Source organism: Leuciscus leuciscus (assembly GCF_965113295.1).
Source record: "Leuciscus leuciscus genome assembly, chromosome: 6".
Classification (NCBI taxonomy): Eukaryota; Metazoa; Chordata; class Actinopteri; order Cypriniformes; family Leuciscidae; genus Leuciscus; species Leuciscus leuciscus.
Genome location: NC_138730.1, coordinates 20,267,306 through 20,515,286, shown reverse-complemented (window position 1 = coordinate 20,515,286; position 247,981 = coordinate 20,267,306). Strand labels below are relative to the sequence as shown.

The 247,981-nt window shown below is 37.3% G+C and overlaps 8 protein-coding genes and 1 long non-coding RNA gene across 14 annotated transcripts; 4 read left to right on the top strand and 5 right to left on the bottom strand.

The window, feature by feature from the left end:
• Positions 1-17,890: 17,890 nt before the first annotated feature.
• Positions 17,891-22,037, top strand: lhx8a (LIM homeobox 8a). The gene is made up of 8 exons (XM_082172829.1): positions 17,891-18,068; positions 19,116-19,256; positions 19,450-19,571; positions 20,226-20,446; positions 20,592-20,695; positions 20,869-20,964; positions 21,351-21,534; positions 21,664-22,037. Exons 1-8 carry the CDS (start codon positions 18,015-18,017, stop codon positions 21,738-21,740), a joined length of 999 nt encoding a protein of 332 aa, XP_082028955.1. The 5' UTR covers positions 17,891-18,014; the 3' UTR covers positions 21,741-22,037.
• Positions 22,038-22,532: 495 nt separating this feature from the next.
• slc44a5a (solute carrier family 44 member 5a) lies at positions 22,533-115,088 on the bottom strand. Of its 3 annotated transcripts, none has more exons than XM_082172470.1 (22): positions 114,232-115,088; positions 64,111-64,159; positions 46,922-46,995; positions 41,592-41,676; positions 40,717-40,801; positions 40,489-40,617; positions 39,073-39,133; positions 34,291-34,414; positions 34,050-34,133; positions 33,747-33,859; positions 31,983-32,114; positions 31,791-31,890; positions 31,507-31,599; positions 30,635-30,722; positions 29,908-30,170; positions 29,725-29,819; positions 27,519-27,622; positions 27,350-27,423; positions 27,202-27,272; positions 26,152-26,240; positions 25,970-26,054; positions 22,533-22,780 (listed from the first exon to the last, which is right to left on the bottom strand). In XM_082172470.1, the coding sequence occupies exons 1-22, from the start codon at positions 114,266-114,268 to the stop codon at positions 22,689-22,691; spliced, it is 2,127 nt and encodes a 708-aa protein (XP_082028596.1). In that variant the 5' UTR covers positions 114,269-115,088; the 3' UTR covers positions 22,533-22,688. The 3 variants fall into 3 exon arrangements, with proteins under 3 accessions (XP_082028596.1, XP_082028594.1, XP_082028595.1); XM_082172468.1 differs by lacking the exon at positions 22,533-22,780 and adding an exon at positions 23,139-25,745; XM_082172469.1 differs by lacking the exon at positions 22,533-22,780 and adding an exon at positions 23,139-25,656.
• Positions 115,089-119,482: 4,394 nt separating this feature from the next.
• sdr16c5a (short chain dehydrogenase/reductase family 16C, member 5a) lies at positions 119,483-129,312 on the bottom strand. The gene is made up of 7 exons (XM_082172582.1): positions 129,116-129,312; positions 128,556-128,895; positions 126,068-126,199; positions 125,853-125,952; positions 125,236-125,380; positions 122,824-122,949; positions 119,483-120,297 (listed from the first exon to the last, which is right to left on the bottom strand). The coding sequence occupies exons 2-7, from the start codon at positions 128,874-128,876 to the stop codon at positions 120,201-120,203; spliced, it is 921 nt and encodes a 306-aa protein (XP_082028708.1). The 5' UTR covers positions 128,877-128,895; positions 129,116-129,312; the 3' UTR covers positions 119,483-120,200.
• Positions 129,313-131,360: 2,048 nt separating this feature from the next.
• penka (proenkephalin a) lies at positions 131,361-134,839 on the bottom strand. The gene is made up of 3 exons (XM_082172584.1): positions 134,694-134,839; positions 134,290-134,430; positions 131,361-132,488 (listed from the first exon to the last, which is right to left on the bottom strand). The coding sequence occupies exons 2-3, from the start codon at positions 134,425-134,427 to the stop codon at positions 131,889-131,891; spliced, it is 738 nt and encodes a 245-aa protein (XP_082028710.1). The 5' UTR covers positions 134,428-134,430; positions 134,694-134,839; the 3' UTR covers positions 131,361-131,888.
• LOC309500831 lies at positions 134,804-152,608 on the top strand. Of its 2 annotated transcripts, none has more exons than XR_014206700.1 (3): positions 134,804-134,935; positions 145,833-146,360; positions 151,141-152,608. It is a non-coding gene; the product is annotated as an uncharacterized lncRNA (long non-coding RNA). The 2 variants fall into 2 exon arrangements; XR_014206701.1 differs by lacking the exon at positions 134,804-134,935 and adding an exon at positions 142,109-142,173 and having other exon boundaries at positions 142,275-146,360.
• Positions 152,609-164,659: 12,051 nt separating this feature from the next.
• Positions 164,660-170,786, bottom strand: bpnt2 (3'(2'), 5'-bisphosphate nucleotidase 2). Its single transcript, XM_082171845.1, has 5 exons — positions 170,087-170,786; positions 167,537-167,696; positions 167,230-167,325; positions 166,683-166,844; positions 164,660-165,888 (listed from the first exon to the last, which is right to left on the bottom strand). Exons 1-5 carry the CDS (start codon positions 170,423-170,425, stop codon positions 165,632-165,634), a joined length of 1,014 nt encoding a protein of 337 aa, XP_082027971.1. The 5' UTR covers positions 170,426-170,786; the 3' UTR covers positions 164,660-165,631.
• A 2,045-nt stretch (positions 170,787-172,831) lies between these two features.
• mffb (mitochondrial fission factor b) lies at positions 172,832-178,011 on the bottom strand. Of its 2 annotated transcripts, none has more exons than XM_082171847.1 (7): positions 177,918-178,011; positions 176,194-176,405; positions 175,918-176,105; positions 175,741-175,829; positions 174,966-175,133; positions 174,480-174,567; positions 172,832-173,404 (listed from the first exon to the last, which is right to left on the bottom strand). In XM_082171847.1, exons 2-7 carry the CDS (start codon positions 176,399-176,401, stop codon positions 173,273-173,275), a joined length of 873 nt encoding a protein of 290 aa, XP_082027973.1. In that variant the 5' UTR covers positions 176,402-176,405; positions 177,918-178,011; the 3' UTR covers positions 172,832-173,272. The 2 variants fall into 2 exon arrangements, with proteins under 2 accessions (XP_082027973.1, XP_082027972.1); XM_082171846.1 differs by lacking the exon at positions 177,918-178,011 and adding an exon at positions 176,875-177,234.
• A 2,445-nt stretch (positions 178,012-180,456) lies between these two features.
• Positions 180,457-184,169, top strand: ftr01 (finTRIM family, member 1). Its single transcript, XM_082171844.1, has 6 exons — positions 180,457-181,045; positions 181,181-181,276; positions 181,385-181,618; positions 182,816-182,975; positions 183,115-183,171; positions 183,466-184,169. Exons 1-6 carry the CDS (start codon positions 180,461-180,463, stop codon positions 183,999-184,001), a joined length of 1,668 nt encoding a protein of 555 aa, XP_082027970.1. The 5' UTR covers positions 180,457-180,460; the 3' UTR covers positions 184,002-184,169.
• Positions 184,170-185,523: 1,354 nt separating this feature from the next.
• Positions 185,524-244,798, top strand: greb1l (GREB1 like retinoic acid receptor coactivator). Of its 2 annotated transcripts, none has more exons than XM_082172463.1 (34): positions 185,524-185,678; positions 219,084-219,168; positions 220,186-220,345; positions 220,515-220,691; positions 221,838-222,014; positions 222,311-222,487; positions 223,735-223,857; positions 224,413-224,529; positions 225,589-225,729; positions 225,960-226,085; positions 226,545-226,685; positions 227,088-227,273; positions 228,428-228,730; positions 229,251-229,379; positions 230,165-230,299; positions 230,448-230,645; positions 231,075-231,255; positions 231,352-231,541; positions 232,412-232,548; positions 232,718-233,057; positions 233,143-233,258; positions 234,269-234,519; positions 234,609-235,141; positions 236,102-236,204; positions 236,375-236,530; positions 236,635-236,780; positions 236,934-237,095; positions 238,225-238,429; positions 238,540-238,708; positions 238,799-239,005; positions 239,186-239,327; positions 240,250-240,450; positions 240,763-240,901; positions 242,837-244,798. In XM_082172463.1, the coding sequence occupies exons 3-34, from the start codon at positions 220,189-220,191 to the stop codon at positions 242,998-243,000; spliced, it is 5,829 nt and encodes a 1,942-aa protein (XP_082028589.1). In that variant the 5' UTR covers positions 185,524-185,678; positions 219,084-219,168; positions 220,186-220,188; the 3' UTR covers positions 243,001-244,798. The 2 variants fall into 2 exon arrangements, with proteins under 2 accessions (XP_082028589.1, XP_082028590.1); XM_082172464.1 differs by lacking the exon at positions 185,524-185,678 and adding an exon at positions 212,418-216,567.
• The last annotated feature ends 3,183 nt before the right edge of the window (positions 244,799-247,981 follow it).

Genomic DNA, 247,981 nt, shown 5'->3' with positions numbered 1-247,981 from the left:
CCGTCAATCATCAGCACAGAAGATTAACATCAGTGCTCAGACATGTGGCCTTTTCGAGTGAGAAAATGAAAATAATTGATGCTGCTTTAGAACACTATCCTTTTCTTGTAAGGAGCATTTACTGTGCTTAGAAGTGATAATGAGGCCCTTTTAAGTTTGAATTGAAGGGGATTTGATACATCTGTAGTAATAATACCACAGATTTCCTCCCAGAGCCATAAGCACCTCCAGGACCGCCAACATCATGAGATATTACAAAACATTGCTACAGTCCTGTGTTACTGCACCCAAAGCCAATCTGATTGGCACTGCTCCCGTTGTTGGACATTTCAGTGGTTGTCCTACATGGAAGCTGCTTCAAAGAAGCCAGAGCGGAGTGCCATGTTTTCAGATGGAGCCTGTGATAACAGCCATTCATCTTCATTGGCTGGAACAAGCCTTGGAGTGATCAAGGCACGCTAGGCCCTTTATATCTCATATCTGTGGGGAGGGCAAGACTAAACGATATGGAAAAACCTTCATGTCAGTGCAGGTTTCTCAAAACAGCCCTCAGATTGTGTGCCACACCGGTCTTTCCTTTCGACTTGCGTGTCAGTTGTGTATGTGCCGTGCCGGACTGAATTGCTTTATTGAACATTTAACATTTAATGCAACACTGTGTTGATGTCCTCACGCTTTGTACAATGTTTTTGAACGTAAGTGTGGATGCTGATGCATATCTGTGTAAAAATCTAGTGTTTTATTTGTCATTAACTCTGTGATGGTGGTGCTCACAACAACAAAAAGCCAGTCACAATATAAAGTTATATGCAAACCACCACAAGTGATAACCTTTGACATTTACCCATAATTCTATATGACGGTTCTCTTATTTATAACAATATAAATGCACAATGCAGCGAAACCTATGAAACATTTAACATTATCTACCTTTATCTTCAAGAATAATTATATTCTTGTTAGAAGTAAAAATTTAATTTGTGGTATAATAATTCAGGGTTATTATAGTTAACTAAAACTAAAACCATAAAAAAAATATTTTAATTTTTCATTACAAAAAAAAAAAATATATATATATATATATCAACTTAAACTTATTTTAGTTTAGCTAGTTAATACCAAAGTAAAATTTCTCATTTTCACTTAGATTAATGTTATGTACTAAAATAAATAGAGCTGAAATAAAAATGAATAAAAAACATATAAGGCATACTCTATTTAAAAAACAAATTGCAAAAACAACAAAATGACTAAAACTGAAATTATAAAACATACAAAAATAATTCTAAATATTAATAAAACACTATAATAGTATCTCAATGATACTACGTAAAATAACTCTAATAATTCATCAGATATGCATATGTGATTCATATCCCAAATATTTACATAGGATACAGAGCTGTAAATCAGAAAAAAAAAAACTTTTATGAAAAGTAATTTTAAATGACAACTGAAATGTCTCATCTGTTTCTTTCTAGTTTATAAATGAACCGGCACATCAAGACACTTACTCCCTTCAAACGCTCCGCGGCAACATCTTAACGCAAGTCTTTCTCTAATCTTTCAAAAAAGGCTTCTATTCTTGTAAGCACTCCAAATGAAGAGTGTTGATGGGTTCAGGATTTCAAAGCATGTTTTGTTATTTCAGGACACTTGACAAAACCCCTTTAAGAGGAAAATTAATAAAAAAAAACCTGAACACGCATTAAACCACTGAAAGTGCTTCAACACATTTGTCACTGTGCAAACTTTAATCTTCAGCAATCTCCTTTATGAAAGGCTTATTTGTTTATCATGCAGTTCCATATCTGTAACTGTTTTCCTGTCAGTATCAAGTAGGACTGTTAAAAGCCTTTGATGTGGGCATAATTTGGCACAATGCACCCTCTCTCCCCGTTTATGTCGGTCTAACCTTTGACGTATCGTTTGACGTCCAGTTATTTTTGAGACGGACAACTTCAGAATAATGTTTTGTATTTTTTATCCTGTTTCACATTGGCTGGTCCTAGCAGTTCTCCAGTCACGCTTTCAGGCACGCAATTGGCGGAAATTGGTAAATAACAGGTGGTAAGTGATGAGCTATTTCTGGCCAGTAAATGGTCTAAACAAACCAAAAAAATAGGGTTAACGTCCGGGTTAGTCACAAGTATCGCTCCTGAGGTATGGATGCAGAGACAAAAGGGTCAGTTAGCAGGGAAGGAGACAGAGACGCCATTCGGAAGTCTTTGTGTTCTTTAAGCATTTGTGTTTTCAGAGCTAGGCTACAATGACTCACTTATCAGAATAATAATGATTCAAGTCAGTTCAACAACAGTGAAACTGATTATATCTCTGACATCATTTATCTTTGAAGACAGTAAATGGGGTTGAAATTATTTTTTCATCTCAATGAAAACAGAATAATTACATATCACTAAAATGTGTCAGTTCATGTGAGACACCACAGGTCAACATTTAACATTACAAAGTTCTCTGCTTTCCTCCAGTAAATTAATTCAAAAAGGTGCCTTACTACAATTACCACCAAAGTAAAGAAAAATTAAACAAAGATAGTAAAGTATCATCCTGCATCCTATCAGTTAAATTCATCCTGTGGCATGATGGGACTGCAGCTGGAGAAGAGCATGAGGAGAATTAGAGATTATTAAAGGATCAATATGGAAACGGCTGCATTATGGACCTTTTTTCCTCCCTAATCACTGGGAAGAGCTCACAGGCTCACCGGAGGAAGGCCCCACTTGTTCTGATTGTCAATTTAAGGCTATTATTTGTTTGATGAGGCCCCCTGATATGATGCCTGGCTCCTGGACAATCAGGGCTGAGCTGGTGTTGACACGCACCAACACCACAGGAGGAGTGGAGCATCACTCTGATTGGAGCACATCGCAGGAACAGACAACATGTGGCGCGAGACACTGAGCAGTTTCATGGAATTTAAGAAACCATTACAGCGATTCAGAGGGAACACTGGACTGAGACTGAATTAAAATAGGTGGAAAGACAGACAGACAGACAGACAGACAAAGATAGATAGATAGATAGATAGATAGATAGATAGATAGATAGACAGACAGACAGACAGACAGACAGACAGACAGACAGACAGACATATAGATAGATAGATAGATAGACAGACAGATAGACAGACAGACAGACAGACAGACATATAGATAGATTGACAGACAGACAAAGATAGACAGACAGATAGACAAACAGACATATAGATAGACAGACAGACAGACAGACAGACATAGACATACAGACAGATAGATAGACAGACAGACAGAGATAGATAGATGGATAGACAGACAGACAGAGATAGATAGATAGATAGACAGACAGACAGACAGACAGACAGACAGACAGACAGACAGACATAGACATACAGACAGATAGATAGACAGACAGAGATAGACAGACAGACAGACAGACAGACAAAGATTGATAGACAGACAGACAGACAGACAGACAGACAGACAGACAGACAGACAGAAAGACAGACAGACAGACAAATATAGATAGATAGATCGACAGACTGACAGACAGACAGACAGACAAATATAGATAGACAGACAGACAGACAGACAGACAGACAGGCAAGTACAGATAGATAGACAGACAAAGATAGATAGATTGAAAGATAGATAGATGGATAGACAAACAGACAGACAAAGATGGACAGACAGACAGACAGACAGACAGACAGACAGACAGACAGACAGACAGACAGACAGATAGATAGATAGATAGACAGACAGACAAAGATAGATAGATGGATAGACAGATAGATAGACAGACAGACAGACAGACAGACAGACAAAGATAGATAGATAGATAGATAGATAGATAGATAGATAGAAAAATAGATGGATAGACAGACAAAGATAGATAGATAGATAGATAGATAGATAGATAGATAGATAGACAAACAAAGATAGATAGACAGACAGACAGACAGACAGACAGACAAAGATAGATAGATAGATAGATAGATAGATAGAAAAATAGATGGATAGACAGACAAAGATAGATAGATAGATAGATAGATAGATAGATAGATAGATAGAAAAATAGATGGATAGACAGACAAAGATAGATAGATAGATAGATAGATAGATAGATAGATAGATAGATAGACAAACAAAGATAGATAAACAGACAGACAGACAGACAGACAGACAGACAGACAGACAAAGATAGATAGACAGACAGACAGACAGACAGACAGACAGACAAAGATAGATAGATAGATAGATAGATAGATAGACAGACAGACAGACAGACAGACAGACAGACAGACAGACAGAAGACAGACAGACAAAACAAACTGCCCAGTCGTGTCATAGAGTTTGAACTGTCACTGTGAAAGCACTGATGGAGTGTGATGGATGTGTAGCTGATCTGTGCTGTGTTCAGTATAATGACAGGTGTGTAGGTGCCTGTGGGGAGAAGGTCTACCTGCGTGTTTGTCTTGTTTCAGTGTGTCTTCTCTGGCACACTTGGTTTCCTCTGTAAGAACTTCAGCATGTATGAACACTAATACACACAAATACATATGCTCTGACAGGCCTCCTCAGCATGTCTTTATTTACCCTTGACACCAAAAGTGAGAGATGTGACAGCACACTACATTATGGGTTTAAAGGTTGCACGGCAGTGATTTAGGGAATTTTGGGAGGATTTTGCAAAGAAAAAAAGAAAAAAACAGCCCAGCAAAAACAGATCACCAAAATATGCTTTGATATTGCATTTTAAATCTTAAATTTACTTTTTAGCCAAATAAGGGAAGATTTGCTTATGAATCTGACTGCATAGAAAAGTCAAGTCTTAAAATTGATCTCTATTTGTTTCTCCTAGACATTTTTTTGTTTTACATTGTAATTGTACATTACATTACATTGTATTTACATATACACATTTTTTTTTTTAAAATCAGCTTGCAGAATTTTTTGATAGAGGTTTGTCAATGAAAGATTTATCATTTAATAAAAGGTGACATTTCACTTAAGATCTTTCCAACACTATCACTGCTAAATCCTCAACCAGTAAATACAGGGTCTATCTTTACATTGAGGGCTAATTTATTGTCATGCATTTGCAGTCACAGTATTAGCTCAGATAATGAGCTCCAATAACAATTAGCAGCAGTGTTTATTGACAGGAGCCCTCAGGCTTCACCTTGTGTAACCCAATGGGGCATAACATGATTCCCTTTGTAATGCCATGTAATCTCCCTCAGTGATTCGTTGTCTAAAAGAAATGGTTACTAGCTGGAGAAATCTGCTGTTATCTGCTCAAATCTGTCTGCCTATCTGTCAGCACTCGCTACAGATGCTGTTTCATACAGGCACACACAAGACATCCCCTGAGTCAGCGGGCCTATCTGTTCCTGTTCGGAAAATAAGGGCTGTGTGTACGTCTGTGTGTGTGTGTGTGTGTGTGTCTGTGTGTGTGTGTGTGTGTGTGTGTGTGTGTGTGTGTGTGTGTGTCTGCGTAATCTGAAATCTGCCCGTAATATAAAATATGCCTGCATTGTTGTGGCTGCATTGAAGCGGGGAAGTTCATGGCAACCTCTAGACTGAGCTTTAGTTTGATTTATGTCATTTTTATGAATATAACTGCTGTGAACACATACAAGTCTAAGAAACTGTTTCTGACAGCTGTTGCTATTCATGATACACAAGTCAAAAAACTCGACCTGTCGGAATCAGTTAAAACTAATCTCATATTCTCAGTTGAAATCGACACTCACATTTAGGACACGTCCAAAGTTTTTTTTTCGTTTTTTTTTTTCTTCTGATGTTTGCAATGAAATGGATCCATTTTGGGGGTTTGCCTAAGTTTGAAGGTGACAAAACCCTGGAGAGAAACGATTACTTTCTGACACGCAAACACTCAATTTTAGGAGCTGCTGCCACATTCAGGCTGAGGCATGCCATCGGCTCCAAAAACTATTTTGACAGATGGTGGTTCATGATAAACGAGTCTCTTTTTTTGGTTGCAAGCTGAGTATTTCTTACAGCTCATAGACAGTTTGGGCATAAATATCCCCTGTGCATTCATTCATGGGAACTAGGTTAAGTCAGGTTATTTGCTGCTGTGCACATTGTTGTTGAAACTACATGTGTGGCCACTTCATGTCTACGTGTGTAGTTCATGCACCAGCTAGTAAAAAGCCTGACCACCATTCCCAACCGTTTTTGATGGAAATGTATCTTTCTTGCTCTGCCTCCACTTATAAACATTGGCCACGTTCACACAGCAACATAATGCGGTTTTCAGCCCTGTATTTCAGTGTTTAATAAGGTTACGTTCACGCGCTGTGTGTAAATAACCAAGCTCACACAGTACAGTATAAGGACTCACAACTGTATATTTTGGCAAAAATGTTTACCTGACATGTTTAGACAGTGCGTAAGTCATTCTGCGCAACACACACACATCTCTTGGTTTTGTGTGATTTCATGTGTGGTTTCTGACAGAAAACTCTCCGTCATCAGAAGGTTTTAGATCTAGTCACTGTCTTCCACTGCAGCTGCTCTCGTCAGTTTTGCGGTCCAAATGGTCAACTACAAACTCACTTTAAAGCCACTGTCAAGATGTTACGCGCGTCGCTGTCTTCTATACTGGGTCCAGCGTTGGCCCAAAGCAATCAATAATCATATTAAATGGTAATTTATTATTATTATTATCCTCATCCAACTATACTTTGTGCTCCACACTCCAGTCCAGTAGGTGGCAGAGATGCACACATTCAATTGGTTTGCCAACTGCCATAAAACAGAAAAGAAAAAGAAGAACAGAAAAATTACTTCGGGCCATACAAATACCCTCACTTGCGGTATTTGCACATGACCACTTGTTTACTTACATGGTGTATTTCTGGAGTTTGGCCAGAATGCTCAAGTGGGTGTGATGACCACAAGTGTTTTAAGATTTTTGTTTACTCAATTGTTTCGCCTACTGTTTTATGAACTCTGAATTCAGACATGCTACTCTTTTCACATAATGTATGTGATTTCGGCTGTAGTCTGAGTGTGCTGGAAGTACTGTGGAAGCCATGTTCTGGAGAGACACAGGATTCGGCATGACACTCACAGTTCGTGGGTATTCTAGTGGCTGTTGAGTGTATTGTTGAGTGTACATTGTTTGTATTGCTATTGTGGTGCATTATGGTATAGAATAAGTGCACCCGATAATGTCCTCTATGGTTAATGGTTGTCCCCCTGCACTATATAAAGGTATAGGGCGATTTGGGACACAGCCATTACATTTTTGTTCATACAGTAGCAGCTTGAATACGTAAACTGCTCAATCGGGACAGTTTGAGTGACACACCTGTTGTAAAATATAGTCGTCAACTCAAAAAAATGACTAGGCTAACCACAGGAAAAAACACGACTGCCCAGCATGCCTTCAAGACTAAACTACCTGGATCTGTCCTCATCCACCGTTCTCAAAGGCAACAAGCCATCAGAGCAGCAGTCGCTTCTGGATGTGAATCTCATGACCAGGTCAGCTTTGAAAAGTGGCCGTTCTGTTAGGAAAACACTGAGCGTGTAAAAAGCTTCCTGCCGAGAGTTTAAACACCATGTAATTTATGCTCAGCGCCGGCCAAGAGTATTTCTTTCACTCGAGAACCACCTCGGCAGCTCCACTTCACCTTAAAAACCAACTGCCGTAATAGGAACAACACAGGTTTATTGGTGGTCAGGCAGGACCTGCGGAGTGTTGTTCTGGATCTGGGTCTTTGGAGGGGGTGGGATGCATGCACAAGTCAGATGTCACCAGGGCTCCGAATAGGAGATTCCCCCCCCCCCCCCCCACACCTTCCCCAAGCTGTTTATGTAGGCCTAGCAGGATATCCTGCTACATGATGAAATAATTAGAGGCCCAGCGTGAGAGGGCAATGCCATGCCTGCAGTCAGGAGGGCCCATGGAAAGAGGGAGGCCAAGTCGGATCATTTCGATTCCTGAAAAATTGGTTTCCCTCCTCTCAAGAGCCTATTTATGCATGTTACCTTCGTCTCCTGGTGTGACTTTATTTTTTTTAACCATTCACCCAAAAAAGTTTATTCACTAGGCCTACCCAACTGACACTGATCTTTATCACTTAGCCTGAGGGAGGATGAATTTCTTGGCAGCTTTTAATATTAAATTATCCAGAAATACTTGGTTCTGATTGGTCAATCGCGCCATCAAGCGGTATCTTATTCCCAGATAACAACCGCTGAAAACAGATAACACAGGCTAATCCGGGTTACTGAAGTCAGCAGCGCTATACGCTTGCTAGGAACGTTTTTTCTTCTTGGAAGTTTTGCATTTGGTGAGATAATAAAATATAAAAACTCAGTCAAATCAATATTTTGTGTACAGGTATTTAATTATGCAATCCAGTGTCGTGGACTCGCTCTCTCTGGTTTCATACAAACGCAGCTCCTATGCCATTTTGTGACTATTGTTTTGTACACTGTACAAACAGGTAAGATTTTGAAACAGTTTAATCTGAAATCAATATCTCTTATCTCCATAATTATTTATGTGGTGAAATGCTGTGTAATAAGTGGTATGACTGTAAACCGTATCTCTTAAATGTCCGTCTAGTTTGAACTTGTCGCGCAAGCTACTGCTCTCTCCGTGGAAGCTTTGCCTTTAAAGACCTAATCAAATATTTCAACTCAGATCAATATTTCGTGTCTAATATTTACTTATGTGGCAAGTAGCCGTGTCATAAGCGGGATAATGTACATCCAGCCGGTTGTTATCTCAGAATAAACCCCCAACAGGGTGATGAAGACCACGACGCGAAGCGGAGGAAGGCACAGATGCCTGTCATTCTGATACAACACTTTGGAAATTGCAGTGCAAAATACAAAATTATTCAAAGTAAACTCATCCAGCAGCTGTTTGTAAGTTAATTAAGTTCATCTTTCCGCTCTGTATTCCAAACATTGCATGTATTTGAATGCATCGGAATAAATAAACAAAGTAGCGTGGAATGCAAACGCTCACATTCTGCTTGAAAGCTTTCAGGGTTGGCTTCCTTCTACAAGTGAAACAGCCGGATAAACACTGAAACTGTGTGCCTCCGTATCATTGCGTTAATGCTATGTGATATCATAACAATTACGCAATGTCCATACACGGTTCAAAAACTATTCACCGTTGTGAAGAACTATGGGAAAACATTCAACATCTACGTCAACACCTTGTGGCGAGAGGTGCGCAACTGGAAAAAAGGCTTTTGCTTGGAAAAGTTATGTGTGTGTGTGGTGATGTCATGCGTTTGGTGTGCATACAGCTGCAGTGAGGTGAGGAGGCTGCTGGGACAGGTGCAGGGCTTCAGTCCTCTGCCTCTCTGTTGTCATAGCTGAAATAATTGGCTAGATTACCGTCACCTCGCCTGCTTCACGCCTGCCTTACACTCAAAAGCTGCCTTTTCATCCACACTCGCTTGTTTCTTCTTCGCACCTTTACAATGGGATGTCAAGGAACAAGAAATGCAAAAAAGTCTGGGTGCACTTACTTACGTGCAAATATTATGAATATAACATCCAAAAGAACTGTACACAACTGCGCAAAGCACGACAAGTGCTTTTTGTGTTTATTTAGCTTTCTATATGTTTGTTTTGATTTCCTTTAGCAAAAAGGACACACATGGTGTTTTTCAGTTATGCACTGTTTAGTTATGCAGGTTTACATTTGTCATTAAAGTGACAGCATGGGGGAATTTTTTTTCCAATTTTCATTAGTTGATTAAATTAAATTAATTTATTACACTTTATTTTGATACTATACTAAACTATAAATAACTACTAATACTCTAACTCTCTATAGAGTATTAGTAAACTGTTAGGTTTGGGTTAATAGAATAAGTTGACGTAGTTGCAAAGTTACTTATAGTTAGTAAAATGTCTAAAGTGTAACTATTCTGGAAAAGGTTGAGAGAAATGTAGAATAAAGAGTTTGGAATATAATCTCTCCAAAAGTACATACAAATCTGAGAAGAGTTTGCATATTGATTATTAAATCTCAGACACACACAGAGATATTTAAAACGATGTGGGTTTATAATATTTATTTAACATATTTGTAATTCATATAATGAATTTTTTTTTGTATTCCATATAAAAAGTCACCTCAGCAAATGCCATTTGCTTTAAATAACAATTTTTGGTGTACACAATTTCATGAAACTACACAAAATGACAGACTATAGAATTCTGTTGATATAACTACTACTTAATTGATAAAAACAATTATTTTATCAATATAGCTTTTCAAATCTGTGAGATTACTGACATGTCAAAAATCATTAAAAGCTTTGAAAAGGAATAATGCTAAGTTTACTTTACAAAAGCAATCAATCAGTTTACAGTTGTTTTTTGTATTTATCTGACAGATGTTTGGTTAATCAATTATCAGTTCACAGTTAATTTGAATAAATCTATTTGACAGTGTAATTTGATGCTGTACAAAGAAATGTAATCAACAATCTCTTCAAAATGTAAGACCACAACTTATTTATAAATTTATCAATCAAATTATTATAAATATGGAAAATAATTTTTCAGGCCATGAAGGAAAGCCCTGTTTCATAAGTTCATTTAAGTAAGTTTGGGATTCTTGTTTGTATTATTACTATTATTATGGTCTATATATACGATAGATACTCCAGGGTTGTTCATAATACAAAACAAAACACTTGTTCCCTTCTGCCTTGTCTCTTGTTCCCTGTTGAAAAGACCAGCACAGACCAACATAAATTCCCAGGATGGTCCAATCTGGGTTTAAGCCAGTTTATGCTGGTCTATCTTGAATGTTGTTCACCAGCACCATTTTTGTTGATGTGGATTGATAATTGAATAGTATATTGCTGGTTAAAGCATTCCTGTATCTCACACAGTAGAGCATGGCACTAGCAATGGCAAGGTCACAGGTTTGATTGCATGAGCTGATCAAATTTACAGTATCGTTAAACGATTAGGAACTGTAGACTGTATTTTTTATTTATTTAAAGAAAGTAATAATTTTATTCAGCAAGGATGTATTATATTGATCAAAAGTCACAGCTTAACCATTTTTTAACATTACAAAAGATTTCTATTTCAACTAAATGCTGTTCTTTTGAACTTTCTATTCACCAAAAAATCCTGGAAAATAATGTATCATGGTTTAAAAATATCAAGCACTGTTTTCAACATTGATAAAAATAAGAAATGTATCTTGAGCATCAAATTAGCATATTCGAATTTCTGAAGGATCATGTGACACTGAAGACTGGAGTAATGATGCTGAAAATTCAGCTTTGAAAAAAAAAATTCAATTATTTTAAATTGTAATAATATTTCATAACAATTACTGTTTTTACGGCATTTTTGATCAATTAAATGCAGCTTTGCTGAGCATAAGAGACTTCTTTCAAAATATGAATACATTTTTGAACTTCACACCTTGAAGTTGCTTTAGATAAAAAGCAAATGCATAAAATGTGAAGCTAGTCAAGAAGCATCCAGAAAACACCAACAAAATATGTTGTGAGAGGCAAAAGCGCTTCATATAAATTCAAATTCTTTCAGAGTAGGCCTATCCACTGAATTAAACTGTTAGTTCATTCTTAGTGCAGGTGTAATATAAAATACATGATCAAAGCTTTCACAATTATTATAATGATCATATGCCTTGTCCTTAACATGCACACATTAGTCCAGCACTGCTCTGAGGTCAGCTGCCCACCAACAGACCCAGGCTCTCTCCCTCACTCATCACGGCAGTAACCAGAGCACTCCCCTGACTCTGACTATGGCAGACGCCATGCTGAATGAGGGCCAAGGGTACATAGGCAAAGACAAATCACTACCAGATGAGAGCATTTACACTGTGCAGTTCCTTTCTCGTTCTCTCAGAGGGAGGCTAAGTGTCCTGCCAGGATTTAAGTGCCCATAAAAACCCCACCGAACGAAGTAAAAGTATGTCGATGCGTGCCGACTGTATCCACCGATATCACAGAGACTGATGCAACCAAACGGGGAGATCTTGATCGGTTATGATGAGTAAAAACGTCCACTTCAATCAAACACCCCATTCAGAATCATGTATTTTTCCTGCTTGGATTTGTACAGCCATTACCATGAACATTGGGGGGAGGGACCAATAATTTATATATATATATATATATATATATGTGTGTGTGTATAAAGAAAAAGAACTGTAAAGTAAATTCTAGGTCTAATTTTAGTTGTGAAGTAACCAATTTGAACTATTTGCAAATCAAATTTTAAACATTCACTCTCATTTGTATGCCTTATATTTTGAAAATGTAAAATGTTTCCTGTCTAGTCACATTCAGTAATATACATGAATAATCACATACATGATAGCATATTTTGTATTAAATTTGAGAGAAAAGTTGAGTAGTTTACACTGGATTTTACTGTTGGCCATTGATTTCTCTTTCAACCCCAATGAAATCAAAGTAGTTTTTTGGCTTTTAGTAAGAATATGTTAGTCTTACTGTTATCTATAAGCTAGTGTGCTCCAAAACAATGACAACATTAGCATTTAGAAGATATACTGTAAGCATTTAAAACTCGCAGTCTCTCACTTTCCTCAACATGGATCAATGATTTGGATGGATCACTCTGCACTTCAGCTTCTCATCAGATTTTCTGACCAATCAAATGCTCTCTAGAATCTGAAACATCCCGCCCCCTACATTATAAATAGATGCTGAAGCTGCGGCTAAAATCGTTAACTTGTTCACACATTTACTGTTTTCTACATAGTGAATGGAACAGAGCACACTAGGGGTGCACACAGTCTGCTCCGGTCCAGAGACACGACAGCACAGAGCGGATCATATTCGCGAGTCGGCACATACCAGAAAACATATTGGACCCATTTGAATTCTGCACAGAATGCTATTCTAAAGCGATATGGAGGAGATTAGGAGGAGAAATGGTTAGAGATTAGAGAAAACGGTTAGAGAAACTGCTGCTTTACCGAGCTCAACGGCTCTGGCAGAGCTGTGATATAAACAAAACGCTATTCGAAATGTCGTGCCCTGTCTTCCTGTTTCAGTGGAAATTACGTCAACGCATTGAATAATGTTGCGCGTTTCAAGGCACTTCAGTGGGCCTTTAAAACTAAAACATTCATGCTCGTCTTATCTGTAAACACTAAAGCTTGCCTTCTTTGATTTGATTGGCCATCTCGTTTTTTTTTTACACTGACAAACGCTGTTAGAACGCTAAGGCAGCCTAAAAATATAACTCTTAAACGGCTTTGTCATCTTAACAATAAAGAGAGTGGTGTGTAATGGAGTAATTGGGGGGGGGGGGGGGGGGGGGGGGGACTTGTTAACCCCAGACGTCAGAGGTTACTAGAATCGCTGTGAAGTCAATGGTGATGTGCGCTTGAGGGCTGAATAGCCTTTCATGGCTTTACATTATTAATGATGATGATGATGATACAGGAATGCATGTCAATTCAAATGAATTCAAGATCAAGCAGAGGTGTAACCGAGAAGTGTTGCATCTCCAGAGGGGGTTTCACTGGATTAATTTTTCAAACCAATGTTCCTTAAGTCTGGACATAAATTCATGCCTTTCTAATATACAGCAGGTTGTCTCAAGAGACAGCAGCTATGTCCAAGCACTGGGTTTAGGAGTTCACCTGGGACAGGTAAGGATGACTTAACTTCTAAAACATACATCTAGATGGCATCCTCCTGACAGGATATCCCCATCGGAGCATGGCCAAGGAATGGCTATCAAAACCCACTGGGATTTGAGCACATTTGAATTTCTCTTGATAGGCTTTGCATGCAAGGAAAATCATTTTCAAAGCTAGCCGCACAAACACGGCATTAATCACGCAAGCGGCTCCAAATAGTAACACTGCTGAGCTTTATAAACAGGCGTCAGCACAACAAACCCCAAGATGTTGACTTTAAAAACATCCTAACGTTATTTACAGATTCATTCAGCACTCTGTACCGGATCTGAGCCATTGATAGTGGGGACACTCCTTTGTGGCGACGAAACAAAGCTTTCGGTTGGAGCCGAAAGTTGCACTGGAGACACGAAGAACAGACACTTAAGTGTATGTGTTTTGGGTATAACTTCCCTTGTGGTGGTCATGTTGTAATCTCTGTTTCCTGTGGCCTGCATGATAGCAGAAGCTCAGAGCCCCCTAGCATGAGAAACTGTCATCAGCTCCATTTCCTTCGAGAGCTGCGCTCCATCCACACACAACCGGCACAAAGATGCAGATGGACACTGCAATGCAGAGATTATCTAGAACGGGACATCAGACACCAGACACAATGGTGGGGGGTTTGAATCTTAGTGTCTGCATTTGCAGATATAGCCTATACAAGCTGGTTATGGCTCAAAACTCATAAATTGTTAAATATACAAAAGTTCAATGTTTTATGAGTTTGAATCATTTTTATCTATGGAAATGTATTACCATTAATACGAAATAATTCAGATTTGCCACTATTTCTAGGTCACTAATAAAAGTAAATCTGCAACACTGATTATATGAACTCGCTTGCACTGGAGGTCAGATGTTCTTGCTTCCACTGAAGCACAAGATATTAAATATAAGATATATTTTTCAATTCAACCTTTCACACAAACTGTTTCCCTGATAATATAATGTACAATGAAAAGACAAAAGATTAAAAAAAATAAAGAAAATGTAATAAAAGTGCAGTTTTATGACCTATCATCAGTATTATTTGCAGGGTAACATAGAGAACAGATATACAAATTAAATGTGGTTATAATCAATGATTTCCAGAAAGGGCAAAGGCCACGCAAAAATTATTTAAATCATATTGCAGGAAATGGTTTAAGTCAGGCATTCTGGAATTAGCAAACATGATGAATGATCCTTGAAATGTTTTTGGACTACCACTAAAATCATGATGCACCGTTGCTTCAATACATTTCCCCTATCACTAACGTTCTCTGCACCGGCCTCCGTGGAGGACTGTGTTCCCCTCAGTGTCTGGAGACTCACTGCGCTGTCACACATCTGCCAAATGGGGTTTCTCTTCCTGCGCTGGCCAGCTTTAATGCCAGCAGAACTGGTCAGGAAACATGACCACAGCGCTCCCTGATCAACCTGTCAGAGCTCATTTACTCAAAGTCAAGGAGCTCTGAGACCCCTCACCTCCCAGACCCTCAGTGTCATGTTACAGCACACACTGCATCAGATCTCAGCCTCATGGATGAAAGTCAATGAATAAACCAATGCCTCTCTTGTTGTGTAATGAATGATGCTGGCTGCTTTTCTCTCTCTTGGGTATCTACATCTTTTGGAGGACAAATGTTTCTCTGCATTACAGTGGCAATTACAAGGCTCTCCCGTTTATTATTTTGGTTTAAAGTTCAAAGATTTAGAATAATAAGAAAGATCTGTTATGAAGGGAAAATAAATATGGACATGGTCAGGATGACTGCAAAATTAAATTAAATAAATAAAATTAAATAAATATCCATTTCCGTTTAATATTGGGATATATATTAGATTAAAAAAAATTGTCAAAGGGGCCAGTGGATCTGATTTCTAGAGGAAACATTACAGGAACAATGTTAGTTAGCAGGCCACTGCTAAAACCACGTGAGTAGAAGGAGCGCCAAACAATCTATCCACCCATCTTAACACAGAGACCGAGTCATAGAGTAATGGGTGGGAGATATGAAAACCTGACAAACACACTCCAGATGAAGACAATTTTGCCTGAACGGGAGGGGTATTTGTTATTTTTATTGGCATCTGGTTCCATAAAGAACTGTTAATAAACATAGAACCTCCATAACACAAAAGGTTATAGTGGAAAAAGTTTATTTAGATTTAGAGAAAATTATGTAGGCTACACAATATTAAACAAATCATTCAGCTCACTGAACAGTTATTTGGGGAACCAAAAATTGTTCTTCTATATGGCATCATTACGACAACCACCTTTTGAAACCTTTATTTTTTAAGAGTGATGTGCGTGTGTGTATGTGTATGTGTGTGTGTGTGTGTGTGTGTGTGTGTGTGTGTGTGTGTGTGTGTGTGTGTGTGTGTGTGTGTGTGTGTGTGTGTGTGTGTGTGTGTGTGTGTGTGTGTAAGAAAAAAAGAAAAATGTATCCATGAGAAGGCATAACATGAACATGAATAGTTGAGTTTAAATTATAATTTGATGAGCATTTCAAAACACTACAGTAACACTCTTTATATTATATATTATATATATATATATATATATATATATATATATATATATATATATATATATATATATATATATATTATATCTTTCTTTATATTATAACAACATATCCTTGAAAAATCAAGAGATGAACTCTGAAGCATTTGAAAAGAGGATGAAAGACAACTACACCATTTCAGTCGGTGATGTAATACACGGTCACATTTTTTTGTTTTGTTGACATTGTATGATATCAGATATGCTGTCTCTGGCATGACAGCATGAAACAAATATTTTTATTTTATTTATTTTTTTATTTTATTTTTTTTTACAAAAATAAACCACACAAAGACGCTTGCTCATTTGACAGTGTGTACGCACAAAAAAGAAAGTCTCCCCGGAGAGGAAACGTATATTACAAATCTGAACAGAAAGTCAGAGAAAAAAGGTCACGCGCTTTGACTTGACTGACACCTCTCACATATCCCAGACTGCCTCACATCCTCCACGCCAAACAAACCAATCCACAGAGCCAAGAATAATCTCAATGGAAACTGATATTATTGCTCTTGTAATTAAGACGTCAGAGTCCGTTCAAATGCGGATATATGTGAGCTGACTGAAATTAATGTATGGCTAGATAATTGATAACTGCAAATTTAGTCTAATGCAAATTCAGTTGTCGACAACATGACTGATATAAAGAATTAAATATAGCCTAGGCTATATTAAAACATTTAGGCAACCTGTAAACAAATATGTCGATATATCTATGCTAAATACTGTACACTGTTCAGCGGAACCCAGATAAATGCTAGCCTACTGTTTGACTTCGGATGATATTTCATTAAGCATTTGAGAACGTATTTTTTATTATTTTATTTTTTACAATCTGAATATCACAATTACGCTCCTGACGTAAAAACTAATTTTTAAACAGCATGTAGGCTATTAAATGTAAAGCAACATTGCGCAGTGAATTGTTTGGAAATAGCGATTTAAAATCATGAACATGAGATAAAAAAAAAAAAAAAAAATAGCCTAAATCATGAGAAAAAAACAACTAATACAACCAATAATATCAAAATAATAATAATAAAAATAAGCCCGTAATAATAGGCCTATTTAGTAGTTTTGTTTGAAAAGCAAACTAATAAACAAACGACACTGATATTGACAATGAATTTCAGAGCTATTAAGAACAACTGTTTAAAATTACTTTCCTTCAACTGAAACATTTTACAAAGTTGAAATGTTTCGTTTTATCATCATAAACTGCAGAATTTACCCATGCATATTTCCAAACCTGTATTTGCTAAGGCAAAATGTCAAACCCGCGCAATAACACGAGCAAACCTCCGAATTGCAATAATGCAAAGTGAATTTGACATGCAGTGTTGGCTATCACTGAGGGTAATATTGTGATATTCTGTGAAGCAAAATTCTGATGTTTATGCTTCTGCGGCATCTTAAGATGAAAGAGACCAGCTGTATTATTTAAGCTCTTTCCTATAGCTATGGCCTTAAAAATCGTTTCCAAAACTTGATTCAACAAAATATTATGCTGCCTGCAGTTTGTTTACAGATCTTTTTATTTCACGCAACTGATAATAGGCGTGTGTAAATGTGACAGGGAGGTGCGGCCAGAGGAGTGAGAACACGAGCAAAAGTTCCACCCTCACTGAGGAAAACAAAAGTTTGAGTTAAAACATGGTCACGGCGTGCATTGAGCTGCAGCAGCCGTGTGTGGATTAATGCTCGCTATACAGGACATATAAGAGTGGATAGCCTACTGGATACAATGTACTGGAAAAATGAACAAACCACTGCGAAAGAAAGTCCAAGCAAGAACAATGTAAGTGACACTTTAATTAGCCTACATTTTCAAATGTCTTTTCGTGTATTGTCTCTTTATTGTCTGCTACTTCAATTTCTTTAGAATGTTAGCTATTAATAAATCCTGATAGCGAAGTGGCCTTCTCTGATATTTAGGCTACATATTGTGGAATATTTTCAATAATAAAAATAATCACGATATTTTAAGTAGGCCTATTAAAAACTAACGCTGCAGACGCACTGTTTCATTTTGCATCACGCAATAAACTATTATTTACTCTTCTGTATGTCAGCGCGAGCTGAAACTGCCTTCTGAATTACGGTACCATCCTCAGCTGTGCCTCAAGCAACGCCTGCGCGCAATTAATATAAATTAACTGATTGGGATTTGTTTTCTTCTTTTTCAAGGCGACAAGTCGGGTTTTAAGAGAGTTTGGAAATAGTTTAGGTAAAAATAAATAAAAAAAGAATTAAAAAACAAGGGGAAAAAAACAGTCAGTTTGGACAGCACCAGAAGTATACAGAAGACGACAGGAAAAACCGTTCATTTTACCTGTGGAGTTTCAGTGCTTGAAATGAAGAGGATGACGCTTTGCGTTAAACAGCGCCCGTGTTTCTGCATCGCCCCTCGCTCGCGTGTGAAGGTTGTCATAGTGAAACGAGTGGTCGTTAATGGGTCGCTCGGCCGCGGCGCGGAGGTTAAAAGGCGGCGGCGCGGACGAGCGCGCGATACAGTGTGTGTCTCCGAACTACTCTCGTCTCGTCATGCCCGCGCGCTGCGGAGGTTCAGTCCTCTACACACCGCTGACAAACCCGCCGGTATTTACCAGTCACAACTCTTTTTACGCATTTCTGGAGATGGGGGATACTGTTATATATTTTAAGTTTTAGTCAAAGGCTTCAGAATATTATTTAGGAACGCCACTAACCTGCTGTTTCCTAAGCCTGAACTTTCATCCCTAAACAACTTTTTAGAATTCTAATTGTTTACTTGTGTTCTTCATGTAGGCCTAGCCTATTTATAAGAAACATAATGCGCGTAGGCTAATCTTTGTTTGATTTTTAGGATAAACCCCAGGAGCTGTTTGAGGAGGTGTCGTGTTCGTCGTCGCTTTCTTTGTCGCCCAGCTCTTCACCTCATGCCATGACAGAGAAAGCCGTCTGTACCAGCTGTGGAACTGAGATCGTCGACAAATATCTGCTCAAGGTACGCATTAAATATTTATGTTTATTCAGACAAGTGACATATTAGGCTACATTACTGAATAGTTCAGCTCTGGGACGCAGGGAGTTTGCCCAGTATTTATATACAAGTGTAACATTTTAAGACCGTAAACCGTATCTCCATGCATGCTAAAATATTAGACGCGTAATTGAAAACTGTTGCTTTTCCTCCTCAGGTGAACGACATGTGCTGGCACGTGAGATGCCTGTCGTGCAGCGTGTGCCAAACATCTCTGGGCAGACACATTAGCTGCTATATAAAAGAAAAGGAGATATTCTGTAAATTGGACTACTTCAGGTAAAAAAAAAAAAAAAAATTCTCTTTTACTAATTTGTCAAATAAATGGGCTACTTAAAATATTGTTTAAAGTGCTGTCAGGCGGCCGTTGGACGACCAAAAATATTTTCTGTTCAGTGCACTGTGCGCGCGTTTTTGTTTTGAAGTTACAAAATAACTGTTTACAGCATTTCCAAACTGGTGAAGCTTTCGCATAATTCTTATTTTGTGACTAAACATTTTGTAGTTTTCTACACTTTCAAAAATAAAGGTTCTTTATTTGCATCTATAGTTCCATGAAGAACCTTTAAAATTCATAGAACATTTCCACTGCACAAAAGGTTCTTCATTGTGAATTTTTTTGGGGGGAATATTAAAATTCTTCACACTAGAAAAAAGAAAAGAAAAAAAGGTTCTATGGCATTATTACGGAAAAAAAACAACCCTTGGGGCCTTTATATTTAAGTGTACCTAAACCTTGAATGCTTTCCTCTGTAAATTCTATAATCTACATGGACAATAGTCAGCCAATGTTTTCATTCCATCCCTGTGGTTTTTCCTGGAGTGCCGTATCTCCACCAAACAACCGCTGTCAGCCTCACTAAAAGAAGTGCCACAAAAGCTTGTTTACCTTTTAAAGATGGAAGTTTTTATCAATTTTTTTGGTTCTGGCAGGAAATATGGAACCCGTTGCGCTCACTGTGGCAGGAACATCCATTCAAACGACTGGGTCCGCAGAGCAAAAGGGAACACCTACCACCTGGCTTGTTTTGCTTGCTTCTCCTGCAAAAGACAGCTGTCCACTGGAGAAGAGTTCGCCTTGGTGGATGAGAGGGTTCTGTGTCGTGTGCACTACGACTGCATGTTGGACAACCTCAAACGCGCCATGGAGAATGGTTAGACGCTTGACATTATACAGCCTAAATGGACATTTTCAAGCTTTCAGAATAAACAAACCGTTTATTCCATCTCCATTCATTCAGATCTTATGGAACCACAGCTTAAGTTTACTTCCGCTCTTTCTTATGTGGTTTGCCGTAGGAAAAGGAGTGAATGTGGAGGGAGCCGTTCCCTCAGAGCAGGAAGTAAATCAGCCTAAACCAGCCAAGAGGGCACGCACAAGTTTCACAGCTGACCAGCTACAGGTTAATACTCAAATCTCTTCTGAAATTTTTATATATAAAAAAATGGGGCTGTGAAACGGTTAATCGCATCCAAAATATATATATGTATGAGTGGTTTATTGTTCTTGTAATGGTTGCTTGACATTAGTCTTTGTTTTTTGTTTTTTTATAATTGTGTTTTTTTTTTTTTCAAGGTAATGCAAACTCAATTTGCTCAGGACAACAATCCAGATGCCCAGACTTTACAAAAGTTGGCAGAAAGAACCGGTCTAAGCCGGAGAGTTATTCAGGTATAATGCAAGTGTGTCTTTGTTTTGTTTTTGTTTTTAAGTGCACTGGACTTTAAGTAGACTCAACTTGGATGTTTAAGTAATTTTAACTTAAATTACATTAAACTGACTTAGTTGAATCTTGGATAACTTTTAAAATTGATGAAATGAAGCAATGTAAAAACAATTGTTGCCATAACACACTGTAAAAAATTATGATCAAAGTTGACTAAGTTCATTTCTTATTTTGTGCCATGTATGCTGACAATTACTTAAGTGTTTTAGCGTGTTAAGTATTAATTTGATTTGCAAGGGGCTTATTTTTGTTTGCTGTAATTCTGTGTGCATCAATGAATTTTCACTGTACTGTCAATAAACATGTTTTGCTTCCTCTGCCTTCCGCTCAGGTTTGGTTCCAGAACTGTCGAGCTCGTCATAAGAAGCACGTCAGCCCAAATCACTCTTCAGCCGCACCAGTGTCATCTCTGCAGTCTGCTCAGCTCTCTCCTCCTCTAATAGATGAACTTCAGTACACTGCTTTTGCCCCTGTGGACAACCCTATGCTGACTGCACTACACTCCTATATGGATGGTACATTCCTCTCGTGGAATATTAACTGTATTCAGCTTGACTCCGCTAGCTTGATTTAATTTTGTGCATATGCTGACGAGCTCTTCATTGAGGTTTTGAGACTGAACATTGAATTTTTCGTCCTTGTAGTCCACTCTCCTACTTCACTGGTGCTGCAGCCTCTCTTGCCCCACTCGATGACACAGCTGCCCATCAGCCACGCCTGAGACGCCCACCGCCACACGGTCAGGTCAGAGGACCGCACGAGGAAATACTGATTCTACTATTGACTTGAGTCTTGAACAAGACCCGTGTTACTTTATCTTTCATGGGCACTTACTGAAGGATATCTGTCTTGCAATGATCGAAAAGAAAAGTCTCTCTAATTGTGAAAAGAGCCTGAAGTTTTTGTTTAATATATTATATATCTATATCTATATAGTGATGGAATAAATGGCATTTAATTTATTTCTTGTATGTGACTGAGCACTTTGTTTTAAAATAAATCTACCATGGAATTCTTAGTTTCTGGTTTAGTCGACGCACATTGTTTTGTTTGATGGTTCTAAAGAAAATGGGAAGGTGAAGAAAAGCCAATAAAATCTGATTTGCCTCTAGCATTGATCAAATTAAAGCGGTTGGTGTAATTATTATTTGTTTAGTGTCTCTGCTTAAGAACTTTGAGTTGAATCAGATGTTTCCGAATTGTTTTGGGATTATGTATGGCTAGAAAGTTTTCTATGCTGCCTTTTTCTCACATTTGTTCTTGAGCAACAATCTAGACTAGTCATTAAATGCTAGTTTACAATTGAATTAAACCGATACTTATGAACTGAAGGGAGGAAACATTTAAGCTTATCTTTTTAGGCTTATCTTATTAAATGCAAACAAATGTTTCAGAAATGCCCATTACTTGACATCTTGGTCTGTATAATGCTCTACAATTTTGGTTTCTTTGCGACTGACAGTGTTTTACCGCATGTTCTTGCACTTTAACATGTCAATCATTTTGATATTTTAGTCTGCTATCTTTTATGGTCACTGGAAGATTGACCAATTTTGGTATAGATCTAAAGATGCAGTTTGCAAAGCCATCAATCCTTGCATTAAACATAAGAAATCAGTGAATAATTTGTATCTGCTGCTATTATCGTATGCAGCAGGACGACGGCTGTTTATTTCCCGTTAGCCATCTTGAGGATTTTTCTCAGCGAGCTGGTCGTGTAAAAGGGTCGAGCAGCTGATCCATTTTCCTCCAGGTCTAGAGCTGGAAGTAGACACAACTTGTGTCACACAAGGATGCTTATACGTGCATGTCTTTGTGTTTAACTTATCCCAAACAGAGCGATTTCCGTTTACTCTGGTGTTATGTTACTTGAAGGCATTCGTTACTGTTAAAATATCACTCTAGGGTTAAGCGTATAGTCTGCTAATGGTTTTTGATGAGAGATCCACAAAACACATTTTTTGAAAAATTGGCAGTGTTGAAGCTTTAATGCATTTCAATGGCAGTTTAATAAAGGGAATTAAATCCTGAGAAATAATGTTTATTAGTGAGAGATTCATCACAGCTGTGCCGTATTGTTTGACAACTTAGGATAAAGAAAAAAAATTCCTTTGAGATATTTGTAATGTGCAAAATAGACCTGAGGGAAGTCATTCAGGGAAGGTATTCTTTAAATAGTTTTATTAATTTATATATAAAAAAAAAAATCACAATTCCATTTTGTGGTACAAAAGTACAAATACAATAAATACCCACTCCTACAACATTACAAAAGTGTTTTAATCTAGGATTATAAAACCATAGCACTTTAATCTTGTATCTCACAGTACAAATAAACCTAAATGACTTTTTTTGAGAAGGACAGTTCTTTTATATTTCCAATTATTCTCAAAAAGATCCTTAAAAGGGGACCAACAAAAAACAACAATGGTTTGGTTCTTTTATCTTCCTCAGGAAATAAATTGTTACAGGAGTAGAAGTGCTTATTCTTCTCTCAATCTCACTCGCCGGTCCTGAAGGAAGCATTTAGAAACGCACTTTGTCTACTGTCCTTCTGCAAGCCAGATGACTCCCAATCACTTCAACTACACAGAAAAGAAAATGCTATGAAAGCCCTTTGCTGATTTCAGATAAAGAGTGCTTTTTTAAAGTCTTCCAAACCTCACGTTAATCATCTGTTAAAGTATTTTGAGCAGGGAAAACTGACATGCATTCATGAGTCCCAAATACAGTGGCACAGCACACATACGAGTAGTGATGTGTTCATTATTTACATGGAAATAAACCACGGTTTGCGTTTCGACATGACAATGTAAGAGACATTCAATAATTATCACCATTAAATTTTAATGAATTCCTCTGCCTGTGCGTCATATTCAGAGGAGCGTTTCATTGAACCGAAAATATTATCGAACTGATCTGGAAGACTGGTTACATTATTTACTGTACATGTTGCTTTAAATTCAGTGATGAGGGTTTAAAGAAAACCAGACTGAACACCTAGAGCTCAAAGAAAGAATGTTGCCTTAAGATAATGGATGCAACTAAGAGATGCCTAGGCTGCGTCCGAAATCACATACTCTCTTGAGTAGGAACTTGTTTTGAGTAAGTTATTTCACAAGTGCTAAAAAAAAAAGTATGTTCTATATAGTATGACTGTAATCAGGTCATACTACATTCGCCATGTTGTCATTATCACGTGACCTACTAGCGTCAGTTGCGTCGCTTCACTGCCACTCATAAATCCTCTCCCGTGGCCTCATGGGATAGTAAAGTGTCCATCGCATGCACACTTCAAAATCTCACTGGAAGAAGCAGCTCTTTTATGAGTACGGTGAAGTTGGACATATTTACAACACAAACTGTTTTCGCCTACTATATAGTAGTGAAGTATGCGATTTCAGATGCAGCCCTAGTTTTTATACACGAGTGTTTAGTCCATCTGATCTGCAGTTGAGCGACTGTGATACAGGAAATCTCTTTGCCCTCGATTACAACTGCAATGCTGAAGGTTCAGTTAATCGACAGCGTTTGTGACAGTGTTGATATAATAACAAAAATGAATGTCCACCTGTCCCTTCTCTTCTTTAAATAAGCCAAAATCTGGGTTACAGTGCGCAAACATTAAAATACTTGCCGTTTCAATAGGATATCCACAAGACGTGTGTTAACATGATGTCAGAATGTGTGTATATACAATTATACAATGCCATAAACCATTAAATGACAAAAAAACTTGAAAAATTATGTTACAACAGAAGAATTAATGTAAGTGCTTGTATAAAACTATAAGCTTTACAAATACACCAAATATGGGCCCATTCACTTTCATTGTACTGTTACTTTGATTTTTGCCTTTAAAAAAAAAAAAAAAAAAAACGAGGGACAAATTGAAATCAACATTATGTCACAAATGCGATGGATTGACTTAATCCAGAAAAAAATTCCTTCAATATATAATTTAAATGTACATTGAGCAAAATATTTTGATGATTAAATGTCAAATGGGATGCTGTTTACCAATGTGTGCATTGTTTTTTAAAAGGGGAAGTCCTTCAGGGATTGTGTGAAAACCATTTTAATGTCGTTTTAGCTGTAAAACCAGCTCTAATCGTACGTGAGAGAAGAAAACTGTATTCGATTAATCAGTCGTTCAGCTTTACGCTGAAATAGCGAACATCGACTCTCAAGCTGGGCTTCTTTTCTCAAGGTGTCCAATCTCAGGCAGCTTTTAAATGTCAGTAATCATTTCCCCAGAATAAGGCAGCAGTAAGAGGCAAACATGTTAGTATGCAGTGTAGGGTCTGTGTCTGAAAGGCCAAAGCTCCGTGTCCTGGGTTCGGTGCTGTTACAGTGCAGAGAGAGTCTTTGGTCTTTTCTTGAGGTGGATGGTCACGTCAACACTTCCCATAATCCTCAGCTCCCATTACAAAACGCAGTCCGCTTTAGCTATATTATACTGTAAGTTAATGCATGCTAAGTACGTAAGTCGAGTAAAGGTATTCTCATAGATTCGGAGGGTTTTTATCCGCGTGACTTCTTGGGGCTCAGCTCGGCTCTTCCCAGAATTCTTTTCAGGCCGGGAGACATGAGGAAAGGCTTGGCCGTTGTCCCGTCATTTCTCTCCAAGTCTTCGCCTGTGAACGCCGCACAGTGACGTACGATAACACAGAAAACGGAGAGAAATAGAGGTTGTAGTGCCTCAGGAAGTCAAATGTGTGAAAATCTGCCGTTTAGAAATATTTTTGCACAAAGAGTGAAAGTCTAAAGCCAGTGGTTTCAAGCTGGGAGAAGGTTCTAGAGGGACATAATCATTTCAAGCTACATAAATAGATGCTATAGTATCTATTATTCCATGCCAAAATTGATCACAACACTCAATGTATTTACTTATTTTTCAAAATAAAACAGAATATTATTTAAAAATATAATAATGCTAGCAATACTCACAGAAACAAAGGAACAAAGTGTCCACACACATTGCATAGACGCTGAAGAAGCTGTGCGCAATTAAGTATGAACCCAGTATTACTGTCTGTCAAAGAGAGAGAGACCTGCCAGTCAAAACAATATCTCAACCAGAAACTAGTTCCAGTTTAAAATAATAAATAATACCAAAGAGAAGTTCTCACCAAGAGAGGCACGCAGTAGTAATTCAACACGGGCACCTCCTCTTGGATGATGGGTATCTTGCGTGTAAAGAGGAGGAAGGCAATAACACCTGCAGGATATAATTGATGGAGCGCTCAACCACAAACCTCAGTGGACCGTCGCTCACTGTTACACTCTCGCGCCCTCGTGTGGTCAGAGGATATATGACCATACATGCAGGTCTGCTTAACTAGCCTACTGTTTACGTTAAATAAGTTTTTGCTACAAAAATAAATTAATTTATTAATTCACTAGCCATTTCTGTGAAGCATTACACTATGCATAAACATGTTGAGATGTAGTCTTGGAACTGGAATTTTAGCATAAAAGCTCAGCGGCAAACGTACACTTTCATAAAGCATTGCTAATGAAAATAAAACATATTTCTTTTATCTCAAACAGTACTGAAAACTACAGTTTGGGTTCAGAAAGATGTTCTCTTATGCTGACCAAGACTGCATTTATTTAATCCAAAATACAATAAACAGTGATATGATTCAAACAAATATTATTGTTTTCTATTTCAATTTATATTTTAAAATGTAATTTATTCATGTGATTGAAGCTGAATCATTTCAGCATCATTACTCCAGTCTTCAGTGTCATATGATCTTTTGAAATGACTAATGTATTGTACATATTTTAATATTAATTAAAATATTAATATTTTATGCTTATAATCAATTTGACATGGTCCTGTTGTTCATAATTTAATTAGGCCTACATCATTTGCAATGCTTCATGGGATGCACAGTCCATTATCTTTGTCTTTTATTCTGATTTTAATCAACTTTATTTTTTTAAAGTCCAAGTTAATAATGTTGCTAATTCATTTGACTGATGGTTTAGAACATTTTTATTTGTTTAATACTTATGGAAAAAAGGAATGGAAGAAATACTGCAGTAGCCTAGAAAGTGTAAACATTGATTCCCATAAATAACCTTATATAACAAACAAACCTCACAAAACTTTAGCGTAAAATGTTCTGATTTCGACATATTACATGAATTAGACAGCTACAACCACTCACCAACACTCCCTGCTATCAACAGTTTCCCCAGGAAGAGCAAGAAGTCTGTGACTTTGTCCAACACTGCCACCCTGCGGCAGAGAAGAGGAACTGCAGTAAGAGGACGGTCAGTTCTGATCTAACTGATAGAGAACCAGGATATTCTCACCTCACTACATTCCTCATTAATAAATAGAACGCCTCTCGCGCTGATGTGCAGAAGTTCTTTCCATAAATAGCAATCTAGTGTGAAACATACGTATATATTACATTCTTGTATAAAACTTTTATATAGTTTGTTATTGTGTATTTGATTGGGCAGTATGGCTGACTCTTACCATTATGTAAGCATTCCTGTTCATAAAGCGTATAAATCGCTCCAGACACCAGAAGCAGCACTTCAGACAGCAGAGCAGGAACCGTGCAAACACATTGTGAGCTCCTACACACACACACACACACACACACACACACACACACACACACACACACACACACACACACACACACACACACACACACACACACAGTTGGTTTCCATGTTTTATGAGGACTTTCCATAGGCACAATTATTTTATAGTGTACAAACTGCCTATCTATCTATCTATCTATCTATCTATCTATCTATCTATCTATCTATCTATCTATCTATCTATCTATCTATCTATCTATCTATCTATCTATATATCTATCTATCTATCTATCTATCTGTATGTATATATGTCTGTCTGTCTGTCTGTCTGTCTATCTATCTATCTATCTATCTATCTATCTGTCTGTCTGTCTATCTGTCAGTCTGTATGAATATATGTATGTCTGTCTGTCTGTCTGTCTGTCTGTCTATCTATCATCTGTCTATCTATTTACGTATCTATCTATCTGTCTATCTATCTATCATCTGTCTATCTATCTATCTGTCTGTCTATCTATTATCTGTCTATTTACGTATCTATCTATCTATCTATCTATCTGTATGTATATATGTATGTCTGTCTGTCTGTCTATCTATCTATCTATCTATCTATCTATCTATCTATCTATCTATCTGTCTGTCTGTCTATCTGTCAGTCTGTATGAATATATGTATGTCTGTCTGTCTGTCTGTCTATCTATCATCTGTCTATCTATTTACGTATCTATCTATCTATCTATCTGTCTATCTATCTATCATCTGTCTATCTATCTATCTGTCTGTCTATCTATTATCTGTCTATTTACGTATCTATCTATCTATCTATCTATATGTCTGTCTATCCATCTATCTGTCTGTCTGTCTGTCTATCTATCTATCTATCTATCTATCTATCTGTATGTCTGTCTATCTATTTACGTATCTATCTATCTGTCTATCTATCTATCTGTCTGTCTATCTATTATCTGTCTATTTACGTATCTATCTATCTATCTATATGTCTGTCTGTCTATCCATCTGTCTGTCTGTCTGTCTGTCTATCTATCTGTTTGTCTATCTATCTATCTGTATGTCTGTCTATCCATCTGTCTGTCTGTCTATCTATTATCTGTCTATTTACGTATCTATCTATCTATCTATCTATCTATCTATCTATCTATCTATATATCTGTCTGTCTGTCTATCTATCTATCCATCTGTATGTCTGTCTATCCATCTGTCTGTCTGTCTATCTATCTATCTCTGTCTGTCTGTCTATCTATCATCTGTCTATCTATTTACCTATCTGTCTGTCTATCTATCTATCTATCTATCTATCTATCTGTCTGTCTGTCTATCTGTCAGTCTGTATGTATATATGTATGTCTGTCTGTCTGTCTGTCTATCTATCATCTGTCTATCTATTTACGTATCTATCTATCTATCTATCTGTCTATCTATCTATCATCTGTCTATCTATCTATCTGTCTATCTATTATCTGTCTATTTACGTATCTATCTATCTATCTATCTATCTATCTATCTATCTATCTATCTATCTATCTATCTATCTATCTGTCTGTCTGTCTGTCTGTCTATCTATCTATATATCTGTCTATCCATCTGTCTGTCTGTCTGTCTGTCTATCTATCTATCTGTATGTCTGTCTATCCATCTGTCTGTCTGTCTGTCTGTCTATCTATCATCTGTCTATCTATTTACGTATATATCTATCTATCTATCTATCTATCTGTCTATCTATCATCTGTCTATCTATCTATCTATCTATCTGTCTGTCTGTCTATCTATTATCTGTCTATTTACGTATCTATCTATCTATCTATCTATCTATCTATCTATCTATCTATCTATCCATCTGTATGTCTGTCTATCCATCTGTCTGTCTGTCTATCTATCTATCTATCTATCTCTGTCTGTCTGTCTATCTATCACCTGTCTATCTATTTACCTATCTGTCTGTCTATCTATCATCTGTATGTCTATCTGTCTATCTATCTATCTATCTATCTATCTATCTATCTATCTATCTATCTATCTATCTATCTATCTATCTGTCTGTCTGTCTGTCTGTCTGTCTCTTTACTTATCTCTCTGTCTTCAAAAAGTACAAAGGCATAAGGACATAAAGCAACCTTTAAGTTTGTGGTCCAGATACTCCAGAATGACTCGGATGAGTTGAACCACTGCTAAGATGAGAGAGCCAAAAGCAAGAGAGCCTGTGTGATACCTGCAAAACACAGCACAGCTCGATGTTTCATCTCCAGGTCATGTTTTGAGCAATGCTTTGACTTCAGTAGGAAACACTGGAACTGTACCGTATGGCCCTGGAAAAAGAGGAGAACACTGGGCAGGCAGGGATGTCTGCGGGCTTCCTCCGGGCCCAGTAATACGAGGCGAACGCCCCGGCGATGGTGCACTGTCCCAGAGCAATGGTGAAATTAACCAGCCAGAGGAAGACCAGCAGATTACAGAGCTGGAGGATGAAGATGTAGCGATGGTACAAGCTCTCACCCCCATAAAAGGCAAAAAGGCACTGAGCACCTGGACACTGCTTGGTGATGTTGGTCCTGTTGAAGCTCTGTTGATAAGGAAAAAGCATAGCCATGCTAAATCATCACCAATGTATGAGGAAAAAATATATTTTATAACAACCCTTACATGTACAAATACTGACATTGCAATACAGTAATTCTAAAATCTTGCTATTTTCTGAAATGATTGTTGTTTTTTTAATGTACTGTTAACCATAACAATCAGCAACTTCTTTCATTTGTCAAGTTAATATCTATGCATTAATATCTATGTTTTTATTCCATTAAAAATGGACTATTCTTTCTCTGAAATATTAAATTACTTGTCATATAAATATATAAATAATTTATAAACCATTATAAATAACACATTTAGAAACAGATTTCTTTATTATGGAAACAATAAATAAATGACAACTTTTTAATGTGGGTAATATTTACAAGTACAAGTGTTGTTATCCTCTCTGTATCAGTACTTGACTGTGTTGAAGCTGTGAAGAACAGATCTCACCTCAGGATTGCAGGTTCGGTTGGCATACTTGCAGTTGGGATGGACTGATGTGACTTTGTAAACAGCATCACCAGAAGATGCAAGAAAGCTTCAGGTTTAATTAAGGTCTAAAGAAAATGTGGTACTGATGTGTGTCTGTTGCTTACATTTTTATGCCAATGTGGTCACTTTTTTATGCTGAAGTTCACATTATTAGCTGTTATAATAGTGGCTCCAACTGGAGGAAAAACAAACATTCAAGTGCAGCTAGACAGTGTGTATCATTCTTTTAATTCCCCTAAAACAACACAAATAGAAGTATGGGAATTAAATATTAACATAAACATGTTAAATTAACTATCTTATAATTGAGCTTCCTCAGATTTGCCACCCATATTTCCCAGCTTCATGAGGTGCATTCTGGGATGCTTTTTAAACACTACTGAAGGGGTTGAGAATGTATGCTGGACACTTGTTGGACAACTCACCCATTTCAATTTAATCTATTCAATATTTTCGTTTTGTATTTATAATTGCATGTATACCTGGCTTGACTTTCACCCAAAAATGAAAATTCTGTCATCATTTATTCACCCTCATGTTATTCCAAACCTGAATGAATTTCTTTCTTCTGCTGAACACAAAAGAAGATATTTTGGAGAATGTCTGTAACCAAACAGTTGATGAACCCATTAACTTCCATAGCATTTGTTTCCTCCATACTAAGTCAATGGGGTCCATCAACTGTTTGGTTTCCCATATTCTTCTTCTTTTGTGTTAAGCAGAAGAAACTAATTCATACAGGTTTAGAACAACTTAAGGGTGAGTAAATTTTGAGTGAACTGTCCCTTAAAAGGATTTGAGTGTTGTGCAGCAGTAAATGAAGAGGATACAGCGCAGTCATGGCCCAGTAGGCGATACAGATGGCCAGAAGCACAAAGGTGATGATGGGGTAGAACAGAGCGGACATGATGTAACTGATGGCCCTGCAGAGACACACACACACACACACACACACACACACACACACACACACACACACACACACACACACACACACACACACACACACACACACACACACACACACACACACACACACACACAGATTATCAGAGCAGCTGTTATTCTCTCTGCACACACATGAAGTCAGACAGAGATACAAACAGAGACTCACCTGCTGCCCTCTCTGAGCAGAGCGATAGCAATGCGAACCCGCTTTCTCAGGAATATGAGTATTAAGACTATGGAGAATTCAGTCAAACCCAGAGTCACCACTAAGAGGAACAGAAGAACACATGAAACAAGGAGTAACGAAGAAATTCAAAGCCCCGAAGTGCAGTCAGTTACTGAAGACCGAATCTCTTACTGAAGACTAGCCATGTCTGACTGAGTTGTAAGTAGACGTGGAGGTCAGTCTGGAAGCCGATGTCAGAGATGGTGACGTCCGCTCCGGGGGTCTTCCTGAGAACAGTGAACTCCCAGTAACAGTGCCAGATACCTGCAAACAAGAGAAGGACGTGTTTCACATTGTGCAGAACAGATATTCAGTAAATCCAGATGATAAAATCTGTTTATGTTCTACACAAATTTGGGCTTGAGATTATAATTATCTGTGAAATGTGATTTCATTTAATTAAAAAATTAATTGTGATGAATTAAATGTTATTACATGCAAATTTGATTTCTCGACAACCTTTCTTTGTAATTATTCTTAATAGTCAACATCTGATATCCATTTCATAATTTATGGCTGTTATAAAGGAAAATACTCACTGTAGTAATCCAGAAATCATGTTAATTTCTGTTCAGAGCTGCGGTTGAGTTACACAATAGAAACGCTGCCAGAGTTAACACAGTTGGCACTAGTGATTATGATGTTAAATAGGCCAAGTCATTAAACAGCATATGTTGTCATTATGACTTGCAGGGCTCTAAGTGCCACTAAGTTCTACAGATGGTGACACCATCACCTGATTTGATAGCACTTCTATAGTATCATTCTGAACTGACCAACAGCTTCAGAGATTATAAAAGGAGCGCTCTTTACTTGCTTTGTGTGTAATTCAGCTGCAATTTGAAGAAAAAAAAAGTTTTTGTTTTTCATAAGATTTTGTGATAAATTTTTCCTACTTCAGTACAAAAAATGCCAAACTTTGACAAAAAAAATAAATAATAATATTTCTTGATGATCTGATATTAATATAATATAGTGATTTTATAATGTCTAAATATAAATCAAAAGCAAAACGTGGGATTGGAAACGACTGATAAGTCAATATGTGTTCCTCTGCTGCCATCTACTGGTTACAGAGGTATTTTATTTTTAAATAAAAGTTTAAATAAAAGTGTTAGTTTTCCTAAATCTTGAAACTTTTAGTTTTACAAATAGGGACAATCTTTGAAAGATGAACAAATAATGTTTTTTTGGTCTTCACATTAAAAATAACATTTAAATTGTACCAGCTCTGAGCTCGCGCTGAGCTGTCTATTGTTGGTCAGAGCTGAAAAACAGTCCGTTCTGCTCTGCTTAAATGAGTAGCGCACTTTTGTTTCCGTTTACCATTTTAAGTTTCTCATATGCAACAGAAATGGCAGCTCTTATCGGATGGGCAATGTGGTCAGACTAGTGCAACTAGTGCAAACTCTAACAAAATTTTATTCGCACTTGCAGGAAAAAAGGTTGCAGTCTGGAGCCATGACTTGGTAAACTATAAGCCATGTTGTGCTGGCTGTTTTTGCCTCCTTTTTTGGATGTTTGTTGACACATTTCCCCCCAATGAAATTACGTTCATTAGTGTGTTTAGTGTCACATGATCCTTCAGAAATCATTCTAATACACTGATTTGGTACTCAAGAAACATTTCTTATTATTATAAATGTTGAAATCAATTCCTGCTTAATATTTTTGTGGAAAACATTATATTTATATATATATTTAATTAAGATTCTTTGATGAATAGAAAGTTCAAAAGAACAGCATTTATTTGAAATAGATTTTTTTGTAACATTATAAATGTCTTGAGTGTCACTTTTGATCAATTTAATAATATAATAGGCCTATGAATAAAATGATTAATTTCTTTCAAAAATCATTAAAAATCATTTGAACATATATACTATAAATACTGACCGTAGGCCACGAGCAGGATAACAGCGATGATGATGAACCAGAGGAGGAAGCCTGCGGTGAATCGCAGCAGCAAGATGAAGATCAGACTGATGACCAGCGCTATGACCAGCCCTCTGTCACATTGAGAAACTCATGAGCACAGAGATATAGCATTTCTATACTGCAATACACACATTTAAAAGATTATTACAAATTAAGGTTTTTAATTAATATAATTTATATGCACCACATTAAAGGCACAGTTCAACCAAAAATAAAAAATCATTATTTATGGAAATGATGCTGAGATGATAGCCTGCTTACATCACTATCCAGTACCAACATCTGGCATAATCCTGCACAATCTTCATTCCCACCTCTTTTGCCTCATGGATACTTGTAATACCACTGCAGGGAAAATATGTATTTATAAGCACAAGTCATAAAAAATACATTAGATAATAAAGGGCTCAGAGTTTGTCAAAAAGAAGCTTTTACCACATCAACTGAATCAACTACTTCTAGAGCATTTTGTCTCATTAAATAGTGAAGATTATATACATACTTGGCTGCATCTCTGAGTTCAGTCACACTTCTGGCTGTGTCCAGTGCATCTTTGAAAGCGGTTTTGTTAGCTACTGTTAGGGTGCCATTTCTGGTGATGAAGTCTGGGAAGCAGCGCTGTAAAACTTTCATGTAAGTGAGGAAAAAAATAATGATCAACTGCTAAAGGAATAATAATAATGATACTCCAAATCAAAAAGTAAACAGCTATTCATTTCCGATGCAAATTAGGCCATATTATCTAAAATGTAACCTGCCACTCACTTACACTTGTGGTCAGAATTATTGGCACCCCTGGTAAATATGTTAAAGATGACGGTAAAAATAAATCTGCATTGTTTATCTTTTTGATCTTTCATTCAAAAAATGCGAAAAAGTACTTTTAACTTCCATTAAAGTAAAAAATTATTGAAAGTGGGGGTAAATCACATAATGATTTTTTTTTTTTTCTCCAAAACACGTTTGGAAATTTTTAAGAGTAAAATATCTCTGAAGTATATTCTCATTAATATTAATTGTTTTTAGCACACTATAGGAACATGAAATTGTCTAGCTATGACTTCCTGTTTCACAGTATATAAATATGAGGAAACACAAAGGCCAAATTCCCTTAATCATCCATCACAATGAGTAAAACCAAAGAAAATAGTTCTGTTGTGCAACATAAAATTGTTGAGCATCACAAAATAGAAAGTGGTTGTAAGAAAATAGATAAAGCATTGAAAATTCCCATTTCCACCATCAGGGCAATAATTAAGAAGTTCCAATCAACTAAAGATGTTACAAATCTGCCTGGAAGAGGACATGTGTAAATATCGTCATAATGCACGGCGAGAAGGAAGGTTTGAGTGGCACAAAGACTCTCCAAGGATCACAGATGGGGAATTGCAGAGATTAGTTAAGTCTTGGGGTCAGAAAGCCTAAATATATATATATTTTAAATAAAACAACCCCACATAACCACATGGGAGGGTTTCAAGAAAAATCCCAAAAACAATCTCCAGCAAATTCAGTTGTTAGACACGACTAAAACCTGACGGCCACTGCTAGAAATCTTATAATGGGCCGTGGTTGGATCTTCCATCAGGACAACGATCCAAAACAAACATCAAAATCAACACAAAAATGTGTTACGGAGCACAAAATGAAGCTTCTGCCATGACCGTCCCAGTTCCCTGACCTGATGAGTGGAGTGATCTGAAGAGGAGAAGCACCAACATGGAGCTGGGAATCTGAAGGATCTGGAGAGATTCTGTATAGAGGAATGGTCTCTGATCTTGTGTCATGTGTTCTCCAAACTCATCAGGCATTATAGAAGAAAACTCAGAGCTGTTATCTTGGCAAAAGAAGGTTGCAAAAAGTGTTTAATAAAAAGGTGCCAATAATTATGGCCAACGTGTTTTGGAGAAAAACATTTATTTCCTAATGTGATTTACACCCCACTTTCAATTATTTTACTTCAATGAAAGGTTAGAGTTGTTGTTTTTTTAATGAAAGATCAAAAGGATAAACAATGCAGATTTATTTTTTTATTTACCAGGGGTGTCAATAATTCTGACCACAACTGTACTGAAATATACTGACAAAAAAGCAATGAAAAGAAGAGTATGTGTGCTTATTAAGCAGTTTACCTTTTTCCCTCATTATTACAAAAATGTAGGCAAAATGTCTCAGGTTACGTATGAAACCTGCTTCCCTGAGAGGGGAAATCGACACTGCGTCATAGTGTTGGCGCTATGGGGGGAACGCTTCCGCTAAATGTGCCAATCTGATTGGCTGAACGTATGGATGTCGTGAAGTAGATATTGTCCATAAAGAGATGCCAGAAATGCATGTCGACAGATTCAATCTGTCTGAAGAGGACACACGGGCATAGCCGGGGTTTGGCAACATCTTGTTCCCTTCTCAGGGAACTGGGTTACATATGTAACCTGAGACGTTCTCTTTTGAGCGGAACTCGACACTGCGTTTGCTGTTGACGCGATGGGAACATCAATTCCAACGCCACCACACCCAAGGCAACAGAGCCTACCCACAAGGCTTTGTAAAGGCACAGATGCTTGTTGAGCACAGACTGGACTTGGGTCAACCCTGAAGGATACAGGATAGTTGTATAAAAGTTAGTCATCATTTTCTTTTCTTTAAGACTGTTCATAACTTTTTTAAGCCAGTTACATAAAAATGTAAATTGGCCTAATTTGATACTGAAAAGTAAGACTGACTGCCCCTTGACTAACTGCTATTGGGTCATACTAGATCTTTAGACACTGAGTGTGTTTACATGCACCCTCATAATGCGATTATAATGAGATTTTGGCAATAATGCAATAAACTTTACCTCATGTAAACGCAATACTTCTATCAAATTAATGCAATTAAGCTCTTAATCGTAGTAACCATATTCGCTTTAAACTATGTGGTGTACGATGATTTTAATTACAATAAACAGCCATGTAAACACCTCACTCTCATTATTACGGCTCTGACCAAAGTGCACATGTGCTGGGCTCTACCGAATGCCCTGTGTTGTTCACACAACTTCATGAATGAACTCTGTGACATTATTCTGAAGTTTTCTCTTCTCCAAATCACTAAACTTGTCAACACAACTCGCTGCACAGTCTCTGCTCCAGTACAATATCCAGTACATCCATAAAAATGTAACATCCGGTAACAAGCTAAATGCCCATCTGAGCGTGTGGTATTACCACACTTATTATCAAATAATCAGAATAGTAAAAATTGCATGTAAACTGGAGTGAAGAGTTCTGCTCGTGTCATGTAAACATCTTACTCTGATTATTAATCGCATCATTGGTGCACATGTAAACGTAGTCATTTTCTTAACATAATGGCTATATTTATCCAGCTGGCCCCTGGGGTTGAATCTGTCCAAACTAATGAACCTGATGACTGTGTGCGAACAGGACCAGCCTGCTGCATCACAAACACCCTGTAAAGGTACACCCCTCGAAAAAAGCTTAGGAAGACACTACACTCCTAGGGGAGTGAGTCGTGATCCCTATGGTGAAGCCATTCTGCATACCTCATAGGAGAGGGTCATAGCATCTGTAATCCAATGCAGCATACGCTGCTTGGTGACCGCATTACCGGCCACCAAAGCATACTAGAAGCTGAGAGGATCAATGCCACTGGCCTGAGTGGTGGACATAGATCCTCAGAGCACAGACAGGGCATAGCAGGTGGAGGCTCTCTTGCTCCAGCATCTCATGAGGGAGGAAAGAAAGGCTGCAAAGTGACCGGCTGAGGAGCTGCAGGTACTTTTGGAATGTAGTCCGGTCTGGGGTGCAAAATAACACTGACATCACCTGGAGCAAAATCTAAGCAGGAGGCGACTAATGAAAGGCCAGGAGGTCTCCTAATCTCTTAAATAATGTTAATGCAAACAGCAGAGCCATTTGAGTCAGCGTTTTCTCTAAGACCGACTCCAAGGGCTCAAAAGCGGCTTCTGTTAAGGTTCCTAGGACCAATGCTATGCGTCTTGCAAAGAGGGATCTTGCGACCAGCAGATGCAAGAATCGTGACACCAGGGGATGCCTCCCAACCGAGGCTCCGTCCAAAGGCATGTGGCTAGCGGAAATACCAAACCACAAAGACCTTTACGGTGGATGTAGATACGTTCTTGAAGTAACTGGGTTCACCTCATGTTGTCCACACCATGTTACAAAAAGTTGCCATTTCAGGGCATACAACTTGTCTCAGTGACCTCAGCCAAAAGACCAGAATCTATGAGCTTGTACCCCTCAGGGGCCAGACCTTCTAGATCTCCGGCCGAGGATTAAATATCGTCACCTGAGAGAGAGGATTTCTCCAGATCGAGATCTCTCAGGGGAGGCCGTCCAGAAAAGACACTAGGTCCACAAACCAAACTCGGGCCGACCAGACGGGAACAACAAGAAGGAGACAAACTCAGTCCTGGCGAGCCCTTGCAGGGGCTTGGCCCTCATCCCTTGAGAAAAAAGCCAAGCGGGATCAGAGCTTGCGAATGGTGAAACGCTTGCAATGCTGACAGTCAGCACCATTTTATCCCCAAGGACTGACCTAGCATGTTCCTCTCCCATACACATGATGATAAAGCGGGGGGAATGGCATCACACACTTCCTGTATCTCAACACTGATATTGTACAGCTTAACTCCTCACTTGAGACACACACACAGGATTTCAGAGAAATGCGCATAGCAAACATTCGGCTTCTGAAGAAACTGTCGAAACGGCATCTGGCATCTATTAATGTACTTGGAGACGCACTACGCAAAGTCACGATTTCCATAGATTCAGCCAATCAGATTGGCATGTTTAGACACATGCTTTAGACATCAGCTCACGTGGGAGCATTCCCCCTATAGCGTGAACACCATGACACAGCATTGAGTTCCACTCAAAAGGGAGCCTGACCCAAACATTTACTTTGTTATCAAAATGGGGGCATACCATAGACTTTCTACAGAGCACACATACACACGTGGTGTTTTCATGTTTTATTGGGACATCCATAGAGAAAGATATTTATACTGAACAAACTGTATATTCTATCCCCTAACCCTAAATCTCCCCCTAACCCTACCCATAAAACTTTCAGCATTTTTACATTTTCAAAAAACATCACTTAGTGTGATTTATACACTATTTCCCCATTTCCTCATGGGGACCAAAACATTTCACAACAAGGACAAGGATTTTGGATATTGCCATCCTTGTGGGGACATTTTGTCCCCACAATGTAGGGTTTGCCAGGACACACACACACAAACAGCACTTACATGGTCGGCTTGGCACTATCATTGATGGACAGTCCTCATCTCGCAGCACTTGTGTCACAGACTGCAATAAAAAAAAAAGAGTTTTCCTTAAACAACTCCACTGTATGACAGCATACAACTCTATCAATGTTAGCAAGTCAGTTATTTGATAAATGACTCCTCGCTATTCCAAGGACCCATTTACATCCATTATGGGTATGAACATTAGAAGATAAGACATAGTAACCAGTGCAAAACCATCAGTCTGACATCAGCTGGAGCATAACATTCTTTAAAGTAAAGTTCACTACTCACTTATACAGAAAAACAATCCTCCAGCAGCCAAAATGGCTCTTGAGAATGATGTCTTAAAAGCCCTGAAAGAGCCTGTGGATTTATTCTTGTCAGAAAACAACTCACTCCCTTCTGGAAAACAGAACTAAACAGATGCTAAGGCAGTGGTCTCAAAATATAAAACCTCTTCCAAAGGGTTGTCCTAGTCTAAATGAATTCATCAAGACACCCGGAGGAACATTTATTGCTCAGAAGTTGCACTTGTAAAGCTGGTAGTAGTATAGTATAATAATGGATATGTACGCAATAAGGTACGAGAGGCTGTGCTGTAGCGTGAATAAGTCATGGCTGAAGGGCGTTGTTATGCGAAGCGGAGCGAACCGTTGGGTGAAGCGGTCATAGCTGTGTTATATCGTGAATAAAACACAGCTATTGACCAATCAGAATCAAGGATTGGAACTAACCGTTTTATAATTGGAAATATATACATTATTGTTTAAAAGTTTAAGTAATACATTAAAGAAATACATACTTTAATTCAGCAAGAATGCACTAAATTGATCCAAAGTGACAGTAAAGACTTTTATAATGTCACAATGGTTTACGTTTAAAATAAATGCCGTTCTTTTTACCTTCTATTCATCAAAGAATCCTGAAAAAGTTTCTACACAAATATTAAGCAGCACAATAGAAACATCAATAGAAAATATTTCTAAGATACTTCTAGAAATGAAAAAAAGACACATCTTTTGACATACAGAATACACAGCTATAAAATGAACACGGATACTATAGATCAGAGAAATCAGTTTGGGAGGGATTTGATGAACAATTTTCTAGTTCATATTAGACTTTGGTATCTTCTCAAATATAAGTACAGTCTGGGACATGTATTGCAGCGGAGATCTATTCTCAAAGGTCTCTATTAGCTCAATTTGATAATAACTATAACATTTCCTGAAAGTTTTATAGCCTTTTAAATTTGTCACAGCGTCTTCTGAAAACACACAGAAGGGATAGATAGCTATTAAACAGTTAACATCAATGGAATTTTATTGAGCTCTTTTTCAGTTTGTTAAATCTAATTGGCATTGTGCATTTATTGAGTTCATAGCAACTCTTCAGCATGCCCGTGTGATTTACCTTTTTGGGGTTATTGAAGCCTGGCTTGCAGAACTGTTTATAATAATCCCAGTGGCTCTTGTTGAATCTATAATGGAGCTGCATATCTGTGTACGTTGCAAATCGATCTGGGCACTTGGAAACACACATCTAGAAACAGTTTAGGTTATTTAGACAAAAAAAAAATCAGTTCAGTGGGGGCAAAATTAGCAATATAATGACAGTATTAGTGATGAACAAGTGCATTACCTGAGTAGTAGGGCACTGGAGGTTTATCAGGACAGCAGGACTGGCACATTTCAGTATGTTGAAGTAGAATAATATGGCTTTCTTTCTACGAAGGAAAATGAATTATAGTGTGAAAATGGCAGTATTTTGCCAGTAGGTGTCAGTGGAGCTATTCGGCTGTGTCTATGGGGGTGAAATCAATGTTTTAAGCAGCTTTCCACTCCAAACATTCAGTTGCAGTGCTTATCACACGGTAATAAAACTCCTCTCAGTGTTGCTTTGTAAATCTCAACATATAACCCTGATTCAACACTAAATAATCATTGTCCTCCAGCCTAATGAATAACTGAAATGCTGAGATAAATTTGTATGATATACAGATAAAAACTCAGTATCCAATCATTTTGTCTGGGCAAGGAAAAGTATTAAGAGCTTGTGTCAGATTCCCACTATACCCATAATCCCATAAGCCACTGAGGGCATCACATCTCCTAATTATGAACTGCACAGATCCAAATGCTTCCAATCCACCACCGAGTAAACATCTCTCACACTACGGCTGTACATAACAAACACTCTTATCAGCGAGTTCCAGCTCCTCTAATGAGCATTTCTTTATTTCCCCCAAGGTTATGTTCTGCCAATCAACACAAAACATCACAAAAGGGAATTCGGCACAAAAGCATGCGATGTAAATTTTTAGAAGGCTTAAGGATTAATGTTGTGCTTTTGGGTATAATAAATAAATACACGAATGGAAATGGAAGGTACAGTTATGTGTAATAATCAGAATATTCTAATTACATGGTTGGTGAAACATGTTTTAATTGGATGGGGTGTATTTTGGCCCCTCCCACCCACGCTTATGATTGGCTGGTGGTGTTTCTGGCACTTACGCATTTGGTGTGCCCTTCTGTCCACAGAACTGACCCGTGCTGTCCGTTGGGTAAATGACTTTCCTTGGGTCCCCATGAATCCATGCTACAACAAAGAGGAGACATAATTAAATGAATTAAATCCCAAATGATCTTTACAGGGATCATAGTGTATAATGAAATATTGAATTTTCACCAGGGAAATAAAAGAGTCAACAGCTCAAATGCCCCTCTCGGCCCTTGCGGTCCTTCTCTAAGTCTATACTTTGGTTACATAATGCTATATTAGATTATAGCAGACCAGCATTTAACCACAAAATTTCACTTCAGGGACATATAAAGTAACCAGCTATCTAATACATCTATCTCATGAGTGCATACTAATGATTTCTGAGACCCTTGTTTATTTGACAGTATATCTCAGGATGATTAAATCCATTCAAGTATAACTGGAGAATAATTGATTCCAGCTCTATTTTAGGATGAAGTCACTATAGAAACAACCTAGTATCAAAGTCTGTTTGAAATCTCTTTGATATCGATATGAAGCTAAATTAAACTACTGTGACACATCTGTCCCTGGCATTTTTCAACAATCAAAAAAAAAAAAAAAATATATATATATATATTTTTTTTTTTTCAATAAAATGTTCATTCACAGAGACATCTGTTGAAGTAATGGCCATCCACATTCTACAGGCTGCTATATAAGGTGCTAAAGATGCTATTTCTCTGCTCACAAAGGCAAAATTATTTTTGTCATCTGAAAATTGTTCTGAATGAAACAGAAAAACAACTTAAAAACTCTGCATGCTACAGCTTCATGTGAAGTAACCTGCTGAGCAAAGGCTATTAGAGCTGCTTTTCACAGAGCTGTGAAATGAGATTCACACCACAATGCCTCGCTTTAATGCTAGAATTAAGCTGCTGTGACAACTTTGACCTTAAAAAAGTGGCAGTACATGCATGCAAAAAATACTAGCAGCAAAGTTGTGCAAAAAATACGTCACGCAAAATGAATATTTCAAAGTGAAGCTCTTTATACTCCAATATACATTAAGATGCAGTAACCACAATGAGCAACATCGTTTTCTGCACCCATAGACTATAGCAGTCACGAGACACTGTGTCTAGAGGATGATGTCATAGGTGATTTCATCTTTTGCCAGTAGCAGAGGGAGATTTGAGTGGTCTTTTTTTGGGGAGGGGGAGAGGGAGGGCAGCTCTTACAGGGGTGACATCATTCTTCTGCCAGGGGCAATATGAAGTCATAGCATTATTGCTTCCCATTAGTGCCTGCACAGACCCTGCAAAATGAGGCTAGACCACCGTGCTACATGCTGTTCATGAAAGGATCTGAGTGATGGAGAGTAAGGCATTCACATTCAATGCAGGTGCGGATTGACTTGTCTACTGTGCCATTGTTCATAGCCGTGTTTGGAGAAACAGTGAAAACTCACGCCACTGTACTTATCTCATATCTGGTGGAGCCTAAAATCGCTCTTAAAACAAAAAACAAAACAAAAAACACACAAAGCAAGAAAAAGAAAAGAAAAAAAATTCAGAAGACAAAAAAACCAGAACAGAAAAAAACAAAACAACTAAACAATAACTGCTGATTATCGCTAAGTTTTTAACTTGGTTATCTCAAACTTTTATCATATCTGGTGGATATGGAAGCTTGTTTCTTCCACAGAATAAAAAAGGTAATTGCGATTTTTTATCTCACAATTCTGACTTTTTTCCTCACAATTGCGAGTTTACATCTCGCAATTCTGACTTTTTTTCTCAGAATTGAATGTTTATATCTCGCAATTCTGACTTTATTACACGCAATTGGGAGATATAAAGTCAGAATTGCGAGATATAAACATGCAGTTGCGAGAGAAAAAAAGTCAGAATTGCAAATTTATTTCAAGCAATTCTGACTTTATATGTCACAATTGTGAGAAATAAAGTCAGTTGTGAGTCGCAATTGTGAGATAAAAAGTCGCAATAATCTTTTAAAATGTTTTATTCTGTGGCGGAAACAAGCTTCCATTGGTGGAGCCTAAAATGTATCTCTCAAAAAAACTAAAAAACATACAAAACAAAGCCAGAAGAAAACACACACAAAAAAAAAAAGAAAAAAAAAAGAAAAACACACACACACACAAATCAAGCCAAATTCAGAACACAAAAACAAAACAAAACAAAAACAAAACAAACAAAAGCAAAACAAAAAACAACAAATGAAACAAAAAATAAACAAAACGAACTACTAAACAATAACTGCTGATCATTGCTACATTTTTTACTTGTTTAATAAAGTTGTATTAGTTATCTCAAACTTTTCATATTGTCACAAACTGCTCTGAGACAAGAAGGTTGAGGATCCAAATGCAGTTATATTGAAATGGTAATCCACAAGGCAAAAACAGTTAAGAGGTCAGAGCACAGTAAATCAGTTCAATCAAACAAACAAATCCAGAGGGTGAGACAGGAACGGGAAAACCAGGACCCAGGACAGATATCAAAAACCAGGAACATGGAAAACAGTGTTACACGTACAACTAACAAGACTTTGCAGAGACTAACAGAATGAACCAGGCTTTTATAGTGTGAGCTAAACAGGATAATGAGACACAGGTGAATGTGATAATGGATGGTATTCTGGGCAAAGGATTATGGGGAATGGAGTATGTGGATGTGTGGTGATCGTCCGGGTTGGAGTGCCCTCTGATGGTTATCCCGGGCACTCTCACCGGTGATCGTTACACATATCCTAAAATGTATCTCTCAAAAAACAAACATAAAAACAAAACAGATTAAAACAAGAAAAAAACAACAACAAAAACAAATAACACAAGAAAGCACAAAAAACAGAACAAAACAAAAAAATTGCTGATCATTACTATGTGACTTGTTTCCACTAGTTGTATTGTGTACAATATAAAAAACTTTGTCAGCCGTATCACAGTCAAACAATGCTTGGAGAAACAGTATGGCCTCATTTAAAAGTCTTGCCACTGTACTTATCTCATCTCTGGTGGAGCTGCGCCCTACATCTACAGCATCCCTTCAAAGTGACTCATTTCCTCTTCCAGCGGGAACATCACGCTGTGAAACTAGCGGGCATCTATGTATGAAGGCTTTTCAAACAAGGGCTCTCCGTGCCCCTGCCTCGCTTATCAATTATGCACCTGAAACGCGATCAGCATTTGCTGTGAGGGCATGTGTGTGTCAGCGTGGCCATCAGCACCAAGGCCTGGATGTACAATAATGTGCTTGATATCAGTAAATCTCCAAGGATGATCCCACAGCGTGCTAATGTGAATGAAGATCAAAATCATTCGATGTGACGAAATTCTGGCATTTCCGAATTCAGACCCAAGGTATTTTTGTCCTTGAAATAAACAGTATCTAGAACAAAGCCATCCCTGTGGCAATTCTTCTTGCATCAGCTTCTCCACAGTAAGAAGAGCATAGAGTAGTATTAGCATTAGCGTTAACTTTAGCCACGCTTTGAAGTGGAGGGAAAACTGTGGAGGAGCTCCTGGTGGAGTTGAACATCATAAAATATTCATGTATGATCTTACATCAGAGGAGCTGACAAGGAATGCACAGACTTTGCTCTTCATTCTCAAAAAATATTCCTCAGTAAGAGAGACGCTCTCTCTCTCTCCTTCTCTTTCTATCTCTTTTTCAGTCTTTTATGTACCGAACACCCACTTTGGCATCCTTATGTTGGATGTTGATTCATCTGCAGTCTATGGGGTTCTTGTTAAAGCTTGTTTTTCTCATGAGAACCAGTGGTTCAGAATTAGAGGAAGGCGCCTCATCTGATCAAAGGTTCTCGTGTTGGTTTCTGGCCCTGCAGATCAGTATTTAAATCACTGGATAAGAGAAAGTCATTAAAACCACTGTATAGAGCAGCCCTACCTTCATTAAGATTTGGGGAGATAGATACTAACCAGTAACATAAATGACCTTTTTACTAGCATGCCAGTAGTGTTTTCAAAACAATGTAGCTTTTCAAGTAACAAGCAATTTCTTTCCCATAAGAAGTGGTGTGGCATGACCTTTACAACCATTACATGGGAAATGCCACACTGTGATTTTTTTATTTATTTCACATTGTATTTATAGCCAGGTGAGGGTATAACAAAATAGGCTCTCTCAAATGTAGTGTTCGGAAGTCAAAAAGGAAAACAGAACAAAACAGAAAAACTGTTCATCAAGTGACTTGCATCAACTCATTTTATCAGTTGTATTTAGTATTAACTATTACCAATCTAAAATTCTAATTTTGGTGCCAAATAAACATGGCTCTGTTTCCAGTTAATACTTTATTTATCAGTTATTACTTATTTTTATACTTTATACTTACAGTTATACTTTATTTATTCATTTACTGTAACTGACACGAACTGCTCCGAGACACAAAGGTTGAGATCCAATTGCAGCTTTATTTGAAGCGTAATCCAGAATCGTAATCAGCACAAGCAGGGGTCAAACACAGGAAGGCAGTCCAAACAAATAAATAAATAAACAAACAAACAAACAATCAAAAACAGGCAGGGGTCAGAAGCAGAAGAGTAATCCAGGGAACAGGCAAGAAATCCAAAAACCAAGAGACACGAAACCAGGAAAAACCGCTCGAAAATGTACAACAACATACAACAAGACTTCGCAACTGAGAGAATGTGAAAACCAGGTATTTATGGTGTGAGTGAAACAAGGTGATAAGACACAGGTGAATGAGATGATAAGTGCTGATGAGTCCGGGCAGTGAGTTATGGGAAATGTAGTTTGTAAGGAAGTGATCATAGTCTATTGTGGAGCGCCCTCTGGTGGCTCTCGAGGGCACTCCAGCTGGTGATCGTTACAGTAACTACAAGTTAAAAAAGTAGTTAGACTGTCATTTATATAATGAGGAACCTAGCAAACAACAATTTCAAAGTAGCTTCCTAAACATACATAATCTAAAAAAAAAAACGTATTCATGTAGCCCTTCGTGAGCTTGTAAAAACATTATCTACAACTAACATTTACAACACAACTGCACAGTTTATTTTTTTAATTAATTTTTTAACAAAACAAGATCAGCAGTCATCAATTAATAATGATTAATTATTCAACCTGTGTCACAGGAAATAAGCCCTTATTGGCATTCAGTCATAGATGCTAAATAAGCTTACAACATAAAAATAAATCTTTATAGATTGTCTATTTTTTAAATAATCGTTATATATTGCACCTGTTATCATGGAACATGTATTTGCTTACATGGTACTCTGATGATCTAGCCTGGCTCATAACCAAAAATAAAAGATTACAGTAAGTTCCTACAAAGCAGATGCAGCACTTACCCACAGTTCCCAGTGCAATGTAGCCGAGGATGACAATGACGAAGAGCACACAGCACAGCACATCTGTGCAGCCTCTGGAAGAGAAAAGACAATAAAAATGCAGTCTCATCTCATTAAATGATCTTATAAGACGTATGTCGTATTTCCCATAAACTTGTGAATGAAATGTTATCACAAAGATTAATCTTACATAGTCGATTTAATGAAAACCTGAATGAAAATGTTGGCCTGTGGCACAATACAAGGCACTTTACATGAATATTGTGCAAATTCAAATATTACCTTTCATGCAGTGTGTAATATAGGTGTTTGTGAATGTAAAAGGTCTGCAAAGTTTCAAAGATCAAAGTGCATGACAAATAAAGTTATTGTCTCCCAAAGAAAGAACAGATTATGAACCACCAGAAACGAGTCGTCAGTAATTCCAGTCTTACTTCTTGTACGAACCTACCTAGGTTTGTAACAAATTTGCATAATGCCAGCCTATTGGCTGCCAGCAAACAACATCTACTTTGACCGGCCCTCAAACACTAGTTGTATCTGAGACTGGATGAGTTTGGTTTATGTATTTTACATGTCGAGAAGACGCTGTTTTCTGCGCTGCGAAAGCTATTTCACTTTGCATGCACTTCAAAAGGATGAGGACTTGAATTGATACGATAAAACCAATACCACTGTTACTGTTCGTATGTAAACAAAATTTGAACCTTTAAAATACACTGTAAAAAATCCAACTTACGTTTTGTATGACAAATTCAGTTTTTAAAGTTTATTCAACTATTTAACATGAAAAAAGTTGAGAAAAGTTGAGATAACTCAAACACGTAAATTGAGAAAACTTAAAAATGTCCTGCAGCTGGTTGCCTTAAACTTTGAAGTTTTCTCAACTTTTTTTTTTTTTTTACAGTGTAGAATAATAGGGGCACTTTAATAACTTATTTCACTACAAGATTTCCCCCATTTTTATATAAAAAAGTAACATTCCTCAGATTAAGACATAACATTATTTGAACCCTTTCATTCAGTGAATATTTGCTCAGAACAACAAGGAACTGACAAAGAGCTGGATGAAAAAGAACAGGTGAAGACACGTTGACTGGCTGACTGGGCATTACCCCTTACATATGCAATTCCATATACTGAATATCGACCAAAACAGTCGATAGGATGTTGAGTTTAGGCACATCTTTCAAACGTGAGCTGATAACATTGAGTAGCCAGCAAGGTCACATGTACTGCTACTGCACATCAAATACTCTAGAGATGGTGTCGCACATGCAAATCTTTGACATGGTCGACAGTGACCTGCACAATGCAGAAGAAGGGCAACTGTACAATAACAGTACGAGAGAAAGAAAGACAGAGACAATGTGCTGTGTTAATCACATGTCAATTGCCTTATTACAGCTGAGATGAAATGATGCGGAGCAAAGAAATTATCCAGCCTTGAAAGTTTAATATGCACTATATAAATATTTAGTGTGAAATCAATAAATTCTCTTTAACGGTTACAGTTTTCTTTACAATTACAGTTGGAGCAGTGAGTTGTACCTGGTTGACAAGATTATACACTCTTAGAAAAAAAGGTTCTATATAGAACCCTAGGGTTCTTGACTCATTTTTAAAGAACCTTTATGCCAAAAAGGTTCTATATAAGGAGAAATGTCTTAAATGATTGCATAATACTTTTATGTTCAATGTACCTTTTACATTTTTTCTAGTGATAAATTAAAACAAAAAGAATTAATTTAAAACTAATTGGTAACACTTTAGAATACTGTTCCGTCGTTAATGAATAACTACACAGGAACAACTGAGTAACACAATATTAACATTCTACTAACTACTATTAACTAACAAGATACTCTGATGAACTAATTAGTAAGTAATAGCGCTCAGTTGAATGAGGAATCACTATTATCTAATCATTAACTATTTTTTCATACCTCCAAAAGGACTAAGAACTATATACAGGTTGAAAAGCATGATAACTCTTTATTAACTTTTTGTGGACTCTATCAGAGTAGCTTGTTCGTTAATAGTTGTTACAAGAATGTTAATAATGCGTTACTCATTTGTTCCAATAATGACGGAACAGTATTCTAAAGCGTTACCGAATATTTTCTCGAGTGAAAGTACACACACAATCCTATTGCAACCGTAGTGTTTCTATTAAGTTTTTAAAAGATTTTATTATTTATGTCCTATAATTTCAAAATAAAAGTTAACTTATAATCGGACTGAGGTTTGAAACATTTTCTGTTCCACTGACTGAGAGAAGTAAATGTAAATAAACAAGGTCCGACTTCCACCTAAGAAAACACCAATGACTATAATGATGACTACGACAAAACTATTTACAAAAAAAACAACAACAAAAAACACCATCAATATGACTAAATATAGCAAAATCTTTCTATTATTATTCTAAATAATACATTGCACAAGCATAACAATTTTTAAAATTAAGACAAAAAAATTAAAATTAACAAAATTTTCAAATAAATACTAGAAATATTTTGTAGTAAGTAAACTATTCTTGCACAAATGCTACCATCGCCCACGGACCAATCAGAACCTGTGAAGATTATTGGTCTTTCAGAGGAAACTGGAGTCCCGAAGAGAGAACAGTAGCAGCCAGAGAGCACAAAATATTCTCTGAACGCTTCTCTCCTGTGAATAATACAAATAATACCACCTCCACAGCTTTGTTCTTCTAATACATTCATTCACATTGTGACCCCCCATCCCCCATCCCCCTGGATGCTGGATTTTTCAGCAGGGCATTTATGGTCAATATAAGATCACATTTCACATTTCTAATCAATCAGTTTTAAAAGACTTACATCTTATAGATTATATATGGTCCTCAATTGTATTACATCTTATAGATTATATATGGTCCTCAATTGTATTATTATTCTGCTCATAATCAACCATGCTTATCACTCGCTCTTTAACTGCTTGGAATTTGCTTTTAGATTCCAGTTATTATTAGGAAAATAGAGATTCCACAGTTTGTTTATTTTGGATTTACAACTTATCCAGCTTTCAAATATTCTACACAGAACTTCTAATCTTTCATTTGTCTTATTTTATTCCTCATTTGTGTGTATTGCAGAACAGACACATAAACATACTCTAAGTAAGCAAGCTGTGTCTGGATATTGCACTGAAAGATCTTCTTCAGGACTCATAAAAGTAATATTTGCTTGTCATATGCTGAAGCTGAATATGGACTGGCAGTAAGAAAATTGCACTGCTGAAAGCAGAAAGTAATTATAAATGTCTAACTCGCTCGCTGGTAACAGATTACTTTGCTTGGCTCTCAAAGGGTTTGATGAAAGTGATTCTTTGGAGGAGACAGCTGTGTCTGGGCAATTTCTATAAGAGCATGGCGGTTGAAAGGTGGAACTTTTTAAAAACTGAAGTTCAAGCTCTTGACACATCTCTCATTACAACACACACAAAACAATCAAGTTTTCAATTAGTACGATATGACCTCTCATAGAGAAAGATGCCACCCTCATGATCAGCGGATTTAGCGTGTTCTGAATGAAGATGCATCCTAGGAAACTGTCACTTCTAGTTTTGGTTTTGTTTCAGGTCTTTTTTTGTGGTTTTCACAGTTATGTTATCCTGCCATGTGCTCCCCTTTGTCATGTGATTCCCTTGTCCTCATGTGATCATGTAATGTGTTTCCATGTTTAATGTGTTGTTCCCATTGGTTCATTGTTTAATCATGTTCACAGGTGTGTCTTGTCAAGTCATTAGTCTCTGTGTATTTACTGACCTCATGTTTCCACAGTCTCTTGTCTTGTCCCCTGTACCGCTGTTTGGTTCGTTTTCGAGTCATGTCAAGTCGTAAATTATTTTTATATAGTACAAAATGACCCTGGTTTTGAAAGAATGAATTCAATTCAAATAAGTCCCATTATACATTTTTTATATATATTTGTTTATTTTTTGAAAAGGTGTAACTAATCTGAAATACTAAACCAATAACTATGATATTTCATATCCAACATAAAATAAATGAACAAAGATTTTTTCAGATGCAATACATCTCACAAATGTATAAAAAGTTTAAATTAATAAGAGCAGAACCATTAAATAAATGTGCTGAGAGATTATAGTTATGGACATTAAAAGTCTGGACATCTTAAAGGGATAGTTCACTTTGAAATTAAATTTTGGTATGTTTTAGCTTACCTCAAGGGCATCCAAGATGTAGGTGTCTTTTTTTCCGCAGTAGTTTCAATTTTGATATTTTTAGGTCAAACCGTTCTTGTCTGTCAGTCATATAATGCAGGTCTATGGTCACCACCTCAAAACACAAGCACAGAGTCCAAATTAAAACAATTCCCCATCGTCCAAATTAAACAATTCCCCATCATAAGTACACATTGATGGCCTAAGACACGAAATGAGCGGTTTGTGTGAGAAAACGAACAGTATTTATATCGTTGTTACCTCTTGTACACAGCTGCGTCCAAGTGATCTGAGAGCGCGGGCGGGTATAGATATATACAATAGAAGTCGCCTTGGCTACTGCAGTTCATTGGAACGAAACGTTTCGTGTCTTAGGCCATCAATGTGTACTTACGATGGGGAATTGTTTAATTTGGACGATGGGGAATTGTTTTAATTTGGACTCTGTGCATGCTCTTTGAGGTGGTGACCATAAACCTGCATTATATGACTGACAGACAAGAACGGTTTGACCTAAAAATATCAAAATTGAAACTACTGCGGAAAAAAAGACACCTACATCTTGGATGCCCTTGAGGTAAGCTAAAACATACCAAAATTTAATTTCAAAGTGAACTATCCCTTTAACCCATCTTCCTCTAATTCATATATTCATAGTCATACCTTACAATAAACCACAGAGGTGTTGTGTGGTTGGCAATGTTTGATCTAGCAGAATCAATGAATGCACCACATACAATCAAATGTATTTTCAGTGCATTTCAGCCTGGATAACCGTTTGCTAATCACGGTCTGATTGATGAAACCACCGGCAGCCGGATAAAATGTCAAGGCAGGACTGCCTGTGACCCTGCCTTAAGTTTAGAATAGGGTAGTGAGGAGTAGAAATGTCCATGTCTGTCAGATAAGATCTCTTCACAGCAGATTTTTTATACTTTATCCTATTGCATATTAGCTAAATGCAAACAATAGTAAAATAAGTTTGCAGTACATAACAGTGCCCACAGAAAAAATCCTTGCGTTTAACATACCTAGCCGTAAATGAGGCCTTGCAAACGGGCTCAAACGGGCTTTACAGAGGTACAAAGAGAAGTATTATGACCATTATTGATACAATTACCCTTTAACTTGCACCTGAGAATGATGCACGATCCAGACATTTATGAGACTATTTATAAAGCCCACATTCTCATGCCAAGGTTACACTAAACCTGGTTTGATTGAGGTCAATCTCACCACCCTCCAAATGTAAAACCTTAAGCCCACCTCCTCTGTAAATAGATAGGGAAGGGCAGGAGAGATTTCAAACACATAAGCCGATTAGAGCTCATTATCAATAGCAGCAGGTGGATCAGTGCTCTACTAAACACTGAGCTCAGCACAGCCTCAGTCCAAATGTGCGGCTCACTGCTAACTAATTTCACATAACGCTTAGTCACAATGTTCAACTAGTTTCATAGATATTTCTGTTTTATAAATTTGTTCATATTTAGGGATTTGTTTAAATCATCAACTTTTAAGTATTAAACTTTGATGCATGACTTGTCTTGCTCCATTTGTGCAATCATACTAATATTTGTATTATTCTTCTGCTAAGTGAAAAAAAATTATTAAAAAAAATCTCCTAGACTTACACACACAAGGAGGACACTCAGCCATAGACCAGAACATCACAGAGACACTTTTGACTTAGACTAGTCAGTAAACACCCAGAACACCATAGCAACCACTTAGAAATTCTAGAAACAACCCACAACGTTCTAGCAGCCACCTAGTAACACCTTAACAACCAGATAGCAATGCAAGCAACTACTTAGCAATGCTAGAAACCACACATTCTAAAAAACACATATTAATGTTTTAGCAATTAGCTAACAATGTTAACAACCACCTACAAATGTTAGAAACAACCCACAACATTCTAGCAACCACCTAGTTACCCTAGCAACCAGCTAGCAATGCTTTCTAATAAATCACCCTAACATCCACCCACAACACTCAATGAGCAATACTTTAGCAGCCACCCACAACACTTTAGCAAACCAGCTAGCAATGCTAGCAACCACTCACAACACTACAGAAAGCAGTTAGCAATGTTCTACCAACCACCCACGTGCAAGCAACAACCACCTAGTAAATCACTAACCAATCACAACAAGAAGCACTACTACCACCCACAACACCATAGCAGCCAGCTACTGTAGCAATGCCCAAGCAACCAGATAGCAATGCTAGCAACCACCCATAACACCCTAGCAACCAGCTATCAGTACTCAGCAATACTATAAAGGCATACAGTCAAGTTGTTGGAAGAAGTCAGAAGTGCAGGCAGTTTTCATGTGAAAGTCACTGATATGGCAGTCACAGACAACTGGCCAGGTAAACAAGAAGAAAGCGCCTTTCAACCCGTCTCGTTTGATGTAAGGCTTGTGATAACTTCACAGTGATTTTCTCAAACTCAGAATTATCAATCGATTGGTCAGTGCTAATGTGCTTTAGAGATCTCAAGGATGAACAAAGAAAGAGCAGAGAGCTGAATCAGCAGGCCAGAGGTGCCTGAGAACCAGCGTGAGGAACTGCTCTTACAAACACATCTCTCTCTCGCTAAATAATTGAACTGTTTTTTTCTCTATCTCTTCCAGTTTTTCATTTTTTTGCCTTTTTGACCTTTTTCGCTGTTCACACCTGCTTCTTTCTGAAAGTATCTCAGCTCTAATGACTACAACAAGCAGCTGAACTGACTATGAACTTCAGATCTTTTTCCCAACACTCCTACACGGATTGAGTGACTTTTATTGTAATACATTTCTTGTCAAATATTTGCAGTCTTTTAATCTCTGTGCTGCCAGTGTCTTGATTATCCTCATGCTCTCATGCTCCTCCAGCACAACCTCACCTGCTGTCCTGCCAGAAGACACTCTCATGTCTCATCTCTTCTCAGAGACGTTTCTAAAGAGGTTGGCCCATCAGCTCATATGCCCTGTGGATTTCACCATCAGACGCGCCATCACTGGAACTGAGAAAAATGGCTTACAACTTTTCTGATTCAATTTTGATTTGACTTGAGATCAATTTTAATACCTCGTTCTCTCTGAATTCTGAGAATTAGGTTGCCGAATGTATCGAATGAAATCTGTCACAGGACGAATCATAGTCTAAGACCGTGTCTAAACCAGACGTGATGTGATACAGCAAATAGTGGTAAATACATCTTTCCATGTTAAAAGAGTTTTGTTCCAATCAACCATTTTGCTGGTCACTTTGTTTCCATTTCTGCCCACAATGGTTTGGTTAATAGCAGTGTAGGATCAGGATATACAGTTTACAGTACAGTTTTTACTCATTAAAGGGACAGTAAACCCATTGCCAAGTTACATACACTGTTATCCCATCTAATGTACATTATTATGTTTTAAAGCCTGATTTAGAAAGAAATATTCCGGGTTCAATATGTTAAGTACAAGAATTTACAGAACTTGTGGCATCATGTTGAGTTGATCACATTCAAAAAACATTTCGACCAGAGGCTTTATTATAGAAGTGAACGGGGCTTAACCGTAACCATTAAAATACTCAACAGTATAGCCACAAGACAAACAAAAAGCTTGATTTCAGTGTGAAAAAAAAAAACTGCTAACCTTTTTTATTTGGAAATTATTTCCCAGTTTACAACTTTATTGCGACGACAATGCAATGCAACAAACTTTAAAACCCTAAAATGACTGTAAAAATGATTTAAACAGCTCAAATAATACATCCTTTTAACATAAGAATTAATGCAAATGCTTTTATACCATATAAGCTTCACATTTCTGTTGGTAAATCCTCCAAATATTGGTGGCATTGACTTAAGTGCCTCACTGTAATCTCCATTTGACGGACAAGTCAAAATGACTTTTTGCAGTCATAAATATTTCGCCACAAATGCTGTCAAATTAGCTTAACTTGTAGTGAGCCTTGAATATTCCTTTAAAGCATGTGCAACCCTGTAGCATGAAAGCTGTTTTAGTACAGATTTACAGTTTTGGGCGTCATATTAGTTATATACCATAACATAAAACAAATTATTGCGTATCAGCATTGTGCACGCCTAAAAAAAAAAGACTCTTCTCAAGCTCCCATCAAATCTCCAAAGAAACGATCACCAATTCAGATCAGAAGCCAACAGAGGCTAGATGCTAGATGACTGCCAATGCTCTTGACAGAGGCTGTACAGTATAGCTTTCTGCAGATTTCTGACACAAAATGATGACACAAGGAGTAACTTCACACATCAAAAGATTGATGGTTCAGTAATATCCCCCAGTCGCTCCATTAGATTGTACTTCCAAGAACAGCAAGAGAACAGATCGCAGACTCAGTAAAATCAAATTCAACCCGCTTAATTGAATTTACTAACTGCTGCCTTTAAATTTTAAATAAAATTCAAAGATACAATTTGTACCTTTCTGACTGATTCGTATTTATTTTCTGATCAGATGAAACTCTAAAACTGAAAAGCTAAATTTTTTATAAATCAAGGGATTTACAAAAGCATTTGAGAGTTATAAATGTTGAAAAAAAGTGTTCTGGGTTTAAAGCAAATGGCTCAATAAGTCAGGTTATTGCCTGAAATCAAACTAATTGTTTGAAAATCTCCCTTTCTTTATACTAGTATCCAGTGTACTATTACTCTAGAAACAAAACAAAGACAACAAGAGTTTGCTAGGGGTATTTACATTTGCATGACACAATGTTTTGCATAGACACACTAGTTTTGTGGTCAAGTGTAAATGGAATGTGCTTATCCAGTCAGGCAGCAATACAAACTTAAACAGTTTGTCAGGAAAAAACTTTAATATTGGCTTGATAGAGCCTGGCCAGTTGTTTTAAAAGCTTGAAGTTTGAAGGTTTTGAATCCATGCAATCTGTCAAAGAATACCCAAACATTCTGTTAGGCATAGCTAGCATGCTGCTAACATGATTCTAGCATGTTTTAACATTTTCCTAGTATGTTTCTAGATGCTGGCATGTTTTAGCACATTGCTAAAGTGTTTTAGTAAGTTATTAACGTTGCTTGCATGTTTGAACACATTTCTAACTTGTTTTAGCATTTTGTTAGGCTTTGCTTGCATGTTTTGTATGGCATGAAGCTAGCATTTTTTAGTACATTGCTAGCATGTTACTAGGTGTTGTCAGAGAAAGTCTAATGAGGGGAGAAGTGCCACTCAATAAACTTCCGGTTGCAGTTCCCCTCTTGTTCCATATGAGGGCGCTCACAGGACGAGTGCAGAATGAATGGAGGTCTATGGCGCTATACCCCTCAAAATCCACTTTTCTCAGGATATACTTTTTTGTCTAGTAATTTGAATGTTGTTTTCGAAAGGGGATGCAAAGAAATTACACATTGCTGGGTGTTAGATTTTTTAGAGTCACTTATTTGCTTTAAAAAGTCTTTCAAAATGTCAATGACGTCATACGGCAATCCTTCAGTCGCTTTCGCGCTTTCGTGCTCTGCACTTTCTTTTCTCTCGAGGCATCGACAACACAGGTGACACAGGGAAATACATGTGCTAGATGAGTTTTTGTTTTGTTTGTTTCTGGTCCCGCTTCGGATGCCACGATGCCATCAAGCGGTATCTCTGGTCGTAATCAGTCCTTCACTGACCAATCAGCGTTCATTAGCAGAATGCTAGCGTGTTATGGGCAACAACAACTCAACCTGTAAGAAATCGAAAGGACATAAGTACTCGTTCATTCAACTTTCGACCTATAACCCATGTTGAACTTGCAAAACCTACAATCAAATCTGAGATTTCTCAATGGCAATCAGGTGAAAGACAAATTTAGCCGTCTAGCCCCATTGACTCCCATTCATTTTGCACTCATGGCGAGCGCCCCCAGTGGAACTCTGATTGGAACTACAACCAATAGGACTTAATAGGGCGTTGGAGTGAACAGGCTTTCCGTAGACGGGCTTTGGTGTTGTTAACATGTTTAAGCTAGTTGCTAGGCTTAGATAGATAGATAGATAGATAGATAGATAGATAGATAGATAGATAGACAGACAGACAGACAGACAGACAGACAGAACAACAAATCTGAAACCCAAATCTGAACAAGGATGTGACAAACATTAAATTCATATGTGCGTTGTTGTCTTTCTGCCTCATACTGCCAGCAAAGGCAGAATTTCCCAGCTTTCGGACACATCAGTAAGTAAGTGTGTGTTAAGCTGACCTGTGAATAGCAGCTCTATATATCACCGCTGTGTGTGTGAGTCCTTTGAGGGACGGCAGATTGACTGTGCTGACAGGCAGGAGAGTACTCTGACTGGCTCCAGTCGAGTACATGTGTTTCTCCCTGAATGCGACTGCTGCCCATGTGCAAGGACTATTATACTCATGTAATAATGTGGTGTTACACAAAGGATTCAAAGGTCTGGAGATTTATTGCACAGTCACTAATCGCTGGGCTAGCTTGACAAGGCTTAAGAAGTCTGAGTAGGTAGATAGAGGAGTAGGCACAGGACATAAATAATGAGTCTTTCTAATTCAAGGACATTTCACTTAAAATAATGACTGGAATGGAACTCATGGGGTTAGAATTGTTGCATTACTCCAAATAAATATAGATTAATATTCACAAATAAATGTAAAGAGATTCACAAAAATGTATCAAATTCACAAATAAATAAAATGAGATTTGCAAATAACACAATTTTACAAAGACAACTCTGCCTGGCATTTATACATGCAGACAAATCCACAAATAAGTGGACTCCACCCACCATTTACTCAAGCCAGTCAGATAACGGCCACATTGAGCTGGCCAATCGTAGCACGTTCTCGCTACAACCAATCACGTTTGGCTTTACACTCGGATCTTGCTCTGAAATAACTTTGCTCTTTCATCATTCATCTGCATTTGGTCAAATAGGAAGTGTACACGTAAGGCCCATAAAATTGCTACAGCAAAATATGTTTAAAATTTGGATTTTGTTAGAATTAGACTGTGTGTCAAGCCAAGCCACAATTTTTATGAGCCTTGGAAAAAGCCAGAGAAACAGCGCTTTACATCTCTGTTAAGGGAACAACTTGTTACGGAAGCGTCACGTTATTCAAGATAGAACAGAAAAGCATAGCTGACAAATGAATAACTGGGTTCAACCTCGTGGTAAATACATGAGTTTGTGTAATAGGTGAAAATACTGTCACACAACAGCCAACAGCTTTTACCACTTCTTCAGCCAAGGAGTTTTAATGTTGCATATGATCAGCTCCGTAGATCTAACAATCTATAGAGCTTTATAAATAGTATTTTAAATATTAAATACCTGTATTACAATTCCCTTTGTTTGCAGAGAAGAGATAGGCTAGGTGGGTTCATTTTAAACGTGCGACAGGTTGTTGCATTCCAAGAGATATCATGCATTTAAAAGTGAAATACGCCCGGCAGACAAGCGATATGCATTTACTGATCAGTTAAAACACTTGATCACACAAATAATATTTCATATGAATCAGACTTAATCGTTTTTTATGGTAAAAGTAGCAGCATCTAAAGTAGGCTAAATGCATAGATGCATTTTTCAACATTGCAAGATTTTTATTTGTCATCCAACCCCAGTACACGCTGATGCTGGGGCTCGCACTGTTACATTAGTCCAGTCATTTTAAGCCAAAATGGGGGTCGCCCAAGGACAAATTGCAACAGAACCAAACTCAACTAATTTTGTATCCTCAATATGTCCTGAGTAAGGGGAAAAAAGCCCAGAAGAATCCCATTATAGGGGAAAGTTTTGAAAAAGACCCAAATAGCCTATTCATTTTTTTTCTCATGTGAATAGGCTAAAATGTTTAACCTTTAGATATCACCATGAAAATTACTGAGTTGATTACTTACATTTAAGACAAACAAAAATTTTTTTGTTTTTTTTGGTAACCTGAGCAAACGGTGGATAATAATGTATGCGCTAATTTGTATAAATAACACAACATATCTAAACATTGGATATAGCCAGGTGAAAATGTCTGTAGAATCTTGTTGACATCTTACAGTAAAAGACTATAGAGGCAAACAAATGTCACCATAAGGGGCAGAGATTCAGTCATTCATTCAAGGTCCACTCAACTATCACTATAAGCTGTCACTCAGGTGAGAAAGATTTCCTTGTGTTTCTTTTTCCATTAATAAAACATACCTGGTGATCAACTACAATTTATTGGGAACATCTGGATGTGTGTTGAGCTGTGATACGACTATTATTGGTGAAATAATATCTGCAATAATAATTAATAAAGGCTGGTTTAAAGTACTTCTTCCTGTATGTATTAATGCTCATGGGTAGCCAAAGTGGGTTCCATTCAGACCTTAACATTAAGTATTTTACTGTTATATGTCAACAAGATAAAGATATAAAGAGGCCTTAAACTCCAACAATCTTTTGAAAACAGAGTGTTTTAACCACACAAACAGTTGACTCAATTTGAACGAACTAAGCGCCCAAAGATTATTACTGCTCCTTTCAAGGGTGCAAGAAGTTCTCGCCCCGAGTGTAAAGCCAAACGTGATTGGTCGTAGAGAGAACGTGCTACGATTGGCCAGGTCAATGTGGGCATTATCTGATTGGCTTGAGTAAACGGTGAGTGGAGTCCACTTATTTGTGGATTTGTCTGCACGATGATGCTAGAAGTGTTTCAAAATCCACAGATGCGTGAGGGGATTTTACACAGAAAGCGGTTCAAAAATAAATGCCAGGCAGAGTTGTGTTTGTAAAATAATAAAGCATTTGTAAATATTTTTTTATTTGCAAATCTCTTTTTTTTTTTTTTGTGAATTTGATACATTTTTGTGAAACTCTTTACATTTATTTGTGAATCTTAATCTATTTATTTGGAATAATGCAACAATTCTAACCCCATAAACTCAAAGTCAAACATCCGACTCGTGAATTCAGGGTATATCAACTCAGGCTTCAGTGAGAAGTGTCACTTGACAATTTCGAAGATGATGTCGACTGACGAGTATACCAGAAAATTAGGTTTCATACAACACACTCTTATGGCAATTCGTAAGTATTTAACATTTTGACAGATTGGTAGCTAAATTGTATCAATTCATACAATCCCATTCATGTTTTATATGATCTGCTCACTTCAAACTGATGGTTTTGTTTAAAGGGATACTCCACCGAAAAATGAAAATTCTGTCATCATATACTCACCCTCATGTTGTTTCAAACCTGTATGAATTTCTTTCTTCTGCTGCACAGAAAGGAAGATATCTATAAGAATGTGAGTAACCAGACAGTTTTAGATACCATTGACTTCCATAGTATATTTTTTTCCTACTAGTGAAGTCAATGGTATCTAAAACTGTCTGGTTACTCACATTCTTATAGATATCTTCCTTTCTGTGCAGCAGAAGAAAGAAATTCATACAGGTTTGAAACAACATGAGGGTGAGTATATGATGACAGAATTTTCATTTTTCGGTGGAGTATCCCTTTAAGGGGTGGGGTTTGGGGTGGACTTTCATGGTTTAAAAAAAAAAAAATCGTTGAAATTATTTCAGAAAGAATCACATCATACAAATTTATACGAAATCTCCACCTTATAAAACAGTTATGTTTTCACATGAGACCGGGTAGTGTTTATGATGTAATATATAAGATACCTTATTTCTTGCTTATTTTTTCACCGTGATATTTTCTTATTTTTTGTTTTTCGTCAGCTGTTTTAACGTGAGCATTTTGTGTCATGACTTTTGTTTTGTTTTGTTTCCCTAGTTGACAGAAAAACAAAAATTTGGTCAGGCCTGCCATCAAAATTTGAATTGGGGTTTTCCCAACTATGTCTGGAATGCGGCATAAGACAGAAATTAAAGACAGGTAAGCAAGATGATTGGCAAGCTATAATGAGAACAGGAACTAACAAGCATAAAAGGAGATGGCCATCTGTTGCATACTCCACACAAAACTGGAAAGCACTTTCTCGGTCTAAAAAGCTCTAATCTGATTTGCTGACTTCATACAACTCTGAGAGTAAAGGCACATAGGCTATTTTAGCCAGTTTGACTTCTTAACTTCTAATATGCCTGTCATCTACTTCCCATTAGCCAAGCTCACTGACCTCCTCCAGTATGAAGCCAATGGGTGAGACAAATTGAACCATCATACATGAAGAGAAAGCGCAGAATAACTGCGGCTTTGCTGTACATAGCGCGATCTATAATTACATCTCCAGCTATCAAGATCCAATCGCTCCTGTCTCCCTCTTCCCACTTCAAGGGAATCCAAGTGGGGATGGTGAGGAATTTAAAAGGCTGAAGCATTCAAACCTCTGCCAGGGAATTATTCATCCCCAATTTCTCCTCGTAAAGACTCAGAATGCAGAAAAGCAATAGACATTAGAGGGTAATGCCTTGTGCTTTGACTCTCTCTCTCTCTGTGTAATTGCTTTGCATCAAATGTGTAATCATCTCATCCAAGTATTCACATCAGAGTGCTAATGGGCCCATTGAAGCCAATCATGCCAGGAACCTTTAACAAAAGATGCCTCGATAAATGTCCTCTCAGCATCAGCCCACGAATCAGCAAAATGACCAGGGTGATCTGTTTTCTAGAGCATATAAATTCATTGTATGTTTGGATAGCCAACTAGACAGGACCAATGTACGAATCCTCTGGTCAAGATCTCCACAAGGACAGTGAAACCTGAATTTGCAGGGCTTGATTAACATACAAAATATTAAGTAATACAAAATAATGTAAAATTATTTTAATTCAAATCTAAAACTATAAAAAATATATGTAATTTAATTGAATAAATAAATATTCATAACATTTAATAATACAAATACTTTTATAAAAAATAATATTATTTAATTAATTGATACATATCATTTTAATAAATACATCAATATTATTTCATAAATAAAAGAACATTTAATCCACAATATACATAACATTTACATTACAGGGACTTTCATAATGCTGATATATTGTCATTTTCTTCTCTATTCAACCGGACACAATCAGAACAACTCTTTACGCAAGGATCCTGACGAATACTAATGATATCACATTGAAATTACACTGCGCTTTGAACACGGTCTGACTGTGATCTTCCCATATGAAAAGAGGTAATACAAGACAGCAGTTTCTTTCTCCCTCGGCCACACTTTCACTAGCCGCACTCGCTGCCTTCCGCTCCTCAGACAGAAACAGTTAGTGAAGTGAACGGTCTCCTCATTCTTTATTTAATGATCCATCATCACTCTATATGGGTTACTGGGCCTCCGTTTGCCGCCCGCCTGACCGCTTTTGATTGTTTCACAGCTCCTCAGATTCCACTCACTCTTACTTTACTGAGTAAATGCCATTGAATCGTGCTGTTTTCCGACAGCATATGGCTTTTAGCCACAGATACATTAATATATTAATAAACTAAGCCCTAGACACAGTTTTATCAAGCCCACTGATTTACAGACCAGCTAAAAGACTATAAAGCTTCTATAGCTGTGGTGTATTGGATTTGTTCAGTTTATAATCTACATAATACACACACACTTACAATAAATATTTAGCAATATGAGATCAAATGAATGCAATAAAAAGGAATATACTGTAAGAAGAGCATCTCCATGACAACATTGAATATTTCTGTGAGAAGAGAATTGCAAACGGTGTAATAAAGTTAACAGAAATGTCAGTGCAGTTAACCCTTTGTTGCATTTATTATTAAAATCAAAGGACAAACTTAATGTTTCTATTTACTTCAGAAAGAATCACTGCATGGCAAGCCGTTTTAACTTTTATTCATTTCCAGGATATTAATTGTTGATATCAAGAATAACATTTTTGATATCAACAATTACATTTTTTGATATCAAAAATGTAATCGTTGATATCATCAATTGAATTCTTGATATCAAAAATGTTATTCTTGATATCAAAAATGTAATTCTTGATATCAACAATTTAATTGTTGATATCTGTAATTATATTTTCACTAGTGAAATGTCACCATAGGCTGCCATTCAAAATCAATTGTTGATATCAATAATTACATTGTTACTAGTAAAAGTTCGAATTACTGATATCAATAATTCAATTGTCACTAGTTGAAATGTCTATTCTATCAACAATTTAATTGCTAGTAAAATTTTTCATTTTTGATATCTGAAAATGTATTTCTGATATCAATATTATTTCAGATATCTAAAATGGCTTTCTTACTAGTAACAATCACATTCATGATATCAGAAATTAACATTGTCTCTAGTGAAAATTGAATTGTTGATATCAAGAATCAAGGTTTTTACTAGTAAGAATTGTATTTCTGATATGTGAAACTGGAATTTCAACTAGTAAGAAATTAATTCTGGATATCAACAATTGATTTTGAATGGCAGCCTATGGTGACATTTCACTAGTGAAAATACAATTACAGATATCAAGAATTATAGTTTTTACTAGTTGAAATCCAATTGTTGATATCAAGAATTAGCATTGTTACTAGTGGAAATGTCATTTCTGATATCCAAAATAGCCATTGTTACTAGTAGAAATCTAATTCCTGATATCAATAACTATCATTTTAACTAGTGAAAATTGAATTGTTGATTTCAAGGATTCATATCCTGGAAATGAATAAAAGTTCAAACGGCTTGCCATATCACTGCCAATATTTATTTGCGATATTATATATATTTTACTCCTTTCCACTCAACAGAAATAGCAAATAAATACTCCACAAGTACTTGGTGCACCACCACCACATTCATCGGCTGTTTTGAATTTATTACTCTTGTGAGTAGAGGTCAAAGGTCAGAAGGCGATCCCCATGATGGTTTGGATGTCACTTCACATTCTGAATAGTTCAAATTGCTTTTGAATGATGAGGACACGATGTCATAAATAATGATGACTGTGATCAGTGGTTCAAATCAAGTGTAAATCTGCAACAATGAAAGGACATGAAGAGTTGATTTACCTGTTGTAAACTGGCCCTCTAAATGTTGGGTCAAACTTGCGAGGTTCACCTATGGAAATAAAAAAGGAAACATCTAACGTTAATTAGGTATAAGAGATATGAGGTTTAGCAGGGAAAATCATAGACAAATATGAAGTACAGAGAGTCTCGTATCACCCTAAAGGGCCTTGATTTGTGATCGACTGACTGTATGTTATCCCACTTATTACTTATCACAACCAAAAAGTGGTTCCGGTACCCATATTGAGATCACTGCTGTATATCATCAATACATTTTTATTGTTGGGTAAAGAGCTAACAGGATACAGCCTGTTTGTGGAAACGTTCTCATTAAAAATTTCCCAATCTTTGTCACTGAGAGTGACTTCTTTTGCTGGCTACTGTTAAAGACGGCTGCTGTCAACGAGCGGATGACTGACAGCTGGGAAGATTCAAGTAAAAATGGCAGATTTTTTAAGAAGGAAAGAAGATACAGGATGGAAATCCTAAAGCTTGCTTATGTATTCTAGTTTTATCCCCTGCCGTTCCACCTGCCAGACTGTCTGTCGGTGAGGAATCTCTAAACTCTTGCCAATGCAAGACACTGTGTTTGGATTACTTCTCGATGGCTGTTCGATGACTACAAAATGCTTTGTTAAAGTGACTGCTTCAGCATTTAGAGGAAAGAGGAGTGGCTGAAATGGATCTCCTGTGAATTTGTTAGAGGAAACAATATGCTAATTTTCAATTTTCATTAAATATACATACAGTCCTGTATATGAATCACTGGGTTTGCTGTACATTTCATTTTAGGCAAAATAACAACACCAATAAACCAATCTCATGAGACTAAACGAATCACTAAGGCATCACTATCAACATTTCATCTTCCTTTGCTCAGAACCATGTGAACTGCACATCCCTCCTGGTATTTCCTGAATTGTTTTTCTGCAGTCCAAATCATATTACTACCGCCATGCTCTACACCTTGTCTGAATTGGTCTGTCATCTGAGAAGTGACACTAAATCGATGGAGATGGCCGTGGCACATTTAGCAGAGTGACTGAGCATTCCATCAGCTCTGCACAATGGGCCTTTTCTCCCATCAGCCACCTGTAACGCTACAGTGAGCAGAGGGAGGCTTCTGACACATGCAATCACTGTGGACTGTGGCCATAGCGGGCAAGTATAACATGGCCATGTTCCGTTTAATATAGCAATATGAAATATAAAATCATCCTATTTGTAAGGCAGAATTACGTTCCATTCAGGACACAGTTTGATTTGTATACCATCTTGAAATATTAAGTAAGTTGTGTGAGAAAGAATAGGTTTGTGGGCATGGTTTTATATAAATTAGTGATTTGTTTTAGTATTTTAACAGTTTCAAATTACTAAGTGGCCTTTTCATGGTATTTTATGGCAGATTTATTTTTGTAAAATTTTGCAATACTTCACTATAAATTAGAGTGTTCTTTGTATTAAAGGTACATTTATATATTCCAGATTAGTGCTGTCACTCCAACTGAGATCTTCATTGTTTTTGAGGCAGATGAACACTGTAAAAAAAAAAAAAAAAAAAAATGTGTATTATAATTATCTTATATAACACATAAAACAATGAAATATATAAAATAATCAACAAACATATTGATATAAAAAGTCATAACATTATAAGAAAATTTTAAAATTAGGAGTTAAAAGGCATAATATTGCATGAATAAAATATAAATATTTTATTTAAAATAGGCCTATGTTTAAAAATTACAATAATGTGTGATTATAGGTTGCCAAGGCATCAGCTTCGTCATTGCAAGAAATGGATCTGAATTCTATTAATACTATTAATATTATTTTTGTAAATGTGACTCAAATATTACCACAATAATTATCTTCCCATAATTATCTTTATTCTTGAACATTTATGGCTTAAACATTTATGACTTGCAAAAGGCCTATTATGAGGCTATATATGAGATTATATATAATACAGGTAAAACTTTACAATAAGGTTAATTAGTTAACATTTGTTAATAATAATATCTTAGTTAATATTAATATCAACATTTACTAATACATTATTAAAATCAAAGGTTGTATTTGTTAACATTAGTTAATGCACTGCGAGCTAACATGAACAAACAATGAACAGCTGTATTTTTATTAACTAACATTAACAAAGATTAGCAAATACAGTAACAAATGTATTGCTCATTGTTAGTTCATGTTAGTTAATACAATAACTAATGTTAACTAATGAACCTTATTTTAAAGTATATATGTGGAACTAAAATGCACACCTCAAATAGCTTTAATAACAAATTTGTCAAAAGGGAATCTTGACTGTATATTTTGAAATTACGAGTAGCCTATCTTGTATCTTGGGAACACAACATGATTGATGAAACACTTAAAATGCACGATAATGTACATGATGTCGCAAGGTTCAAAATAAATAGATCTTAATTGGATTCGCATCTCATAGGGTGACCACCATTAAACAAACCAAATGTGGGACGATTATAAGTTTGTGTGGGACAATGCGGGACATGTTACCAACACTAAAACATAACCTGAAACTGTTATAATGTCTATCTAACTTAAAACATTTGTATTCTGCCTTAGTTTCAGCTGATAAACGTTCTTTGTTCTTTAGTCCCTTCCAGAAAACACCATTATCACAATGTAACATAACATGTCTTTATTTTACATGTCATTTAAATTTAACATCACTAGCCCAAAGGCATGATGCAGATCACTATTTTTGAAACAGTTCTGACCAAGTCCAACTAAAATCCAACAAAATAAACAATGAACAAATAAAATATAAAACAACATGAAATTAGATCATTGACAGTCTTATATATTAATAATATATTAAACCAAAAACTCAAATTTTTTGGAAAGGATGTGAATTAAAACAACCACAGCAGGGAACAAGTTGATAAATTCTGTTAAATTAAAATTTTAATTGACCGAATTATCCATTTGTTTTCTGACAGGGAACACATGGAACGAATCACCGCATTCACCGGCCCACATTTTGATTGACAGCCGTCACAACCACAACCTACTAGTGACCGTGTTGTTTACTCCTTTCTTTTCAACCATTGGATAGGATTTAAGAAACGGCTGTTGTATTTGTACTTCTGACGGAGCGCTGCTAAAAAGTACGCCGCAAAAAGAATAAATAAAATGCTTTCTTAAAAAGGCAAAAGAACGCATGCACGTTCTCTTAATATGATAATCAAAAAACAATAGACTGATGAAAATGCGGGACATTTTCTCAATATGCTACGTGCGGGACAAGGGGTGAAAATGCTGTGCGGTACAACGCAAAGCGGGACGGGTGGTCACCCTAATCTCAAACCTTTACCACATGTAAACACTGTGGATCTTTTATTTAATCTACTTTTTATTTTCGACCTGCAACAAGAGCAGGGACCTCCATTATCCACAGCATGACCATCTGACATTTGAATACAAAACAAAAACTGCAGTGGCTATCCAGTGTAGCTGTGAATGAAAGATGGCAGTCCACCTCCTTATAAATTCCCCTCAACTACCCGACTCTCAGAGTGGAGGAGGGCTACAATTCAAGAGTAATTAGAGTTAAGAAAGTTAAAAGTCGCTGGAGATGTGGCTTATGATTTAATTCTGCTCTGGCATAGGGCCTTCAGCACTACAAACTGATTAAAACAAACAAAGCTAGCTGTTGTGCATTCACCTTCCTCCACACTCATTCCTCCAGAGGTATTCAATCAATACGGCCCATTAGAGACCACGCCACATAGGCCTACAAGAAAGTCAATATCAAACACAGAAAACATGCACAACACAATGCAGTGCACATTAACACACCCTCAGGAAACTTGAGACAAATGCTCATTAAACCACTTTTAATAGAGAACTACATATACTGTGACTAACACAACTTTAACTGTCAGTAATGCAAAGCAATACAGAGATGCGTGACATTTTCTTTTTGATCCAATACTAAGGCCAAAATCTATTTTAATACTGAATAATTTCAGAGATTTCTGGGGATAAAATGGGTATTTAAAGCCATTATGATCATCGAACAGGGCTAAACCGCAAATTATCAGACTTATTTATTTATTAACAACAGTTAGTGCAGAGGTGACGCACAAAACACAGCAAATGAATAAATAAAGGGAATAGATGCCCACACAATGATATTAAAGACAATAATGCACAAATGAATCAAACAAAAATAGTCCCACGCCATATATCACACAACCCATCTGGCTAATTTATCAGTAGCTATGTTTTATGTTTTTGTTGTCTAGTAGAACATGAACTGAAATTGAATTCATTTGTTTGACAAGAAGAGTTCTGTCACGTATGGTTGAAGAAAAGCGCATGAAGATGAGGAATCAAACGAAAAGAATACTCAGGTGATCGCAGGAGAAGAACGTAACTTAACCACTTTAACATTGAGGATACCGTCTGACACGAAGGAACAGAATGAAACTCAAGGCTTAAATACACGGGGAACGTAATCAAGGTGAACAGAAACAAGTGTGTAGAAACTATAACAGCCAGGGAAACTAACTAGGAACTCAGGAAGGCAAAACAGTAACAGAACACAGTGGAAACGAAAACATAGCCAGTATGAAAATATTGAGACTTTTTGTTGGGTATAAGAATCCGAGATAATATAATGCAATTGCACCGCTAAACTAAATATTACAACAACACTTACATTATAACTACGTTATAATTATATACATCTACACTTTAAAAGTGTGGGGTCAGAAAGATTTTCTTTTGAAAGACATTAATGCTTTTATTAAACAAGGATACATTAAATGTAGCCTATCAAAAGTGACAGTTAAGACAAATCATCATTAGAGTGATTTCTGAAGGATCATGTGACACTGAAGACTGGAGTAATGATGCTGAAAATTCAGCTTTGCATCACAGGAATAAATTAAGATGACTTTTTTAATCCAATGTAAATGTATGTTCCAGTTACATTTAATTGTAACTTTTTTTTTTTTAAATCAAACTATCAAAACACCCATATATAATTCTATTTTGTAACACTAACAATGTGATTACTGTTCTATTTATTAAAACTAATGAAGTAACAAAAACCTTCACATATCTTGTTTAAGTCATTTCAAGTTTGACTTGACATAGGGGAGAGCAGGGCACAAAGTAACGCTTTTTGACTTTCTCAGTTTGTGTAAATCTACTTATGGTTCAGAGTATTTATTTTTTTCCCACATTAATTTTCCACATGTCTAGTACAATTATGTGGTTTTGTTTTATTAATACAGTATACACTTTTTTCTTGATATACCCCGAAAGAATGGAAGTGAAATGTGACAACATGCCCCATAGGTGGGGTTCATTGTAAAATATGAGGGGCACATGACCATATGACAGCTTAAAATGTTATCTGATCTAATAAATAAAAAATACAAGACGAACTAAAATATTTTCTAAATAAAATACAATTATTAACTTTTTCATATAAAATAATGGCAATTTTTAATAATTAAATATAAACTCATTTTTGAGTTTTGACTACGAACACAGGAAAACACAGCTATACAACATAGTTCAAAACAAATAAATAATTCATTTCTGAACATTGACTCTTAGGGCCCTATTTTAACGATCTGAAACACAAGTATCATGCGCAAAGCGCAAGTAACTTTGTGGGCGGGTCTCGGCGCTGTTGCTATTTTCCCGGCGGGATAAATGACTCTTGCGCCAGGCGCAAATCTAAAATGGGTTGGTCTGAAGTAGCTTCATTATTCATAGGTGTGGTTTGGGCGTAACGTGAAATAAACCAATCAGAGCGTCATCTCACATTCCCTTTAAGAGCAGACGCGCTTTTTCCATAGCGGATTGCTATTGTAACGGCGGATTTGCCAGGCGCGCGCCAGGAGCGGTTCACAGCCGAGGAGACCGACGTTCTCGTCACGGCCGTAAAAGAGAGAAGTTACATTGAAATGGAGAAACCCACCCAAATTAACTTCGGTTAAACAGGCGTATGATATTTTGGGTAAATGTGTAAGCTAGATGTAGGCTTTTATAATAAATTATCTATCTATCTATCTATCTATCTATCTATCTATCTATCTATCTATCTATCTATCTATCTATCTATCTATCTATCTATCTATCGTAATAATGTATGATTTGCAAAAATGAAAACTGCTGCTTCTGTGTAGATGAGAGAATCAAAGTGCGCGTTGTGCACACGCTACATTGATTATGGCCAAGCATGCGCCCTTAAAATAGCATATGAATAACATGCGCAACGCGCCACTGACTTTAAACTATTTTTTCCTGGTTAGTGGCGCAATTGTTTTCTAAACCATCAAAATAGCATGAAGGAACGTTTGCGCCGGAACACGCCTCCTTTTTTGCGCTGAACCGCCCAGGGAGCGCAAGTTCATTCCCTAGTTTAGCGCCGTGCTTCTGTGGAGGGAAAAGCGCGCTTTGCGCAGGTGCAAAATAGGAATGATACATGCGTCGGTGTACAAAGTCAATTGCGCTGGGTGCAAGATAGGGCCCTCAGTCTTTATTCACCTTTTTCTAATGTTTTCTCAATAGAATTAATAAAAGTATAGAATATAATAGCATATTTCTTATAGGGGCTCATTGTGTTACAACATGCCCCACCTGCACAACTGGGATTTAAACCCAGCTAGTGTCTTCTGCTAGTTAGCGAAGCATTAAAGAACTATCTCAACTGTTAAATAACATATTGGAGATGAAAATAATATCAGATTTGTCTAATTTTAAATAAACACAAAACATAGAGATGAAAAATTAACTTAAGTAAGAAATTTACTTTTGCTATGGTTTAACAAATGTCTATGGATATCTTCCAAAAAAAACAAAAAATGTGCCGCAATTTTTTCTCTATATAGTATTGATATGGCAACTAGTAAATACACCAAGTTTCGTCATGCTAGCATGTGTGGAAGTATTTAAAACAAGTGTGTTACAACTAGCCCAGTGTTACGTTGTGCCCCGCGCTCCCCTAAAGCAGTGATATCTAAGTGAGTTTTTTTTAAAACTTACTTCTTATCTAGTCTTCCCATTAACTAACACCCTTTATTCATCCGGACCAATTCTCAAATACATAAAAAAAAAAAAGAGGCGGAATTAATCGCGGGAACAGCCAGTCCTATCTTGATGAAGACATTGCCTCCTCCTCTTTTGCCCATTCTTTCTCAACTTAAGAGTACTTCTTAGCATGGCTCAAAATACATCAGGCTCGCTCTACTGTGGTAAACATTCAGTGGATTTGGCCCAGAGCCAGAGCATTAATGAAAGCCCAGGAAATCCTGAGTTTAGCGGGGCTTCAGAGGTGCATGGATGGGTTCTTTTATCTCTCTATTTGGTGGAGTGGACCTTCCGTAGGCGTTCCGAGAACGAGAGCTACTCATTACCGGCAGCACTGCAAATGACAAGCACTCATAACATCTTTATTCTTAGAACAAGCTTCACTATGGTGTCTCTACATTAGGGTTGATGCATCTCTGGTGAGATGGACAACTTTTGAAGATCATGTTTTATTTCACAAAGTAAATAAATTAATATAATGCCCGTATTGGGAAAGATACACAGAGCTCCTGTCGCACATGTGTTGTTAGAAGTATATCAGGCTGTTTCTCTGTTTCTGTTCATTAGCGCAGAGCTGTTCTCACCATAACTACCTATCATCACTGCTCAACTCCTCCTTAAGGACCATTCACACTGACAGTGCGGTTGCAGAGTCTAGCCTAAGGAGGTCTATAACACCTGGAGAAAGCCATCCATTAGTTATCTCAATGCTTCAGCTGTTGCCTCTGGAAGTAGGCAATTTCAGCTTTGCCATCTCATGGGTGCTCAGTTCTGCTCTCAGGTTGTTTTGAGACAAAAACCTGAGCTGGGGCTTATGTTAACCAGGCAAACTTTGTCTTCTGGTTTGTTATCTGCGGCTGTGAATGAAGCTAATGGCTGAAAAACCAATAGAAAATCACCAAGGAAGATTCAAATGAATGCATATCTCCAGTGACCTGCTCATTCATTTTCATCCAAGTATGACCAAAGACAAAACTTTTTAGCAATGAGTAACTCCAAGTCATGGTAACATTGGTGTTATCATGAAGTATGCATGCAAAAATTTACCAATAAAGTGATCATTATTTTTAAAAAACTGGCCAATATTAAGATTTCTATATATAAGACTAAAATAGATTAAAAATAAAACACTAAAAACTAAAATCCAATTTTTTTTAATCCTACAATTCAGACATCATAACATTATAAGTCACAGTATGAAAAAATTTGATTCATTTTGAGATTTGCTAAAGAACAGTGATACTTTTTTGTGTCATCATACAAATGTTTTCCCAGTGTGTGTGTGTGTGTGTGTGTGTGTGTGTGTGTGTGTGTGTGTGCGTTTTAAGCGGGATGAAAATGCATAGTGCCAAACACTAGTGCCAAACACTAGTCCCAAACACTAGTGCCAAACACTAGTACCAAACACTAGTACCAAACACTAGTGCCAAACACTAGTACCAAACACTAGTACCAAACACATGAATGAAATAACTTGCAGTGCGTAGATCCGAAGCCCATTCGATTTTATTGTCTAGAGGCCACAAATAAATAGCAAAAGTGCAAAAAAGTGCCAGGTGCGCAAAACGTTTTCGAGTTCAACCCTTCACCAGTGCCATGTGTTTCCAAGCGTACACCCATTTTCTATGGGATATAGTCAGATTCCGGACATTACCGCAGGTGTATGCTTGGCACTGATGAAGGGTTGAACCTAAAAAGTGCACCTTGCACTTTATTTGTGGCCTCTGGACAATAAAATCGTATGAGCTTTTTGGCCAATTTTCGTGTCCGGATCTTTTTTCTGAGATTTGTGTTTGTTTTAAAGAATGAATTGTTGTCAATAAGACATGACAATCTCAAAGGCCCAAAAAGATGCAAAAAAAAAAAAAGAAGCTCCATACACAGAAGGAAGCAAGTAGGAAAGACTGTCCTCATTTGCCAGGGATTTTGAAGGATTCAGGGTGAGATTTGTAAACACTACACCCCTCCATCCCCCACTTCCTCTTATCCTGTTAAACAGGCCCAGTGTCTCTACCCAAGTGTACCTTGGATACGTGCTCAGAGACAGGATTGATTACTGTGGACAGGCTCATCCCAATCCCACAGCAACCTAGAGGGAAAACCCTGAAGGCGGACAGAGTTGACTTCTGTTGTACAGGTGTGCTCGACTGATGTCCTCTACAGGTGAAACTCTGGCCTGGATATTGATATGGATAAGGAAGCCACAGGGGCCATATAGAAAAGGAAACCCAAAATGATCACAGCCAACTCAAACAGAAAGTGAGAAACAAAAACAATTCTTGAAGTAAAAAAAATCTTGCTATCAAATAGGTTGCAGGAATCGTTGTGTGCAAAACATTAGACACAAGAATTATATGAGCATTTGCATAAGGAACCAGTGTAACTGATGGATGTCCTTCTCTGTATCTTAACACTGCTCGGCGGCTCCATGGAAACAGACGTTTAATTCATCCGGGAGGCTTAATTACATTAGCTTAATGTGTGCCACTGCACGGATCTGCAACAATTTAGATGAAGTTAGACAGTTGATATTTACCTCAGCTTTAAAACCAAAGGAATTGAGGTTTAAATTGGGATCACTGGGTGGTAGTTATTACAGAGATAAATCACAGAAAAGTTTTAATTCTGTTACCATTTACTGACTCGGATGCATAGAAGAGAAGAAATAAATACAGCCTCGACTCTTAAAAATACTGGAACTTCTAGTGGAAAAAATACTTCTTTTTTTTCTTTTTAAAGAACTGTTCACTGAAATGTTCTTTGAGGAACTCAAAATTCTTCTTCAATCAATCAATCAATCAATCAATCAATCAATAAATAAATAAATCAATAAATCAATAAATAAATAAACAAATAAATAAATAAATAAATAAATAAATCATACTGAACCCAACATTTTTGAATGTATGTGAATTTATATTTTATAATTGTTACTTTATTCCTTTTAATTGTGACTTTATATTTCACAATATGACTTTTTACTGTAATTGTAACTTTATTTCTCTTTTTATCACAATTTTACAAACTTGATCTCATACTCTGAGGCAGAAACTGGCTTCCGTACTATTTATAAACATGTATTATTATTTTTTATTTTTTTTCATCTGAGGATCAAAACAGGATAATTTCATAGCATGTTCAAGCTGCTCTTTACATACAATGAAAGTGAAAGGTGACCACAGCTATCAGGCAAAATGTTTAGTAAATAATTTAAATGTATTTGTTTGGTTTCATAAGACTTGGAATATATCACAAGTATATACTAGTTTTATGATGCTCTTTTGGTACTTTTTTGTTCTGGTCCCCATCCACCCTCATTGTATGAAAAAGAGAGCAGCACATACTTTTTGCTAAATATCTTATTTTGTATTCCACAGTAGAAAGTAAGTTGGATATTCTGGAAGAGGGTGAGTAAATGATGCGAGGTTTTTGGGGTCAACTATTCTTAAAAAAATTTAAAATAAATGAGCCTCCTCATTAATATAAAAGAGCTGTGCCTGTGCTGGGTTTTCATTATTTCTTAAAGTGTTTTTTTATTTTTATTATATATATTCTAAGTCGGTCTGCCACGATTCTGAACAGACGACTAGCCAAAATAACATGCAATTTTCTAGAGGTTCTGACAAAACGTTAATTGCTGCAGTCTATTTAAAAAATATTGAATTAATCTGAATAAATCAATTAAAATAAAATCGTTTTGAATGAATGATTCAATGACTCACTCAGACCACTTGTTTCATTACTGGATAAATCAGTGTTTTTGAACAAATCTCTTGAATGAATGATTCAATGACAAATACATGTTTTTAATAGTCACTTGTCACAACTATGTAATTGATACAATCTTTATTTGAAACGTCAAGTTACATTCAAAAAGGTGATTTAACTGATTTTGATCGCAAAAGCAGTTTGCATACAAAGCTGTTTTTTTTTTATTATAATAGCATTATAACAATAAGAATAACCTTTTTATGATATAAGAAAATATAATGCTCCTCACTAGAGTTATTTTTCTAGCAAACTATCAAGTGATTTAATGGCTTTCCTTTATTATTTTGAAGGTTTCAAAACATCTTGCCAAAGGACTGCAGTTGAAAATTATCCAGATGGCTAACACTGGCACATTTACAGAAATGTTGATTAATGTGTGTTGTCCTTATAAAATAAAGAAAGAAAGAGAAAAAGGTAAATGTGATGTTTTTTTGACGTCTTTCCGCGGTTGTAACACTGATTGAGCGATTACATTAGACAGGATTCATTTCAGAAAGTTGTGTTGTATCTTTCAATATACCTTCTGATGTTCATTCATGTTTATTTGGTGCTGTAACTAGTAGTTAAGAGGAAGAGATGATCGGTTCAGTGCACTACAGCGTTCTGTCACGACACATTAGAGCACCAAAACTGCATTTCTTGTTTGAATTTTGAACCTAGCCTATACATAACAACCGCTCTTTCTCAACAACGGCTCAGTGGCAGCGCCAACACAAATTTGAATCGCTGTGATCGCACCTGTCAAAGGCTTAATACACACAGGCGAATCGTTTTCATTTAGGAATAAGATCGTACAGATCTAACATAGGGTCTTCCCAAAGATTCTCCTTAAATTTCAGGAATTTATAAGAAACGAACCCATTAGACAAGCTTCTTAAATTGGATGCCCTGCAGCACAACATATATTACCATTATCATAGCTTGTCAGAAACAGTTACATATAACACAGCTCCAGTGTGCATGAATGGCGTTGCAGCCGAGTGAGTGGCTGTTCAGCTTGGCAGGTACATGATAGGAGAAGGCAGTAAAGATGGTGGGCTGGGACCAGCTAACCCTTTCCAAATTCTTAAAATCATCTTTCCTATTCACAAAACTGATCTCAGATCCGCGTGATGCAACAACTCCCACTGGGTGACAGAGCTCACATCCAGACGTCCTGGGTCAGACCCGTGGAGTTGGGGGTTAGTTGGAGCTTTGCCTGATCCGGATTGAGCTCTCTGGTCCAGAGCGCAGCTCCACACGCATGCGGCCTCCCTCAGACAGGATTAAAACTCTGATTGGTCAGATCAGGGGATAACGGTGGACAGCAGGAGAAGTGCTAGTCAGGTACCCGAGCAGCTGGACTGACAGATGATCCTGTTCGCTAATGAATGAGAAATCTGGCAACAATGGAAGTAAATCCCAAAGCCGTAACTCAAAGTCGTATCAAATTATATCTACAGCCTCCCCGTTACACTGGAGAAGTAGATACACCTCATAGGCTCATTCAAACACCTGAGAATATGATCCATGCATTTCACCAAAACAATAATATATATATATAAAAAAAACATGCCATCTATATACATTTTTAATAAATAATTTATATAAAATTTATATAAAATAAATACATTTAGAATATAAAATGCTATTATTATTATTAATGATTAATTGCAATAAATTAACATTAAATGGAAAGCCCTAATAATGTCTTGTACCAGCTTCTGCACATAAAACCAGCATTGTCTTCCAGTGATGTTCAGTGGCTGATTGCATAAACTGTTTAGACTAGTCTTACTAGTTAGTCATCAAATTTTTTTCATTGGTCGTAATTTTTGTCAGTTACATACATCTAATTTGAATCCGAAAAGTAAGATTGATTAGCCCTTAGCAAACTGCTCGTTTGTCAGACTATTTCTTAGGACACACACTGCATCCGGGTAAGTACTACATTTAGTTTGAAACTTGCTTTGCGACTGTTAAAAAAAATGGTCAATATAGTATATTCGTATGCATTACATTCGCAACGTGTGACCTACGGCGTCAGTCGCATCACTTCACTTCCATTCATTGGTCTCATGGGATAGTAAAGTGTCCAGTGAATTCGCACAACAGAATCTTGTCCAATGTTGTAGATCATTTAAGTACTTTTCACCTACTGTTTTATGAATACTATGAATTCGGACATGCTATTGGCTCCAGGGGTGCCTTTAGATTACCAGAGGCCCCTGGGCTACAGCTTTACAGTAGGCCCCCCATACCCCGAATAAAAATGTCTCTAGTCCATTAGTCAATACATAGATCTTTCAATTTGTGCTAGAACTAGAAACGTTTTTCCTTGTTTTTCTAGCTGAAAAGTCTAGCCATGACAGGTATTAAAGCGAGGCTGTGAGGGATAGACTTATCGTGTTTTCTATGGTATCTGCTGTAAAAAGCTGTATAAAGCTCCAAGATCCCTTTTTGCAGTGTTTTGTCAGCAGAACAATCCATTAAATAACAGTTAAACCCACTGAAGAGATATGTTGTGGTTATCACTCACAGCCTTGCTTTCATTCCTGTTAAAAATCAAAGATAGCGCTGCTGTGAATAAGGTCTATGAATGTGCAACGGGATCTATCAACTCTAACCACATTGGCAATGTCTAAAGTAATATCAAATATGGCGATATAAAAAAACTGTATATTCTTATCACATTTAAAACAACAAAAGTCAAGGCTTTAATACCCGAGTGAGAGCGGAGCATTTGAGTCGCGCAGAACACAAAACTGACAGGAAAGTGACTGGATCTAACCTTCAAATGACACGCAGATTATATCCATGCCTATTTAAGTTACGGAACCAGCATTCAGCAAAAAGTGTCTCTCTCGGATTGTAAGATATTAAAATGCGTTATTAAACCCGAAAATGCATTAGTTCTGAAAATGTAAGGGTGTAAGTTTGGTTATAGAATGCTGTTGCCACTGCTGCAAACTCCCATATATATAAAATAAATAATTATAAAAAAAAAATAGAAACCTGTACATGAATGCGTCCCTATGTTTTCCACCTTCTATATAGTACAGTCTTAACATAGGTCCTTTCCCAAATGGCTAAACACTCTAAACACTTGCTGTCTTCCTACAAGTCCACACCTTTCTGACGTAACGGCGGTTTGACTGTCTACTGCGGATCATGCACTAGTGTGGGCTCGGGAAAGTGAAAGATTTAGGGTGCATATCGACTGCAAAGGGAAAGCTAGTGAGCACCCTTCTGAAACTTAATATGACAAATGAGACACCCTAGGGTCTCGTGGACTTTACAATAACACGTGCATGCGACGCCATTACAAATCCACAAGACCGTAAGTGTATATGAAATGTGCCATTTGGAACAGGGCCATTTTTGGTGCGTTAAAGTCATGCCAAAAAGATTGTATTTAGAGTTGAACGCACATGAATGCCACCACAAAGTTGTAAATATGAGTGAGAAGCTCAGGGTTTTCTTTAAGCCCTGATCTTTACGAGTTGGCATGTCAGTGAGAAGCGGAATACTGCAATATTTATATGTATTTAGTAATATATACATTACAACAAAACTTTTCAACTCGTAAATACGAACTTCCCAGTAGTACTTGAAAGCTCCATATGCAACTGGCACCAGATGACAAAACCTCTACAAATCCATAATCTTAAAATATTAAATTTGTGGAATGAATCAGGCAGAACGTTATTTTTCACACAAATAATATGAGCTTTGAAATCTAGTTGGTTTAAAAAAATACCGTAAATGATCAAATACAAGAACAAAATAAGAAGAGCCTGCTTCATGCACATTATCACAAAGCATCTATTAGTGGCTGGTTCACAAAAGGATCCTGTTTCACACGCAAATTTTGAGCATGCATCTAAAATGCCATTTATGCTGCATTTCCGAGTCAAAATACATTTTACAGATCACAATGAAATACATAGCCTACTGTAGGCTATAACTCTCTTCCTCCCTCTCTGCAGGGACTGACACATCCTGCTGTGAGAACTTGCTTTTCTTCTTTAGCATTTCTATAGTATAATTCTTTCCCATATCCCATCTTAAATTACAAAAGCAGCATCTGAAATATGTATACCACCAAAAAATATGCATTTACTGCACAGAGCTGACTTAAATACAGTTACAGAGAAATTACGCAAGCAAAAATAATGTTGTAAAATTTTATTTTCAATATAGAAACATGAAAATATATATAAAAAAAAAATTTATACATGAAAGACATACTCTGTCATGACATCAACAAAGTTTAAGTGGTTCCGTGTTTGAGAATTTGAACGGAATTGATGCGACAGATGTTGAATTGGACTCTTAACAAGAAGAGAAAATTATAGAATTACAACTTAAATTCACAATAACACAATTAACTAATTAATTAACTCTAACTAAACCTATAGTTTTAATTAAGCCTTGGAGTAAATTAGAGCATTTTGGGATAGTGATAGTTTAGGATACACACATGTATCCTCTTTGCAACTACAATTCAAATCCAGGCATTAAATTGGATTTTAAATGCATTCTCACTTCAATTCTGGTGTAACGATGCCCTTAGAGTAAGATTATAGCTTTGTTCCTTATTAAACTTGAGCCACTTCATGTAACTTATCAGGCACTTTCTTCCAAGAGCAAAACGTCGTCACCTCCTTTTGTGTCTCTGTCTAATCTACGGCCTCTCAATGAAGCGTAACTCTTCACGTAGTGAGCCCTGCAGCAAAAAGACTTACAGTTTTCCTCTTCTGAAAACGGAGGAAATTTGTTACGTGCCTATCACTATACCATCATCATCATGAAGTTGCTTCCTGAATGGCACATTAAAGCGATGAGCTCTCATATAACAGTGGAGAAACACCCCCAGAATCACATGCCCACCCGCCTCATCCCTCACAGCCTTCAAACTCAATTTTTATCTTTCTGTTTGTATGATTCTCTATTTTTCGGCTCAGAAAGCAAACTAATACATTTCAGAGCGGCAGAGTGTGCAATCCTGATTTAAATGTGAGGGAGCTTGAATCGAGCATGTAGTAGAACTATCATCTCTGGTCAGATTTTATTCTTCTGTGTGTGGAGGTGCAGTTAGATCCAGTGAACCGTCACATCTCGGACAATGAGCCTGCGGCCTCTAGAAGGTGGAGTTTGATGTTATTTAAGCAGTGCCTTATGTTCTGAGAACTCTGCCAAAGAATAACAATGAATATTTGAAGAGAAACGTACGTGACTCATGAATAAACTGACTGATTGGACAGAAAACTCATAGACAACCAACAATCTGGCCACACAGGCAAATACATATTCCTCAAAGTGATCGGTTCGGCTTTATATAATGAAGTAGATGCTGTTCTGCTTACAAAAGAACAGGAAAAAAATAATATGCTTCATTGAGATTCAGCTTGAGAAGCACCGGATCCAACCTGATATTAGGTAAAGTTTTTGTTGAACAGAAACCTGAGGGGTTTTGAAGAGTTTGAGTGCTTTCCAAGTCAAATTGAAAAACTTTTACAGCACAATATAAGTGCCATTACTTCCCTGCATTGGTTCACATAGTTACAGATCAAAACCCCAACCATTAATTTTCATTCACACATTCATTAACACACACCATTGTGTTTTGAAACACTGACATTGTCCTCTAATCGCTTTTTAAACTGCAATCTAAAACAGACGCTGATGCATTTTGACTGAGAAAACGAAGCCGGTCACAGCAGATGTGAGAAGGAAATATCAAAAATAATTTTTGATTAGAGTTGTGGAGGTGTGCTGGCTCCACACAATCTCAAACTGTGATGCTGAACTCGTAAAAGACTGCGAAAACTCGCTCGCAGCAAGTCTGGAAAGAACTCGCTTTTAGCGTTAACCTCTAAAGATTAGTTTCAACAAAACATACCTTTAGGCTCGACATAGGCAAGCGTTTTGTCGAAGAACATCGGGTTTAATCTGTCCTGAGTGGGGAAAAGCAATAAACAGAAGGGCATAGGAGTGCCATATCACTGAGAATCTGAGGTACTATGGTTATTATTACTTTTGTTGTCTCCTCATGAGAAAACGTACGGAGAAGTGAAATGGAAAAAATCGAATCAAGCCATGAGTTAGACTGCCATCTCTTTGTTGACACAGTTGGAAATGCTCTCCATTTTAATTCCTTTTTCAGTACTGAGAACAAAACACAAAAAAAATCTGCATTTTGCACAAGTACAAGAGAGTTACTACATCATGTTCATTAATAGAGTCATAAATGTGGCCCATAAAGATCACTCACACTGTCTGCACTCATTTAGAGAGAAGCGATTAGCTGCATTAACAGATTCACTCTATTCTCCTCCCATTCACACTAACGCCTCCAAACAATCAATGGCAAGATGATAAATAATGAACTCCCTTCTACTTAGACTAAATTATAATAATAATTGAATGGTTGTCAAATTGTAATCATGATTAATCTCACTTTTTTTCATAATTAAAGACATTTTCACTTTCTTTTAAAAGAGAAGTGACTAAACAATATGTTATTGGGTTCTGCAGTTAGTTTTGATGATACTCATGGTGGAATTATGGATATTATATTGGTACCATTTTGATTATTGGCTGATTTTGGCTTAACTACATAATTCCAGTTCACGGCAACGTTTCATTCAAAAAATATTTCGAAATGTGAATTACTTGAAACTACTAAAAACCCCATGTTAGAGAATTCCCCAAATGTGACCCTGGATCACAAAACCAGTCACATGTCGCACGGGTATATTTGTGGCAATAGCCAACAATACATTGTATGGGTCAAAATGATCAATTTTTCATTAATGCCAAAAATCATTAGATTATTAAGTAAAGATAATGTTCCACAAAGATATTTTGTAAATTGCCTACCTTAAATATATAAAACATTTATTTTTGTGAGTGAATGCAGCACAATCGAGAACATAAATGGACAACTTAAAGGTGATTTTCTCAATGTTTTGATTTTTTTGCACTCTCAGATTCCAGATCTCAGCCAAATATTATCCTATCCTAACAAACCATACATCAATGAAAGCTTATTTATTCAGCTTTTATAAGATGGACAAATCTCACTTTCAAAAAATGTACCCATGTGACTGGTTTTGTGGTCCGGGGTCACAAATGTTGTCCCAATGATAGTCTGAACAAAGAACTTCAAATTGAACAATACTGATGAAATGGTAAGGGTCTGTGAGTTCACAGCATGCAGTATAGCATGAATAAATAACTATTGTTCGGCTGTTTGTTGACCTTTTTCAAACTTATGGAGTTGCTTTGTCATTATTCTGTATTTATTTGTTGTGATGTTAAAGGGATAGTTCACCCAAAAAATGTAAAGTCTGTCATCATTTACTTACTCTCAAGTTGTTCCAAACCTGTATGAGTTTCTTTGTTCTGGTGAACACAAAAGATGATATTTTAAAGAATGCTTGTAACCAGACAGTTGTAAGTCAACGGCTACCGTCAACTGTCTGGTTACCAGCATTCTTCAAATCTTCTTTTGTGTTTAACAGAACAAAGAAATCCATAGAGGTCTGGAACAACTTGAGGGTGAGTAAATGATGACAACATTTTGGGATAACTATCCCTTTAAGAGCTCATCTTTTTACATTTGTTGATTGTCACCATTTTTGAGTGTTGAGGTCTATGTACAAGCTTCTAAAACTATACCTCTATATACTATACTTTATGGACCAGTTTAAACCAATTACATTTATGCTTCAATGATGATTAATTTTCACCATAACAAAGGCTGCAAATGACTTTTGTTAAACGTCCCATGTGGGTTTGATACATATGGCACAGTAATTATCCATAAAAATATAAATACAATCGTGTGCCAAAAGAGACACTTGTGCTGTGGCTCTGAAAGTAACAATTAGCACTGAAAATACCACAATTAATGACCACGTCTAAATGTTTACTCGACTTATTAATACAAAATAAAATATTAACCCTGCTGAAAATTAATATTACTCTTTATTTAATCAGGAAGGTCCAATTTAGATACAATATCTTTTCTACCAGGGAGTAAACAAACACAAAAACATTCCAACTATGGCAGTCATAAACTAATAGCCTGGCAAGCCAGACCTACATCAAGATAGACCTACATCAAGATGTTAGGTCTGGCAACTCACCATAGACACGGCTCAATCCGAGGGGCGGGATAAACGGCTGTCTTTCAAATTCCCTCTGCACGCAATAGGACAGCGCTTCAACCAACCAGAGCGTTTTCCCAACAGTGGAGCAACTTGATAGATTCAACTTTTGCCATATCTGGCCGGCAAAACTACGAACACATCTTCCTTTTTTTAAGAATGACTTAAGTGCCGTTCTTTGCTCTTTTCTCAAAGAAAAACTTAACTCCAAGTCCTCCAGAGTCGCGGCCAAAGCCGATTCGAAAGACTATTCTCCAGCAGTAACCGTCGCAACTCTGTCGTCATATGTTAAGCCCGCCCCGCATACTCTATACGCGACGTGATTGGCCTGACCCAATTTAGGTTTTTGCAGCTCGAAAGTCTATGGAGAGTTGCTAGACTGCCCTGGCTGCAAAATACATTTTGCTGCCGCTAGGGTGCGTCTAGATTTCTAGGCTAATAAACTAATGCTCATCAGCAAAAAGGTGAAGGTGGTCAACCTCCTAATCAAGTTTACACATGCTGGTTAAGCTAGTTAAACATCCTGGTGAACACACAAGCACGCCAACAGTCAGTGCTAGAGACAGGATCCAAAACACAAAACATGCAGGTGGCCATTTCAGCAGGAAACTAATAAATATTCACACACATTCAATTTCAAGAGTCGAAATAGGCCTACTATTGTGATCTGGCCCAGCAGAAAGAAATGGGGGGGAGTATGTAGTAGAGCTCTCCAACATAATAGGATGGTGTTTGTTAGAAATGATTAATGTTTAAAAAGCAGCATGTTCTAAAGTAGGTCATTGACTGCTTTAGCACAGACACACACCCTTTATTTCTTCCCATATCACTGCAGACTCTAGAGTATAGACTGCATTTAACAAAAGATGAAAGAATCCAACACACAGATTTTTTATTCTGGTTTATAAGTCATATAACCTTAAACAGTAAAATGATATAGGGAATGTGTGAATTTTCATGTCCCCATTAAATATGTCATAAAATATTGCAGAAAATATTACATTCTCAATTTGTAAAATCATGTTAGTGTTCTGTCACAGGGACCTTCTGAAATTAAGAAGCAAAGACCTCATTGTTTCAGTCAAATTCATCAGTCAACACCATTGCTGGAGTATTTCTCTTTAAAACTACAGAGAACCAGAGACAGCCTCAAAAACGTGGTTTAAAATCGCTGGTGTTTCTGACGTGACGTCACACTCACGTCAACGTGCGGGGCAGGCTTTTCCACAGTGAGCGCAAGAACACCATTAAGAAGGCACAGAACAAAAATCTAGTACATATACTGTAGCAATGTAACAGGTGAATTATGTATATGATGTTTTATGAATGTTATGATGAACTATATGACTTTCTCCACTGACTATGATGTTCAAAGTGTTTCTAAGGATGCTGATTTATTGAAGGCAGCTGTCTGACACATGGTTTGTGTAACATTAGCAACACATTATTATCTGTTTGATAACGTAGTCAAGATAAAGGCTAATCATATCAATTATTCTTGTGTCCGACGTTGTAGAGAAAGACACATTACCATTCTGATATATCGACAAGCCTGTATAATTCGCTCTTCCTCTTTTTCTGAATCAGTTTCTGGTTCAAACATATATGGCTGACTTAATCCAGTATTTCCTCTTGCCATTGTGCAGCGTTTACTACAGTTGAGTGATTGGATCAGGTAGTCCGAGCGTGATTGAGGGGAGACGGGGACTAATTTGCATAATCATTGCTTTTTTTAGCACATAAGTCATCAAAGCTTTGTAAACAGTGGTCACACAGAAACAGAGATTTATCTTTATTTTCACCTGATTGCTCACTAAAAAACCCTCACAGATCATGCTTTCAAGTCATTTCAAGTTTGAATGTGATGTGACAAAGCAGTGAGTGATTGTTTATGTGCAAAACAAGAGGCAGTCCATCCATCCTCTACATATATTATATATTATCCAAATTTTGAAAGATGGTTTAAAATATAGCAACATTTAATTCAAGATGATGTCTCTTCATGCAAGTTAACTGTCAATTCCTTGAAGAGCAATTGTTAACTTCAGTTCTTTATTTTCCATCATGTCAGCCATCCTGTTAATGTTCTTGCAATTTTGTAAATAACCAAGCTATAGTTTAAGTGCATGAGTTTGACTAGAACATATTTTTGATAACAATATACAGTATATAACAATATGTTCTTAAATTTTAGCCCAAGCATATTACATTTTCAAAAGTTAGTGTTCAAAAGGCACTGCAGAACTGGAGTGACTATAATGAGACTATGACATGAAGCTTCTCTGGTATATTTGGCCATTTGCATTTGCAGCGTACACACAGGTTGTTAGTGGCTGGATGGTTTACACCACACACATCAGAAAACATCAGAGACAGCGAGTGAAGAGGACCGCACAGTTTTCACGTTGCTACTCGGTTAAGGTTAAATAAATACAGTGCAAAAGTAATAGCTTGATAGTTCCATAACTGTGAGATCGGATAGCGAGTTATTTCACAAAAAGAGAGAGGTGAGACTGCAACAGAAAAAGCTGTTTTTGTGTGTGTCATGAGCTGGACCACAACAAAATTTTAATCAAACAGGAAGTAGAACTTACAGAAGAGCCTGAATTACTTACGCCTTACATGGGAAGTATCACTAAAAACAGATTAGACCAGTGTTTCCCAACCCTGTTCCTGGAGGCACACCAACACTACACATTTTCCAACTCTTCCTAATCAATCACACCTGAATCAACTCATCAGCTCGTTAGTAGAGACTCCAAGACCAGATATATATGAGTCAAATAAGGGAGACATCCAAAATGTGCACTGTTGGTGTGCCTCCAGGAGCAGGGTTGGGAAACACTGGATTAGACAACACACACAATAGCAATTCTTAACTTTTTACATTTTTGCAAATTAGTTGCTGGCACAGTTACGCTCTGTTTAGTTTGATCTTCATGGACTCTTAGGGTACGCATAAAACAGTTTTACGTTTTTAGTTGAAAATGGTGTCGTGCATACAGCCCCTAAGTCTCTTTCTCATTCACATCCGTGTGAATCACAGGGATGTTGTTCCAAAGCGCAGTGATCAGTATTCTGTCAACTCGCTGAATCAAGTGAAGTTTGAAAAGGCCATGGCAGAGTAAAAGTAAATCCATTCCAAGTGATGGACCACAAGTCCTCTGTGCTATGAACCACGTTTCTGCATGACAGCACACAAAGTCATTTGCCCTCCTTCTCTATCGAGTCCAATAAAAGCATTTATTTCAGAACCTACTGGACCACATTCACACTATTTGCACTTTACAAAATTTCTCAACATTTATTTTAAAGGTGCTTAAAATGCATAAAATATTACTGATTACATTTAAACGGTGGTGTAAATTAAGGTTAGCTAAATAAATAGGCTTATCAGAATGTGGAAGGAAGGAGAAAATGGTTCCCATATCATACATTGACAGATTGTTGGCATTCAAACAAAATCTATAGTATTTTGGTACAAGCTCATCTGACCCTTGCAGATACCCAGACTACATAAAAATTAAAATACATTAACAGTTCTGGCAGGTCATGTTAGTCAAGCTCGCATCAGCTGACACTCACGTCTACCCATAGGAATACAACGCCTATCACTGTATACATACAGCGGGGGAAATAAGTATTGAACACGTCATCATTTTTCTCAGTAAATATATTTCCAAAGGTGCTATTGACATGAAATTTTCACAAGATGTTGGTAACAACCCAAGTAAGCCATACATACAAAGAAACAAACAAAAATAAGTTCAGAAATTAAGTTATGTGTAATAATGTGAAATGACACAGGGGAAAGTATTGAACACATGAAGAAAGGGAGGCACAAAAAGGCATGGAAAGCCAAGACAACTGCTGAAAACTTACAGTAATTAAAAAGCAATCCAGCCCCCTGTCAGTGGAAATTAATAACAGCTGGTTCAGTCCCAAATGATGGCCTACAAAAAGGTCTCATTGCCAAGGTGTCACACAAGACACATCTCATGATGGGTAAAAGCAAAGAGCTGTCTCAAGACCTTCGCAACCTTATTGTTGCAAAACATAATGATGGCATTGGTTATAGGCGCCATTCTAAGCTTCTGAATGGTCCAGCGAGCACTTTTGGGGCCATAATACGGAAGTGGAAAGACAATCATTTCACCATAAATTTGCCTCGACCAGTGCTCCTCGCAGGAGTGAAAAGAATAATCAGAAGAGTTGTCCAAGAGCCAACACCAAGTTGTATGGTGTTTTTAGGGTAATGTGCACTGCCATTTCTCCTCCAAATATGGTGTGTATTATGGCATCCAAACAGTTACATTTTGCTCTCATGTGACCACACTATATTCTCCCAGTATTTCACTGGCTTTTCCAAATGTTGTGCAGCAAACTTTAAATGAGTTTCAACATGCTTTTTTTTCAGTGATGGAGTCTTGCGTGGTGAGCGTGCATACAGGCCATGGCGGTGGAGTGCATTACTTACTGTTTTCTTTGAGACAACAGTACCTGCTATCTGCAGGTCTTTTTGAAGCTCTCCACAAGTGATCCTTGGCTCTTGGACAACTCTTCTGATTATTCTTTTCACTCCTCTATCAGAAATCTTGCGAGGAGCACTGGTCGAGGCAAATTTATGGTGAAATTATTTTCTTTCCACTTCCGTATTATGGCCCCAAAAGTGCTCACTGGACCATTCAGAAGCTTAGAATGGCGCCTATAACCAATGCCATCATTATGATTTGCAACAATTAGGTTGCGAAGGTCTTGAGACAGCTCTTTGCTTTTACCCATCATGAGATGTGTCTTGTGGGACACCTTGGCAATGAGACCTTTTTGTAGGCCATCATTTGGGACTGAACCAGCTGTTATTAATTTCCACTGACAGGGGGCTGGATTGCTTTTTAATTACTGTAAGTTTTCAGCAGTTGTCTTGGCTTTCCATGCCTTTTTGCGCCTCCCTTTCTTCATGTGTTCAATACTTTTTCCCTGTGTCATTTCACATTATTACACATAACTTAATTTCTGAACTTATTTTTGTTTGTTGCTTTGTATGTATGGCTTACTTGGGTTGTTACCAACATCTGGTGAAAATTTCATGTCAATAGCACCTTTGGAAATATATTTACTGAGAAAAATGATGACGTGTTCAATACTTATTTCCCCCGCTGTATATACGATCCTTCAGTGTTATCAGCACCTATCGCATTTCTCAGGAGATAATTACCCTCCTCCATCCCCAGCTCCCCCTCTTGTCAGTCTGTATGGCATTCTGATTCCCCTTGAATCAGAATAAATTCTCATATTATGTTGTACTTTAAAATATTGAATTAATGATATCAGCAATACATTCATGTTGGTTCTGTTCTGTTTACCCTAAGGGGGGTTATTGCTGTTCTCCCTGGTCTTATCCATGCTAGGCTGCTTGGATGCGCAGGAAGTTCTTGCCCAGAACAGAACCATACCGCCAATCCTAACTGTATGCAATTGCCAATCATATTTGACGATAGTGGTCCTGACAGAAACATGGTTTTTAATGACCATGGGCCCTATCTTACACCCGGCGATGCAGCTCCATTGCCGACACAAGTGTTTTTTGCTAGTTTCAGCCCGACACCGACATCTTTTTCACGTCCTGCTTCACGTCGTTGTTTAAATAGCAAATGCATTTTGCGCCCATTTGTGCGCCCGTGGGGTGCTGGTCTGAAAACGAGGTGTGTTCAGGCGCATTGTTGGTGTGTTGCTATTTTGAGGCAAGTGAAATAGACTGAAATTGACCAACTGAAACCTGATCTAAAGTCAATGGTGTAAGATTTCTTTTGTTATTTAAAGAGTGTGTTAGTAATGTGTGCCTATAGGCGGTCCACAACGCGCGTACACTTTGTCCCGTAGATGGTCTGCTCACTCGCTTTAACCTCGCGCACGAGCAGATCCGTTTCCTCGCTAGAGAAGCGTTCAGTCTTTCCGCTTGCAAATTCCGCCATGTAAATAGCGAATCCGCAATGGTGCGTGCGCAACTGCCTTTTAAAGGGAATGGGAGATGACACTCTGATTGGTTTATTGGCACGTTACGCCTAAAACACACCCATTACTCATTAAGAGAATAGGGACAGCCCTTTTAGACCATGCGCCATTTTTCCCGTCGTTAAACTAGTCTAGCAAAAGTGGATTCGGACACACCCTAAGTGCGCTTGTGCTGTGCGATTTAGACCATGGGCTTAGATTGTTAAAATAAGGCCCCACAATGTGTTTTGTGCGGTCAGTTATTGGCTACAGAAAGTATATATATAGTATGGCTGACTGCCCCTTGCAGTCTTTAAAAACTTGATAAATCCACTTATATATTTTACTCTATAAAGACTTATTTATGCTGTGTAAGAAATACAGTATATTAATTATGATATTAGTGCTTTTTCACTACCTTGATTTTTTCACTAAGTCACTAAGGCTGCACTTATTTGATCAAAAATACAGTAAAAACAGTAATATTGTGAAATATTATTACAATTTAAAAAACACTTTTATATTTTAATATCTTTTAAAATGTAAATGTATTCATGTGTTGCAACACTGAATTTTCAGCATCATGGAGTAGTTTTCAGTGTCATTTGATCCTACGGAAATCATTCTAATATGATGACTTGCTCAATAAATTATTCTTAATATCAATGTTGAATATATTTTATGGAAACATTTCTTTGATTAATAGAAAGTTCAAAATATTGTTACTGTCACACCGGATCAATTTAATGTGTCTTTGCTGAATAAAAGCTTCTTTCAAAAATTTTATTTTTACTTTATTAGTAAACATGTTAACTTCGGCAATCCTAAAACACACAATTTGTAATGACATCCTAGCACCACCTGCTTGAAATGGGATTTGAATGAATGCCGGTGTGTTATGTTGTTTAGTGTCCAATGCAGATGGGAAAATTCTGTCCAGGAAGCTAATGAACAAGGACAGTGGATATAAACTCTGGTTAGCCAGGTACATTTCTGTTTTAACAATGTACTTGTTCTCTGGAAGTAGTACGATTTTAATTGACCATGTTGGACTGCCAACAATCATTTGCTTCTCTTTTGGTTGCATCTCAAAGGAAGGCAGAGGAAAATGGAAATGGATAGAAAATGCTTTCAACCAACAAACAGACGCAGCAGAAAGTAGGCCTAACTCTCTACGTCAGGCTAATGCAGTTTGATGTGAAGTAACTTTTATCTGTGGTTGCCATTGAATCTCACACATCAGAACTCTGCTGTCTACTGCCACTGTCCTCTGGGAATGAAACAGTGAGACATACGGTACCAATCCCTATCTGTTTCGGTCTCAAGAGTCCCTCTCACATTGACAGCACAGAGACAAGACAAGAGAGAGGCTCTGTAGACCCAGAAGAGGTATTTAAAACGTCCCTGATGGAGACTTCTCAGTTGTGTGGCCACCAGTGCTGACAGGAGATGAAACTGAAGTGATAAAGTCCTGTGGTTACCAGTTATTTTTGAAACGTGCTAAAAAAAGCACATCTGTATAGAAATCAAAAGAAAACATCTCATTAGTAAAGATTAATCTGTAGATCCGCTACTATTTCGTTGATTTTACTGTATTGTTATTGCGTAATTTGTATCAGCAATTGTTTTTAACATAGATTGTTTTTAATATATGATTTAAAGCATCATCTAGCACTAAATTATGGCAAAGATTGAACCTATTAAGAGCACTATCTCTTGAAGAGTGCATATTGTTTGTCCATATAAAATAGTTTCTCGCAAAAAGTACAACAACCTTTCTTAAAGTTACTTTTAAATAAGCAGTTCACTCTGTTTAGAAGACAAACTCTAATATGGGGCACAAAGTGTAACCTGACAAATTTCGTTGACTGAATGAATTGATATGAAATGCAGAATTTCATGACTGCATTACATTACATTTCATAATTGTCTTTAAACATATAATTGCTGAAAATCCCTTTTAAGGGATATTTCAGCTAAAAATGAAAATTCATCATTGACTTTTGTAACTTTCTTTCCTCTGTGGGACATAAAAGAAGATAATTTGAGAAATAGAAATAATTATATATTTTTTTTCAATACATTGGAAGTCAATGGTAACCTAAACTGTTTGGTTAGCAGCATTCTTCGAAATATTTTGTGTTCCACAGAAGAAAGTAAGTCAGACAGGTTTGGATCGACATGAGGGTGAATAAATGATGACACAAAATACATTTTTGGATGGCCTATCTCTTTAAAAGTCTTCATTGTTAGTACAAATCTCACATTCTCTTTCTCTCTTAGTCTTGCTACAAAAATGTCCTCTTGATTGAAGCAAATACAAGAGAGAAAGTGTGTCTGTGTGTGTGTGTAAGCAAAGGAATCATGTCCTTGGATCATCTGTCCATCACAGCATTTCAGTATGCGCATCATCTCCTCCAATTACAGCCCTACACATGACTGTTACCATGGCAACTACAACAAAGGAGTTGTTACGATTTTGAGCGAGGACACAAATTAATACAAATGAACGAGATCTTAACTCATTAAGACCAAAGCAGAGGTCAATAGCTGGAAGACTTTCCACCGTGGTCCTTTCCCTCAAACTGACACAACAAAAACGGCAATCAATGGCCAAATAAGAGGCAGATGTGATGAAATTCCACTTCTGCACAAGAAACGGCATACTTGAAGTTCTAGCAACTTATTGAGATACTAAATTAGGCCTATATGCTAGTAAAGGCCCCAATACTTCAAGCGAAATAGTATACTGCTGCTCACGCAATTCAAACTTTTTTACCCCTAAGCGAAAAGAAAAAAAAGAACAAAAAAGAACATTGATGTGAGTATATTTGGGCCTTAAATACTGACAAAATTATAATAGTTATGACTGGTGCTACAGGCTAGTGGACACTTCAAACCGACATCAAAGAACTAGTGGTGATAAAACACTTGAAGACATTGCAAAGACTACAGCCAACGGCCAACTACAGTAACACATGAAGTCAGCACCTCCATGAGAGGAAATTAACTGTCTGTTATAGACAGTAGACTGTATTCATCATTAAAAACCAAACATAAACAGTAGCGCTTGCTTACGTCTTGACTTCGTTGTTTGCTTGCTTTCATTAGGCCTACTTCTGTTTGCTAAGCTAATCGGCCAACTAATGGAAACAGTTAACAGTTTTATTACTCTGTAAATCATTCTTGGATCAGGAAAATTTTAAAGCTTTTATAACTTTTGTCTTGAAACCTAATACATATAGCCTACACCGTCTCACAGCGAGATCCATTAGCTTCAGAGTTCTGGCAGTTGTTGCGGGGAATTAGATGTGAATAGAGCAAAAACTTGAGATCCCGCTCCGTCGATGAGGTGGGCGAGAAAGGTTGACTCACATCTACCCGAGGGAGCGCACAAATCTATTGGGTGTGTCAGATGAGAAAAAAGAAAACCCAAGACAGCGCTTGTCAGTATGCGCTTTTGAAACTAAAATGAACACGGGTGAGATGAAAGAGCCAAGACACGGGTCAAAAAGCAGAAATGCTTTCAAAAGCAAGAGGAGGCAGACACAATCCAGCATAGATCCTGAAGAATCGGTAATATATTCATATTATTCACAGGAGGGCGGAAAGTTGGAGGCAGACTGTTGCGTAATACTCAAAGGCAGTCAGGAAAGGCAGGTCGGGGGAAGCAATGGGAAAATAGCGAACAATTATTCTGAGGGGAAATATCTTAAATGAGTTTGACCACTGACTCATATTCGAGGACGCACACTTTCCCGAGTGCAGAGGCCACAGGGGTTCACTGAAATTCACAAAAGCAATTTGCACCGGCATGGATTGTTTTACATATATATTAGTATGCAAAGCTCTTGAGGTGAATTTAATTCACAAAACAATTTTAAACACATTTAATAATAAACTCTTTTATGCCCACACACATGCAGCACACTAGACACATTAAACACCTGGTTTTTAATTGAACCACTAGAGATAAGTACATTAAACAGATCATAATTGTTAATTGAATTAAGTTCAGGAAACCAGCGCCTTTCAAACGTAAGCGTACTGCTAGAGTACACAGTGTTCAGTAAATAACCTTTCGGAGTTGACTTTCCCTGACAGTGCAGTATTTCTGACTCGCCTCGCACCTATAAGTGATGTTACGTAACATCTCTAGATGAGGGAATCTGAAATTCAAATCAGGCTCTATTCAAACTGTTTCATTGAGAGGCAGGAGGTCAGCGTGTGCCAACTGCCTACGAGTCATTTGGCAGCTCCTGCTGTCATCTCATCAGCGTGTGCATGACCATATGTGACGCCTCCAACACTCCACTATGTGTTAGTACATCACAGTTATGACATTGGACCATATTTCCCTCTTTCATCTGCTATAGTATCCGGCGAGCACGCGGCCCACCTCTGAACGTGGACGGCTGAAATATACTTTGGGCTTTATGATTGTTGCTTGTCATATTTAATAATAAATATAAAATTGGCGTACAAGCAATGTTATTCAGACTGTACAACATAATGGTCTTATGCCAACTGTTTTCCACATTGATAATAGTAAGAAATGTTTCTTGAGCAGCAAATCATCATATCAGAATGATTTCTGAAGAATCATGTGACGACTGGAGTAGTGATGCTGAAAATTCAGCATTTTTCTTTAAACCACTAGTTAAATTAAGCAAAACTTCACAAAAATACAGAGGCTGTAAGAGGCTGTAAGGCTGTAAGAGGCTTCGTACAAGAATCAATAAAATACAATCAAAATAAATAAAGTTATGCTAAGTTTAAGGAAGTTAGCCAAGTAAGCATTAATTTACCACTAACAGTAAATGTAATCACTCTTACTGATGTTATACGCAATATTAACTTAAATATTTCTAAAAGTCAACTGGCAGTTATATTTAATCATATGTTGGACAATTTCTGTAAAATTTAGTTTAAAACCAAAAAAGACAAATGGACTTGCATTAGAAAAAAGGCAAGCTTAAATGTAAAAAGTAAATAAAAATAAAAACAAAGATTATTGGAGTTTTACAAGAAAATACCATTTCAGTCTTTCTACTATTTTCACATTTAAATTCAATGTTACTTGCCATTTCTTCTCAATTATTTGTGAAACTGTTTCATAGTAAACCCTACACCAGTTTTATTTTTCAGTGTGGACTGAAGCATCAGTAGACTTTTCTCTACATAAGTGAATTGGAGTCCCATTTCTCCCAACAAACACAGACAGAACTGACGTATATCAGCTCAGTGAAAAAATGCTGCTTCCGCAATATTGACACAAAGGTCAGATGACACCAATGCGTTAACCTCATGGGTGCGACTTCACTCACACAGCGTCTAAAGTCGTCATCTCCTCTCGTTCTCCTCTAGAAAGCTTTTTAGCCATTGACTAACCACCCTATCAAAGGGAATTGTGATTTTACCGTGTCCTGCCTGAAGCTGAAATAGTTTCAGGCTCGAACTAATGCAGTCGTGGAGGATGCGTAAGTGAGAGGAAATTGCGTGTCACCTCCAACAAATTTCCCCTGGATGGGAAGTACAGAATGCATGAGGAAGGATCACTGCGGGGGTTCGTCCTGCTGCAGTCAGCGTCTACATGCACTGCAGTGTTTAAATGCACCTGGAGGATTGCTATACAGCACAGCTTGTGTGTTTTTTCAAATTGACCGTAAAAACAATGGCAAAGAGCCATCTGGGTGAGAACAGACATGAGATACCGAACATGATGCAGATGCAGATGAGTTTTGCATGATGCTGGTAAAAAGATGACATTATGCAGGGCAAACTTTAAAGTTTTTGAGTTATGAACAACACAGAAGTCACACCTACTCACCTATAAATAAACCACTGCACTAAAACAAGGGTTTTGAACTTTGCCAGTTAAATCGACAGGTTATGTTAGTCATTTATTCCTGTGAGGAAAACAAAACAAAAAAACCTTCAAATAAAGCCAAAAAGAATTGTGAAAATTTAAAGGGATAGTTCACCCAAAAATGAAAATTCTGTCATTAATTACTCACGCTCATGTCGTCCAAACCTGTAAGTCATTCGTCAACAACGTCTGCTCTCGCGTCAACACAACATGCCCCCGTGAATGTGCGCTGCAAATGAATATTTTGTTGATAAAGTGTTAAATTATGTTTGTTTGTTTTTTGCACAAACAAAGTACTCACGTACTCACATGGATTACTTTTATGTCTTTACTACCTTTCTGGGTCTTGAAAGTGGTAGTTGCATAGCTGTCAATGGAGGGACAGAAAGCTCTCAGATTTCATCAAAAATATCTTCATTTGTGTTCTGAAGATGAACGAAAGTCTTACGGGTTTGAACGACATGAGGGTGAGTCATTTTCATTTTTGGGTAAACTAACCCTTTAAAAGCCATAAATATTCCTATTAGTGACAGAATTTTCAGCATAATTACTCCAGTCTTCAGTGTCACATGATCCTTCAGAAATCATTCATGCTGTTTTCAACGTACTACTGTTTTATAAGGGAAAAAGTGAATTCCTGAACTCAAGTGAACCTGAATTCACTCTAAATACTGTTAATTTGCCATTTTCACAAACTGTTTTTTCACCTATAGTATGGAAGTATAAATATTCGAACACAGCCATTTGTTCCTCATATTTGATTTTTGCCGAAAACATGCCACTACAAGTTCTGTAGAGAAATAGTGAAGTTGTGATGATCAATACAGTCTAGAATCCAGTCTGATATTGTCCAACCACTTTAAACTACACATCCAGCATATAACCCATTTGCCGACTGCAGTCACAGCAGTTTTCTTTTAGCTTTTTTTCTCCCCCTGGTTTGGCAGGCGATAAAAACTCAGTTCTGGGTTTCTAGCTTTATTTTAAGAGCAAAAAACTCCACAAAAGCTTTTCAGCATGTTTACCGTTGTTAAAATAGATTGTCGAACATCTCCCCATTGTCCTCTTCGGTAACTATGGTAACAGGTATTCCAGTGTATAACATGACTGACTGTATCTATGTAGAATGACCATAAGATCTGGAAAATATGGAGAGATCATGTGAAGCACTCCAGTTAATAGAAGTCCTCAAATAACAAATTAATGAAGTACATTTGTTATTTTCTTTATCCATATGCAGTAGCGTAAATACAGTATGCATGATGTACGATATACAGTATATGATGACCCTCATCTTAAAACACATCTGAGGCACATATTATTACCAGATATACATGTCTTCTAGCTGATTGTGATCGGACCAGAAACTGATTCTGATCTTGGGTGTAAATTAGGCCTTTGAAAGATAAAAATATTGTATTCAGAAAAGACTTCTAGCTTTATTTAAAGACTGATCTTGCTTGGCATGATAAGCTAGAAATGTGTTGACCTCCTCCTTCACATGAACACTGCAGTTTCTCCCAGAATAACTTGCACAAATGACAGTTAATTGTGCTTGAAGTGAACTAATGAAGAAACATCAAGTGCATCATGTTCTCTCTGATAAATATTTTATTCCTCTTCTTCCACTGTGGTTTGTTCAGGAAGTATTTCAAGCTAGATATGTAGTATTTTAAGCCACTGTTGTGCAATGAAGCATCTTACGCAACACTTTTACTCATCTTTCTGTTATTTTGTGTGTTTTTCCTTTCAAGGATTTTCTCTGAAACTTTCCTGAGAAGGAGTTTCTGAGAATCCATTTGGGAGAAGGACTGTAATCGGTGCAATTTCGGACAGAAGTAATTTTCCCTTTGCCAGCTTCAAAGCAGGATGCCCAGAAAGGTAGTGCTTTAGTGTAGTGCACCGCTGACAGCACACAGCAGAGCAGACTAGGGACAAGATTGCTTCTTCAGGACGGAGGAGCTAACCGGAACGCTGTGAGTCAGCACCGCTGCGCCCCACGCTACACTAACTCAAACACACACTCACCCCGACTGCACACTTCACATGAGGCTCAGCCCTTATGGAAATGCACTGTAGCAGCAGCAGCATACACTGATGTATCAGATGGTAGGGATGCACTGAAAATATTTTTTTTACTGAAACCTAAATTGACATTTTCATTTAGCCCGAAAATGAAAATAAAGTTTTGATAATTACACACTTTATGCTGTTCAGGGTTTTAGGGTTTGCCCGTTGTAGCTTATCCACGTGTACGTGATAAAGACACTAAATAAATGTGTCAATGGAGAAATGCTAATTAAAGGGTTAGTTCACCCAAAAATGTTAATTCTGTCTTTAATTACGCTTTGTAAGCTTTCTGATCCCTCCATAGACAGCAACGTCATTGCAAATTTCAAGGCCCAGAAAGGTAGTAAAGACATCGTTAAAATAGTCCATGTGACTACAGTAGTTCAAATGTAACGTTATGTAGCAACAAGAATACTTTTAGTGTGCAAAAAAAAAAAAACTTGATTCACCTCTTCTGTGTCAGATCTCCTACGCTATTCACATTGAAAACACAGTGCAGCGCTTCCAGGTTCTACGTGAGAACGCCAGCTCACCATTGTTGTTGCATGACTCATAGGTGCCTATGTGATCAGCGTTGGTCAATAATGAGCCAACGTAGAACCCTGACGTAGAACCCAGAAGCGCTGCACTGTGTTTACTACGCGAATAGTAATGGACATGGACTATTTTAACAATGTCTTTACTACCTTTCTGGGCCTTGAAAGTTGCAATGACGTAACTGTCCATTGAGCTGGAGCTGTCTCTCAGATTTCATCAAAATTATCTTCATTTGTGTTCCGAAGATGAACGAATGTCTTACGGGTTTGGAACGCCATGAGGGTGAGTAATTAATGACAGAATAACATTTTTTGGGTAAACTAACCCTTTAAACGCCACTGTTTCGGTCAATGATTTTTGTGTCTTTTGCTGTTTTTGCTGAATATTTTCGGTTGCCGGAATTTCACTGCATGACTATCATATTACATTTGGCTAAGGTTCTGGCAAGGTTCTCTCAAAGTTATTTTAAGGTGACGTTGGTACAGTGTTTAGGAACAGCATCAACTCAGCCATGAAACGGAGGACCACGTAAAGTCACAGAACGAGGTCACCGAGTGCTGAGGCGCATGGTGTGTAAAAGTAGCCAACCTCTGCTGATTCCATAGTTGAAGAGTTTCAAACTTCCACTGGCATTAATATCAGCACAAAAAGTGTGTGGCGGGAGCTTCATGGAATGGGTTTCCATGGCCGATCAGCTGCATGCAGGCCGCACATCACCAAGTACAGCACAAAGCGTCGGTTGGACTCTGGCGCAGTGGAAATGTGTTCTCTGTGGGGTGACAAAAAGACGAGTCTGGGTTTGGCGAATGCCAGGAGAACGTTATCCGGCTGACTCCATTGTGCCAACTGTAAAGTTTGGTGGAGGAGGGATAATGGTATGGGCTGTTTTTCAGGGTTGGGCTAGACCCCTTATTTCCAGTTAAGAAAAATCTTAATATTTCAGCATACCAAGACAATTTGGACAATAATATGCTTCCAGCTTTGAGGTAACAGTTTGGGGAGGCCCTTTTCTATTCCAGCATGACTTTGCCCCAGTGCACAAAGCAAGATCCATAAAGACATGGTTGGATGAGTTTGGTGTGGAAGAACTTGACTGGCCTGCACAGAGCCCTGACCTCAACCCCACTGAATACTTTTGGGATGAACTGGAATGAAGATTGCGAGCCAGGCCTTCTCGTCCAACATCAGTGCCTGACCGCACAAATGCTCTACTGCAGGGTTGGGCAACGTTGGCCCTTGAGTGCTGCTGTCCTGCAGAGTTTAGCTCCAACCCTAATCAAACACCTGAACAAGCTAATCAATATCTTCAGGATTAGGCTACTTCAAAATTGCCCACTATACACTTATTCCCTACATTACTCCTCTAATATAGTCCACTTGAAGGAGTGAATGAAAACGAGTGAGTGAATTCGGACACTGAGTGCGCCGGAAGGGCTGCCACTTTTGCATAGTTTGTGCTTGCTGTTTAATAATCATTTCAAACTTAGCAAACTAGCAGCTCCAGTAGTAATGAAAAGATTAATCTTAAACTCTCTCAAGGAAACTAGCATGTATAAACCTTAATTAAAATATTTAATAATCAATTAGAAAGGAATTTATACCTGTATTATATTACACTGTAGCCACATTGGACCAGCGGTTTGGAAAATGGATGGATGGATGATTCATCAGAGGGCGGCATTTTCTGGAAAGACGTGGAAATTTATTCAGCGTGACCGTCACAGTGCATTATGGGTATTCTATAGCCATTGACATCGGTTGTACACTCGTTATTGCGGTGCATTGTGGGATTGAATGAGTGAACTCGATAACGTCCACTATGGTTTCGGACACCACTACAAATGGCTGTCCCCTCAAACAGTGCCCTATTTAATGGTGCCCTAAATATTGGTAAGCAATGGATTATTAACACATTATTCAAATGCTGTGTAACAAGTCCTTTCAATTTTTATAGTCAGATTTTATAGTGTACTGAGTGAAATCAAGATACTGCTCATCAAAAATTAATACACTTACACTCAAACGGCAACACACCGAAAGGCAAAATGCTGCCCAAACACACACAACATCACACTCCAGCACAGACTCTGCCTTACACTCAGACCCCATTTCTTTTTTATAAGCATGGCTTCCTTGTGTGAGTGACTCTAAAACATGAGACCTTACATATTCATGATCTCTAGAGTTTATCTCCCATTCCAGGCCCCATAACTGAGTCAGGGTGCTGACGCCTTAAAAGTTAACTACAGCCAGTGAGCTGTCACCCTGGTTAGACTGCTAAGACTCCTACTGAATTATGTGTGAAGTTTACGCTAAAGAGAGCTCCAGAAGAGCTATGAAGATGAAGAAAGGAGGAGGATGGTAGCAAACATTTATAATGATACTTAATTATACAGCAAGCCATACTGCATGGTGTTTTCTTACCACAATAATAATGTAACCTTTACTTCATGTCTAGTGACCATCTAAGTGACTTTCCAGCTTTGAAATGAAATTATGGAAGTTATTTTGATTAAAGATTATGAGGGCATATGAAAATAAAAATGATGTGCATGGATAAAACATTTATAATAAATAATCACGGTGACTTTAAAACTCTACTGTAAAAAAAATTACTTTATGGAGAAAAAAACATGAAAAATATAATGACAATGTTTCCGGTATTACAGGATGGCATATTGGTGCCTGTACATTTTACAGCTTATAACCATATTTCATTAAGTGAAATAATGTTAATATGTCAAATTTACTTGAACCACCAAAATCTGCTTCTTTACCTTAAAAAATTAAGCTTTTTTACTGATACCACCATAATATTTTTTATGAGTTAATCTTAACTAAAGTGTCCATAAAACCCTGCAAACACTATAGACAACGCATAGGGTAAAAAAAAATGACACCAGCTCACATGACACTTAAATAATGCAATAAACATTAACTAAATTACAGAAAATATAACACAAATCACATTACAGATGACAAAAATAAGAAGAAACAAAAATACTTAAATAAAATATAAGCATGTGTGATGTCCTTTTACTGTTTTTCACTGTAAATTATACAGTAATTCCTAGTCTTTAATTGTAAAAAACGTAACTTTGACAGTATTTTCCAGTAAAATTGCATATATTGTACGGTGACTTACTGTTAACCAATTAACACATTTTTACTGTAATTAATTTTCTTATTTGACAGTGTAACACTTGCTGGGCCTCTTGCACACGATTCGTCAGTGTACTAACAGTAATTAGTTTGTGAACAAATCATTCTCGATCACTTGACTCTGCTTGGCTTCTGCTTTCAAGATTGACAATAGCAAGGGTAAATAGAATTTCCAGTGCAGGGCTGATCAGCATTTCACTGGCTGCTGGATTTACTGAATACACTCTTTTCACTGTATCTGCATCTGAATGAGACTTCTAGCTCACAAACAAACGATATGAACTGGGAAGGATTTAACATGCAGACTCAACGAATCAGTGAATAATCTTTTTGGTGACTCAAAGAGTTGAAACAAACTTACCATTACTGCATGACACAACTACTGCAATGATTGTATTTTTCCTCACTGAATATTGCATTTCACTCAGAAATGTGTCATATTATGTGAGTAAAATGAGTTGTGAATATTTAGCCTTCACATTTAAAGTTTGTAATACTAACAACAAAGGGTGGATTTTAATCAAAGTAATTTTTTAACCTTGATACCCCCCTCCCTTTTGTGATGAGGCTGTGATATGTGGGACCGCTCTTGCTAAATCAATGAAGTGCAAGCAAACACTGAAGGCCACCCTCGAGGACCTGATAATATGGTAGCAGTTCAAGGGCAGAAGCATTCACTCACCCACTCTCTCAAACAGAGCTCTTGTCTGCCCTCTATAAAAGAGGAATGATATGTATTAACAATGAAAGATGTCTGAAATATTCATCCCGCAGAAGATGCAAATACAGAGGCTTTATGCTCAGATGACATGATTCACTGTCAAGTCAAGGACTGGAGGGATGGTAAATGTGCAGTACATGCACCCTATGAACCCAGAGCGAATGTTTTAACCTGCTGTGTGAACATGAAAAATCATTGCATTGGCTCATATTGGCTTCTTATTTATCTTGTTTCTGCCTAATTATACATTTATTTGTAGTTTTTAAAGTAACTATTTTAGAAAGCATACAGAAACTCTTGCAAAATGCATAAAGGAACACAGTAAGATTTCACTTCCATACAACAAATTCAGCACAATATGCTTTACAAAGAGAAAAAGGACCGATATCAATTTGACGTGTTTTGTCAAATTTATCAATTTCATGTTATGGTCGATAATCAATATCTCAGAGATATTTGATGCTATTTTGCCTAAATAAATGAAAAATGAAGCACTAAAAACTCAAAACAAAATGCTGCAAGTGAATTTAAGCATAACAAAGTTATAATGTACAGTATGAACATGGACATTCATTTATGCTAAAGATTATATTTAAAGGTGTTATCAAATTGTTTATTTAAATATTAACTTTGAATGTTAGATGACAACAAAGGCAAATGTATCTAAATAGGATAAATTAGCGGCCGGTGGCGTGATTACCTATGAGTCTTGTAACTTTCATATTTCCAGCAGCTGGGAAGAATGGCCCAGTTTAGAAAAGCACTGTACCACAGTGGCGAGGAAGCTGACAGGCTGGATTATCTCCTTCTGACAGCCCAGGAATGCGACTGTCTGGCTTTGGCTACCGCGAGATAAGACCTGGCTGACAAAGAAGAAGTAACATTCGTTTGCTTTCCTCTCGTTTATCTTCAGTAACAGAAGCCCAGTGATGGTTAGTGATTGTAACAGCCAAAGAACGATTATGTTTTCATACTTGCTTGAAGAGGATAGTATTAAGGTGTTGTTTTGCAGCAATGACACATCAAGAGACATAGTGCTACTAAACAATACAACACTACCAAATATATTTTCAACCCTTGTTACTCAATTCTAGGACTTCAAGCATGATCTGATGTGGCTCACAAGAGATTGAGGGTTTGAATCTTCCTTGACTGACAATAAAAAAAGGTAAAAGGCATTATATCAAAATGGCATTTGTATATCAGTATATTATTAACAGTTACATATTTGGTCCCATTTTATTTTGTAATGAAGAGAAGACCCTATCGTACCTGCCTATATGATGTGCACTACCGTTCAAAAGTTTGGGCTTTATTCAGCAAGGATGCATTAAATGGATCAAAATGACAATAAAGACATTTTTAATGTTACAAAATATTTATATTTCAAATAACTTGATATTCAACAAAGAATCCGGAAAATATCACGGTTTCCAAAAATATTGATAATTTTTAGAAATGTTTCTTGAGCATCAAATCAGCATATTAGAATGATTTCTGAAGGATCATGTGACACTTGAAGACTGCAATGATGCTGAAAATTCAGCTTTGATCACAGGAATAAATTACATTTGAAAATATATTCAAATAGAAAACAGCTATTTTTATTGTATTTTTGATTAAAAATAAATAAATGCAGCCTCGTGATAATAAGAGACTTTCTTTGAAAAACATTAAACCCAATTTCAACCCCAAACTTTTGAACGGTAGTGTATTTGTCTTTGAAGTTATATTCTTCTACACTGTTAGACTTTGCCGTAATTTTACAGTTACTTACCGCAAAAAAGCCCAGTAAAATACCACTTATATTATTTACGGTTAACTACTGTAATATGCACTGCGTTATGGGTATTTTTTATGAAATTTACAGTAACTTACTGTATATGGAATTTACAGTACTTTACTGTTTACGCAAAAGCAGTAGTGCTACTGTAAATGAAGAAGACAGATTTTTTTAAATTTGTATATGCATATTGTATTTATGTTTTAGGCATATTAAAATATCATATGATAATGTTTTATATTTTTCCCCCCATCTTGTTCTGCAGATGAAAATCATGAATCTGCATTCTAATTTTTAAGCTATGCAAACACTGGATGTTTATATACATATACAAAAATTCACAACTGGTTCCCATACAGGCAATATAAATGTATTTTTATTTTATTTTAAATTAATATAAACTTTATATATATATAAGCTTTGCTTACACCTCACAAAATTTAAATTGTTGCAAAGCCCGCGCAACAACCTGGCAGAATGTAAACTGAGGTTTGTGTGACGTCACGTGTCGTGTCGAGTGCGCGCTCATAACGGACGTCCCTGCTGAGAGTGGATCGCTAGACGCCAGCTGGGGATTTTTCTGAGGTAAGTACTTTTTACTGAACAAATTTATTTTATAAGTTACTTTTACAAAGTAAACCATTACCAATACTAATTAAATATAGCTAAATTTATGAAGAAAGTCACTTAAATAATAAAATCTAATAGGCTTTTAATAACAGCTCACAGGACAGTCTAATTTTCCTCGAAACTGCTGCTTTAATATCCCATTAAATGCCATAGAATTGACTGACTGCCTATTCCAGTAGATGGACCCAATCTAATATTTACACAAACAAAGGTTTTCTGTCCTTTTTACGACCAGTTATGGCATATTTTACTCGTCAGTTAAATGCGTTTTGAAGTAAGTTAGGCTTGCGCGTTTTTTCAAAGGCACTCTCTCGCGCTCTCTCTGCCCCAGGCCCGGTTCAAACGCAAGCAAGAGATTGCTACTTTGATACTGTTACTTGATACTGTTATAATATATTGGCGAAACAGATTTGCCAAACCAAACGCTCCAGTGCATATTTGTGCTTATTTGTTTTCGCGCTCTGGAGAACGCAGGAGTTTTTATTCAGTGCCGAATTATGCAGGCTCGCGAAAACTCTCATTAACAAAGTGTAGACACGATGTAAGAGATGTTACAGCTACGTATAAATGCTGGATTCACTCTGCACAGGACCGAAATATGACATGTTAAAATAGTAATGCATTTAAAGCAATGTAAAGGCAGACTAATTGAAAAATATTAATTGCAAAATATTCATTTTTAATTCTATGCCAATTATTGGTATTTAACTGTCATCTGATTGATCAATCTAGCAGTCGTCCTAGATCTGTCATTTATCATGTTCATAACATATAGTCATTTGCCAATAATCATTGCTGAAAAATAATGTTTCTTCTATTTCTCTCTTTTCCCTGTGTCAACAGGAGCTAACTACAGCCCAAAGGCTCTTTTAAGAGCCTCAGCACTGAGCATCTTTGGCTTTGTAAGTATGTTTTGACTAACTATCAGATGCATTATGTGATATTGTAACATAACTTGCAGTACTTGCAGCATAACTTTTTTTAGGAGCACTTGTGTGAATCAAGAAACATTTCTGATTATTTTCAGTTGTACACCTTTTTTTTCAGGATTCTTTGAATAAAAAGTTCAAAAGAACAGCATTTATCTGAAATGGAAAGCACTACTGTTCAGTCAGTATTATTTTTTTTATAATTTTTTTTTGGGTTGTTGAATGAAATTAATACTTGAATTCGACAAGAATGCATTAAATTGACTTAAAGTGACAGTAAGAACATTTGTAATGTTACAAAAGCTTTCTATTTCAGATTTAAGTTTGAAGGGCCATAAAGTTACTCAGTGTACCTTTAACGTAATTGTACATTCAGGCAATTAATAGAGTTCCCTAACAAGGGATGTGCAGTAAAGCTATACTATTTAAACTAACTCGACTGGTAATAACTGCTGTTGCACAAGTTGATTCCTCATCTGTCCATGAACAAATTTAGATTAAATAAACTCCAAAACTCCAAACTCAACCATTTCTCACACATTTTCTCAGTTTTTTTTGTTTGTTTGTTGTTTTTTTCAGATCAGCCATCAGTGGTTTACCGGTATGGAGGCCAGTCAAGACCAACTGGGATGCTTTTGTTGCGTATTGTTATGATCCCTGCTTTGATTTGTTATGAATCCAGTTCTATTTTTGCATCCTCCTTTTGATTGTAAACTGAACTCAAATGGCACTGCGAATTGGGTAAGAGACAAACATAAATTACTTAATTGGGGAAATTGAGAGATGAAACCATGCTGACGACCTCTGTCTGTGGTGAAGTAGTGAGTTTGACGTGTAATTAAACTTGAGGTTCTGTGGGGTGCGGACTGATTCGATTCCATTCCTAGAGCTTCCGGACAAATCTTTGGGGTGCGGACTGATGGGGCAGTGAACCCGAGGTTACCCCGTGAGTCAGTCCTAGAGCTTCTCATGTACGATTTTAGGGAAAAATCTGTTTTTTTGGATACGTTGATTTCTTAGGCGTGCCGCAAGAACACCACAGACACAGTGTAATCACCATGGGAAAATCTCAGAGTAAAACTGGGAGTTGTGAAAAATATGATACACCGGTGTATTGCCAGATGAGAAGTTTATCTATGTATTATCTTTTTACTCTTTTAATTCATTTTATAACTGTACTGAACATTTTTTTATTGTTTTTATAACTGTTTTAAAGTGCCCCTATTATCCTATTTACTACAACACTTACCTACAACAGGTTTACGTGCATCAAAGGTAAAAAAAACTGTTGAATTTTCTCATAATATACATTTGCACATCACCACATTTTTCAAAGATTCTTAAACGGCTCGTCAGATGAATCAATCTCTCTAAATCCCTCCTTTCCACATGCTACTGGCCAGACAGCTCAGTCTGTTGTGATTGGTTTACTGCGTACAGTGCGCGTGTCTTAAACAAAAACACCCATTGCCATAACAACATCAGCTGTCCTGAGGCTTCCTACACCGTAAACTAAACACAGTAACGAACAATGACATCGATTTGACCATACCCGAACGCGAGTCCAATAATGAAACACTGGGAGAACTAGTTATTCAACACGAACCTCCATCACAAGGACGACACAAGCAGGACGTTTCTCAGTGATATACTGCATTAATAGACACAGTTATAGATAATCGTGGCCCACAAAGTGATTAGCATAGGTATTTAAAGGGTTAGTTCACCCAAAAATTTAAATTCTGTCAGTAATTAGTCACCCTCATGTTGTTCCAACCCCGTAAGATATTTTTTTATTAAATCTGAGAGCTGGATCACTCCTCCATAGGCTTCTAAGACATTATAACTTGCTGGCCCAGAAAATGTATTAAAGACATCGGTAATATAGTCCAAGTGACTACAGTGGCTCAATCTTAAGTTTATAAAGCGACGAGAATACTTTTTGTGCGCAAAAAACAAACAAAAAATAACGACTTTATTCCACTATTCATTTCCTTCTCTCTGGGCCTCGAGTTAGTTCACGTATTATAACTGCGCAGCGCTTCTGTATTGTACGTCACACGCATCACACACATGACCAGCGTCGGCCAATAGTGTGCCTACGTGTGACGTACAACACAGTTATACTACATGAACTAACTCGAGGCCCAGAGAGAAGGAAATGAATAGTGGAATAAAGTTGTTATTTTTTTATTTTTTTTATTGCGTTTGTCCACATTCCTCTCCTACGACGAGACAACGTTTTGACAGGCCATCCGTCCCATATCCGATTTATATCTGATTTATTTTCACATATGAATGAGGCCTGAAACCGATCTCGAAATATCTGAATGCATGTGTTTTTTTTCCTGTTTACACTGTCATAGAACACATCCAATCTGTGGCCTTAGAGCTGTTACACACTACATGAAAGGTCATTTTCAAAAATCCATAATAGGTGCACTTTAATTTTCCTTGCTTTTATTTTGTGATTATTTTAATTCCTTACTGCGTAAAGCACTTTTAATTGCCAAAGTGTATGACGTGCTATACAAATAAAACTGCCTTGCCTAATGTTGCATCACAATAAATAAATAAAATGGATGTAATTGATTGTGAGAGTGAATAAAGAATATGCTGATGTACATGGACTCAAGTTGATTTTTTGGAATTTATTCAATTCAATAGCATTCATGTAAAATATAAATAATAATATAGTGTAAAATGGGCTGTAATACTGTAAAATGAAATTGCGGTATGGACATACTGTAAAATGAAATTGCGGTAAGGGCATCTTACTGTAAAATTGAATTGCGGTAAGGGCATCTTACTGTAAAATTAAATTGCGGTAAGGGCATCATACTGTAAAATTAAATTGCGGTAAGGGCATCTTACTGTAAAACACATTTACAGGTAAGCTACTGTAAAGGGGAACTTACAGTAACTTACTGGCAATAGTGCTGCCAGTAAGTTACCGCAAAAATACGATAAAATGTCTAACAGTGTACGTATATCATCCTAATGCAGTGAACTCGACTGCACATTCACATTCAAAAGACTATAGTTACAAAAGAGACCAAAACATTGCTAACAGGAACAGACATTCAATTAATTCCATTTCATTTCATCAAGAGAACCAGTCCTCAAAAAAAAAAAAAAAAAAAAAAGAGGCTTACATTTCAAACATCGGTTTCTCTAACTCCTGACCATGAAGAAGTAATTGACTCCCATTTAAGATTTCTAAGCCTTGGCTATGGCTTTTCACAGAGGTGTGGACATCACATCACTTAGTGATGGCACATCATAAAAATTTTATCCTCTAGTCCCAAATTTGCCCTGCTGAATTATTCATTGACTTTACTGCAGTCCAACTAAAAATAGACACTTCTTGTTTCTCCTTAGCTTAAAGGCTTTAACACCGCATACTGTAGTGAAGCTAATGACGAGAGCATTTCCTGAGATTCCCAGCAGTCACTTTGACAATGATCTTTCTGCAGATGAGTTGCACATCATTTATCAGCGCACCTGTCACAATTCCCAGCAAACAGAAAGAACAGAATTCGAGGCCCTCAGAGTCGCATCACATCTGTTTATTTAATAGCATTAACGGATGAGTTTAATTTTCAAGCTCCTATCTGCACTGCTGCTGTTTGTGATCAAATAAATCTAATCCTGCAGAAAAGAAAGAAGAAATCTCATGGTCTTCTCAAACAGCTTTATCTATGAGGTTTAGGTACTCACTATTAGTTTGTGTCACACCTACTCACCTATTTAGATCTGAATATCCAGTCTTTTAATACTTTATTTCTAACCGATTTGTGACACTCCATTTACACAACACCGTTTTCAACTAAAAACGGAAAACTTTTATGCGTTTTTGCCTTTCATTTACACGACAACGGCATTTTGGGGGCCTGAAAATAAAAAATAAATAAAACGGGTTTCAAAGTGCAAGTTTGAAAACGATACCGTAATTGCCCTAGTGTAAACTACAAAAACGCGAATTTGTGAAAACGGTGATGTCATGAACATGCGTATTACTGCGTGTTCAGTCTTTAGGCGCATAGCGTTTCTTTACAAAGCGACGTCGCCAACTACTGGCCTGACAGCAGAATACAGAGTTTTTAATCGTTTTCACAAATCAGTGTGAACGGGGATCGTTTTGACGCGAAAAACGCAAAGGAAAAACGTTTCTGTTTTTTTAGTACATCTTTGTTGTGTAAACACACCCTTAAAAAATAAAGTTCTTTACAGAACCTTAAGGGTTCTGTCTGCCACTTCATCAAACCTTTTAGGGGTTCCCATCATGGGATAATTTTATTGATTTAGTTTCAATTAATGAATTTAATTCATTTTGAATTTTAATTAAATTCATGAATTAAACAGCTCATAAACATTCTTTATCATTAGAAAAAAATGAAATATCGCATTAAACAGTGTTATGCAATCATTTAAGACATTTCTCCTAATATAGAACCTTTTGGCATAAAGGGTTCTTTAAAACTGAGTCAAGAACCCTAGGGAAACCCACTGAACGTTTTTTTCTAAGAGTGTGCTTGGATGTAACTTTCATTTGAGCACGGATTGTTATTCAAATGAGAAACCGAAAGTTTTTCTGTGGTCAGCCTGCAATAAATAAATAAAACAAAACATTTTTCATGCAAATGCAGCAGGTTAGGAAACCAAGTGACCTTTTCTTAGGGTTTTGCTCCCAACCTGCATATTTATTCCTTATAAATATTACGGTATATAAGGGTCAAGAAGTTCCTGTATGCCATTTTAGAATTCACAACAGCTATGAAAAATATATTACAAAATATCCTGAATAATGTCATAACTCACATCTGAGAGACTTTAACTTTAATTCTAAATGACATCATTCCAAAAGTTTTGTGCATTCAAATAAATCTGTTTCACATTTACATGGATCTATCAAAGCCATGTACGCAAGTGTGCACAGATTAGATGTCTAATCTGTCTGGTTTCTGGATCAAGCACAAATTTAATTACATCTCCCAGTGACACATTCATGTGGCGTCAAACTGAAGTGATTTAGGAGCAAGCGAGGCTAAACGACAATAACTTTAGAGAGCTTTACCATGGTTAATAGAAATATGAATGAGAATGTGTAGGTTATATTCCCAGCATCAGTACAGCATTACAAATGATTCCACTGAGCAAAATAACCACGGTCACAGATGTGCAGCCACATAAAACACGATTAAACCGAACAAAAACAGGCCCTGAATCTTTGAATTGTCATGTTGCTGTAAGATGTGCATTTGAGGAGTGTATTAAACTTGCCTACCAAAATCTTGCACACATTTTGGAGCTCTGTGTTACTCCCTAAATGTTCAAAAGTTAAGTTATACTGCATATCTTACAGCTTTCCCAAAAAGCAACACAAGTGCAATGGTAATAGCATATGTTTTGGTGATATCATAGTATTTTTTAAAGTACCTTGGAGTGCCATGCAAACACCATGGTACAATAAAATAATCATTCAGTAGCAAAGTACCATCTGAATTCAATCCCTGTACAATAGTACATCAACAGTTTTGGTGTGTTTGCCAAGTCTCTGGATTTAAATGCTGGCATCTTTTCGCCAATATAATCATCTCACACAGTGACACTATATTAATACTGTACTAGATGTGTATGTAAAATTAGAAACAAATTTGCTACACTGTAAAATGGAAATATATATCCAAGGCACCATTTTGGTTCCTCAGCTTGCATGCTGGCAAAACCCTGTGAAGAAACGTCTTGTCAGGGTATATTTTAAATATCATATTGCATACTCAACACAAGGTTCATAGTAGTACCTTAAGCATAAATATTATTACTCTAAGGAACTAATATAATATGCTTCTTTTAGGGTAGATAAGGTACAAACTGTCCATTTAAGGGTACAGCCCCAGTCTGTTGGCAAGCTGTTTTTCAAAAAAAAAATTCCACTTTGAATGAGCTTCAAATATATATTTCAAGTGATTTCACCCTTTTCTTTATAATGGGGTTACTGGATGAATCATCTTTAGAGCACTTTTAGAAACGCATGGGTTCCAATTTGTAAGTTCCTCAGTAAACTGGCCTTTCTGAAAAGGTGCCTATAGCTTTCTAAAAACTTTAACTAAATTAGTAAATTAACTAGCTTCCGGTCAAAAAGTTTGTGTTTATATATATATATATATATATATATATATATATATATATATATATATATATATATATAATGTCTGTGTGTGTGTCTGTGTGATATACATACACATTACACACACACACACACACACACACACACATACATACACATACAGTACATATATACAGTGAGGAAAATAAGTATTTGAACACCCTGCTATTTTGCAAGTTCTCCCACTTAGAAATCATGGAGGGGTCTGAAATTGTCATCGTAGGTGCATGTCCACTGTGAGACATAATCTAAAAAAAAAAAAATCCACAAATAACAATATATGACTTTTTAACTATTTATTTGTATGATACAGCTGCAAATAAGTATTTGAACACCTGTCTATCAGCTAGAATTCTGACCCTCAAAGACCTGTTAGTCTGCCTTTAAAATGTCCACCTCCACTCCATTTATTATCCTAAATTAGATGCACCTGTTTGAGGTCGTTAGCTGCATAAAGACACCTGTCCACCCCATACAATCAGTAAGAATCCAACTACTAACATGGCCAAGACCAAAGAGCTGTCCAAAGACACTAGAGACAAAATTGTACACCTCCACAAGGCTGGAAAGGGCTACGGGGAAATTGCCAAGCAGCTTGGTGAAAAAAGGTCCACTGTTGGAGCAATCATTAGAAAATGGAAGAAGCTAAACATGACTGTCAATCTCCCTCGGACTGGGGCTCCATGCAAGATCTCACCTTGTGGGGTCTCAATGATCCTAAGAAAGGTGAGAAATCAGCCCAGAACTACACGGGAGGAGCTGGTCAATGACCTGAAAAGAGCTGGGACCACCGTTTCCAAGGTTACTGTTGGTAATACACTAAGACGTCATGGTTTGAAATCATGCATGGCACGGAAGGTTCCCCTGCTTAAACCAGCACATGTCAAGGCCCGTCTTAAGTTTGCTAATGACCATTTGGATGATCCAGAGGAGTCATGGGAGAAAGTCATGTGGTCAGATGAGACCAAAATAACTTTTTGGTCATAATTCCACTAAACGTGTTTGGAGGAAGAAGAATGATGAGTACCATCCCAAGAACACCATCCCTACTGTGAAGCATGGGGGTGGTAGCATCATGCTTTGGGGGTGTTTTTCTGCACATGGGACAGGGCGACTGCACTGTATTAAGGAGAGGATGACCGGGGCCATGTATTGCGAGATTTTGGGGAACAACCTCCTTCCCTCAGTTAGAGCATTGAAGATGGGTCGAGGCTGGGTCTTCCAACATGACAATGACCCGAAGCACACAGCCAGGATAACCAAGGAGTGGCTCTGTAAGAAGCATATCAAGGTTCTGGCGTGGCCTAGCCAGTCTCCAGACCTAAACCCAATAGAGAATCTTTGGAGGGAGCTCAAACTCCGTGTTTCTCAGCGACAGCCCAGAAACCTGACTGATCTAGAGAAGATCTGTGTGGAGGAGTGGGCCAAAATCCCTCCTGCAGTGTGTGCAAACCTGGTGAAAAACTACAGGAAACGTTTGACCTCTGTAATTGCAAACAAAGGCTACTGTACCAAATATTAACATTGATTTTCTCAGGTGTTCAAATACTTATTTGCAGCTGTATCATACAAATAAATAGTTAAAAAATCATACATTGTGATTTCTGGATTTTTTTTTTTTTAGATTATGTCTCTCACAGTGGACATGCACCTACGATGACAATTTCAGACCCCTCCATGATTTCTAAGTGGGAGAACTTGCAAAATAGCTGGGTGTTCAAATACTTATTTTCCTCACTGTATATAGGCTATTTCAAGTGATTTTACCCTTTTCTTTATAATGGGGTTACTGGATGAATCATCTTTAGAGCACTTTTAGAAACACATGGGTTCCAATTTGTAAGTTCCTCAGTAAACTGGCCTTTCTGAAAAGGTGCCTATAGCTTTCTAAAAACTTTTAAAGTAAATTAACTAGCTTCCGGCCAAAAAGTTTGTGTTTATATAATATGAATATATATATATATATATATATATATATATATATATATATCTGTGTGTGTGTGTCTGTGTGATATACATACACATTACACACACATACATATATATATATATATATATATATATATATATGCATATATATAACTTTTATGTTTGATGCAATTAACCATGATTAATCTATTTGATAGCACTAATAATAATATAATTATTATTATTATTATCATTCTATTTGAATGCAAAATATAAACACCTACTTATGTTAAATATTTTATTTATTTACTTGCACTTCATGTGACCTTTAAACAACATAAAAAAATGGTGAACATGCAGGTGTGTCATTAAATTAAATATTAACTTAAAATCTTTAGGGGGTACATCAAATATTTTTTTTATGTCTAAGGTGTTTGGCTGAAGAAAACAAAACAGAACAAAAAACAATTGGGGAACCCCTAGAGGGTTCTGCAAATGTCATAATTCGAGGAACCACAAATGGTGCCTCAAGCATCTCCTCATTTTTCCTATAGTATAAGAAATTGAATTCTGTTGGACTTTTAAGCCAGAGCAATAATTTTAATATCCATTGTGCATATTTCAAACATATGACAGTAAGCATGAATGCATAAATCTGAATCTGCATGTTAGTAATCAGATGCTTGGCCATTTAAAATGCAGGTATACTTGCTTCTGCAAACCAACAACACCACAAAGCCGTATCCTAATTTTCTGTAAATTCCTACAGTATAAATCATCCTGTTTTTATTACAAATGGAAAGACCATTTACAACAACAGAAGTTAGTCTTATCACACTTCCATTTGTGACCTGTGCTTTTAATTTTAATATCTCAGGAGCAAGGTGATAGGCTGTGGTCTCCACTGTTCCTCAATGATTTGCTGAAAGCCAACACAGCACATGATGCCCTTGGCAACACAAAGTTGCTGCCTCCTCTATTTCAGCAGGGTAAACAAACCATACTAATACATATAGGTACGTTCAAAAAAATGAATCATACTTCTGATTAATCTCTCACTTAGGCCTATCACAGTTTGAGCAGTTGTTGCTAACATTAATAAACCATGCAGTAATTCCCAAGGGCAATATTTTTTCCACGTCTGGATGTAAATATACATTTTAAACTTTAATTCCCATATATTGCAGCTGGGAATGAACACTCCTGCAGCAAACCTTCCATTGAAGATTAATGTTACAAGTTGTCCATGCGGAGAAAAACTGACACCACACAAGGAAGGATACATGTAAGCTTACAGTACATCAAGTAGGCTACGCTTTCAACAGCAACTTACCATAATACGCAGACGGGACTTGGGATTTTCTTGCCATCGCAGCGTGGACGTATGTTGCTGGGTTTGCAGGCGCAGGTTGGTTTGAAGAATACAGTGTCGCTCGCCAAAATCCAAGTTTAATAGATTCCCTCACGCGACTAACACGTCAGTGATGTTTACAGCGGAGCGTCATCAAACGTGCGGAGCGCGCGCATCGCTCAACACACTGTCACTGTAGTGAGCCAGTCCAGCATCAAAGGCAGGGTAAAGGTGTACAAAATAAAACCAATAAAGGTGGATTTATCCGGTCTGGGACCGCACAAGCTGTCTGCAGAGTGATATTTCAATGTTATAATTGGACTGAAATTTAATTTAGAAAGAAAAACAAAAAAACATTAGTACTAACTTTGTGATGCTGCATTCACGTACACTATAGCCCAATTCTGCTAATAAAGACTGCAGTTACTTGCACATTTATGTGACATTATAGGAAGAGCTTGAACGCAAGCTTATTTGGCCAGTGTATTGTGTTCGGGATAAATGAAGCTGTCCGTAAAGATAATGTTTTGAATGTCTCATACGCGTGACTTTAGCGCGGTCCAGTGGCAACAAGCTACATTACATCATCGGGGTACAGGGATTGGACAAAGAAACTGAGACATTGGCCAATATAGTGTTGGAGGTTTCACGCGCATAGGTGGCTTGGTGGCCAATATTCACTGATTTTACATTCCATCAGTAAAAGTAGAGAGTGGAGGTTGAATTAGCTGAGCAATAGCACAGCTGTAAACAAAATATTGCATTCCACACTACATAATGGGAGACAGAGTTCAAAAGAGGACAAATTGTTATGATACAATAGCGATGGTATCCAGGGTAATGTCCAGAGATGGGGGACTCGAGTCATATGACTTGACTCGAGTCAGACTTAAGTCGCAAATTTTAGGACTTGAGACTTGCTTGACAAATATTAATAAAAGACTTGACTTGACTTTGACTTGATATTCATGACTTGAGACTTGACTCGGACTTGAGGTAAATGACTCGAAATAACTTGTCTTTTTAAAAATAAATATCTGTATTTGAACGCACCGCAACAATCACGTGACGCAGCAGGAACGCGCGCTGTGTGAACAAAAGCCGTAATAATGCAGTGTCGTAGTGATGACGCTGAAGCGCGGGATCGTTCGCCAGCTGTGAAACGGTACGTAATGCGCAAGTTTATGATCGAATCAGAGAGAAAAAAAAAATGCACAAGCGTGGTTGCGAGAGAGAGAGAGAGAGAGAGAGAGAGAGAGAGAGAGAGAGAGAGAGAGAGAGAGAGAGAGAGAGAGAGATCGCAGCTCATAAGCAAACTTAAGACGCTGCTAAGACATTACATGTCTTTAGGGGTTGTGTGTGAACGCAATCTCTGATTCCGGAAAATCACTGGCAGTGTGAATGAACCTAAATCAAACGAACCCGGGTCAAATCTTGGGTCACTTTATCCGTGTATTTTCCGGAATCTCTGTGTGAAAGGGGCTTTGGTCACACACCCTGACAAAGGCTCATTAGCCACAACGCATAGTTGTGCAAGTACTTGTCACCTGATTTTAAGATATTAAAGCCATGATGAAATAAAGGCTTTCTATATATTTTTAATAATATTAGAGTGCCTTGGATTAATGATTTTTTTTATGATCTGAATAATCCATTACATACAAAAGCACAGAGAAAAAATATTTTCTTGAAAATGAAAATCGGGTTAAAATATGCCATATTCCAGTTTTTCTTACCTGCATGCATCCCTTTGTACTGTCTAGTTATATGCTACCAATATAGTCTGCTATCCCAGGGTTGACTTGAATGTTAAAAGAAATATAAAATAAATGTAACTGTAATTTGCATTGGTACAGTCTACCGTTCTCTGGGATTTGTTTTCATGATAATCGAATGTAAAGAGTTTTATCTCTAAAAACTGTTTAGCTTATAACGCTAGTATATAGGGCATAGAGTAAGTAAAAAGAAATCGCTAGTTAATACCACTAAAAGATTGTAAAAAGACACCTACACACAAAGAAAAAAAACATACAGACTTTCGAATCGAACCATGCATACACAAATACACAAAACAAAAATTCAAACTTGCAAGCACAACCATGCACACATGCAAACAAAAAAATACACTCTTCACTCATACACACGCACACACATTCACTCACAAATATTAATGAATCAATCACACTCAATCAAATCACCTCTCTCTCTCTCTCACACTCTCACACTCTCACACACACACTCACACTCACACACACACACACACACACACACACACACACACACACACACACACACACACACACACACACACACACACACACACACACACACACACACACACACAGTCAAACACAACCATGGACATGCAAACAATACACTTTTCACACATACACATGCACACACATTCATTCAAAATATTAATAAATCACTCACTCACACAGATTAATAATGTACAATAGTCAATCCACCTGATTGACAGGTGTAAGTTTTGTGTCAATTCAATTATTACTGTTTTTTTTCTTGTTATTCTTTTGTTAAAAAGGAAAGATCTAACTTGTTGGGATGTGTTCATGTTCCATAAAGGGGATGCCAGTTTGAAGAATGCCATTTGGTGGCATAGGAACCATTATACTTAAATTGTGAATTGTTTAATACATTTTAATGGTCTTGTGCAATGTTTGAGGCATATTTATTTTTCATGCTTTAATGTTGGCCTAATTTCAGTTACATTTACATTTTAGGCTATGTATTTTTTATTGTATTTTTTTTTTTATTGTAGTAACCACTCAGCTGTATGTGGAAATGCATATTTAAAAAAAATGTTGCAAATAAAACCATAGTCCACAGCTTATGTAGTTTTAACTTATTTTAATATATAAATTCAGTGAAATCATCAAACGTTTGTATGACTTGCCAGTGACTTGTGACCCAAGCTACGACTTGACTTGACTTGCTTGACATAAAGCAGTGACTTGACTTGACTTGACTTGCTTTTCACAAAATTGACTCGGACTTGCTTGAGACTTGAAGGTTAAGACTTGAGACTTACTTGTGACTTGCACATGTGTGACTTACTCCCACCTCTGGTAATGTCGGCATACCACCACGTAATACAAACCACATCCAACAGGAGTAACTGTCGACGCAAGAGAAAGCTGTCTGAAAGAGATGTCCAGGTACTAACCTGGACTGTCTCCAAAAACATAAAACCACAGCTGTCCAACTCACAGCAGAATTAAATGCGCACCTGTTTCCACCAAAACCGTTCGTCAGGAGCTCCAGAGTCAATATTCATGGTCAGGCTGCTGTAGACAAACCTTTGGTCACTCGTGCCAATATCATGTTGGGCTGTGGTCAATGTGAAACATGTAATGTTCTCTGATGTGTCCACCTTCAATGTCTTTCCCATATCTGTGTGAGTTACGGTGTGGAGGAGCCTCATAGAGGCTTACAGCCAGACTGTTGCAGCCCAGAATGAAGCACATGGGTGGATCACTGATGGTTTGGGCAGCAATATCATGGCATTCCCTACTGTGCTTAATGGGACCGTTACTGCCAAGGACTATCGAACCATTCTGGAGGTCCATGTGCACCTAATGGTTCAAACAAGGGGTGCCGTGTATCAGCATGATAATGCACCAATACACACAGCAATGAATGGAACGTGAATGGCAGAATCGTTTGTTGAACACGAAAGTGAAGTTTAACATCTCCCATGGCCTGCACAGTCACCAGATCTAAATATTTGTCAGACACTTTGGGGTATTTAGGAGGAGCAAGTCAGAAAACGTTTTCCTCCACCAGCATCACATGGTGACATGGCCACTTTTCTGGAAGAGGAATGGCTCAAAATCCCTCTGGCCACTGTGAAGGACTTGTATCTGTCATTCCCAAAACGAATTGGTGCTGTATTGGCCGCAAAAGGAGGCCAACACCATACTAATAAATTATAAATTTGCTCAAAGTAGTCATTCTACTCCTCTCCGGGTTTTTATTCCAACACTGTAAAAAGTGTTCAGTTTCCTTTAAAAAAAAATAATGAGTAAACACATTGCCATTGTAAACACATAACATTGTAAACACAAATGTTATGCTTAATTGAAAAAAATAAGTTATGTGAACTTGACAATTCCACATTACTTTTTTCAATTAAGCATGAAGTTTATTAACTTAATTTTAAGGCAACAGGTTTTCTATTATTTAATTTTTTTTAAGTTAAGTCAACTGATCACTTTTTACAGTGAGAAACCCGACTCCAAGCGATGATGGAGCAAGAGCTGGGAAAAAAAACAATGCTTTGTCTTTCAAAACCTGTTGCAAAATTACAAATCTGGTTGCAAAAGAAATATATAAATGCTCTAAAAAAAACCTAAAAAAAACCCTGCTATGCACTGTTACATAAGTTAAGTTACATAAGTACTAAATATCACCATTCATGGAACGTCACTTCCAGCCAATTATCAAATTATTGTGTAGAATTTAATCTACACTGTAAACATGAGAATAATCCATTTAGGGTTCCTCAAACTGCCACCTGGGGAAACTGGTCACCCTTTTAAAAAGTGCTTCAAATATCTTTTTGTGTATTCAATATAACCTCCTAATTATCCCCTTGAGATTCTCCAGCAAGTCCAATATTATTATACATGTTTATTTAATAATGTATCTACATTAATAATAAAAAATTAAAAAACCATCCTGAGAAATAAGCCAAAACAAGTATAAAGCTGTTAAATCAGATATTGATTTTATAATATCCTCCCTTATGTGCTGGGCTGGTGCTGTGCTTTGAATATCTTTTATATCTGATGAGCTGTGGAATGAGGTGCTGCGATGGCAAACAATAAATTGAAAATCTATTTCGTTCTCCCTGAAGGCCTCATGTTTCTGCTCTCTATCCAAAATCTCAAATGCGACCTTAGCAACCGAATCATATCTCTGCTCTCATTTGTGTGGAAGGTCAAAAAGGGCCAAACCTGAGACCTGTCAATCACTTTAAGCAGCTGGTAAAAGGTGGTCTGTGCCTTAGACATGGCATTTTGAATTGGGTTGTCCGTTCCCTCTCTCACATTACTGCAGGATTGAAAATTGAAAGCTGCATAAATGCTACTATGTCTTCTCTATGTAATAGCTCAGGATGTAGAATGCTATTTAATATGGTATATTTAAAGGTAAATTCTGTGTATTTTTGTCTTTGCATTAGAGCTATTATAGGTAAATAGGGCCGAAACAATTCAGAGCCAGTTGATTTTATTTATTACAAACACAAGGTTAAAAGGTTTGCAGACAGACCTACACCTTCACACATTAATGCAACGCTTGTTTGTCTAAAGTTCCTGCAAGAAAAACTGTTTTCTCTTTGAGAGGCAGTTATAATATCACAAACAATGCTTAACAACACTAGATGGTGCCATATGCATGCAAATCTAGGGTCCTATCCATTAAAAAGGAGAGCTGGTCATTTTGCAAGCCTCAAAGCAGTCTATCAAAGCTTAAACAAAACAGTTCCAGCAGCATCATTAAATTCTTATTAAACTAAGTCGGCGCACTGTTATTTTTGACAGCTTAAGAAAAAGAAAAAGAAAAAAAGAACTTGGAGAACAATTTCTGGCACAAAAAGGGGTAAACACAATAAATAAAATGTAAATATTTCACACTTATTCAGTCATGTGTACCACTATAGCACAAGTAGGCCTACATCTGACATTGTTGTTACTGGTATTATCATATATATATATCTTGCTTTTGAAATGAGGCCAACATTAGATCAGAACTATGTCTAACATTGTAAAAAAAAATAAAAAAATATCCTCTTCCCCAATATCAAACCAGTATGTAATGTGATATGATATAATGAAATAACTGTTTGGCAGAGGTAGTTACAAATAATGAAAAATCGGGAGTGTTAATAAACAGTGCATCAAAATTTAAGAAAATTCGTATCATTACATTTAGTCTCTCTTCTTTTCCCGTCCTCTGAAAGCATCCATGAAATTGAAGGCCCCCAAGTACATACCCAGGACAACTGATTGCTTGAATGGGATGACACTGTAAAGAAAAATTAACAATATATATTAAATATACATTTATATTAATTTGCACGTATGTGGGTCTCTGAACACACAAGTTACTAAAGTCTGAAATCAAATCATCTTTGATTTATTTAAAACTACAAATAGCTCACATTACAACATATGTTAAAATCTTTATTTTGTTGTTGTTGTTGTATCCAGACATCCTATCCACAAAGAGAGAAATTATCATTTCAAATTGGAGCAAGGTGTCCAGAAAAAGACCAATGTTCGGGACTGAAAATAATGACCAGGCCTGGAAATGAGATCATTCACACCTAATGCACTGAGATTCAACACTCATCATCATGCTGGAATAATATATGAACAAATGTAATTTGTGATTTGATGATTTAAGTGATAGGATTAGAATCAGGACGCCGGTTATACATGTTTCTGTAAAAAAGGAAAGGGGGCATTCAAATAATAAAGAATGCCTCTTCCCATTCACATACTGCAGCCTTGATAATTATGACTCTACTGTCCAAAACACATTAAATACAAACACAGATTGCAATTAATTGGCCAATTTTATGCACTGAAGTCTGTCTCACAGCCCACACAAACAGGTGTTGCTTTATCTTCTGAGTTAGCATCAGTAATTGTCACAGCTGCATAAGAAAGAGCTTCTTAAGGGTCCTCTCTTTTCAAGCCACGGCCGGGTTAAAGGTGTTATGAAACACAGGCACTAGTGCAGCTGGAAAACATTTCACCTACAACTGATACAACTTGCGAGACTAGTTGCAGCTGTGAAACTGAAACTGTGCGTTTCTCCTTAAAACACAATGTTCTTAATCATTCATATGAAATAAGCAGACTAATAAAGTCTCGTAATCACAGCAATGTGCATAATTAAATTGGAAGTTCATAAATACAACAAGCAAACGAAAATATGTCATTTTCACCCAAGCAAAGGTGAAGTCAGCACAGGAACACAATGAATCACAGTGTTCCTGTCATTCATTCAGTGTCTTAATGTCCTCGGGGAGATGAGTAAATCCACACACACACACACACACACACACACACACACACACACACACACACACACACACAACCCTGTCCTATGAGGTCAGTGCTTGAGAAACAGTTTTGTTCCGTGCCGTTGCTTAAGGCTAAACTCTCAGACCTTTAGTTCACTCCAGATACTTCTCTCAAACCCACTGGCTCCCTCTTTACTGCAGCAGATTTCCTTTGACATCAATAGTGAAATTATTCATGTCACATCCCCGACTCACTCCACAGACAACGGCAAATTTATGGGTTTAACTTTCTGCAGAGCTTTTCGGTTTCTATCCACTGCAGGGATCAAGCCTCAGACAGTGTAAGGACCAATTAAATGTGTATTTCCATTTACAAAAGGGCCATTATCTTTGTATACGTGTATTCAGATGTTCTGCTGCTGCCATGTAAATGTGACTGTTACGTTGTGTATACAAGGCTAGAAAATAGTTTTCTTTGTCTACCACATATAACCCAAGAAAAACCAAAGCAAAAAGTGTTGTACTATGTACACATACACATATGCACACTAGAAAGTCTGGACGTAAGATTTTTTTTACGTTTTTGAAAGAATCTCTAAGTTGCATATTCTTGATATTATCAACAATGAAAACAGTCGCCCTGCTTAATGTTCCTGTGGAAACCAGGATAAATTTAAACAGCATTTATTTGTAATAGAAATCTTTTCTAACATTATAAATGTGTTTACCGTCTCTTTTGATCAATTTAATGTGTTTTGGACCACAGTAGGTTTGGACAACACTGTCATTGGGCGCTTCTCAAACAGAAGGCTGCGTTCTAGTAAGTTTGCATATCTCGGCTGCCACGTCATCAAGCTCCGTCAAAGGACGCCTCAGACCCTGTCCCAAATGGCACCCTAAACACCTTTGCATCCTTCAATCACCATTCCAATTTAAAAAAAAAGAAGAATTAGCAGAAAATATTTTTGAGATAAAAGGCATTATGTTTTCTTTTGTTTTGTTGTAAACTATGAGACCACAGACAGTTGTAATTACCAGTACTGCATTGATAGAAAGGCAGTTAATATGGTTTTTAATATAAAGTATTTTTCAAACTACAGTATAATTTTTATAGAATTTGAGTCATGACCATAAGGGCAGATACATTTATGACTTTGCCATGCGCACTTAGAAGACCGACTCATTCTAGCATTTAATGGGGAGGAAGACTCTAGTCTACAAGCCAAGGGCACAGCCTCACTAGGATACAGTCTTTCAATTGAGAAGCACCCGTTATGTTCATATAAGAACAATCATATCATGCTTGCAGTTGCTTAGAAAGGCTTTTCAACTTATATTTGAAGCTGAAAAAACTAAAACAAATAAAAGAGTGGTATGTTGGAAAGATATGACGTACTACAAAAACATTTAAAATATGAAACATTTTTACAAATAGAAAAACTCTTACATATAAACATTCCAAACACGAGGACATGTTTTTACCTGGAGAAGTTTGAGATAAGCAAATGAAACTAACTTACCCTTTTACAGCCCTTAATAAGTATAAGGTCTTTGGAAGTAAAAGGTAAACTTGGTCTGTCAGAATGGCATTGACAATCCTCTTAGCAACATAGTCTGGCTCCAATATGGGCAGCAGTCGGGGCCACCTGCACACAAGGCACATGCTTTCATTTAAATGGCTATTTTTTACAAACGGATGAACCCAAAATGACTGTATGATTGGGTACTTGGAGGATATTTAACTGCATTTTACATTTATGTCCATAGCCTTAATGTCTCTTTCACGCTCACACATACTGGTTACGTTTCAAATACAAAACACGCAACATGCAATGCTAGTTTCCAACCAGCATCAGAAAGTGGAACTATTCAGACAACATTTGAAGGGTCCATCAATACACAAAGTAGCCCCAGCCCTTAGGCAAAGGACGATGCTGAGGGCTATGAACTGCTATAGGCTATGAACTTTTCCCACCAGAGTATTTTTTTTTAAGTTGCCAGCGGCAGCATTTTTTAGCATTGCTGTTAAACAACAAGACAAAAAAAACAGCGTCTTCTCAACAACGAACCAAACTCTTCCAGTCTCAGCTAAATCTACAGTGTTTGAGGGTCAAATTAGACATTGTTCACGGGCAGCCAATGAAGACCATAGACTGGCATTATGCAAATTTGACATTCACAAACAGCTATATTACACACTGCCAGTCTCAATAATAGGGTCTCTTACACACTGCCAGTCTCAACTTTTTCCAACAAAAAGCTGAGAAAAACATGTTTTAGTCAAAGACAATGATCACGATACTGAACTCACTATACGATACTCCAAGACATATTGTAAAAGGGTAACAATTTTTTTTGCAGTTGCTTAAAATGTGTTACATTGTGGGTGTAAATGAATTGGCTTGGGCTTGGTGCTGATAACCCAATGCACAGGACAATGGTGACACCAGAATAGAAATATTCATGATTATGAAGCTGAAAATAAAGAATTATTTTAGACGAATATGCTTGCCGTCTTTCACTGACTAGATTTATTTAAAATAATGTAGGGCACTTTTTTACTGGAAACATAAGACATTTTGCATTATCAGGACCCACAAATATTCCCCCATTGCATTATTATACATATTATATTGTAGTTCAATGTAGTACTGAAACCAAAACTCTGTAAACTTAAATTTTTTCCTCACACAGTAATTTTCATTTTGGGTGAACTACACACAATACAGACTGTCACTATCCACGAAACATATTGTTGCATTTTTGTATTATGATACGATATATTGTTACACCCCTACAAAACATAGATGAAGTAGATCAAGTCCATCAACACCACCAAAGCTTGTAGTTAACTCTTCGTGGGCTTGACATTTTTCTCTATACCCTTAGACAGTTTTGATGTATATGCTACTGAATTTTTGGTAAACTATTTTTATCAGCTTACTCAGGTTTACGCAGACCTTTTTCTTCACTTGATTTTGGAGCTGGAGAAGCTGTACTATTTCAGAAGACCAGTAACAGTGAAAACATGGATTGCTGGATAATCTTGTCAAGTGTTGTGTCATAAATTATAAAAAGAATCTCGTCAATGGCTAGGAAACAGTTAAAAAAGCTGCAATAAACCATTTAGTGACACAAACTTAATGATCATAGTAATTTAAGTTGCGTTTGTGTCAATGGTGATTTGTTTGTCAAGCTCCATGAAGCACAGTCAAAGTCTGTGTCTCTATTTTGATTGTATACATTTACAAAGCAGTGTGTAAAATCCTGCCTACAGAGATTCTGATTATGGCTAATTGGAAAACGACAAAGAACTGAGATTGAATGGCCCTGAAATGATGTCCTTTCGACAATTTGAGAGTGAAGCAATATTGAGAGATTGATCATTATCTTAAAAATTGGTGTTTTTTCTTTAAATGACGTCTTCAGTTCCCTGTTCAAATGCTGCAGCTTTAAATTAAATGTGTTTGGGGATGAATTGCACTGTAAAAAAATATTTTCATGATTTGATATCAACTTTTTATCTTTGTAAAATCAACTTATATAATTAATGTGGTTCAGATAACAATATTTGGGGTTTCTATTTATTAATCCAATCTCCATTGAATTAACTCAAATTTTTTATTTCAATGAACTCAATTTTAAGGCAACTTACTTTAAGTTAAACCAACAATATATGAAGAGTTCAGATCCAAAAGCCTCTAAATGCCATCAGAAATTTTCTTATAGAATGATCATTTTTATCAAGCTCGTATATTCAAATTCAATAATTTCACTTAAATGGCAATGAAGATTACCTAATAATTGTCATTTAAGTGAAATTACTGAACTTAAATATAGAAGCTTGATAAAAATGATCCTTCTATAAGAAAATTTCAGATGGCATTTAGAGGCTTTTGCCTCTAAAATCTGAAGTGTGTGTGCTAGCTTACTTTGTATTGCAGCCATCAAACAGGCCTGTGTTGATGAGGTATGGGCAGACGATTGTGGTTTTGACTCCATCCTTCCCTGCAGATATCATCTCATAGGCCACAGACTCGGCAAAACCCACAGCAGCAAACTTGCTTGCGCAATAATCTGTGTGGAAAAGATAGGCAAGTTAGGAGACATTTTTGTACAAACGTGGTAGTGACACTGCAAGGTAAACCAGTTTTAGGCATTCCAGAAACCAGCTCATTAAAATTTCCATGTAGTAATAAGTCCTGGGCATATGCAAACTAAGATAACAAACAGACGTCACAGGAATTCACAACATCATCTCAGATATATGTTTCCTGTTAAAGTCTACACTTTTATTTAACACACACCTGCTGGAATAAAACCACACTGAGACTGTGATCTACAAGTTGTGTATTAAAAATTAGTGTTCATTCATATCTGCTGACAAACTAAAAAATTAAATAAATTAAAAAGTACAAAAAAATTATTTCTTGCCAAACATGCTGTTTGAAAGACTTAAAGCCATGAAGGATTTTGTTAGTGTTCCAAAAGCACCTCTGGTGAGAAAGCAGTTGTGTAAGAGATAAGAGGACATAGGTGAATGCTTTACCTGCCAGTCCATTGACGCCTATCAACCCTGCAGAACTAGCAACACAGACCAGATGTCCATGGTTCTTGTCTGTCATGGCGGGCAGAAATGCTTTGTATGTCTAAAACAGAGGCATAACCACAAATGGACACTTATACAAAATAGTGGCTACAAAAAAACAAAACATAAAATGCCATATAAAATTTGATAAAATGTAGAAAATATGTCAATCCTACCCAAAAGTGGGACATTGCATTAACTCTGAGTGTCTTCTCAACAACTGCATCGGGAGTGTCCATAAACTTATTACCACTGACTATTCCAGCATTGTTTATTAGTATGGTGACATCGCCGATTTCACTTTTTACCTAGAAGTCAACAAATAATCAATGAGTAAAAGATTCTGGACAGTTAGATTACGATAGATTAGATTACTCAAATGAACCATTTATTAAAGTTAAATGTCATTATATCATGGTGTACCATTTGGTTAGCCGTATATAATTGTATAAATAAAATAAATAACTCGGGAGGCCAAACTGACATATACCTTTTGGAGTAACTTTCCCTAAAAAAAAAACGTATGAATTTATTAAACAATTTTTTTCACATTTTTTTTTTACAAACTATTGTATTTTGCCCTCTAAGTGCTATTAATAATGATAGGTAGTACCATTAATTATCTTTTTAGTTGTTTTTACTTATTGATTTTACATTTAGCCGACACAAAAAAGGATTTCAGTTTGCTGCACAAAATTACCATCACACCCTTCAGGATGCTGCTGCCTTACACCAAGGTCCTGACTGACCAATCAAAATCAAGTATTGGTTGCCAGATATAACAGAGCTGCAGGAATGACATCACTTTGTAGGCTAAAACGCGGAAGTGAGTTAGCATTTTAGCACTTCCGACCGGTCCTCCCGTCCTGAAGCTAATGGGTTTTTTGAATGGGGTTTTGGTTAAATGCCTGAAATAAGGTCTGTGGTGACACTTTCACGTTTTATTCTACGACATAAAATACATCAATATTACCCCACTCGTGATTTTTTTGAAGTGGTTGCGCATCTTGAAAAAGGAGGTTGCTAACAAGTGGCTAAATGGGACTACAGAGGCTGTCGAGGAGATTAAACATAATCATGCTGAAAAGGTAAGCTCCGTCCGCTTTTATAGCCTCTTTATGTTTATAATTGTACTCATATAAACTATTCTATCTCAAAATTTCTAGGAAATTGTTTTAGATAAAAGCTGAAAGAGTTGTCAGAAGCTTAGTGATGGTGACGTTAAATTTGTGGGACAGTGGTGTAGTTCGATTATAGCCTACCTTTAGCCTTTTAAATTATCTTGATGGACAAAACGTGCAAGTGTCATAAACTTTTGCTGATCACAGAGCTTGTTTTTAGTGATAATCCAAAGGTCTATGGAGAAATCCTATTGGGGTTTTCTCAAGGGAACTAGCGTGATGCTAAAAGCCGGTTGGCCTACAAAGTGACGTCAGTACTGCACCACTCCATGGTCCAATAGTTTAGCGGTCATGACACAATAATATATGACAACAGAATGCCATGACTGACCAATCTGAATCAAGTATTGGTTGCCAGGGACAACGGTCCAATATTCCTGATGACCTGCATTTTGAATTATGGGTGGCACTTCCGGTTTGGGGAACTTCCATTCAAAAAGGCTGAAACGAATCACTTCAAATCATAAGGTTGCCCTACAAATAAAGCTGATCCGTCAGTTTGACTGGATGAGCGGTCAATTTTCCTTCATGATTTATCTTCAGACATCATGAGAATAACGTTATACTTATTTACTTGCGTATTTTAATGTGACATGTTATAACAAGAATATCTATGGCAAGAGCTCTTTTCAGTCGCTGCTTTCTTTTCCTCGTGATTATTTTCTTTTTTCCCTTAGCAATCTGCTGTAGAAGTATGAAAAAGGACAACATATAACAGTGCACATTTCTGGTCTGTTCTCCCGAATTTTATTATTCCATTAATAATTCACTGGAATGCACAAAGAATCTCTCGTTACTCTCCTCAAATCCTCATATCTCTTTCCAGGTTTGTTTTCACAGGTTAATGCAATTTATAATCTGTCAAAATGACGGAAATGACTTTGAAATAGTATCACGTAATGCTGAAGTTAATGAACATTTTTGATTAAAGCAACAAGTTACATAATACAGACTACAGTGATATTTAACCCGTCCGTTATTGCTGTGGAAAGACTGGTGCTTTTGGGGTACCTTGTTGATGCTTTTACACTTTTAAATTTCCTTTTAATGTTCGATGGTTGAAGGGTGAGTAGATTAATGTCATCTCATTGTGACACTTTTTTAACGTATTGCGTTCATAGAGCGAGCCTTTTCACTGATTGTTTACAGCTTAGCGGAAGTTACACCCATAATTTGTGCAAAGCGTCATGGGGTGCAGGAATAAGGTGGATAGTTTAGCACTCATTAGGCAAAAATAAAGGAACGCAGAATGTCACAGGACTGAACAATCAAAATCAAGTGTTAACAAGTGCAGTTATAATGACATTTAAAAGTGATTTAGAGGTATGTTGCAATACCTTATATAATGCATTATAATGTTAGAAAAAATACATTGTCTACAGTATTTAACTCCAACTATGTACTCAGACCACTACTGGTTTTGAATTAAATACTCTTCATTCCAGGTAAACAGCTCACAAGAGCAGGTTTAAACTTGGATTACCTGATCTGCGACTCGGTAGACCACATCTCTATCACCGCAGTCACACTGATAGTAATGTACCCTTGACGCTCCTTTTTCTTTAACCTGCTTTGCGGTTTCTTTCAAACCATCCACATTAATGTCCCACAGCACCAGTGAGACGTCGAGTGGGGCAAACTCAAGGGCCATCAGTCTGCCAATGCCACAGCCTGCCCCGGTGATGAGCACAATCTCTCCAGACACATCTTTCTCCCTCTGAGGGACGAAGAGTTTTATGAGGAATTCCAGGTGGTAGTAGATGGTTAACCCAATCAACTGAAGAGTCTCCAAGAGGAAGTTCATTTTGAGAGATGCAGAAGATCTTATGAATAATATGACAAAAAAAAAAAAAAAAAAAAAAAAAATCACAGAGTGACTAAGACAGGCTTATGCAAACACAGGAGAAAACCAGTATAGTGAGAAACATGTTGAATGAAAAGTAAACTAGTACTTTATGTTCCTGTCAGTCATTAAGAACTTAAGTTTGGACATAGCAAATATAAGCCTGAAGAAGGTCTGTTAGAGAATGTTACACGGTTTACCTTACTGTGCGATTTACAAAGTCCCCGGATGGTGAGTTGTTCTCGTGCAGGTCGCAGTCGGTAAATAAATAGTTGTTCTTCAAATGAACATGAACCAAAGACGACGAGGGCTGGCGCAGACGTTAAGAATGACGTTACTACCCACTCCACCTCTTCGACCTTGTGGAGAGACTGCAGACACACTACTTAACCAGTACGGCAGGTTGACTGGAGTTTACCTGTTTGAGTGAAGTCGGTTCACAGGACGGGCTAAGTGAGAAACACTCTGGCCACGTGACTCAGCTGACTGCACTGATTTGTGGGAGTTGTGTAAACTTGTGTTCCGTGTTGACTGATTGCTAATCCCCACGTTCCACCGCTCCAGACCAGACACGTCATCTCGCCCGCCATCTTGCAACGGTCAGCGAGTCTCACTCACAGTTAGATCAATGTTGTGAAAGCGCTGAGATTTAAATTCCCGAAGATATGGGATAACCTTTCACAGGTGAGAATGTGTTGCTTTGTGTTTTTATATGTATTAACTCAAAATGTAATGTTTTTACTATGGTAAAAAATTATGTTTTTACATATATATATTTTAATGTCTTGTCAGCTGACGCCTTCGTATGGAGGAATAAAAAAATATATTTTCCGCCACAGAATAAACAAATTAAAAGGGTAATTGCGATAACTTTTTATCTCGCAATTCAGGGAAAAAAAGAATTGCGATATAAAAAGTCAGAATTGTGATATAAAAAGTCGCAATTACCCTTTTAATTAATCTATTGTTCAATATAATCATATTGTTCAAGTATTAGGAACATCTTTGGAAATGTTAGTTAATTCTGATTCAGCAATCACAAAGTGGGAACTTTTGAAGTATAAATGTCAAAAATTCTCCATACAGTTTCGTAAGCAAATTTCTAAGGAAAATGATTTGAGAAGCTCATAAAGGAAATAAATAATATTTGATGTCTATCCTCTCCTAGTGAACAGGACAAGGAGAAGTTGTATTCACTGAGATCTTAATGTTCTTTATGCAGAGAAGGCCAAAGGTGCATTTATCAATTCAAAGGCAAAGTGGCAACATATATTTTTTTTATCTAGAAAAAAAAAGAGAAGAGGTGAGTGGAAAAGGATTTCTTCCCTTCCCTTGATATTGATGGCACTCTGACTTCCGATGAGAAGTTCTTTTTCAGAGGGTAGACATAATGCTCTTGATTTACCCTTAATATAATTTTTAAAATCAAGGATAAAACATAGTTTGGCCCAGGAGAAATCTAAATAGTTTCATATCCCTAATTTGGATATGTATATCCAATATAACAGATTGGATTTGGATATGTATATCCAATGTAATATAATTCCCATTATATTTTCTAATTTTCATAAGCAGGCTTTGAAATCAACCTTTTTAAACATAATTTCTCTCCACAATCATGCATACTATGGAATAACCGAAATGTGTGATCTAAGAACAAGACTATATTTAAAAAAAGAATGGTTTGATAAGGGAATTATTTTTGTTTCAGATTTGCTAAATGGTAATGGTGAAGGCCATATGATATGTATCAACAATTTCCTTCCTTCTCAGGTAATATGTCTTCGTATAGAGATTACCATAAAGGCATCTCATCTAAATTGCTTCACCTTGTGAAAACACATCCATTATAACTCAATTGTTGGGCAGATTCCAAAATGATTTATTGGAGGTACTAATATTAAATGATTAATGAATCTGAACAAGTTTTTCGTGAACATAATCAAAGTATTCAGGAGTCGACTATTCAAAAAATCGACTCAAGTAATTGAGATGGATCATCAGTTTCCCCTTAGAAATCATCTATCATCTATCTATCTATCTATCTATCTATCTATCTATCTATCTATCTATCTATCTATCTTTCATGTTCTAGTACATTTTTCCTTTTTCCCCCCTTTAGTTCTGATGCTGTTTTAGAGGATAAAAAGATAGCAAAAACTTGCTAAAATACTTATCCTTGAGTAAACTGTTTTATGTAATTATCTGCATACGTAATTTAACTACATCATAACTGGCTAGCAATGTTCTTAAGCCTTGACCATATTCACAAAGTAGTACAGCCTCTCAGACATTATCGGTCAAGTAAGTGGTGAAAATATGAAAAGTTGGGTCTTAATAAGCTACTGAAGAGGGCCATTAAGGCAGTGACACTGTAATAATGGAGAATATCTTCCACTAGCGAAATGGCTTAATTTGTAAGAAACAAATATCTCAGTGAGACATTTCACTTCTGCAGTAAGATGAATTTATTGTATTCTGTACAGCTAATGGCTCAAAAATCTTGCTTTGATTTAAACAAGAACAAAAGCTGTTGAAAAGTTGTTAAAAGAAATGCATTAATCATCAAGTTCAGACGGCAAACGTAACCTCACTACAATGTTCAATGAGCGAAGCAGACTAGCTAATGTGACGAGATTCTCAGAGAACAAAGCAACACAGTGAAAAGTGCTTTTCATTCATCGTGATGTGACCCAGAAATAGTTAAATGATTGTCCTCTGTCTTTACCAAATGTCCATTCTGCTGGGTGATTCCATTGTAAATACAGAGAATTTGAAAATATTTCTTTTTTTTAAAACACAAACCATATAGTCACAGAGAACACAAATGTACATTGTACATTATGGAGGAATATTCGGCGGCAAAGACAAAAATAAATAGTAATTTAAAATGGCTTCACATGAAATTGGTACAGTGCAAGCTCTACACAAAGTAGGAATAGGTCATTTAGGATGGGTGTCCATGTTTTAATTCTAATCCATGAATCCTCCATATCTCTTCTGCGTGCCAGGCAGTGCCGCCTCGCCGCCGTCCTCCCAAGTGCGTTTCAGAAACCCATTGCTTTTCTGGGTGTCAAACCATTCAGGCCTGCCCACTCTGCGCATAAACCCCCCGTATCGCTTCTGCAGGTCTCTCCCTGCCTCCCCTAGACCACTGTTCCCCTGTACGCTCCTCATGAAGCCCCCATAGCGTTTGACCATGTCCCCATCATGCTGCTCATCTGACTCTGAGGTGAGACCGATTCTGAGGATCTCTCTCAGCAGCTCCACTGGCTTGTCTTCAGCTCCACCCTCTGCCTTGTCCCTCTTCATAAAGCCTCCATATTTCTTACTCATGAGCTCTGGGTCGTCACTCTCTGCTTGGGCTCCCGTGCCGATCTCTGCTGCTTTCTTAATCATGAAGCCCCCATAACGCTTCATGAAGCCTCCGTATTTCTTGGTGAGAAGGTGGTCTGCGCTCTCTTCCTCTTGCTTGAGGCTGTCGATGGCAAGGCGATCCTCTTCTGTGAGGATGTTTTTGCAGACTTCTAGTTTTCTGGAGTCCACAGTCCCTTCACACTCTAATGTGCAGGTCTAGAGGAGAAATGAATGACCGATCAATGCAAGGAAACATTTGGTCCACCAGAGGGCACACACATTCAGTCTGCTGAATTCAATGCAGCTGCACAATAATGAGTGCCAATAATTACTTTTGACAATCTGCACAGTGGAAAATGTCAATTCACTGAAGCACTCTGAAAACCCAGTCACAAGTAAAGAGAGATGGCTAGACTTTAAGAACTTGCTTTGAATTGGTTTTGATTTGAATATTATGCTAAAGCACAATTAACTCTTAAGTGAAAATGATATCACTTGTGCTTGTATACTGCGTTCACATAAGAATACAAAATATACATTTGACTATATAGAGTCTATAATGTTCATCTTTTGTTCAAATTCAAAGTCACATTTTCTCAAAGGTTTATGTATTATTTGAAAAAAAATTGCAAACTAAATTTTAGCTTATAGTTGAAAAAAAATGCATTTGTTTTACTGAATCTATTACAGAAGTACTACATATTATGTATGTCACCTATAGGTGATATAACCCTTGTGAAAAATAGGTAAGTTTACTTGAATTGAATGTGACTTCTTGTATACTTTTAAGTCTTAAAAGAATATTAAAAGTATATAATAATTTCAAGATTTTACTATAAAGTACAATTTAAATAATGTTTGAACCTCTTTTTTCTTGCCTTAATGTTTACTGACGTACAAAAAGCACATGCACAGTAATTCATTATAATTGTGTATGTATTGTTAAAGTCAATATTACATTTAAATAAAGTTCATAGATTTTTAAATGTACAAAAATGTAACTTACACATTTACACATTTGTAATTACAAATATATTTAAATATATGACATATAAGTTTCAATAGAAATGACATTAAAGTATATTTTAGTTTACCATAATGCGTGTCAGCAATTGCATTCTACATAAACACATTTTTTTTTAAAAGTTGCTGCCTTAAATTAAGTACAATCAACTTGGATGTTTGTTGTTTCAACTTAAATTACATTAAACTGACTTAAAAAAATTAGTTGAGTCTTATATAACTTCAAAAAGTTGAAAATTGCTCAACCTATTTTGATGAGTTAAAGCAATGTAAAAACATGTTGTCATAACTTATTGATCATATTTCTTTTATATATATATAAAATTACAAAGATGTACTTTGGTGGGTCAAAAAAAGCTTTTGCATTTGATATCAATTTAAACTATAATACCTTTCGTTTTAACTGCAATTAAGAGTCCAAAAACATTACATTAATTGATTTAAGAACGTCACCGAGGGCTCGTTTAATCTGGCAAACAACCATTGCTTGCCTTATATTATGTAAAAAAAAGCCAAGACTTAAATAAAGGAGAGACCATGCAGGGCTAGTTATCACACATTTTACTCCAGTAAATACTTCTCAGGTAGGTTCAGGTTTGAAAGTCAATTTTCAATTTTCATAAAATGTTTGTATTTAGGCTACTGCAAAAAGCTAATTCTGCCATAAGAAAAAGAAGTGAATTGAACAGTTCACCATGTTGTCTCAAAATAAGGGTTAAAATAAAGTCGTCACTATAGAATGCCATTTTGTAAACAGTAAAACGATTATGAAACAGCTAAAAAAAAAAGTAAAAAAAAAGTAAAAGGTAGCATTCAACAATGCCAACTTATATTATAATTGATAAATTGTATGAAATCCACGTGTGACAACTAGCCCCGACCTGACTTCTATGAAAAATACTCTTGTCCTGAGAACACATCTTAAACTTTTAGTTAAAATCTATGGTCATTACATAGTTTCAGACTTTTGTCTGAATATGGAAATGAAACTCACCAGTGTGTCGATCTCTGTCTGTTGCCTGAACAGCCGGTAAACGCAGAGCGCGCAGTCTCTGCCGCATTCAGCTCGAACCATCAGCACGAGACAGGCGCTCAAAGCCAGAGTCCACCAGGAGTTCACAGTTAACGCCATGGGCTACAAACGAGCAGTTTACCGTTACTTACATGAGGAAAATGTAAAGCAATCTGTTGTAGAGTCTTTACAATTTGACATAAAAGTGGTAAATATAATATGCATATAGGCTACTTTAAATGAGCGCGCAAAAATTATTATTTATAGTAGACTACGCGCATTTGCGCATAAAAGAACCAATCAATAGACCAACCAACTCATCCAGCAAATTAAATGATTAGTTAATAAGTTTAATTATCCTATTTTAAATTCTGTACAAAGTTTACCTGTTTACAGCAGGCTAGTTTCTTGGCAGTGTCCACCGTAGTGCTGAATATGTTGTTTTAGAGAAAGATCTCTAGCCAGGTCTGGTGCAGAAGCGTCTTCAGTATCTCAGCACGAGGATAAACTCCACACCTGCTCTGTTGAGAAACGATGGATACTCGCAACTTTTAAGCAGTGTGCCCTCGTGACGACACGCCGTTCGCATCTGACGTCAGCAGGAAGCATCACGCATAGAGTGACAGTGGTGACTTTTTTTTTCTCTTTCTTGCCTTATAAAATCAATTAATGTATGATATATTTTTTATAGTTTTAGTTTAAGGTGATCAACAGTGCATTTGTTGGTAAGGGAATATTGAATATTATTTGTTGCTTCTTATATATATTATTACATGCTTCTTTTAATGTAACATGATGTTCCATTGACCCACATTGGCCATCATTAAAAAAAAAATAGGGTAGTTGATTCCCCTCAGTTCAGACAACAAAGAAACAGTATTTTTCCGTGTTATTTTTGTTGTTGTTGAGGACCTATTGTGCTGAAGAGTGCAGGCTGTTCTGGTTTTTTTTTTCTTTCTTGTTTTCCTATGAGCATTGGCTATAACTAATGCGGTCTGGGTAGACAGCATACCTCTTAAGACAGGATAGAGTGTTCGAGAAATAATAGACTTGCGTGTACTCAATCCAACCATTCAATCTGTGGCTTTGTCTTGAGCATTATCGTGCCATGCAGTGTAGGCTATACCATGATCAATATCAGTATCATTGTGATTGTTTTGTCTGAGATCATTGTTTTGCATCCTTCATATTATGTCTGCATTGTTTTTAAACATCTGTTGCAGAATTTTGACAGTTGTATCATAACATTTAGTCCCATATGGATATTTACACATTTGTTTGAATATCAATTTACAGGAAAGGTCAAACTCTTCCTCATTGAGCCCATACAACCCATGACGTCATTTAAAGGCAATTCAAAAGTTATCACAGGAAATTATAGATCTTTCTATCGCAGATTCCACGTAGCCTGAAGCATAAGAAATTGGTTGTCAGGACGTTAACAGACATCAGTTAGAGGCTTTGGATTCTGGAAATGACTGCTAATTCTTTAGACTCATTTTAAACTGTATGCTGGAAGGCGTTAAATGAGATTGAGATGAGGATAAAATTAATTATATAATTTATTTATCCTATTGACTGTATGGAATTCAACACTTTAAAGTTGTGATGAAACAGAAGTAGAGATTTAAAGATCTTCTCTAATCTCTATAGTGATGTACATCTGAGTAAAAAATATGTTGGGAAAAGAAAAACATGTAAGTTATAGGGACTTGGTTCTGCCTTTGTTTGTTGACTGGATGGAGGCAGATCTGTATGCGAGCTTGCAGTCGATTGTAAGAAAGGTGAGGGTTTAAGTGACTAAATGATTGGAGAAGACCGGCATTCATCAGAAAAGTCTGTCGTTTCAACAAAAGATTGAGTTATGAAATTTAATTAAAATCTTCAAGGTCAAATTTTTTTTTAAGAAATGAAACATGCATGGATGAATCATTCACAATAAGATCACTAATATGCATTTAGAGATATGCAAAATTTTCATTTCCTGCTGACTTTTAAAGGTACGGTTGGCAATTTTTGGAGAGGCTAGCAATAGCGAGCATTAAAGGGGCTATCTGTAGGTTTTTACTTAAAAAAAATCTTTAAGATAGAGTTTTCATTTGTACATTTATGAGCCAACCATAATGTAATAGAAAGAATGACACCTTGACTGTCCACCACGGTTGCCTCTATCAGCCTGTAGGCTCAATTGTGTGTGGAGGAGAATTGGCGCGAAAATTCACTAAATGTGACGTCATGCGCGTTCTCGTCTACTTGGGCTTACATCTGTATGGCAGCCATTAGTAAGCAGCGGCAATCGCTAGCAGTAGTGTTTCAAATGGACTCTGCGGACGGAAAAAAGCGACCAGCCCTCCAGCACAATCCAGACACCCACGGAAACTCCTCGTAAGAAAAAAAAAAAAAGCCTTATCTAGTGCGGCCAAAATAGAGAGTGACCGGCGTCGGGCAAAGACAAGATTCAAAGACAAGATTCTTGGAGGGAGCTCCGGTCAGCTGGGTATAAAAACAGACCCCGAGCTGGCTTTCTTTTTACTGCAAAGGTAAGACATAGTTACTGGCCATTTGCAATATATAATTTTATTGTTTTTGTGGTGTAATGCTAACAATAGCATGCAAGCCAAATGTGGATGCTAGGTAGCCAGCCACAGGACCGTTTCAAAAGTTACTGTCTTTTATGAATTATATTTATTCAGAGCACGAGTGCATTAAGATTGTTACTCCATAGAAGTATTAAAATGGCCAAAGAAGTACTGGTTGGGTTGTTAGGCTATATAAAAAAATTGTATAGTAGTACAACTACAATAGTAATTGTACTGTATCTAAAAATAAGCATAACGTCTTCAACTTAGTTATATAATTTAGCGTTACTCTACAATAGTCAAAATAAGAGGTCTGTGAGTGTCGGGAGTGTGTGTTACAGTGTAGTGTTACAAAACTTTTAGAAGTAGACTTCAGTTGATAATATAAAGTAGCACTGCAACATTTTACTAAAATATGGTCTGTCAAACAATGACCTTACAGTACTGTTACTTTTCTTACCTCTGTAAACTTGCTGGTGAATCTCGATGAGCCGTCTGTGGTTGCTGCGGCAACTCTCTGGTTGTTGTGGTCGTGCTTGTACGAGCGTGCGCACCGAGAACGAGCATGAGACTGGCTGCAGTTTCTCTAACGGCCACTGGTGTCAGTAACGGTTAGAAATTTCAGAACTTACGCAATGCTCCTTTAAAAGCATGAGATCCCACCCTCCCTTCAGAGCGTCTTCAAAGCCACGCCTCCTTCAAAACACATTAAACGCGTGCAAACAAAAGCATCACTAGAGACACTGTTAAACTACCTCATGTCTCAAAGCACATAACATTACAATAATAATGAACATAATATACAACATAAAGAGCAATGACCTGTACCACCAATTCGAGTCACGAACCGCTCCGAGTATAACGTCACGGGTTTCCATCTCTTCCAAATTACAGTAGTTATGGCGTGAACGCAGCATAAGCTGGTTGTTTTGGATCAGGAGGAACTGTAAAAGGCGGCTGCTGTTTTGGTTGCGGTGCTCGGTGACTGACGTCTGTCTAACTCTGCATAGCATGAAACACGTTGATGATGTGTGATGCCTCGCGAGCAGGTGTGGGGAGGTATGAACATACGCTGACAGGCAGGTAGGACATCGTATCATTGCATTTGGACCGAATACATTGATTGGACGAACATTTTTGTGGTCCACAGACCATATATATATATTAGGGGTGTAACGACCGTTCGGTACGAGGCTTTCGGTTCGGTTTTCGGTACGCATTACGTACCGAACGGTTCGTTAGTCCATTTTTTCTGCCGACCAAAATTTCGTTATTTCAAATGAAGGCGCGTCGCGGGTGGCATAGAGGCTGGCGCGACCACAACATCAACTGGCAAATGCAATGTAAGGAACGAAACTGAGCTACTCTTATTGTGTTTGTGTGGACCGTTTATCAGTTTTGACCTGTGAAGCGGGACTCGCGAGCCCTATGCGCGAGCCTGATCAAGCAACATCACACAGCGCTAAGAGATCCAGACCAGTAAAGAAAGCATTTGAATTTCAAATGCTTTTTGAATTCGCCACTTAAGTAATAACATCGCTGCAAGATCTAGTGAGAAACATGCACATTTCTCTGTTATTAACGGATCAAACAGCGCTGACGTGGAAACCAGGAAGAAACATCGTGCCATGAATGAACTGGGCTGCGTTTCCCAAAAGCATCGTAAGCCTAAGAAGTTCGTAAAAAACTGGTTGTAATTCAAGGAAATTTCTCTGGCATTTATTTATTTTTGCTGTAGCCTATGGAAAACGTACCGAACCGAACCGCACCGAACCGTGACACAAGTGTATCGTATCGAACCGAACCGTGAATTTTGTGAACCGTTACACCCCTAATATATATATATATATATGTAAATAAATGTAGACCACTTAACTTAGTGATTACAATCAGGATGTGAAGAGCCTTTCAACCAGCACAACAAAAATGTTTCTGGAACAAATCACCTACCTTGCCTTTAATTCTTATTATGTATATATTTCAGTCCAAAACATCTGCTGATAGAAGCATCTTCATAGGTAAATTACTTCCATCAAATATCACAGTGCTATGAGCATAACTAAACGTTTCAGAACAACACAATTAACGCCCATAAACACATTTCTCTAATTATGTAGGTAGAAATATGGTGGCAATAACATTTCAAAGACAACATCAGGGCTACTAAACTCGTTTCTTGAATCCAATTAAGAAACCCTGGTCTTGGAAATGGTCATTAATTTTAATCAGTTTAAAGTAGAAGAATAATGCTGTTCTTATTAATTCAGCAGACTATGAGGACAGATTTGACAGACCTCTGCACATAATCAAGCACTTAGTCACTGTCTTACATTAAGTAATCAGTCATTCCGCTTTTAAAAATGCTCTATGCTTTTTATGAATTCTGAATCAAACATCTTTTGATAATGGATCAGTGTAACAACCCTCTCGAAGCTAACATGTTGGTTTTCCTCATAAAGCGATAACAATGAATATAATCTGTAAATGAATAAAATAAAATACAAAATGTGAAGCCATGGAGATTGCAACTGGTAACACTTCAGTGTGGACCTTTTTAAGTGGCAATTTGAATAAATGCCACTATAGCTTTAATGTGCTGCTGGGGATTTTGAAAGCATCATATTGATCCATAAAACTCAGGGGAATTACAAGGTGATGATGGTTTTGCTTGCTGTGGGGGGTCATAGCTGGAGATATGCTTGTAAAAGAACACCATTCCACTCCCACTGGCATGTTATCTTCATAAACGCTACAACAAAGTGGTAGTTTCATATTAATGAGCTATGAAATTTATGTAAATCTGTGTTTTATGCTGACAGGTTTTTGCATATTTAATCACGGTATTAAAAGTTTAAATTGGCGCTGACCTAATGTTAAAGGTTTAGTTCACCCAAAAAATCTCTCATCATTTACTCACCCTCATGTCTTTCCAATCATGTAGGAAATCATGTCTTCTTTCTTCTTTGTATGGTCAAAAAGCATTCTTTATATATCCTCAGTCCATTTTTATTTTTTATTTTTGGTTGAATGATCCCTTTAACCCTAGGTTGGATTTCTTTTATGAATTGTGAATTATCGTTGCGTACTCTTTAAGTCACTTTTGTCGAAAAGCTTTCGCTAAACGACAAGCACACATGAGATATGAGCGTAAATTAATCCTGAGGGAACGACAAAGCATCTGAGTACTCTGCCCTTTAAAAGCTTAAAACTAACACTTATTTTAGGACATGACAGCCTTGACTGTTTAAAACACTCACATTCAATGTGACCTGCTGGATTTCCAATAGAATGGACTTAAAGGGATAGTTCACCCAAACATGACAATTAATTTTATTCATCCTCATGTCTTTCCAAACCTGTATGACTTTATTTTCTCTGTGATTCATAGAATTATATAATTTGAGAAACATCTCAGTGTTTTTTTGCAAGTCAGAGCAAAACTGTTTGGTTAGATAAAGGTTCTTAATTGGATTGCATGAAGAATCTTTAACATCCATGGAACCTTTCCATTGCACAAAAGAAAAGAAAAAAAGTTATTTTAAGAACTGTTCACTGAATGGGTCTTTGAGGAACCCAAAATGGTTCTTCTATGCCGGCATAACTGTGAAAACCCCCTTTTGGAACTTTTATTTTAAAGAGTGAACGAACATTCTTCAAAATAACTTATAATTATTGTGCTCAGCAGAAGAAATAATAATTATTATTATTTTAGGATGAACTATCCCTTTAATATAAACCTCTGAATTTCCTCATGATTAATAAAATGTCAAGTTTAAAATGAAATAACAAAAATCAGCTTCCACAAATTAAACTAAAAGTTAATTGGTGCACAATTAAATATGATTGTGCTGTGTAGTTTGGGTATAAGAAGACTTTTCTTTATCAGCTCTCATATTCAATTTCCTGCAGGGTGAAGAAGGGATATCAGAATCATAATTACAGTGTCACTCAGGCTATGGCCGAACAGCACTAATGACAGGAACAGTTAATTAAATTCCACACATATGAGAGCACTAGGCTATTGTGTTATCACTGATTTGCCATCAGCAATAACTTTTATATTTACACCTTCTTGAGTGGATAAGATACTGAACATTGAAGGTGAGTTATGCAAACAGGAAGAGCTGCTCTTTAGGGCTACTTTTGAGTGTGATAATATTTGCTTAGACCGGAGAAGATAAGCTATTTAGTTTTCCTGCAATCATTACATTATTGGTCACTGCAGTTAAGAGAGGGATTTGATTGTAGAACAGAAAACGCCTCATTTATTACTTTTTTTATTTAAAAAAGTTCATAAAGAGATTGTAAAACTAATCCATACGAATATGAATACGTCCAAATTTTCGGAACAGACTCAATTGCATTATATATGAACAGATTGAATTTAGGCTTTTATTCTCATAAACATTCATCAACTTACACATCAGTTGTGGTAAACAAGCTCAAGCATGCTTGCTTGACACGCAAGAACCAATGAGGTTCATTCTCGTGTTACGCAGCACGTTTGAGCTTCTCAAGAACCAATCAGGTTCATTCTCGTGTTACGCAGCACGTTTGAGCTTCTCAAGAACCAATGAGGTTCATTCTCGTGTTACGCAGCACGTTTGAGCTTCTCAAGAACCAATCAGGTTCATTCTCGTGTTACGCAGCACATTTGTGCTTCTCAATAACCAATGAGGTTCATTCTCGTGTTACGCAGCACGTTTGTGCATCTCAATAACCAATGAGGTTCATTCATGTGTTACGCAGCACGTTTGAGCTTCAGCAAGAACCAATCAGGTTCATTCTCGTGTTACGCAGCACGTTTGAGCTTCTCAAGAACCAATCAGGTTCATTCTTGTGTTACGCAGCACGTTTGAGCTTCAGCAAGAACCAATCAGGTTCATTCTCGTGTTACGCAGCACGTTTGAGCTTCTCAAGAACCAATCAGGTTCATTCTCGTGTTACGCAGCACGTTTGAGCTTCAGCAAGAACCAATCAGGTTCATTCTCGTGTTACGCAGCACGTTTGAGCTTCTCAAGAACCAATCAGGTTCATTCTCGTGTTACGCAGCACGTTTGAGCTTCAGCAAGAACCAATCAGGTTCATTCTCGTGATACACAGCACGTTTGAGCTTCAGCGAGAACCAATCAGGTTCATTCTCGTGATACACAGCACGTTTGAGCTTCAGCAAGAACCAATCAGGTTCATTCTCGTGTTACGCATGCACGTTTGAGCTTCAGCAAGAACCAATCAGGTTCATTCTCGTGTTACGCAGCACGTTTGAGCTTCAGCAAGAACCAATCAGGTTCATTCTCGTGTTACGCAGCACGTTTGAGCTTCAGCAAGAACCAATCAGGTTCATTCTCGTGTTACGCAGCACGTTTGAGCTTCTCAAGAACCAATGAGGTTCATTCTCGTGTTACGCAGCACGTTTGAGCTTCTCAATAACCAATGAGGTTCATTCTCGTGTTTCACAGCACGTTTGAGCTTCAGCAAGAACCAAATGAGGTTTGTTCGGTTAATGTTAGTTTATGTAGTTTATGTTCGCTGATCAATGTTTAAATGTGAATAAAAATGAAATCTAAATTTAATCTGTTCATCATATAAAGCGATCGAGTCTTCCGCATATTTGGACTAAACCGCACAATTCATATGGATTAGTTTTACGATCTCTTTATATTAACTTTTTTGAAGCGTCATGTTGTCAGTTACGTGGACTGTCTGGAGGGACAGAAATCTCTCAGATTTCATCAAAAAGATCTTCATTTGCATTCTGAAGATGAATGAAAGTCTTACAGGTTTGGAACGACATGAGGGTGAGTATTTAATGACATAATTTTCATCCTTTAAATACAACCTAAATACTGGAAACTCATTACGACAGATATGTAGTCAGACATGACATTACGCCATTATTCACTATTCTATTCCAATGTAAGAGAAACTTGTCCATTAACCAGAACAAAACAATGCCATGCTTAATTTGTATTTGTTTCCTTTTTTCAGCAGGTGAATCTGACATGACCTGCTGGCTGCTGCACATATTGTAGTGCATTTATATTTAGCTACATAACATGCATTAAATTTATCATTTATGAGATGTCTAAAATGATTCCTTGGTTCCTTCCACTGATAAATTTGCAATGTCTAGCTGTGTTTTTAAACACATACAAACATCTCAAAGGCACATTTCACTGTTTGTCATTCACATTTGCTTCAGGTACATTTTGTGTTCATCTGAACGCAACATCAATTAAATGCTAAATTGAAATTAACATTAAAAACGTCCTCTTTCTCCATTAATTCATACAAAGATCAATATTTACATAAAACATGCAGTGGCACTAACTGATCTTTGCTGGGTCAATTGTGCACCTTGTCAACATTTGTGAGCTCACAAACAACAACTGAATTAGAAAGATTTAAAAAATGTTCAAGCTGTTAATATAGTTACTGTTACACAGTTGTAGTGAACTTCGAATCTTAAAAGTGGATATAAATATATATATTTAAAAACGACTTGCAGATAATATAATATAAATTAAATAAAAGGCCACTAAAGTGTGCTTAAAGAGAGTACACTTTTATTACTGTTTCTTACTTAACATATTTAATTACACTTTTAAAAAAATGCACTTATAATAATGTCAAACAATTAAAGATCTACTTTGAAGCACATTCAATTCAATCCACATTTAGTTGTATAGTGCTTTTCACAATGCATAGTTTTAAAGCAGATTTACAGAAAATGCATGTTTTTACATTGCAATATAGAGTAATCACTTATAAGATGTGAGTGTGTCCAAGTAATGTCCATATGTCAAAAATGTACAGTTCTAAGATAATACAAATCATATAGTTCGTGATTTACATCATGTATTTATTTAGGCAGAAACAATGAGCTCAATAAAGCAATTATTACAAGTTGTGATCGTAATGACTACAATATAAAATTTGGCAGTTGTGCATGTTGATTCAGAGTTGCCATGATCTGCCATCAAACTGAATCTCTAGGCATCCTGAGGTAGAAACAGAAAGCAAATGGAAATTAATTAGCGTAGCTGCTGTTCATAACATTTCAAGCAATAGATAATCATGCACATTTGATCTGATATAGCTGGAGTGCAAGGTTATGAGATGCATTATGGGAATGCTTGGCTAAAGAGAGCCACAACTGGGAGCCACAAACATTATCAGGAAGGCTATTCCAAAGTTTAGGAGACAAATATGAAAACGCTCTCCCTCCTTTAGTGTACTTAGTTATCCTAGGTACTACCAAAAGTCCAGAGTTTTGAGACCTTAAAGAGCGTGATGGATTGTAGCACAGTAGAAGATCAGTTAAGGAGCTAAACCATTTAGGGCCTTATAGGTCAGAAGCAATACTTTGTAATCGATACAGAACTTAATAGGTTACCAGTGTGGAGATGATAAAATTGGGGTTATATGATCATATTTTCTTGACCTGATAGAGAGCTGCATTTTGGACTAACTAGCTTGCAGGACAACCATGTAATGCACTACAATAATCCAGAGGTCATTAATGCATGAACTAGCTTTTCAGCATCAGAAACGGATAACATGTTCCGCAGTTTAGCAATGTTTCTGAGGTGGAAGAAAGCTGTTTTTGTAACATATGAAATAAGATTTTCAAAAGACAAGTTCCTGTCTAATAGAACATCAGGTCTTTAACGGTAGAGGATGAAGTAACAGTACATCCTTATAGATGCAAATTGTAAAAGATTGTTTGTACAGGTTTTTGGTCTGATAAGTAATACCTCAATCTTATCCGAATTTAATAGAAGAAAATTACTGGCCATCCAATATTTTATATCTTTAACACGCTCTGTCAAATTGGATAATTTAGAGATTTCATCTGGATGTGATGAAATACCTGAGTATCATCAATATAGCAGTTGAGACTAATTCGATGTCTTCTAATAATGATATTGAAAATAGCAGCGGGCCTAGAACAGACTCTTGCAGCACTCACTCATTTACTGTTGTTTAATTTACTGTCAGAAAATTCCCACCTTAGTGCCTGTCCCTGAATACTAGTGTAATTTTGTAATCGATCTAAGAATATGTAATGATATAGTGTCAAACATAGCACTAAGATAAAGATTTTTTTTTTTTTTAAGATGCAGCCTTGGTCAGAAGCTAAAAAGTCATTTGTACTTTTAACTATAGCGCAGTTTCTGTGCTGTGATGGGGCCTGAATCCTGACTGAAAATGTTTATGAATATACATTTCTTGGCACATGACTCAGAGTTAGAGACGAGATAATGTTGTGAAGGGGCTCTGCTGCTACAGGTAACAACTATTTTTAGCAATTTGGAAGGTACTGGATCTAATAAACATGTTGTTGGTTTAGATGCAATAAGTTTGTTTAGCTCTTGGATTGTTTTGGTTATTTTCTATGCGTTTTCCGAGATGCTTGGCCTTGGCGGCTTAAAGAGCCTTTTTTATTGTGTGTATATGTAGTGTATAGTGTGTATGTGTCTGACGTTTGTTTGATTATTAGTTTGCTGTGTTTCGATTGTACATTTTAACATACTAATATTTCTTACTAAATGTACTGTAATTTTTTATTGTTATGTTAACATGTAATTTTACTCTCTTTTAGGGTGACTTTTACCATGTCTATAGGGACTGCAGATAAAAAATAGACTTTTGGCTAACTCTGGCATATTGACAGAAATGTTTATTAATATGCACTGTCCCTGTAATAAATAAATAATAATAATTGATTCTAAGACACATGTACTTTTAACTGCAGTGTGTTTTTTGGAATTACATTTGAAGTTAATATATTTTAAATGTAATAAATTGCAACTTTATAATTATAATGTGTAATTATAAATATATTTATAAACATGACATGCAATTTTCAGTGGAAATGACATTAAAGTGTGGGGTTTTGGATAATGGATGAGAGGAATAACTGAGTCTTTGCTGTGTTACCAGGGTGAAGAGGAGATAGTGAAGATGGATCGGGGACCGGAGTGAAGCACACACCTCGTTGCTGTTGGAGTGAGTGGGTATCCAGGTGAGTATACAGTATAACTTGCAGGCTTGACTTATAGGAACATTAGGAGGGTCTCTGGAGGAACACTGGAGGAATCACTAGGAGCACGAAGGAGAAGAAGAAGTCCTCCTCAGTATTTTGTTCCAATCACCTAGATTTGGGTGATTGGAATAATCATGGGTGGAATAACCACATGGCAGGACTTTTACTTTCTGACCCCTGGTCTTTACACCTCTGAATAAGAGGTAAATGAATCAAGTAGTCTAACAATGAAACCAAATGCTGACTGAATGTAAGGTGTGTGCTTATATGTAGGAGATCAGTGCCATGCTGAAGAGGAGCAGGTGATTAGTATTCAGATAAGTGTGATCGCTGTGAGGGAGTAGCGGTGGAGCCTGGTGAATCCCTGCATCCTATATCCAGAAGATAAACAGCTTTCTGAAAATGAACACTGAGGCTTCTTCATGGTGAGTTCTGCCTCCTATGAAGGTCACAACCCCAGAATCACGGATAATGTGTTATTCACATGCAGGACAAAAAAGAGAATAATAAAATCCAAGAAAGCCTGACCACATGGCTTGTTTTCTTAGATGTCAAGAGAAAGCCATATTTGTTTGTCTTAGGCTTATTTTCAGTACCCATATTGTACATAACATACTGATACATGACTCCATTTTCCCATTTTCTTCAGTGACAACAATTTCTTCACCTTAATCTTAAACACACCTGCATGACCTTTTCCCTTTCTGTGAATTTACTGACAGCATGGCTTTGATGAAAAATTGGCTGATAATTTGAAAGCGCTCGTCCAATTTTCATGTGGTCTCCCGAGCGCTGGTGGTGTGGCCCATGGTGCGACTCGATGCTGTGACTATTCCAGCAGGGACCCTAGGTGTCACAAAATACATTACCAGCCTTGTTTACCCTGGGAGAGAACACAATTGCTATAATTATTGTCATTTTCATCAAAGCCAGTGAAAGCTAATGCGGTGTTAGTGTAATGCTGTAAAATTACAGGGGACGCACTTAGACATTGGAGAGGGATAACTGCTGCCCTACTTTTCACTCTATCATTTCTTTCACTTTATCTATATATCTCTGCCCTATATAATAGATGCTGAAAATTACAGGGGCTACTTACCCCTTTAAATTGAGTAAATGATGAAAGCCATATATTAACTAATAAACAGTTAGTTGCGATCCTTGAATCTGGTTGGTCAAGCCAAGTGTGCTCATATCTAGTCCAACAGCACTGGGACTTTTCCCTGTTTCTCACACATCCGCTTGTGTTTGTTCCAGACAGACTGTCAGTCTGTGCGTTAGAGGAGGAGATCTTTCACTGACAGTAGGTGGTGACAAATAATTTATGATTCGTGTGACTCAAAATACTGATTCATTCAAGAACAAAACAAGTGACCATATTTATGAGTAAGTCATTGAATCATTCACTCAACCGATTTGTTCAAAAAGACTGATTCATTAAAAAAGGAAATACCACTTTGTTGGGTTGTTTCTTAGCAACAGGCAAGTTTATGTGGCTTTGACTGTGTGGAACTATTTTTAATGAAGCAAAAATGGAGTCTATTCACAGTCTATGACGCATTTCCACAGTTATTGGCATTGTAAATCTCATATAAATCTTGCAGTTTTTTACATTTTAATTAAAAAAAATTCATGTAAATTTATAAACTATAATTTGTGTTGCATTACTTTGGTATTAAATGACAAAATTATAATAATTATACCACTGGCTGAGAGAGTGATGTTATTTTTCTTTCTTTTGACTGCCGCAATCTCTACATTTGATTCCTCTTTTGAAAAATCGTGGAAATGTTATCCTTTATTTTGTTTATTTTACTATTGGAGCAAAAGAGAAGACAAAAAACAGACAACTTCTACATCTGACAACACTGGAAATGGGTCAACTGAACTGTTGTAAGACATTTCATATATTTGCTGCTCAGATGATATTGCTTAATGTTGGCAAACGTTTTTCACTGAAAAAAATTGGATATGACAATATGTTATGAGACAGTGTGTTCAACAAAATGTGCATACCTAAGCAAACTTTGTTCTTAATTCTTATATTAAAATTTCACCTAGGGATCTTCAAATTTCTGTAATACTAAAACGAAACTTGCATGAACTTTCAGATATAAATTGTATTAAATCATAAAACCTTTAAATGCCTGCAAGACACCTTAATCAACACTGACATTTTGGAAGGTAGAACAACCAAATGATTATTAATTACACCTTTTTAAACTCAAGTAAAAGCAAATTAAATGTGAAATGAATGAAACTGACATTAACAATGTCTATGTAATATCATTATTATTTTAGAACCATTGGGACATGACACAAGGTTAAACATTTTGTTGTTGTTGTTTTTTTTGTTTTTTGTACCAAAAATTTAATGATTTGACTGTCTTTGCTCCAAGAGAAAAGAGTTTGAATTAACATCTTTGAGAAATGCGTGATAAAGGAAAATGTCAAATAGAATAATTTGCATATTCGCTTATTAGGAATGATTGCTCTGAATATCGCTCTATTCATGTAAAATGTGTAATTGCAAGGCTTGACAGATGACTAAACCCTTTCTCTCCTGTTTTTTTCCCCTTTTCTAAATTAATATGTATGAGAAGGGCTGTAAAATCTGTTCATGGCTCCCTCACTAAAGAGGTGCCATTGCAGAGCTTCAGATAATGAAGGATTGACAAATGACATTTTTTAAATTGCCTATCAGTTTCAACAGGAGACAAAACTTTACAGTCAGACTCATTGCTTCAACTTCTTTTGTATCAAAAAGCAATTATATTTCCTAATAACATTTGTAGTTTTTGCCATCTAATATGGCATTTAATTGATACAAATTTACAGAAATTCTTGGAACTGTTCAGCATTCATGTAATGGTGATTTAGTCATTTAAAGGCGTAGACAACCAGGCTTGATTGATCATATAGCGATATTATTCAACTTTGGGCAGGCTCACCTAGCTTACAGCTCATGCTCAAACCCTTTTTATATGTTGTTTATGTTCTGATTTGAAAATGACTTGAAATGAAAACATGTTATCCTGTTTTCTGTTGACAGCTCATTCAACTCATAAAACGAGGCATTGGAAAGTTTGTAAGTACATCAGGAGTTTATTTAAATAACACTTGCCTGACGGCTTATGCTACCGCTAACCCGGACGTCGAGGTCACTTCCGTGATTTGGGAAAAGCCCATAAAAGTCCTGGCAGAAAGTGATGCATTCTGTATAATTTTTTCCGAAGTGTTGACTACTTAGTGTTAACTAATAATTGTTGCAAACTGGTACTACCAACAAAATATTAGTGCATTCATGGAACTGGGCATCGTTACACTACATCCTTATGCATCGCTTTCTGCCAGGACTTTTACGGGCTTTTCACAAATCATGGAAGTGACCTCGACGTCCGGGTTAGCGGTAGCATGAGCCGTCAGGCAAGTGTTATTTAAATAAACTCCTGATGTACTTACAAACTTTCCAATGCCTCGTTTTAATGAGTACAGAACCTATTTGTACTGTAGTTTGGTACCATTCTGGGCATTATTAGAGGGGTAATTTACGAGATACATTCTTGGATTCGTTAGCGCCTGCACTAAGCCATCCGGCTGATATCTCTAAATAAGCTCTAACTTTAATAATGTTTGACCAAGGGAAAAAAAGCTTCTTGGGGGGTGTTTGGCTCGAGATCATGGTGCAAAGGACCCTAGGTTGAAATTACTCCGAACCATCCCTTTAAAACAAGCCAATATTCATTTTATTCTAATGTGTGTGTATATATATATATATATATATATATATATATATATATATATATATATATATATATATATATATATATATATAATTCTCATCTCACACATCGTCAATCTGCATTCAGACTTTTTTTTATTTTTGTCATAATGTATTTCTATTATAATAATAAACATATAATATGCCTTAAACTATGTGGAGGCAATATGACTAAACATAAAAAAATTAACTTTTACAGCCATGTTATCTTTGCAAGCACAGACTGTTAGGCTATTTAGTTTAATTAGTCTTTCTTTTAATATTAGCATCTGACAAACAATATAGGCTAGTTCTTATTCACAGTGATGAAAAAAAAAGAAAAATGATTGGACAATGATGGTGGTGACTTAGCTGGCGTTGACTGAAGTGGATTCTCTGTGCAGTACAGCAGTAGTGATGTTACATTATGACACTGAAGCTTCAAAGCGCGTATAGAGTACGCAGCGCAATTTCTCATGAAGCTCCGTGACGGAGCGCGTGTTGTTTTCAGAGAAACACGTGATCAACGAAAAATGAAATGCTTGTTCGACTTGAACCGATGCTGCACAGACCGATCGGTGAATGGCATCAAAGTACAGCGAGAGCGATTAGAGAGCAGACTGCTCTTAACATTCATGCCCAGAAATAAAGAAAGGGGATTGCAAAGGGAACATGACCTGGGACGGACTCAAACTAAAGTTTTTCAAGAGCACCACAGCTCAACATGTTGGACCAAACAAATATTCCCTCATCCTTTTACGATGGTTTTATGGTGATTTTTATTTTTTTGGTGTGTGTGTGTGTTTGTCATTTTAGGACCTTAACATACATGGTCACGATGAAATGTTATTATTCCACATTAGAAAGTCATATGGGTTTGAAATGAGTAGATAATGGCAGAATTGTCTTAACTATTCCTTAAAGTCGGCAAATTTGACATTTGCAAAGTGATTTCCATGCAAAATGTAGATAATTTTGTCCCAAAGTATTACCCAAAGCCCCTGAGTGTGAAATGAGAGTGCATATATGGCAACTAGGATTTCTTAAGAGTCTCTTGTATGGAATAAAAACAACAGAAAAATCCCTCTGAATTAATCACATGAAATCACATTACCCCCTTAAAAGTTTAAAAAGATGCAGTATCACAATTAGAACAGGAACCCAAGTGTTTGTTGACAGGTTAGCAGTGGTACTCTGTACATATTCCTGACTAACAGACAGACAAGGACATTTTGAAAAACCTCTCTACTTACCTCTGATTATATACACTTAAGATTATCAATTTTTAGATTGCACTTGATGAATAACGACTTGAGATGTGAGCCGGCTCTGCTGAATGGCTGTTGAATGGAGGTTATAATGTATTGTCTGCCATGGCAGCTTTGAAGTTGCATTCTTGAGAATAATGAGACATGACTCACCTTCTCTGCTCCTCTCTGCTTCAGGCGTGTCAATGCAGGAGACGTGAAAGTTACAGCTATTCAGGCTGGAGGGAGGAATCAGTCGAAATGTTTTAAAAAGGTACACGCCAAAAAGCCCACACTTTTTACCCTATAAAACTTTGAACGTCAAGGTATAACAAAGAAAGCATGCATGCAATGAGCCAGATATATACTTCTTATTCGTGCCTTTTAAATTGCTCTAGGATGCCTTGCATAAACTGTGAATGTTGAGAGGGTGTCTTTGATCATGGCTTAGTTTCCATTACTAGTCAGTTTCGGTTCAGAAGCCACTCACCCGGTTTTCTGTGCTTCACTGGTTTCCTGTTGTAGACATAGCCTGAGGAATGGTAGACTGACACCTGTGTTTTCTCTGGAAGACCATGCTTTTCCAAGGAAACGGCACTCTTTTTCTCTGCTTATTGGGTACACATTTATAAAGCTCTTTATTGAGTGCAAACACTTCAATCATAATAGAGGACCACATAATAGCCCACAGCTCAGAGACCATTCTGTTGGGTTCCCAGTACTTATATTTTATAGGCCAAGTGGATTCTACACAAGAATATAATGTTGTTTGGAGTCTTTTCGACATATTTTCGGCAAACCTCATGCCTGGCACACACTAATGTGAATAATTATTGTGGTTTTATTAAATTGTAATACTTCCATGAAATATCTGTCAGAAAGAAATTATTCAGAAGTTTAAATAATGAATCACATTAATGTGATATAATCATTATTCAAGGTAAGAATGGTGTAACTATGCATCAGAAGCAAATGTGAACCACAAGAAATCAGTCTTTAGATTACAATGGTTTATTTTGTTCATATACCCCTTATATCAATTTAGCACTGGAACATTTCTGAACAACATATGTCTATTGTAGTCAAACAATGCCTAAAGTACTCCCACTTGCTCTCATAAAGGCTTTTTTTATGCCCCAGTGCTTCCTTTTACATTATGTAAACCACTCATATAGCTAAATGCTTAACATAACACAATACAAATGAATTAGTCATAAATTCAAGTCTGTTTTAGGGTCCATTTATGGAATGGGCCGAGGTGTAGAGAGGAGGCGATGAGAAGTGGATGGCTTTACAAAAACATTCAGAACATGTGTTATTTTAGTTGTATTGATATACTATTCTAGTTTTTGTTAATATTTGGATTTAGATTTTATTTTAGCAAGTTAGTTGTTTTGGTCTTCTTTTTTTTTTTTACAAACATTTTTTTTTTTTTTTTAGTTACAATAATAATCTTGATATTGTTTCAGTCAGAATCAATATCACGATTGTTCAAAAGAGGATTCATGAGCAGAATATACATTACTGCAAAATAATCATTTTCAGGAAATCTTACTCTTACCTAATTGCATTAACTTTCTTAAATATTAAAATAAAACAATACATAATCGGGGAAAAAATAACTAACAAAATATATTATAGTTATGACATATTAAAGGAAATTGGGCAATTAGATGGGATGATTTGGCTGTATGTGTCACAAATTGTATTCATTCAAATCAATTTATAGTATTCAAATTATTATTATTTTATATATATATATATATATATATATATATATATATATATATATATATATATATACATACAATGTATTCATGTGTTTATTTAATTGACTTAAGATCTAGATACTACAAAATCTTCTTGGTCCATATCTGGTCTGTATTGTCTCATCTAATCTGCACAAATCTGCATAAATAATGGGAAATATTCTGTTTACAAAGTTCAAATATAGCAAGAATATTAATTAACACTGCAGTGTAATTAATTAGCCAGCAAAGCTTCCCACGTCTCTCGAAAAACAACTACTCACCTGTTTCACACTGTCATCCAGCATAATGCTTTCTTCTTGCTGATGACCTTGTGAGTAGCTCCGCTGATGTCTTCAAAGCGGCATGCAAAGTATTGTGTCCCCGGGGTTTGAAGGCAGTCTCTAAGGCAGAACACAGGGGTGTCAAGGTCCCCCCTATCTGTGGCAGAGATGCAGGCAGATGGTTGGGATAATTACTTAAAGCCTGAGGAAGATAGTCATGCAGTCCGCCGCGTGAAGAAACATTATAATAGATTGAAAATGTCTTCAGGCGGGCCACAGGGGCGGGACACGAACAAGAAATGCACAAAAGAAGAGTATGACTGTCAAAGCAGAAAGGACAAAGTGCTTTTTTGACATTGGTGAACACTTAAAAAGTACCTCACCTCTGGCAAAATGGGATTTCAATACAACTTGGCTGGCTATGTTTCGTAAAAACATTTGCGAAAACGGTGCTGACTGACTAGAGAAAATAGAGAAAAAGGCTGTTGCCAAATAGGTTGCTACAAAAGTAGGAAAACTACAACACCCATAATGCACTGGGCATGTTGCCGCCCGAGGTCACTGCCACCAGTCAGCTATGGATATGGTTGACTTGAGTCAAATACCGCCTTGGTTTAGTAGGAAATACTCCTTAGCAAACTTTTAAGCAGGGTGCACATTGTACGATTTATAATAGGCCTTTTTTACGAATTTTGCTTGTAGACTGTATAACACACGATCCCAGATGTCACACTGTAGGATCTCTGTTGTTATTAATGTCAAACTGTACGGCAGTCAAGACATACGCAAGTCCAGAGTTTTACATCATGAAATTGCGTACATTTTGATCATGGCTTGTCCTGAAGACGATATGTGTGGAGCAAGTAGCAGTTTGTTGTTGTCGCACTAATTGCGTCATCAGGTTCTGCGCTCCTATCGTTTTTTTATTTGAAGGTTGTCATAAGAGAAGCCACACTGCAGGACTGTGTGTCAAATCTTCTGACACTAGCAGAATTTCATCAGAGGTAAAATTTGATTTGCAATGGTCATTAATCGGCTGTCGGTGAACATGTTAAAGATTTTAGCCAGGATAAGAGGAATCTTTTAGGATTCACAAAATTTGTCTCAGATGGCCAAATCGTGGCCAAAATCGTACAGTGTGCTCCCGGCTTTAGTCATAGTGCTGTCGACTTGTATTGTTCCCAGGTGCAAGAATTCAAAGAGTACGCATTTAGCGAGAGTAGGTTATTTTCGCTTTGTTTTTTTGGTAGGCAGTGGCTAAAGGCTGCAAAAGCTTCGTAAATATGGAGAGAACACAGCGACGGAAAATCAAGTAAACCTGTAGTCAATGTTTAAAACTGGATGACTATATGAACACTGAAGCAAAACGCTGTTGCGTACAGGTAAGAAAGCTGTTTCCAAAGTGTTCCATTTTGACCATAATGCTGTTTAAAGAGGACACAAAGGACAATATAACTTCCAATGATAAGCCTTCTCTTACAATAACTGTTTTGTTAACATAACCCTCTGTTGACCCGACTCTCCGTGGGCGGGGGAAACAAGTATTATCTATAGGCCTAAATCCCTAGAGCTATCAAAAGTCTGCAGGATGATGTAAAAGGACAAATAAACGGGAATGTCTCGGCCCATGTAATACAGAGAAAGAGTAAACATTCATTTACATATATTAACGACATTGTAATAATGCAAAGCAGGTTGAAAATCAGCAAAGTTACACTTTGATACCAACGGAATGAGGACTCTCGATACCAAATGTAGTCAAATGATCTTCCTTTTTCATCAGCCTAACTGACATGCTTTATGAATATTATCAACCAGCAACTTACACTAAGGGTATGGCGAGGAATTAATGCAATTCCTTCAAAGTTCTTAAAGAGAATCAAGAGCCAGCATGGAGGGGCTCCTCACTGGAGCTGCGCTTATGGCATGAAGTCTCTTCTTGCTGAAGGGAATAGAGGTGAGAGGCCATAAGCACATTATTGAGCTCCTCCAATTTGCTTTGAGAACTCTGGCACTTCCTCAATGGGACACGATGAGTCAGTGAACATTCAACTACTTCAAACTACTCCATCAACAGAGTTTTACAACACTCTTTCAGAGTTTTTTTGAGGTAAAACAATGTCTGAAAAGGACAAAGATCGATATGTAAAAGAAATAACGGTAGATGTTTAGATGACGTTCAACTGGGATATTGCAGGAAGGTGTCAGCTCTAATCTTAGTCAGATAACTTTGAGAATTAATTGCAGAGGCTTAAGAGTGATTATATTTTGAGACTATATGAGTGGCTTATTTTGATCCAGAGCACAGACCTGCAATTATCCTGACACATTTATTAAATACACCCGAGTGACAGCTCTGTAGCTGATAAATATGGGAAACTTAATTAAATTCTCTGGACCTGTGGTGATTCATATACACATGTCCACTCTTTTAATTAGCACCACTGTAATCTCGGAGTAATAGACCGGGTGGAAACCTCAACAAAGGTGACAAAACGGACATTAATTTACCACCTTAGTCATTTGAGGATAATTACCCATAGGTGTTAAATTAAAGAGTCCGTCTTTTATTGCCCCCAATTTGCAGGCAATCATTTCTTCAGAACTAGCAAACTGTTTACACTGTTTTTACAGCAGGCTGTAAAAAAAGGGAGCAAAATCATGTTGCCCTACGGAAGCAAATCCAGATCTTTGCTTATCCTTCTTTCAATCAAGATAAAGGCTTACTCGCATCCCATTCGCTCATCAACTCCAAATGTTGTGAACACATGCCATAGCTAATCACAACTGCTAGTGCTGAAGGCGCGTTTCCATTACAGATTTGCGCACAACTTTTGCGGGTTTTTTTTTCTTTTCTCGAATTGCCTGAAAAACCACCTCATACGAGCGTAAAAACTTTTTTTGCAATAAATGGGAGTTTTTCCAAAATTGATGTGTTTCCATTTGGCGTATTTTCAATTCGCAGTTTGAAGGGTAATGGAAACGTGGCTGAGACCAACCTTCTGTACAATAGTTCAATTAACAAGAAGCTATTGTGTACCTTGGATTTCAGACACATTGCCAGTTACTTTGTCTATTCTTGTTCTGCCAACAAAAACAGATTGTACACAGTAGAAATGATTCAGTGACGGAAGGTACTTGTGATTCAACTTTTTAGATGATCATTTTGTTGAGGAGGAAGTTCAACATTTACTTATACTTATTTTACTTATTATTTACTTATTATTACAACATTTACTAAATATTCTATTTAATAAAAGTACATTTCACGTGCTATGGTTTAAATGGTTTTCTGTCTCGCATTTTATCTCTCCAAATCATGGATGTTATTTTAAAAATGTGAAAATTAGCAGAAACAAGTTAACAGCCTCTCATTTACACAAGGTAAACATTTGACCCGACTATTTGATCAACTAATACAATTATTAGTCATGCAAATCTTTATTTATAAATGTATAAAATAGTTATTTTAAAATTGTATTGCATACCTGTTGCTGCCATGATAATGGCCCATTTCCAGCATTTCAGAAATAAAAGTCTATTTTTAAAATTCATTGCTAAACGACTTCTGGATAAATCCCTTCTTGGAAACACATAGATTTGAATTCGGACAGCAATTTTATACGACACTGCATGGGTTGATTGTTTCGGTCTTGAATGTATCAGTGTTTTTGAAGGAAATGATTTAGTGGATAATTCAGATTATTAATAAGGACAGATCTTTCTCTTCTTCACTGAAAAATCCCCACCGCCCAGCTGTCCCAGTTGGGTAAACTTCCATTTGCCCCAGTAGCAAAATAAAATCCACAATAGCATTTCCATGACTTTCCAAAATACTCTCACTGGTAAACACAGATGGATTGTGGATATGATATATATAAATGTCCACCAATGTTAGATTTGGTTGGGTCTGTGCTAACTTGAGATCTGTAAAAATGTTTTTGGGACCTATATGGAACAAATTCAGTGATTAGCGGGGGGGTGTTTTTGTGTTTTTCTCGGTATGTGTTTTTGCATTCACTGCCATTACTTTGACTTGCCTATATGGTCATAAATATGGGGAATGACCAAAAAAAGAGACATGTCTGAAACAAATAAATATAATATCGGCTTTCTAGCAACAGTGCTTGGCCAATCAAATTCGAGGACCGTAACCAACTGCTGTCTAATCTATTTTTATTGTTCTGAGTTCTTATGTGTTCAGTCAGTTGTTGTAAATGCCAAATGTATGTTGTCTTAGCTCTGCAAAGAAAACATTATTTCATTGTACTTGACTGTGCTTTTGCACATAAGACAATAAAGCTTCGACTTGCTTTGGAAGCATTAGTCTTATTAGTATTGTTGGAGTGTAGTGCATACTGCATGGGTTGAAAATGCTCCATTAATTCAGTTTATTGCACAACAACATGTCACAGAAATGACACATCACAACAAATCAAGTGGTTATTTCTGCTATGTATAAAGCCATCCACTTAAACAGCTGTTGCAGACTTGGCCCTGTGGAAAATCACAAGTCCTACATATTGACGCTCATAACTCTAATTGATACTTGCAACTGTTGAGGGACTAAACTGTTTTTATTATGGCTTTAAGGGGATTTCGATGATCACGACAGACTGCTCTGAGTTTCTCACAACTGTATATCTCACAAAGTTTTCTGTTCGTGAGCAATGTGCTATGGCTCATTGTGCCCCCCCACAACGTGCCATACTGCTGATGCCAAAAGCCTGGGCTCCGTTAATCCATTATCCTCTATGCGTAAATAACCAAGCAAGAAATGGCCTAGAGAGAGGTGTATGTTCCATCACACGCTCTGAATCACCAAACTATGTTTTCCCCAAGCCCAAACAAATGTGCAGGTGATACAGCAGCAGAGGAATAAATACTGATATCAGACTTTGTAGCCTGCAACACCTCATATGGCGTTGCTATAATAAAGTTCAAGCTGGAATCCAAGTCATTCAAGTTAATTTCTGTGGACAGCATCTGTAACATGCTGATTACCAGACATCTTGTCTCATCCCTCAGTTTGTGAAAACAAATAAAAATGCAGTAATGCACCTAAAAAATGGCTAATCACCATTTAAATATTAACGTGGACATGGAAAGTTGATTTGTTAACTATTGTAAACACAACATTTTAGTTATAGCCTATAATAAAAAAAAAACATAAAAGAAATGTTATGACTTCCAGAAGTCGTGAGCTTAGAATTATAAGGTTCTATCTCCACTTTTGGTCGAAATTGAGTTTTTGACATAATATGATCCATTAGGTGTTTATTAATGCCTGTGTGGTGTTATTTTTGTAAAAAAAATATTTTGTTAGTAGTTATTAATAAAATAAAAAGGTTCAATCTCTCCATTGCCAGCTGGGATGTAAAAACTTTGATGCTCAATATCTCAGAACTACCCTAAACGGAGATAGAACCTTATAATTCTAAGCTCACGAAGTGTTAAATAGCCTATAAGGTGGATGTTGAATCTAATTAATATTGCTTGGTCCTGTTAACACTTACTCAAGTTTACATTTTGTGCTTATTTTATCACACTCAGACCGCTGCACCGGAAGTTGCGATGGCCACTGAAATAAACATGCGGACACGATCGTGCAAAGATAACTTTACCTGTATCTGTTAAGAAAAATAAAATAGTCCATTGTACAAAAGAATCTGATTAGCAACAAGACAAATAATGCAACAATATTCATTATTAAAACCGAAGTCTTACAATGAGGACTTTAGTTACAAGATGGTGGAAGTTGCGTTTGTATGAGATGAGAGAGCGCAAGTCTGAGGTGTGATACGAGATGCATTAGAATTTACATAGGCTACACTTTCTTAAAAAGAAAATACATATTTCAGACAAAAAATACTTCTAAAGCCCTATATATACGCCAAATATATAACCTATATACATACATACACACCTACACACACACACACACACACACACACACACACACACACACACACACACACACACACACACACATATATATACACTCACCTAAAGGATTATTAGGAACAACACCTGTTCAATTTCTCATTAATGCAATTATCTAATCAACCAATCACATGGCAGTTGCTTCAATGCATTTAGGGGTGTGGTCCTGGTCAAGACAATCTCCTGAACTCCAAACTGAATGTCAGAATGGGAAAGAAAGGTGATTTAAGCAATTTTGAGCGTGCCATGGTTGTTGGTGCCAGACGGGCCGGTCTGAGTATTTCACAATCTGCTCAGTTACTGGGATTTTCACGCACAACCATTTCTAGGGTTTACAAAGAATGGTGTGAAAAGGGAAAAACATCCAGTATGCGGCAGTCCTGTGGGCGAAAATGCCTTGTTGATGCTAGAGGTCAGAGGAGAATGGGCCGACTGATTCAAGCTGATAGAAGAGCAACTTTGACTGAAATAACCACTCGTTACAACCGAGGTATGCAGCAAAGCATTTGTGAAGCCACAACACGCACAACCTTGAGGCGGATGGGCTACAACAGCAGAAGACCCCACTCATCTCCACTACAAATAGGAAAAAGAGGTTACAATTTGCACGAGCTCACCAAAATTGGACAGTTGAAGACTGGAAAAATGTTGCCTGGTCTGATGAGTCTCGATTTCTGTTGAGACATTCAGATGGTAGAGTCAGAATTTGGCGTAAACAGAATGAGAACATGGATCCATCATGCCTTGTTACCACTGTGCAGGCTGGTGGTGGTGGTGTAATGGTGTGGGGGATGTTTTCTTGGCACACTTTAGGCCCCTTAGTGCCAATTGGGCATCGTTTAAATGCCACGGCCTACCTGAGCATTGTTTCTGACCATGTCCATCCCTTTATGACCACCATGTACCCATCCTCTGATGGCTACTTCCAGCAGGATAATGCACCATGTCACAAAGCTCGAATCATTTCAAATTGGTTTCTTGAACATGACAATGAGTTCACTGTACTAAAATGGCCCCCACAGTCACCAGATCTCAACCCAATAGAGCATCTTTGGGATGTGGTGGAACGGGAGCTTCGTGCCCTGGATGTGCATCCCACAAATCTCCATCAACTGCAAGATGCTATCCTATCAATATGGGCCAACATTTCTAAAGAATGCTTTCAGCACCTTGTTGAATTAATGCCATGTAGAATTAAGGCAGTTCTGAAGGCGAAAGGGGGTCAAACACAGTATTAGTATGGTGTTCCTAATAATCCTTTAGGTGAGTATATATATATTTGGCTTTAGAAGTTTATTTTTTACTGGAATATGTATTTTATTTTGACATTTAGTATACAGCATCCAAACCAATTGTAGTTTATTTGAACATCTTTGCAGGCAACAGTGAAAATTTGAAAAAAAAAGTTACCTAGTGCCGCTGCTTACCAATCGGTATGAACTATGAAGTATTCCAGAAAGCCAAATGATTTCAACACAACAATCATGTATATAGCCTAGCAAGTTCTGTGGTGAAACAGTGTGTAGACTATTTTAAGTATATATGTGGATTCCAATATTGCATTGATCGCAGAGCATTTATATGACAATTAACATCAGTTCACCCAAAGTCATAGTTACTTTAGTAATGATTGAAAATTTCAATGTTGTCCTTGATTTAGGTTACATCTCACTGACAAATATATATATGTACAATCAGTAGATAGTCTGCAATAGTCCTCACATGACAGTAAGAGCTCATTTCTCAGCACACATTATCATACTCTTCAACAGCCTATCAAGTGTTCTGATGGTGTCAGGATAATTTACCCATGGGAATGTTCATCCACGCTTCATTTCAGTTGTGTGCTCTGAGACAATTCTTCCTTCTCTTTTTTTTTTTTTTTTTTATCATGTCAAGAGACGTATCCCCTGTGAACTGTTTTCACACCCACCGAAAGATTGTTTCCCCCCTTTATTTGTCTTTCCCATCTCATCAAATATCTTTTGTATCTGGCTGTATCCAGCTTGCACTGGTATGAGTGCTTTACTTTGCATATGTCTAGTCAAATTTGCCACAAATAACAAATACAAGTCGAACTCTGTGGCAGCCATGCTACGTAGTAGAAACAGGTTAAACGCTTTGCTTGAAGGCACAACATCAGCTGAGGCTAGAGGGATTTGAACTGACAGCGGCCTGTATATAGAGCCATAGTGCTTCATTCTTACTCGCTTCTAAATGCTAAAATAGCGCAGTGCTTCCATCTTGTAAATGGATATTAAATCTGATTTATTTGAGGTTTATAACAATGTGCTCACTTGTCATGTAGCAGATGTTTGTTTTCTTTCGATGCGCCTTATACATTAATTGGATGACAGCTGGGGTTGCTAGAAAGTAATGATTTTAGGATAAAGGTTTTTTTGGGTAACTCATCCAGTTTGTGGATCGCTTATTACACAACATCCAGTGGATTTACATGCATCACAGGAAATATTTGTCATTATTTGTCTTTTTTTTTCTCAACAGATTATTTTTCACTACATTAAATGATATGTTGTTTAGCATTCTGTAATAAAAAAGAAACAATTAAAAGAAATCAAAATAAAACGTCAGACCTGTGCTAAGTCTAATTTCATAGCTAACAATTTGTGTATTCTAAATAGATACTATGAAATAAAATGTTCACACTTTGTACTTTAACAAAATTACAGCTCGACTGGAAATTAGATGATTTGAATATATTAAAACACAAAACTATTCTGCAAGCGATATTTACAATTTTCTTTGTCTTCACACATCATGAAGACAAAGAAGGCTTTCTTTGGGCTTTTATCTCAAGCTCTTCACTGACACTTGTGTCTCCTTGGTAACGAAAAATGTCAACATTTCATACAACGTATTTTTATAAAGAAAACCTTTTTTATGTTTTGCAAATTTTATGTTTTGGTGAATATGACACCACAACTGAGGGACAATTGTAATTTGTGTAAGAAGTCTGTCTATCTATCTATCTATCTATCTGTCTGTCTGTCTGTCTGTCTGTCTGTCTATCTGTCTATCTATCTATCTATCTATCTATCTATCTATCTATCTATCTATCTATCTATCTATCTATCTATCTGTCTGTCTGTCTGTCTGTCTATCTGTCTATCTATCTATCTATCTATCTATCTGTATATCTGTCAGTCAATCTATCATTTTTACAAAATCAATCATGAATTGGTTTATTTTATTTTATTTTATTTAGATTGTCCTTAGTTCAAAAAATAAAATGAGATATTTTGCTTATTCATTTTTTTATTAAGGATTTATATGAAATCCTTCATTAAATATTAAATCTTCATGATATTAAATCCTTTATATTGTATTATATATGATCACAGAGGTTTCGATGAGTGGAGGATCTGTCAAATTGATTTAATGTAAAAAAGAAAGAAAAGTGAAACAAAGAAAATCTGTTTATTTTAATAAAATAATTTTCAATGTTTTAACAAACAAACAAAATAATTGTAACATAAAAGTTCTAGAAACATGGGGTGTATTGACTGTCGAGTAAATCAACATTTTACTAAGACAATGCATATTCCGGAGCTGGGCCAAAGAGCAACTCCTTTTAGCACATCAAAGAAATGTTAGCAAGCCTTTTAGCAACACATCAATATGACCAGTGAGATAATAGATAGTAACTATGAATAATGCAATAATCCATAAATATGCTCATCGTGGCAGGAGTCTGTCGCATTATAAAACAATAGGCCTACTCTTTGTAATCATAGAACTTTTATTTCGAACATTTGAATCTGTCCCGCAGATTGATCTACTGTAAATATGGATTTGTTCTTTCTTCCATGAAAGCCTTCTCGGGAGATTGACATGCCTTTTGTCTAATTCCGCATCCTCGCGGGGGGTTCATCGACACACTGGAGTGGAGGATCTGTCACAGAGGGTTAGAATGGCATGCTGTGATAATTGAAGACATCTGCAGAAATGTAAAACGTGAGCGTTGGAGAAAGACGATGTGGCATAGCTAGCTGTGAAGTGCTGGCAAACTCATTTAAAGCTGAATTGAGTGTGATGGTGTGGAAAAACAAGATTCGGGCAGCTCAGTTTCACTGCCTGCTGTGTCCACGGCACACTCCGATTCAAGTTTTAACATCTCAGACAGAATTCCTGTTTCAACGACTCAGTTTATGCTGGTCAAGGAATTAATTATGCACTAACCTGCCTGGGAAAATCAGATGCTCTCTTTAGTTTACATTTATGAAACATCTACATGATGTGTAGACAAATACTGATAAGAATCTTAAAGGCACACTGTGCAATTTCCGTTTTTCTCAAACAGCGACCCCTAGAGTCGTTGTGGAGTACTTGTATTTAACGTTACTGTGTAAATACCACTCACACAGAGCCGTCTCTGCACTCTTCCGACCGCGTTTTCTTCGTTGACTCTGCCATGATTCACGTCTGAAATGCGTGCTAGTGTCTTCCATAGAGGCTGCTTCATATGTTGTTGATGTATGTGACGTTGTGCCGCAAAGCAAGTCGCGAAGTCGTGCATAGTGTGCGTTTAAAGGGTTAGTTCACCCAAAAATTCTGTCATTAATTAGTCATGTCGTTCCAAACTCGACCTTCATTCATCTTCGGAACACAAATGAAGGTATTTTTGATGAAATCTGAGAGCTTTCTGATCCCTCCATAGACTGCAATGTAATCACCACTTTCAAGGCCCAGAAAGGTAGTAAAGACATCGTTAAAATAGTCCATGTGACTACAGTAGTTCAACCTTAAAGGGATAATTCACTCAAAAATGAAAATTGTGTCATCACTTACTCAGGTTTCTCTGTTCTGTTGAATACAAAAGAAGATATTTTGAAGAATGTCGGTAACCAAACAGTTGATGAACCCCATTGACTTCCATAGTATTTTTTTTTTCCCCACTATGGAAGTCAATGGGGTCCATCAACTGTTTGGTTACCGACATTCTTCAAAATATCTTCTTTTTTTGTTCAACAGAACAGAGAAACCCATACAGGTTTAGAACATCACGAGGTTGAGTAAGTGATGACACAATTTTCATTTTTGAGTGAACTATCCCTTTAATGTTATGAAGCGACGAGAATACTTTTTGTGCACAAAAAATTAAAATAACAACTTTAATCAACAATTTGTTCTCTTTAGTGTCAGTCTGACGCGGTTCTCGTGAGCACCACGACACATTACGGGGGACAGAATGGAAAGCTCTCGGATTTAATCAAAAATATCTTAATTTGTGTTCCGCATATGAACGAAGGTTTAATGGGTTTTGAAAACCATGAGGGTGAGTAGGCCTAATTAATGACAAAATTTCATTTTGGGGTGAACTAATCCTTTAAAGTTTCCTTTTAATCCTTTAAAGTCAGGCGCTTTGTATTCAAACATTTTCATGTTTCCCATCAGGGATCATTTTATGGATTTAGTTTTAATTAATTTAGTTTTAGTTTTTAATTTGAACTACATTTTATGAATTAAACAGCTTGTAAACATACTTTTTCAAGAAAAAATGAAATAATTAAAAACTATTATGCAATCATGCAAGACATTTCTCCTTATATAGAACCTTTTTGGCATTTAAAGTGTTCTTTAAAGTTGTGTTAAGAACCCTAAGGTTTTATGTAGAACACCACTGAAACTTTTTTTCCCCCTAACCTTACATTCCCTTAACCAAAGCATTGTTGGACATAATGCACAACTGTATTTCACTACATACAAATGAAGGTTCACTCCTTATAAAACCCATATACATTTATTTATTAAAGGCAGAATGATGATGTCAATCAATGTGATGCCAAATAACATGCCTCAAATCTCAGACAAAATCTGTAAAAGGACACATGCAGAATTTGATTTTCTCCCCATTATTCTGTTTTTTTCATGCATACAATGTAAACAGTACATGACTATCCAAAGGAACTCAACAAACAATCATGGAAAGTATGAATACTCATACAAAAATATGTTTTTTTAAATTGGCAATCACAGTGAAAAACCCCTACGATAAATCAACATCTGAATGAGGACTGCTGAGTTTCTACTCCATTAAATCCATTTTAACTTCCGACTTTCCTTAGAAACAAAAGAAGACTTCAATCTTAACATACTATATTATATATATTTTTATTTACAAATGGTGCCTAAACCTCTGTAGTCTAATCACACAGCAAGTCAGGTATCAGTGTATAAACTTTACAAATTGAGATCTGACAGAAAAAAAAACGGCATCAAGGGGAACGATGTAATCAATTATGCGAAGTAGCGCTACGCACAAGGACGTCATATTCAAGTTATCTCTGGATTCACAGTTAAATATTCCCCCAAAACCATTTTAAACCTGGTTTTACCAGCAAGTTTAGAAAAAAAAAATCAAACAAGAAATAGAGCTACTGGTTCACCCTGGAGATTAATTTTTAAAATAAAGGTGACCTCATGATTTGACCCTCACTTTTAGTTCATTTACACATAAACATTCTTTAAATGTGTCACACTAATGATTCAAAGGCACGCTTCCTTTGTACAAAACCTGTAACACTTCTCCATACTCGTTTGGGTATTCTTCACACATTTAATTGAGCTACATTGGATCGGTCATCTCGCGTCGCATGCTAATCTCATTTCCTCGTATTTCTACACACCTGTGTGGAACTGAAGAAAATGGGAGTGTTAGGGACAGGACCGGACGGTGATTTATTATTGTTTGTTCTATTCCCAAGGAGGGAGTCTTTTCACCAATTCCTTGTGGTCAGTTTTGATGCTGGCCAGCAGGCCTCCCGTGTTTCCTTCTGACCCCGAGTAATCAATCTGCTCTCCTTTCAGAGTTGTCATTTGACCACCAAGAGACCTCAAGATGGCATCGCCCGCACAGATATCCCACTTTTTGATGTACGTCACGTGGATGTACACATCGGCCATCTCTTGTTCCTCATCAGTGGAGTCTAGAAGAGCCAGTACCTTGTATCCTGCGGAGGGGAAAACACAAAGGTTACTGAAGCAAAGTACAGTAGTATTTTCTCCTGCCACAGTCATTGACAACTATTTTGTATTTAGTAAGAAAAAAAAAAAAGTAGAATGGGATTAGAAATGTTATCCAATTGGAATTAATTGGAATGTGAAAAGATTTGGGGTGAGAAGAAAGGGTTGAAATATAAGAATGCTATTTGAATCAGACCAGTTATAACTTGTATTAAATATTTACTACATATCTATGCTTATTAAATATTTATATTAAATTATAACTAATGAATTATTACAAACATTTTTAAACTTTAGAATAAAATGCACCAATGAATCGTTCACAATAACACAAGGATCATGTATTTAAAGGGTTTTTTCCCACAAAAATGAAAATTCGGTCTTTATTAATCACCCTCATGTCGTTCCAAACCCGTAAGACTTTCGTTCATCTTCCGAACACAAATGAAGATCTTTTGATGAAATCTGAGAGCTTTCTGTCCCTCTATTGACAGCAGTGTCACATGACTCTATAGAAATCATTCTAATATTTGCTGCTCAAGAAACATTTATGATTATGATCATTATCAGTGTTGAAAACCGTTGTGCTCTGTAATATTTTTGTGTGGAAACCATGATACATTTTTTCATGATTCTTTGATGAATAGAAATGTTAAAACAACAGCATGTATTTGAAATAGAAATATTCTGTTAACCAATCTTACTGGCCCCAAACCTTTAAATGGAAGTGAACATATTTATTTTATTTCTCAACAGGAGATGATCTCCCAGAATGCAGTACCTGCGCCCCCTGCTGGTAATATTTCCGTATTGTTTCCAAAGGCAGCCTGAACGAAGTTCTTCACCTTGCCCGAGTGAGAGCGTGACACGATCACCTTAGGAGAGTTTGTGTTGTAGGAAGATCGAGGTGCCACATTGGATCCCTCTCCAACAAAACCCCATGCTGATGACGAGAGAGCAACACAGAATGAATCCGTTAAATACACAACAGTCAGAACAGAACAGTGTAGGTATGTGTTCATTACTGCCCTTATACACAATAATAAACTACTGTAATTGTCATTAAAGACACTAAAAATGATCTTAAAGTCTCACATTAATATAAATGTTAATTTACTAATGTGTTTTCTTGTTTATTAATCATTACACATTGTGTAGTTCTTGTCAAAGAACCGTATTTGATGTTACCAAAAAAAGTGCAGAAAATAAACTATGAAAACTACAAATCACTCATTCCTTGGCATTCCCAAAATGGCTCCTAGATCCTGTATCCAAAGCCACCTGGTAATCTGGTTTTGAATATGTCTGTAAAGCTCAAGTAAACACACCTGTGTACCCAGTGAAGGGTTTGTGGATCACACCTATTACAGGACTCCCATCCACAGCCACACACACCATGGTGGTGACATACTTCCGGAGATTTTCTGTTGAAAGCACACACAGGATTTACATCCTGGTACAGCACTTGTGCACCGCAGGAACATAAACCTGTTCCTCCCACTCCAGCAGCAGGACTTGCATAATAAAACTACAACTCCAATATAGATAACCTACACAAATAATGTGGCGATTGAAGATATAATATTATTCCTGATTTATGGTGATATGATTTATAAATAAAGAGTTGCACCAGACCTGTGTATTCCTGAGTGGCGTCCAGTGGATCAATCCACACTGTGATCTTGTCTGCAGGAACCTCCTTCTCCCCAGGGATCTTGGCCAGAATTTCTTCAGGGATGATGCGTGTCCACAAAGTGGCCTCACCCTCAGCGTTCGCATGTTCTTCTGAGTTCACCTGCAAACATGGGAAAGAAAACCACACTTTGAAGAACATTTAGGCAGCCATTTCTGTTACTTAACCTTGAGGTTAAAAACTGACCAGTGCGACCATTTCAGTGTCATTTAAAATATTCTGTCGGATCTTTTACCTTTAACAAAAATGTTCCATAGTCAGGGCCGTGCTTACTGACCGGAACTGATCTATATATGCAATCAATGTCTTTAAATCAATGGTTTTATATTTATCTGCCGTTGTTGTCATTCGCAATGCTTTTGAGATTGCAGTCCTTTCCCTCTTGTGCCTTTGTCTTTTTATCTGATATTCAAATACTTTTTAGCTTCATATAAAAGTTTGAAATGTTGTGATTCACCTCAAAGATGATTGGTTTGGGTTGTGGCCACTGATCGATCTATCTATCTATCTATCTATCTATCTATATATATATATATATACACACACACATATATATATACATATATCAATCTATATAGAACACTGGTTGTGGCTTACTTATAATTCTTTAACAAATACTTTTGAAAAATCCCTATGGGAAAAATGCATGGGACAAACACCTATGATGTGTCCGAAATCACATACTGTATAGCAGGTATATAGCAAACCATATTTGGTTTGAAACTTACTTTGCAACCATTAAAAAAGTACTTTCTGTATTGTATGAATGTGTGTAGTATAAATTAAATTTTGGACGTCCTACATATGCCATGTTGTCATTGTCACGTGACCTACGGCGTCAGTTGCGTTCAGGGGGGCAGTGTTTCGGATAACATTGAAGCTTCCCCGGGCGCCGCCATTGATTAGCGGACCCCCACCTGCTGTTAGCATCCCATTGACTCCCATTCATTTTGGCGTCACTTTGACAGCGAATAACTTTACATCTGAGGCGTTTAAAGACTCCATTTGTCCATTATTTATTTCTAAAGAAACACGAAAATGTATAAAAGGCTCCATTACCTTGTATCTTACGTTATGGCCCCGTAGAAGCAGTTTTTGTAAAAATAGGCTAACGATTGCGTCATAACCACGCGACTCTCTGTCGCACAGTAGAGAGATTACCATATGGACGGGAGGAGAAGCTCGCGGGCAATCGGGGGGACGTGGAGGCAAAATGACAAAATAATTAATACTTAGCAAAAGTTGCTCCTGCTCCTAGCTCATGGACACCTCCTACTCACACTCTCTGTCTCTGCAAGTTTCAGAAGGGAATTATTCAGATTTCTCTCGTCACATCTACGTCATCAAGCTCAGTTTGAGTCTGCGCAGTACGCTCGACCATTCTAATTGACTTCACTTTTCTCCGTTGAAACCTATGGGATCGCTGTGTCCATTTCTTTTACTGTCTATGGTTGCGTTGCTTCACCTCCATTCATAAATCTTCTCCGTTGCATTATGGGATATTAAAGTGTCCAGCACTTCAGAACCTCGCCGGAAGTAGTAGGTCATCTGGGTACTATTGCCTACTCTTTTATGAATACTATGAATTCAGACACACATACTTCTTGGCTCACATATTTTTTTATCGCCTAATATATAGTATAAAAGTAGGCATATTCGGACGCAGCGTTAGAGAACTAATGCCACTGAAAAAGCAGGCAGGCAGACACAGTTGCATACAATAAAAATGAAAGTTTCGGTTCTGGATGCTGATTTGTTTATAGTTAAATGCAGTGTATCACTTGCAGAGCTCCCATAGCATATTTGTATATTTGTTGCATAGCAATATTCTGTTTTGTCAGGGACTATAAACCTTATGTAGCCCCGCCCCTTTTCAGCGTTGCAGTGTTCTCTCTTCCGGTTTGTATTTCTACAACATGAAGGACAGATCTTTTACTGATTTATGAATGAACCACTCGTTTTAAAATCTTCCCGGTTTTCTTTAACTCTACAATAAGAAAATTTATTTCACCAGCTAATTATTCTTCGACAGCGACGTCATTGAAGTATACCACAGAGCTACCGCAAAAACATAAGTTAAAAGAAAAAATTCTAAAGATGTCTGCTTGCTTGTTTCTCTGGCGCGTAAGGTCTATATCTTCTTGCGGAAGAATGGTATAAAGTCGGCTTTTGGCATGGTGAAGCGGCTTTTCAAACAAGAAAAATGTAGGGCGGGACTTGCTTCTGTAAATCGTGAATTGATTGGCTGGTTGGATGTGAGTGACAGGTTGTTGCGCCAGTAAAAGACGGAGGGGAAGTTATTGCGAGGGCACATGAAATAAATAAAAAAGTATAATAATACTGACATACACAGATAAATCAATCATAACAAAAACTGCGTGCACGGATAAATCATTTATAATAAATACAATGACTTTAATTGTGTACCTGAGCGGATTGTTACTATGGTATTTTTTTTGTACCAAGTATCCTCAAGCACAGATCAGCTGTACCTGTATATTAGGGTAGGTGTTCTTGATCAGGTAGAACATCTTTCGGTGGGAGTTCAGATCACCCAGCGTGAGCTTTTCACTGGCACCTTCTTTAGTTTCGCCCTTTGACTTCTCCTCCAGCGTGTTGTCCTCCCTGATCCTCTTCACCTCCCGTCCGCCCTGCACCGCAGCATCCATGGACAGCGCGAGCAGGTCTCGCAGATCCACGGTCGTCTTCTGTCTGAACGAGGCGAATCTGTTGGACAAAACTCCCGCGTATAGGTGATAGATCACACCGACTCCCAGTAAGCAGAACACGGCTATGCCGAGCGGCGACAGTCGGATGCCCATCGGAGCCATCGCGAGAACGACCGTACGAGCGAAGCCAGTGAATATGAGAACAGGACAACAGCTATACTAGACGTGCTCCTCCAAGGTGAGCATTTGCACCTTAATTTGAACACAATTATAACACAAGCGATCAAAATGCTAATCAAAAGTTACTTATTTCCTTCACCAGCGAAGTCCAGGGTCGAGCGAAAGCTTCCTTCATTGGTTTGTAGTATATTCCGCCGCAGTCTTAGTACAAATATCTGCGTTCTCACAATAACGGATCCATCACTGACTGACAGCAAGTAACTTAACACACGGACTGTTCCACGTCCACTAACTGTGCCAAGCAGGACCGAACTCACTGACACTCCGTTTTTCTTCCAGGTCAGGAAGAAAACACAGTCAGAAACGTGTAGAGAACGAGAGAGCGCCCTCTATGGCTTCAGAATCACAATCTATGGAAGGTTGTTGTGTTGTACTGTTACAGAGTTACACTGTTATACTATACTAGTTATATTTAGGCTACAAAGTCAGAATAGTGACATAAGCTTTCAACTTGCGAGTTATAAAGTCTGAATGGCAAGATAAACTAAAAAATTGCGAGTTATAAAGTCAGAATATTGAGATATAAACTCACAATTGTGAGTTATAGTCATAGCCTAAACTCGCAATTCTGACTTTATAACGCGCAATTGCGAGTTTATATTACGCAATTCTAAGAAAAAAGTCAGAATTGCGATATGTAAACTTTTTATGAGAAAAAGAGTCACAATTGTGAGATAAAAAGTTAATTTTTTATTCTGTGGCGGAAACAACCTTCCATAGAATCAGAAAGAGATTTATTGCAGGAATGTTCTTGGTAATGAAGCTTCCAGTGCACACATAGAATACAAGACATAATAATATAACCTAATTCAAGAATAAAAATGTGAAAAAGTATAAAGATACAGTTAAAGTCAGAAAGACACATTCGCACATGACGAACATATTTACAATATGGATGAATTATATGAATAATATGAATAAACAGGAGTGAAAAACAAACCTTTGCTGAGATAAAAGCATTTGGAATTTATTTGTAAATCGGTATAAAGTCTGATGAATGAGCAATCTTTTAAATTATTTATCATTACCTTTATACTTTTACTTTAAGCTCTTACAACTACAGATCATATATAGATAACATACATACTGTAAATGATGTACAAGTCAGGATTCTTTCCTGAAGTTCAAAGGCATCTGATTTACATCCTGAGTGTCTGAGTGTCATCCAGTGGATTAATCCACACTGCAGCTCATTATATCTCTGATTCAACAAAAATATTACTTTTATTATAACTACAATAATCTGTGGTATGTTTAGCTACTTTTAAAGGTTGCATGGTAAATTTACTACAGTATATTAACGCATTAATCGTTATTAAACCATATTTAAATATTTTCATAAAGAGCACAACTCCAAACATTTGCAATCACAGAAAGGCCAAGAATGTTCTTATTAAAATGTCACATTTTACTTGGAAATTTATTACATTTTGTAAAAAAAGAAAAGAAAAAAAAAAGTCAGTTAGCAGTGACCTTAGCAAGCTGTGACATTTAATATATATTTCCCCCACCAAGTGTCAACTGTTAATTAAATAATTGACAAAATACTTTAAATTATATTCAGTTATAAGGATTTTCAATCATTGTGTTGTTGCCTCGATTTAAACACTTCAAACTCATGACGTGAGATGCCAATAAACAGTAAAATGTGATGAAACATTCAAAGTCTTCAGTCTGCATGTTTACATAAACCAACAAATAATATCTCACACAAAATAAATCTTCCCCTGACTAGATTGCTAAATGAACTGCTATGGACTGTATGCCAGTGACAAGGCTTATATTAAAATAAAACAAACAATTATATTGATGTCTAAAGCAACTTTTTGAGATGTGTGTAATCTTTATTTGGGGGTTTCCCCAGCAAATATTGATAGACAGTTAGTAGTTACGTGTAAATGGTATTGAAACTATTATCCCCGGCTCCTGACCCTGTGCGTTCCACTGAACAGCAAACAGCTGGACAGACACTGCACAGCTGGAGGATAAACCATGTGACAGGAACCCCCGTGGCTCAAGGGCAAATCATGCAGATGAACTGATGTGTCCTAAAAATGACTACATTTGTTGCAGAAGCGTTACAAATTGTTGACTTCAGCAAGCTGTTATATTTAATATACTGTACGTTTTTTTTATGCTGAGCATCAGCAACTGCTATAGATATTTTGTTTAAGAAAAGATAGTTCTATTATTTATTTCCTTTAAAACAAGTGTTGCACTTTTGCTCCCATTGATCTTTGAAGGAAGATACACCACTGTAGGATTTGTGGCATGTATGCTCAGATATTAATAACATATTTAAAATGAATAAAAATCAGGAGGATAGACTTCTTATGATCAAGTGTCTGAAATGCAGTGACAAGTAATACAGTTTATGAATTTTACACTTTAATTCTTTGGTGATCCCACAACTTTAAATATGTTCTTGCATAAATAATGACTCAAAGTACAAACTTTCATGCATTCACAAAAATGGAATGTCTAATGAAATATTACGAACATTTACATCACGTTGCACTGGACCATCAAACTATTCATACAGAACAATTACAAAAACAGTATACAATTGGAAATGCAAAAACTTAAAAATAACCACATTTCTTAGAGCATAATTAGACCTGTTATTGAAAGCAGTGCAACTGTTATATTATTATTTTAACCCTTAACTAACAGAAAAGTCTGTGAATGAGAAAATACCTAATATACAATGTGACAGAGGGTCTAACAAAATAAAAGACACTTCAAAGGATGAGTGGAAAAGAGGGGTGTTTAGCGACGGAGCCAGATCCAGGAGTTGACCAGCCAGAACGCAACAGTGAGGGAGTACATGACCATTTCCCGCTTGGCTCGCTCTTTATTCTCGTGCTCCAGTAGCTGCAGTCTTCGATTCAGCTTGATGATCTGTTCAGTAAATCAAAACACATGATTGATCATGCATGTGATCAGCTAAGGATGAAAACTGAGAAGGAAAATTATTTATTTGAAAATTATTATATAATGCACTATTGTACCGTAAAATAAAGAAAAAATAAATAAAGTTTATTTTACTAATAAAAATCATATTTTTATTTTCCAGAACAACAATAAAACTACAATACTAATTCACTTGGCTGTCTTCATTTTTTGCTTTCAAACATTAAACCATACAGCTTTTATTTTGGCGGATAAAACGCAGGGAGACCTTAAAGCTTTTCTTTTGTTGAAAATAAACGATTATAATGATACATTTGGGAAGATTTTCAAATGCACACAATAAGCGCCATCTCTGATGATGCGTTCACTCACATGACATCACAGCAATGGCAAACCACAACCATTCAATCAATTCCTGATGGAGAAAATCAATGTCCAGTCCTACATTTTTTTTTTCTTGTTTCAGAAGCAGTTTCACTCAGATATATATGGAAGCTTGTTTCTGCCACGGAATAAAACAGTTTCAAAGATAATTGCGACTATAATGATAATTTCCTCAAAATTGCGAGTTTATATCTTGCCATTCTGACTTTTTTTCCTACAATTGTGAGTTTATATCTCTGTATAATTCTGGGCTCTCTGTAAAATTAAATGTAATTTATAATTCTGATTTCTTTTCTCAAATTTGTGATTTATAAAGTCCAATTCAGAGGAAAAAAAGACAGATTTTTACCCCTCAGAATTGCAAGATATGAACCGGCAATTCCGCGTAAAAAAGTAAGAATTGCTAGATCGCAATTAGCAATTAGCTTTTTTAATTTCATTCAGTGGCGGAAACAAGCTTCCATAGATATACATCACAATAGGGAAGAAAAGACTATTGCAACTTCCGTTTCATGCCGCCTTTGAATGTATTTGAAAATGCAGCTGTTTTTTTCTCTCAGAAATCACGTGGGCCATACTTTTTAAGTAGGAAAATACAAAATAAGGAAAAATCACATCCCTGACTTATGGACATTTTGTTATGGACACAAGAGTTACAGGCAGAGGAGTTAGACATTACCTGTCGTCGCAGTGAGGCAGCGTCTGTTAAGAGAGCATCATCAGCAGTGTTCTCCAGACCTAGATCAAAAGTCACAAGAGCTGTCCGACTACACACACACACACACACACACACACACACACACACACACACACACACACACACACACACACACACACACACACACACACACACACACAAAAACATTCGATTAGATGAGGATTTTTTTATTCCCTTAAACTGGATTAAAAATGATGAATTTAAATAGCTTAAAGGTGCAGTAAGCGATTTCTGAGAAACACTGTTGATATTTGAAACCACGCCCCCCACCTCTGATTGGCTACAAGTGCGTTGTGCTCAGTTCGATCCACTTTCGACAGCCTTTCTCAGAAATCACTTACTGCACATTTAATATGCATAATTTTGACTTTTTTCTACTATTCACACACACATTTATACTTTACATATGCATAATTAAAAGAGATGCATCATTTGGGAAGAGCCCACCTGCGGTGGCTGTCGTCCAACACCTCCAGGACCTGTTGGTAAGCCCTGCGAGTCGTGTTCTTGATATAGGCAAGGACACCAGTGGCACTATTTAAGTTCTGACCGTCCTCAGGGCTGATGAGAGGGGGACAAGTTCGGACAGGAACACGAGATGGAGACGGGCTTGCACTAACAGAGAGAGACGTGATTGTGACGCATGAATCACACATGGACAGACTTGCAGACAACACGAGTGTGGCTAGACTCACTATCTGATATAAAAACACAAAATGTCTAAATGTGTCTACATAACATTTCCAAACAGAAATCCAGATCAGTTAGCTGTATGTGCAGCAATTATAAAACTATATAGTGGAAAAACAAATCCTACTATTTTATTGCCACATTTATTTTTATAAGTATTATGCATGCAGGGTTTATACCCTCATATGAATAGAAATATGTGTGTGTGTTTGTATATATATATATATATATATATATATATTAGAAAAATCATGTTAAAATGTGAGCAACAAATATGATGCATCAGGCTTTTGAGGAATGTTTATTTGTTCATTTCTTAATCATCATTGCATTGCACTGCATGTGTTTTGTGTTATATACAGTAAACTGTATATTAAATAAACTGTTTCATAAAACTTTTTTATTATCATTTCATATTTACAGGGTTAAGAATTAAAAAGTGTTGGAAAAATACATGATCAGATATCAACTTGTCTAATAATTATGCACATACTGTAGTTTCACAGTAGCAAGTAAGTGTATTTTTACTCACAAATCATGTTTGTTTATCTGTCCATTGCGATGCATTGCTGAGTTCTCACTCCTACAGCGCTCCCGTCTTGACCTAAAGTGAGATCGCATCTGTGAAGAGAGGGAAAACAGCTCTCAACTTCAGAAGTCAGGATGACAGGATTATTTAAAGTTTTTCGTTTTCCTGATTGCTTTTTACCTCGTCTCTTGGCTGGGCAGTAGAGTTGCCTGCTGGCTCTGAATCTGGCTCTGGTTCGAGGAAGTCCAGAGGTTGATCATTGAGGGTGAGAACCCGTGGTGGGGTCTTCAGTTCAACCGTCTCTAGTGGCGTAGACTGGATCAAATCCAGATCTCTGGGTCTCCCGAAACGGGCGTCATTGCTATCTCCTTGATAAGTTCAAATTGGGCATTAGTTGGCTGTTGCTTTCTTTAACATTTCATTTACTTAAAACCCACACCATTACTTTGCTAATACCTGCAATTACAATCCTTTCTGGCACATGCATCATAGTACTGTGGGATGCGTCGAGAAGGGGACCAGATGGTTCCTCTGATGAGCTGGAGGAAATCTTTAGCCTCTCTGGGATCCGCATCTGTTGACTGATGCCCTCTGTATATTCTAGCTCATAATGGATGCGGTTTATCTCTGCCATATCAGCAGAGATGAAGTCAGTCTCACTCATTCACCTATAGACAAGCACAGAGAACCACACAATAAATTATCCACCATTCTCAAGATTTGTTTTTTACTAACAATGTTTTGATCAGGATAGAACAAATCTATACTGCCAAGATAAGGGATGGTAGAGATTGGATTGGTAATAAAATCTCGAATAACCTCAATGATAATATCCACCTAAAAATCATTATATCGAATGGGGTTTCAGATAATTGTAGTAAAATCGCCTCGAATGGAAATGTAAACGAATACGTGTACACTGAGAACCATATTTAGACACCCGTAATGAAAGCGCTTTCATGTTTTACATACAAATTGGTAGGAATTGATATCTCCGACATTATATATACACATGTTAATATCAATAGCAACAGTATCATGAACCTTAGTGAAACCACGCTTGCTGTTGTTTACATTTCAGAAAGAAACCAGTACGTTTGTCGAAACAGTAATAGTGCAAAAACCTTGGATATTTACCCGTTTACTCAATAACTGTCTGCACCTCGATTGCAACAAATGTGTCGGATTCAGATTACAGCCTCATCAGGATATAAATATTTCCATTTAACCACTGTAAGTCGCGTTGGTAAGCAACATAAAATGTACAGCTGCACAATGATGTGCTCTCTGCTGCTAACTGTCAAGTGGCTAATTAACACGCTCATTAGTTTTTAAAGAATTTCATTTTTGCGAGTGATCATAATTAACTGCATTTATTTGTTTAATGTTGTACACACACACACTGTCGGAAGACCATTTTATATCTTTATTTTAACAACGTTTATCGGCTAGACATTGCTGTATTCACTCATTTCCGGTTAGCATTTTCACGCACTACGACCTTTGCCATGAATTTACGAATCCTACTATGGGGAAAGCTTGGCTTATGAATATAAATAAGGTGACGTGCCTGAAAGCTTGAGCAAGGTTACCAAGCAACGACGGCAGATCGAGTTAATTTTAGTTAGATTGAGGAATTTATTTAGGCTACTTAAATTGAATTATTCAAAGTATGTAGACAAATACAGAAACATTCCCTCAAATTACTAAAAACATGAGTAACTTAGTGTTCAGGTTAAAGAGGAAAAAAGTAGGCTACTATTTAATGAGAATTAATTAATTAACACGTTGTGACGTCAGCTCTGGTTAAGTCCTCAGAAAACAAAGAAACGTAAAATTCACACCAAATGTACTATGGGATTCTCGTGGTCTTTGTCAGTCAATTTAATGTCAGAATGGTTCGTCTGAAGGGGTGCAACCACTGATCTATATAATGATCATTCTATATAGATGTTTTCCTATAACTGCTCATATAAAAAAATAATGAGGGCTTGATTTTACACCACTTTTGTGTTTTGTAGTGTTAAAATTATTGTATTTAGGCCTACCAGATGTTGTTTACCATATAACTTCTCTTGACAACTGTGGGGTGGCTGTTTGAGGAAGCTTTTTTATATTATTAATAGCATACTTAACGATATATAATGGTGCGTTCAAGTCCTCCAGGGAAGTTCGCATACGAGGTGGGAAGTCGTGTGTTTACGACGGCTGTGCGTTCAAGTCTACTGTCTATGGTTCAAGTCTCTTTCGTCGGAGTAAGATGGCGGAGTAGGCTACTTTCTTTTAATAAAAAAAATAAAAAACAGTAAGGTTCTTATACTCCTGTTCTAGAAAATGAAGAACAAAGAAATGTGCACCAGGTACTTTTTAAAAATGTTTTAAATTAATTTACGAAGCCACTGCTAACTTTATCGTTACAATGCATTGTTATATTATAATGCCTTCATATTACTGTACCGGTAAGCTTGCTGCGCTGTAAATAGAATATAGCCTGACAATATCACTGCTAAATACCAAGTATTGTGGTATTCCGCCATGTTTCTCAGTGACACGCCCACACATCGTAAAGATCTGGGGCTGGGCTATCCCGAGCTCCCCACTGGTATTTATGACATTGTGGTGGCGTTCAAGTGCGTTCAACTCGTAAATATGATCTATACGAGATGACTTGAATGCACCATAATATCACATTATCGTTTTTTCCCACTTACTGTTACATGTATCATTTACCACCATTTCAAATACGTAGCATGGACAATATGTAAATATTACAGTGGTAAAGCGAAAATGATGTGAGCGAAAACCTCACAGTCACAGACACATCTGTTTTGCACACGTCACTGAAACACATAACCAGGAAGCTGCATGTGTGTGGGCAGGGGCGGGTCTACGTGGTGGCCAGGGGGGGCACCGGCCCCCCCTGAAATTCGATTGGCCACCCCAGGTGCCCCCCCTATAAGATGTCTTGTGATTGGTTCATTTTACGACCAATCAGTTTTATAGACTCTACTGAAGTTTACTTCAAAGAAGTGCAGCGCCAGATAAACAACGGTCGTCGCAGACTTGGACTTTTACTTTATCAATCAAGAGTGGGAAGTCAAGACACCAAACAAAGAGCTGCCAGTCACCACCGAAACAGAAGTTTTAGTTCCAGCTGTTTTAGTTGAGGTCTGCCTTTTTCGACTGTTTTCCTCTCTTTCTGCTACTGTTTTTACAGTGCTGCCAACTCTCACGCTTTCACCGTGAGACACGCAATTTTCATACTCTCTCACGCCACACATCCATTTTCTCACGCACAGAAAAATCGCAAAGCAAAGAGGACACGGAGACCGACAGACTAGACAGAGCAGGTTACTTATGATATACAAAAATCTCAGCTCAGATTCTGTCAATTTTATTACGAAATTCAAACAATAAATACCGTTTTGGCGCTTGTAAATGCTACGTGACAGATAGTAATAGCTAATAGTAAAAAAACATGAATGAACACTGAAAGATACAGTACAACTTACCGAAATGTATATTCCTCATAATATCGATCAATCAGTGTTTTTCATCAGCGTGAAGAGGTCAATAACATAGCAGAACAATTCTCACATTTACCTCAGGAAAGCCATTTAATGAACATAATATAGGCTATAGCACATAGTTGGCAAGAAAAAAAAAATAGCTATAGAGAGTATTTAGCTAAATATGTGTTCTATATTACATATTTATTATATTTTTACTTATATCATTAAATAAAGTTATTATAATAATAAAAAAAACGCATTATATTTAATTTGAGTTATTTTTAACCTTAAATAATAGCCTACTACCAGCTGATAGGGCAGTATGTTTACAGCATTAGGTGAGTTGTTTTTTTCTTGAGGAAAAATAACGCCTATCTTGTGTAGCCTACCTAATATTTATCCAAATAAGTCAATATTAAATCAAATCACAATAATTGAATTGAATTGAAATAATAAAAAAGCGTAGCTTACCAGAAATTGTATCATGTAAACATTGTAACATGTTGTCACTAAACCTAATAAAATTCAGTTTAGTTACTAAAATGTTAGTGACAATGTTAGTAAAATGTTTTTTTTATAAAACATTTTATAAAACATTATGTGTTGTTTTCTTTTGAACTGTTACAGTGCTAAAACTTTAACTCTGTGTTACTCAGCTTTTTTGTAATTTAATCTGAAAGAAATGTTGAATGAAACACTATGATGTTTTGACCAAACCATTTGAATTATTACAGTGGGGGGAATTTTTTATTTATTAATTTATTATTATTTGAAAGAGATTGTGAATAAAACTACTGTATATTGTAATGGCCAAACTACTTATTAAAAGAAAATAATTGACATAGTTTCTGCTTCTGGGAATTTAAAATTGCTCATTATTAAAAATTGTTTTTATTTGATAAACTTGTTAGTTTTATGAAAACACAAAAAATAATAAACACTGGCTCTCAAATTTAACTTAATGGATATATACAGGGATGACAAAAAACTAAATTAATCAAAATGTGCTTTATTACTACATTTGTTTACAAGTAACTTTATTCAAGTTAAAAAAAATAATAAAATCAATAGGATTTACGTAATATACTGTAGAATTTAGCTCTTTTTTTTGGTCACTGGCGGCCACCCCGTTTGGAGGCAGTGCCCCAGCATGGCCCCCCCACTGAAAATGCTCTAGACACGCCCCTGTGTGTGGGTGTGTATACAGCGAAATGGCAGAAGCCAGTTTTTCTCAGGACCAGATCAGCTGCCCAGTTTGTCTGGATGTACTGAAGGATCCAGTGACCATTCCCTGTGGACACAGTTACTGCATGAGCTGTATTACAGACTGCTGGGATCAGGAGGATCAGAAGCTAATCTACAGCTGTCCTCAGTGCAGACAAACCTTCACTCCTAGACCTGCTTTATGTAAGAATGTTATGATTGCTGAGATGGTAGAGAAACTAAAGAAGACAAATTTACAAACAGCCTGTCCTCCTCAAAGTTACGCTGTACCTGGAGATGTGGGTTGTGACGTCTGTACTGGAAGAAAATACAAAGCCGTCAAATCCTGTGTCGTGTGTCTGAACTCTTACTGTCAAAGTCATCTTGAACAACATGAGAGTTTCTTTAAAGACAGGAGACACAATCTGATGGATCCCACCAGACAACTCCAAGAAATGATCTGCCCAAAACACAACAAACAGCTGGAAATCTACTGCCGTACTGACCAGCAGTGCATTTGCTATCCATGTTTGATGGATGAACATAAAATCCACGACACTGTAACAGCTGAAACTGAGAGGACAGAGAAACAGGTATGAATGGAAGTCAGTGTGCCAATGCCAATGCTAATGCTAACAACAATAATAAATGCTAATGCCACAGTGTTGTGATTCCTGCAGTTTTATGTATTATTTCTGAGCTTTTACAGCTTTTTTGTTTTCCTACAGAGGCTTTTGGGAGAAACACAGAGAAAGTTCCAGCAGGGAATCCAGGAGAGACAGAAGCAGCTCCGAGAACTGAGGGATGCTGTGAAGTCTCAAAAGGTAAGTTTTGAGCAGTTTAAGGTCACTTTCAGCTGCACTAAAGCTACTTGTGGGTCTCAAGCTGTGTGAGGCAGCAGTAAGAGTTTATTGTGATCTGTGTCCTGACAGCGCTCTGCACAGGGAGCAGTGGATGAGAGTGAGAGGATCTTTACTGAGCTCGTCCGCTCCATTGAGAGAAGCCGCTCTGAGGTGACAAGGCTGATCAGAGATCAGGAAAAGGCTGCAGTGAGTCGAGCTGAAGGACTCTTGCAGCAACTAGAGCAGGAGATTGATGATCTGAAGAGGAGAGACGCTGAGCTGGAGCAACTTTCACACACAGATGATCACGTCTATTTCCTGCAGGTGACCCAATGACGTAATAGCTATTATGTGTCCTTTATTTGTTCAAAATACATTAAAAAGGCTATTCACTGATACGATGACTTCGATACACCTCTTTACTGCAGACCCTCATTACTGTGTGTCAAGGTCAATAAGTCTAAGTTAAACCAGGTTCTCATTCAGTCAAGTCACCCAAAACAGACTACTCTATGGGCAATTCCACCCTCATGTGACTTCTCTTTTGTCACACTGCATCATCAAAGTTTTAACACATACTTTTGTACTACCACGATATCACTACACCAAATATAGCTTATGTGACTTGGCAAGCAGGGGCTGTGTTATCGGAATCACTTGGGTAGGAATATTCAAGGGTTGCGGGGGCATTGCAGAGCATGTTTAAAGGTGATGATACACAGGGCAACTTTTTGAGCAATGTTGCTGGGCAATCTTGCAGAGCGATTGTTGCTTGGGCACTTTCCCATTGGGCAATACATTTCTATCTGGTTAATTTAGATCGGTTGTGGGCCCTGTGTCTCATCTGGTTTCCCGTTGATGGCAACATTGCCCAGCAACATTGCTCAAAAAGTTGGCCAGTGTATCATCACCTTAAGTCTTTTTTCCTTAGAGAGAATTGTCTGAAAAAGTTCGTCTAGTTAGCCGTGTAACCTCGGTTTTCTGAGGGAAAGAAAGAACATCCAGTTAGACAGTGTAACATCCAGTTAGCCGGTGTAACCTCGGTTTTCTGAGGTAAAGAAGGTAGACACAGACCAGAGGTACCCTAGAATTCTGGCCATCTTTCAGAGCGTATAATTCTAAGTATGAATGGGCCGCCAGTTCCCGCTGCCGAAGGTACGTTTTTAAGAAGAGCTTCAAGGTCCAATGTTGTCATGAATTCTGTAAGTTGATGCTTAGTACTGTGTTCTCATTAGCCTATATAAAAATAATCACAGACAGGTTCAGGAAGAAGATTTATCTTAAGGTACTTGACACATATTCAAGTTTGGCCTGAATGTCTGGGGAACTCTCCTGTGTCGATTGTCCAGTCTGTAAAAGTATGCAGATGAATGGACAAGGGTAGCCCAGTCAGGAAATCCTTGATTTGATGGTATAATCCGCTGCTGATTGGAGACTATCAAGTTTTATCTAGGAGTCTAAAGCTCTTGTCATGTTATTCTTTTGTATCTTTATTGTACATATTTTTTTCTTTTTCTGTAGAGGTTTCAGTACATCGCTGCACCTCCTGAATCTGCAGACTTCCACAGCATCACTGTGAGCTCTCTTCTATCTTTTCAAGATGTGGCGAAATCAATCTCTCAACTGAAGGAAAAACTAGAGGGTTTCTGTACAGAAGAGGTAGAAAAGATCTCTAATGGAGGTAAAGTGCCTGTTGCACATTAATTTACTTTTAATTAATTTTAATTTATAAAATGCAGTCCATTTTATCATTTAAGAATCAAAAATCACTAAAAAAATCTTTTTATGGAAACTGTAACTATGTCTGTTCATTTCCATAGTAACAGGCATTGAAACTCCCACTAATGAACCCAAGACCAGGGAACAGTTTCTTCAGTGTAAGGCATTTTGAAGTGTACACACACACACACACACACACACACACACACACACACACACACACACACACACACACACACACACACACTAATGAACTGCATAGTCTGTTGCCATAAGGGCATTTAAATAAATTATTACATTAAAAGAGCACTGTAATTATGCAAATCACATGTAAAGTAAATTAAAATACATTTTATTGTAAATACATGAAACAGACTCATACACTTAGAAACATGCATGCATTCACAATCTAACAAACATTGAATGAAGTGATTGTGTTTTATCTTCATCAGATTCTCATCAGCTCAATCTGGATTCAAACACAGCAAATCATTTCCTCCTTCTCTTGAAAGACAACAGTGTGGCTACTTACATTAACACTCCTCAGCGCTATCCTGCACATCCAGACAGATTTGACTGTTGTTTGCAGGTGTTATGTAAAGAGAATGTGTGTGGACGTGGTTATTGGGAGGTTGAGTGGAGTGGGAGTAAAGGTGTGTTTATAGCAGTGTCATATAAGAGCATTGGCAGGAAGGGAGGAAACAGTGAGTATGTATTTGGATTTAACAATCAGTCCTGGGGTTTGTTCTGCTCTCCCTCCAGTTACTTGTACAGGCACAATAACATAGAGACTGAGCTCCCTGTGTCTTCCAGATCTTCTAAAATCGGAGTGTATGTGGATCACAGTGCAGGAACTCTGTCCTTCTACAGCGTCTCTAACACAGTGACCCTCATCCACACAGTTCAGACCTCATTCACTCAGCCTCTCTATCCTGGGTTTGGGTTTGATTTAGGGTCAACAGTGAAATTATGTAATCTAACAGTGTAGACGAGAGATTCTGCATAGATAAGTCTCAAATAGATTCTTTTAAATTCACTGTAAAAAAAAAAGTTGCTTAATTGTTTTTTTTTTTTTAAGTACAATCAAATTGGATGTTTTAAGTAATTTCAACTTAAATTACATTAAACTGACTTAAAATGACTTAGAATCTTGTATATCTTATTAAAAAAGTTGAAATGTTAAAACATATGTTGTCATAACTTATTGATCATATAATGTTGTACAGTGTATACTGTAAGTTAAAAAATGAAAATAAATTAATTAAATTAAATAAACGTTTTTAAACACAGGGTAAAATTGTGTTTATTTATTTATTATTGGTAGAAGCAGTGAAGATGAAGGCTACTTTCACATTTTTCTCGATGAAACAGACATCCGAATTTGGGCAGTTACTAAACCTTACTAAATGTAAATAAAAACTAATATATATTTTAGTAGATCATGCGTGTCTGCGGTCACTTGAAAGAAACGATCAACTTTAATCTAGAGCTCCAGCAGTGGGCGCTGCATTCACGTCAATATGAAAGATTGTAATTTATCAAGCGGCCCTTGTATTTGATTAAGCTGTTATGGTTTGATTTGACATCAATCTGAATGATATTCAGTTGACATACTTACCACATACAGTACCGGTCATACAGTATCATACATCAATGAATCCTGAAAAAAGTATCACAGGTTCCAAAACAATATTAAGCAGCACAACTGTTTTCAAGATAGATAATGAATCAGCATATTATACAGATTTCTGAAGGATCTAATGTTGCTGAAAATTCAGCTTTGCATCAGAAATAAATTATGTTTTAAAGTATATTAAAATAGAAAACAATTGTTTTAAATTGTAATATTATTTAATATGACTGTTTTTTTCTGTATTTTTGATCAAATAGGCTACATGCAGGCTTGATGAGCATAAGAGACTTCTTTAAAAAACATAAAAAATAGTAAAAATTAGTATAGTAAAAAATAGTGTACATCTTGATTCAAGATCCTGTCATTTTATGAAGTTTTCAAAATCTCTGTATTCCAGAGTCTGCCTGGAACAGCAGTTTATGACTTATTTGATTTATTCTTTTATTTATTATGTTATATATGCTATAAAATAAGTATCATCCATAATTAAAAGATTTTATGGTTGACAAATAAATCAAAATACAAAGCCACCAGAATTTGTACACATTATTATTATTATTATTATTATTATTTACATTCCCAAATAAAGCCTAAATGAATAGTTTGTCTTGCTGGTCTATTAAGTGCACAGTCTACTAAAAAGACGGGAATCGAATCATTTGTTGATATTAGCTAAATTATGAAAGAGGCACGATTATTTATTTTACTTTATTGCATAATTAAGCATTAGAACTAGGCTATTCAAGTTTATTGTAAACTAAAAAAGTTAGATTATTATTAAAGAATCTTTGTAATAACACTTCTAAATCCTCAGTTTGTCCTTGAGGAGCTGGATGTTTTGGGCAGACGTGTACGTGACGTGACAGAACGTACAGTTCAGTCCTCCTGACGTCATGTCGAGCTTCCCAGCGGCAGTAAGTCTCAGTCAGTGCGCGAGAGAGAAGATGAAGAAGTGAAATCTGATGAAGAGAAGCGAAGAGAAATCCAAGCTCTTACATCTGGACGAAATCTCTCATCTACTCACAGAATTCGGTAAGTTATCACATACACGCTCATCGGATATAGTCTATTCAGAAACTGTGGTATTTAAATTTCCCATGCGTGATACATAGTTCAAGGCTGAGTCAGGATTAATGCCAAACAAACAGAGTTTGGTCAAAATATGCATTCTTACTGACTGAAATAACGTTAGGCTTGACTCTTCTTTCTGTGTTTGCCAACAATTACGCAACATATTTACTAATCAGCAATGAAGCTTGATAGCATATAATTTGGCTCAAAACACTTATTTACAGATGCTTACAAGACCGAAAAGATAAAGATTAAATTTTAGGCGAACGCAAACTCTACTCCAATATGCTGCTAAACTATGCTTTGTCAATGTCAATATTAAACTGTTAAAAGCGTAAACCATCATTAGTGTGGTTGACACTTTCGTCAAAACTGAGAGCTTGCTGAACATTTGTTGTTTGTTTATCTCGGGCTCTGTTTGTTTGGGTTCGCTGCTGTCATTATTATATGGGTGAGATTTTTTAAAGCAATAAGGCTAAAACATCATTCTAGGTTTAAATAATTTGTTTGTTTTAATTATTCAAGTCCTATTTTTTTTTTTTTAAGTCTGTTGAAACAGGAGAATTAGTTATTTATACTGGAAAAATGTTCTTCAGACTATTAAAATATTTCACACAAAGACAAATATGATTCTTTTAAGAAATGTTCAAAGAAAGGTTCTTGTGAACCATGGTGAACTCAAAATGGGTCTTAAACTGCATTGCAACAACAACAACAAAAACTTTTGGAACCTTTATTTTTAAGAGTTTATTATAGGTTTTGTGGCTGGTCATCATTTTATAAAATAAAATGTACTTTATCTGACTATCTTTTAACCAAATACTCTATATATTCACCTAATTAATATGAGGCCACAAAACTGATCATAAGTACAGTGATAATTATAAAAGAATTATAAAATATTATAGCATGTCAAATTGCAAGATACTGCAAATCACTCTTTTAAATGTCAACTACTTTCGTTTGAGTTTTTGTAACAAACAGCACTGATGATGATAGAAAGCTATTAAAGCCGTTATCACTGGATTTAAGATCTTTGATTGGATTGGATCCAGAGTAAGACATGACTTCTAATCTGAGCGTTTTTTATTTCAGTCTCTCGTTAGCTGTTATAAAGTCATGAACTGAATTATGTCTTATATATATATATATAGGTGTTAAAGTGTCATATTCAGTCAGTGACCCTCAGGGAATCCTAGGTTGCATTCCTGGTGCAGTGTCTATAAACCAGTCTATCTTGACCACATTCCCATCTAAACTGGACATTCATCTGATGTCCTTCAAGGTCCCATGACCTGAAGGTTTAAAGTCAATGTTTTGGTCACATTCCTCTGTCCTCGCAGCCTCATTCTTTCCCACCCCCTGAACATTTCTGCTCGGTGGCCTTAGAGGTCACAGACACTTCGGAGCCTAAGTCAAAAGCCAGCTTTGAGAAAGCTGGACTCCTAAACATGCATTTGGTAATGAAACTGAAAGTCAACCTCAGAAAGCTGTCATTGCTATCATACAACTGACTTCTTTATCATGAAGTAAATTCCACTTTTTTGATGGCCTATAGCTGAATTGATACAAAATACAATAAAATTATGGTGAAGTCCGCATTAAACAACATTTTCAACCAATTTTGTTTCTCTAAAATTGACCTTTTTATATATATATATGTACTTAATTTATAAAATATAATTTATTCCTGTGATGCAAAGCAGAATTTTCAGCATCATTACCCCAGTCCTCATTTGATGCTCAAGAAACATTTCTTATTATTATCAGTGTTGAAAACATTTTGTTCGATTTAAAGGGGTCATGACGAGAAATCAAATTTGTCTTCATGTTTTGACTTATTAAAGGTCTTTGAACCATTAAAACATTCTGCAAGTCTCATAGCTTAAAGCGTACTCGTCATTATAAACAAAGCATTTATTTAATCAAGCACCAAAAACAGCTTGTTTTGATATTGCGGGTTCTGTGACATCACATGGGCAAATATATTTGTATATGACTGCCTCCAGAGCAAGACATTGGCTGCATCCGAAATCGAAATCGCATACTTCTCTACTAGTAGGCGAGAAACAGTATGTGACAAAGAAGTTTGTCCGAATTCACAGTACTCATAAAAGAGTAATCAAAAAATAACCGGATGACGTACTACTTCCGGCAAGATTCTGAAGTGTGCGTAAGATGACCACTTAACTATCCCATGAGGCCATGGGAGAGGATTTGTGAATGGCAGTGAAGTGACGTAACTGACGCTGGTAAGTCACATGACAGTGACAACATGGCGAATGTAGTAAGTCCAGATTACATTCATACTACACATACTCATACTATATAGAACATACTTTTTTAAAAGTCGTGAAGTAATTACTTATTAAAAATAAGTACCTACTCAAGACAGTATGTGATTTCAGATGCAGCCATAGAGACAGAGCGACACGCGTCGCCCACCGGGGGTGAAAACAATCCAACCGTCTCCATTGACTTTGCATTGTGAGAAGCTGCCTCCTTGTCATTTCTGACTTATAACAAAAAACAAAACAATGTCGAAAAGCTGCTATGTGACAAGGTGTACAGCAAACAAGCTAAAAAAAAAACAGAAATAAGTTTTTATAATCTGTCGACCCCAAAAAAAGAGCGTTTAAGGACACAAAAGTGGGTACAGGCTGGAACGAATGGGTAAATTGTGGGATCCTGACACTCAGTATGCACTAAAAAATACACTATGTGTGCAGTAAAAATGTTGTCACTGGTAAGTCAAATATCCAAATGTCAGTTTTAAATATTATATTTCTGTAAGCTAAGCTATCCTGTCGCCTATTACTTTCCCCGCTCCAGTGGACGTAGTTCTCAGAGTAATATGACACCTTGCGCTCTGTTTAAATTGCCTGTATCCACTTTTGTGTCCTTAAATGCTTGTTTTTGGGGGTCGACAGATTATAAAAACGTAATTCTGTTTGTTTTTTTAGCTTGTTTGCTGTACACCTTGTCACATAGCAGCTTTTCGACATTGTTTAGTTTTTTTGCTGTAAGCGAGAAATGACAAGGAGGCAGCTTCTCGCAATGCAAAGTCAATGGAGATGGTTGGATTGTCCCCGCCCCCCGGGTTGGGCGTGGCTTAGATACGCTCTGTCTCTATTGACGAATAGTTATACGCACAATAGGCCCCGCCCACTGGCATCCAGTCACCTAACGGCTGACATTTGCCTACACTGAATGTGAGCGTGAGCAAATAGAACCCATTATAATCACTGTCGCTGTCTACACTGGATACATTATACAGATGTGCATTCAGTTTCTGACATACTCCACACGCTTGAGTCTGTCGACAACAGGACAAATGGAAGAGAGTGTAAGAACTTTCACTTTGCCACGTCCAGTTTAAACAGCTAGTTTGCATCTCTGTACAGACCTCAGAAGGATCCCAGCGTCTGAAAAACAAGCAGCTTTAAAAAAGTTGTGTTAAAAAGGTTTTTAGATAAGTTGGAGAAGAACCCTTGGGAGAAACCGAGGCTCAAGTGAGGTCAGGTTTTAATCAAGATGGCATTGGTCAGGTATTAAGTTATACACTCTCTGTGCAATCAGTCTTTAGTGGTAATTCAATCTGGTTCCTCCTGCTTCTAATTTACCACTCTAGGGTGATTAGTAAGCCAGACCAACTGGCTAAGATGCCACTTTATCAGCACGAGCTTAGAGCTTATGAAAGTGTGAGTCCTTGTTTGATTGGCTTAAAAGACAAGGTTTGCTGGGTGGCCTTGTGGTGCTTTAGGCATGTGCAGTTGTGTCCCCTGGCGGAGCCTTTAGGTCAGGGGTCTTGGACGGTGACCATCTGGACCTTTAGGGGGTGGTTTCCTAAGATGCGGCCTTTGTTTGCCCAAAACAATTGGAAGTTAATCTGGAGGAGATAAGAATAGCCTCTGTTACATTGCTGCCATCAGCCGGTCTTCACGTAGCATGCAAGGAGACATCTCTTTCTCTCACTTAAAAGAGGTTTTGACTGACTGGCTTCCCTTTTTTGGAGGGCTGGGGGAGGAATAGTACTGCTTTCCAGGAGTCAAGGTTCTGATCTTGTGCTGCCCTTTTGGTGGGTTGAACTATTGCTGGGAGATTTAACTAGAAAATTACTGATTAACAAGTCTTGGTATTTTTAGACCGTTTGATGATACTCAATGTCAGTTTGTATATTCACTCTGAAATTGCCTTAAATTGTGTGTTTTGTTCACAAATGAATCAAAATTTACACTAAACGTCACTGTAGCCAAATAAATTCAAACTGTTTAATGTCATGATGATGAAATGGAAGTAGTGACAGATATGTCTTTCTTTATGAGATTTTTAATCCCAGGGCCATTTGACTGTAAAATGATGCAGTTTTTGTTAAAGGGTTAGTTCACCGAAAAATTTAAATTCTGTCATCATTTACGATCTCTTTATGAACTTTTTGAAGCGTCAAAGTGGTAGTTGCGTAGACTCTCAATGGAGGGACAGAAATCGCTCAGATTTCATAAAAAAGATCTTAATTTGTGTTCCAAAGATGAATGAAACTCTTACGGCTTTGGAGCGACATGAGGGTGAGTAATTGATGACAAAATTTACATTTTATGGGCGAACTAACACCTTAATAGGCTTTCATTCTGTTGGCAAGGCTTCAAAATGAAAAACTATTTTACCAGATGGCACCTCATGTTTTGCCTATAAAGCAAATACTCGCTATTTTCCTATTCCTATATAGTGTTTGTATGTTGTGCATGTATTGTTTGAGAGAGAGAGAAATTACACTGTAGTGCAAATCACAAATCCTATACCAGTGGAGCTTTGCTGGCATCTAATTGAAAAAGTTTTGTACTGCACCCAAACAAAATCTCACTGAAAGCTCATTTTTTGAGATATCAACCTCAAATTTTGAATACAACTGGTTTAGATTTATGGCTTTGCTTTTCTAGCAGCTTTTGAGTTCAACATGTTTTATTAATTATATATTTTATTTGAAATATTGCTCATTTATCATTTTCATAAACTATAACCTCTATAGCTTTCTTTTGTTTCACTTTTTTAACTTTTTTTTTTTCTTCAACAATGATCTGCCAGGCCTTCTTTAAAATAAGACCAAACTTAAGTCTGTGCTTCAAATGTTTATTACATTTTTGTCCTCTAAGGATCTCAGAGTAACTCTGTTCAATTGACGCACAAGGGCTAATTTCATTAAAATCATCGAAATTGTGATATCATTATTCACAATGTTGACCAGTTTTAAATCATCCAAAATCATTGAGATATGTTGTAGATATTTAAAACATCATACCGACCCACCAACTGTTTTCACACACTGTCTAGGTTTTTGAAAAGCTTCTGTTATTTAAAATGTTATGTAATGTAATTGCTCAGTATTGCATCAGTTCAAAACTCTACACACAGTGCTCTCATATCTTCATAGACATGTTTATCAAGGAAAATGGGTTCAGCTAACCAGCTTCCTTGGTTGCATTTTGGGCCCGTCAGCTTTTAAGACAGCAACCGTCACTCCTCTTCCTGAAGTCCATTCATCCTGAGTTTAAATTCATCATGGTTCCAAAGGACCGATTGAAAAGAGAGCCAAGGATTGTTTGCTGTTTGTTGGTTGCCAATAATTATGCAGTCCTTCACTCTAAAGCTCTTGTCCATGGTTATACATGAAACCCTTTGTCTCTGTGGGCCAGGAACCTGCAGGGAGCACACAAAGGTTCTGCTGAAAGCTGCTTGACATCTCCTACATAGATAACACAGCTGAGCTGAATGTGACTTAGACCCTTCATTGTTGATTGATTTCTTATTTTTAGTTTTCCTGTTACCACGGTAACAGTTTTACAAGGCCTTCCCCTCAGTGATATTAAATGTACTCTTTCTTTCTTTTAATATGTTTTGACATGTCCATTTGTGTGCTGGTCTTCTTTCTGTCATAACAGAAGGGGGTTGGAAGAAAATCTATTATAAACTACATTGGATATCCATAATGTCAAGAGGGGCCGGCGTTCAGTATCCAGTATTGATCTGTGTAACACGATGATCAATCACTGAACAAAGAAGAGCAAAACCAGCACACAATTAAGTTGCTTAAATTACCATTAAAATTATAGATGCTGTTTCTCTCATTTCTTCCTGGTGTTGATTTAGAGTGTCACTTTTTTGGACAGTTAATCAGTTGATGGCGAATGCTTGGTGTTTATGCAGTCGTTTCATTTATTTATATAGTCAGGTGAATCTCACAAAACCTGTCAAGAACATGCCCAGGTTATAATTGACCCCAAAATCGAAAGGACAAAATCAAAAGAAAATCATTTGTCTAAAGAAATTGAAGCATATTGTGACATTATATTCATTTCCTCTCAATTGTCCATATTGAAATGGCAAAAATAAAAAAAATTCTAGTCATTATACATTATTTAATATATTATTTACATATTTATATATCATGGTATCATTTGTTGTACTGCCTTTTATTTGTGTTTAAATTATTGTATGATAATCACCATTAAGTATAATTAAAATAAAATAAAACTTGCCAGATGTATTATTTTAATGATAATTTGGGTAGAACTGTCTTAAAAATAATCTTACAATACTAAATATCTTAATTTTCATTTGATTAAGCTTAGTTAAAATTCCCTCAAAAATTTAAAATCTGTTAATCGGCAAGTCTGCCTGTAGATTTTTGCATTGAAACAAAGGTAACACTTCTATTAATTGGCTAGTTGGACACTGTCTAATGTTGATAAATTGAAAATAGCCAAAAACTGGATAATGGTCTATCAATATATATATTTATTTTTTTACAGTATACTAAGTTTATTCAGTAATATTTCACAATATTACTTTTACTGTATTTTTGATCAAATAAATGCAGCCTTGGTGAGCATGAGAGACTTCTTTAAAAAAACATTAAAATATTTTACCGACCCCAACATTTTGAATGTATTTGGGCAACTAATGCTCATTCAAAAGTGGTGGCAATCATTGTAAGGCCTTATTTTGTTGTACTGGTCATCTCTGCGCTGTAGAAAAGCAGAAAGCTGATGTGTGCAGATGGAAAAATAAAGATGCACACATCTTGCTGCAAAAATACCTCCTATTTTTGAAACTCTTGGAATAGATTCAGATTCAGCACAGTCTCAATCAGCAAGTGCTTCTTTCTTTCTTAAGCAGCCTGTTCCCTGTTCCAGTGGATTCGATCAACAGTGCATCAGTCAAGATTACAATAGCCACATTAAGCTCTACTGCTTCTTAAAGTTTGCATAGGGCTGGATTGAGGGACCAGTTATTTTGTTTCAAAAAGCCGAATCTGCCTTGAAAATATAAATGTGGGTCATAAACATGTTGCCTCAAGATCATGATAGCGAAAGAAAGCAGATTTCAAGGAGCACAGATAAATGTTGCTTCCTCCTGTTGTGGCCATGGTTACCAGGTGAAGGTCAGAGGAGGAGGTTCAGCTGTCAGCAAGTGAGCAGGAGAAGCCAATTGATCATTGTTATGTTGTTAGTTAAACGTTATTTGAGATACTCCATTGGTTTAGTTGAACTGCTTTTATTAAATGCTGCTCATCAATCTGTTAGCTGCCGCAGCATTTCTGAACGGTTGTTATGGGTTTTAACAGATTATTGGTGAAAGAGGCTCTAAATGGTATTACTGTGGTGCAGTGTATAGTGTTTCTTGGCAGGCTGAATGTTTGGAAATCCATTTGAGTTATTATGTGTTTTTATAGACATTTCAGGACACACTGTTCAGTTTGTACAATTCCTGCTCTTTCATTATTTGCCTCACACACAAACCACCACTAGCTGAGACAAAAAAAAATGACTAGATGCCTAAATTATTAAAAAAAGTAATAAGAAGGTAAGTGAGGGATAATGTTGTTCAGGGCCCTGATGTGAACCAGAGAGGTATCACCCTGACTGTATATTAACCCTCTTATTACATGTCATTATACAAAATATTTGACTACAGAATGCTGCGATTGATGACCAGTCAAAATCAAGTATAGAGAGTGGTGAAATAAAGCAGTTTGAGTTGTGAGTTTCGGTTACACTTTATTTTAAGGTGTCGTTGTTACAGTGTAATTATACATCTAAGTACTGAGTAATATTAAGTAACTACATGTACTTAGGGTTAGGGTTTAGTTCAGGGTTAGTTGCATGTAATTATGCATAATTTATAGTTATTACTATAGTAACGTATGCAACAATGACACTGTAAAGTAAAGTGTTACCTGAGTTTCTAAGGGTTGTTTTATGGCAGTATTGCATTTCTTAAAGGTCTAGTTCAACCAATAAGGAAAATTATCCCATAATGTTCTCACCCTCAAGCCATCCTAGATTCTAGGTTTATTACAAAAACGCATTGCTTTGCTTCAGAAGGCATTTATTAACCCCCTGGAGACATATTACTTTTATGATGGAATGGATGTGCTTTTTTAGGCTTCAAAATCTCAGTTATTCACTCCCATTATAAAGCTGGAAAGCTTTTTTAATATAACTCCGATTGTATTTGGCTGAAAGAACAAAGTCATATACACCTAGGTTGGCTTGAGGGTGAGTAAACTATGGGATCATTTTTATTTTGGGGGGAACTATCCCTTAGGATTTTTTGTCATTCTATAGTGGAACTGCAGAATTTAAATTAGTAAATATGTTTCTGTACTAAGCTCCAAGTCAGCACAAACATTAAGTAATACTATACTTGGCAAACAGTTTACAATTCTTTTCTATTTTATTGCTTTTTTTGTCTCTCAATAATTTGGTTGACACCTTGTGTTTTTAACAGTATATTTATTTGGGGTTTGCATGGCTTTTGTACATTTTTTTTTTTTTACAAGTTTCAAAAGACTCCAAACCCTTCAAATGTGCCATCTTCTCCTGTAAGAATACGTAATATTTTGCATGGTAATTTTTTTTTTTTTTTGTCCTTTGTAATTCTTAGACATTTATACATTTCTCTTGAATATTCTGGTTCAGTGATATTGTGCCCTTAGTCAGAGTACAGAAAACTCCAATGTTACAAATATTTAAACTATGTTTTCTAGCCATATAACTTTTGGCTGCTTACCATCATTGAAAAGATCTTTAATTTTCCTATTTCCTATTTCCTAATACATTATTAAAATCAAAAATTTGTCTTTGTTAACATTAGTTAATACACTTTGACGTAACATGAAGAAACAAAGAACAGTTGCATTTTTATTAACTAATATTAACAAAGATTGACAAATACAGTAGAAAATGTATTGCTCATGGTTAGTTCATGTTAGTTAATACATTAACTACCCCCGAATATGATTAATATATAAGTCAGCTAAGACCTACTAACAGAGTTTTGATTGAAATTTAAAGCATATAGATTGCTCATTATAATTGCTAGGGTCTCATTTGATAGTTCTCATTATAATTGCTTTGAGAGTGCTTTGTCACAATGAATCTCACAACTTTGATACAGATACTTTGTTTTCAACACAGTATTATGTGAAACAGTCCAAGGTTGTAATGACACTGTACAAACGGACCATTCCTTGACCTCTAGTATCAGTCATAAAGTGTTCTTGGTGCATCTGACCATCTGTCCATGACACTCCATGACCTTCTTTTTTTGTCTGTCATAAATTCAATCTGACGTTAAAAAGCATTCTTTGCTCAACACTGCATGCTCGATTTGAAATTAAGTTTACCTCCGCCTTGAAGTTTAATGTGATCAAATGATGACCCCCCCCACCACCACCACACACACACACACACACACACACACACACACACACACACACACACACACACACACACACACACACACACACACACACACACACACACACACACACACACACACACCTGACGGCTCTGGGAATCAGCAGTGACCCCTGTCCTGTTGCAGCAGAGACCTGGCTGTCTTCTGCCTGGCCCCTTGTAAACTTTTAACCTGTCCCCTTCTTTAACGACAGGGCAAGAATGCACGAAACAATTCTTTGCATTGTCTTTCCCTGTGCGTAAAAATGACAGAGGGAGCTCCGATATTGATTTATTTAATATGAGCCAAAGCATCTAAACGTTCTCTAATTACTGATTAATATCACACTAATAGTAAAGATAAGTTAGAGATTAGTTTCAAATGTGATGAATTCTTTTAAATTATTTTACAATATTGACATTCATATGACAAAATACAAGCTTTTCAATTAGTCTATTATTTAATTTAATTGATTTGTTATTATTAATCTTTATATATATATATATGTGTGTGTGTGTGTGTGTGTGTGTGTGTGTGTGTGTGTGTGTGTGTGTGTGTGTGTGTGTGTGTGTGTGTGTGTGTGTGTGTGTGTGTGTGTGTGTGTGTGTCCAAAAGAGTTGAGTGTCATTATTTAGCTGTGGAAAGACACATTTCAAAGAAGTGTCTGCTGCACAGTCTGGGGTTGGATTCGACAATATCTTACAATTGGATCAATGTAGCTAATTTTACAAAAGATCACATCCCCTCCCCCCTCTGAATGGAGATGTCAAAGGTTGGTGACCTCTTGCTTTCATGTGCATTGATCGTTTCTCGGGAGGTGGGCTGCTCCCCTCCGAAGCCCTTCACATCAGCCAATATATCTTTGTTTGGACCTGAAAGCCGTTTTCTTACATTTTGTCACCCTGGGGTTTTTTTCCCGCATGGCAAGTTTTACTGTACAAGATAAAGCATAACCAACAGCTAAATAAATAATGTGCAGCCTTGGACAGAAACAGTTTTATGAAATGGTCTCAATTTATTAAACTTTTAAAATAATAAATAAACAACCTTATATTGGTAGTGGAAATTTTTTAGGTTTTAGGTTCAAATGTATATATATTTAAGGAAAAGGTTTTCTAGAATATTTATAGTTTTCACCTTTTAATCACTTTTTTGCCTTTTTCTTTTTTTTTTTATGTTTAATAACAAATATTCTCTCAGCTTAGAATTGGACAGTTTCTTTTAAAATAGTTTTTAGGGCCCGAGCACCGATGGTGTGAGGACCCTCTTGGAATTGCTCTGTTTATTATTATTATTCTTCTCCGCATTTAATTGCATTTTTGAGGGCCTAAACATGCTCGAAAACTCACAAAACTTTGCACACGCGTCAGAACTGGCGAAAATTTACATCTGATATAGGTTTCAGAATTGGACGGGGCAAAATGGCTCGATAGCGCCACCTATAAAAGTTCAACGGAGTGCGCCTCCCGCAACGTTCCACGTACGTGCACGAAATTCGGTACATACATGTAATCACCTAATACCTACAAAAAAGTCTCTTGGAGCATAGCCCTAAACACAACAGGAAGTCAGCCATTTTGAACTTCCTCTCAGATTTTTGTGCAGTTTTTGCCATTTTCATGCCTCGTACTTTAACGAACTCCTCCTACAGTTTTAATCTGATCATCTTCAAATTTGGTGAGTGTAATCTTAAGGCCTTTGCGACGTTAAATTGCGAAGATCTTGAGTTTTCGTCGAAGGGCGGGTCCTCGGCGGCCTGACAAATTTCGATGTTTCGCCATGAAACAGGAAGTTGCTGTAACTCAGGCATGGAATGTCCAATCTGCCCCGAACTTCACACGTTTGATAAGCGTTCTGTCCTGAACACATGACCATGCTCATATTCAGTTATAGTCATAGCGCCACCTGCTGGCAACAGGAAGTGACATGTTTAACACTGTTATGGACTCCTAATAACATATAAAAAAGTGCCAGCAAGTGCTAAACATGCTAACAACATACTAGAAGCATGCTAAAACATGCTAGCAAACTCTTAGCTAAGTGCTAAAGCATGCTATTTTTGCAATTAAATAGGAATTTGCTGTAACTCAGGCATGGAATGTCCAATCTGCCCCAAACTTCACACTTTTGATAATCGTTCTGTCCTGAACACATCTACATGAGAATATTCAGTTATAGTAATAGCGCCACCTACTGGTAACAGGAAGTGTCATGTTTAACACGTTGATGCCATTCTAGCAACATGTTAAAAATGCCATTGACTTCTAAACATGCTAGAAACATGTTAAAACATGCTAGCAATACTTAGCTAAGTGCTAAAGCATGCTAATTCAATGAAACAGGATGTTGTTGTTACTCAAGAAGGCAATGTCCAATCTGCGCCAAACTTCACACTTTTGATAAGCGTTCTGTCCTGGACACATGACCATGCTCATATTCAGTTACAGTCATAGCGCCACCTGCTGGCAACAGGAAGTGACATGTTAAACACTGTTGTGGACTCCTAATAACATATAAAAAAGTTCCAGCATGTGCTAAACATGCTAACAACATACTAGAAACATGTTAAAACATGCTAGCAAACACTTAGCTTAGTGCTTAAGCATGCTAATACTGCAATTAAATAGGAATTTGCTGAAACACAGGCACGGAATGTCCAGTCTGCCCCAAACGTCACACGTTTGATAAGAGTCATGGCCTGAACACATCTACATGAGAATATTCAGTTATAGTAATAGCGCCACCTACTGGTAACAGGAAGTGTCATGTTTAACACGTTGATGCCGTTCTAGCAACATGTTAAAAATGCCATTGACTTCTAAACATGCTAGAAACATGTTAAAACATGCTAGCAAAACTTAGCTAAGTGCTAAAGCATGTTAATTCAATGAAACAGGATGTTGTTGTTACTCAAGAAGGCAATGTCCAATCTGCGCCAAACTTCACTCTTTTGATAAGCGTTCTGTCCTGAACACATGACCATGCTCATATTCAGTTACAGTCATAGCGCCACCTGCTGGCAACAGGAAGTGACATGTTAAACACTGTTGTGGACTCCTAATAACATATAAAAAAGTTCCAGCATGTGCTAAACATGCTAACAACATACTAGAAACATGTTAAAAAATGCTAGCAAACACTTAGCTTAGTGCTAAAGCATGCTAATACTGCAATTAAATAGGAATTTGCTGTAACACAGGCACGGAATGTCCAGTCTGCCCCAAACTTCACACGTTTGATAAGAGTCATGGCCTGAACACATCTACATGAGAATATTCAGTTATAGTAATAGTGCCACCTACTGGTAACAGGAAGTGTCATGTTTAACACGTTGATGCCGTTCTAGCAACATGTTAAAAATACCATTGACTTCTAAACATGCTAGAAACATGTTAAAACATGCTAGCAATACTAAGCTAAGTGCTAAAGCATGCTAATATAATGAAACAGGATGTTGTTGTTACTCAAGAAGGCAATGTCCAATCTGCGCCAAACTTCACACTTTTGATAAGCGTTCTGTCTTGAACACATGACAATGCTCATATTCAGTTACAGTCAATGCGCCACCTGCTGGCAACAGGAAGTGACATGTTAAACACTGTTGTGGACTCCTAATAACATATAAAAAAAAATGCCAGTAGGTGCTTAACATCCTACCAACATACTAGAAACATGCTAAAACATACTAGTAAACACTATAAGTACTAAACCATACTATTACTACAATTAAATATGAATTTGCTGTAACTCAAACATACAATATCCAATCTGCCCCAAACTTCACATACTTGATAAAAGTCCTGCACTGAACACATCTACAAAGCAATATTCAGATATATAACCCCACCTACTGCCAACAGAAACTGAACTGGTTAACACAGTAATGCAGTACTAACCACATACCTATTGTGTACTAAGCATGCTAAAAACATACTAAACATGCTAGCAACTACTATATACTGTATACCTCCTTAAATGCACATTGCCCAACCATGCTCTGTCTTCCTAAAGCCAACGAGTGACGATGGCACGGGTGCGAGGGCCCTTTCATCGCTGCTTGCAGCTTTAATTATTATTATTATTCTCCGCATTTAATCACATTTTTGAGGGCCTAAACATGCTCGAAAACTCACGAAACTTTGCACACGCGTCAGAACTGGCGAAAATTTACATCTGATATAGGTTTCAGAATTGGGCGGGGCAAAATGGCTCGATAGCGCCACCTATAAAAGTTCAACGGAGTGCGCCTCCCGCTATGTTCCACGTACGTTTACGAAATTCGGTACATACATGTAAGGACCTAATACCTACAAAAAAGTCTCTTGGAGCGTAGCCCTAAACACAATAGGAAGTCAGCCATTTTCAACTTCCTCTCAGATTTTTGTGCAGTTTTTGCCATTTTCATGCCTCGTACTTTAACGAACTCCTCCTACAGTTTTAATCTGATCATCTTCAAATTTGGTGAGTGTAATCTTAAGGCCTTTGCGACGTTAAATTGCGAAGATCTTGAGTTTTCGTCGAAGGGCGGGTCCTCGGCGGCCTGACAAATTTCGATGTTTCGCCATGAAACAGGAAGTTGCTGAAACTCAGGCATGGAATGTCCAATCTGCCCCAAACTTCACACGTTTGATAAGCGTTCTGTCCTGAACACATGACCATGCTCATATTCAGTTACAGTCATAGCGCCACCTGCTGGCAACAGGAAGTGACATGTTTAACACTGTTGTGAACTCTTGATAACATATAAAAAAGTGCCAGCAAGTGCTAAGCATGCTAACAACATATTAGACACATGCTAAAACATGCTAGCAAACACTTAGCTAATTGCTAAAGCATGCTATTACTGCAATTAAATAGGAATTTGCTGTAACTCAGGCACGGAATGTCCAATCTGCCCCAAACGTCACACGTTTGATAAGAGTCATGGCCTGAACACATCTACATGAGAATATTCAGTTATAGTAATAGCGCCACCTACTGGTAACAGGAAGTGTCATGTTTAACACGTTGATGCCGTTCTAGCAACATGTTAAAAATGCCATTGACTTCTAAACATGCTAGAAACATGTTAAAACATGCTAGCAAAACTTAGCTAAGTGCTAAAGCATGTTAATTCAATGATACAGGATGTTGTTGTTACTCAAGAAGGCAATGTCCAATCTGCGCCAAACTTCACACTTTTGATAAGTGTTCTGTCCTGAACACATGACCATGCTCATATTCAGTTACAGTCATAGCGCCACCTGCTGGCAACAGGAAGTGACATGTTAAACACTGTTGTGGACTCCTAATAACATATAAAAAAAGTTCCAGCATGTGCTAAACATGCTAACAACATACTAGAAACATGTTAAAACATGCTAGCAAACACTTAGCTTAGTGCTAAAGCATGCTAATACTGCAATTAAATAGGAATTTGCTGTAACACAGGCACGGAATGTCCAGTCTGCCCCAAACTTCACACGTTTGATAAGAGTCATGGCCTGAACACATCTACATGAGAATATTCAGTTATAGTAATAGCGCCACCTACTGGTAACAGGAAGTGTCATGTTTAACACGTTGATGCCGTTCTAGCAACGTTAAAAATGCCATTGACTTCTAAACATGCTAGAAACATGTTAAAACATGCTAGCAATACTTAGCTAAGTGCTTAAGCATGCTAATTCAATGAAACAGGATGTTGTTGTTACTCAAGAAGGCAATGTCCAATCTGCGCCAAACTTCACACTTTTGATAAGCGTTCTGTCTTGAACACATGACAATGCTCATATTCAGTTACAGTCAAAGCGCCACCTGCTGGCAACAGGAAGTGACATGTTAAACACTGTTGTGGACTCCTAATAACATATAAAAAAGTGCCAGCAAGTGCTAAACATGCTAACAACATTCTAGAAACATGCTAAAACATGCTAGCAAACACTTAGCTAAGTGCTAAAGCATGCTATTGCTGCAATTAAATAGGAATTTGCTGTAACACAGGCATGGAATGTCCAGTCTGCCCCAAACTTAATATGTAACATGCAAGAAACATGCTAGCAACACATAGCTAAGTTCTAAAGCATGTTAGAAATGCTAAAGGAAGTTGTTGTAACTCAAACATACAATATCCAATCTGCCCCAAACTTCACATACTTCATAAAAGTCCTGCACTGAACACATCTACAAAGCAATATTCAGATATATAACCCCACCTACTGCCAACAGAAACTGAACTGGTTAACACAGTAATGCAGTACTAACCACATACCTATTGTGTACTAAGCATGCTAAAAACATACTAAACATGCTAGCACCTACAATATACTGTATACCTCCTTAAAAGCACATTGCCCAACCATGCTCTGTCTTCCTAAAGCCAACGAGTGACGATGGCACGGGTGCGAGGGCCCTTTCATCGCTGCTTGCAGCTTTAATACTTGAATTGTAACATGTCAGTACACAAGAATCTGGTTTGAAATTTCATCTCAACTACCCATATACTAAAACTGTACAGTAAAAAATGAAAAAAGGATGATTTGCATTATTGAACATTTTACTATGAATGTTTAAACTAACAATAACTAATATTTAGAGAGCAAGACCCCAGTATTAATATTTTATATTAGTGTTATGTGTTTAATAACACAATACACAAGTATATCTGACCATGATTTTGAGCAAGAACCTCACCAAATATTCAAAGTTGAAGGTGGAGGCAATTTAAATGTCTAGGAACCTAATTTTGGATGGACATGTACCCTCAGTGTCTGTAGTGGTTATGGCCCTGACATTAAGTACAAGGCAGTGAATGTGTGAACGTTATGATCCAGTGTTTACAAAGAGAGAAGATTTCAGGCATTGAATTGCAGCCCCAGTTGTTTTAGTAAGTGAACTGTGTTTGTACAGTTTAAAAGGAAGAGCACAGAGGATTGTGTTGATGTGTTTGTGTTCTGGGATGTGGCACAGATGGATGTGCATCTCCTTGTCCTGTCATGGTTATCCTGGGCGCTGACGAGCAGGACGGCCCTTATCTGGAGCAGATGGGTCCTCCTCCTCTCCTTCAAAAGGCTAATGTCTTCAGCACGCACAGCTTATCTGCACCGGCCTCCAGTCATTTGTTAGGAAACATGACTGGAAACACATCTAAGAGGTTGCCAGCAGCTCGGCTTGAAGGAAGACATGTCACGATGAAGGACGAGGAGGCTGTGTGTGAGCGCTGTCTCACATAACTGCAGTTCAACACTAGATTAGCAATGCTGATCTCTGCATTTGAGCCAGGAACTTTTAGATTTATCATAAAATATGCACTTTTCTCTATTATATCATATTTTAATATAATGTCTGTTGTATTGAAAAAAATTGGTGAAGAAACAATTTTTGTTTTTAGAAATTGCTTATAAATTTCACAAATAATTACATGGTGAGTAACACATTGAAATAAGTAGAAATTTTGAAGTAGAAAGACTGTAATAGTATTTTCTTGTAAACATAATTTAACAATCTCCAATAATTAAAAAAAAATCTATTATTTTTACTGTGTTCTTTTGGCTGCGTTTACCCTGCAAGGCTTAATGCAATGTTTGTCCCGCCTGTTTACATTCACTTTAGACACGACTGGTATCCAATATCTGTGTTTACATTAATCCCAGCCCAAAAAGATTCTGTTGGTGATCGTTTTACTATGCGCCATGGTTGACCCTCGGGTTTTGAATGGTCGTGCTATTGAAATTATTTATATAATTCATGTTGAGTCGTACCATGATTACTTGCCAGCATGGATAAGATAAAAGCTGAGTGTTCTGAATGTTTTTGTGTTTGCGCAATCTCTTACTAATAATATATAAAGTTTCCAGCACAATAGTGCGAGCGCATACAGGCATGTCTGCTTCATAATAGGACATTAAAGGGGTGATATAATGCCCCTTTTTACAATATGTAAAATAAGTCTCTGTTGTCCCCAGAGTGTGTATGTGAAGTTTTAGCTCAAAATACTCCACAGATAATTTTTTTCAGCATGTTAAAAGTGTCCCTTTTTGAGGGTCAGTAAAAATGTGTCTTTTTGTGTGTCCCTTTAAATGCAAATGAGCTGCTGCTCCCGGCACAGAGGGTGGAGCTTCGTGTGTGTGTGTGTGTGTGTGTGTGTGTGTGTGTGTGTGTGTGTGTGTGTGTGTGTGTGTGTGTGTGTGTGTGTGTGTGTGTGTGTGTGTGTGTGTGTGTGTGTGTGTGTGTGTGTTAGCAGTTCCGATTACTTCACACAGACATGCACTAAAATGTCAGACACTGTTCTGCCTTCATGTTTAAACTGGAGTCGGACAATGATGGAGAGACTCAAGAAGAAGTGACAACATGTAGAATGCAACAGGATGTTTCTGAATGGTTAGTTGATGAATTTATGTTGCTGATGTGGAGTTAACTATCTTCTATTAGCATATTCTGTCATGATAATCTATAAAATCGCTCGTGTGGGAACTGTTGTAAGATGCGTACAGAGTGACATGCGATTGCATTTGTGTGACGTACTGTATTGCATGTGAAAAGACGGATGCAACAGTTTGAGCAGACTCACAAATGTGCTCTACTACAACAACTCTTCCTCTTCTCAACATGGACTGCGTGTTCCCGGGGACGGGGTTTATGTAAATTTTGAGGTTGGTGATGTCACTAACCCGGGAATAATGTTGTGTAGTCCGTACCAGCCATTTGTTGTAGTCCTTAAAAAACGATTTATTTAAAAGCAAATATCTTCCTTTGCTTTGAACTTTGAGCGTTGTAACTTTGCAGATGTTGTTTATGCTCTAACAACAACATTACACACTAACTAAAGTTAGAAAAGTGTGATCATAATCAACCAAAAAGCGATTTTTGTGGGCAAATGTGTTACCCTTGACCTCACATGGACTCACATGGGGAATCAGATGTTTAGACGTCGGTCTAAGACATGTTTAGATAGGTCCAGATATTGGATATGTATCTGATTTGAAAACACATTTGGAAGTGGCTCAGAACGGTTGACAGAAAAATCTAATCTTGTGCGGATTTTTGTGTGCAACATATTCCAATTGTTGTGTTTTTTTTGTGCCAGTGTAAGCGCACTGTTCATTTCACCTAGTGGTTCTCAAACGTTTTGACTTCCGGAGCCCCATTGTCCACAGCAGTATTCGAGGGCCCATGACATTTTTTGGGGGTTTACTAGATAATGATATACCAGATAACATGTTTTAGAGCTTGGCATAACTAGCAAAGTGTAAATTCATTATAAAAATGCCCATGGAGTTATAGGACTTTTATTAATTTACTTACCTTTCCAGGTCTAGAAATGACGCTTTTAAACTTATAGGCTACCTCATGTGTCCAGGTTTTTCAAATCAAAAGGCAACGCTGATTCTTCAGAGACAAAAAACTGTTGTTGGGGGGGGTGAATTTAAATAAGTTCTTTCAGGACCACTACCCTCAAAGATGATGGACAATTAGCACACAGTTTGGATTGGTGGTATGGTTCTGTTCTGGGCAAGAACTTCCCTCCCATCCAATCCATGCAGTCTAACATGGATAAGAGCAGGGAGAGCAGCGATAAACGCAGAAGGGTAAACAGAACCAATATAAATGGATTCAAAGAGGAATATCAGAAAGGCCTAGTCCTGACTGCGGACGAGAGAAGGTATTATTCAATAGCTGTTTAATACCTCTCATGGCCGCTGTGTGTTATGGTAGTTGAGGTTGTCCTCTGGTTTATTCAAGTATGTAATTCTTCTCTTTCTGTACCTGTAACCCGATTTGCCCTTTATTTTGGCTTGTCTGCTCAAGTACATGCTGTTCACATGGAAAATGTGAAAAATCAAGAGTAACTTCATTTTCTTGCCTTAACAGAGTACAGAGTGTGTTTTTCATAAGCTGTGCCTTTTATGGAAACCTGCTGCTAACGCGATTTGTTAGATGCCACAAAAAAAAAAAAAAATGTTGCAGGGCAAATGTGTTGAGTATTCATTATTCACTCAGATCACTAAAACCATGAAGCTCTTCAACCTGTTCTTATTTTTATGACTCGAAAGGTCAAATTTACTATAGCCGTAAATAGAGCTGTATCCACCACCCTGATCTCTGCATTTTTATGCCTGCTATTATCCAACACATGCACAAATACTTCACAACATGTCTTTTTTTTACATTCTTTGGCTGTACTGAATGAACCTGTCAAACTTGGCGTTTTCACTTGGAAATGCTTCAGAGATTCCTTCACTATGAGAAGGCGATGAACCTCATAAAAATCACTCTCTGTTTCTTTTCCACACTCAGTTTTAATTAAACCTGGAGCTCTAGCCAAATTTTTTAGCATTCTTCGACCTCTTCTGTGCTCTGAAGCCTCTCACACACTCGGCTAAGCTCAAGGTCACCAATACTAGCTCAGGGGAGATGGGGTGAGGGGTGGGGAGTGAAAGCTATCAGGGGCGGGCTGGCCAAAGTCACGGTGACCACGACCAATGCTGAGCCAACACATTCTAGCTGAGACAGAGAGAGAAAAGACAGTTGACTCTGAATTCTCGCCTGATCTCAGAAAAACACTGCATGAATAAATGGATCCTGGCCAAAACAGAGAGGTTTTGCTAATAAATTCAGTCCCCATAGCTTTCCTTAGACTCCCACTAATAGTAAACACAGAGGATCTTCCTCTTATTAGAGGATCACAGCTACTGAAAGCCATTGAGTTTGAAGAAATTATGATACTTTTGAATGTTGTGTGTCTGTGTTTTACATAGAGTAGTCTTATTAATGGTGCTTTCTAAGGCTTTTATAATTATTATTTTGGCACATAGCTCATCCTGCTCTGTTTATTATTAAGGACTGTTGTGCTTTTACTTGAGTAATCAGATTTACAATATTCACCTGGTAGAAGTTAAAACAGAAGAAAATAAATCCTACAGGCTCGTATACCTACATAACAAGAGACCAGAATACTGTATAGACTGAAAGGAAAATTCTGTTATCATTTACTCACCCCCATTTCGGCCTAAACCTTTGTGACTTTGGTTAATCTTCGGAACACAAATGAATCTTTTTGATGAAATCTGAGAGCTTTCTATCCTTCCATTGACAGCTACGCAACTGACACTTTGACGCTTCAAAAAGTTCATAAAGGGATCGTAAAACTAATCCATATGAATTGAGCGGTTCACTTTATATGATGAACAGATTTAATTTAGGCTTTTATTCACAAAAATATTCATCAACGCACACATCAGTTGTGGTAAATGGAAGCTCAAGCATGTTCGCTTGACGTGCGAGAACCAATGAGGTTCATTCTCGTGTTACGCAGCACGTTTGAGCTTCTGCTGGAACCAATGAGGTTCATTCTCGTGTTACACAACACGTTTGAGCTTCTGCAGGAACCAATGAGGTTCATTCTCGTGTTACGCAGCACGTTTGAGCTTCTGCAGGAACCAATGAGGTTCATTCTCGTGTTACGCAGCACGTTTGAGCTTCTGCTGGAACCAATGAGGTTCATTCTCGTGTTACACAACACGTTTGAGCTTCTGCAGGAACCAATGAGGTTAATTCTCGTGTTACACAACACGTTTGAGCTTCTACAGGAACTAGGGGTGCAACGGATCAAAAAACTCACGGTTCGGATCGTTTCTCGGATCAGAGTCACGGATCGGATCATTTTTCGGATCAGCAAAAAAATAATTTTTTTATTAACACTTTTAAATTATTAAATTAAAATATATAAAATCAACTTAAAGTGCACAAGGCATAATATCTTCTTTTTAACATAATTAATGAAAAACAACTTAAAGTGCAACATAAAAAGGCATCTCCTTCCTTTAAACATGGACCAATGCTTTATGTGTTTCCACTGTCATATAGGGCTGTCAAAATTGCTCAAAAATGACGTTCGAATATTCCCTCTAAAAAACACATATTCGAATTATTCGAACATCTGGTTGCGCATTTTGTCAATGACGTGCATTAGGCCTATGTCAATAACAGGACAAATAAATACAAAGAGACATAACTACTTGTATATGTAGTTCATTTAAGTTTAAACATATTTGACAACGTATTACCTTGCTCGCTCGCACTCGCAGGCACTCTTTCTCTCTCGCCGTCACCCATGCTGCGTTCACACCAAATGCGAATAGAGCGTCTGGCGCGAGTGATTTCAATGTGAAGTCAATGTAAAGACGCGTTTACGCACGTCTGGAGGTTTTGCGGCGCGAATGAGGCGTCACGCTCTCTGCGGTTCATAACGCTCGCCATGACCACGCTGTGTGTGGACTGAACATGCGCACAACTTTTTTTTCATAAATCAATCCGCGGATCACGTGAGTGCCGAACCGAAGATATTGATCCGAACGGATCACGGATCAATGATGATCCGTTGCACCACTAACAGGAACCAATTAGGTTCATTCTCGTGTTACGCAGCACGTTTGAGCTTCTGCAGGAACCAATGAGGTTCATTCTCGTGTTACGCAGCACGTTTGAGCTTCTGCTGGAACCAATGAGGTTCATTCTCGTGTTACACAACACGTTTGAGCTTCTGCAGGAACCAATGAGGTTCATTCTCGTGTTACACAACACGTTTGAGCTTCTGCAGGAACCAATGAGGTTCATTCTCGTGTTACGCAGCATGTTTGAGCTTCTGCTGGAACCAATGAGGTTCATTCTCGTGTTACACAACACGTTTGAGCTTCTACAGGAACCAATGAGGTTCATTCTCGTGTTACGCAGCACGTTTGAGCTTCTGCTGGAACCAATGAGGTTCATTCTCGTGTTACGCAGCACGTTTGAGCTTCTGCAGGAACCAATGAGGTTCATTCTCGTGTTACGCAGCACGTTTGAGCTTCTGCTGGAACCAATGAGGTTCATTCTCGTGTTACACAACACGTTTGAGCTTCTGCAGGAACCAATGAGGTTCATTCTCGTGTTACACAACACGTTTGAGCTTCTGCAGGAACCAATGAGGTTCATTCTCGTGTTACACAACACGTTTGAGCTTCTGCAGGAACCAATGAGGTTCATTCTCGTGTTACACAACACGTTTGAGCTTCTACAGGAACCAATGAGGTTCATTGTCGTGTCTAAATACTTCAGTGCAGGTGTTTTTGACTTGTGCTATTGTAAACTAGCTATATATATATATATATATATAATGTCAATAAATATCGAATATATGGCATGTGTATATGTGTATGTATACTGCACGAGTAAATATACTGTATGTTCAGTATGTTTATACACATGTACATCTATATGTTATGAAGTGTATTACTGTATATAAAATTACATAGGCTACATTATGATATATATGTAAATAAATTGTCACATATTTTTCAATATATGAAAAGCGGCAGTTCCTTGTAATATATTAACACAATATATTATTCTGTATATTTTCAATATACCATTAAATCATTATACTGACCATATATTGACCATGAAGGAAATATATTTTCATAGACTGTCTAAGGAGGGACACAAATTGCAAAAAGATCTGTATTTGTGTTCCGAAGATGAACGAAAGTCTTACGGGTTTTATCTCTCAGTTTGAATACAGTAATTAGAAATCCAAAGTACTCTTGTTTTGTCTGGACCTCATCTGACCTCAGGAAACGTCCAGACTTGTGGCCTTGCCGCTCATGATAAGACAGAGGGCAAATATTATATAATAATAAACATATGCTACTGTCTTGATGGTCGCTTCTCTTCAGATAAACTCTCTTTATGTTAGATTAGAAGACTTCTTTAGACCTTCTGCTGTAAGATAGTTGAAATGGTGTGCAGCACATGCAGTTGGATAAGTGTTTGATTTCTTTAATTGCTTTCTTGCATGTCTAAAGTCTATGCCTCGGTCAATGGTCTTTAAAGGTGAAGTTTCTGTGCCACTAGTGGTACCCATAGACTGTAAAAAATATGGACGTAGTGTCCGTGATGTCAACCATAGGTTTCTGAAGAGCATTTTTAAAGCCCAAAGTGGGCGGAGCCGGCCATCTTGGTAGTGCGTCCCTCCCAGATAAACAAAAATGGGCAAAACGGCGGGATTAAAGGGATAGTTCACCTAAAAATGAAAATTAGCCCATGATTTACTCACCCTGAAGCCATCCTAGCCATATGACATTCTTCTTTCAGACGAATACAATCAGAGTTATATTAAAAAAATGTCCTGGCTCTTCCAAGCCTTATAATGGAAGTCAATCAAAGCCTATCCATATGTGATATAAGTGCTCGAAACAGCTCTGGGGGGTTAATAAAGGCCTTTTGAAGTGAAGCGATGCGTTCGTGTAAAAAAAATCCATATTTAATGGATGGATTGCAACTCACTCGCAACTCACTCAGCTTTATCAGCATAACACTACTGTTACCGCACTACACACACACACACACACACACACAAAGCAGTCCTGATGTGGCAGAGGCTGCCTGGGGTCAGGAAGAGGAGCATGATGGATACAGTTGAGCGCTCCGCGAGGAAGTAGGGAGGGGGCAAGGACAGGGGTCTTTCCTGAGAACATTAAAGACACTCATTGTTCATTTGTCACTTACTCATTAAAGGTGGCTTTGTGTCTCTGAGAAGGGGAAAGCGCAGTTTCTTTGCTCTGAGTTTCAAACTTTTATTTAAATTGATTACAGGATTGATCTTCTCAATCATAAAATCATAGTCTTTTTTTGCTTGGATATTTATCTTACTCTAGTGGTCATTTGGGAATCCACCATACATTTAGTACTGCACATGTCAGTGCATAACTCTCAGTATTGACGTCATTATCAGTTGTGTTCTGCTGTGTTCACTCCATGTTATAAATATTGTGACTACTCTGAGATTCTACTCTGAGCTGTTCATTTCCTTGGAAATTACTTAGTTCTGTTGTTGATGACAGCAAAATACTTCATTTCAGTCATATATTCATATTTAAAAGCAAATAATCTGCACCAGGTGACACTGAAAATAATAAAATGGAATCAAGCAGAAATGTACCTTTTAGGCTACTGTCATTTTGCTTGTCATCATAGCGTATAACTTGAGTTTCAAAGAGTTTGACAGATGCAAACAGTTTTTACTAAACTAGAGAGATTGTTTCAATTAGGTGCATTCCTACAATATATCAGAACCATATTGTTATATTTAATGGTTTTATGTATATTTAACCATTCATGCTCATTTCCCCTATTTTTACATTTACTTTTGCCAACATCTAACGGCCACTTAAAGTTAATTTTAAAAAATGTATATAATACACTAATAATTTAATAACAGTTAAATGTTTTGCAAATCTCATAATCCACTTTCAATATCATACATTATTATGTTGTGATGCCTAATTTCACTTTTAGCATTTAAACTGATTTTATTTTTTTAGACAAAATAGTTCAGAATTTAAACATCAGCCATTTATCAGTTATTGGCCATATCATGAAAATAGTTATTAGCTTATCAGTTTCGGCCATAATTTTAATTTGGTGCATCTCTGTTGGAAACTACATTTAATTGCTTTATGCCAACTTGGCGAGAATTCAGAATTAACATGTGGTTTGGCTTTGAGGAAAGGTTGTAAAACTGTGATTGACCTTTTCTAGTTAATCTGATGTGCAAGATCAGACAAAGATTCAGCCAAACAGCACTGGAAATTGGTTTACCCACTTTTCCATTTTAAAATTCATCCTAAAACAGTTGGAATTGCCTTGTATTGTCAAATAATATTTATGATAGTTCTCTAAACTTTGTCTCTCGGTTACATCTGGTTGAAGTGGTGTCTTGACCAGCACTGCCATTCCTCGCCTGAATAATGATGGATGAAGCGTCAAAGCAGGAGGAATTGTGTCAGGAAACACATCTGACCTCTCTTTGGCCCTTGTCACCTGATAAGGCTTGTCTGTTTTGATAATATGTGCTTCATGTGACACAAAGCCATTAAACAAGACCCCTTTTTTACACTGTAACAAAAATGTCTGACTATAAAGGTCATTTAATCCAGAGAACAAGAGCAGGACAAACAAACCATTGGGAACCATGAGGTGAATGTGTGGTCTTACCAAATGTTTAAGCCAAAATGTAGTAAAGAGCACTGATATTGGAACATAAACACTTAAAATTGTCTATTTCTAAATATCCACCAGTCTTCAGGACAAAACAGCAAACGAATAACAAATCATTTTGCTATAGCAAAAAAAAAAAAAAAAAAAAACATTTAATCCGTTAGTTGAACTATTATTGTCCCTAGTGAATAACAGCTGTGGTCTGTGTTGTAAAATGCAGGGTTGGGTTCATCGGCAGGTCTCTGGTTTATTGGCCAGAGCAGCCTTGCTGTTCTTCACCCAGGCTGAGCTCTTTGTTTGTTGTCATGGTATCAGCACACTTGATTTTCCCATGGACACCATAGATTTTGGAATAAAGCTTGGGGCTCAATGTTTTATTGTTCAGAATCCACTCCTTATGTAAAAAAAACTAGTCATGTCCATGCACATAACTCCCAATATTGGTGTGTTTGAGCATGTGGCACCAACACTTTGGCTTTGAGGTGTAAAAATGTAGTTGACCTTTTCCAGTTAACCAGATGTGCTGGATCGCTCAAAGATTCACACACCCTTCTTTGAGAATGTATACTTGTGCAGATCATTTTGAATGCCTTCTAAATTAAGCCACCTCAGAAATTTGGACTCCAATGCTTTTCCAATGCTTGGGGTTCTTCCAATGCTTCTCCAGTTCTGGTTGATAATTAGTTTAATGTTTTGGCCAATAACTGTTAAATGGCTGATGTTAAAATTCTTTAAAAACTAAAATCAATAGTCTTAAATGATATGATTTAATTTAAGCATAACAAAAATAATGTACAGATGGATAATGGATATTCATTCATTCACATGCATCATTTCGCTAAAGATTGTATTTAACAGTGTTATTAAATTATTCATGTTTTTAAAGATTGACTATAAGTGAGCGTTATATGACGGCAAAGGTAACCTTTGAAATGTTGATCAAAACCGATAAATAAAAAAATCTCTAATATGCCTATTAAATGATATGGTGCTGTAAATTCATATTCTTCCGACGTTTTCTTGCCTGTATTCTTGAATTGGACTAATAGGATGTTTTCAGAAGGGCCTTTGTTAATTACTGACATTAAGCATTTGTCTAAATGCAGGATTTAGCTGAAGGTTAAATTAAAGCCCTCACTCTGGCTGAATGTACGGCAAGGTCAACACTCAAATCAGTGCCTTGGTCACACAAAGACCGTTTTTTTACTCTAATAAATGAGCCCGGCACTCCCACGATCCCACCCCGCTGTAGTCTACTGACCGTATCTCGGGGTTGCCCTCTTGCCCCTCTCATTTTCCAGTCACTTTTATAACTGGACAGTAAACTTCCAGTGGCTTAATGATGATGACTTCTTCATCTGCCCAAATACTCCTTTTGTTGATCCTCCCAGGCCTCCACCCCCTTAAACCCTGGCTAACCTTGGCCCACCACTACCCCCGTTCACTGCTGGACTAATCCTCTCCCCAAGCTGTTATCTCCACCCCCCTTGAGCCAATCCCTCGCTGACCAGTCAGGGTTTTCTCTCCTCTGCCGATTTCAGCTTTGGCTTTCAGCTTGTTGTGTTGCCTCCCCCCATGCCTCCCCTTCCCCCCCCTTTAGTTTGTGTGGCCAAGTGGAGGAGGTTATCTTCTCCACAGCCCTGGTTATGTTGGCCTCGCTGGAAAAACCTCGATTTGCACTTCAGGACCCCAGCAGGAAGTCTGAGAGGGCTTTAATAGGCAAATGAGCACAGGGCTGAGGGAACAACAACCTGCCAGCGGTGTGACAAGTGGCGTGAGACCCCACGCCTCACGCCCGGGATAGACCTTATGTGGTAAGAAAGGCTGAATGTGCCAGGGCAGCATTGGCTTTCACGTGACAGCGACATTGTCAGGCTGTTGTAAATGGCCTGTGTTAGGGTGGATTTGTTTTTTCTGACACTGAGTAGATAGCTCCTGAAGACCACGATGAGCTGTGGCAGTTGCCACCTCAATCTCTCCCTCCTACCCAGCTGATGCTCATTTGTCACTACGTTAAAATCACGTTCCGCTCTCACCTCGTGTATGTGATGTTCAGTTGTTTTTATACAACCATGTGAGGTTGAGGATTTCATCACACTTCTAAAAACCCACACTTGATAAGACAATCAAGCATTTTTTTTTTTTTTTTTTTATTCCTTAGATACAGCACTCACAAAATTCTGCTTTGGTTTACCCCAATCTATGCTTTTGTTGGTCCAAATTTAGATTAATTTGCTCCATTTGAATTAAATTTGTGGCATTGGATTTGGATTGTGTGAAAGAAGCCAGAGAACAAGAGTCATTAATTCTGCTTTGGATTATATGAGTATTTGTTGGTCCAGATTCAGATTAAGTTTCCTATATTTGGATTATATTTATCCAGTTGGATTTGGATTGAGCAGTTCTCTGAATAAAAGCCAGGAACAAAAGTCATACCACTAAAACTTGGAATTTTTGCTCTGGTTGGCCTCAAACCAATTTAGATTAAGTAGCCCCTCTTGGATTGTTTTCCTATTTGACCTGGGTTGGGTGTTTCTCCAGAAAGAAGCCAAGAATAAGTTATATTTCTAAAGACTTGAATTCTGTACTCATTAGTTCTGCTGTGGTTCACCTCAAACTGGGCTTTTGTTGGTCCAGAGATTCACCAAGTTGTATTAGTCTCAATGGATCTAAACAATGATGCTGTCTGTCTGGAATGACTGAGGCAGTTTTGCTGTACCTCAAGAGAATAGAGGGCTTCTCAAAAGGAAGTAGGAAACAAGACAAAGCAGAACTCCAGAAGATGTTGAAAGAGCTGCCACCACATGACTCATCTCTTCTCAGGTGGCAGTGGAAAAGATACTTCCCATTGTCAGTGCCCAGGGCTGGAGACTCAAAGCAGTGCTGAAGGATGGGCGAGAGGAGGGCCAGCTCACTCACTGACTCTTTTGTTCTTCCCACAAGCTCAATTGAGCAAAGGAAACCTCCGCTTTGCTCTCTTTCTCCTTTTCCAGTGACCTATTAAGGTCTGATAGTGTTAAAGCCAGAAACTTGAATCATCTCTTCGGTTTCCTAGAAAATTTAACTTGTGCTGCATTTTCATATACTTTTTCTTTTTCTTTTTGCGATCTTGACAAAAAAGTCTGGCAAAGAGCCTGTCACTAAAAAGGGAAAGTTTCAGAAATCGAATATCAAGCATTTGTCGATCACAAATCCTTATACATTTGGGGACATTGTGTGGTCCAAATGGTATCTGAAGGAGAAACCTTGCAATTAAAATAAACAATGTTTAGACAAAGCCTCCAGATTAGCTGGAATGACAGCATTAATGACTCTGGGGGGCTAATAAAGCCCTCTGAGGGTGGGATGTCATTGTTTAAAGCTGACTCCCATACTGCTTTAGACCCTATCTACTAATTCTTATTAGGGTGAGAAGAAGTATATGGCTTAATTTAGACCAACTGTTGTGTCTTTGCTACAACAAGAATTGTGAAAACAGAATAAACTAATTTACTGTACAGTCTGATCAAAAATGATCTACAATTCAGTCTACAAAAACTGCAGAGCAAAATTAAAAAATGTACCACATTGTGTACATTTCCTGCAAGGTTATTTAAATGTTTTTCAGTTTTTTTTGTACCAAGTGCTTGCCTTTAATGCATTGGTTTGTTGACATGGCTGTTTTGTTGTTTGCTTGACAAATTCTTTGTGTCTTTAACTTTGACAAATGCATTACACTGGTGTGGTTCTTAGCACACTCTTTGAACCATTGCATCAAGTCACCTTTTTGTTCCATGGACAAGGCTGTTATTAATTATTAACAAATCCTACCACATACTGCAGACAAAATAGGATCTCGGTTGTGTTGATTAAATCTACTGTGTATATTTACCCTTTAAAGTCATCTGATAGGGTTGGACTGATGAAACTTGATGTAACACTTTTATGTCAGAATAGGGCGAGATTATTGTTAAGATCCATGATGAGTAGTAATGAACCAGCTCACAAATGGAGCAGTACTGTTTTATTTAAATACCACCAATTACTGTTCCTGTTTTCAGAGGTCCCGAAAGAGAGGGTCATCTGAGTCACAATATTTTGCTATTATCTTGCGAGATAAGAAGAGAGATGGAGTCATTGTTAGGGAGAGCCTGAAGCACCAGGGGAACCCGATCCTCCTGTATTTGCGTTCAGATCTCCTCCACTTCCTCTGAGCCACTTCTCTGTGGCACGCGGTAGGAAATGATCAGTCCAGTAAAGTGCAAAACATCAATCTCCTATCAAGTTATTTTGACCAGATGAGTCCTCTCCATTCGGACATTAACAATGGGCCTGAATTCTCAGTTAATCGTCAACCTCCAGTGAGGGGAGGGCCGTGAGTTCAGGCAAGGCTGACGGACAAACTGTGGATTGACCCCACATTCTTTAGCAAGTGTCCCTAGTTTGCCATTGGTGTGCCCTATCAGTAAAATAACCCCAATAAAACAGGGAGTGGCAGAAGGGGAAGAAAACGATCCTTTGCTTTACGTCGTACCCCCATCTGCAAGCATGGCACTTAGCAGTCTCCGGTGTCATGTTGAGAGAGGGGCATCTGCGCATCGTGCGTGGCGAGCACAGCACGCGTGTGGCGTGCCGAGGCGTCTCGCCTCTATTGTGACACGCTCGGCGGTATGGTCATCTCCACAACAGCATCTGTCACCTTAGGGGGTCAGCCAGGGCCAAGATGAATGAGTCCTGAGAGAATGCCCCTCTCGCCCCACAGAGCAAATGGCCAAGAAGAAGGAGGGGGCAAGGGGAACGGGGGGAGGGCCTGCTGATTGTGTATGTGAGAGTTGGAGGGTTTGTGTATCCAGAGTCACTGAGTGCAGGACAGAGAGGTTGGCTCCACTGGAGTTCCTGGAATCCTTCTTTGCTGCCCCGATTCAGGACTATAATGACCAGGGAGCTGCTAGCTCGCAACAAGGACAAGGAATACTGTCACGTCTCGCTCAGCCTTGACGCTGCTTTTGGATATCCAAAGGACTTTTGCTATGGAAATAGGCTGTGTTTTAGTGGTCTGCTTTAAGGTCTTCAGTGGGACTCGTTGAGGCACACTCCACACCCCGGCTGCTTATGAAAGGTACAGAAGCGTCATGTTAGATTATTTGACACTCGCCGTCTCCTGCTAACATGGTGTCAATGGCCATGGCTTTTAGCGCCCCATTTATTTAAAGATATTTGCATTTTTGCATTGGCTAATCTGTCCCATCCCCCCTGAAGTTTTGCCTTTTATACTGTCTGCCCTTTAGTGAATATCTCTTTAGGTAATGTAAAATAAACTAAGTGTGAATTGGACAGTCATGAGGGCTAAGTCAAACTTTAAGAAGTAGAGTGTTACTTTTATGTTTAGATGTACATAAAGACATGAATCGTTGAAATCATGCAGTTGTGTGTTGCTTGAATGTCTTGTTTTTAATCTGTATGTTTGTACTTTTTACATTTTCATCAGGATTTTTTTTTTAAACAAAAAGTAGAATTTGTTAATTGAAAGTTCATTGAAAGCTAGCTCTCCTCTCCCAGTGTCAGCAGTTTAATGTAATTATGCAGATAAGGGAGGAAACAAAAGAGGGAGTGGATTGAGAGAAAGGCCTTTTGAGGTACAGTGCAGTGTGGGACTGTAACCACATTTACTGCCATATGTGGCACATTTCATTTAAACCTTTTATTTGACCTCCACCTACTTCAGAAATATATTAGAAATAAAACAACACTCTCCCATCATGTTCAGGTACTGATGCCAAAAGCTTTTACAAGAATAATAAATGAAAGGTCTGTACTCTGAAATAGTCATGTTTTTATTAATAATAGGACCTTTTAAATGAACATATTAAAATCTTCTTCACAAAGTTAGGTCAAAAAACAAATGCACCAGTCTACATGTGGCACCCAAATAGTGGTCTGAAATCTACACTTGTTGCGTCTATTGGAGCACATTGTTTTAACATTGTTAATCTGTGACAAAACAAACTTTTACCAGCAAAGCAAATTAACTTTTGTAGCTTTGCATAATTATGTCTGCGGTTTGTTTTGTTTTGGCTACCTAAAATGTGCTTCCCTTCTTGGCTATTTCAAGATCCCCTTGTTTGTATTTATAGAGCTTTTGAATTCTTTATTTGGTATTGGACCATCTTGCAACACACTATTTGAGTCACATTAAGTCCTTGGTTGCCGGTAAACTCGTTTTGCTGAGAGAAAGAACGTAGCCTATAAGCGCTTGTACACGCTTGTCATATTTGTTTTTTAGCAGAATTTAACTAAATTAATTCTCTTCAATTTCTTGTAATTTCTTGGTTCTATTTTTAAATTTTAATATGTGTCTTGACAGTTTTGCATTTTGCATTGTAAGGATAATCAGATAGAATTAGAAAGCAAATTGAAAACATATATGGAAGCAGTAAGAGGTGACTTGAGCTGAAACAGCTCTTGGCCTAAAGGCAGGGCTCTCTACAGGCTTGTCCACATTAGCATTTAACACCCCTAAATGTCATTAGCAGTCAAACTGGACCCCAAGAGCCCTGAAGGCAGGACAGAACTATGCTCAGGCACTTTAATTTGCCTCTGTTTACCACAGTACCAAGATGAGTGATTATCTGAAACTTGGCCCAACAGGCCTCCAGTGAGCTGTTTGTAAAACAGAGTGTGCAATTTGTTGTCCACATAAACCATGCATTATCCCACCAACAGTTTTCCATGTTAATAGTGGTTTTCTTTGCTTTTATATAAAAAAAAACTGATCCAAATCCATTGTGGATTCTTATAGAGGAAGGTTTTTCAAGTGGATCTGATGGTAACGTGCCTCTTAGGACTGCAATCTCAATTAGATCAGATTTTTTTGGTAATCATTCACAAAGCACTTATTTTTCAAATAAGTACAGACATAAAATATATTAATTGTAATGGTATTTATTTTGAGACAAATCCTGGTGTCTCTTGGTAGAGGTATATTTACGAACAAATCAATTTTGTAACCTAGATTTTAAAAACTAATAATAGAAACCCCCCATATATAGTTTATTTTCTGATTTTCAAAAGTGTGCAGGTCATATATTCTTTGCAAATTCAGGAGACTCTTGACAGAAGTATTTACCTGATTGATTGATGGCTTTACTGCATTTCACTCTTGTTTTAACCAGGCCAAAAGAACAAAACATGTCCCATCAGTCTTTGTGTAAGCCTGGAAGTAAGAGACGTGGAGTTCCTTTCCCCTATGCGTTCCACAAACATTCCCTTGAGGTCATAGTGTCATATAACTCATCCCTCAGTGTTATCAGTTAACAGCTACATATGTTGAAGATCACTGCAATCTGTTCTACTTTACAAACAACTGTCTGATCTGAGATGATGCATGGATTAATACTCACTACAAATTATTCTTATTGATTTATCCCATAATAAATTCTTCAATCAGTGCATTTAAATCAAAATAATCCCAATATCTAATGCTGCGATATTTGCAATGCGCAGTTCAAGTATCAAATCTCTCGTGCATTTTGGCTTTGTTTTCCCAAGATATAATGTACCATATGTTATTTTATATGGTATTTATACTGTAAATGAAACTTGCCTTGTGTCTGACCATTTGCCATATGTCTGTAGGTGCAGGAGTACTGTGGTTCAACTTTGATATACCATGGAGAAGAGGTGATCCTGTCCTTTTACTGCTAAATAAATATAATCAAAGGTACAGTGGTTTTCTTCACTATGATAACAGCAAATGAAACCTATGAATTGCTAAAATGTTCCAAATGTGATGTTTTGTATGTTGTTGCAGTTCTATACAAGTAGTTAATTATCAAATATGAGAGCTGTCTTTCTTTGAGGGGTTTTATGTGAACTCTTTGGCCCTGCTGAGTCACTGATGGCGACAAACTCATTTGTCATAATTTACTATCTTGATTGTCGTCCAGATCACAAACAGAAACAGAGCTTTTGTTGTAAAGGAAATGCAATCAGAAGTGCAAATGAAAGCGTCAATGCAGAGCAGATGGTCTAACAGATGTCATGGTTATACCTGATGTGTAGCTCAAGGGTAAAAGTTGCTAGTTACATGCTAACAGCTGTATTACATGACAGATTGTCAGGGACTACTTTTAATAAAAATGGGTACAGTTATTAATTATTTGTATTAAAATATGTATTTCATGTCTCTCTGGTGTACCCAGTTGTTACTGGTCAACTGTGCCGGTCTGCAGTGAAATATCTCTGGGATAATGTACAGTTAGCTTAATTAGTTTTAAATAAACCCTTTAAAGGCTATGTAAAACCCTTCAGATTAGCATTAAGGACTTGATGATCCCATCAGAGTTTTGTGTTAATGACTTACTGACAGGACAATATTCCTTACTTTTCTTTAGTTAATTCATCATTTTATAGTTAAGTATGTCTGAACAAAAACAATTCAGAGTCTGCAGAAAAGTCCTAATGATGGTGGTTTTAGGAACGGTTTCAAGGGCTATTCTACGAAAGACTAAAATAGCCTTGTTCTGGGTGGAATTGAAATCTCCTCCACGCAGTCCATCAGAACATTACATTAATGTCTCCTTCCCTCTCATCTTCCTTATAAATGGAATCCCTTGCAGATATAAAAATGTTCTTCTTTACGAGTAAAAAAAAAAAAAAAACTGAACCAATCATGATGTGTGTATATGTGGTGTTTATATAAGACAGATTTAAACAAAATGAGTATGTTTAATTTCAGATCATGGGGAATTCATACGCAGGGCAGCTAAAATCTGCCCGCTTTGAAGAAGCTCTACACAACTCTATAGAGGCTTCATTAAGATCGAGCAGTGGTGATCCACAGCCTGTATTCACACAGCTGTATCTCGAGCCCGATCAGTATTCTGGCAACCTGGAAGGTAAGCAAGGCCATCAAATAGTTTGGTATTAGAGCTTATTTGCCCTTTTTTTTTTTTAAATCCTCTCCTTAAAAAATACTATTACATTCATTAAAAAGCTCATATGTATGTATGTGTGTGTGTGTATATGTAAAGCAATAGCACACCTGTTCCTGGTTCTGCCCTCCAGATATTAAGCCCAAAATGAGCCTGAGTCTGAGGTCCGAACCACCCAGCCATGTGCTGGTGAACTGCCAGTCCTCCAATTCCGTTGATGATATGGATGAGGAGGAAGATTCAGACACCAGCAGTCCACCGTTGCCTTACCTGCAGGGACCTCCTCCTGATGGCTGCTGTTCTGTTGATGGTAAAAACAGTTGTCATAATTTACTCACCACCCTCATGTTGCTCCAAACCCATATGACCTTCTTTATCGACCTTATTTTTTAATGTAAGAGTAGGTGTGGCCATTTTTTAATTGAATGTGCAAGGCTGTCATCGGTGCCACTTTCAGTTATGTTAGCTGTACAAAGTCAGTCTGTTATGCTGCTTGATATTGCAAACTGGTGATATTGGACTAAAGCCCGATGTCAAAGAACTAGCGGTGATGAAAGCCGAATGTGTTGTCGCCTCTCGTTGGCTTCGTCTCGGCCAAAAAACTGCGCTTGAACACACCAAAATGACTAAAGGCGACTGTCAATTAGCATGTGTGTTCTGCGCCTGCTTATACGTAAATATCTGTCTATATCAGCTGGTATCAATAATCTATTTCCATCATTCAAAAAGGGAAACCAAAACTAGGACTGCAGATACACAAACTGTAAACAAAGCAGCACTTGCTTACCATTTTGAATATCAATCATGCTGATCACTTACTTCATTCCAGTCGGTTCTTGTTATTATGAAAATATTCCTGCATTTGAATGCTCAGTTGATGTATAATAGTCACAGCCTTCTGTCTGTACGGTCTTGACTTCTGTGCTCGCTCACTTTTATTTTTGTGCGCTGACTCGTTCGCTAACAGCCAAACAGAGATCTCTCTCTCACCGACGGCCCGACAACGATTCTACATGCTGAATCGGCCCAAAAACCCGACGGCGTCTGACTAGAGACAACAGTGCAGAACACACCGGAAAACTAAGCCGACAAGACGCTCAAAAACGGCCTGACGGCTTGGTGTGTCCTGGCTTTAAAAAACAAAACAAAACACAGTAACAGTGTCAAAGTAGCCCAATTCCACGGGAAAACCACAGACTGGGCAACACTGAATAAAAAGTACCATAACCGAACCATATATTCCAGGTCTTCTGAAGCCCTATGAAAGCGGGGTGTTATGAACAGAGCAATCTGCCAAAGTGTCAAGTCAGTGTCAAGGTGAAATGTATGGTAATAACATTGCAAGACTTGAGACAGTGGCACTGAAACATTGTGCAAACCGCAAATCATCGTGCATTTAGCTACATCAACAAGGCCGGTCTTCATTATATCGCTGACTCAAGTCATCTGTGTCCAGGTTTCTGTCAAGCAGGAAAGGATCTACGCCTGGTTTCCATGGCAACAGAGTCTGTCGAGGTTCCCGCAGGGTTTGAGCTGGTTGGTGCCAAATCGCCCAGCATCCCAGAGCACATCCTCGTCTGTGCAGTGGACAAGCGCTTCCTGCCAGATGAGAATGGGAAAAATGCACTTTTAGGTTGGTGATCCAATACAATTTCATGACTTACTTCAGTAGGATGAAGTTAAATAAGTAATTTATTCTACAAATGTCATTGTGCCTGTGAAATGTTATGAAACTAGGCCATTGAGAACTCATTTGATATTTAGTATATAGTTGGATTTTGGACTAAAGAGAGGTGATTTATCATTCGATATAATTTGTTTAGAGTACAGGATACAGTGGAGATGTTGATCAAAAACGTTTCAAAGTTTGTTGTGTAGTCTTTCAGTCTTACACGGCACATAGTGATGTATGTTTGTGTATTTATGCAGGGTTTTCAGGGAACTGTGTAGGCTGTGGTGAGAAAGGTTTCCGCTACTTCACCGAGTTTTCCAACCACATTAACCTGAAGTTATCCACGCAGCCGAAGAAGCAGAAGCACTTAAAGTACTACCTGGTGAAGAACTCTCAGGGTGCTCTGTGCAAGGGAGCCCTCATCTGCTGGAAAGGTACCACAGGCGTTTGCAAAACGTTGCATGGCACAGATAATGTGTGATGCGTCATTTATGTAGTTTTAAATTCACATGATTAACTGTTTTTAAATGTTAAATAAGCTCAAATATTGAAGTAAAAAATCTATTAAATGTAATTTAACTTAAATTATCATTTAAATGACTTATTTAATTGCCAATTCAAATTTATTTACATTTGTGTTTTATTTCCAAATTAATAAACTGATAATGGATTATTTCTCAAGATATTAAAGGGATAGTTCACTTTGAAATACATTTTTGGTATGTTTTAGCTTACCTCAAGGGCATCCAAGATGTAGGTGTCTTTTTTTCCGCAGTAGTTTCAATTTTGATATTTTTAGGTCAAATCGTTCTTGTCTGTCAGTCATATAATGCAGGTCTATGGTCACTGTCTCAAAGAGCAAGCACAGAGTCCAAATTAAAACAATTCCCCGTCGTCCAAATTAAACAATTCCCCATCGTAAGTATACATTGATGGCCTAAGACACGAAACGAGCGGTTTGTGTGAGAAAACGAACAGTATTTATATAGTTTTTACCTCTTATACACAGCCATGTCCGAGTGATCTGATCTGACGTGTACGCAGACTGGTGCATAGATATATACACTAGATGTCACCTTGTCTACGGCAGTCCATTGGAACGAATGTCTTTAAGGCGACATCTAGTGTATATATCTATGCACACAACTAGTGGTAACTAGTTTTTACCACAACTGTTTCAAAATTCGCGTTTTCACTATGGGTGTGTGTAATTTACGTTGTAGAACAAAACGTCAAAGTAAAGTCAACTTATGACCTTATTTTACACATAAATCAAATCGAAAACCCGTATTATAAAACCCCATTGGAAAATCTCGAAGGAACCAGCGACAAATTTGACTTCCGGGTTCTGACGTCATACCTTCACCTCTCTATTAAAAAGTAAAGTTCATTAAAGTTATTACAAAGTTCATTTAAATGTTTATTTAATTGCCAATTCAAACTTATTTGCATTTGTATTTTATTTCAAATTGATACTTTGATAATGAATGATTTCTTCCTTAGAAATTACAGAAAAATATACAGTTTGAATTGGGAAAATAGGCCCTGAAATGATCTGCAGCTTATACCGTAAAAATGAAAAAAATACATAAAGTTGTTACTGAACCTCTTTGATTCGACAGAGAAGGATGGTTCACTCGACATTAACTGAGAATTTAAAAATAAATGTTGTATTTCACAGATTGTAAGACACGGCCATTCTCAGGCAGTGCTTCTTCATCCAAGCCTAGTTCTTCATCCTCACTAAGCAGCAAAGAAAATGGAGACACAAACGGCCACAGTCCATCTCCCTTCCCCCTCTCAGGTGAGTGTAGGTGTGGACCATCACATATTGTGTGTCACAGTCTTCTAAAAGCTCTCTAGTATTTAAAAAAAGGATGAAAACACTCATAGGAGGTCCAGTGTAAGACAACACATGCTGCATCTGTCCAAGGGAGGATGTCCATCTTCTGTTGGTTTCTGCTTAGTCCTGCATGCACAGAGGTCATGTTCTGTTCTGGGGGAGGGTACGTACGGGGGTGGGGGCTTAAACCTGGGGGGGGGGCTACTCAGCATTTGGTGACATCTGGCTGGAGGCCACACAGTGTTTACCCAACAGTGTTTGGTGAAAGAAAGCAAGTCATTGTCTCATTCTTCCTCACAACACCATTCAGAGGGCCGGGCAGCTGGCCACAGAGTGCGTCCATTAGTGACGATAACAGTCTTTTACAATACAAAAAATAGGAGAAGTGCTTATTATTGAAACCAAATGTAATGGATTTTGGTCTTTCATCTAAATTATGCGCAATATCTTCTTAATTTCCCATTTGCAGTAAAAAAGTAAAGCTGCATTCATAATAAGTTGTTCTTTGATCCACAGACTCGCCTCCTGCCCGCTTGCAATCTGGCTCATCCTCAGGGATTTTTGGACCCCCAGAGCTGGGCTTCCTCAAACCGCTGAACACGCCGACTCACGGGACCAAGACATTACCGATCGGTACCAGATATTTGTCCTCATTTTGAATTTAAAGTAGCATTGATTGCTCATAATACAAAGCTAAAAAGCCATAAATGCAAGTACTATTTGCTTTTGAATCATTCAACGCAAGCAGTTGTTACAATGATTTTGTGGGGTTAGTAATTTAGTCAGTAGAATTTGGCAATTCAGTGTGTTAATTGGGGGTGTTTGCTAAAGAAAACATCACTGTGTCACGATTTCTCATGCTTTGGATTAGAGATTTGAACAAACCACACTTTACATTCAGCCTTAGCATTAAGCAGCCGCCTAATTATGGTCAACTTCGTGGCTCAAATGTTGTTAGCTGCTTCATTGTTTGTTTTTCTCCACAAAAGGACAGAATTAATGAAGGTCATTTGTATTGGCCGCATTTGCAAACACATACACACTCACACACACATGAACACAATCCAAAAGAATCAATATAAGACCAGAATTCTGTATTAAGAGTTTTAATGTCACCCCACGCTTCAAATTCCCTGTGATTGACATTTAACACATATATGTTCTATTTGTGTATGTGTCAGGAATATTAGATGTAAAAGTAGCCCAGCAGTTCATTATCAATATGCCATCAGTTAAAGGAAATCAATAAACTGTGCTCCCCAGGACCCATTCTCCTTTAGAAATGAGCGAGAATGCTTTCCTCTCCCTATTGAGATTGTGTGCTTGTGTGGAGGTTAGGGAGTTTGCATAGTGTTTCACCAGAAAAGTGAACAATAGTCAATGATGTGTAAAACGTCACACCCCTCAGGGCACTTGGCAAATTCTTCAATGCATTTTAGTCTGAATTGTTTTTCAAGATTTTAACAAAACACTTTTAAATATGATTTGTGTGTGTGTGTATATATATGTATATATATAGCTGCCAAAATAAATATTCAGATATAAATCAGTTAATTAAATTGTAATAATATTTCACAATATGACTATGTATTTTTGGATCAAATAGATGCAGCCTTGATGAGCATAAAATCTTGTGTGTTTATGTTTTCTTCCCACTGTTTCTTTAATTCCCAACATGCATTTGTTGTTCAGTTCCCACTGCTCTCCGAGTAAACGGTCTAACCAATGGTCTGAGTATGGACGGGCGGTCCAGTCTACTGAGCCCCCCTCATACAAGCCCACTCGCCACACCTAATCATGGCTATAGGGCCACAGAACCTGGAGACAGTCCAGGTAAGCATTAAACCAGCCAATCACAATGCTGCCTCATGCATGTCATTAATGGTCAAATCATCTGGCTGATACACAACAGCAATAGTCTATTTTAACTCATCAGATGTTTTTAGAAGGCATCTTCAAATGTTTACGCTATGCAATTTGCATTCGGTCAAAATATAAAATGAAATTATTATCTTAATGGTAACAAACATTTTCGATTCTATATCTGCTCTTTTTTTTTGCAGCATCCTCTGCTATGGCATCAGGTCCACCCAAAAAGCGCCACCGTAGCTGGCACCCCGCCTCTCTAGTGCCCGTCCCAGCCACGGCTGTCCCTGTGCCTGCTATCCGACCGCTGACTTGCAGCTCTGGTGGGTCCGACCTAATCATACTCAGCCTTGTTTATTTGTTGTTATTCTTTTTTTATGCTGGTTGTCTGCAGTCAGTTCATCCTATCTGTTTATGCGTGTCCCAGAGCAGGAAACAGCCTTGAATTTGATTACCTTGACATGACATATTCCATCCACAAGGTTGATTTATTCATTATTTCCATAAAAATAGGGGTGAAAGGTCATGCTAAATGAGTCACTGAACTGTTTAGCAGCTTGAAGGGTTTATGCCTTGAAACAGCTGAAGGAGTGGAGCTTGGAGATCCTGTAGCTTAGTTACCTTGTCCTCAGAATTGATTGGAGTGTCTCCGTTTACAAACCTTGAGAGGCTCAAGAGATCCGTCCAAAATATGATTAGGTTTCCACAATGGCTTGACAGCACATGCTATATGTTCCATTAAAAAAAATGCATACATTTAACGTTTTGCTCCTTCGTTCCAGGTTCTTTATTGTCCCTGTCCAATCAACAGCCTCCATCAGTGTCAGGGGTCATACAACCCCAACCAATCACAGCGGGAGAAACTGTCATCATTCCTGACAACCTTCTGAACTCCTCCGGGGTCCGGCCAGTCCTTCTCATTGGTTAGTGCTCTGTCTTCAAAACATTCTTATAAAATGTTTTTAATTTATGAATTCATATTTTGATATTTTTAGTGGGCATAAAGTAAAAATATCAGTGTGATGCAACTGTCCTAATAGCATTATAAAAAGAATGAAATTCTTGAAAGGAAAATCTTATAAAGCAGGAAATCTATATCTGATTAACTAGGCATAATTTCTTATTATTTCTTATTTCTGTTGATCTAGCATGATCTGAAAAAAGAAAAAATAATGCATGATATCTTTACATCCGGGCCAGTTTTACAGAAATGAGTTCATCACAGCAGCACACAATATAACCAGATCTCTCGAGTTCTTCTTTGTCCCTTAATAACTGTTTGGAGGTGTGTGTGACCGCATGGTTTGTTTGAATATCTTCTCCAGGTCAAGGCACTTTACCGTACTTCTTTGGCAATGTGGGTGATCTGGTGGTGAGCCCCCTGCTGGTGAGCTGCTATAAGGGCAGAGAGCTCAATGAGAAGACCCTCGCCAGTCTGGGCATGTCAGCAAACCAGTTACTCACCACAGAGACCATGATACTGCTCACACTTCAATATCTTGCTCGACTTGGTAAATAATACTGACATACCTATCAGAACACAGATAATCATTTTGGAAAATACGTTTTAAAGGGGTCATGATATAAGAAATCAAATTTGCCTTTTTTGTCGTTTTGATATTGCGGGTTCTGTGACATCACACGGGCTAATAAATTTGCATTTGACTGCCTCCTGAACAAGACATTGATGAATAGTTAGTTATACATCATCGCACTGGCATTAATTTGCCTAAACTGGATGGGAGCGTTGTGTCGCATCAAAAGCAAATAGAACCCATTATAATCACTGACGCTGTCTACACTGGATACAGTATACAGATGTGCATTCAGTCTCTGACGTACTCACACGCTTGAGTCTGTCGACAACAGGACAAATGGAAGAGAGTGAAAGAACTTTCGCTTTGACGCGTCCAAATTAAAACAGCTAGTTTGCGTCTCTGTACAGACTTCAGAAGGATCCCAGCGTCAGAAACAAGTGCTTCGGAAACAAGTGGATGGTTTATTTTAATGCCGTCCCGGATCGTGTCGGTGGAATTTGTGTTTGTTCAGAGCATTTTGTTTTATAAATGAGGCATAGCGTAATGGAGAGTTCGCAAATAAACTTTTGTTGACAGATAAAACAGTCAGCTGTATCGGATCTGACAGCAGCTGCATCACAAACCATAAGTTAAATGATTTCATAATGCTTGGTCTGTAAAATTACGGTTTTATATGGATAATGTTTTCAAAACACTCACTCACATAGCGAGCGGGCATTGATAACGTTTCCTATGCAATGACGTTAGCCAATCATAACCGTATCTGTTTACTAATAAGCCTTAAAGGAGCCATCCCTTAAAAACGAATCATTTCAGAGGGTCAGAATGAAGGTTTTCTCGCTTACATATTTGTTTTGTTTTTTTGTGTGCAAAAAACTTTATTAACATTATAAGTGAACCTCAAGGAATATATTAAAATAATAAAAAAAACAAATCCATGTCATGACCCTTTAATGCATTAGTAACGTGAAATGATCAGTCTATCTTTTGTATATTTATGATGCATGGATAAGAGTGCACAGCTTATTGAATACCTTATTTTAAATGCATCAAGATCAGGTTTTATAGAAGAGCAATGAGTACTTGCTTTATAATGAATGTTATTTATTTTTCTGTCTTTAATGCAGGTACGGAGCAGATCCCGTTACGGGAAGAGTTTGAGCAGATCGTGTTGAAGGCCATGCTGTGCGGCCCGACCGGCCCTCCCATGTCGCCCTCCCAGCTGCCCTGGTTAGCTCGAATGGAGGCCAGTGTGTCAGGAGGCAGCGTTCAGGTGCTGGCCACCCACGGCTCCCTAGGGGAGGGCATCTCTGAGTCGCTGCGCTCTCTGAGTGAAACGCCACCGCAGCAGCAGCAGTGTCTGCCCAACTATGTGCTCATTATCTGCACCACCAAAAGTGGAGTAAATGAGTTCTGTGTGCTCGTGTTGGGTAAGTTCTGCTGCTCTCAGAGACTTCATTCTTAGTTCATAGATTCATTTTTGTCCATTTATGAACTTTGCATCAGATAAGAATGCCATTTAAAGGGATAGTTCACCCAAAAATAACAATTCTGTCACCATTTACTCACCCTCATGTCGGTCCAAACCCATGTTCTGTTCATCTTCGGAACACAAAATTAAGATATTTTTAATGAAATCTGAGAGATCTCGTTATGAAGCATCAGAGTTTTGGGTGAATAGACTTTCAATGAAGGGACAAAAAAATCTCTCAGATTTCATAAAAAATATCTTCATTTGTGTTCCGAAGATGAATGAAAGTCCTGTGGGTTTGAATATTTGAGTAAATAATGACAGAATTTTCATGTTTGGGTGAACTATCCCTTTAAGGAGTTTACACAATGTCAGGTTGTGTATGAAAACGCATTCCATAAGCTGTAAGTTTTGTTGTTGTTGTTGTTGTTGTTGTTGTTATTGTCTTATATGTGAACATGTGCTGTTGTTTTTCTTAGGTAAATATCAGTCTCGGGCCTTGGCTGAGAGCATGCTCACTACGAATGAGTTTCTGAAGGAGATCAGCTATGAGCTCATCACAGGGAAAGTTAGTGTGCTTGCCTCACACTTCCAAAGCACCTCATTAGGTGAGTCTCAGCCCACAAATTTAGTGGAATCCATCACAGTTTTCATCAACTTATCAATGTCCTCTATTTAGAAATTAATTTAAAAATCTAGATGCAAGCAGCAATTTTGGGGTGAAGCACGACCACCATTTGTATGGTCATTGCGCCCTCTCTGGTGATTTTAGGAAGTATTTGAAAGGCTATAAGTTGACCATAACTTAGGATGAGTTTCATGTTTTTGACCAAACGTAGCGCGACCCAATGAATCAAGGAAAAGAAATATGTTTCTAGACCACACTGTTCAAAATGTATAAACTAAAAGGCAAGTAAAATTTTGGTTTGTTGATGTTAGTCCAGTTATTGCACAGTGAAATGGACTCTTATCAGCTGTACACTGCCGTTCAAAAGTTTGAGGTCGGTAAGATTTATTCATGTTTTTGAAAGAATTCTCTTATGTCCACCAAGGCTGCATTTATTTGATCAAAAATAGAGTAATATTGTGGAATATTATTGCAATTTAAAATAACAGTTTTTTTTATTTGAAATATTTTCAAATGTAATTTATTCCTGTGCATTTTCAACAGTCATTACAGTGAAATCATTCTAATATGCTGATTTGGTGCTAGAAAAAAAACATTTCTTTATTGTTATCAAATAGTTGTGCTACTTGATATTTTTGTGGAAATCATTATACGTTTTTTCAGTATACTTTGAAAAATGTTTTGTTAGTTTTGACCTCAAACTTTTGAAAGGGAGTATATGTATGTGTCTTCTTTATTAATTTCAAATTGATTGTGGCGTTACAGGCGACAACATGGACAAACAGCTGGTTCGGTACCAGCGTAAACGCAAAGACCGGGTGGTTCAGCCCTTTCAGGGACATCTCACCGAATACATCCATTCCCAAGAGGCCGCAGCCATGGTACCAGAATCAGGGCCAGGTGAGCCTTTGCTCTCTCCCTATGTCTCAGACTATTCATTTGGTCGTCCAGATTCAATGGGCGACCAAATGAATGTTTGACTCATTTGCGCTTTCATCTGGACACTGAAATCTTGGAAATGTTGCTTGACTTTTGATGTGTGTTACAGATCTTCTGAGTGATGGCTTTCAGATACACCCTCCTCAGCTGAGCGTTGCACGCAGTCTTTTGTCGCAGGTGTGTGCTATCGCTGACTCAGGGAGCCAGAGCTTAGATCTGGGCCGCTTCTGCAAGGTAGACTTCCTGATTCTGGTGCCGCCCTCCCACGTCCTGGTTCACCAAACCGTCCAGCGAATACGACTATCAGGTACGTAACAGCAGAAGGGACCAGATAGCTGATTTTACCTCTTTCCCCGCCGTTTTTTTTTATTTTCACAAACATTTCTGAACAATCATTCACTATGTCAAAATAAAGAACAGAGGGTTTTGATTTATATGTTGTTGAATGTTTGATAATTGCATTAGCTCATATCACGCACCTTACCGAATAACAGTGAAAACATGGATTGCTGGAAAAACTCCTTAATGGCAGGGAAGCGTTGTGTCATAAATGACAGAAAATCTCGTCAATGGTCGGTAAAGAGTTAAGCAATATTCAACTTGTTTTCAATGTCAAAAGTTTTAAAAAAACAAACATTGAAAGAACATTTTCAAAAACCTTGCCAGGAAAGGTAATGTGATGAAAGAGTCATGGCAATAATATTGTACATTGTTGTTGTCCTTGTGTCTTTGCTAGGCGTCCTGATAGATCTGGGTATAGAGGACGCTTCATTTATCCTACAGAAGTCTGACAAGTATGTGGTGCGTCTGGACGCGGAGGTCCACACAAAAATGGAGGCCTTCATGAGGAAGGTCAAGCAGAACCCTTATACGCTCTTCGTCCTGATTCACGACAACTCGCACGTCGACCTGACCAGGTGAGAAACACAACTACGTGGTTTGTAATAAGATCTGTCAGAAACGTCACTGACAACATCTTAAGACCTCTTGTCTTTATTCTCTCTCTCCGCCAGCGCTCTGTCAGGGTCGGTTTGCCACGGGGAGCTGCAGGGATTGGCCGACCGCGTGGTGAACTGTCCAGAGGTTCTGGGAGCAATAAACCTGCTGGTTCTGCAGGTCAGCTGCTTCCCGTTCACCCTGCAGAGCCGCCAGTCACGCATCAGTACCCAGAATGAAGTGCACTGGCCCAATACTGAGAACCTGGTGAGTTTCACTGACTCCGAGAATATCTGTAAGGAATTTATGGAGGAGAGATAAGATTTCAGATAAATCAGATGTTTGATGAGCAATGTAAGTGTAAATGCATACATTACCATTGAAAAGTTTGCGGTCAGTAAGATTAAAAAATATATATAATACTGTAGGGATGAAAAGAGTCAAAAGATCAAAAGTGACAGTAAAGACATTTATAGTGTTACAAAAGATTTCTATTTCAAATAAATGCTGTTCTTTTGAATTTAATTTCATTCATCAAAAAAAATCTGAAAAAAAAATGTATTGTGGTTTCCACAAAAATACAACACTGATAATAATAATAAATGTTTCTTGAGCAGCAAATCATCACATTAGAATGATTTCTGAAGGATCATGTGACACTGAAGACTGGAGTAATGATGCTGAAAATTCAGCTTTGCAATCACAAAAATAACATTACATTTTATAATATATTAAAATAGAAAACAGTTATTGATCAGTCAGTATGTTTTTTTTCTCAATAACTGATATTGAAACGTTAATATTTCGTGCCCCAATCTTAAATATGTGTTTACATACATATTTGTTAAGTTTTTTTGGGGGGGGGGGGGTATTTTTGTAAAGGGTAAAAAGTGGCCATTAACGTTTACATTTCTTCACTCTTGATGCCTTTCCAGCACACTCTGTGGTGCAGATTAGATCACAGGAATTTTAGAAGCAAATTACGATATTAATTCCCATTCATCAGATACATTATCGTTGTAATTCATAGATGCATTAACAGCATCTTCAAGCAAGAGCTAAGTAAATCGAGAACACCATTGTTTGTGATTGTGCTCAGTAAACTAAAATGATAATTTTTCTGTTTGCATGTAACAGCAGGGTGAGGCTTCTCCTAAGGACCTTGTCTACTTTGGGCTGAAGGACTACAGCAAGTCCCTACAGTGGGGAGTGGCAAGTCCAATCCTTCGATGTGACGACGCCTTTGAGCGGATGGTCAAAACCCTGCTGCAGAGGTCAGTCCGTTTTTCATATTCACACGACTGAATCTTGTATGTCGAAAATAAAAATACAACAAAAAAATGGGAATTTAAAGTGAATTACCTTCCCTTTTAACTGCTCGTTACACTGTAAACATGTCATTGTAGAACCACGTTCAAGTTTATCCCTCCTCATTGTTTTCAGGCACCCGCATTTGCACAGTATGGTGATCCGCAGCTACCTGTTGATCCAGCAGTACACAGAGGCTCTGATGGCCCTCACAGCGGCCCCCTCACTGCGGGATCACGTGACCCCTCAGACGCTCGCCATGGTGGAGGATCTGCTGAGCGTGCCGGGCCGCAGCAGGCACGGGTGCGGGCACATGCTGCTGGTGCGCGTGCCCTCACTGCAGCTGGCACGGCTGGCGCAGGAGCGGCTGGAAGAGGCCCGGGACAAGCTGGGGCTACAGTACCGCTTCGCAGTGCTGCTGGGAAGCCCTGCTGCCGAGATCAGCCTGCCCGTCGACTTCTGTGCCCGCCTGCGGGTAAGAACCAGATCCCCTCATGCTCCTTCAAAATCTGCTCTCGGAAGCTCCAAGTAATATGGAATAAATAATATGTGCATTTCAGGCTTGGAGGGGCTGTAAAAATGAAGAGTGGGTCCCGCAAACATATGAAGATCTGGAAGGACTTCCATGCATTGTCATCCTCACAGGAAAAGATCCTCTGGGAGAGACCTTCCCAAGGTATTCCAAGCCAACACACGCACACATATAAATCCTGAAAAAAAAATTATCACAGTTTTATTAAGCAGCACAACTGTTTTCAATGTTAATCATGTAGGAAACTTTTTTCTTGAGCAGTAAATCATCATATTAGAATGATTTCTGAATTATCATGTGACACTGAAGACTGGACTAATGATGCTGAAAATTCAGCTTTGCATCACAGAAATAAATTACATTTTAATATATATTAAAAAAGAAAACAGTTATTTTAAATTGTAATAATATTTCACAATTTTACCGTTTTTATTGTATTTTGGATCAAATAAATGCAGCATTGGTGAGCATAAGAACATCTTTCTAGTGAAAACCTTTTTTTTTTTTTTACTTCGTTAAATTGGTCTTAAATAAAATTAACACAAATAACAATTATCAAAAAAAAAAAATGCATTTTTGAAACAGAAAAATATTTTATTTATTGTACAAGTATTATTTATTTTCAAATTTATAATAATAATGCATTTTTCATTAACTACATGGCTCTATTTGAAAGCAAAACTGAAGTTGTACATGAAAAACTGCAACCTTGAAACCAGGCAGTCTCCTCAGGCTTGATTCAGGTGGCAGATATCTAGTTCAAATATGAGAGAGATATTCATTTTATCTGACATTACACGCTGACCTGGATAAATGAAATGATGCACAGTGCATTCCAGTCTTTTGGCTCCCGTTTTATTCTGTTAAAAAGAGCACCACCTTGTGGTTACTACAGTTGTTACAGCCACATTTCTAAAATGTTGATGTTGGATTGAAATATAAAGAAAATCTTTCATGATATTTTCAAACCTTTTTCCCAGTAATTTCATTTAACGGTCCAGTAGCATTATTCCAATACATGTTTGGCTTTTTTCAAGATCCTGCACTATCCAAAAGATCAAATATGATTCTACTGGATAAACTAAACTGCAGTATTTTTGACTTCTGAAGGGTCGCATGCAGATTGAGCATGTTTTGTGTGTGATTTTGTTCAGGTCACTGAAGTACTGTGACTTGCGGCTGATTGACTCCAGCTACCTGACGCGCACGGCACTGGAACAGGAAGTGGGTTTGGCCTGCTCGTATGTGACACGCAGAGTAATACCTGAGACGAAAACTGCAGTGAGTAGAGAAGAGAGGCCGAGAGATGAAGAGAGGAGCTCAGGAGAAACGGCAGAACCTGACGATCTCCATATGGAGCTGGAAAGACCACCCAGCAACGCCAGTGCTGCAACCAGGACCTCTGGTGAGTGACACTGGAAACAAGTTGAGCCTGATTCTTGTCTTGTGTGGTCCTCAAATAACTCATAAAATCTTCTCTTATCTTATCTTCAGGCTCTACCACAGAAAATGGCGTCAGTTCTTCAAGTGTACTCGACAAATCCGCCACGCACAGCGACCCGTCCTGTAGCAGAAATGTAATGGACTCTTGCACCTCTCCCATTCGCTTCAAACAGGAGTGTGACTCCCAGGCAGCCTCCTCTTCCGCCACGTCCTCGTTCTCCTCTGCCTCCTCGTCCTCTTCCTCGTCCTCCTCCTCTCCGGCAGCTCAGAGACCGAGCCAGTCCACGCAGGCTCCACGTGAGTGTAACAGGACGCAGGTCTTCCCCCGGACGGCGGTTCTCTCCCGGGCGGCGTACGCCCTGCTGGCCCCTGAGACGCTGGGTCAGCCCAGTTCAGCATCTCTGCTGCCTCACGGTGATGTGGCGTGGAGCAGTCCGCTCAGACCGCCTGTTCCTCACGGTCTCGGCGGAGCAGAGCAGTCCCTCTACTATCGCCAGTGGACCACAGCCAGGCAGCACCACGCGGATTACGAAGTGCCGGCTGCGCCCCATCCCAGAAGACTGCTGCTCAGTGGGCCACCACAGGTGAGAAGTAGCTTAAAAAGGGTTAAAAGGTGGTGTAATTGGTGGGTTTTATTAAGGTTGTCATCACTATTACTGGTACTATGGCGTTTTATAACAATAAAGTGATCAAAAATACATGTAGAATACACAAAATATGACAAATTTAAAATAATATGTAAAGTTAAAAATAAAAAAAGAGAAAACAAATATACAACATACACATTTTAAATGCACAAAATATGCAAAAATAGTTAAAAAGCTACATATTAAAAGTTGTTCAAATGTATACAATACACCGTGAAAATATACAAAATAGTTTAAAAGCTTAATATTAAAAAAGTTCTAATATTCAGAATGCACAATTTAAGTACAAAAATAGTTAACAATTAAATATTTGTAAAAAATTGTTACAATATACAGAATACACAATTAAAATACACAAAATGTATAAAATAGTAAAAAAGCTAAACATTTATCTATAAAAATCTATTAATCTATGAAATATAGTTAAAATATACAAAAATACACTGGTAAAGTAGACAAAATATACACAATAATTTTACATTTTAAAAATGTAAAAGATTAAGTGTTTAAAATATTGTTTAAATATAAACTTAAACAAAATATATATATAAAAAATGACAAATTAAATATTTATGAAAAAAATAAATACACAATAATACAAAATACACAGACAAAATATTCAAAATTATCTTACCTTATTCTTATTCTTAGTAGTGGTCAAAAGTGATATTTAATTTAGACTGCACAACATATTATAGCATTTAAAAGTAGTTTAAACATTAAGTATTAACATATTAAGAAAAGGTACAAATATGCAAAAATACACAAAATGCAAAAACTAATTAGAGGCAAAGTCTGTTGTTAAGCCACGCCCATTTACAATGACCTCTGTTTCATGCTAATTGTCCTCTTTGCCGAGCATCCAGTTTCTCATTCTCCATTTTGGCTCTGATTTAGGTTGGAAAGACAGGTGCGTATCTGCAGTTTCTACGAATTCTGTTCCGGATGTTGATTCGCCTTCTGGAGGTGGACGTGTATGATGAAGAAGAGCTGGAGGAGGGTAAGCTTCCTTTTCCTTTTCCCCCCAGCCATACTAAAGGCATTCTCCATGCTTCTAAATACAGCTCTTTTTTTTATCCACACAAGAGAATAAAACACTTTATTGAAACACTTCACCCGATCATCCCTCTCTTGATCTTTTCATTAATGACCTTGAATTTATTTCTCTAGACGTGCAAGACAAATCAAAGTTCCCCCCTGCTAGTGGACTGCAGTGGCCTGACGTGGAGGACATCCACAAACTGCCATTTGACCTCTACCCCCGTGACCACAAGTTCAGTTATGCCAGTCCAGTGTATGCAGACAGGATGCCAAAGACCCTGAACGGTATTGAACTTCTCATTTATTATGGTGTGCCTTGTTTCAAAGCAGCTTGAAAATATTGTACAAGTATGCTCATGTGCTGTTTTTCATCTGCACATGAAACACAGGGGTTAAAATAGAAAGAGTAGAGTCAGAAGATGAGCCACCTAAGAGAAACACAGTGTCTGTAAGACTCAGCCTGTTTGCGGCCCACAATGCATTTCACCACTGTGAGCAGTGCCACCATTACAGCGAGCCTGCTCCTGCCGCTCAGGTGAGGACATTATCCGATCGATCATGTGATGCATCAACATATATTTACATATTTTGACATAAAATGATGGATCATAAAGTAATAGCATGTCTATAAAGATATATGGCTGTAGTAAGATGTTCGTAGTAAGATGTTCTGCGTGTCTGATTCTAGCTGTCCGAATGCACCTTCCACGCCTTCACATTCTGCTCATCCATGCTGGGAGAGGAAGTCCAGCTGCACTTTATCATTCCTAAAGCCAGAGAGCCTCATTTTGTCTTCAGCCAGCAGGGCAGTCACTTAGAGAGCATGCGGCTCCCACTGCTCTCAGACAAGGTGAGAGACACACGCTTAGTGCACTTATTAAAGAGGAGCGAGACAAATAACACAGAACAAACCAATAGCCTTTTTGCCGTTTGGTTAGTCGCTTAAATCAAAAATGTAAAATCTGTCATTTACTCACCCTCATGTTGTTGTTAAAAACCTGTGTGCTGTTTTTTCAGTGAGCTGAAATCTGCCAAGTTCCAAAAAGGACAATTAAAAATAAAAATAAAATAAAAACTCCGTAAAAAATATTGCATATGACTTGTTCTGTCTTGTGAAATCATATGAGCATATATATGATTACATATGGACAAGTAAATTATGACAGAATTAAGAAAATTTGTGTGAATTGTCCCTTTCAGGGGTGCAAGCTAATATATATATTTTATATATACGGTATATAATATTATTATTATTAAGACAAGTGAATGGCCCCCAAAATAACTATGATTATATATATACATACATAGAAATACCGTAAAAATACAGCAATACAGTAAAACAGAAATATAATCAACTATTATCCAATATTTTTCCAATTTAAACTAACTGTTTTGTATTTTAATATACTTTAAAATGTAATTTATTACTGTGATGGCAAAGTTGATTTTTTAGCACATATATATATATATATAAATATATTATTATTATTATTAAGACAAGTGTATGCCCACCAAAATAGCTATGAATAGGTAAATGGCTATAATCATAATTAGCAAATAATATTTAAATAATCATGTAATAATTTGCATAATTACAGATAACAAAAAAGGTAGCTTATGCCTAAAAAATATAGATAAATACATCTGAACAGTGGACACAAGACAAAATTCAAAGACAGACATAAACAGAGATTTTAAAAATCTACTATTACTATTTATTACTACTAATATTTACTATTTACTAAATGCCACAAAACTGACCAGGATCAGCTGTCTGTTATACTGTCTTTATACCCATATATTCAAGGTCAGTACAAAATAAATTTAGAAATACATCCTGATGTAAGGAACACCTGGATACCTGAGCAATGCACAAAATTCTGTGTTTGCTGAGTCATCACTCCTGTTTTTTTTACATTGTTTTCTTAACATATTGCACAAGTCTTAAAGTGACTATGCTGCTCTGTTTGTCGACTCAGGAGTCTGGCTGCCTGAAAAGTCCAATCTTCACACCCACAACGGGCCGCCAGGAGCACGGGCTTCTCAACATCTACCATGCCATGGAGGGAGCCGAGCACCTGCACATTCTGGTGGTCAAGCAGTATGAAATGCCCCTCTACAGGAAATACTGGCCCAACCACATCCTTCTAGTGCTGCCCGCCATGTTCAACAACTCAGGAGTGGGTGAGTATCGGTCACGGCTGCGTTTCTTCTTTGTATTGGAAAATTCAGCTTGTCTATAACACACACAGTTCCTTCCTTTTGTGATTGATGGTATTTATGTGATGTTTCAGGAGCGGCTCGATTCATGATCAAGGAACTGTCCTACCACAACCTGGAGCTGGAGAGGAACAGGCAAGAGGAGCAGGGCGTCAAACGACAGGACGTGTGGCCCTTCATAGTTATGATGGATGACTCCTGCGTCCTGTGGAACGCCCATCAGCCTGGACCTGAGGGTAACAGGTATGGAATGATGGATGGATCCATGTACAGATTTGTTAATTAGAATGTCGTCGTTGTCTAACATCCATGGATTCTCTGTCTCTCCCTCAGTGAGGTGATGAACGTGTCACTAAAGAGCGTCCTACAGCACATGGAGGACACTCCTAAGATCTCTCTGTATGCCATGTGTGGCCTGCGGAAATGGAGCAGCAGTTTGTCTTCTCAAGCTCCCACAAGCCCTTTCTCTCGCTGTCACCTGCATGACCTCATCATGCTGAACGTTGACCTCACTCAGAACGTCCAGTATGACCTCAACCGGTGAGTGTTTGCATTCTGAGGGCGAAGAGCATGTAGTTCTTGAATACTGACACATACATTTAGGTTTTTTTTTTGTTGCTTTTGCTAACTAAGGAGAATTTTTGCGTGTTTCTTGTTGTGAATTATAACAACAAGTAGAGCCTAACAGTCTGAACTGAATGTGTGTGTTTGTGTATGTAGGTTCACATGTGAAGAGGTGGACTTCAACCTGAGGGCAAACAGCAGTGGTCTTCTGCTCTGTCGGTTCAATCACTTCAGCATCATGAAGAAACACATCCCCATCGGAGGACATAAAGACTTCCTCATCAAGCCCAAACTTATGGTGAGCTTCATAATATCCCTTCAGAACTGAAAGGCCACTTCAAACTTATATTACATACAAAACACTAATATTAGCTTGTTAGCGTTAGAGTTAATGGTAACTGCAGTTACATTATACGTTCACTAGTGGACGCTACAAAACCATTTGTCATTTTGTTGCTGCCATTTTGAACATGCCAACTTAAACAATTCACCTTTATATCTCCCTAAAATGTTTTAAGTTTGCCTACATTTGTGCAATTTCTATAATTACATATAGGTATATAAATCAGTGTAATGTATTATATTACACTACCATTCAACAGTTTAGGCTCAGTAAGACTTTTTTTTAAAGAAATTAATACTTTTATTCTGCAAAGATGCATTAAATTGATCAAAAGTGACAGTAAAGTATCCTGGGAAAAAAGTTATCACGGTTTCCTCAGAAATATGAAGCAGAACAACTGTTTTCAACATTGATAATAATAAGAAATGTGCAGAAATATGCAGTAAATCATATCAGAATGATTTCTGAAGGATCATGTGACACTGAAGACTGGAGTAATAATGCTGAAAATTCAGCTTTGTCTCACAGGAATAAATTAAATTTTAAATTATATTCAAATAGAAAACACTTATTTTAAATTGCAATAATATTTCACAATATTACTGTATTTACTGAATGTTGATCAAATAAATCCAGCCTTGGTGAGCAGAAGAGATTCTTTCAATTCTTTTATTTAAAAAATCTTACCGACCCCAAACATTTGGATGTTAGTGTTTATATTATATTATGTTATATTATATTATATTATATTATATTATATTATATTATAATTTTTTACTTGTCACATTTTGTGGGGTTTAAAAACAGTTGTTTATGCTGAACAGTACCATTGTAAGAGACTAACAGCTCCTCTTCCTCCTCGTCTCTTTCCCTGCAGAGGATTGAGACCCCGGTGCATGTGTGTGCATCTCAGTATGTGTGCGCTCCGGACAGTGAACACACACTTCTGTCTGCGCCGGCTCAGTTCCTGCTGGAGAAGTTTCTGCAGTCCTGCAGCCACCGTCTCTTTCCTCTGGCCCGCTGTAACATCGCTAACCCCGTGCTGTCCATAGATGGCTACCTCAACCTCGGCCCCGAGGTAAAAATATCAGTTCCGGGTCTCACACTTCAAGGGCTTGTTCACCCAAAAATGAACATGTTTTGATTAATTACTTACCTAAATATCACTCCAAACCTGTGTGCTGTTTTTTTCTTTCTTTAATAAAACACAAAAGGAGAACTTTTGAAGAAAGTTCATGCCGCTCTTTTTCATAAAACAACAGTTAACTATCAACGAATAAGCATTGACTGGTTAGGAAATGGAAAGAATGAATTAGAGATGTACTATTGACTGAAAGCAGATTCTGTTGAGCATTTTAGTTCAGTTGTCGTGTTTTCTTTGTGTTTACAGATTCAGGTGTGTTACGTGAGCTCGCGGCCTCACTCTGTGAATGTGGATCATCAATGCGTGGTCTTCAGTGGGCTGCTGCTCTACTTGTGTGACTCCTTTGTCGTTTCAAGCCTCCTGAAGAAATTCAACTTCCTCAAAGGTGAGGCTGGGTTCCTTACAACTGGAATATACCAAATATTATAAAGATTAAAGTGCCCCTATTATGCTATTTTAAAGGTTCGTAATTTTGTTTTGAAGGTCTCCCACAACAAGTTTACATGCATCAAAGGTCAAAAAACACTTTAATTTTCTCATAATATACATTGCACATCATCACATTTTCAATGATTCTCAAACGACTTGTCCGAAGATTCAGTCTCTCTAAATCCCTCCTTTCCGCAAGATACTCTGCTGTGATTGGTCTACTGGTTACAGCGCGTAGAAACAACAACCATTATCATAACTGAATTTCAGCTCCGGGGGCTTCTTTCTGAAGCTCAGCGATTGTACACACTATAAAGACACTAACAATGGCGTCGATTTTACCATATCAATGCGAGTGCGAGTCCAATGATGAAACACTGGAAGAACTAGTTACTCAACCTGAACCTCCATCGCAAGGATGACTCGAGCAGGACGTTTCTCAGTGATACGCTACTCAGTTTGAGGTACATTATGAGATGTTGCAACTGTAATTCCTCACCATCAGCATTAACAAGTGTATGTCCATCAACAAACTGTTGTGTACATTTTAAATTTTAACTGTATCAATATGAGCGCATATGTTAGCCAAACACTGCGCTGATGTAACAAACGCTTGTGAAACAAATCTTGCTCCATCCTTTTACTCTTTACTCAAAGTAGTAAGAACGACAGACAATCTGCATTAATAGACAATTTTAGGTAATAGTTGCCCACAACTGATTTTCAGAAGTATTTCAGCAAGACAGTAATAACGTGAGTTAGCCGATTAGCCGGAAACTTACACAATATAAAACACAAAATTTCGTATTTTGAACACTCGGTACAAAATATTTACATCTAATAATTATTCATACTTACAGGTTGTGATTCTGAGGAGCAAGCTGGTCCAAATATACTGAGTACTGACCCATATTTCAAGAGCAAGCGTTTTTGCGAATCCTGCGTTGTTCGCGGGCAGACAACGTGCAGCATAGGCGGGCATTATGGAAATGTCTTGTCTCGTGATGTCGAACCGTCATGCAGTGAGATTCGAATTACTGACGACTCGTTTAGGCGGTTCTGAGTCGATTCTTTCTTTTGGGAGACAATAACTTTATTTATCGTGCACTTTCGACTTTACAACTTTGCAGAACGTTTACATTCACAAACAGCGATATTAAACACTACATGAAAGGGAATATTCGAAAAACCATAATAGGGGCACTTTAACTATTTTTAAAAAATAACAAAAGCACCAACATACACTAACATTCAAAAGTTTGATGTCGATAACAAAGTATTTTATGCTCACCAAGGCTGCATTTATTTTTTCCCAAAAATACAGGAAAAACGGTAATATTGTGAAATAATATTACAACTTAAAATTGGAGTTTTCTATTTGAATATATTTTAAAATGTACTTTTTCCTGTGATGGCGAAGCTGAATTTTAGTATCATTACTCCAGTCTTCAGTGTCACATGATCCTTCAGAAATCATTCTAATATGATGATTTGCTGCTTAATGCTTATTATTACTATAAATGTTTGCTGCATAATAATATTGTGCATGATACCTTTTTTTCCAGGATTCTTTGATGAATACAAAACGTTCAAAAGAACAGCATTTATTTAAAATAGAAATCTTTTGTAACATTATAAATGTCTTTACCGTCACTTTTGATCAATTGAATGCATCTTTGCTAAAGTATTAATTTCTTTCACAAAAAAATAAAAACATCTTACTGACCCCAAACCTTTGAACGGTAGTCTCTAATTTTCATATTTCAACCACAAAACCTCGTTTTTAGAACAAAAAATTCAGAGCTGTTATAACAATAATAGCACACCTCTCTAAGCATGATGAGGTCCTATAAGAAGCTTTAAACCATTATTTGTTTCACTCATCTTGCAGGCGCCACGCTGTGTGTGATCTGTCAGGACCGGAGCTCCTTGCGTCAGACTATTGTGCGTTTGGAGCTGGAGGATGAGTGGCAGTTTCGTTTGCGAGATGAGTTTCAGACGGCCAACTGCAGCGAGGACCGTCCCCTCTACTTCCTCACAGGCCGCCATATCTAATCTCCACATCTCCATTTCCCTTCAACTGTTCGCCACAGAGAAGATGGTTTTCAGCATCATAACTCTCGAACTGCTTATAAAGAGAATAAGTCGGCGCTCTCCAGTCGGCACTACCTCGGACAACGTTTGAGGATAGATACTCTAATGACAGATACTGTGCTGGATACAGATGTTGTGCTTTTGCCTCGTGTGTTTTCCCTCTTTTTACTTTTTGAAAAAGCTTTCAGAGCATTGTTTGTCGGTGATTTTGCGTGTCCTAACACGCAAGGACAATGCGAAGGACATCATTAGAAATGTCCTTCTATATATATATATAATCTCAGGGTGTTTTGTCTCAAGACAAAAGGACTTACTACTGCTCTTCATTCTTTTTGCCTGCTTAATGTAGTTCTCATCATCAACGCCATCATCCTCAAGATGGAAGCTCGCACGACAACACATGCTTTTAGGCGTGTAGTCTTGGGAGAATTTCATTGGGTAATCCCAACCCATGTGAAAAGACTAAAAATCTTGCCAAAGATATTACCTGACGTAATCCAAAAAACCCATTCCTTGCTTCTCAGAGTTGTCGATCGTTCAAAGTTCGGATGTTTCAATGAACCCACAAAGTTCACTTACTGATATCAACATTCGCTATATCTAAATAAATCTATTTATGATCTTCACGATTCCAGCCTGCAACAGCCGATGTGTGCTGGTGTTCATGATTGTAAACGCCGGTTGGTACATGCCTGACGTATTAACCACCTCATTATGCTTTAACTGAGGTCACTGAGTTAAAAGGTCATTATTAATCATCATATTTCATTGGAATATTCCTTATTTTGAAGTAGATGGGAATGTTTTGGAGTTGCACACTGTAAATGCCTTAAGATGACGACACAATCCCAAACTCCACTCCAAAAAGAGACAATTTAAATCAGTGAAACAGGAAAGACAATGGCCATTTTTTAAGGATGGCTAACTAGCTAGCTAGCTTATATGGTATGTCTGAGAATATGAATGTTCAGAAATGGTTTATCTTTTGGTGTTTATGACTGTTTGGATGTTAAAAGAAAAGCTTTGTTTACATTTTAAGAAATGCCGATATTAATATATATGACAGACTTTTTTGTCACTTTGGATTCTGGCTAGTTTTACTGAAGAGTCACTTTGAGCCTCATGTGTCACAGATCAAATGCATTCTTTTATTTTTCCATGGCACAAAGAATCTACCTAGGACCCATTAGTTTCTGTTTCGGGTGATTTATTTAAAATTAGAAAAATGGATCCCTTTTTCGAGGGATTGTTTTATTTATTGAACAAGCTTCTTGGACTGATAATCATTGAAATATCAGGAATGTCTTGCTAGGTCAAATCCTTGAATTAGTCATCAAAAGCTTTGCACACTTCCATTGAAACTATGTATAGATGATGTATTAGAAATTAACTGATGTAACCCAACGGGGGAAAAAAGTATATGGTTTACATTTTTTGTGTTTAGTAAAAAAAAAATGCATCAGGTCCAATAATGATACTGATTGTAACGATGAAGAAAGCCAAATACCCACTGGACAACCTTTAGAATGTGTCTCATTTGTAGATAATTTGATGTGCACATAAATTATGCAATTTGCTTCTCACAATCTTTGCATCTTTCCTGTCAGCTGTGAATATTCTGAACATATGTAGCACCAAACCATTTGAAATCTTCTACCTCATGATCTACTGGCCGGATTTGGTTTAGTAAGCATTTGATTTCAGAAACATGTTCTCATTGCTGTTGAGATAAATGAATGTAATAAAGTGTTATCATCAATCTTATTCTGTTTGTGTAAGTCTTTCAGACAAAAATGTAGAAAGCTCAACTAATAATGTGACCTTTTCAACATTATATGATGTTCTTCTTGTGGACTGATGTGAGAAAGTTAAATCAAATGACAAAATAGAATTTCCGATCCTCGAATTTGATTCAAAGCCATTTTGATGTATAAATAGTGAATAGTGTGTTCGTATTGAAAATTTAAACAAGAAAAATAGTGAACTCAGATTTAACCACTGTAGTCACTTGGACTATTTTAACAATGTCTTTACTACCTTTCTGGGCCTTGAAAGTGGTGATTACATTGCAGTCTATGGCTGGTTCAGAAAGCTCTCAGATTTAATAAAAAATATCTTCATTTGTGTTCCGAAGAATGAGGTTCTTACGGGTTTGAAACGACATGAGGGTGAGTAATTAATGACAGAATACAATTTTTGGTCGAACTAACCCTTTTAAGGGGTCGTTCCATTTGATCATTTTGCCAACATTATGGGAATGTTAGGTTTGAACATTCTAAAAAACACGTGCAACTAAAATATACGTGTATAAAACATTTTGTGCAAACATTTTGAGAACATTATTAAGGACAAAATAACTCTGAACGAACATACTATGAACATTTCTGGAAGAATGTTTGCTCATAACTTTGGGAGAGCCTAGCCAGAACTTGTTCTGAGTTAGCCGAGTCACCTTTGCATCCCTCACGTGGAATTCCGGATATCACTGATTGCTGTTGAGATGACTTCATTTCACGTGCAGAATGTATTTCACCTGCAGTGTGACCTCATCCGAAATGTCAAAACGTAACTTTTCTGTTGTATAAATGGAACAGAAGAACAACATGTGATATATTTATTATAGCCTAATCATAATAATGCAATGCAGTAATACCTGACTGTGTTTTTCTATTGATTTTAACTGGTTTATAATGCCCATCTGGCAGCTTACATAACAAAGTTCTACATATGCTGTGTCAAATCATCAACCAATAATGAACCTTGTATACAGTCACCTCTGCCCTAAATATTGTGGGAATCAGCCCACGGTTCAACCCGAGACAATGAACTTTAACCATATTAAAGCAGTGTGACACATTATCAGTCCACTCCGATGACTTCCGTGGGTGAAAGTATGTGGGTGGTTTTATGTGTTTTTAGATTGAGCGTTCAAGTGAAGTGTAAACCATAAAGTCGTTTATAAATAAATCTGGCAGTCTGTGTTTTGATGCTTTGGTACAGTTTGAAGAGCCTAGATGCCCTACTTACATGCCCAAATTCACAGTTTCCTCACTTTGGTACATCTGTGATGTAGACATAATTATGCTCTGTTAGAGACAATCATCCTAGCTAATAATAAAAGCTTGAATATTATGCAGTAAAAGTAAATGTATCTTGTATAAGCCAAAATGAATTGGAGATACAGTATACCATGGTACTTTAACTTAATGGTTTACATGACCATGTACCATAGTGTTTATACATAGTAATTCAAAGAATACCATTGTATGGTACATGTCCAGAAAGCATAGTTTTCGTCCACAAAACATGGTAGTACAATTCCAGCTAAAAGGGAACGTTTTTTTTCTGAAACATTTTAGTCGGATGATTGTCTAACATTTTTTACATTTTAGTTTTAGTTTAACATTTAGTTTTGGAATGCTTAGCATTTTCATAACTTAATGGGAACATTAGCAAAACATTCTTAGAACATATTTTTCTTAGCTGGGATTGTACATTTCTGGTACTTTAATTATGGTTGTGCATAGACAGTCTCAGGTGAACATATTAACCAAATAATGGTTTGTTATTAATGTTATCGCCTACTCATCTTCTTGGTAACTACTCCATCTGGCTGTTTATAATGAGATTATAATTTAGCAGACTGCTAGATATGATATACAGTCATTATCTTAGCAGTTTGCCTTCTAGTCTGGATGAGATTTCAAACAGAAATGAACTTGGTAAGGAATGTGGGTCAAAGTTCTTCCAAACAATGTCTGTATCAAACAGACTCATCTGAAGTTTATCAGCAGGGATTTAGATTATGTCATGCTCGCAGCTGTTCAGGCGGCACATTTGTGATGATTAGAGAAAAAAGAAAAATCTGCAGCATATTCATTTCATTTTCTCAAATTGTGTTGGCTGCATCAAGCCGGTTTTCCACCGTTGGGCCTAATGGTTCTAAGAACGGCAAGGAATGGTTCCAGTTATATTTCCACTTGAGCTTGGTTAGGCACGGCACGATTACAAACCGTTCAACCGGCCAAGTGTGCTTAATAAAAGAACTGATTAATATAACTGATCATTCGTCTGTTTACATCTCATAACGTCTGTATACTCTTGTGTTACTAAGGCAACGAGCGACACATTTGTATTACATTTGAAAGAGCTCTGCTCAGCCCCACAGTGGAAAATTAAATGGTCCGTTTTCAACTTTAAGTCTAGACTAAGTAGACTAGACATCTGAGATCTTACACTTTGCTCGAAGTTCCCCAATGTTCTTCCATTTGGTCAGAGTTCGAGCCTATTGATTTGTTTTATGTAAGGAGATTGTTGGTCACCTAAAGTCAGCTATATGTCCCCAGGATGTTATCCCGCCTCTTTTCCTTGAGACAAATCATTGACACGGTCGGTCCTGGCCTGTTATTGATCATCAACAAATGCTTACTGGCTCCTTCCCTAACTGCCTGAAATATGCTGTGGTGTCACCATATTTAAAAAAAAAAAAGTGTTACGGTTTCAATTACAATCTTATTTGACTGAAAATAAGATTCTATCCATGATATGTTTCAATCTGGTTTTAAAGCATTACACAGTACTGAATCAGCTCTTTTAAGAGTCTCAAGCGATTATTACTGAAACACACTCTTGGAAACCTATGGCTTTAGTCCTTTTAGATCTGAGTTCTGCATTTGAACCATGAGGTCCTGTTGACACATTTGGAGATATCAGTGGGACTTCGTGGCACGGTACAACAGTGGTTCCGATCCAGTTTGACTAACAGGTGGTTCACTGTTCGTATTGGTCATCACTCGTCCTCTAGTATATCTCTTAATTGTGGAGTCCCACAGGGATCAATCCTCGGGCCGGTGTTGTTTTCCCTTTATATGCTTCACCTAAACGCTATTTAAGTTAAAAACTTAACTTAAATCATTTTAAATGAAACAATATAATACTTTGA

Bases quoted from the DNA above. Each gene is read 5' to 3' on its own strand.
- lhx8a (XM_082172829.1), top strand. From the start codon at position 18,015: ATGTACTGGAAAAATGAACAAACCACTGCGAAAGAAAGTCCAAGCAAG. The intron at 20,447-20,591 runs GTTAGACGCTTG...GGTTTGCCGTAG, and splicing joins CAAACGCGCCATGGAGAATG to GAAAAGGAGTGAATGTGGAG. The intron at 21,535-21,663 runs GTACATTCCTCT...TCGTCCTTGTAG, and splicing joins ACTACACTCCTATATGGATG to TCCACTCTCCTACTTCACTG.
- sdr16c5a (XM_082172582.1), bottom strand. From the start codon at position 128,876: ATGAACTTCCTCTTGGAGACTCTTCAGTTGATTGGGTTAACCATCTAC. The intron at 126,200-128,555 runs GTAATCCAAGTT...GTTGACTTCTAG, and splicing joins TCTACCGAGTCGCAGATCAG to GTAAAAAGTGAAATCGGCGA. The intron at 125,381-125,852 runs GTAAAGCATTCA...TTTTCCACACAG, and splicing joins AGGCGTCAATGGACTGGCAG to ATTATTGCGCAAGCAAGTTT.
- bpnt2 (XM_082171845.1), bottom strand. From the start codon at position 170,425: ATGGCTCCGATGGGCATCCGACTGTCGCCGCTCGGCATAGCCGTGTTC. The intron at 166,845-167,229 runs GTGTGTTTACTT...TCTCGTCATCAG, and splicing joins ACCCTTCACTGGGTACACAG to CATGGGGTTTTGTTGGAGAG. The intron at 165,889-166,682 runs GTACTGCATTCT...TCCCCTCCGCAG, and splicing joins ATTACCAGCAGGGGGCGCAG to GATACAAGGTACTGGCTCTT.
- mffb (XM_082171847.1), bottom strand. From the start codon at position 176,401: ATGAGTGAGACTGACTTCATCTCTGCTGATATGGCAGAGATAAACCGC. The intron at 175,830-175,917 runs GTAAAAAGCAAT...CTCTCTTCACAG, and splicing joins CTGCCCAGCCAAGAGACGAG to ATGCGATCTCACTTTAGGTC. The intron at 173,405-174,479 runs GTAATGTCTAAC...TTTACTGAACAG, and splicing joins CTGCCTCACTGCGACGACAG to ATCATCAAGCTGAATCGAAG.
- greb1l (XM_082172463.1), top strand. From the start codon at position 220,189: ATGGGGAATTCATACGCAGGGCAGCTAAAATCTGCCCGCTTTGAAGAA. The intron at 233,259-234,268 runs GTATTCCAAGCC...GATTTTGTTCAG, and splicing joins CTGGGAGAGACCTTCCCAAG to GTCACTGAAGTACTGTGACT. The intron at 236,531-236,634 runs GTATTGAACTTC...CATGAAACACAG, and splicing joins GATGCCAAAGACCCTGAACG to GGGTTAAAATAGAAAGAGTA.
- penka (XM_082172584.1), bottom strand. From the start codon at position 134,427: ATGGCGTTAACTGTGAACTCCTGGTGGACTCTGGCTTTGAGCGCCTGT. The intron at 132,489-134,289 runs GTGAGTTTCATT...TTTCTCCTCTAG, and splicing joins AGACAGAGATCGACACACTG to ACCTGCACATTAGAGTGTGA.
- slc44a5a (XM_082172468.1), bottom strand. From the start codon at position 114,268: ATGGCAAGAAAATCCCAAGTCCCGTCTGCGTATTATG. The intron at 31,600-31,790 runs GTGAGTCTCTGT...GTGTCTCTGCAG, and splicing joins CTGCTCAGAGAGGGCAGCAG to GGCCATCAGTTACATCATGT. The intron at 30,171-30,634 runs GTGAGATCTGTT...CCTTATCAACAG, and splicing joins ACCGAACCTGCAATCCTGAG to AGCTTCAACAGGACCAACAT.
- ftr01 (XM_082171844.1), top strand. From the start codon at position 180,461: ATGGCAGAAGCCAGTTTTTCTCAGGACCAGATCAGCTGCCCAGTTTGT. The intron at 181,277-181,384 runs GTAAGTTTTGAG...GTGTCCTGACAG, and splicing joins ATGCTGTGAAGTCTCAAAAG to CGCTCTGCACAGGGAGCAGT. The intron at 183,172-183,465 runs GTAAGGCATTTT...TATCTTCATCAG, and splicing joins CAGGGAACAGTTTCTTCAGT to ATTCTCATCAGCTCAATCTG.